Raw genomic sequence first — 265,357 nt, 5'->3', positions numbered from 1 at the left:
TCAAAAAATATTTGATTGGACCGATCTGATCACCGTGGTTTTCGAAAAATCCGGAGCATGTTCTTGTTCCATATTAAAGCCCACATTGTTGAGCCTAGGATACCGTAAAGTGGCCATGGCCAGCCATGGCCCCACGGAAAGCCTGATCCGAAATCATAATCATTTCATTTCATTTTATTTTCAAGTTATTTTAGAACTACAAATGGAAATGTGATATAATTTCCTTAGCTAAGATTTGGACTTCCTTGCAGCAGCTTAGTTATTCAATATTCAAAAATTTACTGGTAACATGGAATAAACTAAACATTGGAAAGGTAAAACTCTTGAAAACCCCTTTCGAAATTGGAAATAGAGTTGGGATAGTTAGAGGAAAGGTAAAAACATTATTATGCTAATATCACAGTCTGAGCGCCACCAGTTGTTCTAGCAACGGGTTTGCTGAAGTTGCACATCTCAACCAGAGCTTGGGAAGTACACGTTCGATCCATTCGTCGATGAGTTCCACCTTCTTCAGTGGAGTAAAACGGGTCCAGGTTGAGCATCATCTTCAGAAATCGGTTTTGTTTGACCTGGAGTTCTTCCGATTAGTAGCGGCGGAATCGAACCAGGCGTTTTCGATGGCATGAACAAGGGGAATGACATATCCTTTTCTAACCGGAATATCCGCATTTATCCGTTTCTAACCGTCGCTAACCGTTGCTAAGCGAGCTGCTAAGTGAGCAGCAGTTAGACACGGTTAGCGACGGTTAGAAACGGATAAATGCGGATATTCCGGTTAGAAAAGGATATGTCATTCCCCTTGGGCATGAACACCAATTTGTAGAGGAGTAGTTTCGACTTCTTGTTGGCTCCAGATGCATAGATTTTTGGCTGCGGGCTTCGCCTTCGAGTGAAGAAAATTGCTTGAGATTTACTAGCGTTTGTTTTGATCTTCTATTTTCGCTGTTAGTTTTCGATAGCGTTCTGGGCTTCTTGGAGTTTACCGTGTACGCATCAAACTTTGCGCAGTTAAGTAAAACCAAATTTCGTGTCGTTCTAAAAAATACAAACAAACAAAATATTTCATGAACCACTGCCTCACACGATAGGTTAATGACTCTACTTTGAGTCTGCACTAAAGAAAAAATAAAAATATTAACCAAAAAAAATACTTAAAATATAAAAACTATTTCATTGCCTTATTCCTAACTTTGCGCACTAAATCTTCGATTGTGCCAAACTTTGCGAATGCTCAGAATAGTACAAAAAGTCATCAAAAATACTAATATTTCATATTTTATTGCGATTTTTTTTACTGATCAGACTTCAGTGCAATAAATTTCGTCCTTCTCCGATTTCGCTATCGATTTCGCTGTCGCTCTTTGTTGCCGCCCTTTAGCAATTCGCTCGATTTTATGACAGGTTTCGCCCGCCGACGCAATGTTTACCATTGGTTCTCATTGTTCTCGGACTACCAGCTGGTCATGTTTACACAACATAATCAGCTGGTCTTCCGATGTTTACGTTCATCCTGATTGTTCTCTTGCTACCAGCTGCTTATGTTGTCATAACAATATCAGCTGCTTTCGCCTGGATCAGGGTCGGAAGGCGAAAAGCTGTTGGAAATGACTGATGAGCACGATTTTTGGGCGAGTTCAATTTCGTCATGAAAGTCTGATCATTCGTAAAAAATATTATGCGTTGCGCGAAAATTTGTACGCGCAAGCGCCCATACATCTCCGCCTGTAAGAAAAATCATTTTGGTGTTTTCGGCGAAGTATTCCTTGGCCAATTCGCGCACTTATTGTAGAAGACACCATAACGATTAGACATACCAGCGGAGGACTATTAACGATTTTGCACCATTTTCGCTCTCTATTTTCTTGCAACGGGTAATACAATAACATAAAATTAAAGATGTTCAGGTAGTGTATCCTTAAGGGTGTGAACCATTTCGCTTGTTCGTTTAACTTTTAGTTAAAATTTGACACTTGGATAGTTATTTGCCATCGAAAAGTTAAAAAATACCACGACGGTGGCCCATTTGAAATTTGACAGAGGAGTTAACTACTGTAGTTATTTGGAACAAAATACAGTACGCAGCCAAATCATTGCGAACAAAAAATAACTATCGAACTGTCAAGACTAACCCTGCTCGCGAGTAGGGTTATTTTCAAAATAACTATCGAAGTGTCAAATTTTAACTAAAAGTTAAACGAACAAGCGAAATGGTTCACACCCTAAGTGATCATCATTAAAATACTTTGTCCTAGGAGGGAGGGGGAACGGAGGGATTCTTGAATTCTTATGCGTTTCATACTACCGTGTGAACAATCCAGAATATATTTAGGTAGTAGGGATTTTTCAGTGGCCATCATGCAAAACGTGGGTCGGAAAGATCAAATGTAAAAGCTTTCCGGTGACTGAAGTAACCGTTGCTGGTAGGACAATAAGGGGTCATTCAAAAATGACGTCCATCGTTGGGTGTGTCCATCAAAACAAAGTTATTGGAATCCAATAAAATCACGTTATACTCAGTAAAATGTGCTCTATCGATTAGGCTATAGAAAATATGTAGCAATATTTTATTCACTAAACATCCCAATTCTCATGATATCAAGCATTTGGTCCACTCTGACTGCAGAGTGCAGACTATAATCGATTTTCGCAGATCAATCAAAATGAAATTCTACTAAATATTTTTTTTATTGTAACATTAAGCAAATCGGGTAGAAGTGTCATGTAGATAATGCAATTCTCAATTGAATGTATTAAAAATATTATTTTCATCAATGTTGTCACTTGGTCCCCTCTGAGTTAACGCCGACCAATTGTAGCTATTACTCCCCTTCAACAAGTAGATCTTCGAACAACTTCACGAGATTTCGGGATCCCATTTTCGTTTGTCAATGTAGAAGTTAACCTTTGCTTTTGATATAATGATGCTATGTATTATTACGCATTTAGTTCACCACTGGACTGCGCTCTCAGTCTTTATAATATAAATCCGTTATATATAAATCCAGTTAATGTTTTCGGCGCACTATTTCTTTGATTTATACTGAATAAGTGCTCTGAACACACCGAGCTTATTTGTTGCAATAGCGCACTTTTATTTATGTTTTCGCACTTTTGAAAACTCGTGCGATGGTCAAGTGGTGTACTAAATGCACTATACTAAGCCCTCTTGTCCACGGTGTATAACACTTAGACCGTTCGCAATGCTGTTTTATTTTGTATGGCGAGTTTTAAAATTTTTAAAACTCGTAATACAAAATAAAACAGCATTGCGAACGGCCTTAGAAGGTGATACACTCGATACACGGATCCGGAAAACTGGCAGTTTTTTGTTGACGTAATTCCAGTCGCTCAAAGGCGCGAACAAAATGATTTAGTACTCCACTGTGGGGTCTTCACATCAGTTTGATCATCGTAGAAGGCCAATAAGTATGACGTCACATGTTTATGTCCAAAATTGATGTATATGTGGTGGGACGGAACGGAAACGAGACCAGAAGAACACGATTACAGTTTAATATTCTCGTTTATTGTCTCTTAATAAAATACACATTTGTTTACATCGAACGCGTAACAAGTACTACTCTTTTCTCTCTCTCTGCACATGACATTTCTACTTATGGGTGTGCCATGAATTACACCCCATAGGCGCCCCCCCAGTTACACCAAGAACCGGACACGCAGGCCGGATCGAGTAACTAAGTCTGGTTATCTTCTGCTGGATGCTGGGTAACGGTTTCGTCGCATGTAAACGCTGGTTTTAATCGATCAATGGAAATGTTCTGTTTCTTTCCGGATACCAACACTTCGAAATGCTTCTCACTTCGATTAATCACCTTGTACGGCCCTTCATAGGGTTGCTGTAGAGATCGCTTAACAGTGTCTACGCGCACGAAAACGTGACTGCATGTTCTTAACGCTTTGTGCACGAATACAGCAGGTTTCGAATGGTGATTGACACCTGGAGGACGTAATCTGCTGAAAGATTGATGCAGGTGCTGCGCGAAATCTGTTTTATCGACGACATGTGACGGGGCATCAAAAAATTCTCCCGGCAAACGCAACGGCTGGCCATACACAAGATCTGCTGCAGAGCATTTTAGGTCTTCACGATATGCACTTCTTAGACCCAACAGCACTAACGGCAACTCCATACTCCAACGTTGAATACTTTTACACATAAGCGCCGCTTTCAGAGTGCGGTGGAATCGTTCGACCATTCCGTTAGCTTGAGGATGGTATGCTGTGGTGTGAATGTGATGAGCTCCCAGGATATACACCAATTCCCGGAACAGATCAGACTCGAATTGCCGACCTTGATCAGAAGTGACCGTTTCCGGTGTCCCAAATCTTGCAATCCATTCCGAGGTTAATGCTTTCGCTACCGTAGGTGCCGTCATGTCCGGTAAAGCAATTGCTTCTGGCCACCGAGTAAACCGATCGATGATTGTTAAAACATAACGGTTTCCATGGGACGGAGGTAATGGGCCGACGAGATCGATATGTATATGCCGGAATCTTGATTTCGGTACATCGAATGGCACATACGGCGATACAGTATGACGGTTTACTTTGGATAGCTGGCAACTCATGCACGTTCTGACAAACTGGTTAATGTGTTTGTTCATTTCAGGCCACACGAATCTGTCCGATATGAGCTTCCTCGTAGCTCGTGCTCCAACATGCGCCAAACCATGGAAGTGCTTCATGATGGTTTCTCGATGTTTCACTTGAACGAAAGGGCGGATTCGATCATTCAAGGATACGTCACAGATCACAGGCAGCGAAACATGAGGGAATCGCATTGGTTCTATTCTCAATGATGAGCTTGACATCAGACGTTTAAGTTCTGCGTCTTCAACTTGATCAGCTGCAAGAGCATTGTAATCAATTACAGCAACAGAGTCCACTCTAGAAAGAGCATCCGCAACCGTATTTTGTACACCGCTGATGTGCCTTATGTCAGTAGTGAACTGAGAAATATAACGCAAATATCTGTCCTCGTGTGGAAGTCGACTGGACGAATTAGTACCCATAGCATGAGTCAGTGGTTTGTGGTCGGTAAGGATACAAAATTGACGACCTTCTAGAAAATACCGGAAGTGCTTTACCGCCATTTTCATAGCGGTGAGTTCCCGACCAAACGTAGAGTAATTCTTCTGTGAATTGGCGAATTTCTCAGAATAAAAACCAATCGGTTGCCATGAACCCTTCGAGTACTGTTGTAGTACAGCGCCAGCAGCAGTGTTAGACGCGTCGATCAATAATGCTAAGTGCTTACTCGAATCTGGGTAATATAGCAACGCACTATTTGCCAGGGATTGCTTACACTGTTCGAAGGCAGCTCGAGACGAATCATTCCATTCGAGTGAACGTTTGTCGTTCTTCCTATTGTCGGGTATCATTTTACGCAATTCTAATTGCATATCCACAGCTTTTGGAATAAATCTCTTATAAACGTTGATCAGGGCGAGAAATCTACGTAGATCCTTAACATTCGCTGGAAGCGAATATTCCAAGACGGCCTGAACCCGAGACGGCAGTGGGCGTATTCCCTCACTATTCACCGAATACCCCAGGAAATCAACCTCTGACTTTGCGAAATGGCTTTTTGAAACGTTGATTACGAGGCCATATTGTTTCAAACGTTCAAATACAATTCGGACATGCATTAGGTGCTCCTCGAGCGTCCTCGAGGCAATTCCAATGTCATCGATAAAAACAACAACAAAATCCAAATCACCGAAGATTTTGTGCATGAACCGTTGGAACGATTGGCTTGCGTTGCACAAGCCAAACTGCATGCGGGTGAATTCATACAGGCCAATCGGAGTAATTACAGCTGTTTTAGGAATATCAGCCACCTCGACGGGGATCTGATGATAGGCACGCACCAAGTCAAGTGTCGTAAAAATCTTCTTACCTTCAAACGAGTTGAGCAAATCATGCACGTGTGGCACCGGATAACGATCCGGAATAGTGACCTGGTTAAGCTGTCGATAATCCCCAACAAATCTCCATTGGCCGTCCTTTTTGGGTACACAGTGAAGTGGGCTAGCCCAGCTGCTTCACGACGGTCTACAGATACCCAGCTCCGACATCAGTGCGAATTCTTCCTTAGCTGCCTTCAGTTTATCTGGATGCATTCTTCTCACTTTGGATGCTACCGGTGGACCCTTGGTAACAATGTGGTGTGTAACATCGTGTTGGATGTCGGCCTGCAACGTAGCTGGAAGCGTTATTTCACGGAACTCCTCCAGTAGGTCTCGAAACGGATGATTCTGTTCCAGGTTAACAGTGGTGATGCTATGGATGTCGGTAGTCATCACTTTACCAACGGTTTGCAATTTTGTTTTGGCATCTATTAGGCTCCTATTTTGCAAATCTATCAGTAGTCCGAAATGTGCCAAAAAATCAGCGCCAATTATCGCATGGCTGACGTCTGATACAGAGGCGTCTCGTGACTAGCAGACTGACCTGTTCTACAGATTACTATTTTACTAAATGAAAACACATTAGAGTTATTTTATACTATTTATGCTTGCTGTTTTTTTTTTGTTTTAGTATTGTGGTTTTTAACATAAGCTGATTTTTATCTTCTTGTTTGTTAACCATTTTCTGAAAAATATCTTTCGCATTTTCATCGTGAATAAAAATGCGATTCGCATTCAGATGCGTCTTTGAGCGACTTCCGAAGTTTGGTATCTAACATACTTTTAGAAAAATCCATTTTCGGTGGAAGTCATTTTCTAACGTTCTTCACACACCGACGATACTTGTTTTTTTTTCAATCATGTCCAACATGCTCTCTTTTCCGCAAATGTTAGAAATTTCCACCTCTATAAATTGTTTTAGCTCGTAATGGCCTCGAAGTTAAAATTTGGAAACCGTTGCCAACGAGCTAGAGAACATTCGGCCCCCAGCTTCATCCACGCTGGATGTAATGCATAACAAGCGCGCACGACATTGGGTGTGCCAAAATGTGCTCTAGCTGCGCAAGTTGTTCTCAGCCTACGTAGAACGACAAACCGAGAAACCACAGTCTAAACTTTCATTCATTTCTGGTTTTGCTACACACATGTAAACTTTCCACTGAAGAAGCTCTTTGCGTTTAGCTGTGTGCCTCTGGTATCCATCGCTTTTTTCTCTAAAGAGTATACCGACCAGCATGCTAACAATCATTTACACACATTTGAGAACCTGATCGGTAAGCATAGCTGGCAAAGTATTTATATAAATACTGTGCAATCAATGTTCGTTATTCCATTTTTGTAGATATTGTTAAATAATCCTTTAATTTCCAACAACGATACAACATACATTTTTTAGCATTCTAAAACTGTAAAGGGAGCGTCCATAAATAACGTCACGTAAAAATCTACCATTTTCAACCCCCCCTCCCCCCTATGTCACACTTTTTGTATGGGACCTCTGAAACTTTTGTAGCGATTGTCACACTTTGCTGAACCCCCCCTCCCCCCTCAAAGCGTGACGTAATTTATGGACGCTCCCAAATTTTCAACATGATTTTAAAGACTTTAGTCGGTTGCGCTTAGCGTGCGTGTTCGCGTGAGAAGCAGGCGGGAAGTGAAAAATGGGAAGAAACGTTGACAACGCTGCTGCTGGTTCTAGACGAGTAGGGAACGTATGAGCGACAGAGTAAAATGAAATGAATTCGAATGAACACTGCCGTTCGGAGGCAAAAAAAGTGAGAAAACTGTTGGTTTGGGAACAGCATCCATCGTTCGCATGAATCGGGGAACCGGTGGCATGTAGTTTCGAAGAGTCGAGCAAGAGAGAGCTGCGCAGGGCTGGCCAGGGTTGAGAAATGTACTGGAAAAAACGGTTACCGGCTGTACATTTGACATTTTTCCACACGAACATCATAGGCCCAGCCAAACTCAAACTGTTCGAAAAATAAATGTCATAACATTTTTTTTCCTGCAGCCTTCTTTTTCGAAACGGTTTCCAAGCGCGAGAGCGCCAGTACTCGAGCACAACGACTAGTAATCCTACATTATAGAGATCTGCGGAGGCAGCCATTGTGAGCCAATCGTGCAGAGAGAACTGTCAAAGTGTGAGCCAAATGAACATGCTTATCGTTCGTAGGAAGGCGTCGTTTGAACGGCATTGCAATCGGAACTAAATAAAATAAAATTATTTATTTTTTATATCGAGATATTGGCGGAATATGTATGTTGAGTAAAAAGACAAAAATTTATTAATTCTGCTTTCAAAAGCTCATGCTTATGACGACACCTTTGTTGCTGAAATTGTCGAAAAAACTTCCATTGCTGCTTCTTGCTTCCCTTCTGCCGATATGATTAGCGTAACACTTTTGCAATGAATTTCATATTTCTTCGATTGTTCCGCTATTTCAACAAAATTTTAGAAAAAAATTCTACCATAATTAGAAAATGTAAACAAAACAACTTGAACCACAACGAAGTCACGCACAAAGTTTGAACATCTAGCTTTGTAGCAAGTGTTGGCAGCTGTTGTAAACAAAACAAACAGCGTTGCCGAATCGACGTATGTAACTTCCGCTCATCTCTATGTAGAGGATTTCTAACAACGACGACAAAAATTTCTGTCTCTCCCGTTTTCGCATTTTTCTGCGTTTCAAACCGCTTCTAGACAAACTTCTTTACATGCATCACAAAGCTAGGAGTGTGCTCTAGCTATTTGTGCAAATCGATTTAAATTATTTATTAAAACAAGTGAGTTATTAGCAGTTGAAAATATTTGACATTTTTCGCAATCACCCGCCTCAGCATGACTGCTCATAAATATTTTCGTGGGGAAGCAAAAACCATCAAGCGTCTGCTTGACTGCCGTCGGCGCGGCATCTGATGGTATTGGTGATGCCGTTGTTTTGTTTTTATTTTACTGCCAGTATCGATGAACGAAAAAGAGAAAAATGTATTTTTGCCATCCCTGGGGCTGGCTCTCGCATGCTCTTGTTGGTTTCTGCCGGTGGATGACTTGGAGTCGTCTTTCGTTCTTCATAAACCGGGAACGATGTTAGCGCCTTGTGTGCAAGTTGTTATGGGGTATGTGCGGTGGGAGTTTTAAATTTAGTTTATTCTTTTGGTATATCTACTTAAAGATTATTTTGCGAGTTTTATTCTCAGCCTATACCCGTTCCAAGAACAGGTCGAACATGTGGACGAGGCGCCTCTCCAAACTCCACGTGAATTTGCGTCGTAAGCCCAAATCTGTCGTGATGAACCTAGTTGAATAGGTTTTAATTTCTGAACCGTTCGCTGCATGAAGCACGAAAGGCATTGGGCCGGACATTTTTTCTTTCCAACTTGCTGGTACTATGGAGACATCCGAGCCCGTGTCGATGAGAAAACGCATACCGCTGGACCTGTCGTGTATCTTGAGACGCCGGCTGGAAAACATTCCACCCACCTTCGCCGACTCAGGTGAGCAGAGCTTTAGTTTTTTGGATCCTGATATCGGCACGGCTGCTTGCAACGCTGCGCTTGTTGACCATATTTCCGATGATACCAGCATACGTCGTTCGCGATTCGAGAAGCTGATGCTGATCGGCTGCGGCGGCGGTCGTTACTGCTGGTTCGGAAACGACGAAATTCAGCACTGAGTGTCTCCAGTTGATCCTTCATGTACTCCATTCGATCGTTAGTACCGGACGAGGATCCGATAGCAGCAGGGGAAACGGCTGCAACGTTGGGCGACTCCATCATTTTATCGGCCATCTCCGCCAACTTCGAAAGGGTGCCATCACTGATGGTCAGGATAGGGCGTACGTTTGCCGGCATGCGCTGCAGGAACAACATTTTGAGGAGATTGTCATTAACGTTCAGTCCAGTAGCCAGCTCTTGCATTTTTGCCAACAGATGTGTCGGCCGCAGGTCTCCAAGATCAGTCGAGCCAAGAAGCCGTTCCAACCGCGCCTCCGGGGAGAGGGCGAATCGTGATATCAACCGATCTTTAAGCGCCTTGTACTTGTTATCAGCTGGAGGAGTCGACACCAAGTCAGCAATGTGGCAAATTACTGACTGGTCTACTTTGGCCACGATATGATAAAACTTAGTTTCATCCTTCGTTACATTGGCGAGGATGAATTGCGCTTCCGCCTGCGCAAACCACATTTCCGGGTCTGTCTTCCAGAAGTCGGGTAGCTTCACGGAAACCGCTGCAGCAACGCAGCGTCTTGCTGGTCCTGTTGTTGATTCATATTCCAATTGAGGTTAGAATCACGAATACCGACGCGGAAGAGAATAACAGAATTTTCACAAACGTCGTGCGCGAGGACTCGAGTCGCGATCACGGATCACGTCGGGGTCACCAATGTGGTGGGACGGAACGAGAACGAGACCAGAAGAACACGATTACAGTTTAATATTCTCGTTTATTGTCTCTTAATAAAATACACATTTGTTTACATCGAACGCGTAACAAGTACTACTCTTTTCTCTCTCTCTGCACATGACATTTCTACTTATGGGTGTGCCATGAATTACACCCCATATATACATAGGTAAATCCTGCCTTGTCTTGTTGTATACCGTGCTCCTCAAAACAAACATTTTTGCAGTAAAAGAGTGGAACAAACGACTCATAAACAAACTACAGCTTATGAAACTGTTGTTCAGCTAGTTCTGTTTCTTGGACTGTCTTGTGTTTTGCACGGCCTACTCTTATATATCCAACTAGGTACACTATACTACACTTTCAACGACTATTTCTATGCCACAAAATGGTGACAGAAACTGATTGTGTTGAAAGTTTTGCTATAAGGTGAAACTAAATAAAAAATAGCATCATCATTGCAGACATGTATGAGTCCTGTTCAACGACATAGGTTGAACATGCTCGAAGTTTCTGCATCTTGCTCTTGGGTAGGAACAAAATGCAGCAAGTTCAACCTACGTCGTTGAACAGGACTATGGGTTGCATTGATCTTCTTCTTTTCTTTTTTATGACTCTACGTTCCAACTGGAACTTGACCTGCCTCTTTTCAACTTAGTGCTCTTCGAGCACTTCTACAGTTATTAATTGCGAGGCTTTCTTTGTCTGCCATTGCATGAATTTGTATAATGTGATATACGATGATTCCAGAGCGTCGGGCAAAAGTTCTCGACCGGATCAGGAATCGAACCCGCCGTCTGCGAATTGGCGATCTAGCCTTAACCATTAGGCTAACTGGTAACTGGATTGCATTGATGTCATTTTTTAGTGCGTATAGAAGATCTATATCGGGGTCTCCAGTTAGCATAGTGGTTAAGGCTATGGATCGCCAATCCGGAGACGGCGGGTTTGATTCCCTTTCCGGTCGGGAAAATTTTCTCGACTTCCTGGGCATAGTGTATGTTTGTACTTGCCTCGCAATATACAAATTCATGCAATGGCAGGCAAAGAAAGCCCTTCATAAGGGTTCATTCAAATATTACGTAACGCAATGAGGGGAGGGAGGGGGTCTAGCACTGTGTTACGCTTCATACAAAATTTCAAAATCTTCCATACAAAAGTTGTTACGTGGGGGAGGGAGGGGGTCTAAAATTGTCATATTTTGCGTTACGTAATATTTGAATGAACCCTAATAACTGTGGAAGTGCCCAAAGAACACTAAGTTGAAGAGAGGTAGGGCAAGAAGATCCATACAAAATAAATATAAGAACCAATAATTACTGTTTACAAAAACCTACTATTCTTCTATCACGAAACATATTTATCTTTTCAGCGATTTGGAATCGGCTACTGGAATCCTTGCTGTTATGTCGCAAGCCGGACTGCAGCCATCGGCCGATACCTACACGACCCTGCTGTGCGGATACGCCCGAAAGGGTAACGTGGACTACATCCTTAAAACGCTGGAGACCTGCGAACAGAGAGAAATCTATTTGCTCGATAAGGATCTGCTGGAGATTATCTATTCCTTGGCTACCAATGGTCACGCGGAAAAGATTGACCCATTGATTGCCAAGATCCGGAAGCAGGCCGGGTTCAACCAAGACGCGGTGAATGTGATCCTGAGGTTGATCAACCGTGGCCAGGAAGATGCTGCGTTCAAGGTGCTGAAAACAATGCCGAGAGCCACTAAAAACGATGGGGAATTGGCAAACACCGGAGGTTTCTTGGTTAAACAATTGATTAAAGCGAAGCGACCCATCGGAAAAATCCTTTCGATTTGTGAGGAACTGACCAGCTCGGGTATGAACTCCAACGCCTATCTGATTGCTTTGGAGACTGCGTTGAAGAATGGAATCGTCGATTCGGCGTACGCCCTATTGAAAGCCTTAAACGAACAGAACCACCCCGTTAGGCAGCATTACTTCTGGCCACTGTTGTGCGCCAACGATCAACCCCGGCCGGAGGGAGTCCTGAACGTAATAAGAACGATGATCCAGGAGTTTAATGTACAACCCAGTAGTGAAACCATTCGGGAATATGCGATTCCCAATATGGGAATGAACAATCACGAAGAAGTGATCCAACTGCTACGTAGTGTTGGTATTTCCTCAGCCGTGGCTAGTTCCGGATGCGTTTTTGTCGCCTTGGAGAACAATAACCTGAAGGATGCGGCCAACATTGCCTCTCGGTACAAGGCTTTCTATTCACCGGGAGTTTATCGAAAGCCGTTGACTTCGGCGTTGGCTCAATCACAGGACTTCAATTCCTACATCCGGTTCACGCGCCACTTGTATGACAATTTGCTGAGATTGAATGCAAAGGAGGAAATGAACGAACAAGCTGGTGAAAGCGAAACCAGTTTGCCGAATATTCAAGCGGAAGTCCTCGGGTCTTTGATCTACGATGTCGCGGTGGTTTTCAAGAACAAACGTGTTGAAGCACTGGAAAAGGTCCTGTCCGGATTCGTGAGCCAAGGGCTGTCCATTAGCAATTCACAAGCGGAAAGAATTCAGGAAAAACTGGGAGCTGAAATGACGACCGAAATTTCCACCATGCTGAGTAAACTGGCCGCTGGAGATTTGGAACCCGTTCAGTTGGAAAGCATGGGCCAAAGGACAAAAACACCCACATCTAACCTCTCGGTCCCTCAGTTGGAACGCCTGATAGCCAATTTACAAGAACGCGGAGAGAATGCCAATTCCCTGAAGAACCAACTTATCCGCAATGTGATCCGTGCGAATGATGTTGCCAAAACAGAAGAGATCCTAGCTCGTCTTGAGGAAGACAGTTACGTCGTTCCGCCCGGAGTGTACGCCCAGGTAATCGAGTTGTACGCCAACAGCGGAAAGGTAGAAGAATCCTTCGCACTCCTCGAGAAAGTCAAAGCGAAACTTCCGGATTTTGAGCTGGACGATACGAAAATTGTTCGCCTGGCGCAAGCTTTGCTCAATCAGGACCGGTTCGATGATGCCCTGAAGTTCATCGCAACCAACAAGGCCACGACCGATCGTACCGAAAAGGAGGTAGATTTCAACTACAACAGTGCCTGTTGGCGGCTATTGAACACGTTGGCCGAGAAGGGACAGAGCGAAGAAGTTAATAAGCTTTTCCAGCAGCTGCTGGACAACGGATACATCACGGTACAGAACATTTTCCTGGGATCGTTGATCAAGGTGAGCTTTATTTATTTATGTGTTTGCTACAGTTGGACAGGACGACCTATTTTGTGGGAATTTTCGCCTTTAACTCGTTGTCATCCGGAACTGTACATTGACCGGCATTTTTTTCAACATGCCTTGTTCATTGCATCTTTCTGGCATTGGCTGAATGCTGGGTTCGCCTAGAGTGCAGCAAGCCTATATCTTTCAAGCTGGCTACTAAAATGGTCATCATAAGGGAACTTTAATAAAAAATCTATGACAAAAAATCACGTCGTGCGTTCTCTGTTCTAACTATACTAAGTTTATACTTGCTCTGTTCTACAACGTAGTTTCTAACATCTTGTTTTATTTCAGGTTCACATCGTCAAAAATGATGTCCAGACGGCCATTGCGGTATTTGAGGAAATTTGTCAAAAGTATCGCACCACGCCATGGAAAGCGGAACTTACCTGTCGGTTGATCCAAGCGGAGGATGCCACCAATCTGCAGCGCTTGACCGATCTCAGCACCGAAGTTCACGGTGAAGTGAACAGCTTGTACGATTTGGTGTTTGCGTTTGTGGACTGTGGCCGTATTCGTCAGGCTAGGAAAATTCTGGAAACGCCTGGGCTTCGCTCCCGTGGCCAACGCATTGAGAGTGCCTGCGAACGTTATCACGTCGAAGGAAAGACTCAGAGCTTGGAAGGTCTCATGGAAGCTACGAAAGATTTGAACCACATCGATCGATCGGCCATTTATCACAAACTGCTTAAAAGCTACATCAACGATAAACAACCGGAAAAGGCTCTGGGTCTATGGACCAAAATGCAGGAAGAAGACCAGACCCCAACGGACGAATTTCTGGTCGAACTCTCCAACTTTTTGAAAGCAAATGGATACGAAGTACCATTTGTGGCTCCGAATGCTAACCCAGTCAAAAAAGCGATTCAAGCAGCACCAAAAACCAAACAAACTGAAACGAAACCTGTTGATGTCAAGAAATCAGTTTCGCCAACTCTGAAGGAGTTCAAAGCAGCATCCAAGGCGGGCGATGCTGATCGGTTGCTGGCGGCCCGAGAAAAGTTAACCGAAGGCGATAAATTGAATCTTACAGAACAATCCATGGTGGTGGAAGCTCTGGTCAATCGCGATAGATTGAATGAAGCTTCTAAGTTGGTGCTTAAAATGCTAGAACAAAATCTCCATCCAATTCCACGGATTTTCAAATATTTCCTCAACAAACTGGCAGCTTCCGGTGATTTGAGTACTTTCGAGCGCATTGGTGGAATGATCTCGGACGAAGTGAAGCGACTGATCTCTTTCGACAACCGCCTGTGCCACGCCCACATTGCCGGCGGCAACGTAGAACAGTATATGAAGAAACTGGAAGCCACAGCTAATGCAATCAAAACAAAAGAAGAAGCCGAAATCGCGGCAAAGCATTTCCCGATCGGTGGAGCCTCTGGAATTCTGACCAAACATCCGGAAATGCATGATCGCTACAAGGCGGTCGCCGAAAAGTACGTTAAATACGATCTTATTGCTCCGATGAATGCCCTCTGGACGTATCACTTCATGATGAACAACGAAGTGGAAGCCCAACAGATCTGGGATCAGTTCTTGATCAACAGCTCCAGGGTTATGTTCCAGAAGATTATCCAACAGGCCCGGGAAACGAACGACGATGCCATGGTGCGTCGCCTTATCGATCAGCTCAAGGATTCCAAGGTGACGGAAAATGGCATGGGAATCATCTACAGTTGTTTGATCGATGCCCTGGTCATCAAGGGACAAGCCGCCCAAGGTTTGGAAGCCCTGAAGGATGGCCTCAAGGTTATCTGCCTGGAGCACTTTAACCGATCGGCTCTGAGGCGGCTTAAGGATAGCGCGGTGGCTGCTGGACACGATTTCCCCTACACGATTCCGGACCGAACGCCCAACAAGGCACATGACACATCCAGCAGCAGCAGTGGAAGCAGTAGCAGCAGTGATGACGATGTCGGCCGGGCTAGAGGTAGCAACTAAGAGCATATTCCTAGGTAAGTTACTTAGTTACAAGCCACGCGAGCATTATGGAAATTGCAGAAAGCTGTTGCACCAAGAAGCATTGTTGTATTGTAATAGTTTGTCATACACCACCCCAAATTAGTTTTAAATAGATATATCAAAATATGCTGGAACTTCATTTATTGGAATGCTTGAAAATAATAATTTTATAATCCGAAATCCCTGGCGCAAACACTTGGTTGCTGGATTTCTTTCACATTTCAGGCCAAACATTTCAAAAGGTCCTATCTGCATTTGAGAGGCTCTCTTTGTTCACTTTCTCTTTCAATTATTGCAATGTAATGGTACACTTTTCAACTATTTTTGCAGTACAAATCAAAAGACGATTGTTTTGACCATCGTTCAATGCATGGAGACAATCATAATACAAATAAACACACGGAAAGATCGATGTACACAGAGCAAGGAGTAACTTTCACGCAGCGATCGAAAAGACAAAAGATTTCATGCAAACTTGTGTGAAATTTCACGCAAATTTGTGTAACACCGGATCAGCACATTTTTTGTGCTGATCCAGTCGTACGCAAATATGAGTGAAAAATCCTTTGTCTTTTCGCAAGTTACTCATTCGCTGTGTACTATCGTTTTAGGGTGCAGCGGAGATATTAACGAAAGAGAGGGAAACCAAAGAGAGCCTCTCTTCTGCAGATTGGACCTTTCGACATGTTTGGCCTGATTTGACATGAGGAAACACTTAATACTCGCATGGAAACGAACGACCGGTGCAAAAATGGGTGGATAACGAAATTAAAACTATAGTTAACGACGCACTGTTGCGTGGGTAGTATGGAGCCCATCAGTGGGGTTAGTTTTAGTGAGATTAACGTGATCTATCATTCGTGGTTTAAAAATAGAATAACAAATATAACCATACTTTTTCGGTTTCAGGATAACATTGGGGGTTCTTGCAAACAATTTTAAGAAAAAAGGCCGGTATTGATTTTCATTAATTAACTTTAGTTTACTGCTCTCACTTGTCCCAATGCATTTCAACATCTGGGGCAAGAGAGAGAGAGCCAGGTGAGAGCTATTAGCCTGTGCATGATGGCAAAATTCTTTTGTTCTTATACTTTTACTGCGAGCTCTGTTTTGGTGCTGTCCTGCTCACACTCACAGAAATTTTGAACACAGTACTCGCAGTAAAAGCAAAATCTCAGCATGCAGAGGCTAATGAGAGTAAACAAACACAGTTTCATAGTTTGATCTTACTTTCTTCATCCTAGTCTAAAATTACACAAAAGTCAAGTGACATTCGACGCTTTAAGTAAACAATCGTCAAATTATACTTAATTACCTCTATTTTTATTATGAAGCTCTTGTTTCAAATGGTAAAACATATTTTTTTTCGGAAGCATGTGGTTTTTTAACATTTTTCTTCAAACATCTTCTATTTTTTAATTTATAAAGCGAGGCTAATCAACTATGTAATATGAAAAACAAGTTTTAAAATCTTTTGTCATTTAACTTTATTGCGGTCAAAATGGAAGTGATTAAAATGAAAATGAGGTTTTACTGAGTTTTTTGGTCTTTTTTTTCGGCTTTTTTTTGGATACCGTAATCTGGGGGTAGTTGATCTGCGGGATGAAGTTGATAACTATGGGATTCACGTCTTTCAACCGCTAAGGGCGCTACAATTCTGTTTAAATGGAAACACTTTTGAAGTAAATCAATAAATAAATAAGTAAATCCATTGTGTAAATATATTTGAAAATTTTTTGATGGTTTTTATGCCAATTGGGTTTTTAAATTTTGAAAAATGTATTGATTTTTAGATTTTATTCAAAAGAGCACCTTTTTCTGAACCACTAGGTATGATTTTTTCAGATTTTTAGAACTTTGTTTTGGTACTTAGAATCAACTTCAAAGAGATTTTTCGAAATTACCTTTTGACAGCTGGGCAACTGCTTGACAGCTCCACCCAGTACAAAATGCGACGAGGGGTGATACGACAAATCGCTCCCATACAAACATCAAACTGATTTTTAAATAGGTTCCCTGGCACCAATATTCATGGAAATTTGGATTTCGGCTCAGTTTGGCATGCAGATTCAGAATATGGAATTATCTCAACACCGCCAAATAAGCCAATTGCGTCAGATTTTACATACAAATATCGACTGTATTAAAACCTCTCATCAACGTCTTGTATATGAGATGACTCGCAAAATATTATTATTCATTCATGGTAGGCTTATTGAACTTAACAATGAGTTCAAATTGATGCTAATATATACGTTTTATTTGGGGTCGGAAGCTCAGGTAAAATATTATCTCCTGGGCGCCCATTAAAAACACCACTCCCGGCGAAGACTGGCGCTTGGGCCTAGCTATTTAGCACTGAAGTTGAAGGAAATGCCAATGCAGAACCCGTAGCTTCCGGGAAGGTAAGCCCAGCTCCCTGGGTTAGTGAGTTGGCGTCAGGCCCTGCGAGCCAGCCGTAAAAAGACTAGCACCGAAAAATCAACAAGAGAAGAATGCGAACCGATACCAATGGCGACGACCACAGCGACGAAAAGGGACTTGCGATTGGAAGCTCGGTACGTGGGACTGCAGATCTCTTAACTTCATGGTTCTTCAAAACCATTTCATTAAAACACGACGTTCTTCGAGACACGTTCCTCATTTGCTATTTTGAAGTTCAAAATCAATTGGACGGCCTTCAAGGCACGTCCCTCTTTCCTCGATCCTCTTTCCCATTTCTCGACGGCCTTCGAGGCGCGCTCCTTTTTTCGCATTTCCGACGGCCTTCGAGGCGCGCTCTTCTTTCGCATTTTTCGACGGCCTTCGAGGCGCGCCCTTTTTTCGCATTTTTCGACGGCCTTCGAGGCGCTTTTTTCGCATTTTTCGACGGCCTTCGAGGCGCGCTCCTTTTTTGCGTTTCCGACGGCCTTCGAGGCGCGCCCTTTTTTCGCATTTCCGACGGCCTTCGAGGCGCGTCTTTCAATTCCGAAAATCGAACATAACCTATCCGATGGTCTTCGAGACACGTCTCTTAGCATGGCATACTGGAAAATCAGGTCATTCGGACGGTCCTCGCGACACGTCTTTTATATTTTTCAATCCAAAACTTCTATTCGGTGAACGACGTGACACTCCTTTGCACATCTTGAACGAAAAAAAAAACAAACTCATACCTGCCGCTTCACCACGATCTGCATTTTTCAATCATTTTCACTTTTAATTTTACTTAACTGGCTGAGCGATTCTTACCTATGTTTGAGTTTATTGCAAAAAAAAGTCGCAATAAAGCCTGGCACGATTGCCATTGTGGGAATTTAGCTGATGGTCCTGGATGAGAATCGCCCAGCGCACCGACCCGATACACTGCACGTCCGCGGTGGTCGAACGCTGACCAAAGAAAGAGGAAGAGTCGTGGCCTGCTGTGATGTCATCAGCAGCTATCACTCGATAGCGTGGGCGTTACCCTGGGTGGGGAATGTGCGTTAGTATGGGACACGCTTGTATGGAAAAAAAAATCCTTGCTCCAGTCGACTTTTTAGATCCCATTTAGGTCCCATATGAACTGTACAAAATTTCAGCGCAATCGGTGAAACTATAATTTAGCGCAAGCGGTTCAAAGTTTGCATACACGCAGAAAAATATATATTAAATTCTAAAATAAACGACTTTGAAACAAAAATAAAATATCATTGATCCACGGCCTAAGTGCAATTTTTATTGAATCAACAACAACGAGTATTAGTTTCAAAGTATTTATTTTGTTGTTTTAAAGTCTAGCTGTCATAAGGCTGAATGTAAATTCAAAGTGAAAAATATTTGATTCAAATATTCAATTTCATTGAAACAAATATATATAACTACTTTATTTCAAAAATATTTATTTTTGAATCAAAAAGCACATATTTTTGAATCAAATACATATTTTTTTTGTTTTAAAAATAATATTATTTGATAGTAATATATTTCAAAACGATCATAAAAATATATTTGGAATGGATTACCTGCTTTGATTGATTGCGATCTAACAAATACTGAGAGCATGTGATCAAAGTGCTCCCGTTATTTATGGGATCGCATTCAATCAAAGCAGATAATCCAATAAAAATGGATAAAACTTTTGGGGAATAATATTTACTATATTTACCTAATTGCATAATCTTAATAATAGTTTTTTTTTTAATTTTTCGGTGATAGACCTGCCTTTTGCTGATGTTTGTAGCATGGTGTACAGCTACCTCTTGTTACTTCTACGACAGCCGGTGGATGGGGAGGCGCCGTAGTTTCAGATTTGGTGGATGGTTTTCTGGATAGCGGAGGAAGATTCTGTCAATTAAAAAGGGTTTGCGTAGTAAACATAATTTTATGAATAATAGATGCTTACCAGGACTTGTCTCCATTACGACAACATGCACTTTCTTCTTATCCCCTAAAAACCGCTACAAAATGAGTTGCTCCAGTTCCTTGCACTTGAGCAAGGCTAGCTGTGTAGCCGTTATCTAGAAAAAAAAAATATATGAATTTTAGTCATGAACCATAAGTTTCACTTTACTGTACTTACCAATAATGAAGGCACCCACTGTGGCATTGGAGAAACCAAACGTTTTAAATTGATTTAATGTTTTTAGTATTCAAACATCGACCGCTTCTTCAACAATTTCGTCCGGCGAGTATTTTATTTTTTTCACTTTCTGACAACATAAACAAAATGGCAAGGGAAAAACTTGTGCAAAATGCTATATTTATTTCAAAGTAGTTATTTTTTTAAATCAAAGGCACAAGGACTTTGTTTCTAATACTTTTATTTTAGAATCAAAGTCACTTAGTATTAGAGTCAAATATTAATTTGCTTTGATTTAAAAAACAGTATTGAATTTGAATCAAAGTGGTAATGCATTTGTTTCAAATATGCGACATTTTTCTGCGTGTAGGATTTACTATGGGAAAAGTTACTCTTTCAAACAAAAAATCCTCCTACAGGTCACCCTTTGTCTCCTTAATTCAAACCGATCAATGTTTCTTGTAGAAAAATCATTTATGAAACTTTCCTTCGAAGACCGCAAAACAATTGGATGCTTGTGGAAAAAGTTATTGATTTATTATCGATTAGTGATCCATCGAACGGCTTTTTGTTTTGTTTTATCAGCAGCACTGCTGCTGCCGTGTTTGCATGGGGTGGCGTGAGGCATCACCACCCCCATAAACAGCAGTAGCCAAGACAGCAGCTACAGTGCTGCTAATAAAACAAAACAAAAAGCCGTTCGTTGGATCACTAATCGGTTATAAATCAATAACTTTTTCCACAAGAATCCAATCGTTTTGCGGTCTTCGAAGGAAAGTTTCATAAATAATCTTTCTACAAGAAACATTGATCGATTTGAATTAAGGAGACAAGGGACGACCTCTAGGATTTTTTTTATCTGAAAGTGTTACTTTTCCCATAGTAAATCCTATGAAAACTTTGAACCGCTTGCGCTAAATTATAGTTTCACCGATTGCGCTGATATTTTGCACAGATCATATGGGACCTAAATGGAATCAAAAAAGTCGACTGGAGCGAGAATTTGATGTTTGTCCCATACTACCCAGACAACCAGTCATCGTATAAGATGTTGCATAAGATGATAAAGTGGAGGCCATATGCGTGCATGCCTCCATTTAGGCGCATGTTAAATGTACGCATATCGCTTCCACTTTAACATCTTATGCAACATCTTATACGATCACTGGTTGACTGGGTAATGTGCGTGCGTTATCAGTTGTCTGTTGACATATTGGGGGATAAGACTCTAAACACACTGAGAGATGCTTATAAGGCAATCCATGAGACAGATGCGATCAGCTGATTTTCTTTGTTTACCATGTATTTTTGACAATCGTCGATCGGGGTGACAGTTGAACACAAAGGAATTTGTTAAGCACCGAGAACACTCGACGAAAATTTGGTAAGCTGCACGTACACTGTGTTTACAATTTTAGCTGTCACCCCCATCGCGATATGTCGTCATGGATTGCCTTATTGTCAGACATATACCACACAGGTGTCATTTTTATGAGCACACTGCCACCTGTTGGTAGAACCGCGCGCAACATGTCGGCCATGATGGATTTCGATTTGACGTTTTGCTGACACGCACACTACTACACAAATTGACTGTAATTTTCGTTTGCATCATTCAGCAACGTGTACACTGGCAAACGTCAAAGCGATCGAACACTAGCGCATCTGGTGGAACGATCGCGCAAATCAAATAAAATTTGAATTGATCGTTAAATGCATGTGCCAAGCCGTTTTGAAGAGTGTTACGTCTGTTTGTCTGTGATAGAACCTTGTCGTCAAGCATTATAACAAACCACGCTCCGCGAAAATTGAATCGCGAGGCATGTGCGGCCATGATGCGATCGTTATCATGAAGGTGAAATGATAAATACCGAAAATCATTCACTTTTTGTGCATTCTTGTTGCTCTAATATCAAGATATGCCAATGATTGTATTGTTTCTAATCATGAATTCAGTTTATTGATTCATAAGTGGTTCAAATCTTAATGAATAAAATTTATCGCGACTTGTAACATGATCCGATAACGTTGATCCCATGATAAAGTGTGCATCAGATGCTTTAATTGCTTGTGATCCCATGATTCAAGCACGGGGCGAGGGTGTCGGCACAGACAAACAGACGTAACACTCTTCAAAACGACTTGCCTCATGCATTTAACGATCAATTCAAATTTCATTTGATTTGCGCGATTCTTCCACCAGAGACACAAGTGCTCGATCGCTTTGACGTTTGCCAGTGTACACGTTTCTGAATGATGCAAACGAAAATTACAGGCGCTTTGTTTAGTAGTGTGCGTGTTAGACAAACGTCAAATGAAAATCCATCATGGCCGACAGTGTTGCGCGCGGTTCTACCAACAGGTGGCAGTGTGCGCATGAAAAAGACACCGGGCAAAAGTTTTTGAGGAATTTCCTTTAAGAGTTACGTCTGTTTGTGGTGTCGGCATCATGCTACTGCAAGAGCAAAGGCAATCTTGGATTGTTCGTATCCTGTATCATTTGTCACTACAAGTGATTTTTTTCCATCCTTGAAACGGCTAGTAAGGACGGTATCGGCCACCTGTCTGCATCGGCTGATAGTCAGGATCTGAGAAACCGAACAGCTACCGGAGGAGTGGAAGGAAGGTATAATATGTCCCATCCACAAGAAAGGCGACAAGTTAATGTGTGAGAACTTTAGAGCGATCACCATTTTGAATGCCGCCTACAAAGTGCTATCCCAGATCATCTTCCGTCGTCTTTCATCTAAAGTAAATGAGTTCGTGGGAAGTTACCAAGCTGGTTTCATCGACGGCCGGTCGACAACGGACCAGATCTTCACCGTACGGCAAATCCTTCAGAAATGCCATGAATACCAGGTCCCAACGCACCACCTGCTCATCGACTTCAAGGCGGCATACGACACTATCGACCGCACAGAGCTATAAAAAATCATGGACGAGAACAGCTTTCCCGGGAAACTTACCAGACTGATAAGAGCAACGAGGGACGGTGTGCAGAATAGCGTAAGGACTTCGGGTGAACTATCCAGTTCATTCGAATCTCGACGGGGACTAAGACAACGTGATGGACTTTCTTGCCTACAGCAGCAACATTACCCTAGAAGGTGTTATGCGACGATCCGGGCTCAATAGCCGGGGTACGATCTTCACGAAATTCGGTCAATTTGTCTGTTTTGCGGATGACATGGACATTATTGCTAGAACATTTGGAACGGTGGCAGAACTGTACACCCGCCTGAAACGAGAAGCAGCAAAGGTCGGACTGGTGGTGAATGCGGCTAAGACAAAGTACATGCTGCTAGGTGGGACTGAGCGAGACATGACAACTCTTGGCAGCGATGTTACGATAGACGGGAATATTTTCGAGGTGGTAGAAGAATTCGTCTACCTCGCTTCCTTGCTAACGGCTGACAATAACGTGAGCCGTGAAATACCAAGGCGCATCATCAGTGGAAGTCGGGCCTACAACGGGCTCCGGAAGAAACTGCAGTCATAAAGATTCACCCCGCACCAAATGTACCATGTACAAGACGCTTATAAGACCGGTGGTTCTCTACGGACACGAGACATGAACGATGCTCGATGAGGACCTGCAAGCACTCGGAGTTTTCGAGCGACGCGTGCTAAGGACGATCTTCGGCGGCGTGCAGGAGAACGGTGTGTGGCGGAGAAGGATGAACCACAAGCTCGCTGCACTCTACGATGAACCCAACATCCTGAAAGTGGCTAAAGCTGGACCCCCCAGATTACAGTATTTCGGTTTGGCAAAACAAGTGTCGCCCCCAGCTTTCTATCGATGATCGACGAAAAGATATTCCAAAAACTGCAATTTCCATTCAGCACACGCAACACTTTGCAGTTTGACATTGGTTTCAGATCACACTTTGGTATTAATGGGTGAACTGGGAGGAATTCTGAACAACGTTTCGGGACACAGGTTTTCTCTCGTTAGATCTGTCTTGCCCCTAGGTCTATACAGAAACGTTGAGTGGAAGATGTGCTCATAAATTAGGGACGTCTGTGACAATATTTTTGATATAGTTGTGATATCTTTTTCTAATCAGGAAGTACATCATTGATAACAAACCGAATTCAAAGGAAAATTTGGTCATCACTAGATTCGAAAAAACATTGAACGTCGAAAGACGTTACAAGTAATAATCATTTATTTTGCTTTCATTTCAGTATTCATTCCACGTGTTACAATCTAGTTGATTTGATAACTCATTTATTTGCTACTAATAGCTCTATTTACACTGGTCGTTCAAGATTTTCTAAAACCTAGGGATATTTGCAATTTCCAACGAATATACTCAAAACAATGAAATTAACTAACATGTGCCCTGGGAGGATAGGAAATTTAAATTTTGCTGCTTACTCAGCAATCACTTTTTCTAGAAAACCAAATGTTCACTTTCCTAGTTTTCCGTTATCTTCATAATCTAATCACACTCATTTCAATGAATTTATTACATCATAAAATTGTCTACCATTGATTCATGATTCGCCATTTACCTAGCATTGTGTCGTTGTAGTTCGTTAGTAGCTATCAGGGCCAGGGTTCGATTGAGAATGCTCCTTCTGCTCTCTGTCCTGTGCCTGTCGATATTATAATATTTGAATATTAAAATTGTTTTTCCAATCAATTCGTGCTCGAAGGCATTCCGAGCATTTCTGTGATTGGTGGCCTGCACTAGGTACAGCAGTAGGGTCAACAAGTCCAGCACAAATGCTGCTGTCAAGAGCAGAGGCCACATTCTTCGGATGCCATCTTCAGCGTTATCGGTATCAGGAGTGGTATTCCTCCCCTTCTGCGTATGCAAATAATTGTCCATTACGAGCTCGATTGCTATCCAGCTAATCCAGTGGCGGCAGAAACGGCGACGACGGTGGCTACATTGGTGCTATGTAATATCGTACAATTCCTTCTCGGCTATTGTGGGCTCCTCGCAGCTAAACGAAGCCAGCATAAGTTCTGTGGATGGAAAGCGGAAAAGGAAGCGGAAATATGAAAAATATTATCGAGAAAAATTGCCGGACTTGGCTTATGCTACTCGAGATTGTGTCGGTCGGTCGGCTCTGCTAGGCACATTGGCGTAGGCCGATGGCATTTGCATAAACGGTGCAGTTTTTTGGCATTTGACCTCACTCTTAAAGTTTATTGGAAGTTTTTTTTTTGATTGAATCTCTTACCATCTCTTACATATTACTTAAAGCATGTATCTCAAATAACTAGGACCATGAAATACGGACGTAACTTTGCAATGGATCAGTAAATTGTAAAAAAAATCTGTGAACACTTTGGTGTATGATGATTGTTTGTGCCAAAATTCACACATATCGGTGCAGTACTTTTAACAGCTTTTAACTGTAGCTTATTATCCTGTAGCTTAATTATCTGCATAGCCATGTGCGTCTGTGACCGACCCACCTCCACTTTCGCTCCCGATTTTCTGTCGCTCTAGGCATTTGACATCGACGATAGAGCTTCGCGTTGGAGATCAAATTGTAAAGTCACCCACCATTCTCGAATTAGGGTATTGGTTCCTTTATTAAGCATGTGACTCCCCTATGTCACACATTTTGTATGAGACCTCTGAAATTTTTGTATGGGTCGTCACACTTTGCTGAACCCCCCCTCCCCCCTCAAAGCGTGACGTAATTTATGGACGTACCCCTACGAAAATCCAACGATTGAAGCGCTGTTTGATTTGTTTCTTGTTTCGCAATCGCTTGTTTTCGAATAGGATGAATTTGGGAGCGTGAGATTGCTTATGGCACTCATACCCTATATACCGATGAAGACATGCAGCCGATGAGTGTTCTCCACTGATACACACTAGCTTTCATTGGCGTACAGCAGCACAGACTTCAAATCTGTGTTGGTAATTCGGATTTTTGTGCGCTGACTAATCTGACTGCTTTCCACATATTTCTTAAACTCGCTAAAGCAGCTCTTTTTTTCTAAACCATATGGGGGAAATCTGCTCAACAGACACCCGAAAAGGAAGGCCCGTCTAGTGTGGGGTTAAGCCCTCTTTTATACAACAAAAGTATAAGCCAGAACAACTCTCTTCTCGACCCTAACATCATTCCTATGGTCGCCAAATCCTTCGTCTCTCCGGGACCCCCAAGAAGGCATTGCTTCAGAGACGGGCTAGTGCACATCGCACCCTCAAGGTTAGCCGCGTAGCCTGCAGCAACGAACATCAATGACTCACTTTGGAGAGTCCTTCACGATAGCATGCTGGCACTAAGCCAGTTTCCCGAGTGATCCTCACCACTCCCTTTGTCCTATGAAGGTTGCTGACAGTAGGGTCTCCACCTGCCCCGGTCCTTACCGGGGAGCATTTTCCATCCACTGGCTCGGATCCAAAGCAGTAGACCGTCGCCACGACAGCAACGCTTCCAGGATGTTCTCGCCGCGGCCACTTAATCGCTGTAAGGGTCGATTTCGACCGCAGGGCACCAGCATGACCTAAGAAGCCGACTTCGAACCCCTGGACTACCTCTTGTACTGCATCTGAACTAGCTATTCTAGTAGTCAAATCTAGTGCTGCACGCGCCATCTCCTCTGCAGCTCCAAGACGATGTGGGTGATAGCCACACCATTGACACGCCTATACCTATAGCATGGAGTGACAGTAGAGATATTACGGGTCCAATTTCGTTTGATCAACACATTTTGGGGCCGTTTTAACAATGTAGATGTTGACAACAATGCCTGTCAGTGGGTTGGTGATAGCCGTTGAAACGGCATTCCAGCCAAACTCATCCTTACACATCCTATTTTTGTTTTATAAAAAGAGGAAATCTGTTTCTACAGACATCCGAGAGGTGGGTCCTCAGGTTATGTGAGGTCGATACTAAAACCTCTTTCTCTCTCTTCCTTACCTTCGCGGTACGTCCGTTAGGGATGACTTCGTACAATGAGTACACTCTAATGGTAAGCGTTCCACTTGCTGCCGCCTTAAGTTGTTCGCTCTTCCCCGGTGGCTCGGGCCCTGGCTAGTACTTAGACTACCCCGTGGTCTCGTCGCAGTCTGCACACTCCGGACACGTAGGAGAGCCTACATGTCCGAATCTGTGCAGATACCACCTAAAGCACCTAAAGCCTGAAAGAAATTGTGTCAAGTGAAAAATCACCTCGCCATGGGGCCGCTCGTCCACTTGGACACGCTCGGTATGAGCCTGTGTATCCATCTACCCTTGTTGGAGGATGACCAATCCCTCTGCCATTTCAACATCGACAATGTTTTGGCAATCCGTCTCGCGCCTCTTGTGCCGCGAAGCACTCCTCGTTCTCTACCACCACTAGAGCTATGGGCATCATACCCGCCAGAAAGCATATCGCGTCCTTTGACACCGTACGGTATAGAGATGGGCGAACCGTTCGCGAACGGTTCCGAAGAACTAGTTCTACGGAAAGAATTATTGAACGGTCGTTCATTTTAAAAGAACGGTAGCTCTCCGCTCTCAAACAAAAAAACGAGAAAATGAATGAACTAGAAAACTGTTCCTTCAGTTTTTCCGATGAACGAATATTGGGTTCTGAGAGAGCAAGTTGTAAATGATAAATAATGTGTCAATGCACAGTATGGCAAATTCTATACATTTTTGTAAAGTTGGATTTACTTTGACTGCTGCTGGCCACATATCACGTAAATAACGCGGCAACGTACAAAATTCAAACTTCGGTTCACAAAACAACCATACAAACCTATACAAACTACTAAACGGAAGAACGGTTCAAAAGAACTAGTTCTTTCTAAGGAACTGTTCAATTGAGAATGGTTCTTTTGAAAGAACTGTTTTGCCCATCTCTAGTACGGTATGCGCTGATGACCCTAAGGCCCATCAACCTGTGCGTTCTTTCGAGCCGCTCTACGTTTTGCTTAACCACTAGCTCGCTCGACCATGCAGCAGCGCCATACCGTAGTATGGAGACCGTTACTGTCGCGAGAAGTCTACGCTTACTCGAGACTATTGCCGAGCTATTTGACATTATCTTCGATAGTGCTATAATCGCCATGCTTGCTCTCTTGCAAGCATATTCCACGTGGCTGCCAAAGTTCAGCTTATCATCGATCATGACTCCAAGTTGCATCAATGAGCGCTTGGAGTTGATCGCGCACCCGCCTGTGATGACCATCGCATGTTGTTCGGACTTGCGGTTGTTCACCACCACCACTTCCGTCTTGTGGTGTGCGAGTGCCAGCTGACGAGATCTCATCCAGTCTTCGATTATGCCAATTGCATGCGCCGCTGTCAGTTCTAATTCCTCTATCGAGTTGCTTTATACCGTGAGGGTAATGTCATCGGCCAGCTTTATGCCCGGTGGAAGTGTGAGCCTCAATACGCTATCGTACGCCGCGTCCCATAGTACCGGGCCCAAGATTGACCCTTGTGGTACTCCCGCGGTGATATTGTACCTCTTTTCGCTCTCGTCCGTGTCATAGAGTAGCACCCTATTCTGGAAATGGCTCTCCAGTATCCGGCGTAAGCTATCCGGGACTCATTCAATGGCTACCCAACTGACGCTATTGAATGCATTCTTCACATCCAACGAGACTACCGCGCAGTAACGAGTTCCTCTACGCTTTTTCTGGAGCACTTCTTCTTCTTCTTTATGGCTCGACGTCCCAACTGTGACTTGGCCCGCCTCGCTTCAACTTAGTGTTTTCCGAGCACTTCCACAGTTATTAATTGAAGGGCTCTCTTTGCCTGCCATTGCATGAATTTGTATATTGTGAGGCAAGTACAATGATACATTATGCCCAGGGAGTCGAGAAAATTTGCCCGACTGGAACGGGAATCGAACCCGCCGTCTCCGGATTGGCGATCCATAGCCTTAACCACTAGGCTAACTAGGCTAACTGGAGCGCTATCTCGGCCATTTCTGTTACGGCTTTAATAGCGTAGCGTCCACCGTCGATCGACCTTTCCGGAAGCCAAACTGGTTATCCGAGAGCCCAGAGTCATCTGGTATCTCGGTATAGACCATTAGCTTCGACAGAATGATTCGCTCCAACAGTTTCCCGGAGGTGTCCAGAAGGCAGATATGTCTGTATGCCGAAGGGTCGCCGGGTGGCTTCTCGTTTTTGGGCAACAGAACCAATCTTTGCCTTTTCCACCTCTCCGGAAATTCGCCTCTGTCCAGGCACCGTCCGGACCCGGAGCCTCATTTAACTTGAGTGACTTTGCAATTACGATGAGCTCATTGTTCGTCACTGCGCTGGGGCTACCTCCCCTTCGTCGGTTCGGCCACGGGGGTGGCAGCCCATGGTCTGATATCGTGGCGCGGGAACAGCGTTTTCACGATCTTCTGCAGTGGCGCTGACGCTCCTTTCATTTTTGCCATGACTACTCTGCAGGCATCACCCCAGGGTGTCGTGTTGGCTGCCTGGCAGAGATTTTCGAAGCACGCTCGTTTTCGTGTCCCAATCTCATTGTTCAGTGCCAGTTTAGCTGCCCTGCTGTAGGCCTCACCTCTTTCGGTTCTACCGTCATCGGTACGAGCTCTTTGCATCCTCCTTCTAGCTCTTAAGCAGGACGCTCTGAGCTCTGCGATTTCTGAACACCACCAGTATACCGGTTTCCGTCCATTTCTGGGTAGCGCACGCGGCATCGCACGCACGGCTTAGAGATCCGACTAGATCTTCACTGGACAGATCGTCGGTATTAACCTCCATAAGCAGTCTTTCGGACAAATGACGCCTTATCGAAGCGCGAGGTCAGCCATCCTCGATGACTGTTGGTGACCTTCGGCTGCGTAATCCTTCCACCATGTCCCACCCTTTATCATACCGCCAGATGATCACTATGCGTGTACCCATCGTCGACCTTCCAGTCTGAGCTAGAGTTAAAACCCGGGCTCCAGAAGGTCACTTCAATGATGGACTCTCACTGGACAAATTAGCTATCGAAAGATATGGCCGGTAAAGCACTCCACGTATTTCCTAAGTGAAATACGATCATTTTTGAATGCTCTATCGAATCAAGCATATAACATCACCTTGGTTTGGGTCCCTTCGCATTGCTCGATCCCGGGCAATGAGAAAGCGGACTCACTCGCCAAGGTGGGCACTATGGAAGGCGATATTTATGACCGTCATATCGTCTTCAATGATTTTTTTTCGATTGCTCATCAGTTGGTCAGTTGGCAACTAAAATGGGATACAGGAGAGTTGGGCAGGTGGTTACATTCAATTCTCCCACAAGTATCGAAGACGGCATGGTTCAAGGGTGTTCGATACTGCACTTGTGTCACACGCAGCCGCGCAGCCCGAAATAAGTAGCGAGACGCCATCTCGACGTGAGCAGCATGTAACCGTCGCCAATCAGCAAGATGACGACTGACTCCGACACCGTTGAGCCACAGACAAACAGACATACTACTTAGAAGAAAATTACTTCAAAAACATCGTTTGGCATCTCACTAGCACCCTCTATAATGCTCAATCCGAAGCATTCATTTGCAGGTGATGTTTCCCTCGGCTCGATGTAACAATTTTGCAGGTGACGACTCCCCCGTGGCGTCATCCATTCATAAAACATGAATGAAGGTTCATGATTGAGTCATTTTATGTAAACATTGATCGGCGTCGCGTTCATTTCTCTTCAAAATTGACAGGTGATGTAGGCACAGCAGCGCCACCATGACACATGCGAGCACAGTCCGAACCACACTTTATTTTCAAAATTACCGTTAAATCATGCGATGATTTCGATTTGAGTAGTATGTTTGTTTGTCTGTGGTTGAGCGATGACATTAACGGACCTTCAGGAATGGCATCATGGAGGAAAATTGACTTCCGATCCCTCGACGATATAAAAGGATGGACAAACGTCATCATGGCCTCTTTCTCTCCAGCTGTCATCAGTAACGAGTAGTGCGAACGTCAATGATCAAAGTAGTAGTTAGTTTTTTTTAGTAGAGTAGTCTGGAATTAGTTGCATAGAATAAATAAGTATACAGATGTTGGCTTTCTCGGTCTAGGGTCAATCTAAACGGCTGGGTAATCCAAAACTAGCCGTTTAGATTGACCCTAGACCGAGAAAGCCAACATCTGTATACTTGTAGTATTCCGGTCGAAAATCACCTAGAATAAATAAGTGAATTGCACAGAAGTTGAATTTCAATACAGTGGTTGAAGTTAACAGTAAAATGTAGTGAGTTTATTCTGGACCAAATTCGTTATCCGAAACGTTAACCGAAGTGCATGCTGGAGGTTGTGGATTCTACCGTCCCAACGAGCTGAGCTTGAGACAAAGGGGTTGGATATGGGTCGAGATTTTATCAAGATAATGTATCGACTTGTGTCCAATCACTACTCTCTGGGCTTGCATTTCTATCGAATAGGGCTCACAGATAGCAATCGTTGTAGCTGTGGTGCAGGCTATCAACCTAACATGGTTGTGGGGAATGCCCCGAATACGATATTGCCAGATCCGATTTATGTGCATCCCTCAGGGCCCGAGGGAAAGCAGAAAAGGAAGACATTAGAGTTGTGTTGGGTAAACTTGATCTTGAGTATATGAAGCTTGTGTACCACTTCTTGAAGCAAGCTAAAGTCTTCGTTTGATATCCCCGTATTGTTGTTCCACTTGTCCACCTCGTGTCTTTGTTTGAAATCCCTGTGTTGTTGCTCCACTTGTCCACCTCGTGTCCCATCGAAAATCGTCTGTATGTATCGTTTCAGGTTGTTTGTCCACTCTAGATTTGACCAGCAGCAATACGCCACACTTAGCTGTTACGTGCCAACGAAAAGCCCCATCACCCTATCCTTTCCTCAAATATTTTTGTTCCCCCTAACGTCGACCAAACCGCGAGTTTTTGGGTTCTCCAAAACTAACATAGTTTATAAGTCAAAACATACAAATTGTAAAAAGGTTTAATTGAATTCGGCTCTGTTATGCCTGTTGGCGCATGAGCCTAACATAAATAATTAGGTAAAAAAAAAAGATGGACTCTGCACTGTTCCTACTGTAGGTCATTTTTGCACCTACGTTCGTGACATCCACATTCAGTCTTTCCATGGCTTCGAGTAGTGCCCAGCCTCTCGCGTTAGTCGATCGGCTACCCCAATCAATCGCCCAGGCGTTGAAGTCTCCGCCGATGACGACGGGCCTCAACCCTACTAGCGCGTTTGTTAACGGGCTGCAACTGCTGTGCAGCTTCACAGTGGTTCAGGTTTAGCTGTGTAACCTGCATTATCGTTTTGCACTTCGACCTCCTCGCGTGCCTGGGCCTATAGGAAATTCCACACATCCGGAAGCAAACTCGCCACGCCTAGGATTACTCCGCTTGAGCAATTCGTATGTCCCGGTGCTCGGTCACCTCCCGGTGCCAAAGGTGGTAGTCCACACTGATGTGCGGATATGGTTCGCTTAGGAAAGAATCCTAGGCTCCCACCAACCCTACACATCCTCTGGACAAGATTGGTGGAACACGTTTTGTTCGCTTTTTCGCACAATGCGTGACTGCGTCCTGAGGTACCGTAACCGACAGGCAATCCGACAGGATAGCGTCTACGGTCGACCTCTTCATCCGGAAGCCGTACTGGTGTACAAAAAGATGTACTTTATTTCCCTTTCCCCCCCATGGTACTGTCATCAAATTGATAACTGCTACATCACTTCCTTTCTTCACTTATATTGTCAATTGTTCTTATAAAACTAAAACACTTAAAACTAAAACTTATCACTTGAGCACAGCTCACACTTTAACTCTCTAGACTTCCCCATCTAGATTTCACTATAGACTTTCATCTATAAACTAACTCCTATCAACTGACTTCTATAAACTCAACTATTAACTGACTACATATTGACTGCCCCCCTCTGAACGTAGTAATGTCTTTTATAAGTTGGCTTTCAAGTAATATTTATGACTGTACACGTCTGTTTTGGCTACCTAGTTCATACCTTTGGGTGTTAACGGACATTCGTTGAACCCCACGTGACTCGCTATTTACTATTTACGTTAAGGCCGGACGGGACGATGGTTCAATCGTCCGCCATTGCTCTGTTGCTAGTAAGATGCAAATCTCAACTTCTACTTCATATTATTGACTAGAAATTTGATCGTTCATTTGCTCACTTGTGGTGCACAATCGACTAAAGTTTCAGCTACGTCAGTGCAAAGGAAATTGATATTTGCTTCTTCAAAATCGTGAGGCAAATTGTTAGAATGAGAGGGAAGATAGGAAAAATTACACGTCGTCCCGTGCGGCCTTAACGGTGGTTCGTAGATTCCAACGTGCTCGCTCGGAGCGTTCTGACCTCTAGGTCTTTGTTTATCTTAACGGTGAACCGTTGATTCACATGTGCGTACTCGGGCGACACATTATATTTACTGTTTTTACATTTAAACGCAAACTTTATCGCTACTAGGGTAAAAGTGCCAATGTTCCACATAAGTGACAATTACATTATATTTACTGAGGAATCCTAATTAATATGGAATAGTAAGGGTGATAACGACTTAGGGTCGTTACACTGGATACTCGAGAGACAATTTACACCCACGGTGTGCCTCACCATTCTATTGAGGATGATCTTTTCGAGCACCTTCCCTGCCGTGTCGATCAAGCATATTGGTCTTGATATTGGTCTACATGCTGACTGGTTTCCGGGTTGTTTCCCCGCCTTTGGCTATAGAACCAGGCTTTACCTCTTCCATACTTCTTGGAAAACTTACTCGTCCAAGCATTTCTGCATAGAAGACCTGAACATCTTGGGAGCCTCTGCAATAGTTACTTTTAAGGCCAGGTTCGGAACTCCGTCTGGACCTGGGGCCTTACTTACGCTAAGGGACTTTGCTATCCCTGCAAGTTCCACAACGGTGACCTCATCTCCAGCCCCAGTTCCGGCTGTATCACGAAAGGAAGCCAAGGACCAGGATCATGACGCGAAAAAAGCCCCACGATGATCCCCTCCAACATCACTCTGGAGGTTGCACTGTGGGAACCATTCAAGAACCATTAGACCTCTCGTCTTAGCCATCACGATCCTGTAGGCATAACCACACGGATTCACATTGGCACTCTGACAAGGACCCTCGAAGCAGGCCTTTTTGCTTGCCTTGGCGTTGATGGTAAGACCTGCCACCCAGAAGCGCTCGGCAAGAACTAATGTCGTTTTCGTTTTTGAATCGGTTCCAACCGTTTCGTGGCCTTATTGTTGTTACGTTTATTGTGTTACGTTCAAGTTAGGGCACGTAGAAGCATTTAAAGAGAAACACAAAACACGAAATATTGGTAAGCACACGAAGACAAAACAAATGGACTGCTCCGCGAGGTGTGAATGGAACATCCCTGCAAACACATATCGTTTCCATGCCGGTTCGGTCAGCCAACACCTGCCACACCGAGGCACCGCACACAGTACATAAACGGACCACACAGTCACACGATCATGGTCGCACAATATAGTCAAAGCATCTCATACCGAGATGCACGCGCGACAAGACAAGGGGAACGTGTTCGGCTCGATCCGAACGCAGCTCTCTCGTGAGAGAGCGGCTTATGTAAAACGACTACGAGAGGGCAATCGTCGTTTTCGGATTAGGCTCTCCACTATGTAATTCCACACATCGAAGATCGGCGACAGGCGAGCAAATGTTGCCTGCTCATCGACAGTCCACACAGGTCGTTCGATCGTGCCGGGTCGAATCACGACATTACCGGTTGGAGTTAGCAGAGGTAATTGCCAACAAAATTGCACGAGGACACGGGCCTAAATTTTGCTAAAGGCACACGGCGGCACTGGCGTTTAGTACAAGAAGCTAAACATCGCGCAAATCAAGCAATTGAGGTGAGTCGACGAAGGCGTTAATCAGCGAGCAAAGAACAAGCCAACAGAATTGTTTCATCTGCAGACTAGACGCGCTCTGAGGAACAAAAGAGAATCGGCCATTTTGTTCGCCCGCATTGAACCAGCTTCGCCGGCGTGGCAAGTGCTGTTCGTTTGACGCAAATTGGAAGCGCGGATCGACGGTACCATTGAAACAGTTGCCGAGTAAAGGTGAGTGGAATAACGACCTACTTGAGGGGCGAGCCGGTAACAGAAATGTCTTCCACAGATCGGCGAAACCCGAGACCTCAAACATTCATCCTCGAGCTGCAACCAGTGTTCGGATTACGACCTGTGGATTGGACAAAACGATTCGGCAAAGCCGGGTTGATTCCGTGTGATAAGATCACCCACCTTTCGGGAGCAGTAGTGAAGGACGAACAATCCGCACCCCGCAGGAAACCTACAGCAGCAGGTGAGAGAACCCGAGAGCAGCGTTGTGATAGAAAATTTTAACTGATGTATGCTCACTGTAGGTCAACGGAATTCCGCAGAGGGTACAGCTGATGAGCCAGGATCCCTTTAGGCCGCCGCTAACTAGATCGCCAGCGAAGATCGTGAACAAGAGCCTTCCCATAGGAGGTAAGATGCACTTGGAGGATGTGAGTGGAGAGGAAAGCTAACGCCCCATTGGCCTTAGGGCTCTTTTTTCTAGCTGGAAACACGATTGAGTAGACTGGGTTGGTGCAGGAAAGCGAACAGTGGTCCCAGTGAGGTAGCACGGCCGCCACGGAGTTCACGACGCGGAAGTGCCTCCGGCGAATAGGATCGGCCCTCGGAAGGAAAACACATCGGCTGTTCTAGTGACGGTGAGACGTTCGGGCGGTACAGCCACCACGGTTTCCGCGACGCGGAGGTCCCTCCGGCGAAATAGGATCGGCTCTCGGGAGAACACACTCGCCGTTCTAGTGGCGACAAAACGTTCGGGTGGCAGACTGATCCGACTAGATGGCATCGACCGGCATGAGTGGTGTGCGTAGTCTAAGGTAGGACGGGCCCGTCTATTTCCCACATTACAATTAGTTGTTAAGAGAAACAGTTAGCTAGTGCCGCAGAGTAAAAGTGAGGAGGCTAGGAACGTAACACAAAATGGGTGGTAGAAAATAAAGCATCCTTATTATGTATATGCTTTGAGTTGGTGCGTTTAATTTGGTGTTTGAGACCCTAACCGATATTGGTATTTTGCTCCACCAAGTAGGAGATTTCTAACACTGGCGCCCAACTAAATATCCCACACATTTAGCATTACCATTCATTAAGCGGCTTTTTTGAAGATTTGTGGATAGTTAAGCTCACATTATAATTTGAGCACATTTGGTTGGTTCGGATTTGATTTAGATAAGTGGAACAAAAATGGATTTGACGCATTTGAGTAACGAGGAAATTGATTACGAACTAGCGCTCCGCTTCGTTGTCAACCTCGGGCCTTCAACTCACAGGAACAAAGTCCTGAAGTTGAAAGAACTGATGTCGCAGGAAGATGAGACTTCCATGCACAATTCAGAACATGTAATGAGCTCCAGTACAAATTTAGAAACCTGTCAAAACAAGATCAGTGAGCTTAGAAAACTAGTTGATGAAGCGATCCTGATAAAGGACACTTTTGTCATCTCTCAACTACGTTCGCGACTTCTTCACTACGATGCTAGACTGAAGATCATTCAGCCGCTCGCACCATTCGTGAGTACAAAGGAAACGTTATGTGCTCTAGTCAAAGTGCTACTCGGTGAAGTGAACAGTGCGTTAGTGCGCATCGGGAAGAGAAGTGATCGAAGCGATAGTGCAGTGACGAATTTGACACCATTCGGAGGGGCAATTGAGGAGAGAGAAGACCTGCAACGCCACCTTGCATCGAAGCAGACCGAAGCCACATCCACACAGGGGGCGTATTCTCTCCTGGAGTTCACGAACGGCGAACAACACCAGAAAGACAACACACGCGTCTCAACGGCACGGAACACCAGCACAGGCGCAGTGCATAAAGAACAGCTGACCAGCGTGAGCTACACAGAAGGAGTTCCACCGTTGACAATGAACAACAACCTCCAACGAGCCAACAGTATGTTCGAGGATCACGAGCCGCAGCTGTCAGCAACAAGTTCACCCGTGGTGAGCGGTCGGGGCAGAGGACTAGTGCCAAGAGACCAACATGACCGGCGAGACAGCAACAGGGGTAGAGGAAGATCGACCAACACTTCAGCGATAAACGACAGCCTAAATGGAAAAGACCACATACACGACCAGACATTCAGGAACATCATCACCAACAATGCTAGCCTGTACGCAGATCTGGTAGAACGGCTTGCGCGAAGAGAGCAGTCTGTACGAACACCACCAACAGAACGAGCGGAAGATCGGAGAATGATGAAAGCAGTGCATAACTGGCCGTTCAAATTCCGGGGCGAGAAAGACACCACATCTCTAAACATATTTCTCGATCGGGTTGAAACATTCGCCAAGTCAGAGGGAATGAGCGACGGAACCCTTCTTTCGTCAATCAAACATCTTCTTCAAGATGACGCCTTAGACTGGTACGCTCGTGCGATGACACAACAGTCTCTCTATTCATGGCAGGCTTTCAAGAAGGAGGTAAGAAAAGAGTTCCTACCGGTTGGATATGCACAGATACTACGACTAGAAGCCAGCTTCCGCTTCCAGGGCCAGCAGGAATCCTTCGCTAAATACTACCGGGACATCGCAGCGTTATTTCGGTTCATTTCGCCACCAATGACGGAGGAAGAAAAGTTCTTCATCGTGAAGAAAAACATGAATGCCGACTACGCGGCAATCGTAACAGCAGCACGACCGGTGGATTTACAGGAGATGGTCGAAGTGTGCACAAGCTTTGACGAAACCCGAATGCTTCTTAATCGGCAGCGTAGAGTTCCAGTTCCGCATAACTCGTTGTTGGAACCCAACTTCGCGACTCCAGTTAGTCCAGCAAAACAATACCAGCAAGCCCAACCGCCTCGATATCCCAGAGTAAACGTGGTGGAGTCGATCGAGGGAAACGAGAACACATCGGCAGATCAACAGACCAATTCGACGTGCGAGCAAGAGGAAGCAGAATGGCAAAGCAAGATAGATCAGCTGATGCAGCAAGTAAGTGCCTTAAAGGGTCAGTTCGAGCGAAAGCTACCGAAAGCTTCAAGCAATCAGGCTCACAACCAAGGTCGGTCACCGTTGGTTCAGTCATCTGGACTGTCGCAAAACTCTCGTATTCCATCAAGTCAATATCAGCAACGATGGCAACCGGATCAGCAGCAGGAAGGATGGCAACAAGATAGAACACGAGCACCGCCAGCAAATCCACCAGTGTCCTCGCAACACCAGCAGGAAGCACAGAATCAACAACCGTGGCATCAGTCTCAGCAGCATTCCGCATGGCAACAGCGGCCGTACGCGAATCAGAGTCTATCGCTACAAGCACATAGCAGTAGACAGCAGCCAGGAAGTAGCGACGCGCGCCCAGTCATGAACTGTTGGAACTGCGACGAAGAAGGTCACCGTTTTATGGACTGTCCGAAACCACAAGCGATCCTCTTCTGTTACCGTTGTGGTAGGAAAGGATACTCTTTACGCAGCTGTTTTACGTGCCGCACTGACGCGGGAAACCAGCAAGCGGGGAATCAACAATAGAGGGAACGGATTCCTCGCTCGTGACGGCCGAGCCCTCAGAAAATCAAGACACACTCTACATAGACACAATCATCATCAATCCCGGACAAGACAACCGCCCACACGCAGTCATCAGTGTTTTAGGACGCGAGCTAACCGCTTTGTTGGACAGCGGTGCAAATTGCTCTCTACTTGGAGGAAGAAGCACAAAAGTAGTAGAAGAACTGGGATTGCGAAAGGAACAGGTGAAGGGTGGCATTAGGACAGCGGATGGAACACAACACGCGATCAGCAACTACGTAAATGTCCCCGTTGCGTACAACAATCGCCACGAAGCATTACCGATGTTACTAGTTCCTTCCATACCGGACTGCGTCATACTGGGCATGGATTTTTGGAACAAGTTCGGGGTCATGCCGGTATGTTGCACAATGCAAGCGACGACATCGGATGAGGAGGACGAGCAAACAACAGAAGAACCGATGAAAGATCTCACACCAGAAGAACGCAGGTTACTCGACGAAGTCGTGGCACGGTTTCCCAAGGCAGACGAAGGAACACTGGGTAGAACAAACATCTACGAGCATCGCATCGACGTCGGAAACGCAGTGCCTAAGAAGCAAAGGTACTATCCCATGTCACAATACGTATTGCAGGAGGTGAACCGAGAAATTGACAGAATGATCGCTCTGGATGTAATCGAGGAAGCCGTCTTCTCACCATGGAACAACCCTTTGGTAGCGGTAAAAAAGAAGACTGGTCAGTACCGTGTTTGCCTGGACGCGAGGCATTTGAACTCTGTAATGGTGAACGAAGGATACCCAATCCCGCAAATCTCAGCCATCATTGGAAACCTAGGCGGCTGTGCATACATCTCCACTATAGATCTGAAGGACGCCTTTTGGCAGCTTCCACTTCATCCAGCATCCAGACCACTCACGGCGTTTACAGTGCCATCTAGAGGACATTTTCAATTTAAGGTGGTACCATTCGGGTTATGCACCGCCAGTCAGGCGCTAGCCAGAGTAATGACGCATCTATTCGCTGACATGGAGCCCTTTGTGTTCCATTACTTAGACGATATAGTGATATGCTCACGTACCTTCGAAGAACACTTGAAAGTGCTGGAAGAAGTAGCGCGCCGATTACGCGCCGCCAAGTTGACAATATCAGCAGAAAAGTCCAAATTCTGTAGGGAAGAGATCAAATACCTCGGATACGTCCTCAATGAGAAAGGGTGGCAAGTGGACAATGAGAAAATCGCGTGCATCGTACAGTTCCCGGTGCCAGAGTCCAGGAGGGAGGTACAACGATTCATAGGACTCTGTAATTGGTACAGACGGTTTATTTCGGACTTTGCGAGAATAGCAGCACCGCTCACTGAGCTGACTAAAACCAAAACGAAGTTTCGGTGGACGAGCCATACAGAGGAGGCCTTCTTGAAGCTAAAATCGATGTTAGTCACAGCACCGGTCCTTATCATGCCGGACTACACGAAACCCTTCAGCGTAGCATGCGATGCCAGTGACGTAGCAATCGGAGCAGTGCTCACCCAAGAGATAGACGGAGAAGAACACCCGGTCTGCTACTTCTCCCAGAAGCTATCCGTATCGGAACGAAAGTATTCGGTAACGGAAAGAGAGTGTTTGGCGGTGATAAGGGCAATCGAAAAGTTCCGGGGTTACATTGAGGGAGTCAGATTCACGGTGTATTGTGATCATGCCGCGTTGAGTTACCTAAAATCACTAAAAAACCCCACTGCACTGATGAGTCGATGGTTGCTGCGGTTAAACGCTTTCGATTTCGAGATCAAGTACCGAAAGGGATCCATAAACGTCGTTCCGGACGCTCTCTCGAGAATCGTCAGTGTGACAACGTTCTCGGGAATCTGCACGGAAGACGCATGGTACAAGAACATGCTAGAGCAAGTTAGCAAAAATCCGGACAGCCTTACAGAGTTTCGAATGGTGAACAACGAGCTGTATAAAAATTGCCGTGGTAGGAATGAAACTGGAGCACTCACGCAGCGATGGAGAAAAGCGGTTCCTCTAGAACAACGTAAGGAGATCATGCAACGCCATCATGATGCACCAGCGGCCGCCCATCTTGGAATCGATAAAACGTTGCAGAAAATCAAAACCCATTTCTACTGGCCAAAAATGCAAGACGACATTTATAATTACGTCCGCAACTGCGAGGTCTGTAAGGCCAGCAAGTCACCGAACGCGACACTGATGCCCCAGATGGGAGCGACGAAACCTGCTAAGTTGCCGTGGGAACTCATCTCGATCGATTTTGTGGGTCCTTTTACCCGCTCTAAGCAAGGAAACACGGTTATATTCGTTGTCGTTGACTGGGTAACGAAGTATGTCATCATCCAAGCTATGCGCGCTGCCGATTCGGTGAAAACAGTGGAGTTCCTAGAGAACGACGTGTTTCTGAAGTTTTCGTGTCCTCGCATCATTCTTTCTGATAATGGGAAACAGTTTCAGTCCGTAGCATTCCGTTCGATGCTAGCTCGCCACAAGATTCAGCACATGAAGACAGCGTACTATTGTCCTATGGTGAACAACGCTGAGCGAGTCAACCGGGTATTGGTTACATGCATTCGTTCGTTGATCGACGATGATCACCGCCACTGGGATGAACACTTGTCATCGATAACAGCAGCCATAAACAGCGCGAAACATGATTCCACGGGTGTGAGTCCCCATTATGCCAACTTTGGCAGAGAGCTGTTGCTGTTCACGGATCTATATCAACTACAGGACATGAACACGGAGAAGGATGCGAAGCTGTCGCAGGATCGGCGGTTAGCGGAGATACAACGAATTCAGAAGTTCATCGTGCAACGAATCAAGGAGAATCATGAAAAGTCAAAGCAGCGGTATGATCTTCGTAAGCGCTCGGTAACGTACAAGGAAGGAGACATCGTCTGGAGGCGTACATTCGAACTGTCATCGAAAGTGGACAACATCAACCAAAAGCTCAAACCTAAGTTCACACCGGCAGTCATAAGGAAAGTCTTGGGTGCCAACCTGTACGAGTTGGAAGATGTGGTTACTGGAAAGACGGGCCAATACCACGCCAAGGACATCAAAACGGATTAGATGTTCAAGCTATGTCGGCAGACTAAGTCTGTTAACCATGAGCACCAAGCTCACAAAAATCCGTCGCCAAACGGGACAAATGGCCCACGTCAGGTGTGATGAGCAAAAAAAAAAAAAACTTTGATAAACTACCTCTCCACCTCGACTAGATCCAGCTATGAAGACCACAACATCTTGCGGACAATCAGACTCCTACAAAGGACATTCAACGCATCTTCCATGTCGACCGTCGGCGAAGGAGTTTCGAACTCAGATGGTATTAATTGATACTCCAAACACTGAGACACGGCAGACACCAGAGCACATCGAACCGACAGCCTACGTCAGGCAAGGGAGACTGGGACCCTGAAAACTATCGTGAGTAGGGAGGCTCCAGAGACCATTATGCAGTTATACAGTAAACTAGCAGCCTTCGGAAGGCACGGGAGATTGGGACCCCGAAAACCACCGTGAGTAGGGAGGCTCCAAAGACCATTGGGCAGAGCGCATCGAACCGACAGCCTACGTCAGGCAAGGGAGACTGGGACCCTGAAAACTATCGTGAGTAGGGAGGCTCCAGAGACCATTATGCAGTTATACAGTAAACTAGCAGCCTTCGGAAGGCACGGGAGATTGGGACCCCGAAAACCACCGTGAGTAGGGAGGCTCCAAAGACCATTGGGCAGAGCGCATCGAACCAACAGCCTACGTCAGGCAAGGGAGACTGGGACCCTGAAAACTATCGTGAGTAGGGAGGCTCCAGAGACCATTATGCAGTTATACAGTAAACTAGCAGTCTTCGGAAGGCACGGGAGATTGGGACCCCGAAAACCACCGTGAGTAGGGAGGCTCCAAAGACCATTGGGCAGAGCGCATCGAACCAACAGCCTACGTCAGGCAAGGGAGACTGGGACCCTGAAAACTATCGTGAGTAGGGAGGCTCCAGAGACCATAATGCAGTTATACAGTAAACTAGCAGCCTTCGGAAGGCACGGGAGATTGGGACCCCGAAAACCACCGTGAGTAGGGAGGCTCCAAAGACCATGGGGCAGAGCGCATCGAACCGACAGCCTTCGGAAGGCACGGGAGACTGGGACCCTGAAAACAAGCGTGAGTAGGGAGGCTCCAGATACCAACAAAAGAGCGAGGAATAAGAGTGAGAGCATCAGAGCAGCAAGAACAGATGGAAATAGCTATTCACTTTCCCATCGCGCCAGGGAATGGATCGCGCGCCGCTCGCCGAACAAGACAAAACACAGGCGGTAGACAACTCTTCAGTACGGCAGATCGTTTCCTGAATAGGAGGAGCTGAGGCCTCGGGTCGAGGGCCCAACAAGCCGGGTCGGCGGAGGTCGAAGCTTACGGCCACTATTCGGCGCAAGGGAGTATCGACTGTGCAGTGCGAAGGGTAAAGAACAGAAAGGAGATAACAGCGGAAAAATCGAAAAATAGAACTCCAAGGACCGAATGGCGACACTCAGATGTACCGCACAAATCCGCCTACTTCAGACGAGGGAGCTCGGAACCCTGATGTGTCAGAGGGAGACTCCAATGCGGAAATACATCGAAACGATCAAACTCAACTCATCGTCAGTATTCCACATCAATAGTATAATCAATCCATATCAGTTGTCTTTAGGGGGTCGTCATGAAATTCCTCTTGAAAGTAACGCGACCGGGGGCGCGGTAAAGCTCCTTACATGGGCTCATGGCGATTCTAGGGGAGCAAATGCCTCTTTTCTCTAGGCCAGATAACAAGATAAGACCAACCAAACTATCCCAATCAACATAGCTTTTCGTTTTATGTTTAATCCAATCTAGTTTAGCCAAATAACTATTAAGGATTAAGTTGTATGTCTGCCAAAGCGGCATACGAGTCATGAGAAGCAGGACGAAGATCATTGTCAGAGACAATTTGCCAAAATCTAGTTGGCAGAACAAGAAATTTTCCAGAAGCAGCAGAAACGTGTAATTTAGATTTGTGGATTTGTGGATTTCAGGATTTGTGGATTTGTGGACTGTGCGCTTTAAGCAGTGCTTAAAGTCAAGTAAGCTAGAGCTCGAATCTAGCGTTCAAATGATAAGGCCGTCTCTGACCAACTTCTTACGGAAGTTGTAAAGAGTTTTTCATGAGCCGACTATACTTCGCCTCATGAAAAACTCTGCCGCATTGGTGATGTTATGTTACGTTTATTGTGTTACGTTCAAGTTAGGGCACGTAGAAGCATTTAAAGAGAAACACAAAACACGAAATATTGGTAAGCACACGAAGACAAAACAAATGGACTGCTCCGCGAGGTGTGAATGGAACATCCCTGCAAACACATATCGTTTCCATGCCGGTTCGGTCAGCCAACACCTGCCACACCGAGGCACCGCACACAGTACATAAACGGACCACACAGTCACACGATCATGGTCGCACAATATAGTCAAAGCATCTCATACCGAGATGCACGCGCGACAAGACAAGGGGAACGTGTTCGGCTCGATCCGAACGCAGCTCTCTCGTGAGAGAGCGGCTTATGTAAAACGACTACGAGAGGGCAATCGTCGTTTTCGGATTAGGCTCTCCACTATGTAATTCCACACATCGAAGATCGGCGACAGGCGAGCAAATGTTGCCTGCTCATCGACAGTCCACACAGGTCGTTCGATCGTGCCGGGTCGAATCACGTCTTTACCGGTTGGAGTTAGCAGAGGTAATTGCCAACAAAATTGCACGAGGACACGGGCCTAAATTTTGCTAAAGGCACACGGCGGCACTGGCGTTTAGTACAAGAAGCTAAACATCGCGCAAATCAAGCAATTGAGGTGAGTCGACGAAGGCGTTAATCAGCGAGCAAAGAACAAGCCAACAGAATTGTTTCATCTGCAGACTAGACGCGCTCTGAGGAACAAAAGAGAATCGGCCATTTTGTTCGCCCGCATTGAACCAGCTTCGCCGGCGTGGCAAGTGCTGTTCGTTTGACGCAAATTGGAAGCGCGGATCGACGGTACCATTGAAACAGTTGCCGAGTAAAGGTGAGTGGAATAACGACCTACTTGAGGGGCGAGCCGGTAACAGAAATGTCTTCCACAGATCGGCGAAACCCGAGACCTCAAACATTCATCCTCGAGCTGCAACCAGTGTTCGGATTACGACCTGTGGATTGGACAAAACGATTCGGCAAAGCCGGGTTGATTCCGTGTGATAAGATCACCCACCTTTCGGGAGCAGTAGTGAAGGACGAACAATCCGCACCCCGCAGGAAACCTACAGCAGCAGGTGAGAGAACCCGAGAGCAGCGTTGTGATAGAAAATTTTAACTGATGTATGCTCACTGTAGGTCAACGGAATTCCGCAGAGGGTACAGCTGATGAGCCAGGATCCCTTTAGGCCGCCGCTAACTAGATCGCCAGCGAAGATCGTGAACAAGAGCCTTCCCATAGGAGGTAAGATGCACTTGGAGGATGTGAGTGGAGAGGAAAGCTAACGCCCCATTGGCCTTAGGGCTCTTTTTTCTAGCTGGAAACACGATTGAGTAGACTGGGTTGGTGCAGGAAAGCGAACAGTGGTCCCAGTGAGGTAGCACGGCCGCCACGGAGTTCACGACGCGGAAGTGCCTCCGGCGAATAGGATCGGCCCTCGGAAGGAAAACACATCGGCTGTTCTAGTGACGGTGAGACGTTCGGGCGGTACAGCCACCACGGTTTCCGCGACGCGGAGGTCCCTCCGGCGAAATAGGATCGGCTCTCGGGAGAACACACTCGCCGTTCTAGTGGCGACAAAACGTTCGGGTGGCAGACTGATCCGACTAGATGGCATCGACCGGCATGAGTGGTGTGCGTAGTCTAAGGTAGGACGGGCCCGTCTATTTCCCACATTACAATTAGTTGTTAAGAGAAACAGTTAGCTAGTGCCGCAGAGTAAAAGTGAGGAGGCTAGGAACGTAACACAAAATGGGTGGTAGAAAATAAAGCATCCTTATTATGTATATGCTTTGAGTTGGTGCGTTTAATTTGGTGTTTGAGACCCTAACCGATATTGGTATTTTGCTCCACCAAGTAGGAGATTTCTAACATTGTTTACGAACTTAAGAAAATTTCATCGGCTTTCCTAAGGCAGTGTGATTAACCCTAAAAGGGATACCTTCATGGCCTCAGTTTCGTCACCTCGCTGAGTGTGTTCCATCAAAGACGAGCTGTGAAAGGCGCCTGGGGTCCTATGGACCCCAGGTATCCCTTTTAGGCTTAAACCAACTGAGGCGTCCCATCTACAATTGTTCCTGGCGCCATTCCGGTAGCATTGCTCGTCAGGACAGCGGATCGGTGATTCACGGCGACAAGGACGAGTTCTAAATCAAATTGAATGTGCAGCAGTTTAGCTCCACGGAAACTTCGGCGAAGGCCTCCGACAACAGCATCATTATCTAAGTGAAATACGGACGATACATATTCAGGCACTTCATTCTGCGCTACACCATTTCACCGGGACACGATACCAACCACACCAAATCGTTGATTTCGTAGGACAACATCCTTGCAAATAAAAATCTAAATAGCTTTAGAACTTTTTTTTTTTTTCATTTATTTCAAGCGTTATTTCGGGTGTGTAGTGACGGCTCGGCAGCTGGAGGCCAGATTTACGCGCGCGTTGCCTTCGGTGCCCCGATTTAGTTTTTTTGTTTTTCATTTGCTTTTTGCGCTTTTTGGTACGGTTGATGGCAGAAGAAGAAGACCCGGCTTCAGTCAGTGTGTGTAGTGACGGCTCAGCAGCTGGAGGCCAGATTCGCGCGCGCGTTGCCTTCGGTACCCCGATTTAGTTTTTTTCCATTTGCTTTTTGCGCTTTTTGATCTGATTGATGGCAGATGAAGAAGACCCGGCTTCAGTCAGTGTGTGTAGTGACGGCTCGGCAGCTGGAGACCAGATTTACGCGCGCGTTGCCTTCGGTGCCCCGATTTAGTTTTTTTGTTTTTCATTTGCTTTTTGCGCTTTTTGGTACGGTTGATGGCAGAAGAAGAAGACCCGGCTTCAGTCAGTGTGTGTAGTGACGGCTCGGCAGCTGGAGGCCGGATTCGCGCGCGCGTTGCCTTCGGTGCTCCGATTTAGTTTTTTTTTTCGTTTTGCATTTTTGGTTCGATTGATGGCAGGCGATTATTCGGTGAGTTTGTTCCTTGTTATTCTCTTTCTATGGATTCTACATCAATTATTATATTAATACAATTTTATACCATATATTTATAATATCCTTTTTTCAAATATTTTTTCATTGACTTTGTATAGTTCGTCACCATGAGTGTCGACTTGGATTTTTGTTCCATTTTGTCACTGTTCGAGATGGCATTTTACAAACTATCTCTTCTTTTTATTGCATTTCATTTCTTTTGTGCAATCTCTTAACGACATACTATTTTTCTATGTATCTGTCCATGTATATTTGTTGCAAGTATTTTTATGAATAAATAATGAGCGATCACCTTACGTGGGTGGTCAATTGTTTGCTTTCCGCGTGAAGCGAGCAATAGCGCATTCAGATTGCATGTTTTGACACGTCTTTTGTTGTAAATCTTGAGTGTCCACCTGACGCGGGTGGCTGATTGTTTACTTTCCGCGCGAAGTGAGCAATAGCGCTTAAGTTTGTATGTGTTTTCGCGTCTTTAATAGTAAATATTAAACGATCACCTGACGCGGGTGGTCGATTGTTTGCTTTCCGCGTGATGCGAACAATAGCACTTTGTTGCTTCATTTGTAGTAAATATTGAGCAATCACCTGACGAGGGTGGTTGGTTGTTTGCTTTCCGCGTGAAGCGAACAACATCACTGCAGTTTGCACGGCATACTGCAACTCCAAAAGGTCATATTACTTATCGAAGTGAATCCTGACCCAACGATACCTGCCCTACTAACAATCACTCCTTCCTGCAGCCTTTGGTGGAGACGTGCGGTAAACGCCAACTTTCACATAACAAAGGTTGCTATTAACATTCCTTCACTCTTCCAACCTGACTGCAAGGACGTGGCCGGCGCCGTTATTGTACTGTTAAAGAGAGCCTCTGAAGCGTGCACAGTGAGAATGTTGACCACTCCCAGTCAATTATTCAGTTGATTCATTGTGCAACTGTCATTGGTTCGAGTCAATCACGGAGTAGCAACCATAGATATGTGCAGTCAGTCTAAGCTAAGCTAAGCTAAGCTTATTTCAAGCGTTATTTCGGAAACCCTTTTTGGCATATAAATTGGTATTCCTAGTCAGATTCTGACTACACCTATGAATTAGCCAGGCGAGATAGTTGTGCATTCGATGCTTCCGTAATATGGATGTGTCGAATGGCATTTTTATTAACTGCTACGGAGATCGAGCGTTTCAAGTTGTGCACTGAATGATGTTGGAACGAAGAAAAGAGGGCCGATTCTGCATCCGGTGGATTTGTGCTAGTACAAGAATGCTACTTCTAGTAGCTCTAGTGGAAGATGAGGGAGGTATATCAATCAAGAGGGATGCTCTATTGTCCGCCTTTTTTTTTCCTATTCAAGCATTATAAGTGCATGCAGACCATTAGGAAATTGAAAATTATGCATACATATTAGTTGGGGTTTGTAAGAATCCATGTTGATTGAATATGCTATATGTTATAAAATTTGCAATTTGACTTCTCGGGTCAAGTACGAGACACTGAGGGCGGCCTTACAATTGAAGTCGAAATACGTATCTGCCATAAAAAATAAACGGAACAGTATTGAATACATTTCTTTACTTATTGGTATTCCACTAACACGCTCAGGTATACAGGATGTTTGGTTGGTTTAAGGGGTGATAGAGGACCATAAATGATTAAAAAAAATGCTCAACGCATATGGTTGAATCTCAACCGTTATGTAAAGACTGAACTCGAAAAAATGAGACACTCAAAATAATGTATAACTTTTGATTGCGTTCACAAAAATAGCTGTTTTTTAACCAGGAATAGCATGTTATGTGTAGCTAATGCCCTAAAAATTTCATCAAAATCGGTTCAGTATTGGCGCGAATATTGTCGATACAATAAAATGTGATTTTGGAAATTTTTTCCCGAGCAGAGGGGAATATCAAATTAATAACTACGAAATCACAAAACCTGTTTTTATATCTTGTTTTGTTATTATTGAATTATCAAGGCATTACGTTTCCATAACATGTTTTGCTGGACAATCTTATTTTGTTATGACCAAGCAATTGGTATGCAGCCCTTAAATAACATCTCAATATTACATTCTGTTGTGGAACAAGTTTGGTTATTATTGTATTATTGAGAGTGCACAAATACTTTATGGTATTGCTATCTAAACTAAAACAAATTTTGAAACAAAACCTACGTCATTCTACAACGTTATTTACAGCATTTGAGGGAAAGCAACTGCATATTCACTCATCAATTTGTCTTCCTCTTCCATTTATCATTACATCCAAACTGAGACAAAGTGCATGCCCCATATCACTAGCTAGTATTCCGTGGGAAAAAGTTTGCATAATGCACCAGAAAAACTGTTTAACGATTTTTTGAAAAGTGCGCAAAGTTAGGCCCTAGGTGTGCAAAGTATGGTACGCTTACGGTATCACATTTGATAAGAGGTGTGGTATATTACGTGACATGGAGGTGCTGTAATGTGTACAAAACAAAGTCCCTGCTGGGCGGCGCGAGGTTTTGCTAAATTTCTGAAATTGACTGAGTTGTAGCTGAAAAGTACCCAAAATACCAGCCACTGCCCAAGTGGCGCAGTACCCTGCATACATCTAAACGAGAACATAGCAGACGATATTGAAGGTTTTTAAGGTTTTCAAAGGGACGTTCCAGATTCTGCCTTTGACATGTGAATTTCAATGATAAAAATGTCAAACTTATGGAATAAACTTGTTTGAACGAAGCTAATACAGACAGCTGAATCCAAAATTGTAGATGGTTTTGAATGGGATTTTTCAGAAATATTTTGTATTTCACATGTTTTCTCTGTCGTTCCAGAGGATGAAGTCGGATCTACCTATTTGAAAGATAGGTACATGAATAGTTGAAAATACACCTATTAGGGAAGAGAGAAACTGAAGTTCGCATTCTCACATGTTGGTCTAAATATATAGAATTCTCAGCCATCACGAAGTCATATATGATGCAGAATAGGATGCTAAAGTGGAGGCCATACCCGACTAGATGAACATAACAATAATATATCATAATTATATCTTAATGTGATATAACTAACAAATTATGTTATAACTTTGTTATGACATGGACTGTTTCAAACTTTTTCAAACTAAATTATAACAAAATATATTATAATCTTTTGTAACTAGTTTTGTTACAAATAAATCAGAACAAACTCTGTTATAACTTTGTTATTTTTGCAACTGAACAAAATAATCAGTTGCAAAAATAACATAATTATATCAGAATATGAAATAATTTTAATTTTTAGCAATATTACAAAAAATGAGAAATTTGATTAAGTATTCGTTTTTTTTCATTGCTTGTAGAGCAAAAGGTCGATGGATAGCAGGTAAAAGATCAGAAAATGTTTATAAGGAAACAGCTTTATTCTATGTAATTGAAAAATTAAAAAAAAAACATTCAATTGCTGTTGAGGGGCTGCAGTTTTGTTTGTTTTTCATTGCGTAAAATGCCGGAAGCGTATCTGGCTACCCTCAAAACTGAAAAGTACTCATATTTTTTCAACTTTGAACCGATTTAAGTGAACTTCGACTCGTTTGAATAAGAAATCTTTTTTTTTATTGATTGGTTATGCGAATAGAACGATTGGGTTACGCGGTATTCCCAAAAGTCCAAATTTTCTGGAACATACACGGAGAAAACCGAATATGCCTTTTAGCTTATTATATAATAAAAAAATATCATTTAGCTGTTTTAACCGTTACAATGCATAAAATTTATGCATAGCATCATTTTTATAATGCATTACTTGGGATATCTTGCATTTATTACAGTTTTGATGAATATCAAGTCATTATAGTTACACTTTGGACTTAATTGAAATTTTAATCGGCCAACCGACAGCTGCCGCCATCGCGTCGGTCAAAATTGTTCTCCTTGTTCGCGATTTGTTCATAAAGTGTGCGCAAAAGTTCAATTTGTGGACGGTGTACTACATGATTCGCCCTCAACACTATAGGAAGACCGTGGACTATCACCGAATGCGATTTGTTAAATTTTAGTAAGTATAAGTTGAACATTTTTCTAGTAGAAATTAAAATGCTTTATTTCCGTAGCAGCGAGCACAGCAGACTTCCGGACATACTTACGGATGCCGTTCCGGGTGCCCTTGGGGATGCCGTTCCAGATGCCGTTGCTGAATTATTCCAGAGAAGTGAGAACAACAAGAAACTGTGGAGCAACCTTACACGGAATATCCGGTGCATCCAATCGATGGGCTCTGCATTAGTATGGGACACGCTTATATGGAAAAAATAAAATCTCGCTCCAGTCGACTTTTCTGATTCCATTTAGGTCCCATATGAACTGTACAAAATTTCAGCGCAATCGGTGAAACTATAATTTAGCGCAAACGGTTCGAAGTTTGCATAGGATTTACTATGGGAAAAGTTACACCTTCAAACAAAAAATCCCAGAGGTCGCCCTTTATCTCCTTAATTCAAATCGATCAATGTTTCTTGTAGAAAAAACATTTATGAAACTTTCCTTCGAAGACCGCAAAACTATTGGATACTTGTGGAAAAAGTTATTGATTTATTACCGATTAGTGATCCAGCGAACGGCTTTTTGTTTTGTCTTATCAGCAGCACTGCTGCTGCCGTTGTTGCATGGGGTGGCGGGAGGCATCACCACCCCCCGAAACAGCAGCAGCCAAGGCAGCAGCTACAGTGCTGCTAATAAAACAAAACAAAAAGCCGTTCGTTGGATCATTAATCGGTAATAAATCAATAACTTTTTCCACAAGCATCCGATTGTTTTGCGGTCTTCGAAGGAAAGTTTCATAAATGATTTCCCTACAAGAAACGTTGATCGATTTGAATTAAGGACACAAGGAGGGACTTCTGGGATTTTTTATCTGAAAGTGTAAGTTTTCCCATAGTAAATCCTATGCAAACTTTGAACCGCTTGCGCTAAATTATAGTTTCACCAATTGCGCTGAAATTTTGTACAGTTCATATGGGACCTAAGTGGAATCAGAAAAGTCGACTGGAGCGAGGATTTGAGATTTGTCCCACACTACTCTGCATATCACCGGCTTCGTCGATTAGTAAAAATAAGTGCTAAGTGAATTCTATTTTAATATTGAATTGTATTTTAATAAGGAGATGGAAATAAAAGGATAATTTCTCGTTTTGTTTATTCCGAGCTTAAGTTATCTATGTTTCCTCTATTTTTGTTCTGATAATCGAGAAAAAAACAAAAACAAAATCAAATATGCATTCAACCTCGAATATTTCTGGTATATGCATTTCAATGCATACATCATCAATATATTGCTTGAATAAATTCAAAATATGCATTCCAAGGGGTGGGCAGATCGAATATGGTTTTAGTGTGAATTATATGCATTTTAGCATTTTTCTATCTAACCGTGTATCCTTGTGCCACAGACAAACAGACGTAACACTTGCGAAATTTCCATCGACCACGCTTTTAACGATCATTTTAAATTTTCATAGTCGTGGCTTTCACAACCAGAGGCGCGCGCATCGTTTTTCTATGCGTTTGACGTTTCACACTAGCGCCTTCTGTTCACGATATGGCACAACACAGTGATTCGTGCAACTTTTCCACCAGGTGATGGTAGTGTGAACTGGGCGATGGATTTTCATGAAAATCGTTCAAGGTGTTACGTCTGTTTGTCTGTGCTTGTGCTATTGAGGGGCCCAGATGCAAAGAGGTGTAAGTGACCGTTTTGTCGAGTTTGAGCTGAACATATCATAAAATCTTCAGATTTCAAGCTCACAGGAACTTTTTAAAGATTATTTTTATGATGATTAGAAAAATTACAGTAAATCAGAGAAAATTGGGTTTGTATTGAAACTCCATACATTTTGAATGGGATGAAAAACTGGTAAAAAAACTTCAAAGCTCATTTACTCGAAAGTGGGTTTTTGTAACTTACACCCCTTTGCTTCTAAGCTACTCTATTCTAATATCGGCGTTGTTGGAGTTAGCGTATTGAAAAAAATATGGTCTCTCGTGAAACATGCTTTGTAATTACACTGTTGAAAACGCTTTGACATCCACGTGCAGCACAACAGAACATGTGCTCGATGAACAAATTGAAATTTGAATTATGAAAATGCTACGGTCAACCTTGGCTTGGTCAGCCAAAGCAAAATCAAGAAATTGACATTTATGCTTCGTAATGATTACTTTGAAGTCAATACTTTGGGCCTAGGCTGGGCAGATATGCTATTGGTGATTTGATGGTGCATGAAGAAGAAGAAGAACGATGGTGTTTTGAAAAATCCTATCCCTACCACACAGGAGAAGATTTTAAAATGTCTCTATAAAATCTAAAACAAAATCTAATTAAAAACGGTTTGATGTACGGTGTAAGACTTTGGACGGACTACATATTGAACGTATAAATTTAAATTTAACATTTTTTTTCTTGGTAAGGTACTTAATTTGTACCAATCACCAATTGGGTTTTTTAAATTAAGAATAATATATTGATTTTTTGATTTTATTCGAAAGAGCACCTTTTTTTAAGCCAGTATGATTTTTTTAACTTTATTTTGATACCTTAAGCTTCAATTACAAAAAGATTTTTTGAAATCACCTTTTCACAGCTGGGCAATTGCTTGACAGCTCCGCCCAGTACGAAATGCGACGAGGGGTGATTCGACAAATCGATCCCATACAAACTTTAAATCGATTTTTAAATAGGTTCCCGGGCACCAAAGTTCATGAAAATTTGGATTTCGGCTCAGTTTGGCATGTATAGATTGTGAATATGGACTTATCTCAACACCACTAAAGAAGCCAATTGCAGCTGGTCTATGGAAAATTCCACGTGTATGGCAATTCGGGTTTTTTCTTAACTCACGATGACCAGATCGGTTCAGTCGGATTTGTTTTTGATGGAAAAAATAAATCTGGATCAAATGAGATCAATATTGTCAAAATCGGAGAAAATTTATCGCAGATATAACCATTACATAGTTTACCTTTTTTATTTTATTGTCTGCTGTTTTATATTATGAAGTAAAAAATAAAGGCATTGCAACTTCTAGAAATTTCATCAGACTCTTCCGTATTTTTTATTTTATTCATTGCTATAATTTGAGTTTTGGGTAAATATAGCATCATAGCTATTGATATGTTTATCTTTGTATTAATTTCCTTCTTTCAATATCCCAGTTCCGTTACGGTGCCAAATTCCTATCACTTTTCTACGATTCCCAATTCTTATAGGTTAAGTAAAATTTTAGCTTCAAAAAGTGATACATCTGCAAATGAGTTTTTTTTATCTCAAAATTGAGTAAACTTAGTTGAATTTATATGTCATTTTAACAGTACTGCTATTCTAACCTCTAATTATAACGTCAAAAAGTATCGAACAGACTATGTATTACGAAGTAATGAATGTTAGTGAGAGTGGAGATAGCAAATATGGTACCTACTAAATAATTCTAATCAATAAAAATGTCAACTATACAGACAATTCTGCTCAATTGATGATTGCATTTGTCTATTATAACTTTTTTCTTTCGGTCTATTATTATTCGATCATATATTGTTTGACATTATGTCATAAATATCTTTTTTCATTACTAAAAATAATCTAAAACAGAATAAAACTAAACAGCATCTGCAGAAGTAATCATATCGGCATATGATATAATTACCTTTTACCTTCGCTCACGTAGGTACGTGTATAATCGCCGTTCTCACAACGCGAACAAAACAAAAAAATAAATAAAATCATCTCCGTCTGGAAAGGATCTTTGTCGCCGCCAAAATGCACCCCATGACGAAGCTCAATCATAAATAGTCGACTAGCAACTTTTTCGTCGTTCTCTTTGTTCTGAAACAGCCGACGACGGGCCCTGCGAACGCCACCACTGTTATTAGTGTTACAGTGCACATGTCTGCGCACCGCGATAGCGCTGTTGGTAAGAGAGAGAGGTTCGTTGTTTGATCTTGCATTCAAATCTCTGTCTATTTTTGTCCTGCGACTGGCAAACATGAAATGGGGGAATAGGGAAACTGGCAATACGTAGAACCAGTAAAGCTTCTATCGTCCCTCACTGCAAGTGCAAGTTCAAAATGTAATTTGAAAGCAAGATTGGTGAACAAACAGTGATAATACTTCAGCAGAAATATTAAAAAATTATAGAATAAGTGGTTCTAGCGTTTGGAAAGCAATAGGCCAACGTTGTATCCACTAATAGGCCAATTTTTGTACCGTAGACCAACGTTGCATACCATCGCATCGAATCTTTTCAACGTAATTAAGTAAGTTCTTTAATATTTATGATAGTTTACTTCCAATTGCAGAAACATGCACTGCCTAGAGTGCGTGATAGAGTGAAGACATCATTTATACTGCCATTAATTAACGAGTTATGGTCAAAATTGTCAAGGCAGCTGGCATATTAGGCCAAGGAACGGTACACATACCCTACTTTAAAATTCTTTGTTGGGCAAAATTGTACTCCTGGTTCCGCTCTATAATTTGTTCTTTGACACCAAGTTCTAGTTTTTGTCATTTTCCTGAAATTTTGATTTAAACATCGCTTTTTCGATAATAAATTTACAACCGCAAACGTCGCAGACAAAGTGGCACTCAAGTTGTCATGTCATGCACCCGCCTGTCAGACAACAGAAGTGTAGTATCTGGCAGCACGGTAGAATAAGAGAATAAGACAGAGTAAGGGTTTTAGCAACGCACCCGAGATGTGTGGGAAGGGAGAGGAAGAGAGTGGGAAAGAGGGAGGATGGGAGGATTGGCTCGGATCGGGAGAAGTGATAGAACTGTTGACTGAGAAGCAAGGAATAAAAGTGCTCTGTAATAAATTGGAAGAAAGTGTGCTATTACTTTATAATATACGGAAGAAATCTTGAATACTATAAGAAGCATGGCGCGTAAGAATACAAACAAAAACACGTTGGACACACTAGAGCCGCCAAAAACCATATTATTACAGCCAGTGGTGAATTAAGTTAACCATTTCAAATGGCTTCTTTAACGTTATTGAGATAATTCGATATTCTGAATCTGCATGTTAAACTGAGCCGAAATCCAAATTTTCTTGAATTTTGGTGCCCGGGAATCTATATAGAAATCAATTTAAAGTTTGTACACTGAAAATAATCGACACGCCTCATCCATGTTCTTTTACACGTTAATGTATCGTTTAAAGCAGTCAGCTATATTAACGTGTAATTCTTTTGAATCAGATGTTAAAAAGTTTAGGTTCTAAACCACTGTCTTAGACCAAGCCCACCCGTGGGCTTCATACTACACACGCAACAGCACGTCGTTAACGATTTTTAATTTCGTTATCCACCCATTTTCGCACCGGTCGTTCGTTTCCATGTGAGTAAAATAATGATCGGTCGCCTTTGCGCACCGGTGGTCTCTATTCTATCCGTACCATCGGTGTTTTGCACTTCTGTAAATCATCGCAATATTTTGTGTATTTCTATGGTGTTTGAAAGAAGGGGTTTTGGATAAGACTGAGAACTGAGGGGGTTAGAGGCAGAGGGGTGTAAGTGATCAAAAATTCAAAATTGAGATATATATCCTACGTGATTCTACAAGATCAACTTTGTTTGTAGCCGAAGACCCGTAATTTTTAAAAATATTTTAGCATGCACATTGAACGAAAAAATGACGTTTAACCATGGATGAGATTTGTTTGGAGGCAAAGGGGTGTAAGTGCAATATTATATTAATATTATTTCTAAAAACTCAACATATTATACTTTATTACGAGTCGATGTCCATATATATCCCTTTGTATATGCTTTGAATCATGTCTTATGTTATGGGACCACGGCACGTGCCAAAGGTAGTTTGCAAAGTAATAATTTTACTTAGTTTCAATTAATTATTTATACTTCCAAGTACTTGTTGGAAGTGATGTTTTAAATATTTTGGCTTGTAGTTCAATTTCCAGCACACAAGTTCTTCGAAGAAAACAACATTTCTTCACGGGTGAGCAATGGAAAATTACAATACATCGTAATTTTCGTCAGTATTTAGATTGATGTAATTCCAACAAGTATTGTGTTATTTAGTTTTTCTTCATATTTTTTATCAATTGTAATCAAACATCAAAGTAATACAAACAGGAGAAATGGCTCCTGTTATTCTGAAAACATACGAATGCATACATACAAAAATATTACGCAGGATGTGCACTATGGATTCATGTACGCAGTATACCTCAATGAGAGTGCGTGATTACGTCAGATTTGTTTCAAGTCTTGAACGTTCAGTTTAATTTTTGGTATGATGAATAGGTGCGCGTAAAATCGCCAAATTCGTTGAAGTTTTCAAAGAAGATTTCTTGGAAAGAATTGGTTTGCAGTCTAACAAATTATGTTGATTAATTACTTATTATCATCCACATTTTGTTCCGGCTATTGGAACATCTTTAGGACTCGATACACAATTCAACACAATTTTGTATAATTTAAAAACTATCGGGTTGAAAAGGGTAACACTGTCTGGTACACTTTCGTGTCATTCGTTACATCTGACATGATTATTTCCAAATGAAATAACGAGCCTTCCAAATAAACGAATAAGTAAAACCAGTTTTAAAAATTGACTCATTTCTTAGCTTAAGGTAAAAATCACCAGTGGTCACTTTCCAAAAAAAGTATTTTCTCAAGCACAAGTTTATAGAATCCAGGGTTAGCTTTAGTCTGAAAATGCTACTCAGTGTTCACTAAGTAATCAAGCAGTAAGAAACAATTTCTAATCAACTTGTTCGCTGGATTCCTTGATTACTGCTCAAGAAAATCGAGAAGAATGAAAGATGGCCATTGTGGCGGCCAGCTTGATACTCCAGCAGCCTTGTCCATAAAAAATAAAACATGTGGTAGTAGTTTTCCTTAGTTTTACATTTTTTTATTAAATCAGTTTGAAATGTATTTTTTAGTTTACATTTCAAACAAACAAAAAATAAACTTGGTCGAGCTAGGTGGCCTTTTTGTAATATCAGGGTTACATCGAGTTAGACCTTCAATATCAAAGTAGGCTTCATATGCTTTTCTGATTTAAGGTGAAACGGGACGCCGTGTTATTTTTCCTATCTTGCCTCTCTTTCTAACAATTTGCCTCGCAATTTTGAAGATGGTAATCTCGAGTTCTATCGCACTGAAGATGCTGAAAACCAATCAGCATATGCACTGCAAGTGAGCATACACAATGATAGGTTTTTGTTGCAAAATATGAAGTAGAATCTGAGATTACCATATTAGTAGCAACAGAGCAATGGCGGATATTTCCTCGACCGTCCCGTTCTCCCTTAACCATTTTTTTACCTGTATTTTCAGTAAGGAACAAATAATATTGCTTTGAAGTCATCTTGCTGTATCGGTAACTTACAACAACATTATATTTTGGGACACTTTCTGCATAGTAATATTTAAGTCTACATATAGAGGTGCAACCTTATAGAGGATTTGTTTGGCGGCAAAGGGGTGTAAGTCAGTAGTTTAGTGGTAAAGGGGTGTAAGTGCCATTAATAAAAAAAACCCAATTTTCATATTTGAAGAAAAACAACGTATATAATGTTTCTGTGCATCTCCAGTGGTGGAGTTTTTTGATAGTATCATATTCGAAGCGATTCCTAACTTTTTCGATTGTTGTTGATTTTTTTATAAGATGTCAAAGTTAACGTCCATTATCTCAAAATTAGGTTTTGGTCACTTACACCCCTCTGCTTCTGACCCCCTCAACTGTTAGTAAAAAATGAACTTAAATAAATAATTCCCTTGGAGATTTGTACCAGTTTTGGTGCGTTTAAAAATATCATTTTCTCAATAATGTATGATTGTATTAAATCCCGGAATTCAAGCAATCTTTTTTTTTAAATTATATGTTTGTTGCTTACTGTATGACTTGTAGGTTGAATTTTTATCTAAAATAATATCCATCTCTTCAATATCCATGTTGCCTTTCTCGCAAGAAATTTATCTGAATTTGAGATTATGAGCATCTTTTTTAATAATTAGGTTTATTGAATAGTTTCATCCCTTGCATTTCTAACACATTTATATCGTAGTTGTCTCCTTTACAACTTCGCGTAGGTCAAGATTTTTGAATCCTGGTCATAGTAGAAGCTGTCTTCTAAAAGTTTGCGCAACCTTTTTTCATTAACGTGTATTTTAACATCAGCTAATTCTATACTCAGTCACAACCTTTTAGTTACAAAGCATCAATCGGAAATCCTCATATATATTGCGATCTTTTGGATGCTGGTATATGAATATTTTGTTGGAAACAGATTCTATGCGCTTGAAGTAGACTGCGTATTTGTCAAAGTACATAATGAGCCCACTCTCCTTTTTGTCACTTCATACAACAATTGTTGTATTTTAACATCCAACACCTTGCTTTTTCTATAACGAGAAACCTACAATATGGCAGTCCTGCACACTGCCTATTTTAATTGATGAAACTTGGCAGCTCGACTACATTTTTTAAGATTTTTATCGGTATGATTTAAGTTTGTTTTTACAAAAAAAAAAAATAACTGTAGTGTTTCTATGATATCTGAGTTGAGTTAGGTACAGTCAAAGCATCTTTGAAAAATCGTAACTACTCTTATTGGGTTTCTCATTAATTTTTAGACTACTGTGATAATTTGAGAATCCACTGAATCATCATTTCCCAGCGAAATTTCACGCTAATCAAACTTATTTTGTTCACCTGTTGTGCATCCGACGCCCCTGTCATGAACTCAACTGAACTTGTGTATGCCAGCCGCTGCGAAGTCGTGTGCGAAATTCGACTGTGCTGATAATGAATTTCGGCCGAGTCTAAGTGGGTGCAAATGTCGCAATATCTAATCTCATACATACGCGGAATCACCCTGTAAAGCAATCGTGTTACTTTTCTTGTCAATACTGATGCTTGCAGCATATCAGAGATATGACACATGCATCAAAGCGGCCTGGTCTACTGCGTTGTATTTACGCGCAAAGATGAATTCTTCGAAATAAATACTTGGAGTACAGAATATTTTATTTCGGCAAGGTACTTCTCGAATTCGAGGGGAGGAAGGATGCGTGGACATATTGTACCAAACGATCCAGATTGCATGTTGATGAATATGTTTTGAATATATGAAAATGTGTATAATAGAGCTATGAATAAATGTGTAATATTGGAAAGATCTCCCCAATTGTTGGGTTGTTTTTATAGATCTAATGTCGAATCTCCTATTCTGTATGATCGGTGTTATTCACATGGGGTCTTCGCAGATTTTTTTTTCTGCATTGCCCTATTGTTTCTACAAGGGTGAAGTTACTTATTTCGCACACTTTCTTCCTAATGTCTCATTTATTTAATTTATATTTTTAAATTTATATTTAATAAACCACCCACTGACGACCACCATTTTCAAAAACAGCAATCAAACCAAAACTCCTTTGCCTTTTTGAAATATACACGATAAAACAAAACGTGAGGTACAGCTGTTTCAAAGCGGGGGATCTCAGTCCGGAAAGCGAAGAAAGAGAACCTTGTGGTCACTTATTACCGTCAAATGGTATCTTTTCGGGTTGGAAAATACGCACATCTCACCGGAATCTGCGACGGATGACGATAATTTTGGAACTTGTCGGAACGAACTTCGCGAGTTATTTATTTGGACATTTTTCTAAATGTGCGAAACTAAACTGTACTTGCTGCGTAGAAACCCCGGCTCCAAGATTTCCTCAAATGTTAGTTTCGAAACGATCGGCCGAATCAAAAACTAAAGGGGCGATTATGAGCAATCGTAACTATTTTTAAGAGAAAATCAATACATTTTCGATATGCATGATCCTAAAATTTGCGAAGAAGGGAAAACTTTATTCATTACATACTTAAGCAAAGCTTGTCAATTTAAACCTATTATTTTTTCTGCGTTTGTATTGTTACTCTATCACAATTGTATGTCAGACAATTTTTTGTGTTATTCGTGTAACGATCTATGATATTAATTGGTTTAAAATTTCAAATATTTGTTGCAAACTAATATAAATTCCTACCTATACAAATAAGAAAATCATTCTCTAGAAACTATATACCTGGCAACAAATCCATACTCATGTTCTTTCGTCTCCTCTTTACGCTACCCAGAGAGCTAAACGCGAGAGAGCGCACGAGCCTACGGATAGAGACCGTACTTTGCGTGTCTCTATATTCTAAGCCCTGCTACGAACCGTACGTAAACTTTTCGCTTTCGAGCCCTACTTAGCAGCGACCGGTGCGGTTCGCTTCTTTGTTCGGGGCTCTACTTAACGTTAAAACGCTTGATGGAGCCCATGAGTGGGCTTGGTCTTATACATATGATTTGATCGTGTTTGACAGTGTGTTTATGCATCGATAATGGAAATGGTTCGCCTATTACTTAAGATACATCACCGAACTCGCCCGCGGTTAGTATGTCTTAACATGCTTCAATTTTTGGAGAACAGACACCCGTAGCTGGGTGCCTGGTACTTATATTTTAAGAAAGTGGACAGTAATGATGTCAGATTAACGTGTTTTACACATGATTTTGGAAAGAGTGTCTGCGACTGGTTTGACACGTTAAATTTAGATGTTTTCCAACTAGTGAAAATACATGTTCGGAATCTGTGATTCGAACGTGTAGAATATTTTCAGTGTATGGGAGCGATTTGTCGAATCACCCCTCGTTGCAGTTTGTACTGAGTGGAGCTGTCAATCAGTTGCTCAGCTGTCAAAAAGTTAATTTAAAAAAATCTCTTTGAACTTGATTTCAGGCATCAAAGCTCTAAGAAGAAGAAAAACCCAAATTAATCCACCTAGTGGTGATAGTGCCTTTCTCGTCGTATATGTTCTCACGATCTTCCGTGGACGTATGTCAAAGTGTTCCTGAATCCTGATATTTTTTAAGCAAAGCAAACATTTTATCAAAGCCATTATTGAATTGGCTTAATACTTATTGATGGCACATAGTCCGACTTTATGTTCAACGTATAAGCAGGGCTGAATAATATCAGATTTCTCAGTTGACTGCTTGAGCACCTTTATGAACACTGGAGACTGATCAATATCAAGACGTTACTAACAAGTTAAGATATAACTTTTTACACAATCACAGATCACTTTTCGGTCTTCAATGAAGTTTTTCTGCACATTTTAGGTTATATTTTATTGAACGTTGAAAACAAGAACGTAGTGAGTATAGTGAGACGTCTGTTTGTATGTGGGTTCAATTTATCAAGGTTTTGTTTTCTTACACATATTTATCGCTTGCATTAATTTTTATTTACTTTCGTAGTTCCGGCGAAGCACCAAACACTGGTTGTCTAACCCTACCGGCAGTCTCTAATATGGTATGAGCCTATTTTCTAGTTAACCGTATTATGTTTCCAGTTCAAAACCGAATTAGCGACATTTTTTCTTTTACTTCCGCTGCTTTTGCCTTACGTTAAACACAATGTCGGAAGTGGGGCGCTGTATTGTACACCTGGTACTCTATACAGCGCCCCACTTCCGACATAGTGTTTAACGCAAGGCAAAAGCAGCGGAAGTAAAAGAAAAAATGTCGCTAATTCGGTTTTGAACTGGAAACATAATACTCAGGTTATTAAAAAAACCGTGATGTGATGTGTCGCATGATACCTTTGGTTACTTTCGATGCGGTATCGGGTTACCTAAAGAAACACGATTTGATTTATCTTATGCATGGATATTACAATTGACCACTTCCACACCCAGAACTGGGGACACTACCGATTGTCTAAAATATGGTCTGAGGCTATGTTCTTACGAATCGATCATCGTGTTTTCAAAAAGGGTCTCCAGTGGGCCTAGTTGTTAAGGCTTATGGATCGCCAATCCGGAAACGGCGGGTTCAATTCCCGTTCCGGTCCGGAAAATTTTCTCGATTCCCTGGCAGGCAATGGCAGGCAAAAAAAAAACATTCAATTAATAACTGTGAAAGTGCTCTAAAGAACACTAAGTTGAAGAGAGGCAGGCCAAGTTCCAATGCGAATGTCAAGCCATACAGAAGAGGAAGTTATCAAAAAAGCTGCTATTTGATATACTGTCAAACCCCGCGTATTCATCACTCTTAAAACGACACTTTTCAATTCGTACCCTGTTCATTCGGCATTTGTCGAATTGAAAAATGATCAAATGTCACAGTGTCATACACTGTAAATACGAATGATCTGATATTGTGATGTTAAGCACACCTGCAGCGGCACCTCGTGCAGCTGCTACTTCCGAAAGTTCAAATTTGGTGCTTTCCGACACCTGATCCGTTTGGTGATCAACCGAAATGAGCTTCGGAAACCAACAATCATAAAATGAACAAGCTTTCAATTCGTACCACCACAATATCTGTAAGAATTGTGTTCAAAAATAAAACTACTAAAACAAAACTAAAATAGAGTTAGTTTATCGAATTGAAAGTTTACCCAGGTAATTTGACAGCAATCATTGTCGAATTAGCCTGGTTTAATGGTACCACACGCATGAGTTTGGTACAATTTCACACTCTACCACTTTTGGTTCACATTTTACCACTTACCGATTATCCCTGGTGAGTTCTTAGACTAGTTTCATGCAAATTGGTAATCAGTTTTCCTAAAAAGTCGCAAATTGATGTACTGCATGCATGGGTTTGGTTCATTTCACATTTTGGCAGTTCCTGCGAGGCACTCGAAACTGGTTCCGGATCACTACCGGTAAATATGGCCTGAGATTATTTTCTTGAGGACTATTCTTCGCGTTATCGAAGAAGCCGGTATTTAATGTGCGTTTGGTATGCGTCTGGTTTCGTTCTACATTTGACCACTTTCGTCGGGGCACCTGGAACCGGTTTCTGCACACTATTGGTTTTCTAAAGTATGGTCCAAGATTTTTTTTTTCTTGTTAACCGTTTACCAGGTTACCTTAAAAGTCATTTAATGTGTAAAATTTATGGGTTTGGTTCTCCTTTACATTTGACCACTTCCGATGGGGCAACCGTATTCGGTTGCGGAACACTACCCAATTTGACCGGAAACTTTTTTTTTTGCGAAATCAAGATACCTAAAAATCCGTGATTTGATGTGTCGCATGCATGGGTTTTGTTCATGCTTTCCTGCTTACTGTTCATCGGGTTATCGAAAAAGCTGCGGTTTGATATGTCGCATACATGGTTTTAGTTCAATTTTATATTTGGCCACTTCCGGCGGGGCAACGGGACCGGTTCCGGAACACAACCGGTTCAGATATGTTCCGAGAATATTTTCCTGCTAACTGTTCATCAGGATATCAGAAAAGCCACTATTTGATATGTCGCATGCATGGGTTTGGTTAACTTGTATACTTGGCCACCTCTGGCGGGAAATTTGGAACCGGTACCGGAGCACTACCGGTTCCGATATGTTCTGAGAATGTTTTCCTGCTAACTGTTCATCAGATTATTGAAAAAGCCGCGGTTTGATATGTCGCATGCATGGGTTTAGTTCACTTTTATGTTTGGTCATTTCCGGCAGGACATCCTGAACCGGTTCTGGGACACTACCGGTTCAGATATGGTCTGAGACTATTTTTCTGGTTACCATTCATCAAGTTATCGAAAATGCAGCAGTTTGATGTGCCGCATGGATGGGTTTGTAGCGTTTTCATATCTGGCCCCTTCCCCGGGTACCGGTCCGGAACACCTAAATGGCCATAACTCCGGAACGGCTGAACCGATCCGAACCATTTTCAATAGGAAACAATGGGACCAGATTCCACGTCGAATGAACCGTCGGTCATTTAAATTGGTTGAGGTTTACTGCCAAAAAGTGATGTGAGTTTTTTTGTCCACACACATACACACATACACACACACACATACACACATACATACACACAGACATCACCTGGGGCAGCAGGGACGGATGTCCTGGGGCCTGACGCACCCCCCCCGCTTGCGAGTCAGCCGCGTAGTTGCCGGCTAAGAATAGGACTACTAACCCCAATTCAAGGTGTCAAGCGACCCGTGCCGAGGAATGAGTGATCGAGGGGGTGAAAAAGATGCTCGATCTTTAACGGAGCCTGTGGGGTACCTGGGCACCCCCCACAGTATGCTGTCCCTTACCGCGTTAATGCAGAGCTCTGGCGTGGTGGACATTATTTCTCGTGCAACTCGTGGGAACAATGAGCAAGAATTCAAAATCAAATAATTTAGGTGGAAGTAGCGGTGCGATCAACCCCTTCGCAAGAAGTGGGTTGATGAGGTCTCCGACAAGGAGAAGCGAGGAGTCAGGTGCTGGAAGCTGCTTACGCAGCTCAAGCGTGGGAGCTCCTGTCCACTCCACGGCAAGCCAGCCGGCGGAGGTCATGGACGGAGCATGGTTGCTGAGGGCCATCAGCCAAGTTGCAGAAAAAGGACGGCCCGCATTTGAGGTAGCTGAGCAGCAGCTCGGCAAAATTATCGACTTTGCGACAACTAAGTCGAATATAAGCAAGGACCTGAAAACGGCCTTGCTTCGGCTTAGGGCGTCTGTCGATAATGCCAAGCAGGAGCACGCGGTTGCGTTGCTGGCTGCAGCAGCGGCGGTACCCGCAAAGGAGAAAGCGTCTAAGTTTACACAAACGGAGGCCTTCTCCTTCGCGGGTAGTCCGAAGAGAGTGGAAGCGAATGCTCGCGACAAAAGCGACAAGCATTCGCAGATGCGGGCGAGGCAGCCATCAGGTGAGGAGCTGTCTGGCGGCGCCCGCAAGGCCAGGCGTATAATAACCCCGAAAGCCGGTGGTAACGCTGGAAAGTCGGACCCCAGCCAGGGTTCCCGGAAAGCTGGGAAGGGTGGGCCTGAAAAGGCCGGCCCGTCCCGGAATGATGGGAACAAGGGGTTGCGACCAATGGTGGGCCCTCAGCAGCCGCAGAGCAGGGCGATCCAAGGAGAGGACCCTCCTTGGACAAAGGTAGAGCGGAAGAGGAAGAAGAAGGGAAATCCGCAGGTAGAAGTGCAGGTCGCCAAGCCAAGGCGTAGGAAGGCAGGTGCCAGGCGCGAAAAAGGTGACGCTATCGTCATCAAGACCGAACAGTTGAAATACTCGGACGTCTTGAAGGCGATGAGGTGCGACGCCAAGCTCGAGGGTCTTGGAGCCGACGTACGCAGTATTAGACGTACTCGTACGGGCGAAATGATCCTGGAGCTTAAGCGCCAGAAGGATCACAAGGGCGCCGCCTACAAGAGGCTGGCAGAAGAGGTCCTTGGTGATGGAGTGGAGGTGAGGGCTCTTACGCATGAGGCGACTCTGAAGGTCAAAGACCTAGACGAGATCACCGAAGCGGAAGAGCTCGTCACGGCACTGCGGCAACAGTGCGATGTTCAGGTGGCCGCCACAGCCGTCAGGCTGCGGAAGGGGCCAGCAGGGACACAGATAGCTCTGGTTCAGCTACCTGTGGCGGATGTTAAAAAGTCCGTTAAAGTAGGGAGTATTAAGGTGGGCTGGTGTGTTTGTCACCTGACATTCCACGAGCCACCTGAGGTTTGCTTCAGGTGTCTGGAACCAGGACACAAGTCGTGGGACTGCAAAGGCCCCGACAGGCGCAAACTGTGTAGGCGATGCGGCGCTGAAGGTCATAAGGCCCAAAGCTGCACGAGTCCGCCCATCTGCATGATCTGTACCGGGAAAACCTCGAAAAACAGACATGCGATGGGTGGTCCAGGGTGCCCGGCGTTTAAGAAAGCCGCAGTGAGCATCAAATCACAGTGCAGGTAACGCAGCTGAACCTGAACCACTGTGATGCGGCTCAGCAACTGCTTTGTCAGGCGGTTTCTGAGTGGGAGACGGATATCGCCATCATTTCGGACCCATACCGAGTACCCGCCGGCAACGGCAACTGGGCCTCGGATAGGACCAGGAAAATGGCGGCGATATGGACGACGGGTAAATACCCCGTGCAGGAGTTGGTGTCTACTACCTATGAGGGCTTCGTGGTCGCCAAAGTAAACGGGGTCTTCTTCTGTAGCTGTTATGCGCCTCCGCGGTGGCCAATCGAGCGGTTCACGCAAATGCTGGACCGCTTAACGACCGTGCTAACAGGGCGAAGGCCGGTGGTAATAGCGGGTGACTTTAATGCCTGGGCTGTGGAATGGGGAAGCCGTTTCACGAACCAGCGGGGTCAGATCCTGCTAGAAACACTGGCCATCTTAGATGTCGACTTGGCTAACGTCGGTACCAAGAGTACCTATAGTCGAAACGGAGCGGAGTCAATTATTGACGTGACCTTTTGTAGTCCTGGCCTAACAAGTAGTTCGAACTGGAGAGTAGATGATGGCTACACTCACAGCGACCACCTGGCGGTTCGCTACAGTATCGACTACAACAACAGCAGACAGCGGATAGAAGAACAGGCGGCTAGGCCAAGGCCAAGCCCTCGTAGGTGGAAGACATCATACTTCGACGAAGAGGTATTTAGGGAAGCGCTCCGCCGTGAGCGAAACTTACTCGGTTTAGACGGCGACGAGCTGGTAGCGGTGCTCTCACGTGCGTGTGATGCGACCATGCCTAGGAGAGTCCACCCTAGAAATGGGAGGCCACCGGCTTACTGGTGGACCGACGCGATTGCGGACCTGCGCCGCGCCTGCCTACGGGCTAGGCGGCGGATGCAGCGAGCACGATCAGAGGAAGAGCGAAACGAACGGCGGGTGGTGTTCGCCGCTGCAAAAGCCGCGCTCAAGACCGAGATAAGAGCAAGCAAGAAGGCCTGCTTTGAGGGTCTCTGTCAGAGTGCCAATACGACCCCGTGGGGTGATGCCTACAGGATCGTTATGGCCAAGACGAGAGGTGTGATGGCTCCTACAGAGCAATCTCCAGAGATGTTGGAGGGGATCATTGGAGGACTTTTTCCGCGTCATGATCCTAGTCCTTGGCCTCCTTTCGTAGGACAGCCGGGGACTGGGGCTGGCGATGAGGAAAGGGTCACCGATGTGGAACTTGCGGGGATAGCTAAGTCCCTTAGCGTAGGTAAGGCCCCAGGTCCGGACGGAGTTCCGAACCTGGCCTTAAAAGTAGCTATTGCAGAAGCTCCCGAGATGTTCAGGTCTGCTATGCAGAAATGCCTGGACGAGGGAGTTTTCCCAGAAGCTTGGAAGAGGCAGAGCCTGGTATTATTGCCAAAGGCGGGGAAACCACCCGGAGACCCGTCGGCATATAGACCAATATGCTTGATTGACACGGCGGGGAAGGTGCTCGAAAAGATCATCCTCAATAGAATGTTGAAGTTCACTGAGGGCGTAAATGGTCTCTCGAGCAACCAGTATGGCTTCCGGAAGGGGAGGTCCACCGTAGACGCTATCTTGTCGGTTACAAAAACCGCCGAGAAAGCACTCGAGCCTAAGAGGAGGGGAATTCGCTTCTGCGGGGTAGTGACTCTGGATGTAAGGAATGCATTCAATAGCGCCAGTTGGGCTGCTATTGCCGATGCGCTCTTGCGTCTGGGGATACCGGAGTACTTGTACAAGATTCTCGGAAGCTACTTCCAGAATCGCGTACTGGTTTACGACACGGAGGTGGGTCGGAAGTGCTTTCACATAACCTCAGGAGTCCCGCAAGGTTCCATCCTGGGTCCGGTGTTATGGAATGTCATGTACGACGAGGTGTTGAGGTTAGAGTACCCAGTGGGAGTGGTGATTGTCGGATTTGCCGACGATATTACGCTCGAAGTCTACGGTCAAACGATCGAGGAGGTGAAGTTGACTACCGACCACTCGATCAAGGTTGTGGAGGCGTGGATGCGGTCCAGAAAACTGGAGCTGGCTCACCACAAGACAGAGGTGACGGTTGTTAACAACATGCAGTCGGCGCAGCAGACGGAGATCAGTGTAGGAGAGTGCACTATCCTGTCGAAGCGCTCTGTCAAGCACTTGGGCGTGATGATCGACGATAAGCTTACCTTCGGTAGCCACGTCGATTATGCCTGTAAAAGAGCCTCCACAGCTATTGCGGCACTGTCCCGGATGATGTCCAATAGCTCAGCGGTGTACGCCAGTAAGCGCAAGCTTCTGGCTAGTGTTGCTACGTCCATACTTAGGTATGGCGGCCCGGCGTGGGGAACCGCGCTAAGTACTGAATGCTACCGACGGAAGCTGGAAAGTACTTACAGGCTTATGTGTCTGAGGGTTGCAAGCGCGTACCGTACCGTGTCACACGACGCTCTCTGTGTCATTACTGGTATGGTGCCCATCAGCATTCTTATCAGTGAGGATACGGAGTGCTTCGAAATGCGCGGCACAAGAGGCATACGCAAGACTGTCAGGATGGCCTCTATGGTCAAATGGCAGCGCGCGTGGGACAGTTCCACCAAAGGAAGGTGGACCCATAGGTTGATACCGAGGGTAGATAGTTGGATTAATAGGCGCCATGGGGAAGTTTCATTCCACTTGACACAGGTCATGGTTGCTTCCGACAGTATCTACACCGTTTCGGGCATGCGGATTCTCCCGAATGCCCAGTGTGCAATGGTTTAGAGGAAACGGCGGAACACGTGTTGTTCGTGTGCCCGCGTTTTCGCACAATGCGTGACCGCATGCTTGCCACATGCGGGGAGGACACAACTCCGGACAACTTGGTCCAGAGAATGTGTAGGGATGAGATTAGCTGGAATGCCGTTTCAACGGCTATCACCCATATCGTCTGGGAGCTACAGAGGAGGTGGCGCGTGGACTCGGAGAATGGCTAGTCCAGATGCAGTACAAGAGGTGGTCCAGGGGTTCGAAGTCGGCTTCGTAGGTCATACCGGTGCCCTGCGGTCGAGATCGACCCTTACAGCGATTAAGTGGCCGCGGAGAGGAAGTCCCGGTAGCGGTGCTGTCGTGGCGTCGGTCTACTGGGTTGGATCTGAGCCCGCGGTTGGAAAGGGGTCCCCGGCAAGGGTCGGGGTAGGTGAGATCCTGCTGTCTGCAACCTACGGGTGCATCTGATAGGGCCTGAAGGGTAGTGATACCCTTCCTTTGCGGGCAGGTCAGATCGGGTTGCACGTGGGCATCAGTTCTTGATGTCCGCTCAGCAGTAGGGCGCGGGCGGGGTTGACCCTGCCCGCCTTCCGAGGACAAAGGGAGTGGCGAGGACCACTCGGGAAACTGGCTAAGCGCCATCATGCTATCGTGATGGACTCTCCAGAGCGAGTCATCGATGTTCGTTGCTGCTAGGCTACGGCAGCTAACCTTGAGGGTGCGATATGCACTAGCCCCTCTCTGAAGCAATACCTTCTTGGTGGTTCCGGAGAGACGTAGGGTTTGGCGACCATAGGAATGTGTTTTAGTGGGTCGAGGAGAGAGTAGTCCTGGCTTCTACCGGCATTGTAGAAGACGGCCTCATCCCCACACTACCCTAACCTTCCTGTTAGGGTGTCTGATGAGCAGATTTATCCCCCTATGGTTTAGAAGGAAAAAAAAAAAAGACATCACCTCAATTCGTCGAGCTGAGTTGATTGGTATATGTCACTCGACTCTCCGGGCCTCCTATCAAAAAGTCATTTTTGGAGTGAACATATAGCCTTTCCAGTACACTTAGTGTACGAGAAAGGCAAAAATATCAAAATGGCTCAGTATAAGGTGCTCTTTTGTATAAAATCAAAAAAACGAATACATTTTTCAAAATTTGAGAACCCAATTGCTTAAAGCCTGTATCCGCAATAATCGGAACACAGGAATACGGCTGTAACTCTGCCATGGATACACAATAATAATTCCTTACACGCACTCTTTCTCGTCATGAAGGCTGTTGGATTTTTTTATCTTCTCACTTAGCGCTCTGATGTACATGTCATCTCAGTCTGCGAGCCTCTGAAGCCCCCTAAAACCCTCCTAAAACCCCCTAGGAGGCCCCGCAACGCACAGTGGCGGGCCTCCATACAAAAGTCGGACAAAACCTCAAATGTTAACCTAAATTGCTAAAATTCACAGGTTATGTTGATTTTATTTCCCTAAATCTATTAGTGATATGGAACTTATCATATATTTTGGTTTTACTATATTAGGGTGGTTCAAAATTTTGAAATCTGCTGATTATGGAAAGCATGTAAAAATAATCGATAATAAGCTATCACGATGTGCTTTCTGAACGTATGTTTTGATTAACCTTTTGATTTGGGGGTTCTTAAATCATGTATTGGTATTGAAATAAACTATAATTGTGTATATGTTGCTATTAGGGTGGTCCAAAATCTTCAAAACTACATAAATCATTAGAAAAAATCGTTTACCTACGTTTTCTTTCAATGGATCAATTCAGATACATACCAATGTTGGCTGACAAGACGTGGTCTATTCCCAGGGACTGCCCATAGACCACGTGACATTTTACGGTGGGTGCACGGAGGTGTGCTAATTCAATCGTTATGGGGTCAGATATTCTAATATAGTGAGCTGCGTAAAATTTGAACTGCTTTTTATCAATCTCGTTTCAACAACTTCATATATGCTTTCCCGAGTTTGGGTTATAAGGTACATCGATCCCTGCTATCACTTGTCTAAGCAACCGAAACAACCCTATCTATAAAGAATTGGCAATTCATATTCGCAATATTGAAGGGAGTTTTTGATAAACGATCATCAGCGGTCGGTAATCATATTTACGAACAGTAGAGTTCCAGCAAATATTTTCAAAATCTTTATCACTCTGTGTGTCGTTCAGTAGAAATGTGTTTAACGAAACTGCATGAATAACATACAATAAAACTTCAAGTTTTAAAAACCAATATAAGGGGTTTTACTAAAGAGCGTAAAATGTTCGTTTCATAAAATTGCGATTAAAATATTCAAAGATTGCCTTGGTGATCGCGAAGTTTACGCAAAACATATTTAACGTAGCGTTTAACGCCGTTTAGTGAATTTATTTTATATTTTATATATGATTGTTGCTTTGAACTGTAGCGATGTGCGTGTAGAAAAGAAACGCGTAGATGTCGACGAATTTGTGTCACTATATATTGAAATTTCGATAGAAGTTCGTGAAGAGATTGCTTCCAAGGTTGTTGACCAATACTAACGATTAAGATGAATCGAAGAAACGACCAGTTCAAGAAAATCAATGAGCAATGGTTTGTAGTTATTTTTACATGTTTTTCACGGTTGTTTTTGTCTTTCTTTTATTTTGAAGGTTAAAAGAGTTAGTTGTATCTGGTGAAGCAACATGTGGGTAGTGTCTAAGAAAATAAAGGCTTATTTATACTTAGTCATCACTCCTTTCCCTCTCCAGCTTACTGTTTTTAACTGGAGCACCTACCTTCTTGTGTTTTTCTGTCAAAAAATAAAATAATATATAAAAAACAATAATAATAATAATAATGTTAAAGCTGTGGCTATTACATTATTAGACACCCCAACCCCCCTTATGACCATCTGACTTGGTGAAAGTCTCTTACTAGAATGAAAATTACACTAAATTGTTAGTATAATTTGAACTATGTTGAGATAAAATTTAAACTTTAAACAATATCACTTCCTCTACAACCATGCAGCTCCATTGTGACCTGATAGAGAAAAAAAATCGCTCTTAGCGCAAAAATGCGCAAACAGTGACCTATATAGCCAAAAACTAGACAAAATTGCACGTCAGATCCGGGATACGGCGTCGTTTTCTGATGTTTCCTAAACAAGTACTGGATCTCTTTAATACGAAGTTTTTCTCCAAAATTTCATAAAAGTCAATATGTTTGCATATTGTAAAAACATAATAATTTTGTGATTGAATTCCAAACAATCCCTGAAATGTAATGATTATTCATACCCAAAAACACAAAAAATATTGTCACATTATTCAATGCTTCCTAACTTTTATAACGAACTCATGAAGGAAGCTCATAAAATAAAGACAATAAATACTGATATTGTAGCACATAAAACTCCAACTTTGAAAAAATCCACAAGACTCAATTTTCGACCAAATGACTAGAAAATTTGGGGTTTTCTTAGTTGAAGTATCTATGATAGGAGAAAAATATTAGAAAAATAAAATATTGAAGTCGATTTTTGAGGTTTTGTCCGGCTTCCGGCCACTGTGCAACGCATTGAAAACCCTTGAAACGCCTCTATAACCCCTACAAAACCTCAATGAAATTTACCTGAGAGCCTCTGAAGCCCTTTAAAACCTCTGTGAAATCTCCTGAAACGCCCTGAAACGCATTGAAACGCCTTGAAACGGTTTGAAACGCTCTGAAACGCCTCTAAAGTTTAGATGAAACCTCCGTAGAATTTACCTGAGAACCTCTGAAGCCCCCTAAATCCCTGTGAAACTTCCTGAAACGCCCTAAACGCCTTTAAAATTTTTGAGACGCCAATCCCACCATGAAACCTCCGTGAAATTCACCTACGAGCCTCTGAAAGCCCCTCAAATTCATCGGAAACCTTCTGAAATGCCCTCAAACGCTTCTGAAACTCCAATGAAACCTACGATAAATTCACCTGCGAGCCTCTGAAGCCCCCTAAAACTCTACTGAAATCTTCTGGGACGCCCTGAAATGCATCAAAACGCCCCGAAACGCCTTGAAACGCTTTGAAACGCCTCTTAAACCTCCGAGAAGTTCACCTGAGAGCCTTTCAAGCCGCCTAAAACCCCTGTGAAACCTCCTGAAATGCCCTGAAACGCATCAAAATGCCTTGAAACGATTTGAAACGCCTCTGAAACCCCCATGAAATTTACCTGCGAGCCTCTGAAGCCCCCTTAAGACCCCCTAAACTTCCTGAAACGTATTAAAACGCTCTGAACCGCTTTGAAACACTTTGGAATGCATCTAAGATTTCTTTAACACCTCTGTGAAATTCACCTGAGAGCCTCTGAAGTGGTTATATTTAGTTGAACATTTTTTGGAAAGTGAAACTTTTTCATGTTCCGATAATTTTGTCTACCCTTCATAAGATTGATTATCATTTCCCTGCATTTTGGTGTTTTTATTTCTGTAGGACTTGAAAATAACTATGTAATTTAAATGAGCAGCGCTACAATTGAGTTTATAAATTAAGACGAATTCAATGTTTTTTTTTATCTTTAAACAAAAGAACACCTTTTTCTGAGGTGCTATGATTTTTTTTCAGATTTTTAGAACTTTATTTTGATACCTAAAATCAATTTCAAACAGATGTTTTTTGAAATCACCTTTCGACAGCTGGGCAACTGCTTGACAGCTCCGCTCAGTACAAAAGGGGGAACGAGGGGTGATTCGACAAATCGCGCCCATACAAACTTCAAATTGGTTTTTAAATAGATTCCCGGGCACCAATTGATGAAAATTTGGATCTCGGCTCAGTTTGGCATGCAGATTCAGAATATGGCATTACCTCAACACCACTAAAGAAGCCAATTGACACTTTTTCAACAATCGGTGTTGTCACAATAGATCTAAAAGCTGGTCGCAGTGACTGATATACCCAACAAGGAATAATAAAAAAAGAATCGGTGTTTGTCTTACAAGTATTCCAAAATTTCACCAAGAAATGTGTTCAATTTATCTTTCCCACAAACATTTGCGGAACAGCCAACGCAATAACCAACACCCACCACCGTCACAGTTGGCGTCAACGATACGCATTAAACCAGAAGGCTCCATAGAAAATATCCCACTCATGAATACTAGCGAAGGTTCGTCCATAATTAGGTATTAATGTTCATTGCCAAACATTAGAAACTGATGTCGAATTCGTTTATTTGCACCGCCTGCACCGCTTTGCCACCGGGTGTAGCAAACTTGCACCGAAACCGTTCGTTTATTCGCAGGTACTGTTCTGTTTTGACACCCGATTGGCACCGGTGCAAGAAAATGCTACACCCAGTTTGAGCGCGGTGTAGCAGGTACAAAGCTAGTTTTACCAATACATGCATATCGTTGAACTTCCCAAGTAACCACAAGCATTATATCATAACATTAATTCAACCGCATTTGAGTAAAGCTAATGCAAGATAACTTCTATTCAACATCTGTCAAGTGATAAAGCATTAAACCTACATTATGAATGCATTGAAGCATTAGGGGTTTTTGACAGTTCAACATAGTTCTAAAGTGGCGTTGTTTAATGCTTCATTGCATTGCCATTTTAAAAGCCTTATAGCAAACAATAACGCAAGCATTTATTGCTTTATGTATACCATTACTAAAGTATGCATCATTTTTTAAACACGTAAACAAAAAATCCACATCCAGGAGAAAAATGCAGAAAGGTTTTGGATGGAAGAACCATTCTAAAGAATGCAAAAACTTGAATCAAAAATTTTCAGGGATTGCGTCAAGCTTTGATTTGCTTGCTTTAGATGTTTAGGGTTGGTTGATAAACCTAAATGGTGTTTGTCCTCAAACAATACATTAATAACTGTATTTACTTTGCTGATTGAAAGAATAAATCGGCCGTTTAATCAATCACGTTCAAGGATATAGAACCATTCTAGGAAAGTATTTCTATATGATAAATGATGTTGCTGAATGAAATGGTTTAACATTTCTTGGTTGGGACATAAACGAAATTATTCACTGAGGGAGCCAATACCATTCAAAACAACTTTTTCAAGCTGTTGAGAATACAGTACCGTCAAACGGGGTTACTTGCAACAGCGGTGTAACTTGCAACACGATGACATACATTAAATGTGAACTATTTTTACATAATAATGAAAACTAATATGCTCCACCATTTCGGTTATCAAAATCATGTGTACCGAAGATCGTTTTAGTGGAAAAAATAATTTTGTTTCTTTGTTTATTGTTTGGCTACACTGTTAAAACGATTTGCTCATTTTATGCCATAAAAACAAGTATGAAAATCGTGCTTTATCTCTCTCCTATAGTAAGTGCGATAAGTCTAATGACCTTTCTTGCAGTTAGGGTACCTAATAGTAAGTTTAGCTAAACGATAAAAGTTTGATAAAGTTATCGACTAAGTAATGTAAAAAATCATTATCATATGCGACGACCACTATGGGGTAACTTGCAACAGTTGAAATTAACAAAACTTTCTATAATTTATTTTCATTTCACGATATTTCAAGTAGAAATAATTTAAATGGATCATTCAATAATAACGTATCGTGCTCATTTTCAAATGACGACTCAAATTTATCTTTATTTGTACGTAACCTTCAAACAAAGATAAGGACTTCCATATTTTGAAATTTTATCATGTTTTACCTCGATTAAAGTTTAATTTAGTTTATGGACGATCTTAAAACAATCACCAACATCCATTCTGAACCTAATAGAGTAAATTATTGCAATTAATTGCAAGTAATTAATGCCCAAATTTAATATTTAGAAAGTTGAATGAGTGTTTAAATCATGTTATTTTAGCTAAGTAGCCATACACTACTTCGAACTGAAAATTACCTAAAGATGAATAACTTAACCTTTTCAGCAAATTACATTAAGCATTGTTGATATATTGTAACTAGTACTGAGTCATGAGCTCTACATATATTTAATATTTGTGAGACGTAAAACCAGATGTGAATCCATATATCCTCGCTTATAATAACTATCAACCCTTTAATTAAAAAATCATATTTCAGTTAGTGTATATCTTTTCAAAGCATTTTCCACGCTTTACATCAAAAACTTATAATATGAACGAGAACTAGAATGTAAGAGCAGTTTGATGGTAGCTAACTTAGCTTCATGTCATGTGTTGCAAGTTACCCCACAGATGGGGTAACTTGCAACAAGCATGTATTTTGCACCTCCTGATTAGGTGGCAACGTATTCTGGTAAATCAATTGCTGCATAGTATTCTACTCGTGGTAATTAGTGTACACGATGCTTTACAGTATGTTTCATATGTTTAGATTTTCAATGATATTGCTTCAAAGTCGAAAAGTGTTGCAAGTTACCCCATTTGACGGTAAGGTAAAATTTGAGCTTGAGTATACTTTCCTTAAATTGAGCAATTTTCCCGATAGACAGGCATGGCAATTGTAGCACACATCGTAGGCGCGTTCGGATTCCATCGTGGAGCAACATCAGCAATCAAGGTTCGATTCCCGAACAGAAAAAAAAAACTCATCGGAGTGAGAAAGTTGAAGCAGGATAAAGTAGACAGACGATAAATACTTTTTTTTCTTTTGTCACATACGATTTTATTGCATTAGCTGTAATTAATTAACAGCTTCTATATGGTACAAGCCTTTTATATACTTTAGCAATGACTAAAGAAAAGCTTGTTGTTGAAGCATTATATACACAATAGTAGCGCCACTTTCAACTGTAACCATACTTTAATGGTACTTATATGACATATCAACTTTATATCGCAAGTCATATAATACACTATAAAGTGAAATTAATGCTCAATATACAGCTCCATGGTTACTTGGGTTGTATCGTGATTTTGTTTTGGTAGGAATGATGATTTTCTCTTCGGCATTAGGTAAACAGTTCTCTTGGATATTCGTTTATTTTGAGATGTTTTAATTTTCAAACAGCAAATCTGTGCGTTTAAAAATTATTTAAACTTGATCGACGATTATCACGTCTTTCAACTTCTGAGGAATCTTAAAAATTTATCGGTAACATGAAATTTCAAAGAGTTGATTCAACGTATATTTTTCCCATCACTTTTTATTTTGATTATCGCAAATATGTGGATTATTTAATGATTTTAATCATTAGAATTTTCTGTCGCATGGTGATCTGTAATGTATAAAAAAAAAATACGTAATAAAGATTTGATAAGCCCAGAATAAAATAAAAATCTATTTATTCAAATTGGACTGAAATATTACTGAAGTAACATTTTGTAGGTCCACACAGTTTCAAAAACCGTATATTCTATTTTTTTTTCTTACAACAAATATTTGATTTTTGAATTACATTGAAAGTCAAACAAATGTCACTAAAGGATGGTTAAAGCGTTTTTAATATGAGTTGCGTTTCAATAACGTTATGTTTAAAAAAACATAGGTATATTTATTTTCCTTTTTACGTTGTCGCTTAACGTTTTCTTTAGCCTTTAACATTTTTTGTTGTAAATTTGTGCACGTAGATCGTTTACAATTGTATGTTAGCATATTTTTTATTGGGCAACGGAAATTGTTAAATTCTAAAAAGTAGCTTTTTATTGAAAAATTATGATATTACAAGAATTTGAAGAAGATAAATTCTAGATTGAGTTTAAATAAGGGCGAAAGTAACATGAGAGAGTTCTCTTCATCGACTCTCTCTTCTGCAAATTAAAGTGACAAGATGCAAATTCAATCGAACTTTTTTACACTTAGACGCTAGATTGCATCGCAACCTAGCGATTTATGACCAAAAAGTGCAACCATACTTGCATCTTGTCACTTTAATTTGAAGAAGAGAGAGTCGATGAAGAGAACTCTCTGATGTTACTTTCGCCCATATTTAAACTCAATCTAGAATTATGTAGGAGTGATAAAACATTCGATAACAATTTTCAAGTAACATTTATCATTACAAGTTTATCATGTATAAGAGGTTTACTGAAAACTTTAAAAATTGTTCAATTGTATATAGAAAATAAAAAATAAAAATAATTTTGTTCATCACGGAAATCATAAAAACATTGATTATGTTTATTTTTGATATCCTTTTTTGTTTTCACTGACTCGCTCACGCGCTCTTACTAATACAATCATAAGCTGTCAACAAATTGCACCGAAACCGTTCGTTTTTCCGGTGTCAATTGCTACACCGGTGCAGTGCACCGTCGGGAATAAACGAATTCGACATGAATGGATGGGGCAAAAGAGTCTGTGAGGCAGGATAATGTCATGTACATAGAAATGTTTGTTTGGGAAAATGTTTCAAGAATTTTAGCTGGTCTTGTTTTTAATGATATGTCTGAAATTTTGGTATCGGGTCCTGTAGTGTTGTATCTGGGAACACTGGGAGTGGAGAGTTAAGGAGAGGCAGAATGTGACAGAGGGATTAATAAAGAAGTACTCGGGTTGTAACCACGCGTTTCCTTGTGTATCCGAATATTACACTACATTTTGGCGACGATTTGACGGGAAAAGTGCGATAACCGAGTGGAAAAGATAATTCGTGTCCATTTTCGCGAAAACCCGGTCGAACGGGAGTAGTCCGGTAAGCGGAAAAGTGAAAAATCGCGGTGGCGTCGTGAGTGCTTTGTGCGCGGTCGAGGCGAAGACAAAAGTTGATCACACGCATACCAACAAACTCTGCCGGGAGTGAGCGAGATGAATCACAACATTGCACAATTTGTGATCGGGGATGCCTCGTCTGTAGGAAGAAGATGGCAGGCATGGAAGCGATCATTCGAGCTTTACCTGGAGTGCAATGCAACTGCAACGGCAGAGAAGAAAAAGGCTTTGCTTTTGCATCTAGCTGACCTTGAAGTGCAAGAAGTGTTTTTTGATGACCCGAACCAAGGTGCTGTCCCTCCACAAGGGAGTGATGTTTACAAAGAAACCGTGGCGTTGTTGGATAGGCATTTTGCGCCAATTGTCTGCATTCCACATGAGCGGGCGATGTTTCGGAAACTGACGCAGAAGGAGGGTGAAAGTGTTACTCGCTTTGCGAGACGACTACGTCATCAGGGTAATTTGTGTGATTATGGTGCCGCATTGGATATGCGTATAACAGAACAAATTTTCGATGGATGTTCATCTCAAGCGCTAAGGGAGGCTATTTTGAAAAAGCGACTGGTGGATCTGGCAGATATTGTCGAAGAGGGTAGAGTGCTAGAAACGATTGACACGAATCAGATGGTAGCGGCTGGAGAAGATTCCGCTAGTGTGAATAAAGTGAGAAGTGCAAGCAATCGTTGTTTCCGCTGCGGATCGGCGGGGCATTACGCAAATGATAAGAAGTGTCCGGCCCGGAAGAAGAGTTGTGATAAGTGTGGGCTAATCGGGCATTTTAAAAAGTTGTGTAAAACGAAGAAATCTTTCGGAGAGAAGAAGAAGAAAGTACGTCAAGTGGAAGACTCCGAAGAAGATGAAGAAGTGCCTTCTGATGGCCAAGAAGGAAGCGGCTGTGAAAGTGATGGAAGCGATATTTACCACATATTTTCGGCCGTGGTCCGTGAGAAGAAAAAGTGCAATGCTGAAAACGATGACAAGTACAACACGAAAATGAAGTGCCTGGTAGGTGGGGTACCAGTTCAGTGGACGATAGATTCGGGAGCCTCCGTTAACGTTATTGACGAGGCCACCTGGAAGGAACTAAAGAAGAGTGGATGCAAAGTGAGCTTCGAAACGAATGAAACGCGAAAGAAGTTGGTGGCCTATGGAAATCATAAGCTAGAAGTGAAGGGTATGTTCAAAGCCGATATATGCCACGGATCGGTAACGGTGCACAGTGAAATATTTGTGATTAGGGGAAAAGGCACCAACTTGTTGGGGAAAACGTCATCGGTTGATCTTGGGGTGTTGAAAATCAACTGTGAAGTGCTGCACGTGACTGAGAAGAAACCATTGAAGATCGGAAAGGCGAAAGATTTGCTGGTTACCATCAATATCGACCAGAATGTCCATCCGGTACAACAACCGTGTCGACGGCTACCGATTCCATTACAGAAGACGGTCGACGAAGAAATCGGTAAGCTCCTCGAGCAAGACATCATCGAAACAGCTACAGGTAAGATCACTTGGGCTTCGCCATTAGTTGTCACACCGAAAGATGGGGGACGACGTGTACGTCTTAGTGTGGATATGCGCAAGGCAAATACGGCGATTATTCCCCAGCGACACCCCTTACCTACTTTCGAAGAGCTGATGCCATATTTGGACGGATGCAAATACTTCTCAAAGATCGATTTGAATCAGGCTTTCCACCAGTTGGAGCTTTCCCCTGAGTCTAGAGAAATCACAACATTCGTCACGTCCAAGGGCTACTTTCGTTTTAAACGGTTGATGTTTGGAATGAATTGTGCGGCAGAGATTTTCCAGAGAGAGCTAGAGCGGATCCTTAAAGGCTTGGAAGGAGTTGTACACTTCATCGACGATATCCTGGTGTTTGGACGAACCAAAGCCGAACTGGAGAAACGGGTGGCAGCAGTGATGAAGCGGCTGAGAGACCATGGACTCACCATCAATGAAGGAAAGTGCCAGTGGGGAAAGAAGAGCGTGACATTCCTGGGTCACGAGCTGTCTCAGAAAGGTATACTACCAGCAGAGGAGAAGGTTTGTGCGGTCAAATCGTTCAGGCGTCCGGCAACAGCGGAGGAGGTGCGTAGTTTTTTGGGCCTCGTGAATTACGTGGGGAAGTTTATTCCTCATTTATCCACCATTAGCGCGCCGCTCCGTGAAATAGTACAAAAAGGAGTTCAGTTCCGGTGGACCAAAGAGGCTAATCAAGCCTTCATCAAAATCAAGGATGCTCTATCCGACCCTCACCATCTCGGGTTCTACAATGCAGACAGCAAAACTACACTGGTCGTCGATGCTAGTGCAACCGGGCTAGGCGCAGTCTTGTTGCAGAGCGATAACGGGAAAGGACGAGTGATCAGCTACGCCAGTAAAAGTCTATCAAAAACGGAGCAGAAGTATTCAGTGTTAGACAAAGAAGCCATGGCGATTTACTGGGGTGTTGGGCGATTCGAGATGTACCTCAGAGGAAAAGATTTCACCGTTGTCACCGATCACAAGCCGTTAGTGAAAATATTTTCCACAGATTCCGCTCCTAATGCACGACAACAGCGATGGGTGCTTAACCTACAAGGCTATCGCTTTAAGCTGGTGTACGCCCCTGGGAAAACGAACATTGCAGATCCGTTGTCGCGTCTATCTCAAGCTGTAGAAGCCTCCACAAGTGACCGAGATTGTGAACGCGATCTATGTGCTGCTATCGAAAGTGCTTTACCATCCACTATGACAATGACGGAAGTCATTGAGGGCTCAGAAAATGATGCTGAATTGCGGAAGCTGCGAGATGCGATCAATTCAGGAAAGTGGAATAGCGAATTGAAACATTACCAACCTTTTCAAGATGAGTTGTGCTGTGTAAGGCAAGTTGTTCTTCGACTGAACAAAATAGTCATCCCCGAGGCTCTCCGTAAAAGAGTTCTGGATCTTGCACACACTGGTCATCCGGGGAGCAACAAGATGAAACGCCGGCTGAGAGCATCAGTTTGGTGGCCAGGATTAGACAAAGAGGTGGAGCAAAGGTGTAAGAGGTGTATTGAATGCCAAGCCGTAGGACGGAGCTCCAATCCGGAGCCTTTGCAGATTCGAGCAATGCCTGCGAAGCCATGGAGCCATCTTTGCGCTGATTTTCTTGGACCGCTCCCGAACGGAAAATACCTGTTTGTGTTAGTCGATTATTACAGCCGATATTGTGTGGTAGAAACAATGTCCAATACGTCTTCTGCAGCGGTGATTCAACGACTGGAGCGAATATTCACACGACTGGGTCTACCGGATGTGTTGACTACAGATAATGCCTCAAATTTCTGCAGCCAACAGTTCAAGGATTATTGTGTCGATACCGGAATCAAACTAGCTCATACAACGCCGTATTGGCCAGCTGCGAATGGCGAAGTCGAGCGGCAAAATCGATCGATTCTGAAGGTTTTAAAGATCGGACAGATGCAAGGGGAAAGTATGGAGCGGTGTTTGCAGGAGTATCTTTACATGTACACCGTTACACCACATTCTGTTACTGGAGTGTCACCAGCGGAGTTAATGTTTGGAAAACGATTCAGGGATAAGTTCCCGCAAGTGGGTGAAGATCCGATATTGGAAGACGAGGTCAAGGATCGAGACCTGATCCACAAATATCGAGCAAAACAGTATCGCGACAGAAGAGTTAATGCACAACCATCCGACATTGAAATAGGAGACCATGTGTTAACACTTATGTGGCCGGCAGGGTACCCGGGTACCTTTTTCAATTTCAAATCTCGATATTTTAATGGTTATTGAGACTAGGATGTTGAAACTCTGTTAGATCTTAGAACTCGTGAATATACGTCTATTCATGGGGTTGACCGAATTTTAAAGTGAGGAGGGGCAGGGGGAGGGGCTCCTGCATTTTTTTATTACGTGGAAGGCCGGCAGGGTACCCGGGTACCCACGAAATTGAAATGATCATATCTCCGTCAATTTTTCATCGATTTTGGAAATTTTTAGCTCATTCAACTCAAAAACTCATCATCTATCGGGAAAATATTTGGTTAGACCGATCTAATCACCGTAGGTTTCGGGAAATCCATATTTTTGGGAGCATGTCCTTATACCATATTGAAACCCACATTGTTAAGGCTAGGATACCTTAAAGTGTTTATGGTCAACCATGGCCCCACGGGAAGCGTGTTCCGAAATCACAGTTTCAAAGTCAACACGTTTTATGATTCCAGGCCGGTCAGATACAATATGCCAAAGCAATTTTACGATGCTTGATACCGAAATTGCTACTAACCTACCGAAAATCCCGTATATTGTATTGTATAAAAACATGGATCCGGAAATCCGGATTTTCCGGTACCTATGGTGATCGGACCGGTCCAACCAAATAAGATCTCGATAGATAATGAGTTTCTGAGTTGAATGAGGCAAAAACTTTTAAAATCGGTGGAAAAATCGCTAAGATATGATCATTTCCATTTCGTGGGTACCCGGGTACCCTGCCGGCCTTCTACGGGTGTTTTTTTTGCTGGCCACACTACGGTTAATGCGGCAGCAACACAGAGAGAACAAGCTAGCTCCAAACTATCATCCTGACCCGGCTGTAGTAATCGATAAGAACGGAAGCTGCGTGACAGTGAAGACAGGAGAAGGGATATACCGCCGGAATTCCTCACATCTAAAAAGGATCCCACGGGAGCTCAACGAGCGGAATAGTTCAGCGGAAGTCCAAGAATCACCTATATCCGGACCAAGCAAGCAAACTCAGATAGCATCCGATTCATCGTCTACCTCAGCAGGACAGGAACAAGTCACAAGAACAGAACACGAACATTGGGAACCACCGAGGAATGCTACAGCGATCGAATTACCAGAGGCTGGAGCAATGCGTTCAAGGCGACAAGTTAAGATTCCGGTTAAGTACAAAGACTATGAAATGTAAATGAATGATTTGAAAGATTTTGAGTGTTGTTTGAGAAAGGGAGAAGATGTAGTGTTGTATCTGGGAACACTGGGAGTGGAGAGTTAAGGAGAGGCAGAATGTGACAGAGGGATTAATAAAGAAGTACTCGGGTTGTAACCACGCGTTTCCTTGTGTATCCGAATATTACACTACAGGTCCGACTATAGAATGCTATCCTGACACAAAATGAATGCCTTTTGCACTATTTATTTCAATGAACAACGTACTATCATAAAAGCCTGATATAAGTGACAAAGTGTAGTGTGTAGAATTCCGAGAAATATTGAGGAGAAATTTGTGTATCGGATAGTTAGGAACGAAAAGGTAGTTGAGTTTTCATGCATGATCTTCGATATGTATTGAGCTAGAGAGTGGCGAGATACTCAGACAACCAGCAAAGGAGAGATATTTGCATGCACATAAATGGGCGAGCTCGTTCCATGCTATTGCTTTATTATGAAAAGTTAAAGAATGTTATGAAATAATGTGGTGTGTTGAGAGTACATTTTTGTGATAACCGTAAACGTGTTATGCTAGTATATTGTTAAGCAGACCCTTCCTTCATAAAATAAACGTTGTTTATGAACGACCTTTGACGTGATGATATAATAAAGCTATACCTTGAATTTTCAAGACCACACATCTAAAGTTGATCGATTGGTAACTGACTGACCCATCGACCAACTTTCCAGTGCGAATCGTCATTTGATTGTTCAGATTTGTGGTTTGTAAATTTCAAGTTGTGGATTCTATATGTTTACTGTGGAATCACCGAACTATCCACAGTGAGAAAGGTTTTGACCACTCCCAGTCATCCTTTCAAGCGATGCATTATGCATTTTCATCGATATCGTATAATCATTCAGTAGTCAGAGCAACCAGCAAATTGCACAAGTCTAAGCTAATCCAAGATATAAGCTGATGTTAAATATTTATTATTATTATTATGTGGATTATGTGGATGTTATTATTATTATTATGTGGATAGTAAATTTAGCGTGAATTTGAAAAGATCTTCAATCAATTTCAATTTTGAAACAATTTGTTATCTATGATCACTAAATTTAACAGTACATAATTCCTAGAACTCATATAGTTATGGCCAATGCCCCCTACCTTGAATAAGAATGTGTCAAAGCCCTTTATTCCAATTATACACTTCATCGTCGCATGCAGCCATTAGAACCGAGCCGGCTAACCAGAATCGAATGTCGCGCTCCACAACTGTTATTCCGCTCAGGTATCGGCATGTTTGCTATTGTTCTTAAAACATTTCATTTGCATTGTTTGCCGTTCGATGCGTAGGATATCAGGCAGAATAATGCACGGACAGGTTTAAGCTTCAAAACGGCCAGATGCCACCACCCACCACCACAGACCGACGGAGAGCTGTTAGTCAATGCAATGGACGGATCCAGGTGAACGGCTGGTTCATTCAGTCGAAATTGTTTGAATAGTCCCATTAAAGTAAACAGGAAACAAGGCAGCGAAAAGCTTTGCTATCTGCAGACCTCGGTCTGTTCGCTTTGCGCTCCATTTGCACTTGAGCCACAGACAAACAGAGGGTGGCCGGCCATAGTGCTCATGTTTGTTTTCATTTCGGTTGCAAACCGTAGGGCACAGTGTTGTTATAATTCCGTTCAACTCCTTTGTCCGTACAGATAATCGGAGTTATGGGATTAGGACCGGTAGTGTGTGACATGGGATATGAATAAGGCATCAGAAAATTAATGCTCTGAAGCTTTGGCGAATGCTTGTACATATTCGCAGTGCAAGAACAACTGCGAATGCAAATGCCTGCCTACAATGGAAATAAGATATTAACTCGGTTCTCGTATGGTCGGTCTATTGTGCCTTAAATAAACATTCTGGTCATGGGAAGACAGACAACTGCAGATTTCCTGCTGTATTAGGCTGTACAAATGCACTCAGCCAAATAACCTTAAAATTTCCATAAGGCCCAACTTATGAAACGGCCTTTAAATAATTCATAATGATTCGGATGAATTTCACAAGGTCACTCTATGACGTAAAATCGTCTCAAAGTTTGGCTTTTATTCATGTTTAGCAACATGGTATTCTCAAGCGTCGGTAGCCGTGTGGATAAAATACGGGCTCGGTGATCCCGACGTTCATGGATCGAATCCAGTCTGCTTCATTTTGAGATTTTTTTGTTCTTTTCATAAGTCTATCTTATGAAATTTGTCATAGCAAGCACGATCAATTTTCATAAGGTATTTTTATGCCATCCATAAGAATTAGTTATAGCAAATTTTCATAAGGTATTTCGATGAATTTCGCTAGTTTTTTTCGCTGAGTGTGGATTCAATCACAAACACTATGTAGAAAGACTGCGACATGATTGTGTGCTTCTAGGTGATATAAAGGTTAGTTTTGAAGATTTATGTTATGCTCCCATTTATTTGTTTACTTTTTCAATGTTTTGAGTATTAATACTTACTTGTTTTAGATGGAATTTTTTCTTCATTTTATTTTATTTTCCCATAACATGTAATCTATATATACATATAAAAATGAATGTCTGACTCTTATGGATTCGGAAACTACTGGACCGATTGGCATGAAAATTTGTATGTGAGTACTTTTGCGGCCGGGGAAGGTTCTTAGCATAGTGTGAGACTCCTCCGGTCTCTGAAAAGGGGAGCTCCAATACAGATGAAGTTAACCAACTGGGATCTCCTTACTGATTTGGTTGCAGCCAAATTTCACGGATACTCACCATCCATTGACACTCCACGTGATTTGAATGATGCCGTTGCTACTACAACGAACTTCATCATGGAAAGTTTTGAAGAAATCGGATAAACAGAAACCTTCTAAATCTAACGAACTTCGTTTACGGACGTGCAGCATTTTCAGTCGTCGAAAAGCGCAAATTTTAACCCTCGAGTAATCGCGCTGTTGTATTTTGTACAACACGTTGAAAAAAAACTCGCTTTTTGTACTCCGCTTTAGTGTGGTGCTGACGCAGGTAGCCAACCGCGCGAGTTACGGAAGGTTAATATCGAAAAAATAAAGTGATTTTCGTTTTGATACCTAAAGGAAGTACCGAAAGGAAGTATTTGTTCGACGGAAGGTTCTAGAACCGGTGTGGTCTGAAAGTTTTTGACTACCCGATCCACTCGTCTGGATGATAGGAGCTCGGGAGTGTATCTCAACGCGCTCCAAAAATTGTGTCAATTGTGTGGAATTTGGGAATTCGCTCCCAAGCACGAATCACCCAATGGCCTGTTGACTGCTGCACCGGGAGATGCGTCTGACCTGTCCGACCGTACACTGAAGAAAGAGGAAATATTCGTTCGCTGTTCACTTACACGCTAAGCTCAGTTTACCTTTTTTCCAAAAAGTGCACAACCGCAAATATGCGTAAATGATACTCAAATATAGGTAAACAAGACTCAAATATGGGTAGTGTGTACCTAAATATGAGTAATTGTAACCCAAATATGGGTAAATATTACCCATAAATGCGAATGTGCACTTTTCCAAAATATGAGTTTTATTTACTCATATTTGCGTAAAGTTTACGCATATTTGAGTAAAATTTACCCATATTTTAGAAAAATAGGTAAACTGACCTTAGCGTGTACATCGGCAGAGGCCGTGTTGCTAGTCGCGTGGCATGGATTGACCGTCGACTGACAGCTAGTCTAGGGGTGTCTAGGACATAATGTTATACTGGGCAATAGGGTATAAGACAAATTGGTTCAAAATTAACTGAGTTATAACAGAAAAGTGCCCAAAATAGGAGCTCTCCCGAGATGGTTCCACTTCCCTATATACCCAAATCTTGACGGGATATTAATATTAAGTTAATTCCGAAAGTGGTTCGTGCGTCGTATGAAGAAGCACAGAGTTTCAGACCTATCAGTTTGATCTCTTTACTTCTGAAATGTTCCGTGATGTTCATCTGGCCAACATGCCTCTCAATGTAAAACAAAGTGCCTACCAATCTGGAAAGTCCACTGTGACTTTTTTACACAAGATTGTTTACGATATTGAGAAGGCATTCGCTCAAAAGCAATCCTGCTTGGGTGTTTTTTTAGATATCGAGAGGGCCTTTGACAACGTGCCTTTCGATGCCATATTGGAAGTCGCACGGGGTCATGGTATATCTCCAATGATTTCAAATTGAATTCACCGAATGCTCAAAAACCGACATTTCGCATCCACATTGCGTCATGCAGCGATTGTGGATGTTTGTGGATGCCCCCAAAGGGCGATGCAAATACCGTCTACAGATACTCGATCTATTACAGGAAACTCCTGTGAACCGCAGATCAACACCTCGTCGATTCCACTTTTGGTGAATTAGGACAAAATTGTCCTTGTTCCAAGTGATCTTACACGCCAAGACGCTTTCAGCAAAATTTTTGCTAAATTCTGCCAAACTGAAAGGTTCAGAAAATGTGTTTGCAAAACTTTTGGCAAAATTTGCTGAATTTCAGCAAAACCTTGCTGGTTATCAGTAGATTTTATTGAACAAACCAGCAAATTTTGCTGAATTTCAGCAAATATTATGCTGAAACTTTCGGCTTGGGAAAAATTCAGCAAAAAATATTTAGGGTGTATTGCGCACCCCACTGGACCCCTTTCGCAGTTAGTGCGGGATCCTGAATAAAACTGCGATTTTGCATCGAATCGTTTCGGCGTCTTCTGCGCACTTATGCATTGCAAGGTGCTCCCTTTTACTTTACCTCTTCCTCGGGTAAATGGTGCACACGTTCGATCGTGTTCATCGCCATCGCCAAAATTTCTCAAATGGAGGAGAACGTGCCTCTGGAGCAGTGAATCAAAATTCAACCATCGCGCAACAATAACGACAATGTCGCAACCTGAATTTGTTGCGGCATTCTTCCCAATGCGACAAAGGTTTGTCCCAACTTGAACAGAATAGGACAAAGATCGTGCACTACGAGTTTAGAGATTTTTAAGCCTTAGATTGTGATTTTGGAGCGGTAACTTCGTGTCGGTAAACACTGCAACGCTGCTGAAGATGTATTATACTTACCAGTTGGGATGAAGAGTAATCGCCGCGTCTTGTTTGTTGCTTGTTTTGTGCCTCTTTTGTCTGACAATTCTCTTCACTGCGCTGGAGCCCAACGTATCTAAATACCAAGGTAAGAGATTCCCGCAAATGTCAAAAATGAGACTCACCAACACATCTGCGTTGGTTATGAAAAGTTGGTGTTTTTACACTAAAATGTAATTATTTCAGCGAAGTTTGTGAAGTTTTATTTGTTTCTAAATGCTGAAAAAATATGTTTAGAACCAATTAAAAAAAAAATTGTTACCGATTTTCAAATGGCGATATTTCCTGTTTTATTGCATGGAGGTCACATTTAATCCAGTGAGATGCAATTAAATGTCTTCTAAGATGGGAGTGCTTAATTTCTTAAGAAAGTTTGCTAAATAGTGATTCGCCCATACAAATCAGCGCAAACTTCATAACTTTTTTTTGCTTGTTTCCTTTTCTCACTAATCCGTGAATATTTGCGGGAATCTCTTACCTTGGTATTTAGATACTTTGGCTGGAGCCGGCCTACTGATACCTGATACCCTATATCAGGGGTTTTCAGACATTTGGGATCGCGGTGCATTTTTTCGAAATAAATCGCTCCGCGGTGCACATGTTCAATATTGTTAAAAAAAACAATTCCAAATTCGTTAAAAAAGCTGTCGTATTTTTCATATCAATTCCGAGGTGCTCATCATTAGTGTTTCCCCCATCAATTATGACACTGTTTTACGTTTTTTCATCACTTATCGGAGCATAATGAAGTGACACAGTTATTTGACTTGGAATATTTCTTGCTCAGAATTTTCTGGAAATTTTCAGACAAGATCTTTATGAATGCTGAATGAAATCTTGAGCCGAAATAGTGTTTTTTTTTATTCGTGAATTATAAATTAGGCTAATTCTTCACACCCGAATTAGTGGCGTTTTGTTTTAAAGAAGCTCGGTGAAGTCCTTCTAAGACTACTGCATTATTTCTAGCAGTCGCGTCTCGTAACCTCACTTTTTACCTGTTCGACGACTCTAAAACTGGAATTTACGGAGAATTCAGAATCAGAATCAAATTTAACATGGACGGAAACGACAATTCTCGTGCTTTTCTACAAATTACGAGCTAGTTTGATGACAACATTCAAGAATTAAAGTTCGTTCGACAGGTAGGTTTGAGGTTAGGGAATCGCCACTAGAAATTTTTTGATGAACGTTTTTCCAAGACTTTTACAGAATTTCTGACAAATTTCTAGCAAGACACTTGGTAGCTTTATTTTCGGAACTTCGGGATATATTGACAATATTTTTGATAAATTTCTCTCTTGTTAATTCGGAAGAAGTTGTGTGTTCACATGATTTCGAGATCTGTGATATATTCCTTCTCTGGTATTGAGCAAGGCCACAGAAATATTAGTAAGATTTCTTCTGAGATTTTTTTAGCGCATTCATTGAAGATACATTGCGAATGCCTTGTAGGGTAGGTATTTGTGAACATCCATTACGAGCTCTTCGAAAAATATTGTATTTATTAGGAGAGTTTCGGCAGACTTGTTCCATGATTCTTCTTCTTCTTCGCGAATATCTGAGACTGTTTATGTTGGATTCAAGGTTAACTCGCCGGCTGGAATAATGGAAATTTTACTCTCGATCCCCTGGAGCACCTTACAATAGCTCAGTTGTTCTAATTAATTCGAATTATTTTTCATGAAATAGGTAATAAATGTAGATTTAAACTCAAATATGCTGCGGTGCACTTGCCATGGCTTTGCGGTGCACCAAGTGCACCGCGGTGCACGATCTGAAAACCGCTGCCCTATATCACTCCGTAGGATTCAATCGGTTCCAAGAGCGACATTTAAAATTAGAGTTCCTGTAAAATTTGATTAAAACCGCCCAATATATTATCCACAGCAGATTCACATATAATAAAAAGGCTTATTTTCTGTTATTTATGACAATATTGTGCACTCAATAAAACATCACGTCAGGATATATGAGCACCACGATATAAAAAGTAAATTTTGCAAAAACGATGCAACCGCGACCTGCTGCTCTGCATGCTCTCTGGTATGCACCTGGCTGGAGCCTGGAACCGTGTACTATCAAGCGATGACTGAATAGGGGCCTGTCGATGTTATCTAGCATTCATTAGCCGGTAAAAAATCGAATCTCTTTGCGAACTCTAAAACACAGCAATAAGCTTTCTATGCTATCTAGCGATTCGAGCGCCGCACAACTTCGAAGCGTGCGCTGCTGTTGCTGCTGCTGTGGGCCATTTATTCAACTTTAAATTGCAATTAAAATTTCATTAAAAAACCCTGTCCGTGAGTTCGGTGCATTCCGGCAGCAAGCGTACGTACGACGCGCAGACTAGTGCTGAAGGCATAATTTATGGCTGGGAATTATGGAGTGGAAAAATAATATCGGAGGTTTATAATTTATATGCGTTCTGGGTACGCAAGCAAACAGAAAGCTGAATGCTTTATTTGTGGGGCGAGGTATGGCTTTAAACTGCAATTCATGTCCTCGCGACCAAAGTTGTGGGATTGAGATCGAAATGCAGGGTGGAAAATCCCGTTGTCGGCGCTTTATGATAAACCAACTATGTAAAATTGAACTGCAGCAGGGGGCTTATAGTGATCGATACCAGTAAATTTTGTCATAGTTAGGAGTTCAAAATGAGAAGAGTGGAAAACGAGCGCTATATTGAGAAGTATAAAAAAACATGTTGAGTCAACAACTTGGAGGAGATTCCAAAAACCTTAGAAAATCGGGTGACCAACCCAGGTGAGAACTTTGGTCACACGCTGATAGGAAAAGGAAAGGAAGGGGGGGGGGGGGGTTGAAGGATCGCACAACAGCTCCGTGATAGGAGCTTTCGGAAAGCTTACTATCGCGCAGGGGAACAAAGCCCAAAATGCCAAGATGGGGTAAAATGGCCCAACTGATAACATCATTCCTGAATGGGACTTGATCATTACTATAGGTGAATGGTGTCATGATATGTTTGCATCGAACATTCTTCTAGAAGCTAGGCCACCAAACCCACGAGAAATCTCTTGATTTCCCAATGAAAATTGTCTACTTCCGGTTTTTCGTGCTTGCAATTAAGGTTTTCTGGTGATTTTATTACCAGCCAAGTCTTTCCAACGAGATTGAGGCACACATGGAGACGCATGGTTGTTGATGTCTACGTTTTCGATGTTAGGGGTCATTCAAATATTACGATTATCGTTTTGCGGGGAGGGGGGTAACACTCCATTTATTGAGTATACGAAAAAAAAAAGCGGGACAGAGGGTGGAAAAGTAGTCAGAAATGCCCGAAAACTGATGGACGTAATTTTTGAATGTTTTCATGAAGTGGCATCTTACCCCATGGCAGATGGTGGTTTTGCACCACTTCCGTTTTACGAATCAGTTTTTAAAACCGCTAAAAATCAATGAAAATGCAATGGTTTAGTGAATAGTTTTGCTGAAGTATCGAGCAAATATTGTCTGGTTGATGTTACCAATTCTAAAGCCTAATAAATGAGGCTAATTATCATTGAAAACGATGAAAGTTTGAAAAATGGCATTTTACCCCACTTGACCCTACGCACGTGGAAAGGAGTCGAAGAAACGAATTTGGAGGAGAAGAACGCAGCACGGGTGGTAATGCTGCAGTAAGGAACCTGGCAGAACGTGGAACGTTACAAACAGAAGCAGAAGCAGTAGACCCGCCGATTGCGAGGAAATGGAACTTCTGTGCCGTTGACATGAAACATGGAAGTTCTACGAGAAGCTCAACGCATCTCGCAACGGCTTCATGGCGTAAGTCGAAATATGCAGGGATAAGAACGGAAGCCTCTCGATGGATGGACGTGAGGTGATCGAAAGGTGGAAGCAGCACTTCGACGAGCACCTGAATGGCGTTGAAGACGTTGGCACAGGAGACCACGACAACGCTACGGTGGGAACGACTACGCCAATGCAGCAGAGGACGGAAATGAGCCAACTCCCACGCTGAAGGAAGTTAAGGATGCAATTCACCAGCTCAAAGCCAACAAAGCAGCTGGTGATCGCTGCCCAAGCCACGACGTCAAGATCATCAAATATTGACTTATAGGTGACCTACACGCTCAGGTAGGCCAGGAGGAGGAATTCAGACCGACGATTGGAAAGTTCAGCGCCCACCAGCAGACGAGTGAAAACGGCCTAAGTCTCATTGATTTCGCCGCCTCCAAAAACATGATCATACGTAGCACCTTTTTCTAACACAGCCTCTCTTATCGTTACACCTGGAGATCACCACAGGAGACGAAATCGCAAATCGACTACATTCTAATTGACGGACGGCACTCCTCCGACATTATCGACTACTATCTGGTGATGGTCAAACTGCACCCAAAACTTTCCGTCATCAATAATGTACGGTACCGGCGACTGCCACGGTACAACCTTGAGCGACTGCAGCAACCGGATATCGCCTCAGCAGAATCTCGAGGCAGCGTTGCCAGACGAGGGCGAGCTCAATGTGACCCCTCTAGAGGACTGCTGGAGAACAGTTGAAGCAGCTATCAACGACGCAGCCGAGAGCACCATCGGCACAAGCAGTTTTATCAAAACATGTTTGAAGCATTTACATTTTGGAGATTTAAAAGTAGCAAAGCGATTTACTGCACATTCAATCGATATCTATCAAGTTCATATGAAGATGTAATATCCACACACCCGGAGAGGTGAGTAATGAGTATCAACTAAGTATTTTAGGAAATCATCATCAGAGGAAGTCAATTGCCACTCGAGGCATGACACGCGAGATTGCCATTTCATTTTTACTGAAAGTACCTAATATCTGGTAACAATGCATAATGCAAAACCGTAGAGCAAAGATAAAAAAAAGAGTATAAAATTCTGTGACATATGATGCACATGATTGGAGCGTGGGATATCTCAGAAGTTTACATGACATATCATGTAAAAGTCATAAAATATCATGTAAACTTCCATTATATGTCATGTAATTTAGCATGGCTCTGAGTGTTTACATGACATATAACACAAATTTACATGATATATCATGTAAACCATCATAACAATAAGTTCACATGACTAAAATGAAGTTTACATGACGTGTAAATCTCATTATTTTTATCTGTGAGGTGTTAATTAAAGCTAAGACACCTAGACAGAAATCCCCCTTGCGAAAGTAAGGTTCTTGGACTAAAACTGTTTTTTTATTCTGAAAATTGTTCTGAACTGTAATAATCAAAGCCACTACCCAAACTAGGCATTATCAAACTTTTACAATCACAACACAAGAAAAGCAGCGATAAAAACTAATTCGGTATCGATTGAAGAACCCCAGAGGCGAAGGTACACAGAGGACACTGTGTAAAACGCATAATGCGAAGAGTCATATATGTAGGTGATAATTAAAGCTAATAAACTACATACTAATAATCCTACACTTATGAGGCCCCGCAGTGAAGGATTAAGAATGATAGCTGATTCTCTAGGAGAAACACAAGGCCAACTGCACTATTGCTCCGGTTAGCGCAGTAAGGGCAAAATACTGTGGAGTTCGCCCAAGTACTCCACAGGCTTCGTTAAGCGGTTAGGATTTTATTAGTCCCCCTAGCCATTCATTCCTAGGCACGGTAAGCATATAGCTGCATCACACCATGAATTAAGGGTCACCTGATGAAGCGGGATTATAAGACATTTGCCCTTAATGACGCAGCCTTGCCTAATTGTTCTGTGAGTGCAGCTATAGCACCACTTGTACCTGTCGACAACACGAAGGGAGTGTGTTTTATGTTCCGTAGAAAGCATCGAAGCAGTATGCGAATGTTTTACGCAGCTTTCAATGATACACGGCACAAGATTGCGCCAGTGCCTGCAATACACAATGACTGGGATAGACATTTTGCTACTAAACAATGATTACAGCATACTAGCCAAGGTAAAACGCCTACAGGGAAGCATTTTTTTTTAAATAAGGCCGATACAAATGTTATTTTTCTTTCATGTCCGAGATTTCCCATCTGGTACGAAGGGGTATAAAAATAAATAAAAACGAAAATAAACCTGTTAAAAAATAAATAGTTATTTATGCAACAAGTTAAAAAATGATGATTTTTTCAGCACGAGTTGTACGTGATAAATACGACGAGTGTTGAAAAAATCATCATTTTGCAACTTGTTGCATATAAAGTTTTTTTTTTGTAATTGTAAAAATACATCTACAGTATAATCTTCTCTAGCCACACAAACGTGTATCAGCAGCAACCGCGTGCGAGCCTCTATGCGAGACAGGACGTAGTGTATAGTATTTTCTTCAATCAGGTAGACTATGGTAGGCCAACTGTCGCAAATTTTCAAGTCCCGTCGTCGTCATGCAGTATCATAAGCAGTGCCGGATTTAGGGGAGGGGGGGGGGTCAGGGGGGCCAGTGCCCCGGGCCCCCACATTTTGGGGGCCCCCACAAAATTCAACTTCACGAAAAAAAAAATGTAAAGCAAGAAAAAAAATAAGTAGTGCAAGAAATATCTCTTGATATGTTTTTTGTCATAAGAACTTCGAATTACTGTCTACTGCAAGATCTATGTGATATGTTGTGATTCTTTTGAGTAAGACTGCAAATATTTGTGCATCTATTTATAAAATTTCAATTTTGCCTCCAAAATATATTAACATTTATTTTTGGTGTGCATTTGCTTAAGAAAAATCACCGGATATCCTGAAAAAAAATACAACTAAATTCTAGAGGAATTCCAAACCTCTATAAATTACAGTTACAGAGTAAAGTTCCTGCTTAATTTGTTTGTTTATTTTTCTGTCAACTGTTTTTGAAAACATTTTGAAGAATATTCTACAAAGTTCTGGAAAGAATCAAAGGATTTTTTTTTTCGAAATTTAGAATTGTTTTTGGAACTCTTATGTTTGATTTTACTTAGACAGCTTACGACTTACAGAACACCAAATTAGCTAAATCATTTTTTAGAGGAAATCTAGCATGAATTTAAGGCAGATTATTGTGAAAAGTTTCAGTCCAAACTTTTTGAGTAGAGATTTGCTCACTGAAATGAGGATGAATCCATGGCGAACTCCAAACGAAATGGATTGAGAAAATTTCAGTAGAAATTTGTAGAGAAAATGGCTAAGAACTTGTATAGGTTTTCTGCTTAAAATTTTTAAGAAATTTAATAGAAAATTTTATTGAAAATGGAGTGAAAAATTCCTTCAGGAACTTATCATAAACTTCCTCCAAAATTTCTTTAGTATTTTCAATAAGAATATTCAATGCGATACCAGAGTAATGTGGAAGATTCTTTTGAAAGGCCGCCAAAACCTTCCCTAACAGTCGCGTTAGAACAAGTTTTTGTTAAGTGTTCCTTATTTATGGTGATCGACCAGCAAGTTCTCCAGAGATAGCCGCAGCAATCCAATATAAATTTTCTTTGGATTTCACAAAAACGACACCATCGATAACGCTACAAATTTTACTAGAAATTTCTTGAACATTTCAGCTATAAATTCTTGTAGTTTCTCTATGAACTCTGGCTAGAATTTCGACTCCCAGACAACCAGTAATCGTATAAGATGGTGCATAAGATGATAAGGTGGAGGCCATATGCGTGCATGCCTCCATTTAGGCGCATGTAAAATGTACGCATATCGCCTCCACTTTAGCATCCTTTATAACATCTTATACGATCACTGGTTGACTGGGCTAAATCAGAATTGTTAACTTTATATAATTATCATTAGTTTCACGCTAGAATTTTAGGTCTGTTATAAATCCATATATATAAAAATGAGTTTGAAGTCCCTTTGAGGCAACAAAACTCACGAACGGCTGAACCGATCAGGGTGACCCTTGCTGGGTTAGATTTGTATACATGGTGGCAGTGTTTATAAGTAGAAAAAGTAATAAAAATCATCTAAAAAAGGAGAATTGATAAAGTACTGATTTATCATGACCGGGAAAGAAAATCAACATGAACGAAATGAAACCAATCTAGAATGCCATGCTGTAATGACCTGTACATTTGTCAAACCACCACAACTTGGCAAGACAAAGTTTGCCGGGACAGCTAGTAGGTAATTCAATGGAAATTGACATTTTTCCTAGTTCTGCTTATTGTTATAGATTCACAATCTTCCACAACTACATTAATACCTTAACTAACATATATGCAAGAAAGATTAATATTTTTAGTTTTTTTTTTCATGTTATATTAGAAAAATTTATCTTCTTTATACAGGGCCCCCACAACGCTGTGGCCCCGGGCCCCCACATTTGTAAATCCGGCCCTGATCATAAGTAAAAGCAAAACTAGGTTCAATCACGGTTCAGCTTCTGCTTCCACTCCTGATTAGCAGTTCAAATCAGAATCTGAATCGTCCTGATTTGGATTCGAGCTGCTCAGTGTATGTAGAAGCAGCAACTGTATCTACGGAAGTAGCTGTACTTAACAAAAAGTGCAAGCTGGCAAAAGTGCCGAAAAGTGCTACTTTTCAGCACTCTAAAGAGTGCCGAAAAGTAGTACTTTTCGGCACCTTTGCTTCAGTGAAGAAAAGTAGGGCGTTTTATCATTATTACCGTGAGTGAAAAGTAGGGGAATACGCAATGCAATTACAAAAAAAAAATATATTCACTATTGAAACAATAATTTTTGTTTGTTTTCCATTGTCTATAGACTCCTGAGTTGGCAAGTTTTTTTTTTTCTTTTCTTTCAATATTTTGGGATTTTTGAAGAGCGTTGGAGGTCACAAAAACATATTAAATATTTGCAAGGGCCTATAAAGCCACATAAAAAAGTGTCGAAAAATGATAACGATTAGTTCCGTTCCCCCGCTACATCCTTGATCCTTACCTGACTCGTTCGGCAGTTTGCACGATTGCATATGTCGGCAGAGAGTCGCAAACTCGCCGACGTCCGGCAGTGTTTGATTGACTTGGCACATGTGTTTCGTGAATGCACCGGCGATGGCCGCCATCCGATCGAACGCCGTCATATTTATGTGCCCATTTGGGAGCCTGAAATCGGAAAGAGTAGGGTAGGGTCGTCAGTCAGTAGTGCGGTTGAAATGAATAATAATGCAATTAGGGTATCGCGCTACTTGGGCGGTGGTTTTCTTCGTCTGTTATTTTCGTCTGTTTTCCACTGTAACTTGGTCAATTTTGAACCGATTGACTTGAAATTTTGTACACGGGTAGATACTATACCTATCTCACCGCATTCCAAGAATTGTGTCAATTGGTTCAAGATTGACTGAGTTATAGTGGAAAACAGACGAATATAGAAGCCACCGCCCAAGTAGCGCGATTCCCTATCGGAATTAATCAATCTTGGGTGATGAAGTCCCGCAGGTGCAATTATGAACACTCCACGCCTGGTCAATATAACTCTTGCTGTATTGGTAGATATAGCTAGTTTTAGATATGAATGACGATTGTAATCAGTTCCAAAATTGTGTTGGAAAGCTCATTGGATTAGAGCTTGATCTGATGCGGAAATCTCTGAACAAGCTCGCACCCCTGCATGTGCGGTTGATGCGAGGCCAGCTGGTATGAAGAAAATACCATATTCATTAGTTTAAGTAGGTATGACACCGAATGATTTGTTGGGTCTGCGGTGCGGCACATAAACTCCTATAATAAATGGCGACGGTTTTAGTTAAAGAGGACCAGCAGAGGTATATATTATGGTTGAAAATTTTCGCTGACTATGGAAAGATGATGATAATTTATACCATGGTTATTACTAAAGACACTATATGCAAAGACACGAAATGTTCCAATTGGAATTCCAAATTTGCTGTCAATGTCATTCCAATCGAGCAGGAGACCTGTCAAACGCGCTTTAAAAGCATTGCTCGACAGCATCATCGTCATGACGCGACAATCATCATCAATAGCAACAATCATCAGATTTCGTGTCTTTAGCATACAGTGTCTTTAGTTATTACCCATGCCTTCAATGTAGGAGTTTTAACTTTAACGCCGACGCACAATAAAAAAAGTGAAAAGTTGTAAACTAGGATAAGCTAAAATTCAGTAAACTTTCTTCTAAATAGCAGAAACAACAAAATACCAAAACCAAACCCCTTAGGCTTCGCAATGAATTTGCTCGGTGTATCTGCATGGTTTCAACCGATAATCTCATAAGCGTATCCACATGACCTGATCGATGATGCGTATGTAATCAAGTTTGCACTCACTTGCATCCCGGTTTGCTGCATTTCCTTGACTCGAGGGTTGTTGACATTACGTAACACTCGCAAACAAGCGAATGTAGCAAAAATTTGTACAGAAAGTCACGCACTCGAGAGCCAACAGCAACCCCCCGGCGATAGGAGACCACCCACCAAACTAACATTGCCCAGTCAAGCTGTGTCAACTTGCTTGCCAGCTCGCCAGTACCTACGCAAAAGTAACAACCCGTGAATAACGCACCTGCTGTTGCACCGGTTGTCGCAAGTTGGATGCTGAGAGGGAGCATGTGATCCTTATGCACGGGTTTTATAGGTGACATGTGGTATTGTGACCTTTGCAATTTATTATTATTATTTCTTTATTATAGAGATTTTCAGCCCTAGGCTGGTTCATCTCTTACCTTTGCAATGATTTATACCTACGTATAAATACAGTGAACGATTCATGGCAGATTATTGGCGTTTTGAAATATTCTTTTTTGTCATAAAGTTTTGGCACTTCTGAGGAGATTTCAAAGTGGGATACGGCAGTACCAACCACTATGGAAAAGCATGGATTTCTACAAACAAAATTCCGTTGGAAGCTGAAGTTTTCCTTTGTACGTTTCACTTTGTATTGTCCGACGCTTTTCATCACATAACTAGTAACCCAAGAGGTTGTCGTCGACTTTAGACTAACATCTTGGAAGCCTTGCTGCGTCTCGTCTGTGACATGACGACTAAATCTGAACCCAAGAGATGGGTATCAAAATGAAAGATAACCAGTAATTAGGGATTTTTTACCAATTTGATATCCATTTTGGCCCGGTAGATTGGCTTAAAACTAGCCGGCCTTCTCCGAAATCTGTTTTGTAATATGTGTGCTGCTTAGGGGAGTTTTACCGGCTTTGTTGATCGAATGATTTGCCACACACGATCAAACATTGGTTATCGAAGGGATCTGTTCGGTCATGCGACCAGGTTCGACGCTCACTTCTATTAAAGCATCGTATTCTACAACGTGCTCGTTTTCGAGTTAGCGAGATCAAACAATTGTTGATACACAACTGATATGGGAGCAGCAAAACGGTGAGTCGATAAGGAGAGCGTCCAACATAGCTCTGGTCCTTACACGTTCCTACCTCATGCTTTCACAGGTCAAGCGATGACAAAGACCGCCAGCTAAGAGTTGTGTGCTTAGCTGGTAGTGCAGCCTGACTTCAGCTAGATGGAGGAAGTACGACCCGAGCGTCTGTGCGGCTCAAACAGCGTCTTGTCTGGCATCCAGCGGCTGAGGAAGAAATGCTGCATCACGCCCAGCTAGATCCAAGGTGATGGCTCCATCAGCGTGGTCGTCCCAGTGTTGGTTGGGACGCTAAACTGAACTGGCACGACGGCCCTCCGGCGAGACAGGATTGTTGGCGTAGGCCCAATAAGCCACTCGTAAAAATCCCCATTGCGAATAACATAGGAGAAACTGCGACTCGATACAATCGCCAAAGACCCACACGACGAAAAAAAGACTACGATTGGAAACTTGGAACATGGAATTGCAAGTCACTTAGTTTCGCAGGATGTGACAGGATTATCTATGGTAGTCCGAAGCACTTTCCTTCCCCGCAAAGATATCCACAAAGCCACCTGGAGATCCCCGACCATCAAACAGAAAACCAAATCGACCACGTTCTGATCGACGGTAAATTCTTCTCGGATATAAGCAATGTCCGCACATACCGCAGTACGAATATAGATTCGGATCACTACCTAGTCGCTGTATGCATGCGCTCAAAACTTTCGACGGCTTTTACCACGCGTCGAAGTCCACTACCGCGGTTCGACATCGAGCAGCTGCGTAACATAGCAGTTGCTCAAGACTACGCGCCGCGCAGCAGCTAGCAGTAGTGGCCCTACTAACGGAAGAGCAGCTTGGCGCAGCTAACTTGAAGATGGCTGGAGGGATATTCGATCCGCCATAGGTAGTACCTCGACTGCAGCAATAGGCTTCGCGACTCCGAATCACAGAAACAACTGGTACGACGGTGAATGTGAACAGTTGAAAAACGAGAAGAATGCAGCATGGAAGAGAATATTGCCACACCGTACGAGGGCGAATGAGGCAGAAGCGCCAGCAGGAAGAACGAAACCACGAAGCGATGGAAGAGTTGAACCGCACTAAGGACACACGAGACGCTGAACCGCTCGCGCAGAGGATTTGTGCCACAAGCCGACATGTGCTGAGACAATCACGGGAATCTTCTCACGAGCGAGCGTAAGGTGGTCGAGAGGTGGTGGCAGCATTTCGATGAGCACTTCAACGGCGACGTTCCTAGCACCGAAGGTGGCGTGGTAACAAATCTGCGTAGGACGAAAGATTTCCAGCTCCTAACCTCCAAGAGATTCAGGAGGAAGTTAGCCGGCTGAAAAACAACAAAGCCACTGGAGCAGATCAACTACCAAGCGAGTTATCAAAATACGGTGAAGAAGCACTGATGATAGCACTACACTACACTGCTCATTACCAAGATTTGGGAGGAGGAAGTATTACCGGAGGAATGGATGGAAGGTATCGTGTGTCCCATCTATAAAAAAGGACGACAAGTTGGGCTGCGGGAGCTACCGCGCGATCACACTACTGGGCGCTGCCTACAAGATACTCTCCCAAATTTTATGCCGCCGTCTATCACCGATTGCAGGAGAGTTTGTGGAGCAATTTCAGGCTGGATTCATGGGTGAACGCGCTACAACGGACCAGATGGTCGCCATTCACCAGGTCTTGCAGAAATGCCACGAATACAACGTGCTCACACATCACTTGTTTATCGATTTTAAATCGGCGTATGATACAATCGATCAGACCAGCAATGGCCGATTACCATCGAACAGTCAGACGATGTTAACTATCTACAAAACGCTGATTAGACCGGTCGTCCTCTATGGGCACGAAGCATGGACTCTACGTGCAGATGAAATACGAGATTTGGAGAAGGCGAAGGAACCACGAGCTGCATCAGCTGCTGTGAGAATCAACTATCGTCCACACCGTGAAAATCGGGAGGCTACGGAGAGCGGGTCACGTCATCAGGATGTCGGATAGCAACCCGACTAAAATGTTTCATGAGAGTCATCCGACCGGTACAAGAAGACGTGTTGCGCAGCGAGCTGAGTGGGTCGATCCAGTGGGGACGATCTGCGGACCCTTCGCTGAGTGCGGGACTAGAGACACACAGCCATGGACTGAGTAAAATGGAGACGACTACTATGTACAGCAGAGGTCAGTCCGGCCTTAGTCTGACCGGTAAGGTAAGCTAATAAGATCTACAAGCGTAACACTAGTTTACAGCATTTTTGAACTCGATAAGCTGATGATCGTTTTTGGTGTAGTATCGTGCCCTGAGTTCGAAAACGTGAAGGAAAAAAATTACAGTAGAGCGGATTTTTTTTCGACTTTCCATACAAGGTTGATGATTTGAAATCGATTTTTGTTCTATTTTTAAGCAAAGTCGTTCACTTCACACATCTCATTCTCCGTATTCAATGCTCCGATTGAGCTCAATTTTTTACTGTAACTCGCCTATATATGATATGTCAAGTGAACGTTGAAAAAGAATTTTTAAATTGTTTTTTTTTTGTCTTATTGAAAAAAAAAATACACATTTCTTTACTTGTTTCTTTATATATTTTAGGAAATTTTGCTAAAATTTAAGGAGATCGTCCCCAAAACTCGCCAGTATCTTGAATTTCATCAATCTGATGCAAAACCTGCATTCAGATGATCGAATGGTATTGAATTCAGCTTTTAATTTATGGAAACGCAAGATGTTTGAATTTTAATAAATTCCATATTTTAAAAAGTTGTAAAACTCAATATTGAGCTAAAACTCAAAAACTGTTCTACTTTAAATTTTTTGAATCACGGTTTCAAAATCAGCGCTAAATTATGCTTCAAAAATTTTGGTCATTGACAGAAGTTCACGACTTTCGTTTTATTTTGTTAACTAGTGTAATCAATGGATTGTTATTACATTAGTGATGCGGTGTAACATCCTACATGGTAGATAGTATTGTAGATTAAAAATTCCAAAGATGTCCTAGGTCATCCAAGAAATCTCGCGAATATAGGCCTTAAGTTGTACGAGCGTGATCAATGGGTTATTATATTACTGATACTATGCAACACCCTACATACCCATGAAAGATTCTTGGGATTTGGAACTTCGATTGGAACTGGGTGTTATTGCGTTGGAACGGCAATAAGTCTGAGATAGCCGTTCCAACGCAATTTGGAAATCAGTTTTTTTTTTCTCAGAATAGTGCTCCATGGACTTGTAGAATGCTGTACCGTATCAGTAATGTATTGTATTGTATAATCTATTGATTATGCTTGTAGATCTTACAAACTGCTTTCCAAAGGTATTCTAGGTCATCCAAGAACATCCGCGAGTAAAGGCTTGAAGGTTCAAAAGCGTACAGTGGGCTTCATGGCCGTGCGGTTAGGGGCGTCAGTCGTCTGGCCATTTCGCAAGCCCCGAAGTGTCAAACGGGAAAATCTCCACTGGGCTACAGGTTGTTTCGTGTGTTGTGCGTTGTCTCATGTTAGTGATTGTACAGTTTATGCAATTTCTGGTTGAACAGAGTGTAGTGTCTAATTATTTAAGGGCTTCACTCACGGAAGTTCTTGGATGATCTAGAACATCTTTGGAAATTAATTCTTTATAGAACAACACTTCATGGATCTGAGGAATGTTGCACCGTATCAATAATATAACAACAATCTGTTGACTATGCTAATTTGTATATCTTGAGGTCTACATAATATAATATATTCGCGAGAGTTTATAAAGGATCTTAAACAATTTTGGATTTAACTACTCAATTGAACCGTTTTGCATAGATTTGCATAGCGGAAACAAAAAAAGAAAAAAAAAAAACAAATTGATAACGTACCTAGATTAACAGAAATATTCCCTTGTCACCCCTGAGCGTTTTTTGATAAATTATTGTCAAATCGTTCTTTTAAGTAAATACATATTTGCAATTTAAATTGACAAGGATTTTCTCCTTGTTAAAAGCAAGAACCCTTCTACGCAAAGTTATATCGCTTGTGCTGAAACCAAATCTCGTGGCAGGTCACCTAGGTTTAGACACTAAAAAAGGATCATCCTGTCACGCTGTTCTGCCAGGACTTTATTATTTATTACCCTATTTTTGCGAAATCTCTAGAACCGCCAATGTACCTACCTAACACAGCAGTCTTCCCTGGATTTCAAAGCGAGTTTGACGATGTCCACAAAAACCGGAACGACTACCCATTCGGTGGGCTTTGGTCTGGAGACGAAGGATGCCGACGATGACGATGATGATGATGCGGCGGCGGCGGTGGCTGACGTCGACGGAGGTTTTCGCTTTTTGTCCGCACCGTTGCTGCCACCGGTGGAGCCGGCAGTCTCCGTTTGTTTGCTCCATAAATTTCCACAGCCTTCCGCGTGACGCTGCATACAGTCCAATTGTTGACTCGTTGTCGTCGAAAGCTTACTCCACTGTGAAAAGCGAATTGTAAAGAGAGCAGGGAAAAGGGATAGAAAGCAGAACAAGATCAACTTGAGAGACAACGCAACTACACCATGAAGATAAAATTAATTAACGCCACCAGCCACACAGCACAACCAGCCAGCCAGCGCGTCAGACTACCACGGTTGGGGGTTTTGTGTAGTGATTCCACAACTATAGTGGGTAATAACAACCATGCTCTGTTGGGCTAGAAGCGTAATGAATTTTACAGTACATTGAAAAAATCCCACAGTAGCACAGCTTAGATCTATACGATGCGCTCCCGGTCGGTTTAGCCCGCCCGAATCACTTGACGGCTATCGACGATGGAGAAGATCCTGTTTGGCTTGGCTTTGGAAATCCAGCTTCATGAACCGGATGGACGATAAGCGATAGTGCACTTCAGGTGTCGTTGAAACCGGTGAAGCGTTCATTGCAGGGTCATTAGTCACTCACAACGGTGAACAGCAACTGAAATTGGAAATGTGTCACTGGAAGCGCAGTTCCGTGGACCGCTGTCTGCTCCTATTTTAATGAGTGGATGTACAGTGTACAGACTACTCTATGCATTATGCTGCTGGATGCTTCGGATGGGTTTAACTTGCTATATTTGGAACAATAATACAGTTCAGAGGATGTACGTACAACAATAGTCAAGCTTCATTGTTTCTGACATTTTCATTTTGATGATATTTTGGAAACCACAGTAGATTATCGGATGCTGTTCATGTATCCGTTTATTTATTAACAAGCATGAATAAATGCTGAACATCGCAAATGTTTTGGAATTAAAATATGTTGTAGCTGAGCCTGAAGTGGCCTACGATCTGGTCTTTGGTACATTTCTTAGAGAGAACTTAAAAGAGAAAGAAAGCCCACAAACCAAACCCCCCCCCAAAACGAAAGTTTTGCAGAAGTAGAGGAGCTGCAGGAAACTGGAATTGGCTCACCACAAAACGGCTGTGATGGTTGTAAACAACCGAAAGTCGAAGCAGTTGGCGGTGATTTGAGTAAACAATATTACTTCGGAGGTGGTGTGGTGTGATCTATAAGCTTACCTCGAGGTAGCCACGTTGATTATTTCCTGCAAGAGATCCTCCACAGCTATAGTGGCACTGTTTCGGATGATGCTTAATAGCTCAGCGATACCTGTAAGCGCAAGCTTCTGACTAGTGTTGCCTCATCGTCCATTAGTACTACGGTATGGCGGGGCGACACTAGTGGAGCAGCAGTAATTACAGTCCCGGCGCCTGACGAACCCTCCCGCTTGCGAGTCAGCCGCGTGGTCGCCGACTAAGAATAAGACTACTAACCCCAATTCTAGGTGTCAAACGACCCGTACCGAGGGATGAGTTATCGATGGGGTGAAAAAGATGCTCGATCGTTAACGATCGTATAGCAGACACCGAGAGACCTAGATTTCAATAGAAACTAAATAAACTGTAGTTGTTTTTGACGGTTTTTAATTTTTAATGGTATTTATTTTTTCTTAGACATGAGAGCAAATGCAAAAAATTTCATAAATTTTTCAAAGTTTAAGCAGCAACTAATAAATTTTTCATTGAATTAATTGAGTATAACTTCCAGTTTTAGCTTATCTGAAGCACATTTTCAATATCTGTATATTTCTGTACTCTGCATCTTGTCTGTATAAAAGGTCAAAAATCTGTATATCTGGCATCTCTGGTAGGCACCTCCCACAGTATTTCGTCCTTTACCGCGTTAATGCAGGGCTCTGGCGTGATGGACCTCTTTTCTCGTGCAACCAAAAGGGCGATCCGTGATCGAGGTGGCTGAGCAGCAGTTTGTCAAGATCCAACATAAGTATCTAAATGTATCTGAAAACGGCTCGGTTGCGACTTCGTAAGTCGATGGACGATGCCAAGCAGGATCACGTGAGACTCGTGAGGACTGCAGCAGCGGCGAAACCGGCGATAGTAATGGCTATGAAGTCTACCTAGACGAAGGCCTTCGCTTTCGCAGGAAGTCCAAAAGCTGTGGCGTATGCGACTCGCAGAAGCGGATGAGGCAGCCGTTAGGTGAGGAGCTGTCTGGCGGTGCCCGCAAGGCTAGGAGAATACTAGCCCCGAAGGTCGGCAGTAATGCCGGGAAGTCGGACCCCAGGAGGGCCTAACAGCGGGGGTTGCGACAACTACAGAGTATGATGAACCAAGGGGAGGACCCCTCTTGGACGAAAGTCGTGCGGAAGAGGAAGGAGAAAAAACCGCAGGTCGAGGAGAACTGGGACGCCATACCAAGAAGGCGTAAAAAAGTAGGTGCCAAGCGCGAGAAAGGCGACGCGCTCGTCATTAGGACCGAACCATTTAAGTACTCGGACGTCTTGAAGGAAGGCGATGCAAAGCGCCGCCAAGCTCGTGGATCTGGAAGCCGACGACGTGCGCAGTATCAGACGGGTGAGATGATCCTAGACTCTAGGACCTACATCAGGACCTAGAGCTAAAGCGCGCCGCCTACAAAATTTTTGACGGAAGAGGTTCTTGGCTTTCACAGCAGAGGCAACTCTGAAGGTGAAAAACCTAGACGAGGTCACCGATGCGGAAGAGCTCGTCACGGCACTACGGCAACAGTACGACGTGCATGTGGCCTTCGCAGTCGATCGGCTACGGAAGGGATCGGCAGGGACACAGATAGCCTTGGTTAAACTATCTGTAGCTGACGTAAAATTAGGGAGCATCAAGGTAGGCTGGTGCGTATGTCATCTGACCTTGCACGAGCCACCGGAGGTTTGCTTCAGGTATCTGGAACCAGGATAAAAGTCATAAAACTGCAAAGGCCCTGACAGGAGCAAACTATGTGGGAGATCCGACGCCGAAGGTCATAAGGCACAAGGCTGCACGAGTTCAACCATTTGTCTGATTTGTACTGGGAAATCCGTGAACAACAGGTACCCAATGGGTGGTCCAAGGTACCCTGCCTTCAAGAAAGCCGCAGTGAACAAATTACCCCGTCCAGGAGCTGGTGTCTACTACCTATGAGGGCTTCGTGGTCGCCAAAGTAAACGGGGTCATCTTCTGTAGCTGTTATGCGCCCCCGCGGTGGCCGATCGAGCAGATCACGCAGATGCTAGACTGTATGACGATCGTGCTAACAGGGCGAAGGCCGGTGGTAATAGCGGTTGACTTTAATGCCTGGGCCGTGGAATGGGGAAGCCGTTTCACGAACTAGCGGGGTCAGATCCTGGTAGCGTGGCGTCGGTCAACTGGGTTGGATCAGAGCTCACAGTTGGAAAGTGGCCTCCGGCTAACTCAAAGCGGGTGGAGGCCCGTCAGCAACTTCTTCTGTGTGCTAGCTGATAGAGTTACTCTTCAGTAGGTCAAATCGTGGTACACGCAGTAACAGTTCCTAATTCAGGTATAGTGAGAGGAATGATCAATTTCTGATAAGTCTAATCAAAAGATCAAACCTGTTTGAGATGCGCACTATTCAGGTTCACTCTCCCCTCGTTTATTTCATTTCAACTTATCGCTAGCTTAACTTTAGAATTCAACAAACAAATACTATGATAGGCTTTCTGAAGAAGAAGGTGCCTAGCATCGATCGGACCAATCAACGGCGTTCGATATATGAGGCTTATTTACTATAATTATATGCAACATCTGCATAGCACAATTTAGGTAGTTTCTCCTAGCGACAGTGGAGGTCTGTAATTTGAGATTTCTGTTTATTTGGGTCTGCTGAGTACAATGTACTCAGCAGGGTGCAATGATTTATTGACAAGCACTTGAAGAGTGCATGGTTAGCATATGGTGCAATCGTCATTTGAGAATGAGTGAGTGCACAATGAGTAATCCACTTGTGTGTTCAAAAGGCTTTGCTAACACAATGCTGTTAGTGGTTTGCGTCCTGACAGTGGCGACTTTTCCGGTACCCACCGGCTTGAACAAGTAGGGTAAAAAAAACTAGACTTCGCCCCTCAAAATTCTGCTCAAATCTTCGCCACTTCATACATAAAAAAAGGGAATTTGCATGGTGGGGGTGAAGACAAGAGCAGTGGCGAAGTCTAGTGCTTTTACCCTATATTTATGCTCTAGGATGGGAACACTAACGCGCCACAAGAAATAACCTACAAACGAACGGATTTTCGATCCAACCCAGAGACCACGCTGCGTGCGTAATGGATCACTAAAATAACTAAAACAGCCGCTATGAAATGAACAGATAGCGCCACCGTAGCCTTGTGTGTTTGACGTAACTCGACTGCTGTCACTGTGTTACCGTCCATATACGGTGGCGCTTTTGTTTTGATGCGGTGAGTAGCGGAAAAGTCGGCTTCAATGATCCATTCCCAGTCCTATCCAGAATAAACATCTTTGCTTGAAGGATATTCGGTCCTTGATCTCAAGCAGGTAGGGTATCGCGCCACTTGGGCGGTGGCTTCTACATTCGTCTGTTCTCCACTATAACACAGTCAATTTTGAACCAATTGACTTGAAATGTTGTACTTGGGTAGATACTATACCTATCTCACCACATTCCAAAAGTTGTGTCAATTGGTTCAAATTTGACTGAGTTATAGTGGAAAACAGACGAATATAGAAGCCACCGCCCAAGTGGCGCGATTCCCTAGTTCAAAAAATTTCCACAGACTTAAATTGATATATCAATAGAAGCTTTCTATATCTATGAATGTTTTCCACGACTTTGTTCAAATATTATGTACACTTGGGCCGGTAATCATCTCCCCAACGGCTTCGATCAGGTAAATAAGGTACACCGGGGCAAGTTGAAACGGGTGGGGCAAGATGAAACGCGAAGTTTTGAAATAGATTTCAATACAATTTGGAAATTCATCCTTCTCCAAAAGATTGTTTGAATCAGAAACTATGCGCTATGGCATTCAAACAGTTTACCATCATGAGATAACATCATGTTAACCCGCTGTTTCATCTTACCCCACCCGTTTCAACTTGCCCCGGTGTACCTTATTATAACTTTCGGCTAAAACGAGTGTATGCTTCTTTATTCTTGATATGCATGCCCAACCCCTAGAAATAATTAGGTAACTTAGCCATGAATGAATATGCGCATAGTTTAATCACAGACAAACAGACGTAACACCTCTCAAAACTACATGGCACATGCATTAAACGATCAATTCAAATTCCATTTGATTTCCGCCATCCTGCCACCAGAGGCGCTAGTGTTCGTTCGCTTTGACGTTTGCTAGTGTACACGTTGTTGAAAGATACAAACGAAAATTTACAGGCGATTTGTGTAATAGTGTGCGTGTTAGACAAACGTCAAATCGAAATTTATCATAGCCGACAGTGTCTCGCGCGGTTCTACCAACAGGTGGCAGTGTGCTCATGGAAAAGACACCCACCGGGCAAAAAAACTTTTGATGAATTTTCTCTAAGAGTTACGTCTGTTTGTCTGTGGTTCAATTTTAAAAGGATTTCAGTTGGAGCAGCAACTACGGGCTCTTCCAGGAACACTACACAATGATGCAATTTCATTATTGGTAAACGTATCAATTTCTCAATTTTTGTTTCTAAAGCCTAAAGGCTAACCAAGCCACATGGAATTTACAACGTTTGATTACTTTGACATTCATACACGCAACAGAAACATGTGTTTGATGAACAAATTGAGATTTGAATTATGATCGTGGGATCGATTCACATGACCACCAATCGCTAGATACTGCCCGAAGCTCACGACAATTTTCGAAAATAAAATCCTCTCTCGCTCTGACATTCATTCACATTTCACTCAACAGAGACGTGTAGATATTCATCTAATTCCATCCGAAAAAGATTTGGATTGTGAAAAGGAACAATCCATGTGCATTACTGGAATCGAGCTCAGTTTTCTGTGCCTTCAGGGGACGCAGATGGTCAAGTGGTTCTGTAGCTTGGAGGAAAGAAGCGCCAGTCCAGCTTCAATTGAGAAAGGTGGGTTTGATTCCCACCAGAGCACGTGGATATCTTTTCACAATTCAAATCTCAATGTGTTCATCAAACACGTGTTGCATGTATGAACGTCAGAGCGATCAAACATAGGTAAACGTGTTTGATATGGACATCACACGATAAGATATGAAATGTTGGGTATTGCAATGGAAATAATATATTTATAATAAGTTTGATTGCCAATGAAAATTGATGATGATATGGTAATGAAAGTTCCAACGAATATTTTGTCAGCTTTGTTTGTCGTGATAGGTGTAATCAGCTTTCCGAACGATATTTTCCACACTTCTTGGGTGATTCAACATTCTCTTTGTTCCAAACTGTAAATTATTTAGTCTGTTGTACAACTGCTATAAATACTCAACTGTTATAAGCTTCAGTGCTCAGTAGTAACCTCCTGGCACGATTCGTGCATAATTAATAACTATGTTGCATCCACTGGGGACTAGGGGATGGCTACATCAGGCATTTTTCTACGTACCTACAGCATTCCTCTACGTTTTTAGTGAATTTACCATGTTTCCCTATACGTTGCCACCACCCGGGGAAATCATGCTGCTGCCGGTTTTCATTCATTTGACTCCGTTATTGCCCTGTTCAGTGGCGCTAGGCTGTGCGCTGTGGTGTACGTGGGTGGTAACATTAATTTAATTTTTATAGCAATATTTTACCGTGATTTGTAATCGGGCGATGGGCGGCATATCCAGCGATTCCAGGATGGCCGTCGCGCTGTTATAGTTGCCCACCAGGAGGCAGTACTGGGCCGCTCCGCTCCACAGCTCCACCGTGTTGTTGCGGTCCTGTATGTTTTGGCACTGGAAATGAATTGGTAGAAATGAAAGGGGTAGCGAAATTGAACACATGTTGAGAGCTCCCACAAGGGAAGATGGATGCAAAGTGCATGAGCTGTTCTATGCGACTTAATTAGACTATTTGTTCACCGGAAAATTAATTTTGCTGCTATAGAATACGCCGAAATATGTGTGCTTGCGCTTCGAGGCAAAATTCTGTCGGCTTCCACCAATGAAACGAAATTTTCAAACAAGTGTTTTGGGAGTTGATGGTTATGAATGCGGGATGTCGATTCAAATCGAAAAAAAAAAGATTCAGTTGATATTTTCACAATCCTAATTGTGTGTGCTTGAAACACCAATTTTCACGGTTCGGTAAATACAACCCAGAGCGACCTGATGTCGCCTTTGCATACGCAGAACTTAGAAGAACCGTTTCCGGATTAGGCTGAGCTCGATTTGGCCTCGTCCAGTACAGCCAAATCAGTCATAAACTGTACAGCCACCGTGATACAGTTTGTACAAAATAATCCATGATTTGGGGTTTGAAAAGGATCATTAAGATGAATAGCATGGGACTGTTCATAAACCACGTAGACCAAAGTTTGGTCACCCTAGACCCCCCCCCCTCCTGATTAAAGCAACGATTGCAAAACTGCGTAAGAGTTTCGGATGTCCAGTTCACTGGACTGATTGACGGACTCTCATACCTACTCTTCACTATCGCTCTGGAAGGTGAGTGTGACGAGCCGGGCTCAACAGCCGGGGTACGATTTCCACAACATCCGGTCAATTTGTGTGCTTTGCGGATGACATGGACGTTATCGCCAGAACCCCATTAAGAACTGTACACTCGCCTGAAACGCGAAGCAGCAAAGGTCGGACTGTTGGTGAATGCGTCCAAAACAAAGTACATGCTGGCAGGTGGAACCGAACACGACCAGGTCCGTCTAGGCAGTAATGTGACGATCGACGGGGATACCTTCGAGGTGTTGGAGAAATTCGTCTATCTCGGATCGTTACTGACGACTGACAGCAATGCTACGAAATGCGAAGGCGTATCATCAGTGGAAGTCGTGTCTGCTATGGGCTCCACAAGAAGTTGCGGTCAAAAAAGATTCATCCACGCACCAAGTACACCATGTAGATACAAGAGACTGATAAGACCGGTGGTCCTCTACGGACACGAGACATAGACCATGCTCGAGGAAGACCTGCAAGCACTCGAAGTGTTTGAGCGGTGCGGGCCAAGGACGATCTCCGGCGGTGTGCAGGAGAACGGTGTGTGGCGGAGAAGGATGAACCACGAGCTCGCTGCACTTTACGGCGAACCCGTGATCCAGAAGTTGGCCAAATCCGGAAGGATACGATAGGCAGGGCATGTTGCAAGAATGCCGGATAACAACCCAGAAAAGTTTGTGCTCGCGACTGATCCAATTGGCACAAGAAATCGTGGAGCGCAAAGAGCACGATGGGCGGATTTGGTGGATCGTGACTTGGCGAGCATCGGGCGTGACCGAGGATGGAGAAATATTGTTGATTCAGTTTTATCTTGAATTTGATGTGATACTAAATAATGGACTGTCCATTTATTACGTAAGGGGATTTTCACGATTTTTCGACACTCCCTTCCCCTCTTGTAAGATTTTTTGTATCAAAACTCAAATATTTTTGTATGGCACGCAAGATTTTTCGTTATAAAATGTAATATTTTCTCACGATGTATGTCACGTTATACCGGTTTGACATTTTTACCCATATATATAGAGGAAAATAAGTCAAATTGACTATATCATACAAAAATTACTAAATGTGTTATTCTTTCAATCCAAATAGGCTCTAATATATCTTATCAGAGATATCTTGAGAACAGAAGCAGAAAATCTTTGGATATCAACACTAAAATTTAATGACATTGATGTAAAAAAAATATATTTTTTTCAAGAAAGATCCAAAAAGTTTCAATCCATGATTACTTTTTTCAACGTTTAAGAAGTTCCTATGCTTTAATGACATGAGAAGCTCAATGTACTGTTGATGAACGTTCAAAAGTTCATTAAATTCGGTTCACTGGTTTCCGAGATATGGCAGTTCAAAAATAAGTTGTCTAAAAATAGTGTTTTATGAGAACGATTCTAGCTGCGTGGAAGATTAACCAATCGAGCTCAAAATTGTACCAATGATGCACATATAGTAGGTAAACAAACAGTCAAAATTTGAGAATTTTTGAAAAGTTACAGCGTTTTGAACTTTTTTGTGAGAGAAAAAAAAGTTGCCTATCCCAAACATTTTGGCCACCCCCTGTATAGGTAGCGTGTCAACGATCATTTTAAATGAGAGGGGTCTCAAGTTAGCCTAGTGGTTAAGGCTTTGGATTGCCAATCTGGAGACGGCGGGTACGATTCCCGTTCCGGTCGGGAAAATTTTCTCGACTCCCAGACCATAGTGTATCATTGTGCTTGCCTCACAATATACTAATTCATGCAATGGCTGGCAAAGAAAGCCCTCCAATTAATAACTGTGGAAGTGCTCAAAGTTGGAGAAAGGCAGGCCAAGTTGCAGTGGGAACGTAGAGCCATACAGAAGAAGAAGAAGCATCGTGAGTGTCGACCCAACGTGCGAAACTTTGCGCCAATACGCGCGGACAGGGTGGTGATTTTCGCTAACCGTCTGAAGTGGGCGGTGATGTTGGTGGAAGCACGGAGAATCTAGGAAGTCTCGGAGAGAATATCGAGCGATGGGCTGCGAAATGGGGCACGCCGGATGATCGAGATCAGTTTTTGGTGGCTTGCCCTGAAGAAAAGAAGTGTTGGTTTACCAAGTATCATTCACCACGTTTTCGAGGTGTATGAATGCTTATTTGCACGTCTATCAAGTTGTGGAAGAGGTATTTATTCCCATTGTGCATCAGTGCCGTCATTTCCCCCGGCTATTCATCACGAGTCCAGGTACTTGAAAATACTTAGCACCGCGATGACGTGCTGGTGACGGCATGCACCACCTCTACTACAACCCGCGGCGGTCCTAGCCGGTCCGCAAGCTACAACTACCCTGCGATGGCATCCCGCCGAATCCAACAATGCCCGTCCGTATTTCCAAGCATTGGATGGCGAACCCGCCCGAAGCTGAAGACCGAGGGTTGTGACCAAGTGTTTCTCCGCCCCTCGTTCATACGGCTAGACGCTATCATCCGCCGGTCAGTGACAGGCACATCCGCTTGGGACAGCATCGTGAAACCCACGTGGTCCGCCAGCCCTCGGTCCTTCTTCCAACTTCTCGCCAATCCTGCTGAGAGACTCAGACCTACGGCTGTACGGTGTGCGGTGTACCTGCTGCCAACACGCCTGAAAGCCTTCGAGGACGCTTATATTGGCCGCTATCTGGACGCCGACAGTTGCGTGGACGAGCTCCTTTCGACCACCTATTACAACCGTCCGGTGCTCCACTGGCGACACGACCGGAATCAGACATGACACGTGTACCGGTGCAGTACACCACCTCAAGCTGTTCGACGCCACTCAGGAGATAATAAATTTGTTAAAAGGTAATTCTAATCCATTTTTCTAGGACCCACCCCACCGAAAACACCACCATCCGAAACGGCCTGGGACCCGGGAGTCGGAAGAGGCCTTGAGTGCCTACCCCAGAAGCTGCCGTTGACATGATCAGCAGCTTGGGGCTTGGGCACGTCCCCGTCAGGGACGGCACGAATAACTCCTGGAGTCAAATACTGTTTCAATACCATCTACCAAAGGGGCGGGAACACATGCGAGCTGGGAACAGCTTTCATCTTGATGGGCGATATACAGAGATGCATGATCGGTTCGTGGCTGTTTGAAGAAAGAATGAATGTATTGTATAGGTTGAGGTTCAGCAGCCGATTACTCAACTTTAGAATAATTAACGTGCACATCTCTCACTCCAGAAGCACTGAAGAAGACAAGGAGGCATTCTACGCGCAGCTGGAACGCGAGCACGATCGCTCCAACCCACGACGTCATGAGACCTAAACGCTCAGGTAGGACAGGAGCAGATCGACGATTGGATAGCTCAGCACCCCAGCAGCTGATGGACAAAAATGGCCTACAACTCATGGATTTCATTGCTGCTTGGAACATGGCTATTCGTGCGCACATGGAGATCATCTCAGCAGAGGGAATTGCAAATTGGCCACGGATAAACGAAACTTCTACGACATTATCGACGCCAAGACGCTAAATAGTCAAGACCTGATGCTCAAATTGCGGCTCTAGCGTGCGCAGCTTTTTCTTTTTTCTCGCTCACTCTCGTAAATAAACATGAGAAAAATAAAGATGAAAGAGAGGACATTTTGCCCCCTCTTTTATCTCGCTCTTTTTTGTTTATCAAAGAGAATGAGCGAGAAGAAAGAAAAAGCTGATCACGCTAGTGAACTGCGGCCAAAACTTCCTATGTACTAGCGATTGATACGGTACAACCTAGACCGACTGAAGAAACCAAATGTCGCCCTCAGCATACGCGCAGAATCTCGAGGCAGCGATGCCAGATGAGTTGAGGTTGTGTCTTCTCTAGAGAACTGCTGGAGTACGTGCTGGACCGATGTGAGGTGATTGAAAGATGGAAGTAGCACTTTGACAACCACACGAATAGCGAGGAGAATGTAGGCACGGGAGATCAAGGCATCGGAGCAATAAGCGATTTCGTCAGTGCAGCACAGTATTGATATAGAAAGCCAAGCTTAGGTCAAGGCCCACCGCCATAGAATCTGCCAGTAATCAGTAGCGAATCATCAACTCGTTCTGTTCGGTGTGGAATAGCTATTAGCTTTCGCCTACTACTTGTGAGCGACCAAGATGGACAGTGGTAACCCAAACATAAAAAAGATTTAGGTTAAAGATGTTATAGCATATATGTAATGTATTTAATTTAGGTAAATTTGAAAATTTGAAATTATAATTGAGTTTGAATCGATGTTTTTTGGTAATAAATGCCTTTCATTTTTGAAGTGTTGAAAAAATAAAGCAAATTGAAAACAACGATAACAAAATGTAGTATTTATTTACATTTCAAGAGACTTACCTTCAGGATTTCACTGGCCACGAGCATCCGCAGCCGGGCGGACCACTCCAGGTAGCTCTCTAAATTGCACGTTTTCTTGGCATCCAACGACGTGCCGCCGGATGGGCTGCAGAAACCGACTGGTTTGGGCGTGAAGTCCTCCCGGTTGGGATCCTTCAACAGATTGGCACTGCACTGGACAAACTCCTCTGGTCCGACGTGTTTCGCTAAATTGCGCTCAATTCTGCATAAAACTTGTGCTAATTGCGAAGCGTTTGGCCACGTTATTGATTCAGTCTGTGGAACGGAGCGACCCGGGGGTCGAAATATGATATGTAGTTCATTAGCAAAAACAATAAAAGAGCATGGTCAGTTTGACCGAGGCGGTTGACCCCGACGCAGATCAGAGACCTACCTTATTGTCAACAGTTGATTGATAGCTTTTGAGTTCCTCTTCGTGTTTTTCGAGTTCAGTTAGCCGGGCTAACAAGGCACAAAGTAGATCAGATACCACATCGGCTAATTTGGTGTCTGCGCATCTGTGGAAGAGACGGCATCTTAAATTAGTTTTACACTGTATACAGTCATGAGTTTTTTTGGCAAAATGTTATGAAACAATACGTGATTTGTTGAAAATTTGCACTTAGGCTACACTGAGAAAAATAATTAGTTTTTTAGTGTAGCCTAAATGCAATTTAAGTTAGCATTAACCGGAATTTCATTTTTTTCCTGAGGCAATACGCACCCCGGGGCAAAACGCCCTCACGTTATTTCGTTATATAAAAAAGTTTGCTTCCTATGCAAGCAAACTAGACGTTAAGTAAGCCGACCAAGCCCAAGAATGACTAGAATATTCAACTGAATAGCGTGAAAAACTAATATTTTCCACTTTTGGAAAGATTGTCTAATTTGAAGCGCACATAATTTAAGTGATTGCGCGCTGCTAGTATGGAACCAATCTATTAACTACTAGGGTAACCAATATAATTTGGACCCCCATATATTTTGGACCCCCTGGGTCGTATTATCACAACTTATACAGATTTGATGAAGAGATGACGCATTTTTTAGGATCATTCGCTAAATTAGATTGCTCGGCAGGAGCAGCAATCATTTCCTCACTGGAAAAATCAATATTTGCCTTGAAATTATTTTTTGTCAATCTCGTCATTCGTGCCGCAACATGCTTACAAAAAGAGATTGCGGTGCTGAGGAAACTTGGAGATGTAAACAAAAACTTTTATCAATCTAGCGCATTAAATTCGCAAAGTTCGTCTAATTAGTCTTTGTCAATCCAGTAATTAGGATGTGTTCCATCATATTAATGTGGCAGATTCTTCAAAAATAGTTTCAAACGGGTTTAAACGCCGGATGTCCAAAATACATACTTGAGAGCACAACAGAGAAAACTGATGCTGCAAAAATCAGTTATTTTCATCAAATTTTCAGCCAGAAATGACGTTGTGGGTATTTTTAATGGACAGTGGAGGCTTTTACGAGTATACTAACATCATCATTATGTGTAATATCCTCTGAATCTGTTGGGTTTTGACTTGAATTCAAACTTATGTCCTCTAGGGGTCCAAAATTCGACCGTTACCCTATTTGCCTCCTACACCTTCCATTGCTGCCGTAAACAGTTGGATGGAGGCGCATGGTATTTCAATAGACTTTAAATCGGGAAATGCCAGAGGTCGTTTTGCTCCACCTCAAGGTGCGTTTTGCCTCCAACAGTTTTTCAGCATTTAAAACGTAACACTTTTTTGAATTGTTTATTTGATTCAGTAAATTTGATAACACGCGGGCCAAAAGTTGGCGTCCATTAGTCAAAGGCGTAAACTATCTTTTAAAATGAAAGACACCCATAAAATCATCCTTATCTTAGTTATTTGACCACCTTTACTTAGAGGGTGCATGTTACCCCAACTTCCCCTATAATACTGATTACACTCATTCGAAATATCAGATTGAATTGGGCACAATTGGAATATTAGTTTATTTCAACTGCTCGCATTAGTTGAAACCAACTACATAATGTTTGGAGTTATGATTTCTGCTGCTCTGTTAGGTACATACATTCTTTTAGCACTGGTTTGAAAATACAATTCTGTCGGCTGTATCGGATTGACAGTCAACAAAAGTAACCATTCTGGTAGAGTGACTGGAAGGGAGAGTTGCGTCATGTTTCTATTTTGACAGGTCTCCAACTCGTTTGGAACGGGAATTTGTATGGATTTGACAGATGATCGCGGTTCCAATTTTGACATTGTCGCCACGCTCCCTTCTAGTCACTCTACATTCTGGTAGTCACGGCATTCCTCTTAAAGTTTCTCTCGGGATGCCTCTTAAATGCTTTTTTTGCGAATCCATTGTTTTACTTATTCGTTTATTTGGAAGGCTCTGGCGCCACATGGGCAAAACTGAGCCGAAATCATTTGTTTTTACATCGATTTTACATTTTACAATTTATTACTGCCCTAATACTATGTTAGTTTCGGAAGCCGAAGTACTCGCGGCTGTTTCGAGGTTAAGGATTAAAGAAAAAAAAAATGGGAAGCAAACATTTATGGTGCGAATCATTCCACAAAAAAAATATGGAGTTCTTCCCGGGATTTCTCTTTGTGTTTCTACAGCAGTTATTCCGAGGATTTTTTTGAGAAGTTATTCACGAATTTTGTGCAAGAGTTCTTCCCGGGATTTGTTCCAAAGGTTTTCCACATAGGTCCTGTTTTTACAATTCCTCACGGGATTTCTTGTAAACTTTCTCCTGTATTTTTTCCAAGAGGATAACTAATAATTTTTTTAAAGCTTCGCCCTAGATTTTTCTCGGGTTTCTTTCGATCACCTAGGAAATTTCTTGTGCTGTTGCTCCAGGGATGCCTCTCAAAGTCTCTCAGAATTTCTTCTTCTTGGCGCTACGTTCACATTGGAACGAAGATTGTTTCTAAGTTAAGTGTTCTATTACCTTCCACAGTTATTAATTGACAGCTTCCTCTGCCTAGACTATTTTGCATGCGTGTGGCAGGCAAGAATATATTCGATGCCCAAGGAAGCCAAGAGAGAGATTTATTTTCAAAAATTATGTAACTGTTGTGAGCCTATCACCATTTAAGGCGAAACTGGAAGCATTTCCTCACTTTTTGGTTCTTGATTTTTTATTGAATAACGAAGTGATTCGGGCCGGCCGCGTCGCCGTCGTCGCCGATTTGGCTGTGCTCATCTTCGTACGGGGCGGTTTAGTGTGATTTTGGAGGCAAAGTGAAAAAGCCGCTTTTTTTTTATTCGGACCGGCTGCATCGTCGTCGTCGTAGTCATTTTGAATGTCCACATCGTCGTACCCGTATGTAGTTGTAGCAGTTCAGTGTGATTTCGGAGAAGAGGCCAGTTAGTGGAAGTTGCTGCAGCACATACACTTCGGACACTTCGAAGGATGTTTATTGGGGAGCTCTTTCCATATTATCATAATAATTAATGCTAAAGGATTTTTTACAATTCTGCTCTGGTTTTTGTATATTTATCTAACAAATATTGAAAAGTTCGTCACGTCATGTGTCGGTGCTAGTACCCAATGCACATTCAGTTGATAATAAATATGTTTCTTTAATTTTTTGCATTTACATAAAAATTTGAATGGTCTGTCATCTTCGGTGTCGACATTTGTAATATTTTATTCAAAATGAATAAATGTTTTGACTGAAGTAAAGGTTGCATGAGAGTCCGTCTTGGTTCGTCGTTGCATCGCGTCGTCGTCCTGTGTGCGTGCTCATCTTCGTACGAGGCGGTTTAGTGTGTTTTTGGAGGCAAAGGAAGTGCCGCTTTTTTCATTCGGATCGGCCGCGTTGTCGTCGACAATTTGAATGTGCACATCGTCGTACCCGTGTGTTGTTGTAGCAGTTCAATGTAATTTCGAGGCCAGTTTGTGGAAGATGCTGCAGCTCTGGTTTTTGTGTATTTATTTAACAAATATTGAAAAGTTCGTTACGTCATGTGTCGGCGCTAGTTCCAAATGCACATTTAGTTGATAATAAATAATTTCCTTTCATTTTTTGCATGTACACAAAAATTTGAATGGTTCGTCATCTTCGGTGTCGACATTTGTAATATTTTAGTCCAAATGAATAAATGTTTTGACTCAAATAAAGGTTGCATGAATTTCTGGAAAAAGAGAGGGTCGGTAAAAGATAGACGGTGAACCATACGGTAAGATCTTTCTGATTTATTTATCACGTGTTATTTTGTTAATACTTGTGAATTGATCCCGTTTAGCATTGTCTCGCGCGGAAACGCAAACTACAGATGCGTCGGTGTTTAACATTGTGTTTCCTTAGTTGCGAATGAATAACTTATGTAGGGTGAGTTTTGAGGCACAATAGTTCGCGTTCGTCGTCCAAGGTTTAGAAGGGTATTTCTTCGGGAGCGCATTATTAATCGCGAATCAAAACATTACACTCGTTTACCACGACAAAATCCTCAACACATCTCCATTTCCCCTGTCCAAACTCCTAGTGATTTATCGTAGTAACGCAGAGAATTCCTCGGTTATTGGCCTAAGCGAAAATCACGTCATCACTTCCTTCCCTATCCTCAATTGACCTGCATTCGGACGCGGCCGGCGCTGGTATTGCTTATTGAAAAGTATTGGGATTCCAGCATTTACACAATGAAGAGAAAGCTAATCCCAAGCATCATCTGTTGGTTCTTTGTGTAAATGCAGTTGTCCTTGCAATAACAGAGGAGCAACCGCGGGCGGTCAATCATGCTCATGCTCATGCTCATTTTTTATTGAATAACGAAGCAATATTTTCAAAAACGGTTTTCGTACACATGTAGAGGATGGATCAAGGTATCTTCTGATTTTTTTTTATCATAGTGGAAAATGTTTTTCGTTCTTGCAGAAACCATTTTTGAACGAAATTTCACAAAAAAAAATGGTTTTTGAAAAAATGGAAAACTTTTTCAACACGAAAAAAATTCAGAAGATACATTGATCCATACTCTACAAGTATCTGAAAACCGCTTTTGAAAATATTTCTTTATTATTTAAAAAAAATCAAAAACTAAAAAAATGAGGAAATGCTTCCAGTTTAGCCTTAATGCTATTTTCTATTTCAGATGTACAAACGCGGGCAACCCTGCAGTCGGGACGACGAAACATCCTTCTTATTTTTGAAGGATCACGATCGCCATATCACTCGGTGGCAGTGATGGAAAACAGTGAGGAATGCAGCTGAGCAGACACAAACGCAAAGCTATCCTACTCGTGAACAACAGAAGCCAGAATATATTCGCACTTCCTTCACTCGCGAGCTAACGAAGCTGGTCGCACTCGTGATTGATTCGCGAAGCAGCTCTGAACATTTTTCAATTTTGTGAAAAAAATGCATTTACACGGCCGACAGATTTACTTTTCAGGAACAATAAAGCACAAAACACTACTATCTGATGGATAATTACTTGTTTTGCAATTAAAATCGCTCTAAAATGCAATTCCCGCATCTCCACTTGTTCTTCGCGAATAAAAATTCATGATTGTTTTTGTTTTTGTTTTGCTTCATACTCGTGATGCAAGCGGGCGCGAATAAACTCACACACGGCTTACTCTCGTGAGTATACCGTTTGTTGGTTTTACACTCGCGAGTTGATTCACGATGAGAGTGTTTCCATCTCTGCTCGGTGGCGGGTAGACTACGTTGTCTGCGTCGTTTTTCTTCGAGCCGAGTGTCGTAATGTCGCGGGTGTTGATCTATTTTTTTTTTCATTTTTTTAGGGAAAAATGCTTTTTTTCGGATTGCTAACTTTTTTACTCGTTTCGCGCGATTTTTTTTAATAAATTGTTTAACGCAATTTTTTGTTTATTTTTTTTCTTTTCTTTTACTTATTTTGTTATTTCTCGAGTCGCTTTCTTTCTTCCTCGCGATTTAAACATTTATTGCAAAGTTCCGATGACCCTGGAGGGATCGGTTCTGCTTGTGCCTCGCACTGAGCCGAAACATACTTATTTACACATTAAATAGAAAAAATATATTTTGATTTTATTTTCGTTCACCTCGTTTTACGTAATTTTTTCAATAAATCGAGATGTTTTTTTCGTTGTTTTCGAGTTTTTTTATGTAAATTAAGTTTTTTTTTCTCGGATCGCCAACTTTTTTTTTCTTTTTTTTTTCGCGCGTTTCAAACATTTATTGAAATGTTCCGATGACCCTGGAGGGCTCGGTTCTGCTTGGGCCTCTCACTAAGCAGAAACATAACTATTTAAACAATAAATAAAATAAAAATCTCTTTTGATTGCCGGCTTTAAAAAGATTATATTTTAACCAAGTAAACAACCAATGCCGAGGGTCCATCGCCATCTTTTCAGGTGAATCCTTGACCTACATAATACATCTCCCAACCACCCACTCCGTACTTGTGGGAGTGTCACTGAGTCGGGGGCCTCTTGAATAAGTGCTACATCAACACTTTCTTCCCCTATCCCAAGTTACGGTAAAGATGGGCATGGCCGAGAATAATGACATTTGTGCTTTTGGTATTCTTGCATAAGATTGGAGCAAAGTTAACTCCCCGGACTTGTTCCGAAAAGCAATCCGAGCATGATTAGCAAAAGGTACATGAATGTTGTTAGTATCCAATCTACGAAGTATACCGTAACTACGCTAACGCTAACGCTACGCGATGATTGAATTTTAAAGGCAAATGAACTGAAAAATAAATGCGTATTTGTTTGTAATTATTGTGGGTGCTGAAATTTGAATGTATTTTCATGCTCCAAATGTGTGCTTTGAAAATAGCTTAATTTTAAATGAAATTGCTGATTCGATCCATGTAAATTCACAGACATCATGATTTACATGTCGTTTAAATTTCAAGACTTTTTGCTGTGTGTACCAAGAAGCTATATAACATAATATTATAATAACTGTTTCGAATCTGGTGAAATCTTTCTAATTAAAAAAATCACTTTTTATTTTCGAATATGCTATGTGTTTGTTGAAGTCTTGCTTATACTAGAACATTTGTGTTGAACTATTGTTTTTTTTTTGTTTCATTTCTGTGAGCAAGTAAAGGCGAAATACCTGTGTCCCATTCCAAGGAAAGCAGCATCAGCGATGGAGTGTGTATTAATCTTCTTAGCAACGCCACTCCCAACCAATCTGTCTATTCCCTTTACCCTTAAAAATGAAACGGTTGGTATGGTTGTCCCAGTGGGCCTGGCCAAATTAATATTTGTATCACATCACCGTTCATATGCTGAAAATATTAATGCCGATAAGAAAATATCAAAAGAAATTCTGGTATTTCTAGGATGCTTTTCAATAGGACAAATCTGTGAAGTACTAGATTTGTAGTAATGAGCTGAATTTTAGTATGGTGAGAAGGTAAATTCTCCGTTTCTGCAATGAAATGGTTCAAAAAGAGTGGGTATTATGATTCCTTGCCTAATTTGATGCTGTTTGAACGAAACTTTGGGCAACATTTTTGTTGTTTTCTCCATTTCTTGCAACATAAACAACATAGTTATCCAAAGTTTTGCTCAAACAGCATCAAATCAAACAAGGAATCATAATACCTACGCTTTTTGCACTATTTCATTGCAGAAACGGAGAATTAACCTTCTCATCATACTAAAATTCAGCTCATTACTTCAAATCTAGTACTACACCGAACGTGCCCCATACTGACCTTGCACAGTCAGAATAGAATAGTCACGCTAGAATAGAATAGAATAGAATACCTACTTAAAGCTGTATCAGGACTCTGGGTGTTTCTTTCCAACTCTAACAGTTGCTCCAGAAGTTCTTGTAGGTGTTTTTCTAGAAATACTTCTTAGGATAAGCTACGATATTCCTTGTAAGAAATTCTTGGAAGGAATCAATGTGAGCAACTTCGGGATGACCTATTGGAGGATTGTTGAAGGCTCATTCGAAAAATAAAAACATGAGAAAAGCTAGGACATCTCGTAAAAAAACTGGAAAAAAACCCGGGAGGAACTCTAAGAGAAATCCCCAAGGATTTTTTTTACGAAATCCCCGGAAGGACTTCTGCAGAAAACTACTAAATATGGATAAACCGTTGAAAAAGAAGAGAAATTTGTTTGTTAAGGAACTATGAATATAATCTGGTAGGACATCCGGTAGGAATACAGAGTTAAACTTTGGAAGTTTAATGAGAAAACCTCTGGAAGAAATTCTGGGAAGTCCTCCTGCCGAGACACCGTGAAAAACTTCTGCAGAAATCCTGGGACGAAGTTTGGAACAACGCTTATAAATCCCAGAAGAAACACTGGAACAAATCTCGAAAGGAACTCAGGGGGCAAATTTGGAAAAATCTGGAGAAACTCCAGACTGCCATTCTAGACATAATTAACCCATGTTGTATGGGATTCCCATATAACTTGGGACAATTGGGCGTCGAACGGCAGTGATGAAATCCAGAAAAAAAACTCCGGCAAACCTCCAGGAAAAAGACGATAAATTCAAAGAAGAAATCCGCGAGAAATTGCGGAAAGAATTCTGTGAGGAGTTGCCTAAGAATCAACAAAAGAATTGCGGAAGAAATTGTAGGAGGAATCTTAAAATAACACTGAAGGAATTCCTCCGAACCGCCCGTACTTATTCGATCATATTATCTAGTTAACTAAAAAACTCAAACTTGTCTGATCTTTCAACAACAATTGATTACTTATGTTTCAGAACTAGTACAAAAATAGAAAACAAGACAAAATACTAATATTATGCTGAAAACTACCAATTTTACCCCATTTTACTGTTTCTTCTTTAGATATAAATGTAAATAGTTTCAAATTCTCTCCAATTGAAGACTTCTATTATGTTCCATCACATGTTAATGCAGTACCATTTTTCAGATAATTATGGAAAATATTCTAGAAAAGTTCACATGAATAAATAAATATTGAAGTAAATATGAAGCATAAAAAAATGCACTTGATCTCAGAAAGAAAAATGAAGAACTGTGAAAGCCTAATCACTTATGAACAAAGGAAGAATTTAAAAACTACAGCACAATAAAAATGAATCAACGTTTCTCAAGTAAAATAAGAAGCTGTGCACATAGTGCAAGTACAAACACTTACCTAGCTACGATATGTTTAACGTGGTTCATCATGCGTTCATCGCGGAAGTCGTACGGGAACATCTTGGTCCACACGGCAAGCAGCGGCACGAAACGGTCCACTGGCTCAGGTTCCGGTATCATTTCCAGCAGCTTACCCAACAGCTCGTATGTTCGGATGAAAAATCGGCACGACAGCAGGAAGGAGAAAACATATTCCTGGTCCCCGGTTCCCGGCGTAGCGAGAGCATGGCGGAAGCGTAGAACAAGATGAATACGAAATAATTTAATTTCCGTTTGATGTTCAACGGAATGGGAGGCCGTCGACGGTAATGTGAGAGTCCATGTGTGGCTCTACTATCTTACCTGATTCATCTCGTCGGCGTTGGTAGGCATGAGTAGCTCGATGAGGGACTCGAACGGACCGGACACTATGTTACCGTTTCCGTACATCACTCCACCCGATCCGAGCGCCGTGTGCTGCAAGGAGAGATACGATATCGTAATTGAGATGATTTGTTTGATGGCGTTGTATGCAGATGCAAACTCGGTTATAGGAAGAAGTTGTTAATTGGCATGCGATGTTTAGTGATTGATATGTCGTGCTTTCCCGTTCGAGGCGGACAAAGCTTAGAGGCAAATGATCACGGCTAGACGGACTGAGTATGGCTACGTTCGGTTCGGAGCGAGAATTTATCCAAATAGATGTCATATGTATTCATATTAGTCTGATACACTAATTATAAAGTTAGTTATTTGCGTAAACCATAAATTGAACTATGTACGATACAATATTGCAACTACTACAGCACGCACTGGAGCTCGAACATGCTTATGATGCACATTTGCGTTATGAGTGTTCATTAACAAACAAACCATTTGTTGATCGGTTCACAGAAATCACTAGTATTTCTGGGATGTTAGACAATTAGATTTGTCACACCCTTATCGACATGTATCTATACTGGAAGAGTTTCGATTTCAGATTTCAGATTCAGCGAATCAAATGTTGGGATTTTTAAATTACAAACAGTACAGCGCCGATTTACATCAAATTATACTCAAATAATAAACATACACCAAAGAGCTTCCAGTGAAAATTTTGTCCAATTTTATCGAACCATTGCAGCATTACAGCCGTGTTTCTGTGTCCGGATTATTGCGGATACAGACCTTAAACAACATAGTTATCCAAAGTTTTGCTCAAACAGCATCAAATTAGGCAAGGAATCATAATACCCACGCTTTTTGTACCATTTCATTGCAGAAACAGAGAGCTGACCTTCTCACCATACTAAAATTCAGCTCATCTAGATTAAAAAAAAAACTCAATTCGGAACATTTAATTAACCCTAGTAGGATGTTGGGGTTAATATGACCGTAACAGGCTCGCTGAGCGTACACTACGCTATCGTGGTGCACCTTACCTCACATATTAGGAGGATTAACACGTTGAATTTTATTGAGAATTTCATGAATGTTTTGGGGAAATTATAGGCAATAATATCTAGGTCTCTAACAAGAGGAAATTGCTTTTTGCAATCCAGAGAATACGCAGACACAAATTTTGTTGAATGCTCCGAGAAGCTCGTGATTCTTGGAGGGAAAAAAGTGAAACTCAATTGACCATCAAACGCAAAGCTAAATTGGCTTTTTCTAAATCACCATGATTTTTTTCAGATTTTTAGAACTTTATTTTGGTACCTAAAATCGATTTCGAAGAGATTTTTCGAAATCACCTTTTGACAGCTGGCCAACTGCTTGACAGCTCCGCCCAGTACAAAATGCGACGAAGGGTGATTCGACAAATCGCTTCCATTCAAACTTCAAACTGATTTTTAAATAGGTTCCCGGGCACCAAAATTCATGAAAATTTGGATTTCGGCTCAGTTTTGCATGCAGATTCTGAATATGGACTTATCTCAACACTGCTAAAGAAGCCAATTGCGTAGGTGGCGCTTTTCTAAAACAGTAAATTACCAACCCTAGACTGAATTTCTAATGCTACAAATGGAAGAAAAGTGAAATTATTGCAGAATCTCCTAACTTTCATGCAATGTATTGGGTAGAAATATGTTATTTTTGCTTTCAAAGTTGAAAATTTTGCGTTACTTAACCTCACATTTGATCGCCAATAGGTACAGGGCTCCTGATTGCCACTGTGTATTTTTGCTCGCATTATTGGACGCGTTTCAGCAGCGAAAGGTTGTTGCTTTTGTTTGTGTGCCTGCTGTGAACAGTTGTAAGCTAGATTAGGAAATTATTCGTTCGTCCTCGTTCGCATTGCAAACGAAAGGCGATGCGTTTAGTGAGAGACTGTAAAAACGATTTTATCATGTTTCCGTGAAATAGGGTTTTGTCGAATTTCCGTCATACTAATCAACAATGATCGAGTTTATTCTTGCACCTCACCTAACGCCTCGTGATCAATTTGATGTTAAATTACCAATTCATAAATTAGCTTTCATATCATGAAAGTAGTATCCATACCCGATCAGAAAGGCATAACAAAAACAAAACATAATTATATCAATGGTTGATATCTATATCAAGGTTTGTTATATTTAGTTATATTTGTTGGAATCGGTACGAAAACTAGTTTGTATTATTTCAAGGTTCTAACAAAGCCAGTTACAATAAATGAATATGTGATTTGATCATCATAACATCAACATTATAACAAACTCAGTAATAATTTTTAAATTGCAATGTGTAACTAATCAATATTTTTGGGGACCTATAAATAAATAAACGAATGAAAAAAAAAACATTTTTTTGGTAGTGTTTAGTGCGTAAATAAACCGCTGTATGGCGCCATTGTGTTTAGAAAATACACATTTGTTGATATCCATTATTATATGAACTACCAAAAAAGCTCATGTCTTCATCAAATTTGTACAGTTAGCTTATGACTTTGGAATGTGAAAAATGAAGTAAGCAACTCCACCATTACGTGATGATATTGGGTAATATTAAAAGTTTCTTATAATGATTCAGATCACCTGCACAGTTCGTATGTTCAGCAAATTTGTTCATGATTCCTAAAATTCTCGAATAGTGTAAAAATTTATGCACAATTTCACTACTTAGTATTAGCTATTTGATATGTTAAATCTCATTAATCTGCTGTCCTAGGAAGTTCGGATCATCACTCATCAGCAAAGTTGTCGAGAAGTCCTTGGCTCTCAAGTGGAAAATGCTAGATGTAATTGAACCGCGGCGTTTATATTTGTTTACAGTATTTTGTACATGTCTTACAGGATGTCTTTTTATTATGGATGGCCACGGAGTACTTTCAGGGAATATTTCTAGTAAGTGGCCACATACCTGGGGGCACCAGGTTTCCGGAACATCCGGTGAAGTGGTCACTGTATCCGAAATTTCTGGAAACATCGTCCAATACTCTCGTTTTGCAAAGTCATGAAGTTTGATATGTCGCAAGCTAGTTTTCAGAACCGCTCAGAAAGTAGCCACTTTCGTGGGGCCCCAACATCCGGAACATTCGGAGAAGTGGCCACTGTATCCGAAATCTCTAGAAACATGGCCCAATACTCTTGTTTTGTAAAATCATGAAATTTTGTATGTCGCAAGCTAGGTTTCAGAACCGGTCAGTAAATGGTCACTCCCCTGGAGGCACCTGGGTCCGGAACATCCGGAGAAGTGGCCAATGCATCCGAAATCTCTAGAAACATGGACCAATACTCTTGTTTTGCAAAATCATGACGTTTGATATGTCGCAAGCTAGGATTCAGAACCGGTCAGAAAGTGGCCACTTTCCGGAACATCCGGAGAAGTGGCCAGTGTATCCGAAATCTTTAGAAACATGGTCCAATACTCTTGTTTTGCAAAATCATGAATTTTGATATGCCGCAAGCTAGTTTTCGAAGGCAAATTATAGGTTGCACCTCTATCTGATAAGGAGGTTACCCCAATACCCCCGGCCATAAATCCGGAACAACGGAAAAATCCGGAACCATGATATAGGTTAAATAAACTAGAAGGATTTTGTGATCAACTGTCAAAATTTCACTAACTTTCAATGAGAAACGGCTGAGAATCAGATTTTTGAAGTTTTGAAATTGGGTGCAAAATGAGGCTCAGGAAAATAGGTGTTAAACATTTAAATAAACGCTGGCGCAACTAGTACTTAGTTCCACACTTTTCACTATTTGAAAGTCATTAGCTATCTGTTCAACTTAGTTAATAAAACGAAGATATAATTGCTATAAACTGTATTAGGAACAGTTTCGTGTGACGTCCATTCGCGTAGGTACAGCGATGTGGGCTCCAGCTCCGAAGTAGTGAACGCTGGCTCTAGTGCACAACAAGCGCGCACGGCACTGAAGCTGAGGGACTAAATGGGCTGTAGTAACGTGCATGGTGACGTTATAACTGGATATGGTGACGTCATGCTTTCCCTCTCCAGTATGTTGGATCAGCGAGTCTATTTATAGGAGCTACCAATATGAAGAACCATTTCAGCTTATATCGCCCCTCACTTCAAGTGCTGCGATGGCCTCACTGGTAAAAACGACGAGCTCCTGTTCTAGTAGTTTCTAGTCGTCCTAGGTTCGAATCCCTGGGGTTTATGTATACTATGTGGAGAAGTTTTTTGATGCCAGTAGACTTTAAAATGTCACTCTAAAAATTGATTACCCAAAAATGTGTTAATTTTTACCCAATGTATTTATAACTGCTTTATAACAATATGTGATATTATTTGATTTTCCTTTCTTGATTTTTTATATCTCATTTTGTTATAAGCGTGTTATAATTGTATCAAGACCTGTTATAATTATGTTATGGCTAGAGCAATTTTAGTTATAACGTTATTTTAACACCTAACTGGCGAATTTTATGACTCATTCTGTTATGAAAAATCTTTGAAATAAATAACTCAATCAGTTATAATTTTGTTATGCCTTTCTGATCGGGTAGGTACCTATATATAATAGTAAGTATCCATAGGTCGCTGGCAAGGTGACTGCGATGCCATCTGATTCTTGTAATTTGCACACCATCGAATGGGGAAACATAACACTCCTGGGTACTTTGACAGGCTTCAATGGAGGTCCGACGCTTTGGAGATCTATCCACCTTTGTTGTTCATTGTCTAGTGGCTTATCACTATCAGGCATAACTCTCCGAAAATGTTTGCTGAAGGGCTCAACCACTTTGACAACTGAAGAAAAGGCTTCAAGTAGAACAGACGGGCGCTGAACCTCACAGTACTCATGCTGTTTCATGGATTTCTGGGATAAGACTGACGATTGGGTCGTTGTGTGTGATACGATAACGATCGTCTTTGGAGTCGCCATACTCAGCAAGAACCTTGAACATTTTCTTCACGTTGTCTTCGTAGAGTGGTAGAGTTTCTCTCCTTGCTCTGGTGACGTACGTCGTGGAGATTTGTAGGAAGCCGAATTACATGTTTGTTCTCGGCATTCATTGTGTGCAATCACAATGTGGTTGACGAGATTTTTCTCCGGTTCAGTTTCAAGAAACGTGTGATCGACATCAAAGTCTTGCTGAATCGTAACCTGGAAATCGGAATCTTCTTCATCTTCGTTGGCGAGCATCAAATTTCGTTCAAGGGTTGCATAGCAGGCTGCGACTTCACACCTGTATCGAAGGATTCTCGATCGTATCTGGAGCATGTTGGGGATAGAACTGCATGATGGGGCATGCAGCACGTGGTTTGATGTGGTAAGTCGTAAGCTTCACCGAGGCGGAAAAGATACCCACAGCCACAGGAATCACGTTCAGGAGGACGATTGAAATATCTGTCCCGCAAGCTTGGATCGCGTTTGAATTGGTTCTCCAACATGGTGGATCCTGACACGCCGGTTATCAAGTTGATCCGCAGTCCGTTTGAATGGATGTCGAAAGCCAAATCGATCTGTTGATTTTCGAGAACGTGCAATACAGACTGGTCCTCGTAGATTTTGTGCGTTGGTAAACTACTGGAAATGGACGGTACATGCTCAAGCACTTCGACGTTTTCTACAATTGCAATGTTTGGGCCCATATAGCCGAGGCGGTAAACGCACGGGTATTCAGCATGACCATGCTGAGGGTGACGGGTTCGATTCCCGGTCGGTCCAGGATGTTTTCGTAAAGGAAAATCCCTTGACTTCCTTGGGCCTCTATAGTATCTTCGTGCCTGCCACACGATATACACATGCAAAATGGTCATTGGCAGAGAAAGCTCTCAGTTAATAACTGTGGAAGTGCTCATAGAACACTAAGCTGAGAAGCAGGCTTTATCCCAGTGAGGACGTTACGCTAAGAAGAAGAAGAAGAATGTTTGAGTGACGAACTGACAATTCAGATGTTGCAGGAGCAGTGATAGTTCCCGTCACTTTCCATCCGAGGCTGGTAGCACGAAGAGTGGGTAGGTTGTCGCCCAAATCGATGCGATGATGCTTGAGGATGTCGAAGAACAGTTCTCCTCCGATGAGTAGATCGATCTTGTCGGGAATGTGGAATCTTGGATTCGCAAGATGAATGGTGTCTGGTACATCCAAGTCGCTGACGTCCAGTCTTGTACGTACGAACGGTGTCACCTTGGGAGTCACCAAGCATTCAATGGTGGCTTGAAACTGGGTGAGCTTGGACCGGAAAGTGACTGAAGCTTTTTCACGAGCGATACTGCGACGAGCATTGATTCCAGTGATAGGGACATCAGCTTTCGTTTTTGGTAATCTCAGAAGATTGGCCATGGTTTCGGTTCTTGTAATTCGAGTAATCCAGCAGTACTCGACATGGATACGGTTTGCCATTCTTGTCGATAGCGTGGACCACGGCAGTGGACAACAGAACAGTTTTGGTTTCCTGTGCTGCTTTACTGCATGAACAGATCGTGGACACGGATGGACTTGTCTTCAAAGTTGGTGAAACGGGAGCAGAAGCACTCGTGTCGTGTACTGACTTCGGATCGGAAACGTTTTCTTGGACGTCCTGAGTGTTGTCTAGGTTGAAGTCAGCATGCAACAAGGTATGGTGCTTCTTGCTGTATTTCTGGCACGTTTTGCCTGAAGGGCAGTGTTTCGACTGGTGGCCCTTACAGAGGCAATTGAAACAAAGACCGATGGATCGAATCTTCTCTGCTCTTTGAGCTGTGGTCAGCTGCTTCAATGCCGAACACTGGTGGTTAAAGTGGTGGTCGGAGCAAACATCGCAGGAAGTGTCACTTGGATTTGAACACACGGCTGCGTTACTTTTCTGGGGCGGCACCTTGAGAGACGACTGCGTGGACTTTGGTTTGAGAACTGGCGAAGCTGGAACCTGTGACAACTCGAAGTTCTCCAGGATTTGGCAACGAGACTTCAGGAATGCGATAGTTAGAGTGTACTTCAGCAGTTCGGTGCTTTTTACAGTGGATTCCCAAGCCTTTCGCGTAGCCTTGTCGAGAGCCGCGGTGATGAGGTACACGGCTAGATGCTCAGACACGCCGGTGAGTTCTTGCTTGAGATATCGCTGGATCTCCACATGTCCGGTTGCCTCGTAGAGCAAACAGCGTAGCTCCTTGGATGATTCGCTGGACATCTTCTTCAGGTTGAGCAGGCCTCGTAGGTGACTTTCGACGATGAGCCGCTGATTTTCATAGCGTTCGCTCAACATTCTCCAAGCTTGCTCGTAGTTGCCCTCGTTGATGATATTGGCGTCGAGGGAACCAGCAGCCAGCCCCAACTAGGGCCTTGTTCAGATGGTACAGTTTTATTGCGTCAGAGTCGGCAGAATTTTCCATTAGGTTTTGGAAAATTGCCTTGAACTTAGGCAAGCTGAGTACCGTCGAATGTGGGAATCGGAACTTTCAGGGGTTGCTGCTGGACCACTACTTGAGGTGTGGCGACGGCTGGAGGTGTGTTGTGGTTGAGGGCTATAATCATCTCCTGGACTGCGGTGGATGCTGTATCGTGACGATCCTCGAAAGCGGTGTAGATCTCTTCTTGTTCATTCTCTGCGTCGTCGGGAATCAGGGCCATGATCTCGCTGTGGAACCTGCTAAATTCTTCTTAGGCTGCTGCAAGTTTGCCGGTAATGACGTTGAGCTGAGCCAGACTCAGGTGTCTTTGGTCTCGCAAGGTGAATTGGAAGCGAACCACCTTTTGCTCGACCTGGCTTCGTTGGCGGAAAAGTCCGTTCAGCTTAGTTATGGCACCGCGGTCTACTTGTTCCTGCCAATGAAATCTATGGAAGGATGATTCACTGCTTGAGTGGCCTGCATTCGAAGGAGGGTCTGGCACTACAGGCACTACAGGATTCATCGCTTTCACTGGATTCGGAACTTCCGTTGAATTTTCCACAACCACTGGGATTGTCACTCCTGTTGGATCCGAGACGGTTCCTGGATTCGGATTCGTCTCAGGATTGACCACGGGATTTTCCTTGGTGACAGGCTTGATCGGAGAGTACTGCACTGGTGGCATTTTGGAATTTTGCACTTCAAAGACACTGGAACGTTGAAGCTTCAGGAACTGAAATCGTTGGTTCGAAATCCGGCCAAATTATGTTCCACACTGGCTGGTGGAAATGCAGAAGGGAAATCGTTGGAATGGGATAAACTTCGTAGGCGTGGTGGACGACTCCCTTCATGGCAGTGGACTGTATGATTTTGAACTTGGGTGTAAGGAAACCGTCGGCTGTGTAAGAAACATATTGAAGAACCCTTAAAAAAGTAATACAAGAATAACTTTTTTTAACTGAAAAGTCCACACTCATCTCTAGACATCGACGATCTAGATTAGGTAAGAATTTTATGGTCATAACGACGTGTAGAAGCTACTAATATGGAATTACAAATTAATCTGCGAATGATCAATTTTATTCCTCTGATCAATTTAACCCCGGTTTACGGTACTTCCAGTAGTAGTTTTTTTGGTAATCATTGGACAAATAATTTGACAACTTTCAATCATTGAAATAATCCTCCGTTCACAGAATTCCTGGAAGTTTTTTTTTTGGAATTTGGCGAATTTTTTGATTATTTTTTCTTTGCCAAACTGAATTTCCTGTCTATTTCTTGAATTCTTGATAGTTAGAGTTATTCCAGCAGAAATCTCTAGCAAAAGTAGCGGCGCAGCTGATCTTTTTTCTTTGATAATAGTCTATGGTAACCCTAGATATCGATTCTAGGAAGAATATTTTGTAGGGTTTATTTTATTTTGTGTTTCTCTTAAGGAATAATCATATTCATATAATAGCTTAGGTTTAAAATGTTTCAAAACGGATTACCGTAAACCGGGGTCAAATTGATCTCCGTGTCGAAACTGATCAGTCGTTTTACAGTTGATTTATGCATACTTCAAATAGTTTCCCCACAAGAATCAAGCTGTTTGAATCAGATACTTTACGATATTTGTAAGGAAAATATTGAAAGTATGTTTAATATAACTGAAAAACGCCTGATCAATTTCGACCCAGAGATCAATTTGACCCCGGTTTACGGTATTTGTGATTGATCGCAATACTTAAATTAATAAATCCATTCGATAGCCAGGATGCTGGACTGCAAATATATGCTTCACAAGATATCCGGATGGTTCAGGATGACCTGGAGCATGTCGGACAACGTGGACTGACCAACTCGAGAGTGATCTGGCAAATGTGGAAGGAATCAGCTGCGAACCGAGTTGTTGATTTTCTATTACCTTTTTCAGAATGTTCAACTAAATAACACATAGTAGCGTTGATGCTTGTTGACTTGTATCTCGTATTCTTTGGATTCCGGATAATTTGATCAACAGAATAATAATAGAACAGTTGCTCGGTTTGTGGTGCATTACATATGCATCGTTTGCCTCTATAATTGCAGTCCATATTGTGTTGGCTTGTGGGGTCGACCGTCGAAGGAATTTCATTATCTTGTCTGGCAGAAGCGTTATGAGTCAAGTACACACGCTCGAGTGAATCTTCTCGGTACTTAAACCTGTAAGTGGAACTCTTCGAGCAAATTTATGCAAGGACACCTTTGATATGTGCTAGGTACCATCGAACAAGAATGGCAATGTACCAGTGAGAAAATGTGGTAAAACTCATCAATATGTGTATTTACATTGTTTCGTTTCGATGTACACGTGCGATGTAAACGTTGTTTACTATTTTACTGATTGATAAAGTATAGGCTAGCATAGGGACGATTCTGATAGGGACTCCTATTCCGAACACTTTCCGTTGAAGTTTTGAATATTTTAAACCAATAAACATAATGTTCTCATACATACAGTACTCATCGTATACAAAAAAATATGTCATTTGGTATAATATTGACCGAATTTGTCCCTACCCAAAAGGTCCTATACTCTAACCTGCACCCAAAATAGAAATTCCGACTCAAATTGTACCACCCCCTTTTTTTTAAGATATTAGCTTATAATAACTGTTGATTTGCTTGCAATATGGAGAAACGGTTTCCCACACTGACACTTGGTGAACAAGCTCAATAAACTTCGTGTGTTATTTCCAGTCTGTCGAAATTTCACCACAAGATGACGATCAAAGCTCAACCACTAATTTTCGAATTCATAGAGAGCCTAGAGTCGGATGTTTTTCCTAGAGCTGCTATTCGGACGCCGACAAAGCAGCTAAATCTGTCTATTGGCACTATACAGTTGCGGAACAATGCGCAAACAGCAAAACCTAATTAGTCCCATAGGCTTCTCCGGCCTTACGCAAAACATTCGACTGCCGCCGTCCTTTGTCTGGGGTGGGATTTTCGGATCGAAAATCGCCAGATATGCCTAGAATGTGAAAATGTGACTATCTGCAATATAGCTCTGTGACGGCGGCATAGTGCCCCTAATTTGGATGTCCTTTTGCTAACGCATATTGTATTGGGCGAGGGTGTGGGAGGCAGCCATGAATGTTAGGCGTTGCGGTGATAAAAAAGCACTATTTCATGCAGTAGTGTCGGCAGCAGTACGATGATGTACCGACTACTGCAGATGACATCCAGTGGAGATAATTCAAAATCAACCGCACCAATCACATCCAGGAATGCATTTGCATTAGACGAGACCTCTGTTGTGTATACGACCTATGTGTAGCAGTAGCTATCATTTTTCTTATTTCTCTGAACAGGCTCCAAACGAATGAGGCGATGGAATAATATTGACTTGATTACTGTATGTGATTGCATAATTTCAATATTTACCGTGATGCAATTTCCGTACATCTACTCGCCATACTACGACTTGGCAATTCTATGAACAAATGTTTTGATGCTTTAAAGCAGGGCATCTTAAATCCATTTGGAATCAGAGGCACAAAGCCTGAGAGATTAATGTATTTAAAAAAGCGCAATAGGGGGCTGTCCATAAACCACGTGGTCATGGGGGGGGGGGGGGGGGGGGGTTCGGCCAATGACTATTTTGTATGGACAAATAAAAAATTTTGTATGGACTAATGACCACGCGGGGGGGGGGGGGGGGGGGTTGAAAATCCCCAAAAAAATGACCACGTGGTTTATGGACAGCCCCTAGGCGTTGCTGCGTGCAGACGGGTCCTGAGCTGCTCGTAACATTTCTTTCGCGTTTGCTAGTTATTTTTTCTTTTTCGCGACGGTTTGGCCGGTGCTACGCCATCCGGATGGTTCTTTTGCGGTCACCCAAAAGTGTGTGGGAGTGTTTGTGATGTGTTATGGTTGAAGAAGTTGTCATTGATATAACAGTCATCATTGAAAACTCAGAAACAGTTTTCTTGTTCAGAACTAAAATTTCCGTAGTGAAAATGTATTCACTGTATTCCATTCTCCGCCCGCAATACAGTGACGAAATTTTTACTGCAGAAATTTCCTTTTTGAACGAGAAAGCTGCTTTACAATTTCCAATGGTGACGGTTATGTCAATGACGAATCCTTCAAACTTTAACCCTCTAATACCCAAATTTTTTATTTTGATCTAAATATCATTTTTCGTCATCTAAAATTGATTTAAACTTGTTTTGGAAGATGATTCTTTTTAATTGTCGAATGTCGTGAATTTCAGTTTTTGATTTTTCTAATTTTTATTTTTGAACATACCCACAGTTCCATATTTTTCCTGGAAATTTGGAGTACGGATTTTTTGAGATGAAAACATTTTGAGATTTTATGATTATTTGTGAATTATTTTTATTTTAAATTTTTTTCATAGAAAATTTTATTTTCCGTGTAATTTCAAGGAAAATAATTTTAAAGTGTATTCGATTCCCTTAACCCTTTGGAGCCGGAGGGGTCATATATGACCCCAACATAGAAACGGCTGTATAAATTCACCCATTCAGCAAAACAGAATACTGTCTTCGGCAAAGTTGTTGCAAATTGAGTCCTCTATTAAGGAAAAATTGGAATTTTTGTATTTGAGACTTCATTGACAACCTAGAACATCCTGAACATCATGAAATTTGGATAAAAGAAATAATTGACGTACCAGTTGTTCTAAAAGCTGAACTTGGATATGGGTTACGTTTATATGTATTCATTAACCCTTGGTCAAGAATATCAAGAGATGTTTTATATTCTGGGATGTTCTAGGTGTTCCAAATTGTCCTAGAGTGAAGTCCTTCAAATCTACAAGGATCATTTTATGTATTTTCGCCACAAATAATAGCATTGCATAACCTACTGTGATCTGTGAAGCTCTTGACATCTACGATGTCATTTAGGGACACTATAGGGATATTCCAGGTCAGCCAAACTACCTTGGAGTTCAGAACTTCAGGTCTACACTCGTAACAATAGCCACATCTGGTATACTGAGTAACGCTGCATAATCAACCCTGGTTACTGAAGCAGTCTGAAGTCTACTTTTTTTTATTATAACCCTTTGGGACATTCAGGATCTCCAAACTGTTCTATAATGAAGTCCTTCAAATCTACAAGAATAACTCTATGTGTTTTCGCCATAAATAATAGTATTGTATAATCTGGTGGGATCCGTGAAGCTCTTGAAATCTCATTCATGTTCAAATGTCATTAAGAGACACTAAAGGGATATTCCAGGTCAGCCAAACTACCTTTGAATTCAGAACTTCAGGTCTACACTTGTAACAGTAGCCATATTTGTTATACTGAGTAACGCTGCATAATTAACCGCGGATACTGGAGCAATCTGAAGTCTACAAGCTTATTTTAACTCTATGGGATATTCACGGTCGTCCAAAGTGTTCTATAATGAAGTCCTTCAAACCCAAGTAACAAAATTAATTTTATAATGCTTTTGAAGTATTCTTCAACACCTGTTCTTTAAAACCATGCATAAACCAAATTGCTCTGCAAAACGACATCAAGTCAACCATAAACCCGCCATAAAGCCAAAGAGGCCCATCCAAAGATGCTCTTGGAGAGTTGTTTTTAAATTTCTCTTAAAACTTGTTATACTTCCCAAGTTGTCCTCAAGTCGAATTGCTTTCTCCTTGTAGAGTTCTTCAAGTGCACGATAAAACGATAATAAATTTGTAAGTGTTGTTGCTGATGCAGCTTTTATGTCGGCAGAAAAGTTTGGTGAATTAAATTGAAATTAAAAACACAATGAAAATGTCACATTATTGTAATCGGGATTAATTTATTATACAAATTGGAAATATTTCCATGGTGTAACAAGGATGCCAAATGCCAAGAATTTGCAAGAGCACAAATCTGAGGAACCAAAAGACAGATTGCGCTGAAAAGTTGATCGATTAGTAACCCGCTGGTGGTGACCAATCGATCAACTTTTCAGCGCAAACCAACCCTCGGTTGTTCAGATTTGTGCTTTTGGAAATTTGAAGTATGGCCTCGTTATATATTCACCTTAAATTTATTTCATCTTATGCAAGGGTAAGAAGTATTACTCAAGAGTACTCAGGTTTATAACGTTCTTGATGTAGGTTTATGCAAACTCCGCCGAGAACGTCATAAATCATGTACGCCAAATTGTAAACAAACAATAAATTATCGCACCGCGGTGGATTTTGTGAATCCCGCCCGATGAATTTCATTATCAGCCCGGTACCGGCAGACCAGCAGACCTTTTCGATAACCGGCTTTGATGCGGTGCAGTGCCTCATTCCTCCGGTCAGCACTTCCAACAGGTAAGTAGTTGTTGATTTTGAAGATCGATGATTGGACCCCCGATTGCTCGGGAATCGACGTCCTGGATGACCATACCCACCTCATTTCGGATGCTGCTACCGGAGGAACTTGGCACTGCACCGCGTCGCGGTTGGGATTCGGGGTAGGTGCTCTTGATTGACAGCAATAATGGAACGATGAGAATCAAAATCTGGTGCTTGAGTTTTTTCTTGTATTTTTCATGTACCAAACTGTTCTCATGCGAGAACAGTTGCTCTTGATCAAGAACGAATGATTGAAGATAACTACAAGAACCTTATAAAACTGAAAATAAGTTCAACAGTTCTTGTTGTGTTTATGGTTTTATGAACTGAACCTCAAGTACCGTAATCCGGGGTCAAATTGATCACTTTAAAACAACTTTTGCGGATAACATCAGTGTCTGTTCAAATATTGCCAAAAGAATTTCTGTAAAACCAGTACCCAGTGGATCTCCATGGAACCATGTGACAAAATTTTGTTCAACAAATTTAAACTTTAAGTTAAACAACTACAAATATCAAAATATTGGAAATGCCACTTTGGGGCGAAATTGATCAGTATACAATTAAGCATCGGTTGGAAAGGAAAATTTCCTTCACCGCTTAATTTTGCTCTTCTAAAACCGAATAACGCGTCTAAAATCTTAAAACTAGTGAATTTAATACTTTAAATGCAAAATTAAATTTTGAAATTTCTCCTTAAACGCCTAAAGGTAGGCAATTTCAGTTGAAATAAGTGATTTCTATTACAATTAATGACTATTTCTTCATAAAATAAACTTTTTATAACAATTTCATGTTCTGATTTGGTGCATAACATCCCAACCAAGGCTCCACAAAAATGTTAAAACAGAGAATTCATGGGAAGTCCTATTAGCAATTGATTGTTTAGCAGCAATGATTACAGGTAAATGAGAAATACATTGCAAATTCCTTGAAAAAATAAGGCAAAACTAACATTTTTCTAAAAAATTAAAAGTCTACACTCATCTTTAGACATCTACGAATCAGATGACGTAAAAAGCTTAAGATCATTACGACGCTTAAGAGTTCCTAGTATGGAATTATAATGTAGTACCCGAGTGATCAATTTCACCCCGCTGATCAATTTGACCCCGGTTTACGGTATTGTTGGAGGTGTTTTTAAAACCACATATTGACGAAGAATAGTTGTGCTCAACTGAAACTCCGATAAGGTCAACTAGAATATGCAATGTTCCGATAAAACTATTATAAAAACAAATATAACCAAATAGAATCAAGATTGTTACTTGGGAACCCACAAGAATAACTCTATGTGTTTTCGTCATAAATAATAATATTGCATAATCTGCTGGGATCCGTGAAGCTCTTGAAATCTCAAATGTCATTTAGAGACACTAAAGGGATATTCCAGGTCAGCCAAACTAGCTTGGAGTTCAGAACTTCAGGTCTACACTCGTAACAGTAGCAATAGCTGTTAAACTGAGTAACGATGCATAATCAACCGTGGTTACTGGAGCAATCTGAAGTCTTCTTGCTTATTATAACCCTTTGGGATATTCACGGTCGTCCAAATTGTCCTTCAATTAAGTTCTTCAAATCTACAAGAATGTCTTCACCACAAATAATAGTATTGCATAATTTGCTGGGACCCCTGAAGCTCTTAAAATCTCAAATGTCATTTAGAGACACTATAGGGATATTTCAGGCCAGCCAAACTAGCTTGGAGTTCAGAACTTCAGGTCCACATTCGCAACAACAGCCATATCTGCAATACTAAGTAACGTTGCATATTTATCTGTGGTTACTGGACCAATCTTAAAGGCTACTTTTTATCATTAACCTTTAGGACATTCAGGGTCGGGCAAACTGTTCTAAAATGGAGTCCTTCAAATCTACAAGAAAAACTTTGTGTTTTCGCCATAAATAATAGCATAGCATAATCTGCTGAGATCCGTGAAGCTCTTGAAATCTTAAAAGTTATTTAGAGACACTATGGAAATATTCCAGGTCAGCCAAACTATCATGGAGTTCAGAACTAACGGTCTACACTCGTAACATCAGCTATATCCGACATACTGAGTAAAGTTTCATAATCAATCGCGGTGATTTTTTTTAGATAGTAACGTTATACTACCAAATAGGATCTATGAACCTCTAAACTCTGAAGTGTTACTTCATGATAATTTTTGTGATAATTCCACATTCCACATCAGCCAATTTGGACAAGTTCATGGTTTGGTGCTCGGTCAATAAATTGGGGTTCAGAGCTTCAAGTCTACAATTATGGTAAATGAATTTTACAATGGGTTGAAAAAGTTCAATAATCAACAATGTACACTGAACCATTTCGTCAGGTAAAATCGAAAATCCTTTTGTTACAGGTTATATGCTATAACATTTTTTAACTGTGTACGCTATCCAGCCATGGATAAAAAAATCAAGTCAATAGGTAACATGCTATGAGATTGAGTAAATTTTAACAGAAAATTCCCAAAGTACGACTTCATGCCCTTGTGAAGAATTAGCTTAAGTTAAAATTCACATATAAAAAGAAAAAAAACTTCGTGCCCAACTTGGTGCCCAAATGGTTCCATGCTCTATATTTATTGCATATATTCTCTGTTGGTCAACAGACATAATTCTCCGCTTATGATTCTATCGAGCTTCTAAGAGATATAATCACGGTAAAGGCTGCCAATACGACTTAGACGTCTTGTAAAGCCCTTCAGCCTTCTCCCATGCAACTCCGATTCCTATCTCCGCGTGGCACCGGCCGGGTTACGAGCAACTTTAGAACATGGTCTGGCCACACGTAGCACCTACATTCAAGTGTAGAATTAGCTCTAGTTAAAATACACAGAAATAAAAACCAAAAAAAAGCACCTACATTCAGCACAATCTCCCTTATCGTTATAATTTGTGATCACCACAGCACACGGACTTCTGCGATATTATCGACGTCAGGACCTATCGTGGCGCTTACATCGACTCTGACCTGGTGATGATAAAAATGCGTCAAAAACTCTGTGATTAACGACGTACGGTACCTACAGCCGCCTCAGTATAACCTGGAGCAACTGAAGCAACCGGATTATAATTTTTAAATAATTCTAGTTAACCCTTAATAAATAAATTGAATCAATCAATCAATCATAACGGTTGGTAATGTTGTGTAACTCGAAACAGTAAAAATAAGGTTTTATTACGTGGACTTCATGTAATATATTGCAGGACAGATGGTATCAGTCTGATTATCTCGAAGTACTACTATGCCATAGTCTCTGGTTGTATTCTGTGAGCTTCAGTAAGTATAATAGATTATACAACATAACTCTTTATAGCCAAAACAGAAGCTTCAATTGCTGTAGATGCTGTATAATAAACACCAAAATAGTTTGGATGGCCCCAGCTGATTTTATGATGTCTAATGAGCTTTCAGTAGACTTACTGTGAAGGAGTAGGGCTTTACCTCGTAGATTGATAGCTCAGGTTCTGGGTTCCCACTCCGACATCGATGGGAAAACCAATCTTCCATGGAACAATGGGGTTTCAATTGTGCTCCATGCACATCATCCAATGGTGCCTTGTGCCCGCATGCAATCGACGGCGTTTCGGTGTCCAAATTCAATTAGATAACTCGCGACGGTTGTAAAACACGACACTTTATTCTTAATACACACGGAACATGCTAAATACGGTTTATTCACTAACTGTAGCTTAATATTATATTTCACTTAAAGCTAAACGACACACAATACAAATTAAAATTCTGTCGAGCGTTCCATGCTCGTCCGATTCGGTGGCTCGGTTTCGGTGGACTGACTGTCTGTTGCCTAGACCTTGCAGTGCACAGATCGTTCCTAGCGTTGCGATGTTATTCCGTCGGCTTCTGCGAGCGAGTGATATTCTCACCGCTCTTATCACATCCTGACCTCGGTATCGGTCATCCTTATCACTCTAGGGGTCGGTTGTAATCGATGATGGTGATGATCGTTATCTCGGAGACTGTGAGAGGGAGATTTTGCTGGACGAACGCAGGTAGCCCATCACAGTGCTTCAGCATACTTCGGATTGTTGATATTGGGCTGTGCATGGTGTTGACTTGATCGGTTGTAGCTGCCGGTAACATCTAGAGTACAGGGTTGTAGTTTAAGAGGGCATTGATGTACTCTTCAACACCCTCACCCACCCTGAAATTCGTCGAATTTCTGCAAATAGAAAGAAAATCCTCTTCGACGGGATGGGATTTTGGGAACAGGGTTAGGACTACTGAGCTAGCTAGACAGTTTCATTCGGTTTTTCGCTGTCATCTTCTGGAAGCGGCAGGATACAAAGTTTTTCGACTGGTCGGGTCAAGAAACCAGTGTCAGTTTTAAGAGTCACGACTCTAACAACCTTATCACTCCCAGGGTGAACCTCAACAATGCGTCCCAATCTCCACTTCATGGGGGGTTGGTTGTCGTCCTTAATGACTACCAGCTTTCCTACATTGACCTGAACTGCAGGCATCCATCGCTTGGTCCTAGCTTGCAATTGGCAGAGATATTCCCTGCGCCATCTCTTCCAGAAATCCTGCAACCTCCTTTGAGTGAGTTGTAGAGCATCCAAACGGTTGATTGGAAGTTCTCCTAAATCTGGTTCAGGGATCGACTGAAGGGATGAGCCGATCAGGAAATGAGCAGGCGTCAATGGTTCAAGATCATTGGGGTCGTCGGACAGAGGCGTAAGGGGGCGAGAATTGAGGCACGCTTCGACCTGTGTAAGCAGCGTGCTGAAGTCTTCGGGCGATACAGTTGCTTCGCCCAATACTCGCAGCAGATGGTATTTGGATGAACGGACTGCCGCTTCCCACAAGCCTCCAAAGTGGGGGGCGCTCGGCGGGATAAAGTGCCATTGAATGCCGTCCTTGGCACATTCTTTGGAGACAGTGTCGTGATGATTCCGGCTCTTTAACAGTGTCAAAAGATCTTGCAGTTTATTACGTGCACCGACAAAATTTGTGCCATTGTCGGAATATATATTCTCACAACGACCTCTTCGCGCCACAAACCGGCGGAGTGCCTGAAGGAATCGATCAGTTGACAGGTCTGACACAAGTTCTAAATGAATCGCTTTTGTGCATAAGCAAACAAAAATTGCTACGTCAGACTATTCCTCCGCAAAGCTCCAACCGAGGAATAGTCTGACATTTCAGTGGAGCGATCTTTGATTTGGATGAAAGTAGTTGCACCTTCACCTTTCCCACTGCATTCATGCTCCGGACATAGAGACAGGCTCCGTATGCCTTCTCCGAAGCATCGGAAAAGCAGTGGATTTCAATCGCTACTGCTTCCGGGATAATAACGCATCGCTCGATCTTTGGTTGATTAAGAATCGGTAGCTGTTCATGGAAATTCCTCCATGCCTCACCCACCGTTGGTGGTACAGACTGGTCCCAGTCGAGCGGATGCCCGTTTTCGTCCCGAATTGTCCATAGCTGTTGCATAAAAACCTTTGCCGTGGTAATTACGGCTCCTAGGAGGCCTAGAGGGTCGAATAAGGTTGCGATCACTGACAATATAGTCCGTTTGGTGATGATGGCGTCAGCGTCCAAAGCGGGAATGGTGAATTGAAATCCGAGAACATCCGTGGAAGGGAACCAGGTTAACCCCAATGTCTTAACCGAAGGATCTGGGTCCAGATTAATCCCATTCGGAGTTCGGATGGCCAAGTTTTCTTCTGGAATACCGGCTAATGCTAACGGGCAGTTGGACGCCCATTTCCGTAGCTGAAATCCTCCTCTAGACAACATCGTATTTAGCTGCCCTTGCAACTCTGTGGCGGTTTTTACATCGTTCACACCCGTGATTACGTCATCCATATAGGTGTCTTCCATGGCCGCTCGTGCAGCGAGCGGAAATCTTCCTTCCTCATCCAGTGCGAGCTGCCGAAGTGTCCTTGTGGCCAAAAAGGGCGCTGGCTTCGTTCCGTACGTCACTGTGTTCAGCTCAAAAGTATGAACGTCTTCCGATGGTGAGTTTCTCCAGAGAATACACTGCAGCGGGCGATCTTCTGGACGGACGATGATTTGCCGAAACATTTTTTCCACATCCGACACCAACATGATTTGCTTGGTCCGACAGCGGAGGATTATGGCTCGAAGATCTTCCTGAACTACCGGCCCCACCAGTAGCACGTCGTTTAGTGAGACTCCTGTTGCCGTTTTGCACGAAGCATCAAACACTACCCGAACCTTCGTTGTGGTTGAAGTTTCTTTTACCACGGGATGGTGTGGCAAATAGCACCGTTTGATTGAAGTCTCCGAAGCCTCGTCTATCAATCTCATGTGTCCTAGATCGAGATATTCCGCCATAAACGCGACGTACTGTTCTCGGAGCGATGAGTCCCGAGCCAATCTTCTTTCGGTCCCTTGGAGTCGCCGGAATGCTATGTCCTTTGATTCGCCTAATCGTAATACAGCATCTTCCGTCCTTGGTAAAGCGACCGTGTACCGACCGCTGTGTTCCCGTTGAACCGTGCTGGAGAACCATTTCTCGCAACGTGCCTCCTCTGGTGAATAAGCCTTGCCGGTTCCCACCTCCTCGCAGGACCAAAAACGAGTGATCAAAGCTTCCAAGTTGTCTAATGTGGAAACGTTACAGCTGATGTTTAGGGAACGAACTGGAACTGAAATACCACCGCTGACTACCCAACCAAACACGGACTCGGTCAGGGCTGGGAGTTGTTCCCCCAGGGAAATCCTCCTTCCGGTTTCGAAAAATTCGAAAAAACACTCGATACCGAGCACGAGGTCTACCACGCTTGATTCGAAGAATGTGGGATCCGCTAGTTGAATCCCACTTGGAAGAGTCCATCTGTTCGTGTTGATAGCGGTTGTTGGGAGGTTAACTGTAACCTTTGGAAGAACTAGGAAGCCTAACTCACGAGAGAAATCGGAAACTCTTGATCGAAGAACCGCTTGAATCCTTTGCCGAACCTTGGTAGCCGCTTGGCCAATTCCTGCCACCGAAATATCTACCAGATCTCGATGGACTTGTAACCGTTGACTTAATCGCTGAGTAATAAAATTACTTTCGGATCCGGAATCCAGCAGTGCACGAGCGGGGAAACGATTGCCAACGTCATCCTCGATCATCACGACTGCTGTTGCCAAAAGAACCTGTGTTGGATGTTGGAGTGCAGCAGCCGATACTGCAGTTTCCGTGGCTGCCACGTTAGCCACTTGGGAGTTGGATTCCTGTGGTTCCTTGGAGTTCGACGGCTGGTTGCCCCCAGCAACTGCCGCAATCTTGGGTTCCCTTTCCTTCTCCTGCTTGAAACAGACCAGAGTATGGTGACGTCCCTTGCAGTTTCGACAGGAGTATTTGGATTGGCATTCCTTAGCCTGATGTCCCACCCTGAAACAGTTCCGACACAGGCCATGGGACCTCAGGAGACCATCCCTGTTGGATACTGTCATCCGTTGGAATTCGTTGCACTGGAAGAGGAGATGATCCGATGAGCAGGCAACGCAGCGTCCCCTAGACGCCTGGGTAGGAGCTCGCCTTCATGGATGGTTGCCTTGATTTTGGTTGTTGTTGCTGCTGACCGACACCCCTAGTATCGGTGGATTTCGGTGGAAGACTCTCCAAAACCTGGATTCGACGCCGCAGAAACTCGAACAAATCCTCTAGGGTGTCCTGCGCCTTCGTGGATGAGACCTCTTCCCACCCCCTACGCGTGACCGGGTCCAATCGTGCTGTAAGGATGTTCACCAACAGAAGATCCTTGTATTCGTTCGGTTGAACGACCTGGTCCAGGGTCTGCACGATTCGTTCGAAGCCTTCTACTAGGATGTGTAGCTCGGCTCCGGATTCCTTGGAAAGTGTGGGCAGTTTGAAGAGTCCTTGCACCTGCCGCTTCCTTAGCTGCTTGCTATTATTGTAGCGCTTCAGCAGCGAGTCCCATGCCACCTGGTAGTTGGCCTTCGTGATTGGAAGAGGATCAATCAGGGCCTTGGGTTCAACCTGGAAACAGCCTTTCAAATAGTGGAATTTTTCCACTTCCGGTAGATCCACCTTCCAGTGGATGAGCGACGTGAATAGATCGCGGAAGCTCAGCCAATCGTCGATATCGCCGTTGAACGTCTGCAGCTTGATCTGCGGCAGACGGACGTGGTCGCTTGTGTTTGATGATGCTCCATCGCCAGCACGAACAGGCTGTTCCAGATTTCCAGAAGGTCTCTGAAGCTCCTTGATCTTGTCCATGAGGAAGGACTTGACCTCGTAGTACTGGTCGCTGAACTCCACACGTTCCTTCTCCAACGAAGCCTTTTCGGGATTGTAGTCTTCGTGTGCGAAGATCTCCACCATGGTTTCGCTGTAGCCCTCCCACAGCTCATCGAGTTTGCCCAAGCGAATTTCCACTTCGGTGACACTGTTGGCATCGGAAAATGCCTGAGTGAAGCGGTAGATGTCGTTGAAGTTCAACTGGATTTCCTTCAGCCTAGCCGTCAAAGCCCTCATCGACGGTGCCTTGGTTGCTCCTCCAAACGGTGCCATGTTGCCGTCAGGATACCGTGATTTACAGAAAGAGAGAGGTGCGGTGTAGTATACTGCAAAAGCCTAGCTTCGCCAGGCATATACTATCTTAATTTACCCGGAGAAACGAGTACTGGCGCTCCAAACGAAAGAACCGCAGCCGCGTGACGTCACACGCTCGATATCCGATCGACGACAACTCAGCAGCAATAAGTGGATCGAAGAGGAAAGCAAACAGTGTAGTAGGCAGAGTGTAGACCTAGCTTCGCTAGGCATATACTGCGTAAATTTACCCGACAAAACAGATAGCGGTGCTCCAAGGTATCAATAGAACTATCACGCAAGCTAGTATGTGCCCAAAACGTCTCAATGCAGCAATTACTCAATCAAAGGATGAAGGAAGAGGAGAGATTGTGGTGTAGTATCCAGAGTGAATGGCTTCGGCCAGACATATACTGCACAACTCACCACAGGAAAAATGTACTGCACCAATAATCGATTTCAGTCCCAGCGATCCCAGCCAAAAACGTCCAATATCCAATCTCGTTCCACAATTCGAAACTCAAAGTCGGAGGAGCCCAGAAGGGCAAGCAGGGCTCAGCGGTCAGAGAGGTAACACGAAGAGGTTTGGATTCAAATTAAAATGGTGTTTTTTCCAATGCCTAGCTTCGGCAGTATACTTATTCTAAATTTACCTGGGCGAAAATACTGCGGTACTGCCTCTCTGCGCCGAGATCGTCCTCATTGACCAGTGGTTCCCTCACTGGCTTGGAATTCCGGTCGTCGTTTTCGATTGCAAATTCAGCCACAGTACCGATCGGTGTACTCTTGATTTACAATCTTGGTAGCCGGTCGACGGCCGCCAATGATTTGCTTGTTGCAGATGTCCTGCTCGTACGAGGCGCCAGATTTTCGCCACACGGGTCGTATGTTTGGTGGAGCCCCCTAGTTATCGTGTCCTATGAATGGGCTGTCCACTTGGTGCCGTCTCATTGCCAGCACACCGTTGGATCCACGTCACAAATCACCGAATCGTAGACAAATTCATGCGTTAGAAGGTTGTATTTTCCTAGCTTGGCTTGGACATATACGTAGTAAAGTTCACTAACCTGCACAAACTACTCCTTGGCTAAGTCCAAGCCAAAACTGAAGCGATCAACCGAAATGGCCGTCCGAAGAAACGCCGCCACGTCCTAGGCGCGCTGTGACCCTGCCTTGAAAACGCCTTCAATTGTCTCCCGGTGAGATGGCGCCCAGAATCCAAATGGTGATGGCGATTGGTTCGCCGGCTCCAGCTTTGATCTCGTAGCAGTTTTCGTGTAGTTCAAGGTCCGGTGTGGTCCGAATCCGGTTCGAAGGACCAGAATGAAGGAGTAGGGCTTTACCTCGTGGATTGATAGCTCAGGTTCTGGGTTCCCACTCCGACATCGATGGGAAAACCAATCTTCCATGGAACAATGGGGTTTCAATTGTGCTCCATGCACATCATCCAATGGTGCCTTGTGCCCGCATGCAATCGACGGCGTTTCGGTGTCCAAATTCAATTAGATAACTCGCGACGGTTGTAAAACACGACACTTTATTCTTAACCCGTAGGCTACGGGGCTTACAACAAAATTTCAAACCGCTGCCAAAGACGCAAACATCAATATTTTTCAATGAAATTTTGAGGTTCACTTCACTATTAGTTGTAATTTCAGTTTTGCTGGGAGCCACGAAAATTGAAGCCACGAGGACAGTTTTATTTAGGTGGACGTCTGGGTCAGGAGGGGTAAAAATTGCATAACCTTCCTTTTAGCATGGCCCCATTAGTTGGAATTCAAATGAATTCATCTGAAAAGTTGTTAGTTCTATGTATTATTGTATATTACGTCAGGCCTGGGGGTTAAGAAGTACATAGGTGGTGAAGAACTTTTTCCAGGCCTTCAAAATATTTTCAATTTTGAGTCTAATTTCTATGCGCTTGTAAAAAAAAATTGAGGCACGCAAAAAGTAGATTTTTCTGTCCTTAGGCAGGTCTTAAGCATATTGAATTAAACTATAAGTAAAACTTGATGGTAACATACTCTTTTCGTTAGAAAAATCATGTTATTCACGAAAGTAACACGATTTTACAAGAATTTGCCTACTCTTAGGCGTTTGATGTTTCACAAAAGGTACCGCATTTATCGCCTAAAAGTAGGCATTTTTTTGTAAAATCTTCTTACTTTCGTGGAAAACATGACTTTTCTAACAAAAAGAGTATGTTACCATCAAGTTTTACTTATAGTTAAATTCAATATGCTTAAGATCTGCCTTAGGACAGAAAAATCTACTTGTTGCGTGCCTCAAAATCTTTTACAAGCGCATAGAAATTAGACTCAAAATTGAAAATATTTTGAAGGCCTGGAAAAAGTTCTACACCACCTATGTACTTCTTAACCCCCAGGCCTGACGTAATATACAATAATACATAGAACTAACAACTTTTCAGATGAATTCATTTGAATTCCAACTAATGGGGCCATGCTAAAAGGAAGGTTATGCAATTTTTACCCCTCCTGACCCAGACGTCCACCTAAATAAACTGTCCTCGTGGCTTCAATTTTCGTGGCTCCCAGCAAAACTGAAACTACAACTAATAGTGAAGTGAACCTCAAAATTTCATTGAAAAATATTGATGTTTGCGTCTTTGGCAGCGGTTTGAAATTTTGTTGTAAGCCCCGTAGCCTACGGGTTAATACACACGGAACATGCTAAATACGGTTTATTCACTAACTGAAGCTTAATATTATATTTCACTTAAAGCTAAACGACACACAATACAAATTAAAATTCTGTCGAGCGTTCCATGCTCGTCCGATTCGGTGGCTCGGTTTCGGTGGACTGACTGTCTGTTGCCTAGACCTTGCAGTGCACAGATCGTTCCTAGCGTTGCGATGTTATTCCGTCGGCTTCTGCGAGCGAGTGATATTCTCACCGCTCTTATCACATCCTGACCTCGGTATCGGTCATCCTTATCACTCTAGGGGTCGGTTGTAATCGATGATGGTGATGATCGTTATCTCGGAGACTGTGAGAGGGAGATTTTGCTGGACGAACGCAGGTAGCCCATCACAGTGCTTCAGCATAATTCGGATTGTTGATATTGGGCTGTGCATGGTGTTGACTTGATCGGTTGTAGCTGCCGGTAACATCTAGAGTACAGGGTTGTAGTTTAAGAGGGCATTGATGTACTCTTCAACATACTGGACATGATGGATTACAAATCGTGGCTTTGTATAATGAAAGAAGTTACCGTTACACCCGTATACTATAGGATCTAAACTCAAGAACAGTTTGGATGATCTAGGATATCCTGTCTATTGAACTTCCAGAAGACTTACTGCATATGATGGATTACAAATCGTAGCTTTGTATAATGAAAGAATTTACCATTACACCCGTTGACTTTAGGATCTAAACTCAAGAACAGTTTGGATGACCTAGGATATCTTAACTGATCTGTTATTGTCTGTTAACCTTTCCGAAGACTTACTGGACATGATGGATTACAAATCGTAGCTTTGTATAATGAAAGAAAATACCATTACACCCGTAGACTTCAAGATCTAAACTCAAGAACAGTTCGGATGATCTAGGATATCTCGACTGATCTGATACTGCCTATTGAACTTCCAGAAGACTTGCTGAACATGATAGATTACTAATCGTAGCTTTGTATAATGAAAGAAGTTACCATTACAACCGTTGACTTTAGGATCTTAACTCAAGAACAGTTTGGATGACCTAGGATATCCTAACTTATCTGTTATTGTCTGTTAACCTTTCCGAAGACTTACTGGACATGATGAATTACAAATCGTGGCTTTGTGTAATGGAAGAAGTTACCGTTACACCCGTAGATATTAGGATCTAAACTCAAGAATAGTTTGGATGACCTAGGATATACAAAAAAAAAAAATTCTGCATAATATTCTACCGTTTTTATGCTATTGACCACCAAAACTACAGAAAAATGTAGAAAAACTCCATAATAACGCTTGGAAAAATTCCGGCTTCAAAGGGTTAAGCAATATGTGTAGAAGTGCATCGAAAAATTCCTGTAAGAGTTCCCAAAATAATGCCTATAACGATTGCTGTTGGAATTTTTGATAAAGTTCCTTGGGCTGCCCATGTAGGAGTTTCTAGAATAATTCCATTAGGAGATCCCGAAGTACATAATCCCTGTAAGAGTTGCTGTAGAAATTTCCAATCCATGATACGCTTCTGCATTTTGAGTCTTAGAAGAATCCCTGGAAAAGTTCCTGAAGCAAACTCTCTCTTGCGAAGTTCCTGAAGCAAACCCTGTAGAAGTTTCTGATCCCATGTTCCCTGTATACCTGTAATTTTTCTAGTAAATCATCTAACGATAATGAACGACGATTAATATGTAAAAGCATGTACATAATATGGATAATGATTATATTTGACAGGAACAGGAATAGTCACTGCTACTAGTAATTCATTTGCAGTATATTTTAAGAAATTTTGTTTAAAATGTACACAGAAAAAAAGAAACCTGACCATAGATAAAAGATAAACATTTTGGTAGATTATGCCGACATTTTTTTATGCAAATAAACTTCAACACATTTCCTTGAAACTATTCTCTTTAGAATGGGAAAGAATGATTTTTCCTTCAAACACATTGTATCGCATGAATGGCGAACTTTACGGATATGTCAATCAATTGCCGTGGCTAGATTAGTTTTCTCCCGAAATGACAACGGCAGCCACAGCCGCCATCGAAAGAAAAGCACACAACATGAGCTGAAAGGATCCCACGATAAAAGAAATCCATCAAGTTGTGTGTCATCGTGGTCGCACACACATCGGACGATGGCCAATATCTACCGAAAAGAAAGGCGACCGATGATGCCCGGGCGGGAAGAATGGGACAATAACTGACCCGACATTCACCACGACCGACATGTCCCCAAGCACTTTGGAGTGGACAGTTTTTCCGATCATAATCCATTGCTGGGCGCCGGGCTATACTGGGGAATGTGCTTTCTTGAGCGCCACCACTCACTTTGAGAGATTATACCAACTATGAAAGATGCATCTTCTCTGGAATCGTATTTTCGGCAGTCAGTCCAGCTGTGGTTTGGGGCTATATAGCATTTCATCTTTCGGTTTCCGCCTTTTCCCGGCGCTTGAGCAAGGATTCCAATTCACCGGGACCCGGCTCAGTCAGTTTTTCCATTTGGGGGGCGAACGGAGTGAAATGTGCTTATGGGTGTTTAACATAGATGAAGTGTGTTAACATAGATACTACTCTGGGTTAAAATAAAGCCTAAACAAGAGAGGTGAACCAGCGTCTGGCTGAAAGCCTCTTTAATAAAGAAAAAAAAAAGCCTAAACAAGTGCTTCAATAGCAACCTGACTATCGTAACAGAAGTATATTACTTTGCCTATTACGTGCTGCTGAAGTGCAGATGGCACTCCGCACAAAAGAGCAACGATTAAGGCCTGAATAGCGGTGCAGTGTCTACCAAGTGACTGATGTAGTCTTAGCTCTCGAGAATAGACACCAGCACCAGATCGACCTTCGAGAAGGGAGCCATCAGTGTAACATTAAATGACGTCTAAAACACTTCTCTCCAGGTAATCAGATGGCCACTCTTCCCGGGAGGGGAATTTCGTGAAAAATGTCCTTTATGGAAAATTTTAGGCAATTGTAAGATCACTTGGAGCAAGGACCCAATTCATCAAAGGTCGAAACAACGAGGTGTGTGTTGATCTGCGGTTCACAGAAGTTTCCTCTTGTAAACCGAGTACCCATAAATGGTGTGTGCAAGAATGTGATTTATGTTTAAGATGAATGTATAGTGAGGCAACGTCAAAGAAAACTTCGAGCGCTGCCATGGGTGTTGAAGAGAACGCTCCAGACATCGCCATCAAGCACATCCATTGGTGATGTCCTAATTTTGATTTGGATTGTTTTCACTTCGATCTTTTGCCACCACACAAGACATCCATAGGTCAATGTTAGCCGAACAACAGTTGTGTAAATCCTTTTGATATACTTGTGTTTCAGACCCTTAATTTTAACCAAAGGTTCGCCGGCATTGCCTGAAGCTTTCTTTATTTTGAACTCAACATTGGGTGTTCAAGAGAGCTTGGAATCAAGAATGATTCAAACGTACTTTACCTGATCAAAGAGAGGCAAATGTCGAACTCCATCACGGTTTCGCCTTTCATCAGCTACTTGAAGAGCACTTTGCATAATGTCGAAAAGGGTGCTGATGCACATATGTACCAATTAACAATGTTAGGTAGTCGTCGGCAGGACTATAAGTAAGAAAACCGCAAAACGATTTATAACACCAAATGCTTATAAAACCAAAAAGCTCTTAGGGCCGATTTCTTCACCTCGGCTTAACCGGTAAGCCAGGCTTACCCATATAGTTAAACCCGGTTTAACGCCTAAGCCAGGGTGAAGAAATCGACCCTTAGAGCTCAACAAGAGAGCTCTATGTACATCCACTGGCTTAGTAACTGGACACTGCCCGAGCAGGTATCAGGTGAAAAATATTGGGCATATTCAGAGTGATATCTGTCGTTTCTGTAATACGGAACGTGAAACCTCGGAACATCTGCTTTGCAGTTGTGGTGCTTTATACACGCGCAGGCTAAGATTTCTAAATAGTGGTTCCTTGCAACCCAGTGAGATCTGGTCTGCAGAACCTGGGAAGGTCTTGGAGTTTATAAATTCCATTGCACCTGACTGGAAGACGACGCGTCGCGCCAGTAGTTGATTACTTGAGACATGGTAATTAGCTGGATAGATGCGAATATCAAAACGGGACATGCCACAAAAGTTCAGCCAGGAGGTTGGTCGGTTGAAAAACAACAAAGCCGCTGGAGCAGATCAACTACCAAGCGAGCTTCTAAAATACGGTGGAGAAGCACTGGTGAGAACCCTACACTGGGTCATTACCAAGATTTGCAGCACATCACTTGTTCATCGATCTCAAATCGGCGTATGCAGCACAGCTACGGCAGATTATGCACGAATTCCATGGATTCCCGGATAAACTGATACGATTGTTCAAGGCGACGATGGATCGAGTGATGTGCGTAGTTCGAGTATCAGGGACACTCTCGAGTCCCTTCGAAATCAACATTGCTTTAGAGGGTGTAATTAGGAGAGCGGGGATAAACACGAGAGTGGAAGGATTTTCACGAAGTTCGTTTAGCTGCTTGGTTTCGCTGATGATATTGATATTATTGCTCGTAAATTTGAGACGATGGCGGAAACGTACATCCTACTAAAGAGTTAAGCCAGGCGAATCGGATTAGTGATTAATGTGTCGAAGACAAAGTACATGATGGCAAAGGGCTCCAGACAGGAATCGCCGCACCTGCCACCCCGAATTCATATCGACGGTGATGAAATCGAGGCGGTTGAAGAATTCGTGTACTTGGGCTCATTGGTGACCGCCGACAACGATACCAGCAGAGAAATTCAGAGGCGCATTGTGGCAGGAAATCGTGCTTACTTTGGACGCCGAAGAACTCTACGGTTGAATAAAGTTCGCCGTAACTATTAACGAAGTTAACTACCCAGTCAACCAGTGATCGTATAAGAGGTTGCATAAGATGTTAAAGTGGAGGCGATATGCGTACATTCTACATGCGCCTAAATGGAGGCATGTACGCATAAGGCCTCCACTTTATCATCTTATGCAACATCTTATACGATTACTGGTTATCTGGGTATCTACGAAACGTTGATTAGACCGGTAGTCCTCTATGGACACGAAACATGTACCGCACGTGCAGAGGACCAACGCGCCCTTGGAGTTTTTGAACAGAAGGTGTTGCGTACCATCTACGGCGCAGTGCAGATGGAAGACGAGACTTGGAGTAGGCGAATAAACCACGAGCTGCATCAGCTGCTGAGAGAACCAACCAGCGTCCACATCGCGAAAATCGGAAGGCTACGGTGGGCGTCGGATGTCGGATAACAACCCGACTAAAATAGTTCTCGAGTGTCATCCGACCGGTGCAAGAAGACGTGGTGCGCAGCGAGCTAGATGGGTCGATCAGGTGGAGAACCCTTCGCAGAGTGCGGAACTGGAGACACAAAGCCATGGACCGAATAGAATGGAGACGGCTACTATGTACAGCAGAGGCCACTCAGACCTTAGCCTGACCGGTAAGGTAAGTAAGACCTTACGACGATCAGTGCAGATAAAAATGTCCGGAAAAGCGCGCAGTTAGAGCAAACATACGATGGTAGAAACGTAGAAGTGGCTCAAAACAACCCCGAGCAGAAGGGAATACCAACAGCATAATAAAATGTGTTATTTTGGCAAAATAACTGAGTAACGCAAAAAGTTATTTTCATGTTATTAACATAACATACCATGTTATAAACTTGTCTGTCATAAGCGGCAAAATAACAAAAATCATAACAAAAAAGTGTTCCTGGAAGACCAGTTAAATAACAGGTTTTGTTAGTATCATAACAACTTAATAACAATGAATTTATACAATGTTTCAATAACAAATTTTGAAATTTAAAAGTTATTGATAGCAATATGGAAGTAAAATGAGTTATATCAGAATTATAACAGGTTTTTTATCCTTGCAAGGTAGGTATGTAACTCCTAAGTTCAAGCCATTTCAAAGGAAAATAATGAATTTCTGTTGGTTCCATTTTGAAAATAAAAAGAAATAAACAGCCATGACTAAGGCCATAACCCACTATAACTCATAAGCCAGTCGCTCAAAGAGAATGGCACGCTTCCAGTCTTCCTGGCCCAAACGGCTTTGAGATAATTTCAAAATTAATTTTGTTTATGAGTTATGGCGGATCATGGTTGTTCACTTTTTTATTTCTAAAATAGAACCAACAGAAATTCTACTTTTTTCCACTGAAATGGATCGAACTTAATAAAAATAAAAATTATAAGTAATTCTTACTTTCGTGTAAAAAGTTAAGCTTAATCGATTCATAGACACCGAAGATTTGGCTCATAGACTCCAAACATGGCTTTTTGTATGAAATCAGCAAATGTTAACTTTCTCATTTCTTTTGCTGTAAATCTCACATGATGTTGTTGTGATTGCAAAACTTAATTGTTGAGCTATTGATGATCAAATAATGGTGCACTCTCAATAATACAATACTAACAGAACTTGTTCTACAACAAAACATCTTATTAAAATGTTATTTAAAGAAAATATACCAATAGCAGGATCATAACAAAATAAGATTGCTCAACATAACTTGTTATGGAAAAGTTATGCCTCAATAAGTTAATAATAACAAACCAAGATATAAAAACAGGTTTTGTGATTCAGTTGTTATTATTTTGATATTCTCCTCTGCTCGGGACGCGCAGCAGTAAGCAGTTGTCCTACCAACGAAACTGCAGCTTGGCGCAGCTGCGCTTTAAGGTGGCTGAAGGGACATCCGATCCGCCATAGGTGGTACCTCAGCTGCAGCACTAGGCTTCGCAACTCCGAATCACAGAAACGAGTGATATGACGGCAAATATAGTTGAAAAACGGGAAGAATGCAGCATGGGCGAGAATGGCATCGTACGAGGGCGAATGAGGCACGTTATAGACAGGTGCGGGAACAGGCAGAACTCAGTCTTTCGGAAGCAGGAAGAACGCGAAGCGAAGGAAGAGCTGCAGTGCGCTAAGGACACACGGAAGTTCTGCGAGAAGCAAAACACGCAAAACCGCTCATGCAGAGGTTTTGTGCCATGACAATCGCGGGAATCTTCTCACGAGCAAGCGTGAGGTGGCGGCAGCATTACGATCAGCATCTCAATGGCGACGTTGCAAGTACCGAAGGTGGCGTGGAGACAGATCTAGGAGTACGTGCGCAGGACGATAGACCTTCGGCCCCTAGTCTGATGAAAAACAACAAAGCCGCTAAAGCTGATCAACTACCAAGCCAGCTTCTAAAATACGGTGGAGAAGCACTGGAAACAGCACTACACTGCCGTAATTCTGCAAACTAACGTAAGCGCCATCCCAAATTTCGACTATCTAATCAATTTTCTATTAGTAGTACTTCTTACGCTGTTATATGCACCATTATTTCGATTGAAAATAATTTGCGATGGCTCTTGACTGGAGCAAAAATGTTCCTCTGGATCATTCAATCAGTATTACAATTAGTTCTTTTACCCCGAAGGCGCATTTCATCCCCCCTCATATTTCTCATCCACTTCTCAGCCGGGCGGGTTATGTCCCTCAAGAGGCGTTGTATTATGGAACTTTTCTGCTCTCCTATTATGGGATGCCGCCTGAGGCGCAAACATTTAACAATGTTCCAAATTGAATCCGAAACTTGGAAGGAAACTGTATTTGGAGTCGTGGAATTCTCGTTGAGTTAAAAATCAATATTTTGCTCCATGGGTGAAATGAAATGAACCGCTGCCAGCTGAGGCTGCGTTGTTGTTGGTCTAATGGCAGATGACGACGGCGGCGGGCGGCTGGCACATTCAGTAGAAATGTCGAAGGAACGTGCCATTTGTCGCTTACTAACGAATGTCGTCTGTATAGTGCTTGAGGTGGTGAAATAATTTGCTGACATCGGAGCGAGAGGATGGGATCAAAACACGTGTGGCCTCGGGTAACCGAGGGTATTAATACTCACCGTGAACGTGGGCGTGCTTTCACAGCATACCTCTGGCTGTTCCGACGATTTCACCGATATCACGATTGTGTCGTCCGTTGCGTCATACAATACCGATGACAATGCCTGAAAGGTGGGAAAATGATACTTGGTTAGTTTGTGTTTTCCGCATTAAGATATTTGATTATGTCCTGACAGGGGGCAACGTACTCTTTGCTATCACACATTTTCCCATGATGTTCTGGTGTTTTTGTTTTTTTTTTCGTAGAAAATAATGATATTTTCTTTGATTTTCTTCAACGAGATTTTTAATAAAGTTCAGCTAGTTCATCTCAGTTTATCGAGAGTGGGATTCGATCCAAGGTCCTCGGCGTGATAGTCATGAGTTATAACAAGCACACCAGGTTCGCACCACTATTTAAACATTTTCTGAATGTACTCAAAGCTTGCAGTTCGCAGATACTCAGATTGGCCAACGTTGAATGGAAGAATTAAGTTATGATTGCATAAACCTGGAAATTCCTGGCACCTTTCAGCGACTAAAGCCACTGTGCGAAATTTGAGTGCGATTGGTTGCATCTCTGCGTTGCGATTTAAATTTGTATCTGATTGTACGTAGGTAGGGGAGACTGAGGAGACTAGATCCCTGGGGAGACTTGTTCCCCCCATATTTTCTCGAAATCAATAACATTTTTCTTCTAGCATATTTTTTTCCAAAACTACTCCTGGACAAACGACTATGTTTTGGCTACAAGTGATTTCGATTGTACATTGCATTATTTTTTACCGGCTGATGGTTTGTTTTCAGTCCTTCAGAAATCTTTTCGGCTATTCCGAAAAATCTCAATAACTTTGTTAAAATTGAACCAAATCGTGTCAAAATTTTACAGCACATAGTTTAAATAAAATACTTTTAAACTTACTTATCCAAATAAGGCTGTTGTTAACATATTTTAATTAATTCAGGTACACAACAGTGACATAGGGAGACTTGATCCCTCGACGATTACACACACATTATATATGTGAAAAATAAAATTCTATTCGGAAGCCTCTATTTACTTGGAATTCTAATCTATTCAACGATAAAATGTGTCAGATAATTATAACTTCAGTACAAACCATGAAAAGGGGGATCAAGTCTCCCCATTTTGAAAATACGGCATTTCCCTAAAAATTTAGAGAAATCTTACAATTTCAAACACTCCATATTTATCAAAAATACAAGAAAACTCGAAAAGAAAACGAATAGAAAGATTCTGGAATTATTTTTCCTTTAAATAAATTATGTGCTCTGAGGGGGATCAAGTATCACCCATTTTTTAAAAGTACATCATAAGACATGCTTCCATAAAAGCACAGTTTTGAAAACTTTAACAATAATTTAAAGGCCTTCTGTTGTGTATTAACTTGCAATAGATGTTTACCTGCCATTCTGTACAGAAATCGGATCTAGTTTTGTATTTTTCTTGAAGTTACATGTAAATTAAGAAAAAGGGATCAAGTCTCCCCAGTCTCCCCTAAAGGGCGTTTTTTTATTACCGTACGGGTTTGGGCCGAAGGGTCTCAGATTTTCATGAAACTTTTTCCACAGGCAGGGCTCATGGATATATAAACTAAAAAAAAATGAGAAAAAATCAGGGTCGCCTATTTTCCCGGAAAATTCAGGTGGAATTTTTTTGGTTTCCCCTGACACTACATACTTTGAAAAATCATAACTCATGAACGAAGCATCATAGAAACAAAGTTTTTTTTTTAAATGAAAATATTTTTTTGAGTATTCAAAAAATAGGAACTGGAAAAAGCTTTCCACAAAATTTTCCACAGTTGGGTTATTTCATAATCTTAAATCGCTGAAATTTTTGAAATGCACTTTTTTTTTTCGTTTTTGAGTTATGGCCAATTTTGTTGAAAAAACTCAAGAACGAAGCATCGTAGAAACAAAGTTTTTTTAATGAAAATGAAAGCAAACTTTCTCAGAAATCAAAAAATATACGAAGTTTCCACAAAATCTTCCGCCGTTGAGAAAATTCATAAACAAAAGCCGGAAAAACTATGCCCGAACTCGCGGAAAATTTTCAAAAAAATATTTTTGGGAAGGTAATTGCATAAGCTTTGATCGCTGAAATTTTTGGAATGCACTTTTTAGTTCCTGAGTTATGTCCAATTTTGTGAAAAATGACCATATAAGGTGTCATGATGCATCACTCAGCTTTCAAACGAATCATTGACTTTTTGATTGTTAGCCTCGCGTTTTTGAAGTGATAAAAAACTGTCAATTCTGCAGCAATGCAGCAGAAAAAGTATCATCGCAATCACTGCGAGTGAGCATATAGGATGATACTTCTTCATACGGATATTCGCTTTAATTATCACTTCGAAATTTCGAGCCACATATCCAACATGGCTGCCGATGCTGATGATGCCGTAAAAAGCCATAATATATGCGTACAAAATTTGCTTTCATTTTCATTCAAAAACTTTGTTTCTACGATGCTTCGTTCTTCAGTTATGATTTTTCAATAAAAAGGCTCATATGACACATTTGGACATTTTTCAACAAAATTGGCCATGACTCAAAAACGAAAAAAAATTGCATTCCAAAAATTTCAGCGATTAAAGATTATGAAATAACCTTCTTAAAAATATTTTTTTGAAAATTTTTCGCTGGTTCGGGCATTATTTTTCCGGCTTTTCTTTACAAATTTTGTAAACTGTGAAAAATTTTGTGGAAAACTTTTTCCAGTTCATATTTTTTTTGGAGCTCTGAGAAAAATTGCTTTTATTTTCTAGAAAAAAACTTTGTTTCTTTGATGCTTTGTTCTTCAGTTATGATTTTTCAAAGTAAGTAGTGTTAGGGGAAAACAAAAAAAAATCCACCTGACATTTCCGGGAAAATAGGCGACCCTGAATTTTTCCTAGTTTTTTTTTGTTCATATATTCATGAGCCCTATTTCAACTGAAAACTTCTTCATTTTGATCGTTAGCTTAACCTATCGAGTCTCTTTGGGTTATGGATCAGATGAAGAACTTAGTACTTATTCACAAATATCATAATGCTATAGGGGAAGTTTGAATATATTCATAATTTTTGTTTAATCAAAAAGCATAATGAGTGGGTGGGTGTCATCTTCGAGTGCTTTATCAAATTGCTCATTAGTATGGGACACGCTTGTATGGAAAAAATAAATCCTTGCTCCAGTCGACTTTTTCGATCCCATTTAGGTCCCATATGAACTGTACAAATTTTCAGCGCAATCGGTGAAACTATAATTTAGCTCAAGCGGTTCAAAGTTTGCATAGGATTTACTATGGGAAAAGTTACACTTTCAGATAAAAAATCCCAGAGGTCGTCCTTTGTCTCCTTAATTCAAATCGATCGATGCTTCTTGTAGAAAAATCATTTACGAAGCTTTCCTTCGAAGACCACAAAACGATTGGATGCTTGTGGAAAAAGTTATTGATTTATTACCGATTAGTGGATCCAACGAACGGCTTTTTGTTTTGTTTTATCAGCAGCACTGCTGCTGCTGTTGTTGCATGGGGTGGCAGGACGCATCACCACCCCCAGAAACAGCAGCAGCCAAGGCAGCAGCTACAGTGCTGCTAATAAAACAAAATAAAAAGCCGTTCGTGGGATCACTAATCGGTAATAAATCAATAACTTTTTCCACAAGCATCCAATCGTTTTGTGGTCTTCGAAGGAAAGCTTCGTAAATGATTTTTCTACAAGAAGCATTGATCGATTTGAATTAAGGAGACAAGGGACGACCTCTGGGATTTTTTTTACTGAAAGTGTAGCTTTTCCCATAGTAAATCCTATGAAAACTTTGACCCGCTTGTACTAAATTATAGTTTCATCGATTGCGCTGAAATTTTGCACAGTTCATATGGGACCTAAAAGGAATCAAAAAAGTCGACTGGAGCGAGAATTTGATGTTTGTACCATACTATTGCTCATACACCATTACCCTTCAAGCAATGGTTCATATTGTTCGGTTCCGTGCAATGAGTGAACGGACTCGCTGGGTAAGATGGACGCTAGAGAAGGCGATATTTACGAGCTTCAAATCACCATCTTCCGTTGGCTGCAGGCAGCTTCTCACAGACATCGGTAATTTAAAGTGTTCAGGAGCTGCGTGATCCTTAACCCACGTCGCTGGATAAACTATCTTACAAGATGAGATCCTTTGTGAAAATGAGCGTAGAGAGCATAATAGTTACGCCATCATTACACGATCAAAATGAGTTGATCGGGTAAAGACCTGGCATTGTAGGTTTCTGTGCTGTATTAGGAGTTGTCCACAAATTACGTAACGCCCTAGGAGGGAGGGGGGAGGAGTACGGCCGAGTGTTACGGCCCATACAAAATTTTTAGGATTTTCATACAATAAAGCGTTAGGGGGTCGGGAGTTTGGGGTCGAAAATGTCAATTTTAGCGTTACGTAATAAATGGATGCTCCTCCTCCTCTTCTTGGCGTAACGTCCTCACTGGGACAAAGCCTGCTTCTCAGCTTAGTGTTCAATGAGCACTTCCACAGTTTTTAACTGAGAGCTTCCTCTGCCAATGACCATTTTGCATGTGTATATCGTGTGGCAGGCACGAAGATACTCTATGCCCAAGGAAGTCAAGGAAATTTTCTTTTACGAAAAGATCCTGGACCGACCGGGAATCGAACCCGTCACCCTCAGCATGGTCATGCTGAATACCCGTGCGTTTACCGCCTCGGCTATATGGGCCCTCTAATAAATGGATGCTGCCTTAGGCAATTCGGCGAACGGTTACTAAGGTTTAACTTTAAGATAATTTCTGTGTATAGTGTAATGTGAGAATACCTACCTGACAAGTCAAATAAATGTAGTTTTGTAAGGCATAAAGTGTAATCGTTAGAATAACTATATTAATGTGGCCTGTATAAGAAATCGGAGAACGCTGGAAGAATCTAGCAGGAAGCTCTAGGAGAGCTAAATCCCTTTATATAAAGATCGTTGTGAAAGACAACAAACTGAATCACTTACTTCTCAAGGGATTGTTTTTCTGGAGGCCTTACTGCCTCACGTATTGTGGGTCGGTCAATCAAGCCTTACATTGGAAGAATTACTATTGTCACTCTTTCTTCACACATTTAGGGTAAATCGCCACTTGTTGCACACCTCATAAGAAAAGCATGGAATGTGCAACAATTGGCTTCTTTAACGGTGTTGAGATAATTTGATATTCTGAATCTGCGTGTCAAACTTAGCCGAAATCCAAACATTCATGAATTTTAGAGCCCAGGAACATATTTAAAAATCAATTTGAAGTTTGTATGGGAGCGATTTGTCGAATCACCCCTCGTCGCAGTTTGTACTGGGCGGAGCTGTCAAACAGTTACCCAGCTGTCAAAAGGTGATTACAAAAAATCTTTTTGAAATTGATTTCAGGTACCAAAACAAAGTTCTAAAAATCTGAAAAAGTCATAGTGACTCAGAAAAAAGGTGCTCTTTCGTATAAAATCAAAAAATTAATGCATTTTTCAAAATTTAAAAACCCAATTGGCGAGTTTTTAAGGTGTGTATTGAGCTATGGAGAACATTGAACGAAAACGGCTTCCCTGGGAAGCTCACTAAACTGATTAAAGCAACGATGGACGGTGTGCAAAACTACGTAAGGGTTTCGGGTGAACTTTCCAGTTCATTCGAATCTCACCGGGGACTGCGACAAGGTGACGGACTCTCATGCCCAATAGGGTAACCAATATAATTTGGACCCCCATATATTTTGGACCCCCTGGGTCGTACTATCACAACTTATACAGATTTAATGAAGAGATGACGCATTTTTTAGGATCATTCGCTAAATAAGATTACTCTGCACGGGCAGCAATCATTTCCTCACTGGAAATTTCCTTATTTGCCTTGAAATTATTTTTTGCCAATCTCGTCATCCATGCGAGTGTCGCATCATGTTTACAAAAAGAGATTGCGGTGCTGAGGAAACTTGCAGATGTAAACAAAAAAGTTTATCATTCTAGCGCATTAAATTCGCAAAGTTCGTCTAATCAGCCTTTGTCAATCCAGTAACTAGGATGTGTTTGATCATATTAATGTGGCAGATTCTTCAAAAATAGTTTCAAACGGGTTTAAACGCCGGATGTCCAAAATACATACTTGAGAGGGTCCAAAATGTATAGGGGTGTCCAAAACAGCGAAAACTGATGCTGAAAAATCAGTTATTTTCATCCAATTTTCAGCCAGAAATGACGTTGTGGGTATTTTTAATGGACAGTGGAGGCTTTTACGAGTATACTAACATCATCATTATGTGTAATATCCTCTGAATCTGTTGGGTTTTGACTTGAATTCAAACTTATGTCCTCTAGGGGTCCGAAATTCGACCGTTACCCTACTCAACATCGCTTTGGAAGGCGTGATGCGACGAGCCGGGCTCAATAACCGAGGAATGATTATCGCCAGAACATTTGGAACGGTGGTAGAGCTGTACACCCGCCTGAAACGTGAAGCAGCAAAGGGCGGACTGGGGGTGAATGCCTCAAAAAAAAAAAAAAAAGTACATGGTAGGCGGAAACGAACACGTCCGCCTGGGTAGTATCGTAACATTACTGAGACGGGGATACCTTCGAGGTGGTGGAGGAATTCATCTACCTCGGATCCTTACTGACGGCTGGCAACAACGTGAGTCGTAAAATTCGAAGGCGCATCATCAGCGGAAGTTGAGCCTACTACGGGCTCCAGAAGAAGCTGCGGTCTAAAAGGATTCACCTACGCACCTTAGGGCCTGTCCATAAACTACGTAGACTCTTAGGGGGGGACGGGGGGTTCTGGCCAAAGTCTACGCTCCATACAAATCTCGAAAATTTTGTATGAAGAAAAGTCAACGGAGGGAGAGGGGGGTTCAGAGATGGCCCAAAATGAGTCTACGTAGTTTATGGACAGCGCCTTATAAGACCGGTGGTCCTCTACGGACACGAGACATGGACCATGCTCGAGGAGGACCTGCAATAGGCCGTCCCTTATTTTGCAAAAATTAGAAATGTTATAAGTTCGATAGTGGCAAATGATCGTTTTAGCTAAAAAATGATCGTGTCAAAATTTGAAGTCCGTATCTCAAGGCTAAGTGGTCCCTCAAGGGGCCTAAAGTTGTCAAAAATTGTATGGGACCAAAAAAACATGAATTTTTTTTCGACAAAAAAATACGCTTATCTACTAAAACCGGTGATTTTAGGACCCTAAAGGGCCAAAAATGTGCTTAGATTTGCGATATCTCTACTCGTTTCCAAGATATTGGCAAAAAACAACCGAAAAATCAGCATTTTTGACCATTTTTTTAGATTCCGAAGGAAACCTACCCTATTTCGTTCAATAACTCAAAAACGAGTAGAGATATCGCAATTCTAAGCACATTTTTGGCCCTTTAGGGTCCTAAAATCACCGGTTTTAGTAGAAAAGCGTATTTTTTTGTCGAAAAAAAATTCATGTTTTTTTGGTCCCATGTAGACCTGTGCGCCGACTATATTTTGTTCGGCGGCGGCGTTAGGGCCATTTTAAGCCGGCGGCGGCGGCGTCATCGGCGTCACGCCGGTTGCAGCTTTCGGCGGCGGCGGCGGCGGCGTGAATCGGCGTGACCAAAATTTGACCATTTGGCTAAGCAAAGGAGATGTTATTACGCTCTAGAATTTGTGGTCCGAGCTTTTTGGTGATGAATATTTTTTTCTGTTCGGGCCCGTCACTGCCACCAGTGATTATACATATTGAGACATTGCCTGTATCCTTAGCGTAATGCATGTTGTATTATTTCATTGCAAATGAAGGGCAATACAATATCGATTTTGCTATTGTTTTTGTTTTGTTTTCCCTTCAAAAGCTGTCAAACTAGATAATAAGGTCACATTATTTACACTTAGGAATCCCCGAATGATTTCTAGGAGGAATCAACGAAAAATATCCAGGAGGAATCTCTGAAGGAATTCCAGGAGAAATCCCTGAGAGAATACTAGGAGGATTTTTTTCGTGGATCCTCAAAGGAATTTCAGGAGGAATCTCGCAAGGAATTCCAGCAGGAATCCTCGAAGGAATTCCAGGAGAAATGTCCGAAGAAATATTAAAAGGAATCACCAAAGAACTTCCAAGAGGGAATCCCGAAAGAGATCCAGAAGGAATCCTCGACGAAATATCAGGACAAATCTCCGAAGGAATTTTAGAAGGAATCCCCGAAGGAACTCAAGGAGAAATCTCCGAAGGAATTCCAAGAGGAATCCTCGATAGAAATCAAACAGAAAATCTCGAAAGAATACTAGGAAGAATCACTTCGCAGCAATTTGAGGACACTCAAAGAAATTCCAGGAGGAATCTCTGAAGAAATTTGAAGATAAATCACCAAAAAAGTTCCAAAGAAAGAAAGAAAGAAAGAAAGAAAGAATTCCAGAACGAATCCCAAAGAAATTTCTGCAGGAATCCCCAAAAATCAACGAAAAATATCAGGGAGAAATCTCTGAAAGAATTCCAGGAGAAATTCTAGGAGGAATCACCACAGGAATTCCAAGAGGAATCCCCGAAAGAATTCCAGAAGAAATTCCTTAAGGAATTCTTGGAGGAAGCCACGGAATTCCCGTAGAAATCTCATGAAGAATCCCCGACGAAACAGCAGGAGGAATCACCGAAGAAATTTCAGGAAAAATCCTCGAAGAAAGTCCAGGATGAATTTTCAAAGGAACTCTAGGAGGATTCCCGAAGGTTTTCTTGGGGAAATCTTAGAATTAACTCCAAAAGGAATATCCGAAAGGAATCCAAGAGGAATCCCTGAGGAAGTCCAGAAGGAATACCCGACGGAATTTATGGAAGAATTCCTGGAGAAATCCCCGAAGAAATTTCAAGAGAAATCCCTGCAGGAATCTCAGGTGTAACTCCTGGAAGAATTCTGGGAGGGATTTCCGAAGGATTTTCAAGCGGTATACACGGAAAAATTTCAAGAGAAATTATCAGAGGAAGTCCAGGTGAATTCTCCGAAGGAATTCCAGAAGGAATCTCCGAAGGAATTTTAGGAGAAATCACTGAAGCAGTTCAAGAAGGAAACACCGAAGGAATTCCAGGAGGAATCGCCTTAGGATTTCTAAGAGAAATCATAAAAGAAATTTCAGGAGGAAATCCCGAAAAGATTTCAGGAGAAATTCACGTTAGAATATTAGGAGACATCCCTAAGAGAATTTTAGGAGGAATCTCCGAAGGAAGTCCAAGAGAAATTCCTAGAGGAATTATATGAGAAATCCTCTAAGAAATTGCAGGAGGAATTCTTAAAGAAATCACCAAAGAAATTCCAGGAAAAAATCACGAAGGAATTTTAGGAGGAAATTTCATTCCAGGAAGAATTCCCGATGAAATTCCTGGAGGAATCTTCGAAGGAAGTTTAAGGGAACTCCTGACGGAAGTCTAGGAGGAATCCCCGAAGAAATTACAAGAGATATCCCTGCAGAGGAATACACGAAGGAATTCCGCTAGGAATATCCAAATGATTTCCAGGTGAAATCCTTGAAGAATTTTTAGCGGATATTTCCTGGTAGGGCGAAGGGTTTGCAAAAGATATTCCCCAAAAAAAGTCCTGGATGAATTCCAGAAGGAAGTCCTTAAGGAATTCGTGTAGAAATTCCATGAAAGATCTCTCAAGAATCTCCTGGAGATATGGCTGGTTATAATCCTAAGGAAATTATTGAAGGAATTCCTTCAAGATTCTCTAAAGGAATTCCTGAATGAGCTTCTGTAGAAATCTCGGATGTAACTCCTGAAGGCATCCGTGAGACTTCCTGGAAAAATCTCCATCTCAATCTACAATCAGAGAGAAAAACCAAAGAGCGATGCCTTGATTAACATCTACAATCCCTAAGGAAACTTCTCGAGAACCCTGAAGCGATTACCTTAGGATGAATGCACTAGTCTTCGTCATTGCTCTAGTCTTCGCCCCCTAAATACAAAGTTCATTTTTTATGTATGAAGTGGCGAAGATAAGAGCAGAATTTTGAGGGGTGTGCAAAGTCTAGAGCATTTACTCTTTAGAAATCCTTGAATATACTTCTGGGGGAATCCCTGAATTCTCCTAAAGGTATCCCTTAACCTTCCTACAAGATTCTCTGAAGGAATTTCTGTAGAGATTTCTGAAGGAACTTCTGTAGGAATCGCTGAATAAATTCAGGAGGAGTCTTTGAAGAAACATCTGCAAGAATCCCTACAACTCCTGGAGGAATCTCTGATGGAACTCCTGGACTAATTTCTGCAAATAATCCTGTAGGAATTTCAGAAGAATACCTGCAGGAAACTTCTCACTGGACTCTTGATGGATCTCCAGGTGGCATTTATGAATCCTAGTGAAGAATTTTTAAAGGGACTTCTGGAAGGATTCCTGAACGAATGCCTGGTCAAATAGCCTGGGGAACTTCTGAAGGAATTTCTAATGAACACCCGGAGGTATTCCTGAATCCTCCTTGAGCTAAAGATTCTTTAGCGAACTCCTGGAGAGATCACCGAAGGAACTTCTGGAGCAATCCTTAAAAGAACTTCTGAAAGAATCTTCGATTTTTTTTCATGAGCCATCCCGGAATAATTCCAAGAGGTATCCCCGAAGGAATTTCAGGAGGGATGCTAGAAGGAATTGCTGTAGGAACCCTTGATGAAACTCCCGGAGTGATCCCTGAAGGATCTTCTTGAACAATCCCTACAAAACGTCAAGAGAAATCCCTTGTTGGAATTCTAGAGAAATTTCTAAAAGATATCCGATAGATATCTCTAAGGAAACTCCAGGACTAGTTCCTGAAGAAACTCCTGTATGAATTCTTGAAGGTACTTCAGAAGGAATCCATGAAGAAACGCTCAGACTAATCTCTGAAGGACCTCCTATGAGAATCCCTGAAGGATTTTCTGGATGATTTTTTCATGTATCTCTAGGAGGTATCCCTGAATCCTCCCGAAAAAGTTTTTTTCCTGTCGAGATTTTTCTGATAGATCTACTGAAAAAAAAAAATCAATTATAAAACTCCTGGAGGCGTCCCTGAAGAATTTTGTGGAGGAATCCCAGGTGGATCTCCTGGAGGCATCACTGAATCTTCTGGAAGAATCTTTGAAGAAACTTCCGAAGAGATTTGAATGAGGAATAATTAATACAATCTAATAAAAAAAGAAAACAAAATTTCTAAGAGTTGAGAAATCAATTATTGTAGTCAATCATTTATGATAGTGATCGTGATATTTTTATTATCTCAACTTAATGTAAACTTAAATTTGTTCGTGCACTGATCACCGGCGTGAAAAATGAAAATCGGCGGCGTGACAAACAGCGGCGTATGGCGCGCCGCCGATACCTCGGTCGGCGTCGGCGTGGGACAAAAAGTGTCGGCGGCGGCGGCGTGGCGCGGCGGCGCACAGGTCTAGTCCCATGCAATTTTTGACAACTTTAGGCCCCTTGAGGGACCACTTAGCCTTGAGATACGGACTTCAAATTTTGACACGATCATTTTTTAGCTAAAACGATCATTTTCCACTAACGAACTTATAACATTTCCAATTTTTGCAAAATAAGGGACGGCCTAACCTGCAAGCACTCAAAGTTTCCGAGCGACGCGTGCTAAGGACGATCGGACGGCGGTGTGCAGGAGAACGGTATGTGGCGAAGAAGGATAAACCAAGAGCTGGCTGCACTTTACGGCGAATCTGGATACTGAAGGTGACCAAAGCCGGAAGCTTACGATGGGCAGGGCATGTTGCAGGAATGCCGGACAACAACCCTGCAAAGCTGGTGTTTGCAACTGATCCGGTTGGCACAAGAAGGCGTGGAGCGCAGCAAGCACGATGGGCGGACCAGGTGGAGGGTAACCTGGCGAGAGTTTGACGCGACCGCGGATGGAGAGCGGCGCAGCCACAAACCGAGTATTGAGGCGTACTATTGTTGATTATGTCTAGTCCTAAATGTGATGTTGAGCAAATAAATGTAAATGTGTTATCTCATTTGATGGTATTGAAATGCATTTTGCGAAAAATGGAAAATCATCATCAAAAAATTAATTAAAATTGTGTTGACTGAGTTCTGCTATACTATGTTCAATAGGCCATAAAAAACGTTTTTTTGTTAAAAGTAAGCACAAATGATTACAAAAGAACGGAATCAATCGGTGCCGTAATCGTTGGATGAATTTGGAAGCGTAAGTTTATAATGGCACGGTGGTCCTAGTACAAACTTACCAGAATCCACGCAAGCCAAACTAATAAAATAAGGCTTTCAACCACCCCCACATTTTCATTTTTAATAGCGGGCACTTGCGGTGCACAATGACTGTGCCGGGACCACACAATCACTGGCACGTAGCCAAAAAGGATACCGCGTAAATTATCATCCATCTAGCGCGGAAAGCGAGGGAAAAACCCAGGAACGAAATCGTGCTCACGCTGAGGTTGTTGTTAAGGAAACCTTCATGAATGCTTTATCCTCCCGTGTCGTGGTTCGCCGCGGTGGTCGGTAGAGGTTCGCTTCCTTCCTCCGAGCCCGAGCTTTGGCAAACCGAGGCGAGCTGAAAAGTGAACGCAGTCCGGATGCTGCTATTAACAACTTTTTTCCAGTTGGGAGCATCCCGGCGCTGACCTTTGCCTTTACGGGGCCAGCTCAGCCGAACCGCGGCACTATTTTGCAGCAATTTACACTTTGCTGGACAGGAGTTTGCGGCCTTGCCTTCCGCGAAAACTTTGGGTCAGATATGGAAAATATACTACTGATGAAAACGAATGTTGAAAGTTGCTTTATTTTCGGGAATGCAATTATTGTAACTTTCTAAAATGCTGTTATTCATCTCAAAATATCCTTAAAATAATAAAAAAAAACCTAATCAATCCACTTGGCAGTGATGGCGCCTTTCTCGTGCCTTCGAAAACCTATTTTAACAAAACTCAATTGACATGTTGATGATCGTACTTTCATACGTTTAGCAAAAATTCATTTCATTGCACCAGAAATATCGTTTATCTGGCATTTGATGATTGAGCTCACAACTTTTAAGAAAAAGCCGCTAACTTGAATTTTGAGCCACCATTTTGGACTTGAGTCCGCCATCCTGGATATTCTGGTCGCCATTTTTGGACTCCGAACCGGACATCTTCTACATATCAAATATATCAATATTTCATGATTTTAGTTTAGAGCCTAAATCTCCAATTAACAGCCGATATCTTCAATCTTGAGACGACATCTTGGATATTTTAGTCGCCATTTTTGGACTCCGGTCATTGTCACCATACTAAATATACCCAGATTCCATGGTTTTAGAGCCTAAAACTCCATTAAACAGCTGCCATCTTAAATTTTGAGCCACCATCTTGGATTTTAAACCACCATATTGGATATTCCGGTCGCTATTTTTTTGACTTAAGATTGGACATCTTCTACATATCAGATATATCCATATTGCATGATTTTTGAGCCTAAACATCCATTAAAAGATGGTGGTTATCTTGAATTTTGAAAGGCCATCTTGGATATTCGGGTCGCCATTTTTGAACTCCGGTCATCGTCTACATTTCAAATATACCCATATTGCATGTGGAAACTCCATTAAACAGCTGCCATCTTCAATTTGTGGCTGTCATCTTGGATTTTAGATCGCTATCTTGGATATTCTGGTCGCCATTTTCGGAGTCCAGACATCTTCCCCATACCAAATATACCCATAGTGCATGGTTCTGGAGCTTTAAACTCCATTATACAGCCGCCATCTTGAATTTGGAGCCGCCATCTTGGATTTTAGGCCACCATCTTGGTGTCGAAACTGCGTCGATTCTGTTCTAGGCAATCCACAAATCCAAGAATTTTCCCGGTATAATGCGAACAGAAATGTTATCCCTTTTCAAAGTCCGACGAGTGTTAGCAAGTTCGGACAGCAAGCGATTTTTTGTTAAATTGCACACATAGTTTCAGTCTTTCTACCATAGTTCTATGATGTAGTTTGTTCGAATTTTTATGTTGGAAAAAATATAGTTTTTTATTGCTGTACAAAAACCCACAGGGCAGTCAGACGGCTCTGGTCGGTGACAGTCTAGCTTGCAATGCAAATCGTTGATAGGGATGACATTAAAGGAAGAACAGGAAAGGAATAGGAAAAAAACAGTGTTTCGATATTTTGGGAAGCGGTGATAATTTGTTTTCTTTATTATATAACTATTTTTTTTACATGATCGCATTGCAAAACGTAAACTTCTTAAATTCAAAGTGAATTACGTAGATTAGAAGACTGTAAGCAAATTGGTAAGTCGGATAGTGGGCACTGAAAACTTAAAATAGATTTTAAATAACATGCAATTTATACTCTTATTCTAGCGACTAGATTTGTGAATTGAAAACTGGTTACTTGAGTAGAAGATAAAGGTTTAATATAAAATATTGTTCTTAACCTATTTGAAATCCTACGTAAGTAAACTTAAACTATCTATTTACACTAAACTAGATTAATATCCTAAAACTATACTATACAGATCAACGTAACTAGTGAGCCTTGCTGATCCTTTCGTAGCCCGAGGACAAAGAAAAAAACTATCAACTGTAAGTAAAGCTTATGAATTGATTGTGTATTATAGCAATATAAAATATTAAATTAAAATTTTAGCTGCTACAAAGGCTGCTCAAAAACGGTGGTGTTATTTCTTGGATAAATCCAAACAATTGCAATTGTGGATTTATTTGTGAAAATTCTAACATTTTTTATTCCTCGAAAATCAATTATTTATGGTAAGTTTTTATTTATTTATGCGCTTTTTGATTTGTTTATGGAACTTTTATATTTTATTATTGCTTCCACCCCTATTTATTTTTTGGCTATTTTCGAATTATTTTTGGAAACTTTTCAATTTTTCATGGGGCGTTAAGTGGCTGCCATTAAACAGTTGCCATTTTCAATTTGAGGCCACCATCTTGAATCAGGGCTGCAATCTTGGATTTTAAGCTGCCATCTTGGATATTCTGGTCGCTATTTTTGGACTCCGGACAACTTCGTTATGGCAAACGTATCCATTTTGTATGGTTTTAGGGCCTAAAGCTCCATCAAACAGCCGCCATCTTCAATTTGGGGTTGCTTTGTTGGATTTTAGGTTGCCATCTTGTATTTTAGGTTGCCATCTTAGATATTCTGGTTGCCATTTTTAAACTTCGGACATCTTCCTTATACAAAAAAACTACCCATATTGCATGGTTTTAGGACCCAAAACTCCATTAAACAGCCGCCATCTTGAATTTGGAGCAGTCATCTTATGTTTTAGACCGCCATCTTGGATTTTGGGCTGACATCGTGAAATTTCTGGCCTCCAGTGTTGATTTTCGCACAAAATTCGTCAACTTTGCTTAAGATTACAAAAAATCGCCATAGTTTGATGTGTTTGTTGTAGTTTTATATACGGCCAGTTCTACAGGTGCGATCCAGATCACTAAAACAATCATAACTCCGGAACGTCGATCAAACCATTTTTAATAGCAAACAATGCGATTAAATTCTGGTTCTATTCGAGCTATAATCCGAAAAATCGGACAATGGGAAGTGTCTTAAAAGTGAGTGAACTTGTTTGTACACAGACATACATACACACACATACATACACACAGACATCATCTCAATTCGTCGAACTGAGTTGATTGGTATATGCGACTTGACCCTCCGAGCCTTACATCGAAAATTTGTTTTTTGAGTGGTCATATAGCCGTTCAGTTCACTTTGGTGAACGAGAAAGGCAGAACATATATCACACATTAATCTTGCCAGTAGACAGTTTTGTATTTGCAGTTCCTATGATGAAAATCATAGGTGCCTAACTCGAAAATTGTCATTTCAAGTAAAATGGGATTGAAAATTTTACATGTTTGGCGTATGACGGTAGTATGCATGAAATTGAAAGGTTTGAGATACCTACCATATTTTCGGATTGATATGAAAAGTAAACTCATGATTTATACATTTTTATTTAACAATTTTATCATCATCGGCATCATGTTAATCGCCAATGTTTTCGTTGTGTAGAAGATTGAACTATTTGAACTACTGAACAGCTAATTCTTTCAGAGCTGGTGGTTTCAGAGTGAATAAAGATGAGAGATATTTGTGCTTCGCAGTCGAGGCCGGTACAGTGGCCGTATCGGTTTAAGTAGCTCCCGTTTGCTCCGCTTGCTGAAGTCGACGTAACGGAAATCCTCTTCGTAGGATGTTTTGTAGGCCATATCTTTCTTACGAAAAGTCATGTTTTGTTTAAAAAAAAGCTGTGTAGTCCTTGATCAGATGCTGCTCCAAATCATGGACTAAGTAAGTCTTATCATGTTGTTTTCGTGCACTGAGATCAATTTGTTTTAAGTCCTCCGGCCATGAAGCTTGGCCAACACGCTTTAGCTCGGCTCTGATGGCTGAATGCATGAAATCGCGTTCCAATTTGCTGTGACCGGACACAAGAAATTTGTGATCAACTTTCTGTGGTCCATCTCATGAAATGCCAATAGAAACATCGCAGCCACAAATTCATAAATTATAATCCCCACATCGAATGCAGTAGAATACAACTTCCGTTGTTTCAATAGGAAGTGATTTCAAGAAGACATAGGGGAACCAACGTATTTTGGACACAGCGTTACGCCAATATATTTTGGACACTTGCATTTGTTTTTGCCGTAAGTGTCCAAAAAATATTGGCGCGTTGCTGTGTCCAAAATATGTTTTTCCCCCTAAATATTGCTGGCGATTTCACAGTTGCCTCCAGGCTCGTGCACAGAAAACGCGACAAGGGAGGGGTTTTTCATATTTTGGCAAAGGGCGGAGGGGCGCCTAGTGTGTGGAATATCGACAATGGGAGGGATTTAACCCCCAAAACCCCTCCCTTGTGCACGGGCTTGGCTGCCTTTTCTTTACCGCCTTCGGTTTTGTGAAAATCGTCTGTAGTGTTTTTCTCGATTCCACGATGTTTGGATTTGCTCCGAATCGTGAAACGGCTGGTGGTGCTACGCCATCCGGCAAGGTTTTCGAGTCGTGTTTGGGTAGATAGGGGAACTGCGGCCATAACGCCCATAGGGGGCAAGTTGCGCCACCCTTGTTTTAGGCAAACCACGTTATTTTCAGTACTTTTTTCAATTGCAATCGCTAAAATAAGAATAAAAATGCTTGTTTACATTTGAGTTAACATATTTTTACTAAAAAAAATACAAAATCTTTAAAAAAAGATTTTGGTTACTTTTGATGTAATTTTAGCCTGTCAAATGTTTGCACTTTTTTACATCATTTAAAAGAATTTTTTTCTCGCTATCCCCACAAACTGTTTCGCACACTCCCATTATTTGTGTACGAAGCGGAAAAAGTATCGAATTTGACCCTTACAACTTTTTTACCAGGGTCCAAACTTCTGAGGCATGTGTGGGGTAAAATGCCCACCCCAAAAAATGCACAGCCATTTAGGTCCAAATTCTGGCACAAATTATGTAGAACACCAGTTAAAACCAAGCAACAGCATATTTTTAATATAAATAAGTTTACTAATCACACAGCCATGCGTCATTTTGTAGTAATTATTGATAAAACAGCTCACTATGACGTTTACATGGAATTGACCCATAATTACAGGTGATCCATAATTATGTAATGACTGTATACCATTCACGAACAATAACAGTTGACAATAAACCAGGCACCCAAGTATATGTACACAATTTGGCATCCTGGCGTTAGCTGAGGCTAGTGGCGCGTTTTACCCCGCATTAAAACTGAAATTCTGAAAAACAAACTTTTTTCAAAATTGAATTTTTCAGTAGTTAAACATAAAACTGGTTTATGGTTTCTTCCATTTGAAAGGAAACATGTTGGTGCTTCATGTAAGTGCCAAAAAAGTGTGTATTATGAAGTGTTTTGTGGTTAAAATTGGACTCTTCCCTAACGTGGGCGTCTTACCCCCAGTTCCCCTACTGTTGATAGCAGTTTCGGTTACGCAAGTGAAAGTTTCGAAAGGTTCGCGTTTTTCTGCGTGGGATAAGTGTTTCATTTGCAAAAAGCGCGTGACATTTGTCTGAACTGTTGATTTGGGTATCGTTTTGAAAAGAATAATTCGTCATTGTATTATGTTCTTAGTGCCGTGTGTGGGCGGTGCAGATTGTCAGTTGTTCGGAAGTGTTTTGATTGCAGTGAAACTGCTTCAAAATTGGGATATTTATCATCGTGTGAGAATTTGTGTTTGGACGGCGTGATGCAGATTTCATTTGGTCAATACCACCTACTGGGTATCCGGAAAACGCCGATTAGTATGGGACACGCTTGTATGGAAAAAATAAATCCTCGCTCCAGTCGACTTTTTAGATCCCATTTAGGTCTCATACAGTGATAGACATTCGTTTAGCCGAGACCAAAAAAAGTATCAGGAAAGTCATACAAAAGATTTTATGATAAAACTTTTTTATCGTAGTAATAGTATATCTAGTACCGTTTTATAAAAATGTGATACATTAAACTTACATATACACTGAAGCAAAACTGAGGGTAAAAACCCTTCAAATGTCATTTTTTGCCTAGACATTCGTTTAGCCGAGGTTAATGAAAAATTGGTTTTCAATAGATTTTTTGCATTTTCGTGAGAATATTTCGAGGATATACTCCATGGCATTTAGTTTATGACATGTTAGCAAGATAATTAACCTTAAAAGTTTATTTATTTGTGAAATTCAGAGAAATATTATAAAAAAATGTCCCGATAAGGAAAAGCGACGATAAACACATTTATTTAAGAAAAATAATTTCAGTAAACACTCAAACGTAAGCTAGATTAGCAGTTTTGAAAATATGGCACAGAATTATTGTAAGAAATGTTCAAATTATTGCATAAAATGCCATGAAAAAAATAAGTATATTGGTTTTTGGTTGGTTAAACTTTAAAATGGGATTGATAAAAGCTAAAATAAATAGTTCTGTATTGAAATAAAGACGTGCCCTAATGCCTGTGGAGTATACCTGCTTGATACTAGCATTACTAAATGAGTTAGAAGACTGCAAAGTGAAAGAACTTCAAGAAGTGGCAGATTTTTTGTACCCTGTTTATTCCAAAGCAGGTATTCATACAAAAATGCAAGATATTGTCAAACAATTGGCTTGTTTCATTCAATCTGAAGAAATATATTATAAATGAGTCTTAGTTATGAACCAGATTCATTTTTAACATATTTTATTTGAAAAGAATGTCTAAATTATGAAACAAGTAGTTCATGGTAGTACTTTGAATACTTTCGGTGGCATTTCTCGAAATATGAGCCGTTCAATGTTTGTTATTTCAGTCAGAATACAGTCTAGAAGATATTGGGAGTTATTAGAAGACGTAATAGTAGTAAACGCTGTGATTTATGCAAGTGAAACCATCATATTTCATCAAAACAATACTTAAATATGTGATTTTTTGATGGTTTGCGTTATTTTTTTCTGTTAAAAACATTGTTTTTCGTAAGTTTTCAACCTGTTTCAGTTATGAAACTTTCATTAGATTCTTTTGAAATACTTCCGATTAAAATAACTACATCAAATCTCAATTTGGAAACATTTACAATATTATGATATATCTATATGAGATGCATGCAAAATTACAACATTTACAATATTATGATATATCTATATGAGATGCATGCAAAATTAATATGGTAACACTTCCAAAAACGATCTAATTCATGATTTACAAGTCGATCTATAATGCAGATCAACATACAAAATGACTTTGTTGGATATTTTTCGAAATTTGATGGTTTTTTATTATGGCATTCTAAAAATTGTAAAATTCTGCTAAACGAATGTCTAGGCAAAAAATGACATTTGAAGGGTTTTTACCCTCGTTTTTGTTTCAGTGTATATGTAAGTGTGATGTATCACATTTTTATAAAACAGTACTAGATATACTATCACTACGATAAAAAAGTTTTATCATAAAATCTTTTGTATGAGTTTCCTGACACTTTTTAGAAAATTTTTTAGCCTTGGCTAAACGAATGTCTATCACTGTATGAAATGTACAAAATTTCAGCACAATCGGTGAAACTATAATTTAGCGCAAGCGGTTCAAAGTTTTCATAGGATTTACTATGGGAAAAGTTACACTTTCAGACAAAAAATCCCAGAGGTCACCCTTTGTCTCCTTAATTCAAATCGATCAACGCTTCTTGTAGAAAAATCATTTATGAAACTTTCCTTCGAAGACCGCAAAACGATTGGATGCTTGTGGAAAAAGTTATTTATTTATTACCGATTAGTGATCCAACGAACGGATTCTTGTTTTATTTTATTAGCAGCACTGCTGCTGCCGTTGTTGCATGGGGTGGCGGGAGGCATCACCACCCCCAGAAACAGCAGCAGCCAAGGCAGTACCTACAGTGCTGCTAATAAAACAAAACAAAAAGCCGTTAGTTGGATCACTAATCGGTAACAAATCAATAACTTTTTCCACAAGCATCCAATCGTTTTGCGATCTTCGAAGGAAAGTTTCATAAATGATTTTTCTACAAGAAGCATTGATCGATTTGAATTAAGGAGACAAAGGGTGACCTCAGGGATTTTATTATCTGAAAGTGTAACTTTTCCCATAGTAAATCCTATGAAAACTTTGAACCGGTTGCGCTAAGTTATAGTTTCACCGATTGCGCTGAAATTTTGTACAGTTCATATGGGACCTAAATGGAATCAAAAAAGTCGACTGGAGCGAGAATGTGATGTTTGTCACATCAATGTAAGCGTAATCGTAGTGATTACAAACGCGACACTGATCTTTTTTGGGATTGTGAATGGTATGATCAGCGAATCAAAATTCAACCATCGCGCAACAATAATGACAATGTCGCAACCTGTATTTGTTGCGACAATCCACCCATTGCGACATAAGATTGTCCCAACTTGAAAACATCGTACACCACGAGTTTAGAGATTTTTCAGCCTTGCGATTTTCGAACGGTAATTTCGAGTAGCAGTGTTTAACTCTGCTGAAGATCTATCATCAAACAGTTTCGACTTCGGGTTTGTAATAATTGATTACTCACGATTTGACAAGTACGCAACAAATTCAGCTTTCGTTTTGTCTGCAACAAAAATTTTCGAGATCAAGTCATTAGTCCTGTTCAACGACGCAGGTTGAAGTTGCTCGAAGTTGCTGCATCTCGCTTTTACCCATTAGTCAACAAACGTGTAAGAATAGGATGCAGCAACTTCGAGCAAGTTCAACCTGCGTCGTTGAACAGGACTATTATCTCTTACCAGTAGGGATAAACAGTAGGTAATCCTTATTGGTTGCTTGTTTTGTGCTTCTTTTGTCTGACAATTGTTTTCACTGGACATGATTGCAATTTTCGTTGAAAATTTTGCAATACATGCTAATAGTAACTTTCTCTTCCTCTCTATTATCATTATCGCAGTACTTGCAATATAGCCGGTACATCATGGTGATGTCCAGTGAAGAATCAAGGTATTTGCGATAAGTTTTCTCTTGACAGTAATGGGACGGCACAACTGGAAAACTTTGTATGTGTGTTTGAATTTTTGTACCACTGATGGGGATAATCCACATAGGGTATAGATTCCTTTATTAAGGACAAACGTCTTGAAATCCCGCTTCAACAATGCTTCAGACGCACAAATCTCAAGAAGCAAACAACAGTGTATTCTATTATTCTGTTCCTGCTCACTTGTAATAAGCTTCAAATAAAAAGATCAGGTGCGCTAATTTTGATTACGAAGAGATTTTTGCGAGCCCATATAGCCGAGGCGGTAAACGCACGGGTATTCAGCATGACCATGCTGAGGGTGACGGGTTCGATTCCCGGTCGGTCCAGGATCTTTTCGTAAAGGAAATTTCCTTGACTTCCTTGGGCATAGAGTATCTTCGTGCCTGCCACACGATATACGCATGCAAAATGGTCATTGGCAGAGGAAGCTCTCAGTTAATAACTGTGGAAGTGCTCATAGAACACTAAGCTGAGAAGCAGGCTTTGTCCCAATGAGGACGTTACGCCAAGAAGAGAGAGAGAGAGAGAAGGGGGTTGTGGATATCGCTATGACTAAGCGATCATCCCTGAACGTAATTGAGGCTGATCAACGTAGAAAACACGTCATAGGGTATGACTGCCATTATTAATCTCACTCTCTCATATTCATCGTACATCGTACATCGTATTCGAAAACAAGTAATTACGGCACCGAATAATTCCATTCTTTTTTGTTTTCATGCGTGCTCACTTCTAACAAAAAAATACAAAACTACTAAACAAAACAAATAGCGCTTCAATCCTTTGTTTTTCGTAGGATGAAAATGGGAGCCACATTGCTTAAGCACATACTTGTTAGAATCCTAAAATGACCGGCACAATGGTCGACTTTGGCACTTACTCACGATTTCTAGCGCAAAAATCTTATTCTTCTTCTTCTTGGCGTAACGTCCTCCTGGGACAAAGCCTGCTTCTCAGCTTAGTGTTCTATGAGCACTTCCACAGTTATTAACTGAGACCTTCCTCTGCCAATGACCATTTTGCATGCGTATATCGTGTGGCAGGCACGAAGATACTCTATGCCCAAGGAAGTCAAGGAAATTTCCTTTACGGAAAGATCCTGGACCGACCGGGAATCGAACCCGTCACCCTCAGCATGGTCATGCTGAATACCCGTGCGTTTACCGCCTCGGCTATATGGGCCCTACACAACCCCCTTCTTCATGCCCAATGTGTTACTGCGGTGTTGCAACACCAAAGGGATAAAAAAACCATTTGTAATACATAATAGCTTTTCTTTTTCCAAATAGTTTTTCTGCCATAGTACTTTTACTTACATTCAATTTCATGCAAGACTAAGCACTAGAATGACCCAAAATTCTAATTCCATAACTATGTATGTGGAACCATGTGAATCTTATGTTTATGAACAAGAATTATAGCTCAAAAAGTACAGCTGATTGGACCTAGTGGGTAAATTCCCCATACAGCAGGATAGGAAAAAAGATGAATTTAAAGCATTTACTTGTTTTCATACTTGTGGTTAATTTTTCTGATGTCAATTTTGTAGTTGCAGCACTTTCCGTGCTCGATTAAAAAATGTTCTCAATTATCATATGCAGGGGATCATAATGGGTACCCATCAAATCTAGCATTTCAAGGGGTATGGCTTGTATTTCAGATTTTGATTTTTCCCACACTAAAGGCTGTTATCATTCTACTGGGTGCACCATATTAGCTAGATGAATAATAATAAAAATCCCATTTTATACGTTGGCCCACAGTGTCACGGTCTGGTAGTAATTCGCCTTGTACTCGCCATAAAGCGAGATAATGTGGATGAATTATGTATTCATACGTATCACTGCAAAATTACCTTTTTATCTTTGTTATTATCGTCGGAATCTTCATCGTCGTCCTTCTTGGCAACTCGCTGCTGGTTGCGACTTGCGTTACGATTGCGCTGCCTTCTGGATAATCCCTGACGGCAACGAGTGCCACATGCTACTGCTGATAATTTGCTTGCATAGTAGTACATAGCCATACGTCAAGACGGTGGTGGAATACATTTATGAGCGCACACTTTGGAACTATAAGGCATCAGCACTCACAATGCCACGTCGACGGATGTTGTTTGGTGCGCTGCTGTCGCTGCCCCACAGGATCCCGGTGACGACCATAAGTAGGAATCTAGCGGGCGTCGGAGCCTCTCGTGCGAGTTATGTATATTCCGTGCAACGTGTCAAGTAGTGAAAGTACTCCGGCTCTGGGACACTCGATGGTACACGCTCGTTACGGTGGTGCGCTCCTGTAGGATCAGAGAATGGAGAAAGAATATTTTATTATTCCATCGTTCACATTTTCATAATTACAATTCTGCATAAATGACAAGTTGAAATTGTGTTTCTAGCGATACTTTTTATTCATGGTCGCGTGGTTTATGTGTGTAGGGCAGAGTTTCCCCATTTTCGTGATTTGATCACCATAAAATGTCCTCGAATAAGTTTAGATACAAGAATCTTGAATGTTTCATTTCTGCACGCAAAAAAAATCCGTTCCGGTATCCATGAATAAAAAATCACGTAAACCTGAACTTAGCACCCATTCGAAATTGTGATTTGGTTCCCGTTTCTGTGATTCACTGTTCATAGTTTCCATGCTAATGTTCTCAAATACAGGAACGCAATGCATGCTGAGCTATCCATATAGTAACGCTTCCAAAAGCAAGAAATGAAACCACGATACCTAGAACTCAAAGAACCATAATCTGGATTTTGTTCTTGATATCGTAAACACAAATCACGCGCGCTGTCATTACTAGTAACGTTTGTGAAAAGAACAACAAAAGTGCCAGGAATGTGAATAGAGTAAAAATTGTATTAGATTTTGTCTTATTTTGTGCAAAATGTACTATTTTGAGGGTTGTGCGCTGCATTAGCGGCCGACAAAGTGAATTCTGTTGTGTATGCTGCTTACGGATTACCAAAAGAAGCATTTCGGTAAGATGCCAGTCGTCGCCGCCGCCGCCGCCGCCGCCGCTGGGAAAAATGGAATCGTTAGTTGATTATGTAAAAGGTGTGAAATATCAGCGAAGAATGGATATCACGTCTTATTTAAATGCATTCATTGCATCACGAGTTATTAAAAATAAACTATCAAAGTTACATAGAAGGTTGCATCTTGCCAATCCATAATCCATATCCCCTGAGTGAAACGGACAGGTAATCATAAAACTGAAATAAAAGCACTCATACTGTGAAATATGATGTGATTTTATGTAAAAAAAACTGTGCAATGTGCAAATAGTTCTAGAAACCTGAAAAATAGATAGGGTGACAATGGGTATTATCGGCAGGTTTGTTCTCTTCGTCATGGGGGGTTTTTGTCAGCCAAATTGCATGAAACTTGGCTATATGATTCAGCTTAGTTGGGAAGGATTTGGGACCAACTCTGAGTTCAATCGGTTTCAAAAAACCCCCTTAGACGAAGAGAACAAAACGGCCGAGAATAGGTAATTTCCCCTATCTATCTATAAGAAAATCTGAACTCCCAACCCCGTGATTATATAGGCACCTGATCGAAAACAGCGATTTCGCTTCCGTGAACAGAAATCATGGCCACTGGAACTCAACAACAGACCATGAACTGCGTTCTCATTCCTGTGATTTTTGTTCCAGTTCCCATGAACTGAAATCCATTTGCCGTGAACTAAGTTCTTGTTTACGTGATTAGCACCATCGTTGTTAGAACTTAGATCACATTTCTGTGATCTATGTTCTTTATGGACTCCATTATCCAGGCGTTACGTGCATGTTGCGGAACACAGTTCACGATTCTGTGATATTTTTTCATGGTGTATTTTCGTAAGAGGAAATTTTGATTGTTCCAGGATACGTGACTGGATGTTGACGATATCAGGAACGGATTTTGTTGCGTGTGCAAACGTTTGGCCGAGTTTTGCTTAACTTCAAGCAATACAGCAGTTTCAGGGCATATTGCTTTAGGGTTGTGGGCTCTGCTGGGCCTCTTCAAAAATTCCACACATTCGGAAGCAACTCTGTACAAGCAACATGGCACCGATTCCTAAAATTTAGGACATTTAATGTCACAGTCTAGCTAGCAGTGCCTCAGAAACGGCGAATGGCGCTGTTTTCCGTCCCATAAAACCGTGGCGTGGCCTTAAAGTACGTTCCTGATCTGAGCCCATCTTAGGTAACTAAGTGGGTGGAAGTTGGGACACTTCTGATTAACCCTGATCCGGCTTTGAGGCCAGTTTCCATAAGGGCCTGGGTCAACCCTCGGGTTGCTTCCCTGCTTGCATAGATAGCCACCGGAATCATTGGCGACTACTTCATTTGCAGTGAGGGATAGCGACTTTAAGAGGGACCTAACATAAATTACTATCAAATCCATGAACAACAGCAACAATGTGATCGAGAGTGGAGAGACAGAGGGAACGGCGTTCAATCCGTTCGCGTGAGGAGGACTGGCGAAATCGCCACTACGAGGTGCTGGTGTACCGACCAACGAGCAGATGGTTCAACAGGATGAGCAAGAGGCGAGGCTGCACCGAGGCAGCGCAGATGACCCGCGCGGACCCCACGCGAGCGCTGAACCGCAACTGGAGCGGACTACCAAAGATGTTGGTAGTTTCCGAACAGCTAGTCGGCTACACGAGCGGGCGGACTACCATCAGCAAGGACCTGAAGCAGTGCCTGGTGAAGCTCCGCAAATCGCTGGCTCAGGCCAAAAAGGAGAACGATCTCTTGGTCGAAGAACAAAGTGCGGCTGATGCGAGCAACGAGGAGCGGTCCACCCAAAAGGACAGCTTCCTCTTTGTTGGCAACGTGACGATGCAGCACGAAACCATGCAGCTCGCCCCAGCCGTATCAGAAGGGGGAAAGGGACGGCTAGCACGAGTAACAAACCCGGTTGCGAAATGCGCAAGGGGCAGAGAAACCAAGCCCCAAGAGGCCTTGGATTACGGTTGGAAAGAAGAAGATAGTGAGAAAAGTAAAGTGAACTCTACAGCGTCAAAATCTGGACGAGATCACCGACGCAGAAGAGCTCGCAGCCGCACTAAGTGCGTCGATCCGCCTGCGAAAAAGCCTGGCAGGCATGCTGATCGCCAGATCAAACTTCCCGTAGGGGCGGTGAACAAGGCGACTGCAGTCGGCCAGATCAAGGTAGGCTGGCCAGTTTTCCCACTCAGCATATCCCTTTCGTGACGAAGCGCAAAAAAGTGAAATTTCCATACAAATTGCTCAACTTTGGCTTTCCAAAACTCTTTGATTTCCCTAAACAGCAACAATTATTTTTCCTCATTTAAAAGAACTATTATTTATCTTTTGATTTCTAGCTTTGACTACCTAGATAATTCGGAAATAAAAAATATGCGACAGATAAAACTTTATCATGTTTTACGGTTTTTGCCTAGGTTTTTGCCCACTTTTTGTTTACTTTGTTGTGGTAACTTTCACTGGCAACGTAAATAAAAGTTTGTTTTCACACATACAAGTATAAGTAATGGCTGAATTTTAGTCATCGGGGTGACTTCAACGTCTGGGCGATTGAGCGGAGTAGCTGCTCGACTTACGCGAGAGGCTGTGCTCAACTCCAAGCTAGACTTAACATGGATGTCACGAACGTAGGCGACAGAAAAACCTACAATAGGAACGGTGAAGAATCCATTATTGATGTGACCTTCTAAAGCCCGGGGTCTAAACACTAGCTCGGACTGGAGGGTCGACGGTGGGTACACGCACAGTAACCATCTGGTGATACGAAGGAAGACGGCACAATCGAAGGTCATCGACAGTCATCCGGGATGGCTGACCTCGCGGCATTTGTGGATGGGTTACTTATGGAGGGTAACACCGACGATCTGTCCAGCGATGATCTAGTCGGATTACTAAGCCGAGCATGTGACGCTGCAATACAAAGGCTGTCAATACCCAGAAATGGACGCAAGAGTGTCCAGAAATCGCAGAACTCCGCACATCCTGCAAAGACTTCGCACCGATTAGGATAGAATGATGCGTTATGAGGCCTACAGGGCGACTAATCTGGCACTGAACAAAGAGATTGAGGTGTGTGAGCGGGCGTGATTGGAAAACCTTTGCCAGACAGCCAATACGACTCCCTTGGGTGATGCCCACAGTATAGTCATGCCCAAAACGAAGGGTGCCTCAATATCTCCGAGATGCTGCAGAAAATCGTGGAAACGTTGTTCTCGCGCCACAATATAAGACCATGGGCCCAAATTCCCATGGCCAAACCAGGCTAAGCAAGGTCGTCCGGTGACGAACAACAAGCTCATCCCTATAGTGAAGTCGCTTAAGTTGGACAAGGCTCCGGTTTCGAACGGTATCCCAACAGTAGCCACCAAGACGGCCATTGTCCTGACATGCTCACAAGGGCTATGTAGATGTAGCTAGACAGAGGCGAATTTCCGGAGAGGTGGAAAAGTTGGTTCTACTTCCCAAACGGGAAGCCATCTGGCGACCCGTCGGCATACAGACTTCCCAGTCAACACATGATCGATGATGTAGATAGGATGCAAAAGTGGAGACGATATACGCACACTTTACACGTGGGTAATTGGAAGCATGTACGCATATAGCCTCCACTTTTGCATCCAATTCAACATCTTATAAGACTTTGTGTTTGCTGGGCTATCTGCCTTCTGGACACCGCCGGGAAACTGTTGGAACGGATCATTCTATAGCATGTTTTTCTTGAAATTGTGACGTACTGGAGCAAATCTAAACCAGAATTCGTATTCAGCGGCTCAAATTGTAACAGACATACAAAGGCTGGTCTCAGACTGACAGCTCTTTAGTTTATGTTTGTTTCGTTGGGTTGAATATTATGGATACGGCCTCGCCAAATTTTTTCTTAAGAACTGGAAACTTGATAAGGTTTTGAGGACTGTCATAAAACCTCAATTCTTTTGTTCTGGTTTATTGTGGTGTAATGAACATACTTGAGTTTATTTGACTTAAAAAATGCAACTTGGGCTCCGTCTCTCTCAGTGTATTTTTCGGATCAAGCATTTTCTCGCGGTCCTGGCATACTTTTTGTTTAGAAATATTTAGGTAATATAGACTTGCATTCCCCAGATTGAAAACCACTGTCACCAAATGTACTTCGCCGCGAGATCCGCATATGCAATAACACATTCATGACGTTGGAAAACCCGTTTCATGGGTTTTTATTTTCACTGGTTATTTCAATTTCTTCCCTTAGCCGCCCTTAGCCCTTGTGCCAGTCGGGATGTCGATATGTGTGTGCTGTTATTTGTATCAGCTCGTGTCGCTGGCACACAGGGGGAGAATCCGCGTGCAACTCGACGAACATGGTGATGGTATGCCTGCTTGTACCATTCGATGTCGATAATGTCGCAGTTTATGAGTTTTCATGGCTCTGCCACATGGTTTCGAAAATGGGGAGGTCCCTCAGCTGGAGTAAAAGCCATGCCAGCGAAGCATCGTTCTTGCTGTTGTTAGTAGAAATGTTGATATGAGCATCGAATGGGGGAGAGATGAGGGGCGAAGTTCCAATAATATTATTGAAATGCGTTTTTGATCAAATTCTGCCCACGGCACCATTGGTACACATCCTGAACCTGGTTTATGTAGCTACAATTGTGGTGGGCTTACTCTGCTATACAGGCAATTGTTTTTTTTTTTTTGTTGAATGTATGTTTTATCGTTACATTAATTAAATTGATAGAAATGTACAAACCGCTGACAATTGGTTTTGTTTCCAGCATCACACGTATAATGATATCTCATGTGATTATTTTAGAACCAGCTGCAAAAGTTCAGTGTGTAATAAATTGCTGATGATTTTTTCCGCACGATTTACATGATGGTGTACCTGGCAGTATCATCCACCCAACTGTTCAGTATAAATTTAAAACGGTTTAGTTTATTTTTTGAACTCCAACCGTATTCAACATCAATTTATAATTGCTTAATCAGAACATGGCAGATTCTCGAGCAACGTTGCTAGTCTAGAATTTTCAAAACCAACTTTAAGAGGTATTTATTGTCGGAGTTTGCTAATCTAATCTTCGGGTCATCACATTCTGTAATTTTTCATATTATCAATTACATTCAAAAGACAGCGGCTGCAGCTGAAGACAAACAGTAGTTTGATAGCATAGAAAAACAAATTTCATACCAAATTGCACATTTTATAAAAAAATAGCTTTATTTTCTCCAGAAAATCATCACATTTTTGTGTTGATTTCAGGCGCCCATCAAATTGATAGCCATTCTTTGAGAATATATTGCAATGTGTTTGAAGTAATTGGAATCCATTTCTATTTGGCTTTGCTTTGGTTGATACACTGTCATAAAAAATAATCATATATCGTCGGTCTCCTGCAATAGGGTGTTACCTCTGTGATAGGTCCCAATCCCAATTTTGCATTTTTCTTTTTGTTTTCTTCTTCGTTTTCTTGTTTGTTTTCATTTGTAAATAATTATGCTTAAGTACTAGAATAAATAAACCAAACCTGTAAATATGTAAATAAATTCCCATAATCTTTTCCAACGATACCATTCACACTAAAATTAAATGTATATAATAAATAAGCTGAATTAGATAAAAATATAAATGAATTAAATTTGAATTTGAATTTTCCATACCCTATTATCCCCCTGGTATCTCAACGTTAAACCATTTCCTATCCTATATGTACATATTCATCATGGCGCGCGGTACCAACTTTGCGGAGACAAACCCTCCCGGGAAATGTTCTCCTATGCTTGGGAATTGCGGAGTCATGGAATGCCTTATAAGCCGAAGCAGGCTCAAGCTAGGTCTCTTTTCGGTAACGAAATTCCGACAGTTTAATTCGTCCGTTATTTTAACAAGAAATTAAAACCTATTTCTCAGGAACGAAATCCTACGTGAGTGAAGTAGTAAGTGCCGGCGATAATCTTGTGCAGCGAAATAGTTACCGGGAGTGAAGTAGTGACCCAGAAAGTTGATGCCCAAACCAACATTGGCATTCAACGGACGATTTCTACGTCAACTTTGTGAATTCGAAGCCCCGCAGACCAACTCGGCTCAGTTTTTTTCGGCGGGTATCCAGTGCTCCAACCCGATAGTCGACAACGGCGTCGGCAAGCAAATCGGTTCGGCCACCACCAACTGGTCGAACGGCGAGAGGCCCGAAGGACGAGACCCCTTTCAGCGAAGAGTACCGACAGGTGATGTTGAACTGTGCATTCCTTTTTTTCCCATTGAATTCCCTTCCCCAAAATTAATAAATTAAAATTGTAAATATTCATCTTCTTAGTATTAAAGCTTAATTATTTCGCGCGCAATTCCCTTTCCTCCCTCTTTCGTGCATGAAATTGAATTCGCGGCGCAAGATTGGGAAGTGAGTCCGCCCAACGATTCTCCCGGACAGACCCTGAGAGGGCTAAGTGTAAATAGTTATTTAAATTTTTTATTGTAAATATTTTTTTGATGATAGTGAGTTTTTAATTTGAATTAGTTTTTTGCTCTTTTTCTTAGTGTTAGTGTTTTTCTTTACCTTCTTCTTAAATATACTGAATTAAATAGTAAATTAGTATCAAATGGCGCCCAACGTGAATTAGTGTCTGAAAAAAGTTTCTGCTTGAATTCCCAATTAGAACTTTTTTCAATTGTGCTCCGGGAGAAATCAAAATCGAAAACTATCAATTTTGCTCCAATTCTTTCCAGTATTAGTTTATTAAATTGTGCAATCCAAATTACAAAACCTCGTGTGAAAGCTCTAACAAAACCTTTTTAAATACCTTTGTTCTTTCTATGGAAATCATTAAACAATTGACAGCCATTCATAAACCCATTGTTGCATTTCCTGAATAGAATTATTTCCAATTGAATTAAGTGTGAATTGAAAGTGAATAGAATTGAATTACTTCTTTTGTGAATTTAGCTTGGAATTTAGTGAATTTTATTTCTATATTTTGTGAATCAGTTTAAAACCAGATAGCCATGGAGCGTATAAATTTCACGCAGGCTACGGAAATGATACTAGGGTGGTACCATGATATCAGAGTAGACCATTTAGAAAATGAAGAGCTTTTGTGTGAAGTGTCAATGCGTGCTATCGTGATTAGAGATGATCCGACTTTGTCGCGCAGGCGGAGAAGCTTGCGTGAGCATCTTAAAGCCGAAAAGGAGCAGAAAATGATTATAGAAGCAGTATTAGGCGAGAACAAAATGGAGGAAATTAGCTTATGTGAGAAAATGTTTTTGGAAATTAGTGAAACGGTGAAACAAAATGACCGCACTGTGAGGGCTAAATGCAAAACTAGACTTTTGCATTACGCTCACAGAGCTTACCAGCTTTTGAAATGCAAAGATATTACCGTACAAGAAACTGAATTTTTGAAATGTCTATTTGTGGACATTGTTGTAGTTTTAGCTAAAGAGTTTTATACTGAGAAATTAAACATTGCAAATTCTCAGCAAGAAATTGACAATGAACAGGCGTTAATTAATTTGTTCGCGGCTAACCAAGAGGTCCTAGGTCCTTCAGGAGTTCCTAGCAATAACGTGAGAGTAGACAGTGGTCCATGCAACCAACCACAAAATTCTTCTCAAGAGCTTGCACAGCAACAGTGCCGATTATCTAATCTGTGCGCAGAAGATAAGGCCTATGTTGAATCTCTGCATGCTCGCATAAAAGAGTTGGAAAGTGCGCAGGTTCTAACAACCACCCTACCCACATCATCTGCTCAAGCTTCAGTTTTCGATTCTAGCCGGCCGATGGTGTATCCACCGCGAACAATAGATTCAAACGCGCCAATAAATTCTGATCGGCAGCAAAATCCACATTCGGTTAGTTTTGCTGATCAACCTCAAACAATGCAATCCAACTCCTATAAAAATGTGCCTTATTTCCCTTCCACCCCGCAGTCATTACTACAAATGCCTACAGTGGCTTCAAACACGTTTACCCCGAACCCGCAAATCTTCTCTCAATCGTGGTTCAATTACAATGCACCAACCGCTTCGCAGCCAACGACTACCCCACATTCGAATCGGCAACCTACACAATCGCAGCTACCTCAAATGCCCATACCATACTCACCATATCCAACGTTCTATCCAGTGCAGCAGCCTAATCCATCCCGGCATACTTTACCTGTTTCTCAATGGAAGATTAACAAATATGATGGAACAGATCAAGGACTGAAACTAAACGAATTCTTAGAAATCGTCCAAACCTTCTCTTTGGCAGAGCATGTTTCTGACGTTGAATTGTTCGAATCGGCCGTGCACCTTTTTACTGGACCAGCATTAAAATGGTATATGACCATGCGTTCCACCGGTCGATTTTTGAATTGGGAGCACCTGGTGCTGGAACTAAAGAGAACCTTCATGCATCCAGATTTGGACGCACTGATAAAAATGAAAATTTATCAGCGACGCCAGCAAAGAAACGAGTCGTTTCATGAATTTTATTATGAAATGGAACGACTTTTCTGGACTATGTGTGTTCAGATACCAGAACACGAAAAGGTTCAAATATTGCTCCAAAATATTCGAATCGATTATCGCAAGCAATTAACATTTCTTCCGATAACTGATCTACCCACATTGATTGCGGCTGGTCAGAAAATTGATTCGCTTAATTTCTCCGCCTACAACAAAGTGTTTGGGATCGAGAAATCAGTAAATATCGTCAGTCAAACAAAACCCAAGATAACCTACCCCATCAATCGACAGCGTCACCACCAGTTCAGCCACATCCCCAAAAGTCGTCGCGTCCCCCTCACTCACCACATCCACCCAAAAATGCATCACATGCGCCCGTTAGAAATCAGCCTCAACAAAGAGCGCGATCAACCCTCGAAAATCTGATTGATACATATCAACCTCCTCCCGATAACACGTGCTACAATTGTGGTATTTACGGCCATTCATTAAGAGAGTGCAGTATGCCAAGAGCAGTGCTGTGCGAAAACTGTGGCTTCCGCGGTTATCCCTTTAACAATTGCCCGTATTGTACAAAAAACGCCATGTCAGCGAGCGAAAAGCGCGGCTCGCTGAACCGGTAAATGCGTATCCGACTCAATCGACTACCTTTTTCATTAAAGCCACCGAAGATATTTACCCTAAAGAGCCTATCACTTGTTTAATTACCTACCCGTTCCCTAACGATAATCGCCCCTATACTACTGTGACAGTGTACGATCGAAAGATTCGGGCGCTTCTAGACAGTAGTGGTAGTAACCTTACGCTGATTAATGATAACGTGTATTCATCTCTAAATCCGTGTAAACTCAATCCTCTCTCGAATCCTATAAATTTGCGCACTGCTGGTGGTGAACCGTTGGAGATTCGTGGTCAGATTTATTTGCCATTTACTTTTAAAGGCATAACCAAAATAATTCCAACCCTGGTTGTGCCAAATTTAGCCATTCGTTGCGTTTGCGGCATGGATTTCTGGTCCAAATTTAACATTCAACCGACTGTCGGGGAATGTGCCCTCGTAGACGACATCGACCAAGAAGAACCCCCTCAGCCACCGACGGCTTCCATCTTAACCATTGAGGAACAACGGGAAATTCAGGCAGTAAAATCCCTTTTCTTGCCAGCCCGCCAGGGTCAGTTGTCCTTGACCCCACTTACCGAACATCGCATTGAGATTAAGGAGGAATGGCGAAATAAACCTCCAGTCCGACAATTTCCATACGTGATGTCACCGAAAACTCAGGGTTTGGTAGCCACTGAACTGCAACGCCTGCTAGATACTGGGATCATTGAACGCAGCAATTCATCGTGGTCATTGAATTGCGTTCCAGTAATCAAACCACATAAAGTTCGCCTCTGCTTAGATGCGCGCAAAATTAACGAGCGCACTGTGCGAGATGCCTATCCTTTGCCGCACCCCTGTCGCATACTCGGCCAGCTCCCGAAAGCCAATTATCTCTCAACGATAGATCTTTCGGAAGCCTTTCTCTAAATACCACTTCATCCGGCTTCGAGGAAGTATACAGCGTTCAGCGTGCAAGGCAAAGGATTGTTCCAATACACCCGTATGCCCTTTGGTCTAGTAAATAGTCCCGCCACCTTGGCCAGGCTAATGGATCGTGTACTGGGTCACGGTGTGTTGGAACCGTATGTTTTCGTCTACCTCGACGATATTGTCGTGGTGACGGAAACATTCGAGCACCACGTGCAGCTTCTGCGAGAAATTGCGCGTCGACTAAGAGATGCTAACTTATCCATAAATCTGGAAAAGTCCCAGTTTGGCGTTCCAGAAATACCGTTCCTAGGATATCTCCTCAGTACACAAGGCTTACGGGCCAACCCAGAGAAAACTCGACCAATAATTGAGTATGAAAGGCCCAATACTATAACAAAACTAAGGAGATTCCTAGGAATGGTAAATTATTACCGCAGATTTATTTCTGACTTTAGCGAGATCACAGCGGCGCTAACCGATCTCCTAAAAACTAAATCTAAAGTTGTTAAATGGACCGATGAGGCGGAAAAATCTTTCTGCGCTATTAAAGAGCGACTCGTCAGTGCACCAATCTTAGGTAGTCCTGATTTTACGCGGGAATTTACCATCCAAACCGATGCTAGCGACGTCGCTGTAGCTGGTGTCTTGACCCAACAGCAGGAGGATGGTGAGAGAGTAATCTCTTACTATGCCCATAAGCTAACCACGCCTCAACGGAACTATCACGCCGCCGAAAAAGAGGCACTAGCAGCGTTGTTAGCTATTGACCATTTCCGTGGATATATTGAGGGCTATCATTTCAAGCTCATCACTGACTCGTCAGCATTGACCCACATCCTCAACACCAAGTGGAAGGTTGGCTCAAGGTGCAGTCGATGGAGCTTGGATCTACAGCAGTTCGATATGTCCGTGGTGCACAGAAAGGGCAAAGAGAATGTAGTTCCGGACGCCCTGTCCAGAAGTGTAGCTGTAGTCCAAGATTCATCTTCGGCATCTTGGTACACCTCCTTGGTCGAAAAGGTTACGAGTCATCCCGATGACTATGCTGATTTCCGCTTAGAAGACGGCAAGTTGATGAAGTTCGTTACTGCAAAAAACGAACCGTACGACAGCCGTTTTGAATGGAAGATTGTTCCATCGCCTGACGAGATTCCTACCATTGTGAAGGACAGTCACGATGAGACCTTCCACCAAGGCTACGAGAAAACTTTGGCTCGTATCCAAAAACGTTATTATTGGCCGAAAATGGGCCCAAACATACGGTCATACATTCAGGTTTGCACTATGTGCAAAGAAATTAAAGCACCATTCGTAGCAGTCACTCCTGAAATGGGCAAAATGCGCCAAGCATCTCGTCCGTGGCAAATAATTACGATTGATTTCGTTGGCCCCCTCCCACGCAGTCGAAAGGGCAATCAACACCTTTTGGTGATCACCGACTACTTTTCAAAGTGGGTGATGATACAGCCCGTACGAAAATTGGATGGTTCTGCCGTGTGTGAGATTCTAAAGGATCAATGGTTCTATCGAAACTCCGTGCCTGAAATTATCATCACGGATAACGGTAGCACTTTTGTTTCCAAAATCTTTAAAGAGCTGCTTGACCGCTTTAAAATTACACATTGGCTTAACTCGCGCTATCACTCGCAGGCCAATCCTGTTGAGCGAGTTAATCGCACCATAAACACTGCTATCAGGACTTACGTACGGGAAGATCAGCGTATGTGGGATACAAAAATCCCCGAAATAGAAATGATCCTCAATACCACCAAGCATACATCCACCGGATTAACGCCGTACTTCATAACTCACGGCACTGAGTTGTCAGAAGTGGGGAATGACCATCGTCTATTCCGCCACGATCAAACAATATCTGACAATGAACTTGAAGAACGACGGAAACAAACGTTCTCGCAAATATACGACCTGGTCAAAGCCAATCTAGAAAAGGCACATAAATCGTCTACACAACACTACAATCTTCGGAGTCGCCGATTCTCAAAATCATTTTCCGTCGGGCAGTTGGTTTACAGGAAAAACATGAAACCGTCGAGTGCCGCCGACAACTACAATTCAAAATACGGCCAGCAGTATCTTCCGTGCAAAGTTAAGGCTAAAATTGGTTCTTCGTCATATGACCTCGAAGATCTCACAGGGAAACCACTCGGAGTATGGCCGGCAATTCATTTAAAACCCGGATAAATTAATGATACGCCTGTATCGTTGTCAATCTTTATTTCCATCATTGATCATCTGTGAGGTACCTAAAAATAAACAAAAACATACAACACTTACACCTGCGCATTCCTTTAATCGTAATCGATGCATATGACCTTGAACTTCACCACCAAATCGTCTCAAAACCGTGAAAACAGTGAAAATCATCATGATTCACGGTGATCCTCCTCCTCGTTCGTGCAAATAGTAAACATTATTTGACATTTCACACCCAAACAAGAGTTTTTTTTTCATTGAGTCGACATTCGCAGGGTTGAGCAAAAGGCTTTGCAGACCCCATCGTCGATATCGAAAAGCCGCTCAAGTTGCATGCAATATTTTCTCGCTTGCGAGAAAGGAGTAAGCAAGCAGCTGTGAGATCGGTTCATTAAAAATAAGTTTCGCAAAACGGTCACCGGTTCTCTGGAAATCAGAGACACCTAGAGTGACCGTCGAAACAACCATAATATTAGGGCGCCCTAGAATTATATGTTTTAGAATATAAAAAGTTGAATGAATGAAGAATGAATATGAAAGTATGAAGGAAATGAATGACTGGAAATGTACGAAATGAATGAAAAACAGACTGAATGAAAATGAATGAATGAAAAAAGAATGATAAATGGAATGTTTGAAGTTGAATTTGTGTTTAATTTACAGAGTCTAGTCCAAGGTGTATCTTGTGACGTCACTACTTCCAAAGAGAAGAAATAGTTCATCTGTTCTCTATAATATAGAAAGTAAACTAGTATAGCTGATTTAGTCAACAAATGTTGACTGGAAAATAATTGATTTTGGCCTTGTATTCAGTGGGTTTTGTGAGTGGAAATAATAATGCGAGCTTTTCTGACGAAACCTGGTTTAGTAAACAAAAATTTTCTTCTTTGCGATTTATGGATTACAAATTTATATAATCTAACTACGTATCGGGATTAACAAAGCGACTCCATAGATAACCAAATCTGGATAAGCAGATCCCACACTTTAACGAAAAGTATTGGAGTCTCCAGGACCTTTTGTATAATCGCTCGGAGCGATGGCTATATTTTTTGCTGTAGCAGGCTTACTCTTCTAAGTTCAAGTGATTTGGGGGAACAGCACTTGCCGTTTAGGAACAATCATTGCTTCAAATCAATCTGAATTTAACAGAGCAGAGAACTAGATTAAAAATAACCGGCCTTCAATCCACATGAGTGCTTAATCAAAAGTTTCAGGGTTTTGTATTTTTGATGAAGACAAACTCGGCCACAACATGAACTCATATTGGACGCTAGGGAGAGTCTTCGCTTTGAAACAGAAATCCAAAATCGGGTTCATTTAAAAGCAGGCTTATTCTAATAAATTTACGTGATTTGGAGGAAAAGCACTTGCCGCCCAGGAACAATCATTGCTTTAAATCAATTTAAATTTAAAAGAAAAGAGAACTTTTGGCTGAATCTTTGTTTGGAGATCTGATTTTCAAACTTGGATAATCTCATTAAAAAAAAAACTTGTAGTTTTTTTTTACACCCGATCCGGGATAATTATTACCTCTGTGATAGGTCCCAATCCCAATTTTGCATTTTTCTTTTTGTTTTCTTCTTCGTTTTCTTGTTTGTTTTCATTTGTAAATAATTATGCTTAAGTACTAGAATAAATAAACCAAACCTGTAAATATGTAAATAAATTCCCATAATCTTTTCCAACGATACCATTCACACTAAAATTAAATGTATATAATAAATAAGCTGAATTAGATAAAAATATAAATGAATTAAATTTGAATTTGAATTTTCCATACCCTATTATCCCCCTGGTATCTCAACGTTAAACCATTTCCTATCCTATATGTACATATTCATCATGGCGCGCGGTACCAACTTTGCGGAGACAAACCCTCCCGGGAAATGTTCTCCTATGCTTGGGAATTGCGGAGTCATGGAATGCCTTATAAGCCTAAGCAGGCTCAAGCTAGGTCTCTTTTCGGTAACGAAATTCCGACAGTTTAATTCGTCCGTTATTTTAACAAGAAATTAAAACCTATTTCTCAGGAACGAAATCCTACGTGAGTGAAGTAGTAAGTGCCGGCGATAATCTTGTGCGGCGAAATAGTTACCGGGAGTGAAGTAGTGACCCAGAAAGTTGATGCCCAAACCAACATTGGCATTCAACGGACGATTTCTACGTCAACTTTGTGAATTCGAAGCCCCGCAGACCAACTCGGCTCAGTTTTTTTCGGCGGGTATCCAGTGCTCCAACCCGATAGTCGACAACGGCGTCGGCAAGCAAATCGGTTCGGCCACCACCAACTGGTCGAACGGCGAGAGGCCCGAAGGACGAGACCCCTTTCAGCGAAGAGTACCGACAGGTGATGTTGAACTGTGCATTCCTTTTTTTCCCATTGAATTCCCTTCCCCAAAATTAATAAATTAAAATTGTAAATATTCATCTTCTTAGTATTAAAGCTTAATTATTTCGCGCGCAATTCCCTTTCCTCCCTCTTTCGTGCATGAAATTGAATTCGCGGCGCAAGATTGGGAAGTGAGTCCGCCCAACGATACTCCCGGACAGACCCTGAGAGGGCTAAGTGTAAATAGTTATTTAAATTTTTTATTGTAGATATTTTTTTGATGATAGTGAATTTTTAATTTGAATTAGTTTTTTGCTCTTTTTCTTAGTGTTAGTGTTTTTCTTTACCTTCTTCTTAAATATACTGAATTAAATAGTAAATTAGTATCAAGGGGCACAGCTCAAAAAATGTGAATTTTCAGAATGAGCGTTTGAAAATTGGCAATCTTGAAGCACCTCCTGCAAATTCACTTATTTCTCTCATCATTTGACAAAAGTAAACGAATTTTGAATGTTGTATCATGGGAAGGGACTGAAGGACTACCTGTTTCATGAATTTTGGATTACCATTTTTCATCGACGTATTGGACGTATTGAAAAAGTTGACTGATTTTGAGTTGTGCCTTTTTTGCGGAAAATTAGTGAAAATGCAAAAATTTCGCGTTCCTCATCGAATTTTGGAACAGGTCTTTGTGAGATAAAAGTTTGCATGGTTTTTCATCATATGCCATCAAAATCTCAAAAATGACAAATTTTGAGTTGTGCCCCTATTGTAGGAAACCGACGATATCATGTGTTGCACAAAAGAAATCCAGTAACAGTGCCTTTGTTGCGCACACTAATGCATTTCAAATTTCTGTCACTTTTGATTAAAGGGCGCTTGCATGGCCGTTTGTTTATTTCGAAATCATTTTTAAACTGAATCACGAAAGTTTTTTATATGTAATAATGAGATTTTAGCCTACGACTAGTTCACGGCCCACGCTTTACTTTCCTTCAAAAGGTAGAACTCACATTTTGTGAGTTTGCCGATAGTGGGATTCGATCCCAGGTCCTCGGCATGATAGTCACATGCTCTAACCCTTGCTCTAACCATCACACCAGGTCCGCTCCACTTGCGAAAGTTGCTTCCTCTTTCTAGGGATGGTTCCAAGGACTCATCTAGGATATATTGATGGAATTGCTGCAGAAATTCATGCTGAGATCTATGCTTGAGTTCCTGCTTGAAGTGCTTCAGTTGCTACCAGAGTTTTTCTATGGATTTCTCCAAACTTTCCACCAGGGTTATTTTCCGAGATTTTACCATAAATTCTGCCAACAATCCCTATTGGAAACCCTTCAGAAATTCGTTGTGAGATTCCTCCTAGATTGAGCAGGTACGTCTCGAGCGTCTGTTCACCAAGGAGATGCAGCTCAAACAGCGCGCGTCTGTGCTGGCATCCAGCGGCTGAGTTTCATACTCCTCCACTGGAAGCTTTACCTAAGGTGGCAGCCCCACCTCAGTAGATAGGGGACCTTAGGCCAACAACCTACTGTTTCCGAAACCGAAAAAAAAACTGTTACTGAAACCGAAAATGAAAGATTACGAACTGATTCAACGACAACGACTTTTAGCACGAAACAACGGACAAGACTTGGTACTTGGAATGTATTAGCCCTAGCCCAGCAGGGTAAACTGGCACAACTAGCCAATGAGACATGCCGTATGAACACGCTTCTCGCCACCATGGAGTTGGTTTCCTGCTCAGCGCTCACGCCCATGCTGCGCTCATGAAGTGGGAACCTATAAATGAGAGGATAACTGTAACCAGGTTCAGAACACGGGTTCGAAACCTTACTATGATCCAATGTTACGCGCCAACTGATGCTGCTGAATTGCAAGCTAAAGAGAACTTTTACAGTCAACTGAATGCTGTCGCTGACAAGATTCCGAAAGGTGATATCAAGATCCTCATGGGCGACTTCTACGCGAAGGTTGGTTCCGACAACTCGGACTATGAGCACGTCATGGGACGCCATGGTCTCGGAGAAATGAGCGAAAACGGAGAGCTGTTTGCAGAATTTTGTGGCAACAATGACATGGTGATTGGAGGATCGCTCTTTCCTTATCGACCAGTGCACAAAGTGACATGGGTTTCCCGTGATGGCGTCACGGAAAATCAAATCGACCACATCTGCATCAGCTGAAAATGGAGACGGAGCCTTCTTGATGTGCGAAACAAACGTAGCGCCGACATTGCGTCCGACCATCATCTCCTAATCGGCGAGATCCGACTGCGCATTACCAGGATCCAGCGACAAAAAGACAAAATCGGGCGCTGGTTCAACACACGCCTACTGGAAGACGCTGCGGTGAAAAGGTCCTTCGTCGAGGAGCTAAAGAACCGTGCGAATATTCAGAAGGTGGAAGCGTAGAAGATCAATGGAGCGCCATCAACAACTCCTTCATCGCCACCGGCGAGAATAATTTGAGTGAGCTACGCACCCGAAGAAAACAGTGGCTCACAGATGATACCTGGAGGAAGATAGAGGAGCGAAGGAACGCCAAAGCAGCGATAGAGAGGGCGAAAACATGAGGAGCCAAAGCCGTAGCCCGGCAGTGCTATTCGGCTCTTAAGAAGGAAGTGAAACGCTCATGTAGACGAGACAAAAGAGCGTGAGCGGACTCCCAAACATCGGCGACATCCGTCTCCTCTATGATGTCTCACGTCGCGTCGCCTTAGTGGGACCAAGATGAATGCTACGATGTCCGTGAAAGACATATCTGGATAGTTACTGACCGACCCGGCTGACCAGTTGAAACGCTGGTTCGAGCACGTTGGAAACCTTTTTCAAGTGTCGGCCACGCCCCCCACAACCTTAGCATGATCCACCAAGGGTTCGACGCGTGACCCGTGTCAACAGCGAAGCTCCATCAGTGCAGGAGATAGAAACAGCCATCCGTAACATGAAATCGAACAGGGCACTAGGGGTCGATCGCATATCAGCCGAGATGCTCAAAGCTGACCCCGTAGTATCCGCACAACTATTGCATCAATTATTCTGCAACATATTAGAAACCGCGACATTTCCGGCCGACTGGATGCAAGGCGTATTAGTAAAGGTACCCAAAAAGGGTGACCTAACTGTATGCGATAATTGGCGGGGCATCATGTTACTGTGTATCGTTCTCAAAGACCTCAGCAAGGTGATCCGTAACCGGATACAGCAAGCAGGATTCCGTGTCGAACGATCCTGTGTGGACCATATTGTCACGCTCCGTATCATCGTGGAGCAAATCAATGAATACCAAGAGTCTCTCTACCTGTGTACATTGATTACGAAAAAGCTTTCGACCGTCTCAATCACGGAAATATGTGGGAAGCCCTCAGGCGCAAGGGTGTCTCTGAGAAAATCATCGGCCTCATTGAAGCACGATACAGAGCATTTTCGCGCAGAGTACTGCACAACGGTGTTTTGTCCGATCCCATCCGAGTCGTTGCTGGAGTGAGGCAAGGATATATACTATCACCGCTACTGTTCTTCATCGTAACCGACGGGATTCTGGTTGGTGCGATTGACCGTGAGTCAAATTACCATGGACCACCTGAATGACTTCGAATTGGCTGATGACGTTGCTCTCCTAGCTCAACGGCGCTCTGATATGCAGAGCAAGTTCGATGATCTTGCCAATCGCTCCTCAGCGGCAGGTCTTATCATCAACGTCAACAAGACCAAATCGTTGGATGTGAACACAGTCAACCCTTCCAGCTTTACGGTAGCTGGGCAATCAGTGGAGAATGTTGAAAGCTTCCAATATCTTGGTAGCCAAGGCCGATGGCTGCACCAAGTAGACCTGTGCGCCGACTATATTTCGCTCGGCGGCGGCGTGAGGGCCATTTTTGACCGGCGGCGGCGGCGTCATCGGCGTCACGCCGGTGGCAGCTTTCGGCGGCGGCGGCGGCGGCGTGAATCGGCGTGACCGTAATTTGACCATAATATTATTACATATTGGTAAAGCGAAAAAGTTGTCATTACGCTCTTGAATTTGTAGTCTGAGCTTATTCATGACCATTGATGACATAAACTATTACGTTAAAATGAATACCTTTTTTATATCTGTTCACTGTGTGATTAGAACTATTCCGACATTTTTTTTTTACTTATTCGTTTATTTGGAATTCGCGGACGCCACATCCCAAGGAACGGAACGAGTTGAATAACAGTTTCATAAACTAAAGTTTGCTCAAGAAATATGTTTGTTCCACTCCTGTACAGCTAAAATGTTTGTTGGGATGGGCATAAATGAGCCGCAATAATTTATTCCTTTTTTTTACGTTGTTTACATTTTTCAAATTTTACCTGCTTTAATACTATATAAGTTTGGGAAGCCGACGTACTCGCGGCTGTTTCGAGGTTAGGGATAACAAATATTTATAATTGGAAAGGAATATTGAGACATTACCGGCATCCTTAGTGTAATGAATGTTGCATTTCCATTTCAAATGAAGGGCAATGAAATATTAATTTTGCTACAGTTTTTTGTTTTGTTTTCTCAGAATCTTCAGAAACTATCAAACTGGATAGTAAAGTCACACTATTTACACTAAGGAATCCTCGAATGATTTCAGAGAGGAATCTCAGAAGGAATCCTAGGAGCTTGAAAGAAATTCATGAAGAAAATCATGAAGACAATTCTGGACTAATCTCTAGAACTGCTGTATGAAACTTCTGCAGGAATCTCTGGCGGTTCACGAATCTCAACGAGAAATATTGAGAAGGAATCTATGAAGGAATTCCAGCAGAAACCCTGAGAGAATACTAGGAGTTTCCGAAAGAATTCCATGAGGGATCCTCGAAGAAATTTCAGGAGGAATCCCATAAGGTATTCCAGCAGAAAAATCCGAAGGAATTCTAGAAATTCCTCGGAGGAATTCTAAGACGAATCCCTTCCCTGAAGGAATTCTAAGACGAATCCCCGGAGGAATTTTAAGCGGAATCTCCGGAAGAATTCCGTGAGGGATCCCCGAAGGAATTCTAGAAGAAATCTGCGAAGAAATTCGAATAGGAATCACCTTAGGAATTTGAAGATGGAATCCCGAAGGAAATCCAGAAGGAATCCCCGACAAAATACCAGGAGAAATCTCGGAAGGAAGAATCCTCGAAGGAAAACCCGCTCAAAAGAAGCCCCTGAAGAAATTCTAAAAGGTATCCCCGAAATTACACTAGGAGGAATCCCCGAAGGAATTCCGAGAGAAATCCCCGACAGAATTCCAGGAGAATTTCTAGAAGGACTCCCGAAGGAATTCCAGAAGGAATCTCCGAAGAAATTGAAGAGAAGTCACTAAAGAAATTCCAGGAGTAATCCCCGATCATGTCGGGGCCCGTGGCGCAGTGGTCCACACGTTCGCTTCATAAGCGGATGGTCATGGGTTCGAACCCAGCCCCGGCACTTGCAATTTTTCGTCAGCTGCTCTTATCCCCCCCCCCCCCCGAGAGCAGCTGGCACCCTGACCCTCTTCGGAGCATATAGCTCTAACGGACCCGGAATTTGGATATCGGCGAACTACAACTCATAATGGACCCCCAATCGGACTGGAAAAGGAACAGCAGCTACACAAGGAACAGTATCATCGTGCTCATCATTCTACCATGGACAGGGTAGAAGAATGAAAGAAGCACAAAGGCACCCAGTTCAATACAGTAGAATAGAATAGAATACATTTAGGCGCTGTACAAAGTGGAAGTGCAGCGTCCAATTGGAATCGCTCACGTAGTACCCTAGTGGACAAAAGAGCTGTAAAATAGGTTAAGTGATTATGATTAAGAATAAAAAAAAAATCCCCGATCAGGAGGCATCCTCGAATGAATTTTAGGAGGAATCCACAAAAGAAGTCTAGAAAGAATCCCCGAAGAAATCACAAAAGAAATCCTTGCAGGAATCCCAGAGGTCACCTCCGAAGGAATTCCGGGAGGAATCTCCGAAAAAATTCTAAGCGGATTCCTGAAAAAAGAAAACCCCGAAGGAATAATAAGACGAATCCCCGTAGGAAGTGGAAGAGGATTCGCCAAAGAAATTTAAGAAGGAATCCTCGAAGGAACTCTAGAAAGAATTTTCGAATACCAGGAGAAATTCACAAAAAAAATCTAGAAATCACCGAAGAAATTCAAGAAGGGAATCCCGAAGGAATTCCAGGAGGAGTGATTCCATGGAGAATTTTAAAGAATGAAAGGAAAAATCACCGAAGGAAATCTAAGAGGCATCAACAAAGGAAATCTAGGAAGAATCCTCGAAGAAATTAAAGGAGCAATCCACGATGGAATATCAAGAGGAATCCTCGAAAAAATCGCAGGAGGATTTGATGAAGGAAGTTCAGGAGGAATCCCCGAAAAAATTCCAGATTTTTTTTAAGGAATTTGAGAAGAAATCCTCAAAATATTTCTAGAAGGAACCATCAAAACATAATCCTCGTAGGAATTCCATGAGAAACCCCTGAAATAATTCTAGGAGGAGTTCTGGCAGCAATTCCAAGAGGATACCCCGAAAGAATTCCTGGAGAAATCTCCGAAAAAATCGAAGAGGAATTCCCGTAGAAATTTCAGGAGGAATCCCCAAAGAAATTTCAGGAGAAATCCCCGAAGGAATTTGAGGAGGAATCTTCGAATTAACTCCAGGAATAATCCATAAAGCAATTCCAGGAGGAGTTCAGAAGAAATCCGTGAAGGAGGTCCAGCAGGAATATCCCACAGGATTCCTGGAAGAATTCCCCGAAGAAATGAAAGGACAAATCCCGGGGGGAACCCATAAAGGAAAATTGGGAGGAATCTCCGAAGGATTTCAAAACGGAATACTCGAAGGATTTTCAAGAGGATTTCCCATAGGAAGCCCAGGAATAATCTCCCAAGGAATTCCAGGAGGAATCCCTGAAGGAATTCTAGAAGAAATCACTGAAGGAATTTCAGAAGGAAATCCCAAAGGAATTCCAGAAGGACGGAAACAAATCCAGGAAGAATCTCCGAAGAAATTCTAAGAGCAATCATCAAAGTAATTGCAGGAGGAAACCCACTAATAAAATTCAGGTGAAATCCACGTTAAAATATCAGGAGAAAGTTCCGAAAGAATTTCAGGAGGAATCCATGAAGGATGTCTAGGAGGAATATCCGAAGAAATTGCAAAAAGAATCCCCAATAGAATCCCCAATTCCATGAGACTTTCCAAAATGAATGCTAGAAGGAATCCCCGAAGAAATCCCAAGAGGAATCCCTAAATGAAGTGCAGAAGAAATTTCTGGAGAAATTCCATGAGGAATCGTGGTGAATTCTCCGAAAGAATTCTAAGAGGAATCACCAAAGACGGAATTTTAGAAGCAATCCCCGAAAGAATTTCAGGAGGATTTCTTGAAGGAAGTCAAGGAAGAAACCCCGAAAGAAAATCCAGGAAGAATCTCCTGTGGAATTCCAAGAGTAATCTCCGAAAGGACTCCAGGAAAAGCCAGGAGGAATCATCGAAGGTAGTCCAGAGGAACTCCTGATGGAAGTCTAGGAGGAATGCCCGAAGAGATTACAGGAGAAACTCCTGCAGGGATTCCAAGGGAATGCTCGAAGGAACTCCGGTAGGAATATCCACAGGATTTCCAGGCGAAACCCTTGAAGGATTTTCAGTGGATCTTTCCGGGTAGAGGGAAGGATTTGCAGGTGGTACTCTCTAAAGAATTCCAGAAGGAAATCCTTGAAGAATTTTTGTAGAAACTCCATGAAAGATCACCCAGAATATCCTGGAGATATGCCTGATTATAATCCTAAGGGAATTATTGAAGGAACTCTTACAAGATTCCCTGAAGGAACTCCTGTGGGAATTCCTGAATGAGCTTCTGGAGAAATCTCTGATGTAATTTCTGAAAGCATCCGTGAGTCTTCCTGAAAAAATCTCAATCTCAATCTTCAATTTGAAAGAATGCCAGGAGCGATCCCTGGAAGAACTTCTCGAACAATCCCCTAAGGATAACCTGAAGAAATCTTGGAAGGAAGTCTTATATAGGAATTACTGAATAAACTTCTGGAGTTCTCCTGGTGGTATCCTTGGATCTTCGTATAAGATTCTATGAAGGTGCTTCTGTAATGATTTCTGAAGGAACTTCTATAGGAATCCCTGAAGAAATTCAGCAGGAATTTTTGAAGAAACATCTGCAATAATCCCTGATACTCCTGGAAGAATCACTGATGGAACTCCTGGAAAGAACTGCTGTAGGAATTTCTAATGATACTTAAGAAAGAATCCCTGAAGGAACTCCTAATCTAATTTCTAAAGACCTCCTGCGGGAATTCCTGAAGAAACTTCTCACGGGATTCTTGATGGATCTTCAGGTGGAACTTACGAATTCTCCTGAAAGAATATTCAAAGGTACTTCTGGAAGGATACATGAACGAACTCCCATTGAATTAGCTTAGGGAACTTCTGAAGGAAATCCTAATGAACGCATGGAGGCATCCCTGAATCCTCATGGAGCTATTAGGGAAACCCCTGAGCAAACTCCTGGAGAGAACACTGAAGGAAATTCTGGAGCAATCCTTGAAGAACTCCTGCAAATCTTTTCTTGAGGCATCCCGAAGTAATTCCAAGAGGAATCCCCGAAAGATTTTCAGGAGGAATTCTTGAACAAATTCCAGGAATTTCTGATGGATCTCCTGGAGGAATCTCTGAGGAAACTCTGAGGACTAGATCCTAGAGAAATGCCTGTAGGAATCCTGAAGGAACTCTCAAACTAATCTCTGTATGACCTCCTATAAGAATTCCTGAAGGATCTTCTGCATGAATCTCTGATAGGCATTCCTGAGTTCTCATGAAATATTTTTTGAAGATACTCCTGTCAAGATCTTCCTGAGAGATCTTCCGAAAATAAAAAAAAATCATCCTGAAGGCATCCCTGATGATTTTTCTGGAGGAATCCCAGGTGGATCTCCAGAAGGCATCACTGAATCCTTCTGGGAGATTTTCTGAAGAAACTTCTGGAGAGATGTGAATGTGTATTCTAAGAGTTGAGAAATCAATTATCGTAATCAAACTCTTATGATAGTGATCGTGAGATTTTTTTTTTGTCTCAGCTTTATATAAACTTAATTTTGTTCGTGCACTGATCACCGGCGCGAAAAATGAAAATCGGCGGCGTGACAAACAGCGGCGTATGGCGCGCCGCCGATACCTCGGTCGGCGTCGGCGTGGAACAAAAAGTGTCGGCGGCGGCGGCGTGGCGCGGCGGCGCACAGGTCTAGCACCATGGTCGACATGGGTGCGCGGATCAAGAAGGCGAGGGCTGCTTTTGCGAGTTTAAGAAATGTATGGAAAAACAACCAGATCAGTCGACGCACCAAAATCCGAATTTTCAACTCGAACGTGAAATCTGTGCTGCTATACGCCAGTGAAACCTGATGTGTATCAGCGGAGAACACTCAACAGCTACAGGTCTTCATCAATAGATGCCTGCGGTATATAATTCGTGCATGGTGGATCTCCAACGTTGAGCTCCATCGTCGATGTCATCAAAAGCCGATAGGGACAGAAATTCGGGAGCGAAAGTGAAGGTGGGTCGGCCACACTCTACGCAGGGGCGGAAACTAAATCTGCGAACAAGCATTAGACTGGAATTAAGCAGGACATCGCAGCAGAAGCAGACCCAGAGGCTCATGGCGGCGCAGCCTCCACAACGAAATCAAGCAAGTCGACAGAAATTTGACCTGGCCACAGGTCAAGGCGATGGCTAGCAAGCGCCCAGGATGGAAATCTTTCAATTCGGTCCTCTGCACCACCGTGGGTGCCCAGGACTGAAAGTAAGTAAGTTTCCCTCCTGAATTTCTTGCTGCAAATATTTCACGAATGCCTTCAGGATTTCTTCCAAGAGAATTCCTTTCGACATTTCTTCAACAATTATTAAAGCACTGTTCCTGTGATGCCTCCTGAAGATTCTCTATCAATTCCTTCAAGAACTCCTGCTGCTGGGATTTCTCCAGAAATTCTTGGTGGTAGGACTTTTTCCAGGAATTTATGTTTATATTATTTTCTGAAAATTTTTATTTGTCGTACAATACAATTTCACAGCGCAACATTTTTTTTTGTCTCTAGAGCAAACTTATGTGTCTCTGACAGATTTTTTTGCCGCTGATTCCGAATCTGAACTCAAAATATGTGATTTTGGGCTTTTTTGACTGCCAACCATTAAGCATGGAAATGTTTTTTTTTTTCTAGCAATCAAAAGGTAAATTGGTCAATTCACATGTTAATTAACGACTCATGCAGAATATTTCATTTTACCAAATCGAATTTGATAGTTTTAAGCGACTTATGTTAGGTACGTTATTTCCCATACAAGCCAACCTCCAAAAGTTGCATGCAAGTTTACTTACTGATATTAAATTCTTAAATCTATCAAATTTGATTTTGCAAAACAAAACATTTTGCATGAGTCGTTAATTTTAGGATTAATTGACTGATTTACCTTTTGATTGCTTAAAAAAAATATTTCCATGCTTAATGGCTGGCAGTCATAAAAGCCCAAAATCGCATGTTTTGCCCTATAAATTGGGGTATAGTTCAAAATTGTGACGTGTTGGAGCAAATCTGAGTTTAGATTCGGAATCAGCGGCCCAAAGTCTATTAGAGACACATAAGTTTGCTCTTGAGACAGACCAAAAGTTAATTTTTGTTACGCTGTGTTTTCAGTAAATGTCCCATAATTTAAAAGACAGTAAATTTTCTTACTTGTCCTAATCATCAACTGACGCCTATATACCATGTCTAGTCATGAAAGTACTGTTCTTAAAATAAAATTCAATTGAATGTGCCTGAGACCAATTTTACTTTAAAAATGACCTGGGATTGAATCGACTGTATGGTACAATTAACTGTTTTTGGCTACGCAGTCATAAAATGAACAAACGACGTTATTTATTTGCCCAACGTGTCGAAACGTTGGGCAAATAAATAACGTCGTTTGTTCATTTTATGACTGCGTAGCCAAAAACAGTTAATTTAAAAATGACTTCTAACACGTGGACGTTTTTGAGTTCCTTATGTTCAACATTATTTTTTTCGAAGGTTTTATGATTAAAACCACTAAATGCTCCTATGTCATTGTTAAATTAGTGTTTCGACTGAATAATCCAACAGATAAATGCATGGTTTATCGATTGGAAGCAGGCGAACAATGTCTTCGAAAACTTTCGCATTTTTTATGAGCCATACCATATGAGAGCAACGAAATCAGCCAGTTCGAAGTCATTCAGGTGCTTCATGGTAATGGGTTACCACAGCAACTCACGATATGGTTCACGGTCAATCGCACCTACCAGGATCTCGTCGATGGAAAAGTAGCAGTGATAGGATACATCCTTGCCTCACTCCAGCAAAGACCCGGATGGGGTCGGACAAGACACAGTTGTGCAGTACTCTGCACGAAAATGCCATGTACTGTGCTTCAATGAGGCCGATGATTCTCTCAGGGACACCCTCATGATTGAAACGGTCGAAAGCTTTTCGTAATTGAACACCATGTAGAGAGGTTCTTGAAATTCATTGATTTCATTGATACGGAGCGCGACAATATGGGGTCCACACAGGGTCGTCCGGCACGGAAGCATACTTTCTGCCACCAGAGAGTTGCGTCAATATTCTCCTGTATCCGGTTGAATATCACTTTGCAGAGGACTTTAAGATTGATTCCATATGCAATAGGCTTTTGTTTCCCATTGCACCACTGTGCTCTGGAACCACCTTGCTACGTCATCATTGATAATAGACATGACATACCATCAACATTAAAGGTGGTTGGATAGGTTTCAATATGGCACACAAAGAGAGTTCATCATTATGAAATTAAACATATGAAGCGTACAGCACATGAACAACAAACACTTCCTTCATATCACATGCTCTACTGACTTCGAATAGGCTGGCAATAATGATTTCATAATTAAAATTTATTCACAATGAAATGTAGGTAACGATAACATCAATAGCCATCGATATACCTAACACATGGTTCAGTGCACTTCGATAATCAGCAAATCAAGGAATAAAAAAATGCGTAAATTCTGCATTCGCTCAGCTACCTCAACACTTTGCGCTAATCCCGACACTTTCAGTTGGCATTTTAACAAAGCCGCTGTATCGCAACCCCAGACAACATCAAACGAACTTTTCCGCCCTCTTTCATGACCACTAACCGGAATTGGCTTCAGCCTTTCGTTCGTTCGTTTGAATAATCCCTGAAGGATTCTGCCGAATCATGAATCCAAATGAACCGCCATTCAATCACCAAAGTATCGTATCGCACAAAAAGCGGTGCTATCGAGGGGGTGATGGAAATGCGAATTCTGGATTGCGCTGCAGGGAGCTCCACCTGGAAAGATGCATAATTTATGCGGTTGCGAAATTTAACCTCCATATAAGCAAATATGGGCCCTGCCAATTACGGCTGTTGCCGGTTTATTTATGTTGGGTGTTTGTTCAAATTTGCACTTCTCATTGGTAGATTTTGCGGCTGGGAAAGATGAATATAATGCGCTGTAATAAATAATACATTTACGTGCATACAGTGCATTAAAGGGTTCGCTGTCACCTTTGAGCATACGAAGCATTTCAATACATATATTATAATCAGAAGAAATGTATTGCTTTGCCTAGTTTTGATATCGTAATAACGTTTAGATTTTATTGTTAGGGTAGAAATCTGGTACAATTCTTAGTGTTTTGAACCTGCAAACATTTTAACAGCGCTGCTTGCATTTGAAGTACATATACCTACATGTTTGATTTTTCAGGTGCCCAATTATGAATAACCCAACATTGATTTTCTCTGAAAAGTTTGTTGATTTATCGGTGGTGTTGCTGACTAACCATAACCAATAAGCTTTTCAGTGGAATTTAGTGGAAGTGCTCTGCAAATATTCAGATGTGGCTTCGTTACGTATTTGACTTAATTACTCAGTTTTAGCCTTAGAAGTTCAACTTGCATTTAATCAAAAACAAGATGTAGTTTCTACTTTTCTAGATGTCTCTGGAGCTTATGATTCTTTTCTGATTGATATGTTGTTCAGAATAAATGGTCAATTTGAAAATTCTATGTATAATTTCATTTTTTTTATATAATTTATTTTTATTTAAAATTATGCATTTTTTCATAATAATTCTTCCAAAACAATAAGATATTGTTTCTTTGGCCTTCCACAGGGATTTATTTATTCACTAGTGACATGGCATCCATTTTTCCTAATGGTTGTTATTTGCTTCAATTCGCCGATGATAATGTTCTATCCATACGTGGAAAAAATAGAGATGTTTTTGAACATTTTATGCAATGTGCTTTGGATAATTTTGAAATGTTAGCTCATGAAAATGGATTCTCATTTTTAGATCAAAAAACCAAAATTATTTTATTTTCGAAAAAACTTTCGCCCATAAGCATTAATTTATTTCTCAATGGACTTCAAATAGAACAAATTGATGAGTATAAGCATCTTAGTATTTGGTTTGACTCTAAATTAAATTGGAACACTCACATTATATACATTCAAAAAGTTTGTTCAAGAAGAATTAATTTTCTTCGTACAATTACATGCAGGCACTTGGTGGGGTGCAAATCCTTCTGATTTGATAACGCTATATAAAACCACTATTCGTTCAGTAATAGAATACGGTTGCTTTACTTTTGGTAGTGCTGCACAAATTCATTTTTCAAAATTTGTAAAAATACAATACCGTTGTTTGAGAATTTGTTTAAAACTAATGAATTCTACTCATACTCAATCAATAGAAGTTGTTGCTGCTATTGTTCCACTTAAAATTCGTTTCCAGGAGCTGAATTGTAAATTTTTGGTAAATTGTTTTGCAAATAATCATCAAATCATAAGCACTTTGGAGTCGTTTAATCGTTAATCCTACGAACAGAATATTGGATTCTATTACTCACTGTAAGAATCAAAATCTTTTACATGTGCATTCAAATCACTTTTATGATTTCCTTTTTGAAACTTGTTGATTTCAGAGTTGGCCTCAAATCCTTTCCAACCAAGCTGAGTTATATGCCAAGATTTCTGGCAATTTGGCCCACAAAAACCCCCTATGACGAAGAAAACAATCCTGCCGATAATACCCTTCATCACCCTAGATTCTCCTCAAACAGTTAGCTAGTCAAAGTGATCAACTGGTTTAACGAATTGTCTTTTTGGATCATGAAAAACCTTAGGGATGATTTGAGATAAATTTGGATAATATTCGTTCATCAAATTATACATCAAATGGCTCGGATAATCGGGCAATTTTTTATCAATTCATTAGCTTATTGTGATAGGACACATTCGTGGCGATTATTTACTCCAGGAAAATCTTTTTGGAGATTTTCATTCGGGAATTCCATCTAGGAATTGCGTCTTTCGATATCTCCAAAAATGCCATCCTGGATTCTTTTGATAACACATGCTAGAGATTCCATCTAGAACACCTTCTATGAATTCCTCCAGATTCCTTAATTGATTTCTTTTAAGAATTTCTCCACGAATTTCTTCAGAAATTCCTTGAAGAAATGAAGGAAATTCGTTAAAAAATAGTTCTCCTGTTCCGGTTCAGTCTAAAATCCAGGAACTCAATATAGGAATTTGTCTAGGAACTCCTTAAGGATTCCCAGAAGATACTAAGGATTGCCAGTACAAGCTCCTAAAAGAATCCTATCAATCCTGAATGTTTTTTGCAAAGAACATCTGGAAATTTTCTTGCAAAAAAACACCTAAGAATTATTCAAACACAGAACTCCTGGAAGATTTTCAGAAAGAACTCTGAGGGAACTCCCAGAATTAACTCCTGGAAGATTGTTATAAGAAACACCAAAATGAACTAACTTTTGGATAATCCGCTAAATGATTTGCAGAAGGAACTCATGGAAAATTTCCAAAAGCAACTCCTGGAAGACTCCCAGAAGCAACTTCCGGAGGATTCCTAGTAGGAAATCTTGAAGGAAACACAGTTAGGAATCCTGGAGAAATTCCTAAAACGAATAAAAATAAAATCAAACGAAATCTCTGGGAAGAATTCGAAGTCGAAGTTCCAGAAGAATCTCATACTGCAAATATATAAAAAAAGGACTCCTGCATGAATCCTACAATGCACTCCTGAAGAAACTTCTGGATGAGTCCTAGAAAATATCAGAAGAAACTCTTTGAAGAATCCTAAAAAACACCTGATCCTAGAATCCTGAAACAACTTTTGAAGGAATCCCAGAATTTGACTGTGGGAAACTCTAGAAGGAACTTGTGGGAGAAAATCAGAAGAAAACTCAGAAAATATTCTTGGAATAATTCCCGCAGAAAAATCTGAACAATTGGAAAATGATTTGCTAAATGAATTCCGCTTCTTGGTGAAATTCCTGAAGGAATCCCCGGAGAAGCTACAGAAGGAAGTGAAAAATATACATTTGGGCTAATCAGAGAAGGAACTCCAGAAGAAATCCCAGGGGTCAGAAAAATCATTCTTTGATAAAATCCCATCGAATCCCAAAAGATAATTGAATGGAGAGGTACGTAATTTCCTAGAAGAATCCCAGAAGGAACTTTTAAGGAAAAAAACGTAAAAAGTGAACTGTTTAATCAAGTTGTACTAAAAGATGTCGAAGAACAAATAAATTTTTTTATTCGTTTGATTATTGTATTTTAGGAATATATTTTCGAGAAAAACCTTCAGTACATATTGTAATGTCGCAAAATATTTTTTTAAAGAAAATAATTCCGTTATTGTCAACTGAAAACCACGGACAATGTTGATGGAAAAAACATACCTGTACAGAGCCACAAAAACAGAAACCATAAGAGGCATCATAATTCATGAACTTTCTGATTTTTCCTAGTTGTTGAACGCAAAAATGCATTGGTCTAGACGATCCAGACAATTCCTCATGTGTAGCTCTTCACTGAAAATTGCATTTGTAAAAATCCGTAAAAAGTGCACTTACCAGGTGCACTAATGTTCCCTTTAAACAAGTGTAGCTTGCTGATGATTTACTTGCCCTAGCTATACAACCACGACAAAGCGAGAACAGTGAAGTGTGATAATAGGACGTATATTAAATTTTCACATTACCACAAATTATATCCTTAATGAGATCTAACGTTGGTTCTAGTCATCACACCGGAGCAGGTTGTTCTTGTTTGCTTTCGAACTACGAGCCAGGATTTTCTCCACCACACTACACTCGAATCTCTTTTCACTTGCACTGTTTGTTTCATCTATGCCAGCAACCGTTGAGGGCCCAACAACAGGTGCCTAATTACTTATGTATTCGTTTCACTTGTTTATTCCATAGTATTAGCCTTCGCAGAACGAAACACACAAATGTATGCGGCTTTTGCACTCGCAGTGCTAAACGATTTTTCACTCCACTAACTTGCCGCACTTTGCCAGCTCGAAGCCGACCACTTTCCATAAAACCCCATTAGGGAAAACACTGCGACCACATCAGGCATGGAGGAGACGCATGGTAGCCATTAACAATTATTTCACAGTTAGCCAACCACATGCACTCTATCTAATCATCCATTTCGCCGGCACTACCAACATGCTGATCAATCACTCTTAGCACCCCTCGGCTCTTGCCATGTAATCCAAAAATTAATGAGATTCAGCTGCTAATCCTCTGAGTCTAATCCTTCGATAATCCTCGAATGAGTCACAGGAACTAAGAGTGGTCTATTCCGATGTGCGTAGTTTTTGCTCTATTCCAAAATATACAAGAACCACAGTCACAGATAAAGAAAACCTTTTTTCTACTGGGTACCGGGTAACCGAAATTGTTTTTCCCGTCCGCTCCGAAAGGCAGTTCGCGACAAACTGGACCAGCTCGGCTCAGCATCACGTTGCATGGCTACGGACGATTTGATGGTCGAGAATTCATTTCGTTCATTTGGTTCATTCGGCAGGTACTCAACTTGTATGCAAGTTGCATACGGATCTCATCTGCTTAAAGGCGAACAACTTGGTGCAATAATTTACATGTTCTGAATGGCAAGATAATTCAACAGTTGTCTCCTTCCTTTTCTCCTTTTCTTGGCGTAACGTCCTCACTGGGACAAAGCCTGCTTCTCAGCTTAGTGTTCAATGAGCACTTCCACAGTTTTTAACTGAGAGCTTCCTCTGCCAATGACCATTTTGCATGTGAATATCGTGTGGCAGGCACGAAGATACTCTATGCCCAAGGAAGTCAAGGAAATTTTCTTTACGAAAAGATCCTGGACCGACCGGGAATCGAACCCGTCACCCTCAGCATGGTCATGCTGAATACCCGTGCGTTTACCGCCTCGGCTATATGGGCCCTTTCAACAGTTGTTGTATGGTGGTAAATCCCATCTCGGTTGTTTGAAGCCTTTTGTTGCCGATGAGACAATATCGCTCGTTGCGGGGTGCCGTTTCATTGTTGAAGTGTAGGGGAGACTGAGGAGACTTCATCCCTGGGGAAACTTGTTCCCCCCATATTTTCTCGGAATCAAAAACAGTTTTCTTCTAGCATATTTTTTTCCAAAAGAGCATCTGGACAGATGACAATGTTTTGGCTACAATTGATTTTAATTGTGTATTGCATTATTTTTTAATGGCTGATTTTTTGTTTTCAGTCCTTCAGAAATCTTTAAGGCGATTCAGAAAATTTTCAATAACTTTGTGAAAATTGAACCAAATCGTGTCAAAATTTCACAGCACATAGTATAAATAAAATACTATCAAACGTATTTATCCAAATAAGGTTGTTATATAAATATTTCAATTGATGTAGCTTAGTGTATACAACAGTGACATGGGGAGACTTGATCCCTCGAGGATTACACACACATTATACATGTGAAAAATAAAATTCTATTTGGAAACCTCTATTTACTCGGAATTCTAGTATATTCAATGATAAAACGTGTCAGATAATTATTATTTTTTTACACACCATTAAAAGGGGGATCAAGTCTCCCCATTTTTAAATTACGGCATATCCTTAACAATTTAAGGAAATCTTATATTTTCAAATACACCATAATCATAAAAAATGTAAGAAAACTTGAAATGAAAATGAACAGGAAGCTTGTGGAGTTATTTTCCCTTTAAATTAAACATGTGCTCAAAAGGGGATCAATTGTGACCCATTTTTGAAAAATACATCATAAGACATGCCTCCATAAAAACACAGTTTTGAAAACTTTAACAATAATTTAAAGTCCTTCTGTTGTGTATAAACTTGCAATAGAAGTTTACCTGCCATTCTGTACGAAAAACGGATCTAGTTTTGTGTTTATCTTAATGTTACAGGCAAATTAAGAAAAAGGGATCAAGTCTCCCCAGTCTCCCCTACCTAGCGTCTAACAACCAGTCGGGACGATGTAAACATCATTGGTGTTGAGAATGGTAGCGCAGCAACAAGCTGGTTGGCAAATTCCTGAACAAAAATATTAGCCACTTTTTTATGGGTTATTCACTAGGGTAGTAGAGGTATTTTGCATTTTTGCCTACCTAGAAAGTTTCATTACATCTATCCTATAATCTCTACAAAATCTTGGTAGGGGGATTAGGGGCATAATGGACACCCTAAGCAAATGAGTATGTTAGGCCTGTATAACAGACAAAAACTTAACATATTATCAGTTGGCTTACAACTTTAACTTGTATCCTACGTATTTCAATCATTTACAGCAGGTAGAATGTCATCATTGTAAGGAAATAATGATTTGTAAACCGTGTGTTTTTTAGGGCTGACAAGAAAGGTACGGGGCGAAATGGACACTCATCGGGGCATAATGGACACCCCCGCATATTTTATGCTAATTCTTTGGTTACATCGACCAGTTAAGTAATTTGCCTACGGAGATCAATACCACCACAGAGAACAGACATCCAAGTCCAGTTCCGTAACTGTGTAAGGAATTTAACGGCCATTTGAAATCGACAACACAAGTGGCAATAGCGTGGCGCTGCAATCGGTTAATTTCCCATACTAATTTAATTCACCACTTGAAATGTTTCAATTCACCACTGACTGTGGCAATATGGTGTTTGGTGGCGTTAGTGTTGTCATCGTGTATTGGTTTGCAACCTTACTCAAGTAAAGATTCAAATCCTTACACAACTTTCCGAATGAAATTTGATCTAGCCTGGATGTCTGTTCTCTGTGATACCACATATATAATACTCCATCTTAGACGAATTTACATAACATCAAAGTTAATTAAATAAGTTTTAGGCTTAAAATATTGGATTGATTTTTTTCAAACTCTCTAAAACGCCTAACAGTATGCAACGCGCGTACATCCATTCATAATTGCCAGTGTTCATTTCTCCCCGAAACGATTAAAACGATGAAATTGCTATTTTGAGGAAGTTCTGATCAAAAATATAATGCTTCATCCATTGCTAAATTTGCGTATACATGTAGATAAGCTAACAATACACTTGTTTTTATCGTGGACATACTCAAACGCTCGTAATACCTTATTTGCTGCTGCTTCGAAATTATAAGAAATCCACCATATGAAAAACATACTTCAATTTCAATGATGTTTTGGTTATTTGGAAGGATTATAAATTGTACAATTGAAAAATAGAACAGAGACTTGTTCCTTTACAATTATGCATTAAAAGTTTTACATAAAAGTCAACGGTTTCGGCAAAAACAGGGGTGTCCATTTCGCCCCGGGTGTCCATTATGCCCCTAATCCCCCTAATCTACAATCGCCCCAATTTACGTTTTAGTAGAAGAACAATTTTCTATGTTTGTAATCGAAAATTTTAGTGTCTTCAGAAAAGTTCTTTACAATTTTTTTTTGTTTTTATTAATGTGTGTTTTAACTTATAGCTAAAGACAATGTTATTTTTAACAATTTTGTCGAAGATATATTTCAACTAATAGTTGATTTAAAAGTACATAGAAAATTAATTTAAAGTTTTAACGTCAGGTATCACTAGAAAAAAAAACCTTTTTTATGATAACTTTTCTGTATTTTTTTTTTGTTCTGAACATTGCATGCTAAGTCTTGTCATTCAAATGATAAGGGAAATTTTGACTATAAAATAACGATATCTAAATTGCTTGTATCTAATGAAGTAAGTAAGTACAAAAAGTTGTTTAGGTGGCATTTGAAAGGTCACATACATATAAGGAAAAATTTGGAGCAAAAATTACGAGGCAAGATTCGGGTTTTTATTCTAGTTTTCATAAATGGGTCAAAAAATCCCGAAGGATCCGGAATTATTCCAGGTTTCCTTGGGGTACCAACGTCATGGCAAAGGCGGCATATCTATCAAAACTATTTGTTTCTATATGAAACTACTCAAAGCTTCAAATTGAGAATAATTAAAACCTCATCGAAGCTGATTCGATTAGAGAATTTTATATAAATATTTGGAATTCCTCAGGGCACGGTAAAGGCTTGGTATGTTGCGAAATTCAGGTACCATTGTGATCCACCAGCCTCCTCCCAGCAGCTCATGTCCCTATCTCCGCGTGGTATCGACTGGAAACTATGAGCAACCTTAGGGAAGATCTAAACTCAACTGTGCACTGTGATCCTCCGGAAAGTAGGGGGTTGTTGTCCGCCCTTACGAGCCAGCCGTAAAAAAAAACATTGTAACGGAAAATCAGCCACAGAATAATACGAACCGAGACCAACGGCAATGATCCCAGCGAACAAAAAGGACTTGCGATTGGAAACTCGGTACGTGGAACTACCGATCTCTCAACTTCATTGGGAGCACCCGCATACTCGCCGATCTACTGAAGGACCGCGGGTTCGTCATCGTAGCGCTGCAGGAGGTATGTTGGACAGGATCCATGGTGCGAACGTTTAGACCATGCCATCTACCAGAGCTGCGGCAACACACGCGAGCTGGGAACTGCTTTCATCGTGATGGGCGATATTCAGAGGCGCGTGATCGGTTGGTGGCCGTTCGACGAAAGAATGTGCAGGACGATGATCAAGGGCCGATTCTTCAACTTCAGCATAATAAACGTGCACAGCCCACACATTCGGGTCTCTAGTTAGCCTAGAGGAAAAGGCTATGGATCACCAATCTGGAGACGGCGGGTTCGATTCCCGTTGCAGTCGGGAACATTTTCTCGACTCCCTGGGCATAGTATATCATTGTACTTGCCTTGCAATATACAAATTCATACAATGGCTGGCAAAGAAAGCCCTTCAATTAATAACTGTGGAAGTGCTCAACGAACACTAAGTTGAAGTGAGGCAGGCCAAGTTCCAGTGGGGACGTCGAGCCATGAAAGAAGAAAAAGAAGCCCACACTCCGGAAGCACTGATAATGACAAGGACGCTTTTTATGCGCAGCTCGATCGACCGCTGCCCAAACCACGATGTTAAGATCATCATATGAGATCCTGGCTCAAGTAGGCTTGGAGGAGGAATTCCGACCGACGATTGGAAAGTTCAGCGCCCACCAGCTGACGAACGAAAATGGCCTACGACTCATTGATTTCACCGCCTCCAAAAATATGATCATACGTAGCCCCTTTTTCCAACACAGCCTCCCTTATTGCTACACCTATGGAGATTACCACAGCAGACGGAATCGCAAATCGACTACGTTCTGATTAACGGATGGCACTTCTCCGACATTATCGACTTCAGGACCTATCGCGGCGCCAACAACGACTCCGACCACTATCTGGTGATGGTCAAACTGCGCTCAAAACTTTCCGTCATCAACAGTGTACGGTACCGGTACAACCTAGAACAACTAAAACAACCCGAAGTCGCCTCAGCATACGCGCAGAATTCCGAGACCGCGTTGCCAGACGAGGGCGAGCTCGATGAGGCCCCTCTAGGGGACTGCTGGAGTACAGTGAAAGCAGCCGTCAACGACACAGCCGAGAACACCATCGGGTATGTGGAACGGAGTCGACCGAACGAATGGTTCGACGAAGAGTGCAAAACGGTTTTGGAGAAGAACGCAGCGCGGGCGGTAATGCTGCAGCAAGGGACCCGACTAAACGTGGAACGTTACAAACATAAGCGGAAACAGCAGTCCTGCCTCTTTCGGGAGAAAATGCATCGCCTGGAAGAAGCGGAGTGCGAGGAAATGGAACTGCTGCGCCATTCCCAGGAAACACGGAAGTTCTACTAGAAGCCCAACGCATCCCGCAACGGTGTCATACCGCGAGTCGAAATATGCAGGGATAAGGACGGAGGCCCCTTGACGGACGGACGTGTGGTGATCGAATGGTGGAAGCAGCACTACGATGAGCACCTGAATGGCGTGGAGAACGTAGACACGGGAGACCACGGCAACGGAGGAACCAACGACGCCAGTATCAGAAGGCCGGCTCCAGAGGCACGTTATCCTCCATTTGGGACATTTGTGCCACGACGCCAGTGCAGCGGAGGACGGAAATGGACCTACTCCCACGCTGAGGGATGCCATTCATCAGCTCAAAATCAACAAAGCAGCTGGTAAGGATGGTATCGCAGCTGAACTCATCAGAATGTGCCCAGAAAAGTTGACCACCTGTTTGCGGGCAACGGTAGCTAGTCAGGATCTGGGAAACCAAACAGCTGCTTGGGGAGTGGAAGGAAGGGGTTATCTGCCCCATTCACAAGAAAGGCGATCATTTGGAATGTGAGAACTTCGGAGCGATTTCTATTTTGAATGCTGCCTACAAAGTGCAATCCCAGATCATTTTCCGTCGTCTACCACCTAAAGCGAATGAGTTCGTGGGATGTTATCAAGCCAGCTTCATCGACGGCCGGTCGATAAATGCCAGAAATGCCGTGAATACCAGGTCTCACCGCATCACCAGTTCATTGACTTCAAGGTGGCGACCGAGAATGAAGAGCGGCGCAGGCACAAGCCGAGTATTGTGACGTACTTATTGTTGATTATGTTTTGTTTTAATTGTGATGTTGAGCAACTAAATGCAAATGGGTTTCCTCAGCGTATTCCTTCACATTCTGGCACTGCAGAATTCCGGCAGCTATCCAGGAGATACGTTGGCCTAATACTTATCACCATGCTTTGACCCCAGCATCATAACAAAAAGAAAGTGAAAATTTGCAGAAAAAAAAATGAAACTTGTTCAGAATTATACAATTTCTGACTTCCCCCGAAAAAAGGAGCACCTACGTTTTTGAAGTAATCATTAATTTTATTCATAACTTTAGATGCACATTGGCATACACACATTTTGCAGTCAAAGCAAAGCCCTTGTGGGGTGTGAGGGCCGGATCTAAGGGGGGGCCGGGGGGCCCGGGCCCCGGGCCCTCACATTTTAGGGGCCCCCACAAAAACCTTTTTTGGTTGCCAACATTAACTTTATTCTTCATATTGCTCAAGTACTGTTCGAAAATAAAGAAACATATTTTTGCTCATCTCTCCGAGGGGCCTCCACGACCGCTCGGGCCCCGGACCCCCACAATCCTTAATCCGGGCCTGGGTGTGAATATAGTTTAGTGTTATTCCCCATGCGTGTCCTTCCCCTAGCAAGCTTCATTGACAGCCAGCACCATGACGAGGATGTCAGTGTGAAGCTGCCCCATAGAGGAGAAGAGCTTTGGAGGAGCAAGTCGCGTGTGGTTCTATATTTTGCCATGTGATTCTACTGTAGCTTGCTAAGATGGTTGGAAAGGGAATGATCCAGTGAAATACGAAATATTCACAGCCCTCACTGACAAAAAAATAAAATCTGTCTCTGTTAAAATTCTTTGTAAGCTCCAGCCATTCCGATTTCCATTAATGATTCCCCAATTCGGTAAAAATCCCTTTCCTACAGATTAAATATGCATCACCACAGAAAATCTTGATAGCAATTCTGCACAGCTGGCGGATTTAGTGTCAATGCCGCCATTCGATTTAATGCCTTTGATCGGTCGCCAGGCGCATTATCGGAAGCTGCGGTCTGCGCTGGCCGTGTGTGCTGCTAGCTACTATGTGTGAAGGCCAGAAAAAAGGATGATATTATCTGGAACACGTTCCGTAAAGTTGGTTAGTTTCTCGTGCCGATACGTGATGGCACTGTTAAATAGAAGGCAGAGCAGATATGTTGGCGCCCACCAAGCCGCGCGCCGCTTCGAAGATGAAGGTGGTTCGCGGTCGGTCGGAACTTCAGTCATAATAAAAAATGATTCATAAAGTACACCCGTGGTACGTGTGGGAGAGATTGTGGCTTTATTAAAAGTAAATTTGGCACCTGCTAAGAGAGACGGTCGCATTAACGCTAAAGATGAAAGTTTACCGCATGAGTTGGGTTACATATGAATGAGTTCCGTTATGTTCCGTTCCGATGCCGTTAACAAATCTTTCTATGAGTGGATACGTAACGCAAAGATGTTTATATAATTTGGCATCATATTTCCTATTCATTTATTGACTCGATTCGTATAATAGCTACCAACGTCTAGGCATTTCGAAAGTCTCGTAGTGTGGGTTCGAATCCTACTCCAGTCGGTGAAAACTTTTCGTCAAATGGAAAACTCTTCACTGCGTGTTTCGTGTGTTTTCTGTTGTCTCATGTGAGTGATCATTCAGTCTGTACAATTTCTGATTGAAGACGGTGTAGTGGCTTTTTTATAACGGCCAACTATTGATTGTACTACTCTAATAAGTTGCATAAGCATAAGCACTGGCTTTTCTCTGGGGCATCCTTGCTTGTGTCTCACGACTCCCAACTAGCGATTCTCTACATGCTTTCGTAATAAGGCCAATGAACACCAGAGAATGGCTCTTGAAATTTAGTGCCTTGCTTCAACGTGCTAGCGAGGTTGGCAATATTGCCAACACAAGATCATCCGTTGCATCCACAAGTTGGGACGGATCAGGGGGATGACCCCCTAAGACCATTGTTGAGCGGAAGAGGAGAAAAAAGAAACCGCCGAATGTGCAGGAGCGTAGGAACTAGGAACACCAAACTTAGGAGACGTAGTAGGATAGATGCCAAGCGCGAGAAAGACGACGTGCTCGTCATCAAGACCGAACAGTGAAGGCGATGCTGAGCGACTCCAAACTGGTGGATCTGGGAGCCGACGGTACTGCAGCAATACTTCAAGGTGTAGCTGGCCACCACAGTCGTTCGGCTACGACAGGCCCGGCAGGACCACAGATAGCCTTAGTATAGCTACCTGTGGCGGACACAAATAAGTCCGTTAAACTAGGGAAGCTCAAGGTGGGCTGTTCAGTATGCCCACTGTTCTTTCACGAGCCACCAAAGGTCTGGAGCCAGGACACAAGTCATGGAACTACAAAGGCCCTGACAGGAACAAGCTGTGTAGGCAATACGGCGGCGAAGGTCACAAGCCACAAAGGCTGCACTAGTCCACCCACGTGTTTGATTTGTTCCGGAAAATCCGAGAACAACAAGCACCCAGCGGGAGGTCAAGGTACCCGTCCTTTAAAAGAACCGTAGCTGACAAATCACAGTGCAGGTAACGCAACTGAACTTGAACTACTGTGACGCAACTCAGCAACTGCTGTGTCCGGCAGTTGCGGAGTGGGGGACGGATATCACCATCTGAGTGAACCCATACCTAGAACCCGCCGGGCAATTGGGTTGCGAATGGGTCCAGAAACTGGCGGCGATATGGGCGACGGTAAATACCCCGTCCAGGAGTTGGTGTCTACTACCTATGAGGGCTTTGTAGTCGCCAAAGTAAACGGGGTCTTCTTCTGTCAAAGCTGTTATGCGCTTCCGCAGCGGTCGAGCGAGCAGTTCACGCAGGTGCTGGACTGTATGACGACCGTGCTGACAGGGTGGAGGCCGGTGGTAATATAGGATGACTTTAAAGTCATGGGGAAGCCGTTTTACGAACCAGCGCCAGCCGGGTCATATCCTGCTAGAGATATTGATCATACTAGATGTCGACCTGGCTAATGTCAGTCGATAATTGACGTTACCTGGCCTAACAAGTACTTCGAACTAGAGAGTTGATCACCTGGCGGTTCACTACAGCATCGACTACATCAACAGCAGGCAGCGGGTAGAGGAAGAGGCGGCTAGGCCAAGGCCAAGGCCTCGCGCAAGTGGAAGATATCATACTTCGACGATGGAGTATTTACACACCAAAATTTTTGAAATGCTTCCAGCACGCCAAAAATCAGCAAAAGAAATTGCTGAATTTCAGCAACATTTTTGCTGAATTTCAGCACAACTTTGTTGATCAGCTGTCAAAATTGCTGGATGGTTCAGCAAGTTGAAAAATAATTGCTGATACTCAGTAATTTATATTGCTGAATGCAATCAGCACGCCAAAAATCAGCAAAGCTTGCTGATTACCAGCAAACATATTTTGCAGTGTAGGGAGGCGTTCCGCCGTGAGCGAAACTTACTCGGTTACAAAAACCGCCAGGAAAGCACTCAAGCGTAAGAGACTATGCAGTAGTGACTCTGTATGTAAGGAACGCGTTTAATAGCGGCAGGTGGCCAGCTATTGCCGATGCGCTCCTGCGCCTGGGTCAGCTGTTGCGTCTGGGGATATCCGGGTACCTGTACAAGATTCCCGGGAGTTACTTTCAGAATCGATTACTAGTTTACGATACAAAGGTGAGTCGGAAGTGCGTTCACATTACCTCAGGATTCCCACAAGGTTCCATCCTGGGTCCGGTGTTATGTAATGTCATGTACGACGAGGTGTTGAGGTTAGAGTTCCCAGTGGGAGTGGAGCCGACAATTGCTGACGCCATTACGCTCGAAGTCTACGGTGAGTCGATCGAAGAAATGGAGTTGATTACTCACTCGATCGAGACTGTGGAGGCGTGGATCAGATTCAGGAAACTGGAGTTGGCTCACCACAAAACTGAGGTGATGGTTGTGAACAACCGGAAGTCAGAGCAGCAAGCAGTGATCAGTTTAGGCGATTGCGCTATCACGTCGAAGTGCTTCGTCAAACACTTGGGCGTGTTGATCGACGATAAGCTCACTTCCGGTAGCCACGTTGATTAAGAGACATACGCAGGACTGCCAGGAAATCATAATATAAATTAGAATAAGTAAAAACTGTATTTAGAATATAGCTTAGGCTTAAAATGTTACAATGATGGTGGTGAAATGGTTGAGAAAAACGAGAAGCTGCCCCCGTTCTACGTCAAGGGACAACCACGGGATCTTCTCGCCAAACTAAACGAGCAAGTCCGCAAGGGTCTGCGAGCGGAATTTCGTCTCTGCACAAACGGAGTGGCCTCGTCGGACCACTACCAATCGGTGGCGGAAACGCTGCTAATTTGGAAGGTGGAACATTTCACCCACGACATTAAGTCAAAGAAGCCCCTGAAGGTATTCATCCGTGGCCTCTACGATGTTGACGTTTCCGAGCTCGAATCGGAGCTGAAGCACTACAACCTTCAACCACTGCAGGTATTCAAGATCCAACGTCACAATTGTTAACCAAGCTGTGAAATACCGCGACCAGTACCTGGTGCATTGCCTACACATCGACTAGTCGCTCGTGTCCAAAGCGGGCCGAGTTTATCGCGCGTCGGAAGAAGACCAGCCAGCCGAATCAGCAGAAGAAGCAACCTGAAATCGACCTAGACAACGGATTTCCCCCGCTCCCTCCCCCAAGAGGACGCACCACCAACCTCCCCCCAGGAGGGAAAAACATCGGAGACCCGGCGCAAACTGGGTCCGGCAACGTTCCTCCCGGCTTCTGGGAAGTCGGCCTAGCCCCACTTCACCGGTTCCGTCAACCGATGGTTTGGCGCAAATCATTGCCAACCTGACTTCTTTGGTCAGTGATTTGCAAAAAATGATGGTGCAGATGATGCACTTCATGATGAATTTAAAAATTCGCAATCAACATCCTTAACCCTTCAGCGCCGCGCTGTTGTAAAAAGTACAACACTACCAAAAAACCTCACGCATTTCAAACCGACTATCAACCTCAGCCTTCCCGATCATGCTATGGTTAAGCTCGGTCGGACCAAAACGCAAAAGGCGGCGGCGTAGCTATTGCTATCAAAAGAGGATTACAGTTCAGGATGCTTCCTGACCTTCGACTATCGACTATAGAAGCCGTCGGAGTGGAGCTGAGTTCGTCCGCAGGACCCATCACGATGATTGCCATCTACTGTCCAACACAGAGCAAGGAATCGGACGGCACCACCGTGCAACTCAAAAACGACCTTCAGAATTTGACTCGACAAGCTGGGTATCGAGTTCTCTCCGGAGAAAACTGAGATGGTTGTCTTTTCTAAAAAACACAAACCGGCTAAGTTTCCGCTCTATATGATGGGTAAGACAATCACTCATAGCATGTCTTCTCAATATCTCGGCGTCTGTTTCGACTCCAAATGCAACTGGGGGAAGCACATTGTGTATCTGATACAAAAATGCCAAAAGCGAATCAACTTTATGCGAACTGTTACTGGAACATGGTGGGGAGCACACCCGGAAGATCTGATCAGGCTGAACCAAACAACCATTCTGTCGGTTTTAGAATACGGTAGATTTTGTTTTCAATCCGCGGCGAAAACACACTTGCTGAAGCTTCAACGGGTTCAGTACCGTTGCCTTCGGATCGCGTTAGGTTGCATGAACTCGACTCACACAATGAGTTTAGAGGTACTTGCTGGTGTACAGCCTCTGACAGACCGCTTTGCGTTAACTCGTTAACGGTGATTAAACCCATCAAGTAGGCTTTGCGGAGTTGTCGTTTCGGATCCTCATCCAATGCGAGATCGTGAATCCAATGGTCATAGAAAATTTCGTAAAGCTGCTCGAACAGAACCTTCAAACTCGTTTTATGAGTGTGTACTGGTACATGACGCTGCTGGAGGTAAGCACATCATCGGTTAACACCAATCGTGACAACTTCTCAGACTTCGATAGTTCCTCTGAGGATTTTGATCTGTCCATGAAGGATGAGATCCATGGAATACCAGAACCTTTTCGTTACATGTATATTCCGCAAATCTTTGCAAGCAAGTTCGGGCATATAGGCGGGGACAGACAGTTCTTCACAGATGGTTCAAAGACAAATAATTCGACTGGTTTTGGTGTCTACAACGATTTTCATAGCGCCGCCTTCATGCTTCATAAACCCTGTTCGGTATACGTTGCTGAGCTAGCGGCTATATACTACACCTTAGAGTACGTTAGCACTCTTCCACCTGCGCACTACTTAGTTTTTACCGATAGTCTAAGCTCTCTGGATGCTGTTCGGTCAATGAAACTGATGAATCACTTAGGGTCTGTGTCAATTGGCGAATTAAAATTAATTTTTACTTAAATTTGATAGTTAAACACTTAAACTTGGCAGTTCTCCTAAGGAAATAATTATCGAACTGTCAAGTTTAAGTGAAAATTAATTTCAATTCGCCAATTGACACAGACCCTTAGCGTACTTCCTGAATGGAATACGCTCATACACCATCACCATAGCATGGGTCCCTTCACATTGCTCGATTCCGGGTAATGAAAAAGCGGACTCTCTGGCTAAGGTGGGTGCTAGGGAAGGCGATATTTACGAGCGTCAAATCACCTTCGCCGATTTTTTTCATTGGCCCGTCAGGAGACCTTGATCAGCTGGCAACACAAATGGAGAGATGGAGAGATGGGTAGATGGTTGCACTCCATCATTCCACAGGTGTTGAAGAAGCCATGGTTCAAAGGGTTGGATTTAGGCGGCTGATGTCCAACCACTATTTGTTGAACGCACATACATTTCGTATTGGGCTCTCAGAAAGCAATCTCTGTGTCTGCGGCGTGGCTTACCTGGATATCGAACATGTCGTGTGGGGATGCGATGAGTATCGTGAAGTCAGATCTGAGTTGTATGAAATTGTCCGGGTCCGAGGAAAACAACAGAAACCCGTTAGAGAAGTGTTGGCAGACCTTGATTTGGAATACATGAATTTCATTTATCAGTTTTTGAAACGTGTTAATGTCAGAGTTTGATGTTTCTCGGTTTCGTTGTCCGCCATTTGGTTTTGTTGTTCGCCCCTGTCTGTCGTCGTCCCCCTTCCGTTTGTCCTCTTCTTGTCGTTGTCTACCGATAAAGTCGTTTCTTTCAAGTTCCGTTACAGATCTGGACAATTTGTCCCATCAATGTTTTAGTATAAGTTAGCAAATAATTTAGTTTAAAACCCATAAATCCCTCCTTTCCATTTTTATTTTTTTCCCTAACCTCGAAACAGCCGCGAGTACTTCGGCTTCCCAAACTAACATAGTATTGAAGCAGTAATAAATCACTGTAAAAACAATTGATTTCGGCTCAGTTAAGCCCATGTGGCGCCCGAGCCTTTGAAATAAACGAATTAGTAAAAAAAAAAACAATAAAAAAAACATTTCCGGCTTTTTTTTACTAGGGTGACGTAGGGTATTATCGGCAGGTTTGGTCTCTTCGTAATGAGGGGTTTCTGAGGGATTGCCTGAATTTGGGCATATAACTCGGCTTGGTTGGGAAGGATTTGGGAGGATCTGAGCTCAATAGATTTAAAAAAAAACATGATGAAGAGAACAAAACTGCCGAAAATACGTAAGTTGTAACCGTTCAAGAATAATCACGAGGTTTTTGAAACAAGATGGCTTAAGCGCCACTCCCGAAACTCGAGAGACCACCTGTCGTGTTGACTTTGCCCGACTTTGAAGACTTTTCCCTCAGGGGACTCGTGAACGGCTTCACTATTCTCCAACGAACCCGGAAATACGCCACCTTACCCTGCCCACTTACGATATAGAAAACCCCGACCTAGGCTCTTTCGATTCGTTCGCTTGGGATCAGTGCTGAAAAATTCATTTCGTCATATCTAAATTCAACCACCAACAGCTCATTTTAGAAGCTGAACCTGAGAATATGGTATATGAAAAACTTGTTCGGCTAGACCAATTCTGCTAGAAAGTCACGGAAAAACTGCTATTTTTCGAATATTTAAGGTAAATGTCACGGACTACCTTCGAAAAATGCCAAATGATATTCACCGTGAATATCATTGGGATTTTTCGAAGGTAGTCCGTGACATTTACCTTAAATATTCGAAAAATAGCAGTTTTTCCGTGACTTTCTTGTAGAATTGGTCTAGCTGCACAAGTTTTTCATATACCATATTCTCAGGTTGAGCTTCTAAAATGAGCTGTAGGTGATTGAATTTAGATATGACGAAATGAATTTTTCAACACTGCTTGGGATAGACGGTGGAAGCTCAGAGGGTCAATTTACCTCAACCGTAAAGATTCAAATTATTGTAAAAAAGTAAATTTCAATTCAACTATTTAAAACGGATTTATTCTAAAATTTTCACAATTGCAAACTAGATTTCATTAACGATTCGGAATAAACTAATTCGGGTTGGACCTTCTATTTTCACAAGTTTACGGGTTGGAAAAAATGGAAACAATCATGGCCATGAAATAAGGTTTCCACGTACCTGCGCAGGTTTTGTTACCCTGTAGCGTTGTCTCGTCGTCCTCCGACGACGAACGGTTCCGGCGCTTGCCGGAGCTGGACGAGGGATGCCTGTTGCGGTGGTAGATCCCTGTAGCAATGACGGTGACGATGCTTGGCCGCTGTCGCTGTAGTGATGGCGGCAGCGATGAACTCTAGAGCTCGGGAGTATGGCCGAAATATCGGTGCGGAGGAGGTGGAGGCTGGACGGAAGGCTCCCGATTTGTCGATTCCTCGAGAGCTTTCGCTACGACGGATTGTCGAGCTTCCCGGGTTGTGACCGTCTCCTCGGGACAAAGAGCCAACGTACCCTTCGCACGGCTTCTCCTTGTGGGTTCCACCGTACGCGATGAAATGAAACTCCTCGCCTTCGGATAAGATCCGGTCCTACGCACGACACTTGGCTACGTACGCGGACCGTGCTCTCGGTACTCTGTCCACTAGGGGGTTGTAGCGTGAGGTGGACTTTAACGACGGCTATTGGCGACCGCCGGAGAACTTCGTTCGCTATTTAACGAACTTCACCTCGCTCCGTTTAGCTACCTCGAAAGGCGGGCCTTTGCGGATTCCCGAGCTCAAAAATGTCCGTCCGAGAACCTCGGACGAGAAGGGCGCCAGGGACGCCACGGGTAACCCCTAATTGACTCCGCTTGTCACACAAATTGATTCCAGCCCGTACAATAAAAAGCGCCTTGGCGCTGGAAATAGTCCAACGCGAATAGTCTAAATTAGTCACTTGTCAAGTTAAATTCCTTAAACTAACTTTACCTTTTTGTACGAATCCAAAATGCGAAACGTAGAAGAATCGCAAAAATAACCACGGTCTATCTGACCGGAAACCACGTACAATTTTACTAAATTAACGAAAAAAGACACAAAAAACCGTTTTAAACACTTTCCACGAATTCACTTTTTTACACAAAATTACCTTCGGTACGGAAACGAAGGGCTCAGATTGATCTGATATACTGCACTTATCGATACTTAAAAACCGCGATTACTTCCACACACCAGCCTTATGATGAACGAAATGATCGAGCTTTGGTCAATTTTCCCTTAAATAAACTTCTTAAACAATCCCTTATTATTCGAATAATCGCGCCAACGAAGAATTCGAATGGCGATCTAACTTATTGGCGCATTTCTAGGTTCGTCAAGATGGTTTACATGAGTTATGTATATTTAGGAGCCATCACTGCACTCACTACGTCATTTTTATAGCAGCTGGTTTAGCCGAGACACAAACCAACATACACGTATAGCTTTAGTTTCTAATTCACACGAGCAAAGTCAAGACGCATTTGAATGTCGAATCTAATCTAAACAATTTATTTTATAGCGATAATTACTTTATGGCATATTTCTGTAAATGAATTCAAAGCGTGATTTTACTTAAAAAGAGAAAAACGTCAAAGCGTTTTTCAATGCAGTTCATTAACTACTAAAACAAAATATTTACAATAAACTAACCTTAAAGCAAAAACAATTTTGCTTAAAAAAAATAAAAACGTCAAAACGTTACATCACACCACCCAGTTTTATGAAAATTTGATCAGAAAACTGATCAAATTTTCATAACTCATAAATAAAAAAAATATCTCCGTAAACGAGGAAAAAAAATAAACATTCTTCAGCAGTTTCATCAGCTAAATCAAAACACAATTGCATGGTTTATTTTTCGTTGATAGAAATAGTGCTTGTGCAAAGCAGAACTAACGACTAGCTAACGAACGCTGTTCGTCTCCATCTCTAGTCATTCACAACTCACCGCGGTTGATCGCTACATCAAACATTCATTGACACCTCCGCAATCAACCTGCAACATAAACGGAATAGACAGATTCATCAGAATAAAACACTTTCTGACTTTATCTCTGTCCCTTCTATTACAACTCCGTTAAACAACGGAAATAAAACAAATCATTTACATCAGAAACTTTTCTGACAACAAAATTTGTTTTGCAACGCATTACACAACCCTATTTCTATCAGTTCGAAAAAAAAATACCCATGCAGCATAAACCAACTGACAGCATACCTAAAACATCGCACTGTCAACGCGCGACGCGCGAAACATCGCACTGTCATCTGTCAACTGACGGAATGGAGCGAAACCGAAACGGAAACGACTGCGAATCAATGTTTACTTTTACCCCGAACGGTTCGGTCGAAACGCGGCGCGAGTGAGAAAAAAAAAGTGAAAAATGCACTTTAACACGCCGGAATTATTGAACGGGGGGAGTATTCGATAAATATTCCCCCTTTTCATTTGAATTAAGTGCTTTTTGTGTTCTTTCAGGTTTTCAGCGAGGGATTTTCATACGGACCACGGCAACCGGACAAGACGCAACAACAGGGCGCATCCCGGTGCCCATTTCGACGTGCTGCCCCGGAACGTGTCCACAGCAACCACAAGCGAAGAAACAAAACGCCCCCGGAACAACCCACCGAGCAACCGAATCGCCTGAAAACGCCCCCGGAGTCCTGGTACGGAACGCGACGGACCCAGAAAACATCCTGCGAGTGCGAGTGTGCCGTCATAACCTCAAATGCGAGGCATTCCCGAGGAGTGTACCCAGGTAGTGTGAGACGTGGATGTCGCGATGCAACATCCCGTGTTCCCACTCTCGCACTCCTGTTTTGGTACCGGACGCGGCCCGAATACACGACGACGACGACGACCCTTCCCTCGTGTGACACCGACGGCGACCCCCATCGTATGACGACAACCAACGAGCTGCCGATCATCGGGATTCTTCAATTATAAAACCGTGAGTAGGTAGATAAGATAATTTTAAGTACTAAACACTAACATAGAGTTTAAGTAGCTTTGAACTATTGTCAGGCTAGGTCATTTTGTAAACTAATATTAGATTTAGTTCTTTGCGCTAACTTCCATCATTTTTGATGTGTTTTGTTGGTGTGAAACGACAGTTTCACATGGTACATTTTCCAATTGGAAAATGTCATAGCTTGTTTACTCAATATACTAAAATTTCTTTAAAAAGTTGGCATGAAATATGCCTAATGGATTACCATTCAGGTCTTCCAATTCATAACTATCTCCTAGTACTTTTTTTACTATTGCGGGCACAAATTTGGCCCCTAATTTTGCGCAGTAGCCTTTGGCTTTGTCAGATAGTAGTGTGTTGCGTTTAAGTAACTTCTCCCCTACTTCGTAAGTTGGTGCGTTCTTATTTGATCTTAAATTGTAATATTTACATTGCTTTTGATAAGCCTCTACTAAGTTCTTACGGACTTGTTGAAACAACTCCTCCTTTTCGTCAATTGTCATATTATTGTCCTTACTTTTATCATTAGTTACCCTCATTTTCTCATACTCCTTCCCATTTGACACTTGATTCCTTCCAAATGTCAGAAAATACGGTGTATATTTTGTTGATTCGTGGACTGAAGTACGAATCGCGTTGGCAATTTGCTGTATGTTATCTGACCAATTGCGGTGATTACCTTTAATAGTTGCCCTTATGGCAGTTGTAATCACTCTATTCACCCTTTCGGTGTTGTTCACCTGTGGGTGGTATGATGAGGCCAAAACTAAATGCGGTGAGATACAGAACGTAGATGAAAGGCCACCGAAGAGTAATAAGAGTCATAAATCTCGTTCAAGGCATAGGGAATCTAGTGAAAGTAGTGACAGACGGTCGCCGGAGTGCAATAAGAACCGAAAATCACTTCAAAAATTAGGAAAACAGGGTAGAGGCGAGAGTGACAGACGGCCGCCGGAGTGCGATAAGAGCCGATGGTCAAGAAGAAATGTAACCGTTCAAGAATAATCACGAGGTTTTTGAAACAAGATGGCTTAAGCGCCACTCCCGAAACTCGAGAGACCACCTGTCGTGTTGACTTTGCCCGACTTTGAAGACTTTTCCCTCAGGGGACTCGTGAACGGCTTCACTATTCTCCAACGAACCCGGAAATACGCCACCTTACCCTGCCCACTTACGATATAGAAAACCCCGACCTAGGCTCTTTCGATTCGTTCGCTTGGGATAGACGGTGGAAGCTCAGAGGGTCAATTTACCTCAACCGTAAAGATTCAAATTATTGTAAAAAAGTAAATTTCAATTCAACTATTTAAAACGGATTTATTCTAAAATTTTCACAATTGCAAACTAGATTTCATTAACGATTCGGAATAAACTAATTCGGGTTGGACCTTCTATTTTCACAAGTTTACGGGTTGGAAAAAATGGAAACAATCATGGCCATGAAATAAGGTTTCCACGTACCTGCGCAGGTTTTGTTACCCTGTAGCGTTGTCTCGTCGTCCTCCGACGACGAACGGTTCCGGCGCTTGCCGGAGCTGGACGAGGGATGCCTGTTGCGGTGGTAGATCCCTGTAGCAATGACGATGACGATGCTTGGCCGCTGTCGCTGTAGTGATGGCGGCAGCGATGAACTCTAGAGCTCGGGAGTATGGCCGAAATATCGGTGCGGAGGAGGTGGAGGCTGGACGGAAGGCTCCCGATTTGTCGATTCCTCGAGAGCTTTCGCTACGACGGATTGTCGAGCTTCCCGGGTTGTGACCGTCTCCTCGGGACAAAGAGCCAACGTACCCTTCGCACGGCTTCTCCTTGTGGGTTCCACCGTACGCGATGAAATGAAACTCCTCGCCTTCGGATAAGATCCGGTCCTACGCACGACACTTGGCTACGTACGCGGACCGTGCTCTCGGTACTCTGTCCACTAGGGGGTTGTAGCGTGAGGTGGACTTTAACGACGGCTATTGGCGACCGCCGGAGAACTTCGTTCGCTATTTAACGAACTTCACCTCGCTCCGTTTAGCTACCTCGAAAGGCGGGCCTTTGCGGATTCCCGAGCTCAAAAATGTCCGTCCGAGAACCTCGGACGAGAAGGGCGCCAGGGACGCCACGGGTAACCCCTAATTGACTCCGCTTGTCACACATATTGATTCCAGCCCGTACAATAAAAAGCGCCTTGGCGCTGGAAATAGTCCAACGCGAATAGTCTAAATTAGTCACTTGTCAAGTTAAATTCCTTAAACTAACTTTACCTTTTTGTACGAATCCAAAATGCGAAACGTAGAAGAATCGCAAAAATAACCACGGTCTATCTGACCGGAAACCACGTACAATTTTACTAAATTAACGAAAAAAGACACAAAAAACCGTTTTAAACACTTTCCACGAATTCACTTTTTTACACAAAATTACCTTCGGTACGGAAACGAAGGGCTCAGATTGATCTGATATACTGCACTTATCGATACTTAAAAACCGCGATTACTTCCACACACCAGCCTTATGATGAACGAAATGATCGAGCTTTGGTCAATTTTCCCTTAAATAAACTTCTTAAACAATCCCTTATTATTCGAATAATCGCGCCAACGAAGAATTCGAATGGCGATCTAACTTATTGGCGCATTTCTAGGTTCGTCAAGATGGTTTACATGAGTTATGTATATTTAGGAGCCATCACTGCACTCACTACGTCATTTTTATAGCAGCTGGTTTAGCCGAGACACAAACCAACATACACGTATAGCTTTAGTTTCTAATTCACACGAGCAAAGTCAAGACGCATTTGAATGTCGAATCTAATCTAAACAATTTATTTTATAGCGATAATTACTTTATGGCATATTTCTGTAAATGAATTCAAAGCGTGATTTTACTTAAAAAGAGAAAAACGTCAAAGCGTTTTTCAATGCAGTTCATTAACTACTAAAACAAAATATTTACAATAAACTAACCTTAAAGCAAAAACAATTTTGCTTAAAAAAAATAAAAACGTCAAAACGTTACAAAGTTTCTCTATTTCAACTCTGATGCCACGACTTCCTCCCTAACGTGTGCATCATCGTCAACTCGCTCGCACTATCGTCAAACATCCGTGGCATACCGACCGCCTTCGCCGTTAAATTCCGTTTCCGTATGTGTAAGGGAATGAAAAATGTTGTTTTTATCACTGACATGCTATCGTTTGCTCGTCATTATTTTGCCTTCCGTCGTCGGTTACAAGTGAGAAAATGGCTTTTGCAAATGCTGAATTTCAAATTTGACGGTCCAAAAACACATAAAATAGCGCTCCACTAGCAGCGGACGGACGGCGCGCCAAATGGTGTGTTCGCTTCTCGAAAGCAGCGCCGGAGCCATCTCTCATCTGCATGGAAATATTTCAAAGAAATGCATTCTTGCAAATTGGCTTCTCGTTTGCCCGTGCTGCGCTGCTGGTTGCTTCAGCGAACGGCGAACGGCCGGATGCCCCGTAACAGTGTCTTCAGAGACGCGCTTTGCATATAACATAAAGCTTGATTGCACTGGCACGTACTCCGAAGGGACACTAGCGCGGAAGGCAAGGAAGGGTTGAGGACTTGCTTCGTCCCAGCGAAGACGGAGATGAATGGGAAACTTATACATTATTTACATGGAATGAAATTATTTTGAGTAAACTAGATCTGGTAACATTGGCCTAAAACAGAATCTTCATCCAGACAGGAGACGGGAAAACGACGAAAAGATGTTTCTCTATCCGCCTGGAAATCCACGGGGGAAGCTGTGAGATAAATATTTGGATATTTGCATAATGTTTGTTTAACCCTTTCAGGAACATCTCGCTTTAGTGTTCTAAGACTATGAGGTTGCCGAAGAATATCTACGCTTTTAAAATGAAATATAGAATATTATCATTCATGCAGCAATTGTGCAGATACTACGGAGTTGGCCGGCATTGAGCATCTTGGATGATATGCGATGGACCCCAGGGACTCTGTTCGATTGCATTCCACGGATGGCTATATCTAGCAATGGCGTATTGCGGCTTAAATTTCCACGGGACGTAAAGCTGGTCGGCTTTGCCGATGATTTTACCGTCGTGGTTTACGGCGAGTCAATAGAGGAAGTGAAACTGACAGCAGCGCACGCAATTGACATAGTGGATGACTGAATGAGATCGAGACAATTGGCACTCGCACACCACAAAATGGAAATAGTGATGGTAAACAACTTTTGGTCTGAACAACAGGCAGTAGTCACCACAGGCGCGAGCACGATCAACTCTAACTAAGCAATTGGGGGTCATGATCGACGATAAGCTGAAATTCGGAAGCCACGTGGAACATGCCAAATAGTAAATAGCCAAATGTCAAATAGATCGACAATAGTCTTGCGTAAGCGTAAGCTGCTGGGAACAGCTTTCATCGCGATGGGTGATATGCAGAAGCGCGTGATCAGTCGGTGGCCGATCGACGAAAGAATGTGCAGGTTGAGGATCAAGGGCCGATTCTTCAACCTCAGCATAATAAACGTGCACAGCCCACACGCCGGAAGCACTGATGATGACAAGGACGCATTTTACGCGCAGCTCGAACGCGATTACGATCGCTGCCCAAGCCACGACGTCAAGATCATCATAGGAGATTTAAAAGCTCAGCTAGGCCAGGGGGAGGAATTCCGACCGACGATTGGTAAGTTCAGCGCCCACCCGCAAACGAACGAAAACAGCCTACGACTCATTGATTTCGCCGCCTCCAAAAATGTAGACTGTTTCAGAAATTATAAATACACCTTGTATATTGAATTAAATTCACTGTTCAAATGATTTTTACCAACTTCTTTCAGAATATAGCATATTCTACTTCATATTTTTTATATTTCCTTTCAATTAGCTTGATATTTTAAAGAACAGTCGAGTTCTCTAACAAATAACTAAATTTTTCAAATTTGCATTTGCACAAAGGTGTTTTTTCATGATTTCAATATTATTTATCACTTGTAACTAGTGGGCGATCCCTGCCCAGCACTCGTGAGACCCCCTTCCTTCAACTGCCTCAGGGTCGGCGTACGCGCTGGACTATCGCGACCAAGGAACACACTTAAACACTTCGCGTGACACAAAACCCACTTTATTATGCTTTTACACAAAACTAGGTACCTTTATTACTTCCCACTTTCTTACTGGCTAACTCCTACCTCACTTCTATGCAGTCGGCGGGGCCCCTTCTTCTCGCTCCGCTACTTCACCTTCTCCTTCGTCCTTCCTTTCGGTGTCTTTCTTCTACGTTGTCGCCTTCCGTTTGGTTGGGCGGCCGTTCGATGTCCGAGTCGCGGGTCTAGTCGCGTCGCGTTAACTCCAGGACACGCTTCCAAAATGGCCGCGCCCCTATTATCTGGCGTCTATCTGGCTAACGGCGGTCTATCCGGTCGACGGAGTGGCGTTCTTGACGGTTGGGCCAAACTCCGGACCTTGGTTGGTTCGCACAGCGTTAAGGCGTACTTTCGGCAGTTCTCCGGCCAGGTAAGTACTAGGCACAGGTAAGTACTAGTTGCACAGGCTATTTAAAACTATAGCACAGGGGTCCTATTGAGCAGGTTTTTGGCGGTTAATGATGGGGTTGGTCGGAATTATGGTAGGTTCTGGATTACCTGGATGCTGTTTCTCAATCGCTCCTTCCACTTCGCATTTTCTTTCGACTTATGTGACAAAGTCACTTTCTCAAACTTGTCCAAGAACGATTTCAACTTTTATATTCTACTTAGCTAGCTCACGTCTTGCTCGATCGATAATTGTAACGAAATTGCTGATTGAGCGATGGCGGTTCATGCTCCAAGCCTTCGACCGTGTTTAACCCGCCCATCGTACTTCGCCCCATCATGGCCCCCTTTACACCACCCATCATGGCCGCCCAACATGTCCTTCTGCGACGTCTGGTGGTGAGTAGCGGAACAAATTGCTGCGTTACCTCACAGTGGGTGTTGGGTAGTGTCCATGTTTAGATATTTAAGGACTTCCTTGGTTTGACATAAAAATACAACGAAACACAAAATCACGAAAATCTCACAAATCTTGGACACTTCAACACACCACTGGTTACACACTAAATACCAAAATTATCTAAATTTTTATCACATTCGCTTTCTCAACAAGTTGTCTAAGGAATGCCTTGATCAAAATTTGGGAAAAATCGATAAAGGCATTTCCACAACATTTTTTCGGAGATCAAGTTTCTTATTTTTTAAGGTTTTCTACGAAACATAAGAACTACCACACAGTTTTTTGGCTTTCCTGAACGCATTTAATCTAAACAGGTTTATTTTTTCAGCTCATTTGATCCTTCAGATGGCAAAGCTTGTAATACCATAAAAACGAATGCAGTAAGCAGTAATTAAGACATTCGTTTGCTTATCGTTTGTTGCTACTGATGTTGTTGAGAAATTTGAAACAAAATAAAATTGTATTGAGAAGGCCCGTAATTGTGATTCTTGATCAAATATTCTAGTAAAAATTACTCTTACCAATCGGGAAATATCTTTTATTATCGATACAGCATTTTTATTGTGTTTGGAAATTAAATATTTTATCTGTGAGATTTTTCTCTTTTTTAATATGGTTCATTTTTTGACCACTTTGTTCATCTTCAACTTTTAATCATCTAGTTTACAGAGCCCTATGTTTTACTTTTACCAGAAACATCAACAAAATTGGTATTATTTGTTTCGTTAGCATGTTTACTATAGGAGCTAGGAGAAACTTTTTTGAATATTGTGCTCAAATTGAAATGGCAGTCAATCGTTAGTGTATTTATAATTTCTGAAACAGAATATATGGCACCTTTTTCCAACACAATCTCCCGTATCGTCACACCTGGAGATCACCACAGCAGACGGAATCTTAAATCGACCACGTTCTGATTGACGGACGGCACTTCTCCGACATTATCGACGTCAGGACCTATCGTGGCGCTAACATCAACTCCGACCACTATCTGGTGATGGTCAAACTGCGCCCAAAACTCTCCGTCATTAACTATGTACGGTACCGGCGACCGCCACGGTACAACCTAGAGCGACTGAAACAACCGGATGTCGCCTCAGCATACGCGCAGAATCTCGAGACCGCGTTGCCAGACGAGGGCGAGCTCGATGAGGCCCCTATAGAGAACTGCTGGAGTACAGTGAAAGCAGCCATCAACGACGCAGCCGAGAGCACCATCGGGTACGTGGAACGGAATCGACGGAACGAAAGGTTCGACAAAAACAAAGTACATGCTGGTAGGCGGAACCGAAAACGACCGGATCCGTCTAGGTAGTAATGTTACGATAGACGGGGATACTTTCGAGGTGGTGGAGGAATTCGTCTACCTCGGAACCTTACTGACGGCTGACAGCAACGTGAGCCGTGAAATTCGGAGGCGCATCATCAGCGGAAGTCGGGCCTACTACGGGCTCCAGAAGAAACTGCGGTCGAAAAAGATTCACCCACGCACCAAATGCACCATGTACAAAACGCTAATAAGACCGGTGGTCCTCTACGAGACATGGACCATGTTCGAGGAGGACCTGCAAGCACTGATCCGGTTGCCACAAGAAGGCGTGGAGCGCAGAGAGCACGATGGGTGGACCAGGTGGAGCGTGACCTGGCGAGCATTGGGCGCGACCGAGGATGGAGAGCGGCAGCCACAAACCGAGTATTGTGGCGTACTATTGTTGATTATGTCTCGTCTTAAATGTGATGTTGAACAAATAAATGTATGTATGTAAGCGTAAGCTGCTCGCGACAGTTGTGGTCTACAAACTACGGTTTGGTGCCACTGCATGGTCGAATGCGCCAGTGGTCAACCGAAACGTGAAGCGACTAAGGAGTATCAACAGGTTGAAGTGCCTTAGGGTGGTCAGCGCATATCGCACGATCTCGAAGGAGGCGGTATGCGTGCGAGCGGGCATGATACCTATAGCACTACTCACTAGTGGTGGCAGAGGAGGAAGAGTGCTTCGAGCGACGCGGCATAAGAGGCGTGAGACGGATCGACAGAACGTCTGAGTTGAAGTGGCAGAGGGGATGGGATTCCTCCATGGTGAGGTGAACTGAGCGTTTCTTCTCGAGAGCCGAATAGCGTTGCTAGCGGGCTACGGCTTTGGCTCCTCTATTTTTAATCACTCTCTAGCGACCTTGATATTCCTCGACATAAGGTAGTTCGGCCTAATTACCTATTTATAGTTAAGGACTTTCAAAGTGTGCAAATTGAGAATGGTTAGTCCCATGCTCCGTTGTAAAATCGTGTTCTTAGAATCTTTTATTCTATATTTCATTTATAGGTATTTATGGAAGAACATTGAAAACAAGTAATGAGGAAGTCCTAAAGATAATACAAAAGAAATTATTCCAACATATACAACAGAAACATGCATCTCTGTACACACAGACAGTGGCTAGCCTCAAAGCCGGAGGATTCTACACGGGGGGAGTACGTATTCATTCTAAAATAACTCCAGCTCCGCAGATTGAAATGAATCCTTTTCACAGCTCAACAGCGGGAGGAATCCTTGGCATGGCAACACAGCGAAAACCTCCACCGCCGGGAAGCCGGTTTCAAGTTCAACTGAATTACACACACCGCACCGTATGGCGAGTCACATGTTTCCCCCCTCCAAGCTGCTCTGCTGGGCTCTGATCTCTCTTTACACGCCGGAATGCTGTTTGTCGTCGTTGTTGGTTGAATGTTTCATCCAGATTCGAGTTACGCTCAAGGGTTTAATCTTCAGAGTGAATTTACATCCCAAGTCTCTCCAGTATTATGGGGGCGGAAAGTGGTAACCCTGGTTAGAATATGTAAAACAATTTTCCTTTTCGGTAGATTTGTTTCGGTGCTCTCTCTATGTTTAGAACTGGCTCCTAGTTTCGGTCTTGCTGCGAGGACTGGCGCAATGTGCTCTTGTCGGTATGGTTCTGCCAGTTGGAGTAGAATTTTATTTGAATATTTCAGCAGTCTCGGTTGCTATGCATACACATTTGGTCGAATTGCGACCCGCCGAGAATTGCCATACCATGTCGGTCGAAAGATATTCTAGACCATGCTTCAGCTAGGAGATAAAATTTTATGAATTCATTTACTCAATTCTGTTTCAGTTCAGTGCATTGCAATTGTATTAACAAATAATCGTCAATGGATTCTCGATTTTGATATTGAATTGAACATCGGTTCGTGTTCCTAGAGGTAGATGGTCAAACTCGAGTCCTGCCGATATCAAAAGTATGTTTTAGTATGTTACTGTTCAATTTGAAATTTCACCCAACTAAAGGGTCCAGGATGCATTCACAAAAGTCTAAAGTTTTACATTTCGACAATGATTTTCATAAGGGCCTAACTTCTTATTCCTTTTAGCTTAGCTCAAAAGACGCCCGAACAGGAATGTTCGGTAGTGTGGGGTTAATGCCGTCTTCTACAACAAAAGTATAAGCCAGGACTTCTATTTTCTCGACCCACTAAACACATTCCTATAGTCGCCAAACCTTTCGTCTCTCCACCAAGAAGGTATTGCTTAAGAGAGGGATTAGTGCCCATCGCCCCCAAGGTTAGCTGTGAGGTCTGCAGCAACGAACGCTTTGGAGAGTTCGTCACGATAGCATGCTGGCGCTTAGCCAGTTTCCCGAGAGGTCCTCACCACTCTATTTGTCCTCGAAAGACGGGCAGGGTTCTGCAAGCATCAAGAACTGATGCCTACGTGCAACCAGATTTGACCTGATGAAGGCAAGGTTATCTCTACCCTTCAGGCCCTATCAACTACACCGGAAGGTTGCTGACAGCAGGGTCTCCACCTGCCCCGACCCTTGCCGGGGACCCCTTTCCAACCGCGGGCTCGGATCCAACCCAGTAGACCGATGCCACGACAGCACCGCTACCGGGACTTCCTCTCCGCGGCCACTTAATCGCTGTAAGGGTCGATCTCGACCGCAGGGCACCGGTATGACCTACGTAACTGACTCCAAATCCTTGGACCACCTCTTGTACCGCATCTGAACTAGTCATTCTCCGAGTGCACGCGCCATCTCCTCTGTAGCTCCAAGACGATGTGGGTGATAGCCGTTGAAGCGGAATTCCAGTCAAACTCATCCCTACACATACTCTGGACAAGATTGTCCGGAGATGTGTCCTGCCCGCATGTGGCAAGCATGCACGCATGCTGCATGTCACGCAGATACTCGGAAGCAGCCATGGCCTGAATGGACCTGTGTCAGGTGTAATGTTGCTTCCCCATGGCGCATGTTAATCCAACTACCTACCCTCGGAATCAACCTATGAGTCCACCTTCCTTTGGCGGAACTGTCCCACGCGCGCTGCCATTTAACCATGGAGGGCATCCTGGCAGTCCTGCGTATGCTTCTTGTGCCGCGTACTTCGAAGTACTCTACACTCTGTCTAACTTCTATAAGACCACCCCCAAATTGTTTCAAGTCAACTATAATAATAACAATTTCGGGTCAATGTGTGTATAATTGTATAATGCATTACAAGTTATTTTTTGTCTCAAATTTATTTTGATTAAAAGTTCCTTCTTTTACTTTTGTAATAAGACTTTATATTTTCGAGTTGTCCAGTTTCTATAAGACCATCTTAAATATTACACATTTTCATTAAGTAAAACTTTGTAGTGCATAAACTAGTTGAGTTGCGTATTGCCAACAGATGTGGCACAGCAACAATAATTCCCATCGTCAAGGTCTTGCAACGTGGGCAAGAACACCCAAGTGCAATAGCCCATGTTGCAACCGCCAACGATGCTCTTTCCCAAGCTCAATATTCCCAGGCTAAATGATTCTCGAATTTCGCTTATCGACGGGTTTTCAACTGCAATATAATTTTAACGCATATCGATGTTACCATGCGCCTCCTATTTACCGATTCTCTCATTCTCTCGATTTGTCTCTGTGAAACCAATTATGTAGCTTAGAATTAAGGCTCAATAGATTTCTTAGACTTGAATAAAATACATTCGTATCGCAACCACGGAGTTGAACACTTCGGATGACCTCCTCGTAACATAGTTAGTACAACTTATAAAAATCAACACATTGTAAGTTCAATACCGTAGCTTTGCCATTTCGATTAATGACTTGTAAAATTCGATTTGGCATACTGTTTACTAAATCCAGTAGAACAGATTTCTCAATTTCGCCCCATTCTGTTGTTATAGCGGATTTCAGCTCATCAAGGGGGACATACTGCTTTCCTTCAGTATAAATCCTACGAACCAAAATCCCCCAAAGGTTTTCGACTGGATTTAAGTCAGGAGAACACGCCACCCAGTCGAGTAAATCGATTTTTTGATCCCTGAACCATTGCTTCGTTTCATTGCTTGTATGAATAAAGGATAATGCCTGTTGAAATGTAGTTTTCTTCCGATGATATTTGTGCAAAAAAGGAATAAGATGTCCTTGAAGTCCTTTGAAAGACGGGAACGCTATCTTCAGCTTTCCGATTACACAAAAGCGTGCCCACACCATGCATGAGCCACCACCGAAGTTCCGAGTTGAAAAAAAAAAATGTTCTTCGTTCCTTAAGTCCGCCAGTATCCATTAAAGCCATTCGGACCATCCAGGTTGAACTTCTTTTTGTAGCTGAAGATCGTCTAAATTTCTTTTAAAGCAATCTAGAACATTTTACAAGTTATCAGTGTTATATTGGAATATTGAAGGTTTCGAAAAGTAACATTTAACAAAAGCTTACCAAATTCCACTGCCGATTCATGTGAGTTTTTGCAAAACTCAGCTGTTTTTCAATATAAAAAGTTGGGAGCTTTAACCTTTTTTGCCCTTTTAATATGCGGGCTTTTTATCAAAACTTGTCGAACTGTCTCCAGGCAAAACTTTAAATTCAAAGTTGGCTTGATTTGCATCAAGGATTTAGTCGAGTTCTAAGCTATCCTATCTATCGCCCTCTTCTCGCGGTCAGATAGCTTTGATTTCCGTGGAGCTCTTTTGTTTTGCTTGATGGGACTGGACTGTTTGTTATTATGACAAATATTTGCCATTGAAGCTCGACATTCATTGCTACGGTTCACGCTGTGTTTGTCTTTTGTTGGGCTTGTTTGACCAAATATGAGTCATGTGTAAAGGGACCTTAATTTCAACTTTTTCTTGGTGAAATGCCTTGATTCTTCTCTCAGCCTATAAGTACATTCCAGCTTACCAGGGTAACTTTCGGTAATAAGCGCTCCACGCCGGGCCGCCATACCTTAGTATGGACGTGGCGACACTAGCCAGAAGCTTGCGCTTATGGCATACACCGCAGGGCAGGACATCATCCGGGACAGTGCTATTATAGCTATGGAGGCTCTTTTACAGGCGTAATCAACTGCGACTTCCGGTTGTTCACAATCATCACATCAGTTTTATGATGTACCAACTTCAGTTTCCTGGATCCGTTCCACGCCTCCACAACCTTGATCGACTGGGTAAATAATAGTCAACTCCACTTCTTCGATCGATTCACCGTAGTCTTCCAGCGTAATGTCGTCAACAAAGCCGACGGTCTCCACCCCAACCGGGAACTCTAACCTCAACACCTCGCCGTACATGACATTCCATAACACTGGACCCAGGATGGAACCTTGCGTGACTTCAGAGGAAATGTGAAACCACTTCCAGACCACCTCTGTATCATAAACTAGTAATCGATTGTGGAAGAGACTTTCGAGAATCTTGTACAGGTACTTTTACATCCAAAGTCACTACTGCACAGTAGCGAATCCCCGTCTTCTTACGCTGGAGTGCTTTCTCGACAGTTTTTTGTAACCGACCGATAGCGGATAGCGTCTAAGGTCGACCTCTTTTTCCGGAAGCCAAACTAGCTACTCAAGAGACCATTTACACTCTGGGTGTACCTCAACATTCTATTGAGGATGATCTTTTTGAGCACCTTCCCCACCGTGTCGATCAATAATAACGGGTCTCCTAGTGGTTTCCCCGTCTTTGGTCTTTGGGTAGACTCTCTCGCCCAGACACTTCTGGGCATCCCGGGAGCCACTGCAATAGCTATTTTAAGGCCAGGTTCATAACTCCGTTCGGACCTGGGACCTTACCTATGCTAAGGAATTTTGCAATTCCCACAAGTTCCTCATGGGTGACCCTCTCTTCAACGCCAGCCTCAGTTCCCGGTCATACGGAAGGATGCCAAGGAATCGGAACATAATGCGGATGGAGCCCCTCGATGATCTCCTCAAATATCTCTGTAGGAGCCATTACACCTCTTGTCTTAACCATCATGATCCTAAAGGCATCACCTCACGGATTCGCATTGGCACTCTGACAGAGACCCTTAACCCTTCAGAACGCGCGCGTAAAAAGTACAACACTGCCAAAACCTCGCTCGTCGTATACAGCACGAGCGTGGTTGCAGTTTCAGGATTCAACAGGCGCGCGTCCTGGAAGGTTAAAAGCATGCATTTTTATTTGTCCTTATGTCGATCTTTAGCGCAACAATGGTAATGACGAACTCCACCCTTCGCTCTTTCGATCTTTCGAGTACATGATCACTATGGGGCCATTTGCATCTCGCACTGTTGTCGAGGATCATTATGCCTGTACGAGTACATCTAATACTGCGTACGTCGGCTCCAAGATCCACGAGCTTGACATAGCTCCTTATGGCCTTCAAAACTTCCGCGTACTTGGACTCTTCCGTCTTGATGATGAGCGCGTCACGCTTCGCACCTCCCCTCGTAAGTTCCATGGCATGGTGCCCGTCCTTGCACTTCTGTTCCTCCGGTTTCTTATTTCTCTTCTTCTTCCCGAGCTTTAGGGTTCAGGACCCGCCTTAACCTGTGGTGGCTGAGAACCTACCCAGACAACGAATTTGCACGTATAATGAAGTTTATGTTCATATTATACGTACTTTTATGCGGTAAAGTTACATCGCATAAGATGCAGTAAAAGTGCCTTATGCGTACACAAGTGGAGGCGCTATACCCAAGCAACACACTTGGACATTAATGAGTTCCTGTAATTTGTATGCAAAATGCAACTATATTGAAAGTTATGCCATTTGAACCAACCGTCTTATTAACGACTAAATTGCAACCAAAAAAGCGCAAGAGGTGGAGCCAATATAAAACATCCATTCGTGATATAAACGGTTTTAATACGCAATCGAATTATAACCAAGATACAACTTATAGTCGACTTAAAAAATGGCGACCGATTCAACAACTAGTCAGCTAGTCACCACATTCGTCACTGCCAGTTAATATGCATCAACAGTTTCGTTCCTGTGATAAATAAATTGTGTGCATAAATATACCGTCGACAAGAGGCTGTCCATTTATTACGTACCGAAAGTTTCACGTTTTTAGTAAAAAATGTAAACCCATTGTAAATGTTTTCGTGGAAAACTCCTAATATTTTTGTACGTTACGTTAGATTTCTCAAAACCCCATATATTCAAATCTTCCCAGTGGTAGGTACCAGTCAGTACTGCGAAAATGAGGCATATTTTTTGTATTGGGTCAACATTATACTTCCAATCAGATTTGTTTCCTATTTTACCACTTTAATTAAATAAAATTTGGAATATGTCGATACATTTATGAAGAAAAGGTTACATTTTATTTGTACCGTAATCCGGGGTATCATTGATCAGCGGGGTAACATTGATCGGCTTGACCCACCTCATGAAATGTTCAAACAAGCATTTTACATTGAATCAGTTTCTGCTATGGAATGGTATATCGTGATCTGCTATCATTTAGCTATTAAATGACATGCAATTTATGAAAATTGAATATCATAAACATTGAATTAAATCGATTTTTTCATAACTGTGTTTCGTAACGCATTGAGATACATTGTCAAACATTCATGCTTGGCGTGAATACTAGATACAATATGAGGTTCGAAATCACTGTATTACTTCAATATAATATCCTAGAGTTGGATTTAATAACCGAAACTTTTATGAAAATGCTATTTTTCAGTAAAATATACGATTTATTAAAAGTCGGCTTTCAATTCCTTAAGCCATTGCCTACCTTTAGGCGTTATTCGTGGTTTAAAGGATTGTAATCCTAAAATAACTTAAAAAGTACATAACTTGTAAGAATTTGGACAACATATTCGAAATCAGCGACCCCGAATTTAGTACGTAAGGTTATTTTCAACACAAGTGAACATTGATCACTGAAATGATCAATGTTACCCCAAATCAACTCAATCAAAATTTAGATTAAAAAACCTATTTAAACATGTTTTAAAGATTTACAATACTTTTTCGAGAAGCTTAACATATATTCAGAGGGCCAGTACTTGTTTTAAAACTATAAAACATGTGACGTTTGCTTTAACAAGAGAATTATTCAAGAAAGATAGAAAATTCTGATCAATGTTACCCCGGATTACGGTATATATATTTTGTTCATTTTGAAGATGGCTAGTGTATCGGTCCATAATAATCTAAATGAATAGTATTAAAAGATGCCTTTCTTTTATCAATAATCTTGACAAACCCTTCTTTTTTCCTTACAGGACTGTGAAATATACATACAAGTTAGACATGTTTATAACAATCAGAATCAATGTTTTGATAGTTTTTTTTTTAAGTATCGAACTAATAACCTTTGGATTATCGAGCCGCAATTCACACTTAGCACCAAACACTACTTATGAAACGCACTGATTAAATGTCATGACATTCTTACTCACCTCAGTGCTTGTTGGAATGCACTTGGTTTCCGTACGCTGTACGTGTTCGGCAGGCTCTTTGTAAATCAAAATGATGTAAAATGATTTCCAGCACAGTTACCACTACTCCTCTCTTGTTAGCACCACTCATTGTTAATCATAAGGTCAACAAAACAAAAATGATGACTTTGTAACTTGTTTTGTAACCATAATGATGACTTTTCACTTTCTTTTAGCTTTTTGGCACTCCAGCAGCACCTCTTTCATTGTTATCACATATCACATCGCAATATGCCAACGTTAACGATTCTAGCTTATGCGAGTTTCTATGTACATTTGAACGAGTTTATTTCCACTTTTATGCGATTTAGTTTGAACACCAATGCGAGTTAAACTGACATAATTAGAAAAGCACCAAGCGAAGTCGTATAATCATCGCAGTACGCAATTATGAGAATTCAATTGACACTTTGCGAGTTCACTCGAACGCTTTTGCGAATAGACAAAGTTCGTCGCAACAAAACATTGGAATATCGTCTACTACGATGTAGTCATGCATTATAAAAGTTAATTTGCACTCTTATATGATTTTACCAGATACATCGCAGTAAGTTCAAAAAATAACATCATATGCGATGAAAATTGTCCCTCAGCCGTACATATATGCGATAGTGACTTAAAATAGTACTTTATGCGATGTACAGCGTGAATCCTTATGCGATTCCTGGTTGTCTGGGTAACAATGATCGTAACCCCCTGTTCGATCTGTTCCGGGACGGGTCGGCCTGTACAGCCCTACTTTCGGAGTTAATAACCTCCTAGCATTGCGAGATCCTCACCTGACGGCTGTCTCACCAGCTTCTGCGATTGTTTGTCCAAAGCGATCGAGTTCAGCGTACTCTTGAGGCTTCTCGCGAAGGCGAATACTTCTGCCTAGGTGGACTTCGACTTTTCAACTTCACGAGCTCTGCCGCTGACGCTGTTGTCATGAGTTTATAATGGCCATGCTTGGTCGTCATCATAAAGGGCGAACACGATGAAATTGCCACACAGAAAATATTGTATAACTTTTGATTGCGTTCGTCAAAATAGCTAATTTTTTGACCATGAATAGTATATTATGTGTAGCTAATACCATAAAATTTTCATTAAAATCGGTTGAGTATTGGCGCATATATTGTCGATATCATAAAATGAGATTTTAGAAAACTTGTACACCCATTTCAAAAAATTACTTAGGCTATAACTTTTTTGTTACCTCATCAAAACGTTTGAAAATTTCACTCGATATTCTTAACATAGTATCAGTTAAGTGGTAAAAATTTGATCGAAATCGGTTCAGTACTTTTTCTAGTAAATATCCAAAGCTCAATCAAGGTAAATTTTAGGTACTTTTTGACCATTTTTAGTTCCGCGTGCACTATTTTGACTGTAAAACTGGTAACACTGTCCCGATTTTTATAAACTTTGACAGTGTAAAATTGTTGTGTTGAACTGTTTACAGTGAAAATTTCAGGCATTTTTTTTTGAGTACTTTCAAAGTAAGAGCAGTTTGAATTTCACTATACCAAAAACCACATCTGCTTATTGTGACATAGTGCGACATATATGGCTATAACTTTTTAACGGTATGATCAAATTGAATGAAATTTTGACAAACTACTTCTACATATATCCTTTACGTACAAAAAAATTTTCATTGAAATCGGTTCAGTATTTTTGGCGCCAGCGTTGAAACGGCAAAAAAGTGATATTTTCCAAAATGGTTGTTTGTACAAGATTCTCAAGTGGCAATTTCCTTGTTTCAACGATATCTCCGCCATTACTCAACCGATTTTAATGAAAATTTTATGGTATTAGCTACACATAATATACTATTCATGGTAAAAAATATTAGCTATTTTGGCGAACGCAATCAAAAGTTATACAATATTTTCTGTGTGGCAATTTCATCGTGTTCGCCCTTTAGACTTATGCAGTCTCAACAGAAAGATTCACCCACGCACCAAATGCACCATGTACAAAACGCTAATTAGAGCGGTGGTCCTCTGCGGACACGAGACAAGGACCATGCACCTGCATGCACCCGGAGTTTTCGAGCGACGCGTGCTAAGGACGATCTTCGGCGGTGTGCAGGAGAACTGTGTGGCGGAGAGGGATGAATCACGAGCTCGCTGCACCATACGACGAACCCAGCATGTAGAAGGTGGCCAAAGCCGGAAGGGTACGGTGGGCAGGGCATGTTGCAACCCTGGAACGCTGGGGCCCAGAGCGCACGAAAGGCGGACCAGGTGGAGCGTGACCTAGCGAGCATTGGACGCAACCGAGAATGGATGGCGGCAGCCACAAACCGAGTATTGTAGTGGCGTACTGTTGTTGATTATGTCTTGTCTTAAATGTGATGTTGAACAAATAAATGTATGTATGTAGTCTCATCAAGGCCTTACTGATGTTCAACTTCGAGGACGCAAGTCTGAGGGCCCATCTCTATTCTTATTGATGGCCCTCATCAACCACGCTCCGTCCATATCCTCACCCACTTAGGGAGGGAATAGGGTTCCGTAAGTTTGCACTCCGTGGGCAGCTGCTTCCTTTTGTCTCCGCTCTTCTAAAAGGAGACAGCTAATCCAATTTTTGCGCAGGGGTTAACCTCGCCACTACCACTACTATTTTGTGTATGATTTCGTTTGATTAGTAATGCTCATATTGAATCTCACGAGTTGCATGGGAAAAGTGCTTCGTCATGCCAGAGCCCTGCATTAACGCGGTGAGTGATATATTACTGTGAATGGTGCCCAGGTAGCCGGGTGCCCTACATGCACCGACGAACCGACGTGACAGCTAGAACAAATAAATTCAAATTTGTTGTCCGCGACGCCATGATGAAAAATAGCCGAACACTATCGCCACCTCTATAACGGCTCGCGATGATTTGATAGCTCGACACCAAACCCCCGTGTGTTCATATAGGAAACGGTTCGCGTCTGCGCTGATTTGACAGAAGCGATCGCTCGCTTCGCTGGTCGACCGTTAAATTAGGGGGGGGGGGGGGGGACAGTTTTGGATCGCCACTGTCACGTCGGTTCGTCGGTGTTACATGTTCCGTAAACGTTCGAACATCTTTTTCAATACTTTAATAACTCATTCATCGGCACAGGTCGCTTGACACCTTGAATTGGAGTTACCCCGTTTGGTGGACTTTTACCACCGCAACATGTCATCCGTAGTGCCATTCTAAGCCGGCAGCTACACAGCAATGTATATCGTGTGTCAGGAACAGTGATATTCTATGTCCAAGGAAGTCAATGGTATGAATCCGTTTCTCTCAGCATGGTCTTGCTGAATATTCGCGTGCTTACTACTTTTGGCTATAGGGTCATTGTTCTTTTTAACCCTGCAGTGTCCCAGAAAATGTGGAAATATTTGTTTTCTATCATAGAAATTTTGGACAGTCTAATGCATTTTTTCACCACATACCTTTTACACAGTTATACTTACATATCGGAATGCTGGCTTTCATGGGGTAAGCTCTTGAACAAAGGCTTAATAAAAAGCCAAAACGTCGGGACAAGCAAAACTAGCCGTTTTGATTTACCTAAGACTGAGAAAGCCAGCATTCCGGAATCAATATATTCCAGTCGTACTCATCCAGCACGTAATACTCACAATAAACCATAATAGTAGCATAATGATGATTCAAAGTGAGACAAATGGGCGTAGATTAACCTTTCAGTACAAATTAGAGCAGTAAATCACGTCATGTATTTTCTCATAACATACCCAACAGGGTATCGAACGAGCAGTCACTCCAACCTGAAATGTCCCATATTCGCTATATAATTAGGATAAGCCTGTACCGTGGAAGTCTTTATAATCCCTTCCAACAGCCAAGTAAACCCCGTTAAACTCTCTGACTCGCACAAATAAAGTCCTCGTTACAACGGTTACAAATGGCAGAGGCAGATCTATTTTGTACCAACTCTTGATCTGAAATTGTTTTCCCGTGCTTACTCGACACAAAGTTGCCATCAATGGCGGCGCCTCTTTACCAGTGTGGCGATGGTCGGTGCGGTTGTTGGCCATGCTTTGTTTGAATGGTTTGAATGATGCGCCATCATCACCATGGTTGCCACTTGGCCATCCGAATCGCGAAACGGCGTTGGTGGCGATGACGGCGGCGGCGGAGGGAGAAGATGGCTCCTTGCGGTGACGTTAGCGGCAATTTCAAGTACATAATTCACTGCGTAATCCTTCCCAAGCGCGCAAACCGGTACCTATCTACCTTGTATCAGCTGAATGAGACAGTGAAGTGAAGTAAAATTAAATTGTTTCATTGCCAGATTGAGATGACTGCGCGAGGTGCGGGTATTACGGTGTATGTATCACGACGGCATCCTGGGGGTGAATTAGCATTAGCATTGGGAGCACACACTGTTTCGGAAAATAGGACTTTTTTCTTGGACAACGATTTTTAAGATTAATATTATAGGAGGCTAGATGAAAAACGTTTGTGATAGTTTAACTTAATATAAATTTAATTTGATGTTCAAGCTCATGTCTCTATCTTCTGTAAAACAGTGAGTTGACAGAACCTGTAAGGAGCATTCAACACATCTCTGGTCCTCGCAAGTTCCTAGCTCAACCTTCCAAGGTGAGTCGATGACAAAGTCTAACAGCTAAGAGTAATGTGCTTAGCTGGTAGTGCAGCGTGGGCATGGGCACTGTTGCCCTTCTGACTTCAGCTATTGTCGTCGCGGTTGAAACCCGAAGATTCCTCACACCCGACAATCCTATTTTCTTAAAATCTTTACGTGAAACCTAACGTCGGACGTAGTGCGCTGGACAGCGGACCTGGCCCTCCATCCAGCGCACTGTGCCCGACGTACGTCCGACACACGGTTTAGGAGAAACATCGATTTTCGCGTGTCAAAAATTCCGATTTTCAACTGCACGAACAATAGATTGAGCAGGTACGTTCCGAGCTTCTGTTCATCAAGAGAACGTGCTGCTCAAGCAGTCTATTTTTTCATCCAGCGGCCAAGCTACCGAAATGCAACTCTTCAAAGGCACTTGGCATCCCAAGCACACAACATTCTTGGTAACGCTGTCAGCGATACCGCTCGTCCACGGGTCATGCGAGTGCCGGGAAGGCCGGAGGCGAAGATTTCCGTGGTCACTTGATCTTGACGCGGATTTCAGCCGCTAGCAAACTAGACCCGGTGGTTCGATGCCAACGCGGTTTGCGAACACCGATGTAAAAGAATACATTGCAGAGGTCTGCGGCGGTTATACTGGCCGTCAACGCGGATTGCGGACACCGGAAGGAAGAAAACTGAAGATCTGAGGTGCTCGCCAGCCATCTAAGCAGAGCGCGGACACTGGTTGAAAAGCGGGATATCCGAGGCGAGCGCCGGCCGTCAACGCGGATTACTTTACTTAGTTTCAGTCCTGAGCACCCACGGTGGTACAGAGGGCCGAACTAAAAGATCTTCACCCTGGGCGATTGCCCGTTATCGCTTTGACCGGTGACCAGGTCAAATTTCTGTTAACTTGCTTTATTTCGTTGTTGAGGCTGCGCCGCGATGAGCCTCTGGGCCTGCCTCTGCTGCAATGTCCTGTTGGGTTCCAAGCTAACGCTTGCTAGCAGATTTCGTTTCCGCCTCTGCGTAGTGTGTGGTCGACCCACTTCCACATTCGCACCCGATCCAATTGTGAGGCCACCATGCATGAATTATATACCGCCAGGCATCTATTTATGAAGACCTGCAGCTGTTGAGTGTTGTCCACTACCTGGCGCTATTGGACACGTTGAACATCCAGAGTCACTACTGCACAGTAGCGAATCATCCTTCTCTTACGCTGGAGCGCTATATCTGCGGTTTTTGTAACCGGCAGGATAGCGTCTACGATCGACCTTCCCCTCCGGAAGCCGAACTGGTTGTTCGATAGACCATTTACATCCTCGATGTGTCTCAACATTTTGTTGAGGATGATTTTTTCGAGCACCTTCCCCGCCGTATCGATCAAGCGTATTGATCTATGTATATGCCGGCGGGTCTTCTAGTGGTTTCCCCGTCTTTGGCAATAGAACCAGGCTCTGCCACTTCCAAACTTCTGGAAAAACTCCCTCGTTCAGGCATTTCTGCATAGCATTAAATGAGCCTATCTCAGTTATCAGTTATCATTTTGTTGTATTGTATAATATACCTTATCACAACCTGACATCAGGACCTGAGACCTTACCTACGCTATGGGACTTTGCAAGTTCCACATCGGTGCCCTTCTCCTCATCGCCAGCCCCAGTCCCCGGCTATCCTACGAATGGGGGCCAAAAACTAGGATCATGACGCGGAAACATGCACTTGTGGGCTTGTCTAGGCATACTCGCATCGCACACACGCATGCACGCGAGAGCATCGGTATTAGCTCATCACCGCCTAAAACAAGTTTCGCTCATGGCGGAGCGCCTCCCTGAATACCTCGTTGTCAACGTATGATGTCTTCCACCTGAGAGACGCCTTTTCCTCTACTCGTTGCCGGCTGCTGTTGTAGTCAATAGTATAGCGAACCGCCAGTGTCTCTAGCAGGATCTGATCCCGCTGGCGCTGGTTCGTAAAACGACTTTCCCATTCCACGGCCCAGGCCTTCGCCCAGTCAGCAGGGTCGTCCAGCATCTGCGCTACAGTAGAAGACCCCGTTTACTTTGGCGATCACGAAGCCCTCATAGGCAATAGACAGCAACTCCTGGACAGATTGTTGCACGTCTGGAGAAGTCAGTGCGTTCGAGTGATAGAGCCACTTTTTTAACCCGCCCTGGGAAAGAGTCTTCGGTCGAACTTTATCTGCATCAGCAACCTCCCAATCGCTGGAAGTGTCACTTAAGTTGCTGGACGCTGTGTGCCCTAAGTAATCGTTACAAGATGACGGAATATGATTTGGGATAGCACTTCTTGAATGCCTTTTTTGGAGATTCTGTGACAGATTATCCCATCTTTCTACTCCTCCGGTAGCTAATAGCCATCACAGATCCTGACTACTATCCGCTGCAGACAAGTGGTGAACTACTCGGGCTCGGGGTCTATTTTGATGACTTCTGATACCACCTGCTTTATTGTTTTTGAGCTGGTAGATGGAATTCTCAACTTCCCTAAGTGTGCGAGTTTATTCGTTCCCGTTTTCTGCTGCACCAACCAATCGCTTCGACTACGGACATATGGACCCTCATAATCCATAATGCTCTATCATTCAAAATTCATTGTAGGAAGCCTTTAAAAAGCTCGAAGGACTCAGGCCTAAAATGTAATTTATCATATGCAAAAGAAAATCAAATCCATTTTGCTTTCAATGAAAAGACCAACATTTTGCACGCTGTGCTCCATTCTCCAGTCATCGTCCGGCTCGGTTCTAAATGCGCCTATATCCCATCATCGTCGTCGGTGCCCATTTTACAGACAGGATCGTCGTCCGGGGAGCTCTTGACAGGGACAATAAAAAGCTGGCAATTAAGGCGGATAAGAGTTCTATCCTTGATGCGTCAGTCTGGCCCCGCTCATTCCACGCCGGTAGGTACCTACGAACGATGAAGTGACAACCGTTGGCCTTTTCAAAAAGCCCGACTATTTCCGTTCACTGGGGTGTGTTTTGCTGACTGTGGAAAGTGTTTTATTTTTCAGGGGCGATGATTCGCCGTTTCAATCGAATGTTATCATCCCGCAGAGAGTGCTGCCGACGACGACGACGCCATTGGCAAAACGATGCGATCAATGCGGGTTTTCCGATCCGGGCTGACTGCGGAGAAAAGTGATACATCATCGGGTTTGAGTGCCATTCACCACCGAACGAAGGTTTGAAAATTCAATTGATTTAAAATGACATGACACGTTGCTGGAAATGGAGCGTACAATCGCAGGGGGCAACACTAATGGGTTTACTTTTTATCGGCTGTCGGCTATTATGCGGGATTTGAACAAAGCCGGTCTCAATAAAAGTCATTTTTGCGTTTTTTTGCCTTTCTCGTACACCAAGGTGTACCGAACCCGAGCAGGAATGAATAACTTATACATAACTGGAGCATACCAAAATCAGGTATCATACCAAGACAAGGTATTGATCGATTATCCAGGTATTGAAAATAATTTATTTTGGTATTTTTTAGGTATTGATAAAATACCTCAACGAGTTATTGGTTTGGTGTTGAGGACTGCTTGAGGTATTATTCAATTATGGAAAAATCGCTATTTGTATGGAGAAATAGCCGATTATTATTTAGGTATTGCCATACCTAATGTCATTATTCACGCGTTATGCACAGAATACACACCAGTTATTATTTTAGGTATTTTACCTCTTATGCAGGGCTACTTAATACCTCATTCAGGTTGTAGGTATTCGGTTTTCCATACCTGCGTTAGGTATTCTTCAGCTATTTTCTCTTGCTCGGGAAAGGCTATATGTTCACTCCAAAAACGAAAATTTGATAGAGCCTCCGGAGGGGTCAAGTCTTATATACCAATCGACTCAGCTCGACGAATTGAGGTGATGTCTGTGTGTGTATGTGTGTGTGTGTGTATGTGTGTGTGTGTATGTGTGTGTGTGTGTATGTGTGTGTACAAACAAACTCACATCACTTTTTGGCAGTAAACCTCAACCGATTTTATTGACCGACGGTTCATTCGACGCGGAATCTGGTCCCATTGTTTCCTATTGAAAATGGTTCAGATCGGTCCAGCCGTTCCGGAGTTATGGCCATTTAGGTGTTCCGGACCGGTACCCCAGAAAGGGGCCAGATATGAAAACGCTACAAACCCATCCATGCGGCACATCAAACTACGGCATTTTCGATAACTTGATGAATGGTAAGCAGAAAAATAGTCTCAGACCATATCTGAACCGGTAGTGTCCCGGAACCGGTTCCGGGTGTCCCGCCGGAAATGGCCAAACATAAAAGTGAACTTAACCCATGCATGCGACATATCAAACCGCGGCTTTTTCGATAACGTGGTGAACAGTAAGCAGGAAAACATTCTCAGACCATATCGGAACCGGTAGTGTTCCGGAACCGGTTGCAAATGTCCCGCCGGAAGTGGCCAAGTATTAAAGTTAACCAAACCCATGCATGCGACATATCAAATAGTTTTTTTTTTGATATCCTGATGAACAGTAAGCAGGATAAAATTCTCAGACCATATCTGAACCGGTTGTGTCCCGGAACCGGTTCCGGGTGTCCCGTCGGAAGTGGCCAAATATGAAATTGAAATAAACCCATGCATGTGACATATCAAACCACAGCTTTTGCGATAACCTGATGAACAGTTAGCAGGAAAGCATTCTCAGACCATATCGGAACCGGTTCCAGATGCTCCGCCGGAGGTGGCATAGTATAAAAGTTAATTAAACCCATGCAAGGGACATATCAAATCGTGGCTTATCCTGATGAATAGTAAGCAGGAAAATATTTTCAGAACATATCTGAATCGGTTGTGATTCAGAACTGGTTCCGGGTGTCCCGCCGGAAATGGCCAAATATAAAAGGGAACCAAACCCATGCAAGCGACACATCAAATCGCGGATTTTAAGGCATCTTGATTTAACAAAAAAAAGTTTCCGGCCATATTGGGGACAACCGGTAGCTAGGGGCGGGACAGCTCTGATATTAATTAGCGGTATTAACAGTATTAGGAAATATTAATACTTGAGCCAAACTGAATTCGAACGAAGTAAGCCATGTCGATTGAAATGAATTGACTTGGTGCATTTGGTGTGTCAACTAAAAAAAACCAAAAATAATCCTTATGTTTTCGTCGGTTTTATATTTATGGATAAAAAAATCAGGACTAGGAAACCAAAATCGGCATGTTGACACACCAGCCAGGGCACTATTGCCTACGTTGTGTGGTTGTTAATTTAACGGGATAATATAATTGATTTTTTTGCCATTTTGCCATGTCAGAGGCAGAGTAGATCCTATTTATTGTTCAACTGCATTAGGGACAATGAGGGCAGGGTTTTAGCAAATAACGTTCCTTTATCGTACTTCTCATATCAAGAAAAACAGCTCTGGACATATGGCTGGCAGCCACAATCGCCGACCCAAACAGTGGTAGCATCCGCACGTGTGTCTAAGTATGCAAAAGTTGATCTGCGATCTACGTTTCCTGACCATGCGATCTGCTGATCTGATACACCGCTGTCGAAGTAACACCATCAGAGCCTATTTTCACACCTAAAATTATCAATAGTAAAACAAGTTTTCAATTGAACAAATTGTATTAACATTACGGACAAACCGTACTTCCACTTCGCGTTTTCGTGACAGTTGGTTGTTGCATGAAAAGTCATGACATGCTGCCCAAAAATTGTGTCGGTGGATGGTGAAGATAAGGGCATTAATATTTATTAGACAGTATTAGAGTCGGTTTTAGAAGCTGTCCCGCCCCTAGACCAATAGTGTTCCGCAACCGATTACGGTTGCCCCATCGGAAGTGGTCAAATGTAAAGGAGAACCAAACCCATAAATTCGACACATTTAATGACTTTTTAGGTAAGCTGATGAACGGTTAACAAAAAAAATCGTAGACCATACTTTGGAAAACCAATAGTGTGCCGAAACCGGTTCCAGGTGCCCCGACGGAAGTGGTCAAATGTAGAAAAAAAACCAAACGCATACACGCAGCACACTAAATTACGGCTTCTTCGATAACGCGAAGAACGGTCAGCAAGAAAATAGTCTCAGGTCAGTAGTGTTCCGGAACCAGATTCGAGTGCCTCGCCGGAACTGGCGAAATGCAAGAATGAACCAAACCCATGCATGCATTACATCAATTTGCGACTTTTTAGGAGAACTGATTATTAATTTGCATGAAACTAGCCTAAGACCACATCAGGGACAATCGGTAAGTGGTAAATTGTGAACCGAAAGTTGTAAATGTGAAATTGAATCAAATCCATGCGTGTCGTACCATAAACCACGCTGATTCGACAATGATTGCTGTCAAATTACCTGTGTAAACTTTCAATTCGATAAACTAACTCTATTTTAATTTTGTTTAGATTGTATGATTTGTTTTTGAACACAAATCTTACGGATATTGTGGTGGTACGAATTGATAGCTTGTACATTTTACGATTGTTGGCTTCCGAGGTTCACTGCGGTTGATCACCAAACGGATCAGGTGTCGGAATGCATCAAATTAGAACTTCCGGAAGTAGCAGCTGCACGAGGAGCCGCTGCGGGTGTAAGTAACATCACAATATCGTATCATTCGTATTTACAGTGTATTACACTGAGACATTTGATCATTTTTTTAATTCAACAAATTTCGAATGAGCGGGGTACAAATTAAAAAGTGTCTTATGAAAGAGTGATGAATACGCGGGGTTTGACAGTGCATCAAATAGCAGCTTTTTTGATAACTTCTTCTTCTTCTTTATAGCTCGACGTTCGCATTGGAACTTGGCCTGCCTCTCTTCTACTTAGTGTTCTTTAGAGCACTTCCACAGTTAATTATTGAAGGGTTTTCTTTGCCCGCCATGGCATGAATTTGTATATTGTGAGGCAAGTTCAATGATATACTATGCTCAGGAAGTCAAGAAAATGTTCCCGACCGGAACGGGAATCAAACCCGCCGTTTCCGGATTGGCGATTCATAGCCTTAACCACTAGGCTAACTGGAGACCCTTTTTTGATAACACGATGATCGATTCGTAAGAACATAGCCTCAGACCATATTTTAGACAACCGGTAGTGTCCCGAAACTAGTTCTGGGTGTCCCACTGGAAGTGGTCAAATGTAAAAGTGATTTGTACCCATGCATAAGATAAATCAAATCGTGTTTTTTTAGGAAACCTGATGTACGTTAGCAATGATATTGCCTCAGACTATATTTGGGAGACCCGGTGGTGCTCCGGAACCTGTTCCGGAAAGTAACCAAATGTACCATGCGACACATCACATCACGGCTTTTTTAATAACCTGAGGAACGGTTAACTAGAAAATAAGCTCATACCATATTAGAGACTATCGGTAGGGTTGCACAACCAGCGTTTGATGCTTCGCCGGAACTACGAAAGTAAATAAAATCAATGCAAGCGATAAATATGTGTAAGAAAACAAAATCTTGACATATTAAACTCACATACAAACAGACGTCTCACTATACTCACTACGTTCTTGTTTTTAACGGTCAATAAAATATAACCTAGAATGTGCAAAAAAAAACTTTATCGAAGACCGCAAAGTGATCTGTGAATGTATAAAAATTATATCTTAGCTTGTTAGTATCGTCTTGATATTGATCAGCTCCCAATGTTAGTGGAGGTACTCAAGCAGTCAACTGAGAAATCTGATATTATTCAGCTCTGCTTTTACGCTGAACACAACGTCGGAGTATGTGCCATCAATAAGTTTTAAGTCGATTCAATGATGGCTTTGATAAAATGCTTGCTTTTCTTAAAAAATATCAGGATTCAGGAACACTTTGACCTACGTCGATGGAAAGATCGTGAGAACATATACGACGAGAAAGGCACTATCACCTCAAGGGTGGATTAATTTGGTTTTTTTTTACGTAAACTTCGTCCATGGGAAAGTACGATACCACGAAACTAGATGTAAATTTAAAATCTGATTTTTTTTAACTCAGCCATTTAACGAACGATTTTCAAAATTTTCATATTAATCAATTGCAAAATTATTTCCCTTTCATGTCAAATATACAATACTTTATTTTCAATACCAAACCATTGTATCATTGTCGTTGTTCTGACTTTTGCTGCCAGAACAACGGAATTTGTTGGCCTGCTTACTCTCACAGAAAATTTGACGTTTGAGCGGTGCCGACACCGCTCAAACAGCAAATTTCGCGTGAAAGAAAGCAGGCCAGTATTAATTCGTGCAGTAATCCATAGGTTCCTTCTGAATTAAGATTGAGCAATCTACAAGACATACACACACTCTTAGAAAAAATCGTGTAACTTAAGTTCACTTGGATGCACATAAAAGGAGCTGACACAAATTTACGTCTTCTATCACAAATAAAGTCGAGCTAGCTATCGCTGGAGCCGAAGCGAAAGATAAATCATACACTGAGGATACTGTTCGTATGTTTTTCATAGTTTACATCTTATGAATGAGTTATTTTTATTTTTTTCGTCATTTCATAGTTCTCGTATGCTTTTCATACATTGAAAAGCGAAATCCATAATACTTATCGTATGAAAAATCTCATAAGAAGCTTCGTATGAAAATCATAAGATGTGTTATGAAACACCATTGCTAATAAACAAAAAAACCTTTTATTGGCTTCCAACCACATCAACTTCCGAAGCGTCGATGGGCGAATGAGTAAAGCACCCACTCGCCAACCTCCACGTTCCTGGTTCGATTCCAGGTTGCGATTTTTTTTAATTTGTGCAAAATCTATATAAAAATGAGTTTGAAGTCCCTTTGAGGCAACAAAACTCACGAACGGCTGAACCAATCGGGATGACTCTCACAGGGTTTGATTCGTATTCATTGTGGCTGTGTTTATAAGTAAAAAAAAAATACAAAAAAAATACGAAAATCAACTTCAAAGAAGAGCAATTGTGCAATTACTGAAATTGTTATGATTAAGACATAGTTTCAATTTTTATACGTTATCGGTATGATTTTCATACGTGAGTGTTATGAAATTTATACAGTAACGGTATGACAATAACATTTGGCGCTTTGAATCCAAAACCATAGTTCGTAACTATGATTTTCGCAAGAAATTCTTGTGGCAAAAAATCATAGTTGATTCGTATGATTTTCGGAGTTGCAGTATCCTCAGTGTATGTAAGTAAAATAATGAACTGCATTCGAACTCTGGTCGGTTGATTGAGCGGCACGTACTATACCTCTCGGCTGTATCACCGAGTTGTGAGACAAATTCATTCATTTATTTAGTATGTATTACATCAAATTCAAGATAAAACTGAATCAACAATATTTCTCCATAATACACGGTTCGTGGCTGCCGCTCTCCATCCTCGGTCGCGCCCGATGCTCGCTAAGTCACGTTCCACCTGATCCGCCCATCGTGCTCTCTGCGCTCCACGCCTTCTCGTACCAACCGGATCAGTTGCAAACACCAACTTTGCAGGGTTGTTGTCCATCGTTGCTTTAATCAGTCTTGTCAGCTTTACAGGTGTTGCTGCTGGCTGCACTGCTGCTAATTAGCTATTGATGGACCCTGTAGTGTTATAGATTGAGTAGAAAAAAAAATGTTTCAATTTAAAAATAATATATACGCCATAACAATAAGATATTACAAAAAGGTAAAAAAAGGTAGACAATAAACAACATAAAACTTGCACTCGATTCAGCTCAGTGTACCTGGATGCGAATTCATTCATGGCACAGCTCTTTCAGAATTTCGAACATCAGCTTCGACTTGCGAGTCGAGCACGAAGTACAGCATGACGAGTTCGAGAGCTTTCCCGCGGCGACGCTGAGCGACGATTACACAATGTGAAGGAAAAGGAGGGCTTGCGTTGAATGAAAAAATGCGAATGAATGAAGAAGAGGTCAAGCACGGCTGGTGGAAGTGCAGTCGTCAGTCAATGAACGATGTTTAGCGCGGACGGACGCAGGAAAGTGTTATGGACGGAATAGTTTGAAACGTGTGATGAATTGTGCAGGGACTGAGGTGGATGGAGTTTCCGGGTGTATTAGCGTGATTTTATTTGATTGGAAGTAGTAGTGAGCTTGTGAAAGGAGATTAATGGATTAAGAATTTGGCAATATTGTATGGTAGAATAAAGGTGTTTGTTGTTGAAAAGACGGAAGATGGCTGTATTTTATCTAGTCCGATAGTGTCCATATCATATTTTAATAAATTTAAATTAGATTTTAATGAAGATATTGGGTAGTGTTATTTAGGTGATTGTGAATGTTTCATTGGAAGAGTTGCAGTGGCTCCAATCGTGGGAAAGGTAAGTTTTTATAATGGTGATGTATTTGCTCTTGTGGATCGTTATTGGTCACAAATTGTATTTTTTGTTAAAAAAAAAACGGGACAGTACACTCCAGTATTGTACGGGATAAACGACTCCGACGAGAAGTTTTCCGGAAGAATTTTGCGATTTGGTCAGGTTTGATATCCGTTTACTACATGGCGCAGCTGGTAGTTATATGAACAATTTACTGTACGAATCAGGAGGTGTTAAAAAAAGAAAATCGAGTTAAGTAAAAAGAAATCGGCCATCTCGATGATAGAGTAGAGGGTGCAGCAATATACCTTTTTATGATACAAAGGCCAGAGCGAGCAGAACTCTGAGGCATATTTTTTTTCAGTGGTAAAATGCAATAAAAAAAAATATAATGAGCAGGAAAAGGGAAATCGAATCTCTTATCGATGAATCTGTGTAGCGTCTCTTTCAGAGTTAGGTCTCACAGAAAAAAAAGTGAAACAGAGTATCAAAATAGAGCAAGTCTCTCATCAAGAAATCTGTGTAGCGTCTCCTTCAGAGTTAGGTCTCACAGAACGAAAACAAGTGAGACGATCTCTAGCATAAGAGAAACTGGAGTAAGTGTGAATGCCAGATGTTCTGTGTAGCGTCTCCTTATGAGTTAGGTCTCACAGATGGAAGTGAATCAAAATAGTGCGAGTTTGTTATCGAGAATTCTGTGTAGCGTCTCCTCAAGAGTTAGGTCTCACAGAAATAAAAGAAAATTAACAAAGTAGAGTAAGTGGATGAGTTTTTCTGTGTAGCGTCAAAATATGAGAGTTCAAAAAAAGTAAAATATATACAGAAAAACGGAAAGTTCTTTCACTGGTGTCTCCATTAGCAGGAGGTTTAACAGAAGAATGGAAGAATATAATAGAAGTGTGTTGATCTCTTAGGGTGTATAAGACGTCTCAGTGAAATAAATGAGAATAATGAAAGGCAAAAAGTAAAAAAGAACAAGTATGACTCAAAAAAAAAAAAATTGTGTTGTGTTCGCAATCACCTTACGGATTGTTGATAATGTTAAAAACTTAAAAAATATATTTATCTTCTATAAATATAAAAATGCAGTGGCATACGTGGGACCGCACATAACTTGAGAACGAAACGTCAGATCTGGGTTGTCTTTGTTTTCACCCAAGAAAGGTTTACAAAAAAAATGAATGACTTAAGATTTTTTGGGATTTCACACGTACCCGTTTACGCAACGGGGACCTGTACATAGAACGTCAAACATGCAGTAGGCAAGACAAAGTTCGCTGGGTACAGCTAGTAGAAATGCATATGAAAATGCAGTGACATACGTGGTGTCACGCACAACTTGCAAACGGAAGCTCCGATTCGGGTCGTTCTAGTTTTGTTCTGTTAGTTTTCATCCAGGGAAGATTTAAGAGATAAAAAAAATAATTTAAAGTTTTGAAAAATGTCGTTTTTCAGGCATTTTGAACGGAGGCCTTAGACAAAGTGGAATTTGAAAAGTAAAAAAAAAAATAACACACAGTAGCAAGACAAAGTATTTATATAAAACATCAATGAGTCTAGGAAAGTGAATCATGTAAAGTGATCAGAAAAATCTGAATGCGATATCTGAAGTAATTTTACTTTAATATGATCGGATTACGGTGTTATTGAAGGTTTTAAAACAAATTTAAATTACCTATGGCAGATGTAGTTCCTAATTTTCAGATCTTGACGCTTAATGCACAATTGTGAAGTCTGGCAAACTTCTGCAATTGATGCATTACCATGATCATTAGTGAGTTGGTTGAGAAGGTAGATTTGAAGCTTGAGAATGAATTATTGAAGGTATTGTGGTTTTATGGTTGTTTCTACATTTATGATTTATGATTCATCTGTACTCGAGATGAATGAGTATCCAGCTGAATATCTCGTTAAAAAGTATAAAAATAAAACATCAGTACTCGCATCAGTACTAAGATGAGTTGGTAGTTTCTTATAGGTAGAACGTTCAAATTATGAGGTACGGAGGGACTTTGTTGACTATTTTCTTATATTGACGCTTGCTATACACAGCTAAAATTTGACAAGCTATACTATTGAAACTGTACTTAGATCAGTTCTTGTGAATGCTGGTAAGGAGAACATGTAGAGGAATTGTTCCATATGTCCAAGTTCATCCAAATTTATTTTGGATTATACATGAATCTAAATTAGTTTTCGTTTGAATTAGGGTTGACTTTCATACATAGTTGATCAAAGTTTGATTGAGATTCAATATGGATTGGAAATATTATGGATTTTTTTAAATTTAGATTGGATTTGTTTTAAATTGAGTTTTTTAACGGGTTTTGGAGCAGACAAACGTCTATGACGTGGAGTTTTCTTAGAATGTGCAGCATGAGAATTTTGAAATGCAATTCGATGCATCTTTATTGTGAAACTGTTCATCTTTGAGGAATAAGGTTTTGTGGAAAAAAATCGGCTATGATAAGTAGAAACTTAATAACTGACTCAGTTGTATGGACGATCTACTGAATTGTACGTCACCATGATTTTAAACTTTTGAATAATTGAATGATGAATTTCGAAATGTACAATTAAAGTTCGAATAAAGTTGATGAGTAGCAAAGATAGATGTTATATTTTTGGATCGAAACTATTATTTATATTGGAACAGACTTTCTATATGCATAGCACATCTGTGTTCAATTTGTAGCTTTCGTTTGGTTTTGTGAGTTTAATTTTTAAAACATAAGTGAAGGTTTAGTATAAATCATGATTGTGATTCAGTAATAACTCTTGTTAAAGCTACAGATTTAAAATATTAGTTTTGAAATATGGTAATACGATATTCATATTTTGAAATAAAACTCAAACTACAATGGAGAAAACTTAATGATTTTAACAGAAAAAATGATTAACTTTATGCCTGGTATCTTGTAGAGACTGAAGACTGCCGGATACGTGATACGTGAGGAAACACATGTCAC

At 42.1% G+C, this 265,357-nt stretch overlaps 4 protein-coding genes across 8 annotated transcripts; 2 read left to right on the top strand and 2 right to left on the bottom strand.

Annotated features, from left to right (window-relative positions):
* Window positions 1-9,440: 9,440 nt before the first annotated feature.
* LOC134286435 (uncharacterized) lies at window positions 9,441-10,118 on the bottom strand. Its single transcript, XM_062848045.1, has one exon. It carries the CDS (start codon window positions 10,116-10,118, stop codon window positions 9,441-9,443), a length of 678 nt encoding a protein of 225 aa, XP_062704029.1.
* Window positions 10,119-11,654: 1,536 nt separating this feature from the next.
* Window positions 11,655-15,705, top strand: LOC134283945 (leucine-rich PPR motif-containing protein, mitochondrial-like; the record flags this gene model as incomplete). Its single annotated transcript, XM_062848044.1, has 2 exons — window positions 11,655-13,553; window positions 13,896-15,705. Coding segments are annotated over 2 exons (3,549 nt in total), but the record flags the coding sequence as incomplete, so codon positions are not given.
* An 8,548-nt stretch (window positions 15,706-24,253) lies between these two features.
* LOC109622889 (ras-GEF domain-containing family member 1B) lies at window positions 24,254-214,477 on the bottom strand. 3 transcript variants are annotated; one of them, XM_029858616.2, is made up of 11 exons: window positions 213,730-214,477; window positions 181,980-182,411; window positions 158,638-158,742; window positions 125,779-125,892; window positions 125,435-125,631; window positions 116,759-116,882; window positions 116,365-116,640; window positions 111,187-111,330; window positions 104,274-104,572; window positions 97,715-97,878; window positions 24,254-25,084 (listed from the first exon to the last, which is right to left on the bottom strand). In XM_029858616.2, the coding sequence occupies exons 2-11, from the start codon at window positions 182,145-182,147 to the stop codon at window positions 25,014-25,016; spliced, it is 1,662 nt and encodes a 553-aa protein (XP_029714476.2). In that variant the 5' UTR covers window positions 182,148-182,411; window positions 213,730-214,477; the 3' UTR covers window positions 24,254-25,013. The 3 variants fall into 3 exon arrangements, with proteins under 3 accessions (XP_029714476.2, XP_029714481.2, XP_062707426.1); XM_029858621.2 differs by having other exon boundaries at window positions 213,602-213,740; XM_062851442.1 differs by lacking the exon at window positions 213,730-214,477 and adding an exon at window positions 213,428-213,539.
* On the top strand, window positions 34,295-38,913 carry LOC134287993 (uncharacterized). 3 transcript variants are annotated; one of them, XM_062851441.1, is made up of 3 exons: window positions 34,295-35,380; window positions 35,442-35,547; window positions 35,606-38,913. In XM_062851441.1, the coding sequence occupies exon 3, from the start codon at window positions 36,319-36,321 to the stop codon at window positions 38,602-38,604; it is 2,286 nt and encodes a 761-aa protein (XP_062707425.1). In that variant the 5' UTR covers window positions 34,295-35,380; window positions 35,442-35,547; window positions 35,606-36,318; the 3' UTR covers window positions 38,605-38,913. The 3 variants fall into 3 exon arrangements, with proteins under 3 accessions (XP_062707425.1, XP_062707423.1, XP_062707424.1); XM_062851439.1 differs by having other exon boundaries at window positions 34,295-34,926; window positions 34,991-38,913; XM_062851440.1 differs by having other exon boundaries at window positions 34,295-35,136; window positions 35,195-38,913.
* Window positions 214,478-265,357: the final 50,880 nt, after the last annotated feature.

This window comes from Aedes albopictus, chromosome 2 (assembly GCF_035046485.1).
Source record: "Aedes albopictus strain Foshan chromosome 2, AalbF5, whole genome shotgun sequence".
Classification (NCBI taxonomy): domain Eukaryota; kingdom Metazoa; phylum Arthropoda; class Insecta; order Diptera; family Culicidae; genus Aedes; species Aedes albopictus.
Note: the sequence above shows the minus strand (reverse complement) of the source record. Positions and strands in the feature narration are given on the sequence as shown.

Coding starts and splice junctions, on each gene's coding strand:
- LOC134286435 (XM_062848045.1), bottom strand. CDS start 10,118: ATGTGGTTTGCGCAGGCGGAAGCGCAATTCATCCTCGCCAATGTAACG.
- LOC109622889 (XM_029858616.2), bottom strand. CDS start 182,147: ATGGCTATGTACTACTATGCAAGCAAATTATCAGCAGTAGCATGTGGC. Junction 116,883..125,434: donor GTTAAACATATCGTAGCTAG/GTAAGTGTTTGT, acceptor TCTCTTCCACAG/ATGCGCAGACACCAAATTAG. Junction 116,641..116,758: donor AATCAACTGTTGACAATAAG/GTAGGTCTCTGA, acceptor TCCGTTCCACAG/ACTGAATCAATAACGTGGCC.
- LOC134287993 (XM_062851439.1), top strand. CDS start 36,319: ATGGATTTGACGCATTTGAGTAACGAGGAAATTGATTACGAACTAGCG.